Genomic DNA, 288,358 nt, shown 5'->3' on the forward strand with positions numbered 1-288,358 from the left:
GGCAGATAGCATTGCCATATTGCGGAGCCAAACAGTGCCTGGTAATCCCTCCACAGACAGCTCTCCCCCCTGGCAACCAGGAGAAGGGCCTCTGTGTAGAGGTTTGTTTTTCCTGGGGAAGCAGAGAAGCAAGTGGTAAAAAGTGCTTTTTCTTGCTTGTGCAATTGGGCTTTTTCAGTTGCTTTTTTTTTCCTTTCTTTTTCTTTTTTCCTGAGCAACAGCACAGCCACTGCCTGCATACTAAGCACCCTGCAGCACTCTAATTATCCTAGCAGCACACACAGCCCCTGCTTTTGCTGATGACTGGAGGGAACCCCTGGGAAGGCAGAAAGAGGTTAGAAAGAGACTGTGGGCAATGGGAATGGGATGCAGCAGCCAGTCCACCAGGTGAAGCCTGAAATCCCTCGGCAGCATTGGGTGGAGGGCTGGGAGTGAATAGTCATGCTGGAAACAGGAGGATCTTGCCCTGGGTCTACCCCAGTCTGCCTAGAGGTCTTGATTGCTCACTGAGGGGTTGTGAGTTTCTCCCACCATGTGGCGGATGAGGCTGTGATGGTGGCAGCAGGCAGTGGAGCCTCTCCTGCAGGGTTATGGATCAGTCCGACATCCCACCAGTCGTACACTAGCAAATGGAGGCTCTTGAATGCTGAGGGCTGGGTCATGAGGAGCCAGGAGGGCTGAGCTGAGCAATGGACCACCACTTTTTGATGGTGTCCTGTGTGAGCTGTCCTATGGAAATGATGTGTCTGTTTGCAGGCGCAACATGGACCTCCAAAACACCCAAGGGCACACGTATTGTGGAGCTCTGGGAGAAAGACCCAGGAGCCTCTGGTAGGGAATTGTCTTATCAGGTTGTCAGGTGAAAAATAAGTAAAATGGGGCCGTTCTCTTCCCTCTTACCTGTTATTCAGCAAAGGCAAACTGGATTTCTGCAGTGATTGTTTCTCATTTAATCTGTCCTGGTTCCTAAAGCTTTAATTAAGGCCCTACTGGGGTCTCAGAGGATGCTCACAGAAAGTCACCTCAGAAGAGGCCTAATGAATTTCCACCCTCAGACAAAGAAAATGCTGAAATGAGGGAACTGAGAGCTGAAATCCCATCAGGTTTCAGCCAAAGGACTAGACAAGGGAATCCTTCTTCGTAACAGACTCTGATTGTTATGGGTGTCTGCCAGAGAAAGCCAAGTCCTGTCGGCAAAAGGGCATGGCCAGAGTCCAGTTCTGTGTGATGGATGTCTTCAAAATGAAGAGAGCCCCTGGCTGAGGCAGACTCAGACACAAGAGATGATGGACTCAGTGGAACAGGGGAATAATTCAAGGCGAGAAAGGACCTTTTAGATCAATCTAATCTGAGTGCCTATGCCGCCCACAGCAGGACATCGTAGTCAGTGCTACTTGCATAAACTGTGTTGACCTCTCCAGAACTTCCTTCTACATCCATTTTTGACTAGGGGACAATCCACTGTCCCTTTGGGGTGAGGAACCCAGTGACTCCTTTTGCAGGTTACTCCAATAGTTAGTCTCAAAATGAGTCTTTAAAATTATTTCCCTTTATTTCTCATTTGCATGTTTCTATGTCCACTTTCCAGGAAGCAGCAACTTTACTTTAGTGACTGGATGTAAGAGGGACATGAGCAGGATACACTGCAGTGCTGTATCCTATTCATTTGTCCATTTAAAGGTATGATTCCCCAAATTTTCTGCCATCTGCAGTTTTGATTATGATAATTAAGTCTTGGAGCAACTTTGAGATGCGTTACCATGCAGTGCCCAGCCTCAACCCTGCCTGGGCAGTTCCAGCTTGATGCGTATCTAACCTGCTGTGAGATTCCGCCAGTCCCTCCCAGACCATCTAGCCCAGGGTCACATTAGGAAACGTTTCCCAGTTCTTCATTTGAACCTCCCTTGACTTTATTGTAGAGCTTCATGTCTTACCCCATGGAGAAAAGCGTATTCCTTTCCCCTCTGTGCTAGACTTCTACAGATTGAAAGGTGGTGTCATGCCCCCCTCCTCAATAGACAAAACACTCCTACTTCTTCCACCTTTCCTCATGGAGAGGGAGCCCTGGGATCACTCTCCTCTCGATTCTTTCTAATGGGTCCATCTAAATGTCATAACTAAGTTGAAGGCCTCCCATCGCTCCATCGAGTAGAAGAATTGCACTGAGACTAAGTAGCGACAAACAAGGCTGTTGTAGTCAATCTTCCCTCCATGGAGGCATCAGAAGGTTGTGCTGTCATCTAAAATGCCTCTAACCATTTTAAAACCCAAAGAGATACATATTTTCATCTTCGTAACCAGCCTTGCATGATGCATCCAAGCTACTGTTTATTACCCTGGCAAGAGCAATCTACTGCAGTCCCAACAAATGTAAAACAGACCGTCTTTTCTTTTCTTTCTTCTTTTTTTCTTTTTTTGTTTTCACTTCTTTCCTTTCCTTTTTCTCTTTTCATAAAAGCAATAAGCCCTGAATAATCTCAACATCACCATTGGCTTTATTGGTTAATCAAAAGCCTTTTTTCCCCTTCTGAACCTAAGCCAAGCTCTTAACTTCATATTTAATGGGCAGATATTTTCTCCAAATGCTCTTTTTTCATTCTCATAAGCTAACTGTGCTATGGATAATGGCTTCTTTTTCCTGTTGAAGTGGGCTCTTTATCTACCTATAGGTTCCAGCTGATTTAAATCCCTCTTTTTCAAGATGTGTAGACAGCCAATATCCCTAAGCGGGAGGCAGCCTGCATCTGTTCTCAAGACCTCTCCCCTGGCTCTCATGGGGTTTTTTACCCTAGTGCATATGAGAATATTGGCATTGTTGCCTTTATATAATCTTTTTTTTTCTGCTTAAGTCCTGGTGAATATCCATCACCAGGTCTGAAAAGCCCTCACTCTACCAAGTTCCATCCTTCTTGGTAGGGAGTGGGCACCTAAAATGACCCATCTGCCACTTCAGCATGGGCACCAACACCACAGTGGGTGGGTTCACAGTGGGTGCCAACACCACAGCGGGGGTTCCCAGCGCAGCATTTTAGAACAGAGCAGGAGAAACAGAAGCGTCAGGGAACAGCTCTTCTAGACAGACCTGCCCAGCAGGCAAGCTCTTACCCCAATCTGGGCTGGGCATGGAGGTATCAGGAGGAAGGCGCTGGCTAAGGGCCCTTCATGCAACTCCGAGTGCTTGGTCCTCATTCAGGTCCTTGCACTAGTTCCTTTTCCTCTCTTCTCCCACTGTCCAGCCAAAGCCATCCACGCATCTGTCAACGCACGTAAGAAAAATCACTGGGAACTTCTTAGCAAGAGAATCCCAATGATAGATCCACCAGTCTGGAGACCAGTGTCACTGCTCTGCCACCTGGATAGAGATTATCAGCCCCCAGACCTTCTTCCAGCTTGATCTGGCTGAACGACATCTTGGGAAGTCTAGGCTCCAAACTGTCTGTCTGACTCAGGCTTTCACAGGCAAGCAAGCAACAAGAATATCAGCACTTTAGGTGGCTTCCGAAGCACCCGCCTTCTGCAAAAAAACACTTCATAAATGAATGTTTTTCACTCCCAGCTTAGATTATTTTTTTCATCTCCCATGCTCGTGTTTTTCTGAGCTCATTACTGGCTTGGCTGTTAATCCTTTCCACGACTCTATCCCTCATCTTCAGGGGCAGTTTAGCAGTCCTTCTGCCTGCGAAAGGGCCTTCAGATCTGGGATCATAAAGCATTAATTATGGATCTGCAGTATCAACTCTGTGCCACTTGCCACATTTGCAAGCTGCAAGAAATCAATGGGCAGTTTGTGACAACTGCTGGCTGTGATTTAAGGCTCCTTCATAAGGAGGATTCGGGAAACCTCTGCATGTCTTTTGGGAGAGAGGTCTGATGCATGGGAGGTCACCGATGGCTTGTGACACCATTATTTGGAGGGGAAGGGCTGGCTTTCCATTAACCAGCTCAGCTCACGTCTGATGCAGTTGTAGGGTTGTCTTTGCACATGAGCATCCAGGGACAAGCAAACCCTTGGAGCTGACCCCAGGCAGCAGCATCCTGGCCCCATGAAAGTGTGGTTTCACAAAACCAGCAGAACTGGTCTAAAAACTTTTGACCTTGCCCCTTCCTCACTCATACCACGTCCTTGGTGTCGGTCTGGCTCTTGCACAAAGTGTCAGTGTGCCAGTTCAGCTCTCCAAAGAGGAATAAAATAAACCCAACCAAAAAAATCCTGGCTTTCTACCAGGTTAATTTCTTGAACTGGTTCAGCACAGGGCCAGACAAACATCCACACCAAATCAGAGGGAAGTAAATCTGTAGACTTATTTTATTGATTTAATGTAGTTCTGTTCCAGTGCTACCTGGAGTCCCCAAGCAGCCCCTCCTGCACTGTGCTAAATGCTGCCCAAACCCTTCCCAAACTCCAGCCCCAGCTCTCCAAGGGACCTCACCGTCTTCACAGATAATACTGGAAAAGGTTTTACAGCACTTAAAGAAGAAACTAATGGTAAAGGCAGGACCAGAAACCAAGTCTCCTGTGTTCTCAGCATCCTCCTCCTCCTCCCGAGGCCGGCTGACACTGGGTCCCATCGCTGTGCTAGCCAAGAGGCCTGTGCAGTAGGACAGTGGAAGAAGATGCTCTACGGGGTCTGGCGCAATGCTGCTACCTGAAGGAGGGCTGCTACCCACGGACACTGCAAGAAGTTGTAAACCTTCAGGGACTTGTGTTCAACTGCGAGTACGTATTTGAAGTTAGACCAAAGATAGAGGGTGTTGCTGCCCTCTCCTGCTGCAAGCAAGCACCCACCTTTCTTCTTGCCAAAGCAAAGGTGCAGGTGAGGCAGGGTCTTGGTCCCAGGTGTCCACCTCCCTTAGTTGTGGAGCTCCCAAATGTGACATTTCTCCATGGCCTGCTCCAGACAAAGCCACCCACTGCCTTACACTTAGCAGCTGGCAAAAAGCAGGGGCCAAGCGACAGGAACCCCTTGGGTACGTCCTGAAAAAGGGGGGAAGTCCCCTGCAAAAAGCTCCGTTTGATGGAGCCTTTGCTTGAAGCAAGGAAGCGGGGTCCCATCTTCTGTCCAGTGCTGGCTTTCTCCTCACCTCAGCTTTGTAATGCACTCCCTGGGACAGGTTCAGTTGCCTCCTGAGCGTTGCCAGTCGATGTGCCCCAGGGAAGGGTCAGGATCTTTCAGGAAGAAGCTGAATATCTCGGTGGGGGAAGCCACCACCTTGTGCCTCTCTGTGCTCTGCTGCAGCACGTTGCTGCCATCGTGAGTTCAGAGGCAGAGGCTGTGTGTGGGGAACAGAGACACCAAGGCACCTGTGGAAAGGTGCTAAATGAGTCCCTGGAGCAGGGAGGGGGTAAGCACTTCATTCATGGGGTCTTGCAGAAGTAGGTGAGGGGCTGCAAAAACAACCTTGCCCTAAATCCAAAGGAGTGCAGAGAGGAAGGTCTGCCAATCAGTTTTGCCTGTGTCCTATCTAACGCTGGCTCTGAGCCACCTTGGCTTGTTTAAAATGTCCCAAGAAGCAATGGAGGCTGTCCCGCAGTCCAGTAGAAACCTCTAGGTAGACACTCCTCTGGTATCCCCCTGTCTCTCCAAACAGTCTTGCCCTGTCCTCGGGGAGGGGGAAATCCCTGTGAGGAAGAATCTTCCCAGACCTTCCTCTGTCCTTGCGCTGCCCTGCTTAGCTCTCTGTGATCTCAGCTCATAAACCAGTTCCTCCAGGCCACTTGCACACGTTCGGTTCTCTTCTCCACTGTCCTCCCCCGTTCATTATTATCCCTCCCTCTGAGGACAGTGCCTGTGGTGCAGCACAACGGTCCAGTTACTGTGGTGGAACCCAGAGTCTCTGGAAGAGCAATGCATCATGAAGTCCCCCGATTTTGGACTAGGCACAGCAGTGCCATGTCTGTAACAGTGAGCTGGAAAGGAAATCAGAAAAGCCTGGAGTATTTTCTTCTCCTTTTAACAGCATTATTTTCATATCTGTGATTTTTTTTTTTCCCCTGCTTTTTTAATCCTGAAGAAGAGCCGGATAGTATCAAGCTCTTCCTGGTTTGGGGGAACATACCTCTGGAAGGCCAAAGGCAGAAGCTCTTGGTGCCTGCATAGCCCTTAACTCAAAGAGCCAGCGTGCTGGGTTTGTAGCAAAAGTGCTTCTCCTCCCAACCATTCAACAGGCATTTCAGTTACATGCAGGTAAATGAGAAGCGCATATCTAAGCTAAGAAAAATTCTCCATCCCTAAATATTAGTCCCTTCACACTTTTCAGCGTTCAATATCACAGCCCCATCAGTTTTCCAGTCACCCATGGTATCTTCCAGGAGTATGAGACACATACAAACAGGACAGGAGAGATCTAAATTATTTCTAATGCAGAAGGCAAATGGGAAGAAAATCATAACCTTTCACATCAGTCTCAGACACTGTAAGAAAGATGCAAAAAGGATTTAATTCAGTTCTTCTTTTCCTTCAGAAACAGCCCTTAAACATAAGCACTACCTGTGCTGATTTACCTGGGAACATCAATTAAGGATACTGATTTGCTGTTTATCTATTAATCCAATTACTTCATTAGACAGAAGGGTTTTAGTGAGGGCGATGTGGGAGGTTCAATACAGATAAGTCTGGAAAAGCTCAAATGCATTAACAACGTGCAACCTATGTCCAGGAGATAGCTGTTGAACAAAAGCCTCTAACCGAAGAGCAGATCCTGATACTGGCACAGAAGTGGGTCTGGTACGATCCCGTGGCTCTGCAGGGAAGTGAGCATTTCTGGCTGAGCCACAAAAGGTTTGATGGGGTCTTCCTTTCACCATCTCACTTGAATAGCCCAAGACGGCTTGGGGAAGAGTGGCTGGAAAGCTGCCCAGCAGAGAAGGACCTGGGGGTGTTGGTCGACAGCCGGCTGAACATGAGCCGGCAGTGTGCCCAGGCGGCCAAGAAGGCCAATGGCATCCTGGCCTGTATCAGAAATAGTGTGGCCAGCAGGAGCAGGGAAGTGATCGTGCCCCTGTACTCGGCACTGGTGAGGCCGCACCTCGAACACTGTGTTCAGTTTTGGGCCCCTCACTACAAGAAGGATGTTGAGGTGCTGGAGCGTGTCCAGAGAAGGGCAACGAGGCTGGTGAGGGGTCTGGAGCACAAGTCTGATGAGGAGCGGCTGAGGGAACTGGAACTGTTTAGCCTGGAGAAGAGGAGGCTGAGGGGAGACCTCATCGCTCTCTACAACTCCCTGAAAGGAGGTTGTAGCGAGGTGGGGGTCGGTCTCTTCTCCCAAGTAACAAGCGATAGGACGAGAGGAAATGGCCTCAAGTTGCGCCAGGGGAGGTTTAGATTGGACGTGAGCAAAAATGTCTTTACTGAAAGAGTGGTGAAACATTGGAACAGGCTGCCCAGGGAAGTGGTGGAGTCCCCATCCCTGGAGGAATTTAAAAGACGAGTAGATGAGGCACTTAGGGACATGGTTTAGGACATGGTGGTGTTGGGTCGATGGTTGGACTCGATGATCTTAGAGGTCTTTTCCAACCTCAATGATTCTATGATTCTATGATTCTATGAATATTCAGTATTTCCCTATGGAGAGCTCCATGTAAAACACCACTCTGGTTCCTACCAGAGCATCATCTCTGGGGTGACATTTCCTGGGACACTTGAGCTTAAAGGCAGTGCTACCAGCTCTGATGGCTGATGACTCTTGTGGCTTTCTGAAAGTCTCTGCTTCTGGAGTCATGTGAATATTTTCAGACTTTCAGATTTTCTGTATTTCTTTTCAAGTTTCTGGCTCTTGTGATTATGGTGAAAGGCTGGAAATTTCAGCACTTATGTATTAAGGGTTAGTTGTTAACCACCGGTAGTTTGTTGGGTTCTGGAGGAAAGGATGCTGAGCGCTTCCTCTCCTTTAGCCATAAATCCTGCAGAGTGGCTGTTCTCACCAAAATCACAGCGCTTCACTCGGTTCCTTCCCTCCCACATGTGAGACCACAGGTCCACTCCCACAAAGGGGTTCCCGGCCAAGGCACTGGCCAGGCAGTCCAGGATCAGCTCCCTCAGGCCCCATGACAAAGAAATTGCCTGCCCAGAAGCATTAGGGCTTCTCTGATCACAGAAACCCAGCATCCTTCTCCCGTCCCGGACAAAACACCTGGCAAAATATTGGTGCTAGTACAACATGGATCTGGTCCCCCAGCTGTGTCTGACATGGGGTCCCAGAGCAGGAAAGAGGCTCTAAACGTAGGTGGGAAGGGGGAGGTAGGGGACACGGGGGGTGGGTGGGTGTGTCCCATTCAGGGCATGAGACTCGACTGTCTTTGAAAGTCAGCCTGAGCAGTTGTTTAGCTCAAGCAGCCAATTTTTCACTCTCGCTTGCACTTTCGTAGAGTGTTTGGTCTGTCTCGGCAGAGAGCTTTTATTGCTGAGATGGTTACTTCAGCCTTGTCTCAATTTGCTTTTAGACTAACAAGCAATGTAGCTGCAAATTAAAAAGATGGAAAACAACAATAACCAAAGCTCTGCCTTTCTCCCCATCCCTCCTCCCCTCAAAGAGGACGCTGAAAGATTGAAAAATGAGTCATTTAAAGATCATTCTAGGTCACGAAGACCTTTTCCTAATGCACTGCGAATAGAGGAAGGAAGGCTTTGTGATTGCAGCGCTGGGCTGGGACCTGGGTTCAGATCCCCGCTTGGCTACAGACTCACACCGTTTTGCATCTATTTATTACAGAACTCCAGGTGATTGATTTTTACAAAACTGGTAAATGATTCCCCTTTTTCCTGATTGGCTGCTCTATTTAAATGGTCATTTTTGGGGGGCACAGATTGCCTTTCTGGCGAGAGTACAACACCAAGTACCCATGCTACACCCATCAGCAGGCTGTAAATCACAGCCACAATGAATAGCGTCAGCTGAACTACAAGAGCATAACACACCACTCCCTGGCCCACAACCACCATCCTTTATAATTTCAGCCAAAAGAAATTTCACTTTTTGGCATTAGCCATTTGCGACTGCGATCACACTGTTTGTAACTGGGATGGTTGAACTGTTTGTAGGAAGGGCTCTTTTCTGAAGGAGCACCGTTGTGGTATCTAAAGGAGGAACATGCTTTGAGCACAGAATCTGTTCTTCAGGTTGGAAACAGAAATTATGAGCTCAAGCAAAGGCACAGTTGGGATCAATTTCAGTGGAAAAGGGAGAGAATTTGAAGCTACAGATCCTGAGTTCAAGCCAGCTCTCCATCCCTGTAGAACCTAGCGATGTGCTTTGGCCAAATGGTGATGACCAAGGGAACATCACGACGGCAGCTGAGTACGAGATGGGTGTGAGCTGGACGGGGGAAGTGGGACTACTTAGGAAAACACGAAAGGGGTTAACAGGTTAATGGGCAACAGTGCGGAGTAAAAATGTTAGGCGGCTGGGAAAAGCTCCCTAAACAGTCTCTTGGATACATGACTGTTTTCAAAGGGAAATGCTGGAAGCAGCTGTTCCTGGAGATATTTTCAAGTTCGGGGAGGCCAAATGCTATGGGACATGCTGAAGGGAAAATTTGCATTAGCGGGGAGGGACAGCTCTTTCCCATGTGTTATTTATCTGTTTTGCTTCTCTCCCACTAACATTTTCTCCCCTTCTTGGCTTTGAATGCCATAACACAGCAGACACCCCGCTGTGTAGAGAAATCTCTCCAAGGAGATGTGTTTCACAACCCTCTACATCCCTCAGAAATGGTGTTTCCAGAGCTGAGGCAGTGTGCTGAGCCTCAGGACGGTTGGGGCTGGACCATGGAGGTTGCTGTTGGATCTACAACCTCAGAAGTTCTCCACACTCTAGAAGAGGCCAGAGAAGTTGAAGAAAGAGCTTTCTCTGAATGGGATCCTGATAATAATGTAAGAGAGCTCCTGGGCCCCCATAGAAAGGGAAAGCTGTGAGAACAGAAAGCATCTCCTGTGAATCTTCACCTCTTGTATATACTCACTGTACAGCAACCAGTGCTGTGCATCAAACACACCCTTTTCAGCATCTCCTTTTGGGAAGAGGTTATGGGTTTTTGAACCCTGACTAACTCCTTGTGTCACGAAGAAGGAGCATCTTCACTTTTCTGGTGGGTAAACTGAGACACAGAGCACTTAACTCGTGGTCTGAGACAGCTTCACCCTCCACCCAAATCTCAGCAACAAATAGGATCAGCAAACAGCAGAGCTTAAAGGGACTTGGCAAGATCACCTAAACCATTCCCTCTGCTCAAAGCCAAGACCCTCTATACCCCGTTGTTCCCAGCAAACATCAATATCAGTTGTTTATTTTTTTAAAAAGCCCGAGTGTTAAAAGCCCCCAGTTCTTCCGCATTTTTTCCGCGTTCTGGATTTTAATTGGGTTAGACGAGCAGCAGGTACATTTTTCTTGAGGACAGAAAAAACAGGGAGAGATACAGGGTTTTCTGATTGTCCAAAGATGCCACTGACGAATTGGTTAGTTGTTACTGACTCTCAGTTTCACTGCTGTTGTTTTTTCCTATAGAAGAAAAGACCACGCCAGAGGAATACTTATGAGCCTGCACAATGGTGAAATGGCTTGTAAAAGTATCTACAGCAAAGCGCACCACAGACGTGTCTATTTGCTAAGGAGCAGGACCAAGTTACTGAGTCTCGGGAGCCACTGATGTACGCAGTAATAGCGTGAAATCAAGCTCCAGAATAAAATGTGCAGTCAGGCAGAGACCCGAAAGAAATGCCATTGCGAGATACAAATGAAAAATTATCAAAGGATAAAATGAAACCCATCAAACCACAATGTCCTTCAGTTCGTTGTTTTTATTCTAATTCAGAAACATTCGGGTTTCATCTCCAGCCAGGCCCTAAACAGAGGCAGACTTGTATGTTGTATTTCAGCCATTCTTTCCTTGCTCTTTTGTTCTTCTAGTTTTTCTTTTTAATTCAATTTTTTAAAGTGAATCCAAAAAAGAAAAAAAAAAAAAAAAATTCCTCCTTTGTTTCTAATCTGAGCGGTTTGCCCTTCGCCTGCAGGCTCAGCCCTCAAACCCCTACCCATATTCAGACCATGCTCTCTGACCTCCCATGTTGCATGTCCCGATGGCTTCACCTTGAGCTTCCTTGTGTTAAGCACAGAGCCTGGGTTGAGACAAGAGGATCTGTGTAAGAAAGATATCCAGGCTTTCTTTCCCGAGAGAAGAATCCACCTGGTCCCTATTCTTTCCTTTCTCTTCTGCCCTCCATTGGTAAATTGTTTGAAAGGGTAATTGCCCCAGTTTTAAGCACTTACACGTTTCTCTTTTTGCTGTGGATGCCAGCTGCACGGATCTTATTACAGTGTTGCTTGCTGAATGACCGAGCTCTTTGCTCTAAGAAATCACTTCCCTGCATCCTCAAAGGGACTTGCAGCAAGGAATGCAGTTGCTTTTTAACCCATTCTGCAGGGATTAGACTGAATTTTTCATTGAAGCGCAGGATTTCCAGGACTGGGGACCAGTCTTGTACCACTAAGAGTGGCTGACTCCCTGGGGCAAGGAGGGGGAGTTAGCTGTGTTGTACTGACAGAGAAGGCAAATTATTTGCTAGAGGTGATTTAACTAATTGAGCACATTCAGATTATGCAGATGTCGTTCTCCCTGCCCGTACACCACCTGGGATGCAGGCTTGGTGCGAGCCATGCTTGAAATGGCAGCAAGCAGCTCTGGAGCCGTGGTTTGGCTGCCCTTCATAGGTATTTGGGTCTGTGTTACGCGTGCTACCTGCTGCACTGGGTTGTACCCGCGCATGCTATTCCTGTGGACAGACAGCCCCCGGCGCTGGCTGGCAGAGGGGTTTCGAGGAGATGGCTCTGGACACTTGGCTCTGCTGATCTGCTGGGTCAGCAGGACACAGCCGCCGCTTGGGTTTTGCAGGGTTGTTTTCCACGGGAAGTTCTGGCACCAGGTTTGTCCATCGGGCATCGTAAAATGGGAGGGGACTGAGATCGCTTGGGCAGAGCCCTGTGACCTCCCAGGGCTGCCAGCAGCCCGCTGGGACATAGCCTGAAACATTGGGTCTTGGTGCAGGCAAAAACAAAGTGATTTGGGGAAAAAATCGTGTCGCGGAATGTGGGCAGATTTCCAAGCCTGACTGCTGAGGGAAGCTCGGAAGTACTCCAGTGTTCAGCAGCTTGGCTCTTGGGTGGGATGTTGTCCATCAGACACAGGGGAGCGCTAAAAGTGTCTGATCAGCACATCTTGTTCTAGCTGTAACTTGGGCCAGTCATGCTACAGTTCATCACAGAAAAACATGGGATTGCCTCTGTTGAAGTCAAGGGTTAGAATATGTGGGTTTTCCCATTGAGTTTTTATCCTCAGGGCATCCAGAAACATCGTCCCGGAAAGCTCCCAACAGCCACCTCTTTTTAAACATGCTTCTTCGTATCTTATTTTTTCATAGTCATTTCTTAGCTCTTCTAGCTAAGACATTCAGATATTCTGCTCTTTTTGACCACACAGATGATTTCAAGCACATATTATTGCATTGCTATGGTTATATTAGTATTGCCGTTTGCCTTTGTATTTGGTTCAAACCCAAAACCAATTCTTCAGACATAACCAAGTGTTCTAACATACAGATATCACAATTGTTTTTCCTAGCCAATGACAAACATCACTTCAACCCTTCTATGTAACAGGAGGGCTGATGTGTACCAATCTACCCCAAATTCAGTTCACTCCTCTGAACCAAACTTTGTACTCGGTTAAAGTTTAGCTGCTTAACTTTTAGGTGGGTAAAATTAGAGAAGATGAATGCTGGCTGAAGCACTCAAAATATGATATTTCCAAGAGAACATGTTTTTGCAAGAGTACATAAGATGAATGGTGAACAATTGTTGCAAAAAGGGCTTTGGCGTCAAACTATATAAACCCCTTTCATTTGGGTTGATTTCTTAATTAACAACGAGTCCCAGCATAGGATTTGGGAGAAAGAACATGTTTTGTCAGAGATTCAAAATGCTGTTACTGCCTGCTAAGGTGAAAATACTCACAGAAAGTAGCTATGAGACTCCCGCAAACATACTTTAACAAAACTCAGGGAAAATTAGATTTGGCAAACCAATTTTGAAGGCCAAAAATTAGCTTAAGAGAAAGATACTCATAGAAAACAAACCCCTTTAACAGTCAGGCTTAAAATTAAGGGCACAAAAGCGAATTTTAAGCACCTTTCTTGCACATCATGTTGGGAAGTGAAAGGAATACGGAAGCCCCACCGCTTCTCTGATTTGTTTCTGTTCAGTTTATGAATTAGCTGTGTCCATCAATACAACCTGAAGAGGCAAGCAAAATGTTTGCAAAAGCTATATGAATCATGTGAATGGTCCGGAGAGAGAAAAGACTTGTCAGCCACCCCAAGGTACTTTGGTTTTCTTACACAAGCAGTAATACTTATTTTACAGCAAGAAAACCAACGGGAATTTGTTGTATATTAAGAATAATAAGTACTCCCGAGGGTAGCTGTATCTCTTAGAACACCATGTCTGTGCTTAGGGACACATTAAACAGAAAATGAGAGCCATGCAAGCCCCCTGCCTAACTTCCGTACAAGGCACAATGATAATAAAAAATATGGAGAAGTGAGCAAAACGAAGATTATAGTGAAAATAGGAGTCTATCTAACCGATAGGCCTGACTGGACCATGAGATATCGCAGGTACTAAAGGAAAGGGTTCAAATAGACACACTGTCAACAGATGCATCAGAGATTAGTTCAGAAGTGTGCAAAGCTGGGATGATCTGGGTAAGACCAGTTATTACTAGTGTATGAGCAGCCTGCCTGAGATGCACTCAGGTTGACCCGCTTTCTGTAGCGTTGCCTCTTTCCTCTAATGTTTGGGTTTTTCCATCTAGCACTACATACTCAGCAGAGTGTGAAGGTCTGAAAACATCATTGGAAAAAGATGTCTCAGTATGACACTGTCCCTTGTCACCCTATGGAGACTATGTCCTGGCCTGACTAAGGAGAAATTGAGGGATCTGCGGTTGTGATAACACACGACCCAAGGGCGGCCACGGTACAGTGGTGTTAGGTATGTATCTTTAAATCTTCAAATCTTCAAATGATGAAAAGTCATTAAGAGCTCTGGGTGAGCAGGAGGGACTCCAAGAGCAGATCTCAGCCTGCAGTGGACAAGGTCAACAGCAGACCTATTAAGCATCAAGGCAGGGCTGGATTTGTAGCTGGGTCCCGGAGCAAACTGGTACTGCGGAGTTCTACAGCCCCACTGGACTCAGCCCTGCTGCAAAGGGGATTTGGACTACGCAGCAGAACCTGGGAGTCAGGTGAAGGGAGTCAGATGAAAAATTCTGGTATACATGGTGAGTGGTCATAGACACTGTCAGCAGAAAGAGCTTAATGACAGTTGTTGCCCATCACAAAAACCTTCCTCATTGCCTGGACAGCATCCTTCCATCAGAAATAGGAAATGCAAGGACATCATCCTCATCTGCCTGCCTGAAGGGAGCTCATTATCCACCAGTTGCTGGGGTGCGGTGGTCCCACCACCAGCCTGAGTCCATGAGCAGGGCTATTCCATCCCAGGGTCTTTGGAGAGTGACTCCTGAGGCTCGTGGGGGCTCCTCTTCATGCTTGGGACTGGTATAGTGCAAAATCTCAGCGCCCCTTCTCTTCTATCATTCCAGCTCTGGGGTGTTCAACACCATCCCAGCCTCCCTCGAGGCCCTTTTTTGGGACCACTCTCAGTTGTGGAGCTTTAAAATAGGGGAAATTGCTGCAGGAGGCATGCTCAAGGCAGTGCTGCTTTCTTCCTTCCCCCATCTCTCCCTCCTCCTTCACCGTCACAAATACATGCACACACATTCGCCTAATGCATGAGCTTCTCCTGCCCTCAGCTGGCTGCACACCGCCATGCAAAGTGCCCAGTTTGCAAAATCACACCGAGTCTCAAAGTCAGCTGGGTTTAAATGGAAGAGGAGCCTTCACCTCAGCAACACTCAAGGACCGCTTGATGCAGTCCCTCTCTCCAACCGTGATTAACGGAGACACAGCAAGTCCTGGGAGCATGAGACTGGAGAAAGGCTGAGCTGAGGCTCAGCGAGGGGCTCTCCGTGATGGTCTGTGTTAACTCTTAACTATAGTTTTACTCTTAGCAGGGAAAGCATTGGAAACGTGGAAAGAACTTATAAGACAGAGGTCTGACCTGTAAAACTTTAATGGTAAACAGAGGGGAAAGAGTGATTTACCCTTGATAAGGGTGGTGTGTAGTGTGGGCTCCCAGAACATGGAGCACTAAACTGTGTGGGATCAACTCATGGACAAGTGGAAAGGGAAAAGTCCTTCCACAAAACATGATATTTAATGAGGTGAGTTACTCTGGCACTGCAATATTACTCAGACATGAATACATTTACAGCAATGCTCTGATTTAATGTCACTGTGACGACATGGGACTGAGAGGATATGGTCCCCCCCCAGGCTGGTTGTGGGTCCACATGTAAATTAGTTTAATGATTAAAAAGGGTCTTAAAGGTAAGCTTTTTGGAGCAGTCCCCCAGGAAAATGGAGGTGTCTTTCACGTGAGTTCTGCCATGCTGGGTTGTTTAGAAAACTTGCTAACTTAGGTTTTCCCAATAAAGCTTTGCATGGGTTGTTTAGTGAAAAGAACCCAATAAACTCAACAAAGTCAAAAATCAATATCAGTAATTACAACATCTTCAAACAACCACCTCAGGGTTCATTTGTTTTCCTCCCAGCTCTTGGGGCACGCCTTTCCCCCGTGCCTCAGTTTCCCTCACCTGTGAAATGAAGACGTTATTATGCTTCTCTTATCAGCATAGCTGGGTAACCAGTGGAGACCAGACCCCTTCATGTTGCTGCTCGTTAGCTGGAGAAGCGCAACACAAGTCTCCGTGTCTGCCTGGGAGGGGTTGTAGGAAAGACCTTTGGGGTAGGGAGATGAAATTACAAATGGTTGCTCAAAGTTACGGACTCTGGCTGCTGCTCCTGGCGTTCTGGGTCATGACCAGTTTCCCATCAGACCTTCAGGTGTATTGGTGTGGGCATTCCTCTGCCTGCCTCGTGTCATACTGGCTGAGAAAACAGTCACATTACACCCCAGTTGTGTTGAAGCCGCTGCTTGGTAAGGGCTCCTAGAATCTGGGACATGCGTAAAATAATGTATTCCTAGAATATAGGTTGGGAGGAACCTCTCAAGGTCTCTGGCTCAAGGCAGGGACAGCTTTAAAGGTACACTGGCTTTTGCTCAGGGCCCCATGCAGTCAAGTTTTGAATATCTTCAAGAATGGAGTTTCCATAAGCAACCAGGGCCCCCAAGCCAGGGTTTTGCAATTTTGAAGTTATTTTTCCTAATATCTCATCAGAATTTCCTGTGTTCCAACTAGTCCTCATTCCTTCTTGTCCTATTGCTGTGTGTCTTGAAGGAAAATCCTCCTTCATCTTCTCTACAGGCTCCCATTAGGTATCTGCAGATGGCAATAAGGTCTCCCCTGCACCTTCTCTGCAGAGAAGAGGAGAAGCAGACCCAGCTTTCAGCCTCTCTTCATATGTCACATGCTCCAGGTCCCTGAATATCTTGGTGGCTCCTGCTGGACTTACTTACTCCAGGTCATCACCGCTTTTCTTGCACTGGGGAGCCCAAACTACACATAGTATTCAGATGCAGTTTCACAAATGCTAAAGAGAAGGGAAGAATAACTTTCCTCAACCTGCTGGCTGCCCTCTTGCTAGCACAGCCCAGCGAATTTAGGTGACATCCATGCAGGAAATAGGAGATGGATTCGTTCACTATTTCTTCAAACTGTTTACAAGACCTACCTCCAGGGCTCAGGCCATGTCATGGCATCTTTCAAAGGCAAAGGACAGAAACCCACACACGCTCATCTCTGTGACAAACTCAGCTGTGTGCTCCCCGCAGGAGGGATGGTAGCATGGACGTGCTGCTCTCTCTCAGAGACGTGGAGTTTCCCCATTGCCCTGTCGTGGTGGGAAAAGCAGTCTGCACTCATGCAGGAAGGACCTGGTGACTCTTTACAGAGGGGACTGGGACCTCACAGACACAGCATCTGTCTGTACAGGTGTGTCTGTCCCACACATAACCTGAAGTTGTTTCAGGTCCTGCCATGGGTTCAGGCTCTTCAAATATGCTGCCAAATCTCTTGAATCCACCCAAACAGTCATGGGTGGCCTTTATCTCACCGGACTTTAAGGGAGGGGGGTTTAAGCTCACATATAAGTGTGTGTGTGTGTGTGTGTCTACTTAGAGGCATCTCCACATAAGTTGGTAACTGAGCTCCCATTACAGCCTCTGAAAATCAGTGACTCAGCAGGGTCAAGAGAGACTCAGATGATCAAACGTAGGTGTTAATGGTGAGCTCAGTCCTCCCCATTCCCACCGCCTGCATTGACTGACCTTCCCCTGGCAGTAATGGGAAATCATACTCAGATTACATGGAGACACCCTGATGATGAGCATGGAGACACCACGAGCATATTCATCTGTGAGCTGAATCTCAACCACAGGCTCTAAACGTTGTTTAGGCAACTGAATCAACTCTCTGGTATCTTTTGAGATGCCCTAGCATATCCAAAACTTTTCCTTGGGTCTAGTGGATATAACACAGGACCTACAGGCGTCTTGCATGCTTCTGAAATGTAAGCTGGAGGTTAAAAAAAAGACCCTTTATGGCATCTCAAAAGCACCAATGTAAGGGCAACTGTGTTGCACTTCAGGATCTCTTTGTAGTCCAAGAGAGGTGGCTGTAGGCCACAGCTCTCCTTGTCCCAAAGGAGACGTCTCAGGAAGAACAGAAGGGTTTGTTCCTGAATGCCTGACTTTTCTAAGGACTCTCACACCTTCGCCTTCTCCAGATGTGCAATGGATAGAGGCTCATGCCCAGGCTGATTCCCCATTTCTACAGAGGAGAACCGGTGTTTTTTCCTCCTACATAGACCTCAGCTAGTTCAGCCACAGAAGAGTCCTGCTACTGAGCTGGTAACAGCAGCCTAGTCAGTGCCACCAAGTCTGAGGGGGTCCATGCATTTAGCAGTGTTGCTTGTTCATCCTGTCTACCCCCCCACCAGGCATCTCTGAAAAGGAAAGCAGGGACGTTGCTGCGTGAGAAGTAGCTGAGATCCCTCCTTACAGCTTCTCAACCTGGGACTATCACCGTGGAGAGGACGACGTATCAGTATGCAAGGAGCTATGGGTTATAGGCAGGAACGGCTGCCATCGGTTTGCCTGCAACCATGTCCCTGGTGCCGACAGCTCCTCTGACAACACGCCGCCTGTGGTAATTGACTGCTGTTCTGGAGATCTCACAGCTGGAGGTGAAGGGAGGAAATTTAAAGTAGATGTCCCTGGGGAAAGCGTGGCAGGAGTGGGCTGCTAAGGAGGGGAACAAAAGCTGCTCCACCTTGATAAGCAAGCTGTCAAAAGGCTGCTTGTGGATGCCGCGAGTGTCTTCATGGTGGGGAGAGAGAGCTTCTCAGTCATACCGTCAGCAGTACCTGTGGTGGTCAGATGTCTATCACTGGAGGTGGGTGAGGAGAGGGCTACTGTGGATGTGGAGAGGGAATCTGGCCTGGCTTCTCTGCTGTTTAGGTTTCTTGGTCATGCTCCCAGGAGGTAATATCAGACATGCAGGCAGCTAAAGATGTCTGAGAGCCAACATTGCAGCCACCTGGATGGTCCATTTGGGACCAGCCCAAGCCTCAGCTCTCTCTCTGGCCTGGGCTTCTGCAGAGGAGGAATCACAGCTGAGCTTTCTCCAAACCAGGGCTCTGGGGAGCATTTCTGGAGGTTTTTCCCATGTCTATTTTCAAGACAACAGTCTGCCCTCAGCAATCCAAGTGGGGAGAAGCCGACACCAGCAAACTCCATCAGCACCATGGGGAGTCTTCCCTCACCACCCACCCAGATGGGGTCAAATGCAGAGACCACAGGCACTGACAGAATTAGAAGGCAGAGGAAGGCAATGCCTTCACTCAGCCCTGCTCCATGTTGCACCTGCTATTGGAACGGATGGAAATGCAGTTTAACATTTCTTAGGGGACGCAGGGAGAAAGAATAACTCCTGAAAGCAAGTCCTACAGCTGGAGATTCATTCCAGGGACAGAGGATAAAATGCTACCAGAGCCCTGACAGTTCCTACGACAGCCTGCCGACAAACCTGAGCCAGGCTGGACAGCTGGTACACCAGGACATAACAAGATAACAACAAAGGCAGAGGTTGCACAGAAGGTTCAATATCTTTGGGAACACGAGGTGGTGCCTGTGACCTGAGCAAGTTTCCCCATCACAGGCACCTGCTAAGACATGATCTTGCTTTGCTTTGTGAAACTGTGAAACTCCTCCAATGTTTTGTTTTGTGTTTTGTGTTTTCTTTTGTTGGTTTTTTGTTTTGTTTTGTTTTGTTTTGTTTTAATTTGACTAACACTAACTTGGAGATGTGTTTCTTTCCTAGAGAGCAACTGTGTTAAGTTTGGGAAAAGGATATCCCTTCACTCATCTCTTCAATCCCCAGTGCCTCTGGTCTGAACACAAATGTGACCCAGGGAACGCCCTTCCAGAGTTTATCTTTCCCTGAGTATCCCCTGAGCTTGGGAAAGCCAGATGTTAAAAAGGGATGTTTTGTTAAAACTACCACGCGAGGGCAGCCTCTTCCACCTTCCCATGTTAAAAACCCCCTTCAACCTCCCAAATCCAGGATAAAAGGCTCTTTAATTTGTTTTAAGTCCCTTGGTGATAATATTGCTCTAGTGATACTGACTGCTGGCTGATCTTCAATAAGAGATGTACAAATATGGCGCCATTATAAAAAATATCATCACAGGTCTTCCAAAAAGGATGCCTGGAGCTATAGGAATATTGCTTAAGGACGGTGTTAACCGTATCCCCACACCTCAAATTGTGACCACTGAAAGTGCCTGGCTTATACAAACACAATTAACGTTATGACTGCTGAGTAGTGATGTGTGTAATGCCGTGTTCCTGAGCAAGTCATCTCCAACAGGCACAAACCAGGTTCTTCTGGCTCTTACACCAAGAGCCACTACCTACAGCAGATAAATAAAAGCTGATTTGGTTACCCAGAGGTTGCAGCAGATTTATCAGCTGCTGTTTGATGGAGTCACCGCTGGATGGGGAGAGAACATCTCGCTGAAGGGGTTGAATTACATGCATGGGTTAAATATTTGCCCTGGCTAGTGTCCTTTTCTGCTGTTCCCTGGACCCTTGATTTGTGCACTCACATCCCAGTGGAGGTAAAAGACCTGCCTCCATGGAGCAGAGATCAGCAGGAAGAGTCAGAGTGGTTTCTCTCAGTGGTCATAGCACTGCTATAACCCTGATGTGTCCAAGCTGGCAGCCCTGAGTGAGGATGCCAGCCTTGCAGTCAAAATCTCTGGGGAGAGAAGGAATAGCAGTGAATATCATTAAGTAAACTTGTTTCTATGAACGCTCCTTAAAGACTGGTCCCAGATTTCTCCCTGGGGTGCCTTTAAAGAATTTGATGAAGTGTTATGCTTAAGCTCTGTGTACATGATTAGCCTCTGGAAGAAATCTTCCTTCACCTCTCCAGAGAAAAAGGAGTTTTTCCCATGAACTGAGCCTTCATCTACCAAAGCCTGCAGCATCCTCCCATGCTTGCCGCAACCCATACACAGCAGATTTGCCAAAAAGACCAGAGCCCAACCTGATGAACTATCACGGTCCTGGCTGTGTCATTTGACAGTGTGTAGGAGTTGAATTTGTACAGAAGCCTTGAGCCTGATTCCCCAGTGTCTCAGATCTGCAGACTGTCCCAGCAAGTTAATCAGGAAGATTATCAATTTACACCCACTTTCCTTGAGCATGAGCAATTGGCTGAGTATCAGAGCAGTAGTGAATCTGGCACCAGCCTTAACATGTTAAGCAAATTAAGAGCTGGAATAAAAATCATTATATCTGACAGAGCAATTTGTGGATCAGGAGATGGTGTGTTTTTAATTCGTTGGCAGGAAGGAGGGGGAAAGGGGGTGCATCCAGTCACTGCAAACCCAAAGATAACTGCTGTGTGGTTTATTGTGGTGCAGATCCATCCAAATAAGAAAGAAATCATCAGGCAACTGCCACAGATAGATAAACATGCGAAAGAAGAATTGGCAGTTTATTGCAGACAGATTCGTCATCTCATCCTGGCACCACACTGAGGGAAAATGATGCATGGGCTGAAGGCAGATTAGCGTCAGGCCACCCCAGGAATGGTTTGTGCAGAATGAAAGAATAGCTGTGAAAGTCACTCCTACCTGCCATCTTCAGGGCTCAACCAGGTGAAAACTGGAGGAGCCCACAACATGGAGAGATCTCCAGGCTAGGAGTGAAGGCTGAGTGACGGAGAGTTGATTATTGGCTTTTCCTTTGATCCAGTCTTGCCCTCAAATGAGAGAGATGACACCCTGGCTCTCACCTTACCTAGCCATCATCTGTGTGGGAGGACATTTTTCAGCCTGAGATAAGCGCTGCACCTTTGTTTCAGCATTATGGAAGTAAATTTCTCCCTGTGGGTGCCTCCTTTTAGGCTGGGAAATGGCCAGTCATATTATATGAGCTCTCCTGCAAACAAACAGCAGGTGTGTATCAGCTTTTGTGTAGAAGCACTGCTATTGATCCTATAGAAAATCAGTCTGATAATATGACCATAATGATTTTTCCTTGAGGAGAAAAAAGAAAACCTCAGCGCAATACAAAAACAGTATGTGTGCAGTGGTGGAGGGACACCAGAGGAAATACCTGCGGGGTTTCTGGACACAGCCAGCATTTCAAAAGTCTTTGTTGTTTCTCTTTTCTGAAGCTCACTTGAGACCTAGCTGTGTTCACAGATGCTGCATCACGTTGACTAGGTTATGCAAGTCGGGATAGAACTACCCCTCCAGCGAGCAGGTAAATTTAGAGTCATAGGGAAAAAAAGCGAAGTCATGGATTGCTGTATCACCAGCATGAAGGACGTAGAGGACAATTCATCAACCTGCCCACCAGAGCAGCTTCTAGATGTCTTCTTTAATTTTCTTCCCTTTTTTTTTAAGCTGTCCCTTCAAGTCTGAGACACCGCTGAGGACTGCTTTCAGCCTACAGTGTCGTGATGGGAAATTTCTTGTAGTGCTCTGAGGGTCGATGCAGAAGTGTTCTCTGACAAAGAGGATGCAGGAGTCCTCCATAGCAGCTCTCTGTGCTACTCTTTTGATTTAGGGGACCAAATAACCTAAAGCTTGCTCAGACGTTAATGTTCTTTATGGAGGGATGTCAAGCAGCATGAGGGCTTTGATGAAAGGTGTCTGAAAGCCTCTGCAGTATCAGGTGCTTTGAAGGAGCACAGTTGAGTTGGACAAGACACCAGCAAGTTCAAACCAAGCTGCCTGTGCATTAGACCTTCCTCTCAGCTTATGGTGATCTGAAAGGTCTGAGCTGCTCCTGCTTCGCCAAGGGGTTTTCTCCTGCATTCAGTGCTTGTAAGATGTATATAAGGGGGAGGCAGGGACAGCTGGGTATAGAACAACTGCTGAGATGTGATGCCTTGGAAAGCAGAGGGCATGACCAGAGAGGATTAGCAACCAGCTGTTTTCTTTTTCCAGCTCTGAACAATGATCTTGAACAAATTCGGTCCACCTTTCTCCAGCCATTGCCCTTCCTCCATGCTTTGTCCGACATGACTGTCTAATTGAAAGGTTTGGGGTCACTATGTACCCTACATATACACATGTAGCACCTTGAAGGTGCTCTCACAAGAGCAATAAATCCCTTGCACAAGAGGATGACGTTGGCTGACGCTGTTCAAAAGCTGTCCTCCGTGCAAAGGTGACTGCCTCGCAGCAGCGAGCAGAGCACATCCCCTTGCAGTGCCTTTTCATTTTGTGATGAAAGGCGCGTCTAAGGCACATCCTATGGTGCCTGCTGGCCAGAGCAAGATGCGTTCAGCCTCTTGTTTTTCCAGCAGGTAGCTCCCAGCAGCCGAGATAGCTCAGTTCACATTTTTGCCTAGCACAATCGATCATGGTGTCACGCTCACCAGGGCAAAGCACTGCTTCACTCAAAAGTGAAGAAAAACTAAACAAACATGCACGTTCAGAGAAACATAGGCTACGGCAGAGCAAAAGTTTAACATCTGATCAACAAACAGCCAGGACAAACCTGTTTTGATACAGGGGAGAGAATCTGCAGCATTTTAAGCTCTTAGGCTTTCAACCCCTAAGCATCCAAGCACTGGAGCAAGAAGGAGCCTGTAAAATGGCCATAAGGTTTTATTTACAGGCCATGTGTCAAGAGCTGAGAGACGGAGAAAAAAGAAAGAGTGCATTTTGCAAGGTATCAGGGCAGTGAGGGAACAGCAATGAGGACAGAGTCTTGTGTCATGTTCTCCACACCTCTGGTGTCTGAGGAATTGCTGTCAGGGATGGGTTAACCTCCAGCCAAACTCTACCGCGATACCTGCACTATGGAAGTGAGGAGATGCCTGCAAGGAGGCAGTTTCACCAGGAAGCTACAGGACATGGTTGGCATGGGCATTCCCCAGACACCTCCCACCACCTGGGAAGCGGTAGCTGGAGGATGCTGCTGACGTTGGCGTGGTGGGACAGGGCCGGGAAGGGCCCGCTTCTGTTCTCTGGTGGACTGGAGCCATTCCCAGCTCTGCCTTCTCATGCCTGTACATGCTGAAGGATGGAGACTCAAACATTTCCACGGTTTTATTTCAAGCAAGCCAAGGCTTCCCTTGTCCCTCGTCTCCTGACACTAAAGGAGAGAAGTTGTTCATTTTTCTTCTTCTATAGCCAACATCCTTCTCTTCCCCATACTGGCACCTTGGCCAGATGCAGGCTGGAAGGAGAAGGCCTCTGGACCTGTACTGCTTTAGGAAGCTTCTAAAGCTATATAATTTTGATAGACCCAAAGACTCCTTGAAGCTACACAGACCTCAAGATAGATACCCTCCTTTTAGGAGAAGCTGGCTCACACTCCATTCCAAAGGAGGTGGCAAATGAAGAAAGAAAAACGCTGTAACTCTGCAAACTCGTAAATCACCAAAGTCCTGAAAGAGAAAAAAAAAAAAAAAACACCAACCCAACATGGCCTTTTTGGTTTGCAGATAAGCACAAAGTTTGGCAGGAAAGAGATTAGGGCTTTTTCCAGTCCACCTCGCAGTCGATAATCCCCACAGCAACAGAGCTCTGGGTTACAAACAGCCGCGCGTGTTCCCCCTGCAGAAAATGGGAAAGACCAGTGGGGCAGGGAGATGGGGCAGGGGACGGTTTGTGTTTAACTCTGTTTACTTGTTATTTCTTCAGGAAAGAAAGTCTTTGCTACTGCAGAGATAATCGTGGCCATCACTAAGGGAAAGTCCTGACTGATCCCCTCCACACACCTTCTTCTGCAAGCAGAGCTGTCGTCTAGAGAAGCATTTTTGCTGTCTTTGCCAATTCAAAGCTTTTGGGACCCCTGTGATGCTTCTTGGGAAACTCCAGCCTCACTCTATCAGCTCTTGCCAGCAGCCGAGAGTCGTTACGATTAACGACAGAAGAAAACTGCCAATTGTAAACATGAAGAATTAAGCTGTCACTAACATTTAGAAATCAACGTTAGACCATGGGAGGGATGGGGGAGTAAGATGACAGTTGTACAATATCTGCATCTGCAGGCTCTGATGCTCTCCACAGTTCCTCCTGGGGTGGCCTAAATCCATCCTGAAAAGAAATGAAAAAGAAATAATTTTTTAAAATAATAATTTTAATATCAAAATTAATTTAGAAAGAAATTAAATAATTAACTTTCTAAGAAAGACATGTCTAGTGTCACCAGAGATGCCTAGGGTCTTGACAGGCACCCAAAGGATGCAGGTCTTCCATGGGTCTTGTGTCACATCTGTAAGCCCTGTGTGGACATCACAGGTACCCTGCGACATCTCCAGTGGCATCAGACAGCTGTGTTCAGGTAGCTTGGTCAAGTCCCTGCAGCTCTTCCTGGGGCACAGAAACTGGAGAACCTTCTTGAGGGAGAACAAATGAAAAGGACCAGGGATGATGGATAAACACAGCAATAAATTCAAGCTGAGGGAAATGGAAGGAGATACAGAGCAAAGTGTCCTCCCACTCCCCGAAACGTCTTCCCACTGTCCACCAGGGCTGAGCCTGGGGATGCAGGAGGCCAAGGGAGAGCCCTGGAGGTAGCAAGAATCCTCTAAAATCAAGCATCTTTCTCCAGGATGCGTGCTCAGGGCTGGGGGACGGCAATGAAAAGACGACATGACTCCAGGGACCATCTCATAGAAATAGTGTAAATAAAAGCTGAGAAGTGCAGCTGGAACTGCAGCAGGAGTTTCTGGAGAAGACGCTTCTCTGCAACTCTTTGTGCTTCCCACTCTCACTGTGAACACGGGAGGATGGACCCTCCCCAAACCCCTCCTGTCCATCCCCAAATGCCTTGACCATGGTGAAATTCTGACCCCTACAGCCCAGTGGCCTGAGGAAGCCAGACCTTCATCCCATCATTCCTCACATCCCTGATTCCCACAGGGGAAAGGTGAAGCAGAGACAGGGAAGGGGACTGGGGACAGGACCTCCCCTTCCACAGCGGGGGGTATTTTCCTATCTGAAGCTGATTAGATTTAGGCAGAGTGCTTCTTTCCAGAGCACTCCTTGCAGCCACGGTGGGGAGGGGGTTGTCGGAGCCTGCAGTGATACCTGATGCAGCGAGAAGGAAGCGGTGGCCTCGGTGACAGCGACAGGCTGTGGGATGTCGGGTCACACTCTGTCCCCGGAGCGATCCCAGCCCTCTGCAATGCACAGATGGCTCTTTTCCGTCATCTGACCTCATTGTTTAATCTGACCTGATCCGGTGCTGTAATCTAACGGTCATTTTAATCACCACTATGAAACTAGGATTGTTTCCCTGGGCTCCACCCCAAATTCCTTCCCCGTGAGGGCACACACACAGCCCAGATGCCATCCATCCGAGGGGACATCCTCAGCTAACTCCTGCGTGGAGCCTGCGTGGGGGCTGCTCCCAGCTCACATAGAGGAGATGCTGCTGCTCGCAGCCATCACCGTTCTCTGCAATAAAAGGAAATTTCGGTTTCATGAAATCAGCAGAAGTTTCTCCTACAGTTGCTGCAGGTGCTCCTAGAGACGTAACACATGCCAGCCACCTGTCCCAAGGGTTTCCAAGACCCTTGGCAATTTTTGAGCAGCGCTTCTGTAGCATTTGGGGGGCCTTTTAAAAAGATCTGGTGGTCAGGAAAACAGCCTTGGTCACAAGACACTGGGGTTCGCATCGTGACTCTGCCAAAGAGACCCTGTGCCTGGCCTTGGTCAAGTCATTCAGCCTCGGTGGCAGCACCTAAACTGTAGGAAGCTTTTCCCAATTTCCTGCTCTGTATTTTGTTCTGGTCCTGCTCTGGCTCTCTGTTCAGACAAAGGCAGCCACGAGTGATCCCCAGCCCATCGTGGGAAGGTAGCAGATAGCACAGCCCCCAGGGAAGCTGCAGTGGTCTCCAGTTGCCTGCCTGCAGATTAAGACCTCCTTGCCTTAGCTCTCCCTCTGTGAAGGTCTCAGCCCAGCCTCTCCGGATCTAAATCCATGGTTAATGCAGCAAAGAAGAGATGGGCAAGCACAAAAGGCAGCTGAACAGGGCTGCAGGCACTGATGAGTCCCAACGAACTGCACCCAAATCAGGTCTCAGCCCACACTGTAGCATTCGTGATGGTGCTGCCTGCACCCGGGCAAGTACAGCCGTACACACACGCACACATCCCTCCATATAGCCAGAAAGGATTTATTCCACCCCCACCCCTCTGCCCGCATCCTCAGAGGGTGGGAAGGGACCTGAAAAGGTCATGTAGTCCATTACTTCCCCCCAAGACGGGATCAGCTCTCCTATGGCCCCACTGACAGATGTTTGTGTAACCTGCCCTTAAAGACCTCCTGTAAAGGAAGGCCCACGTCCTCCCCCCAGCTATCTACTTCTCGTCTCTCTGGGGTAACTCAGAGGATTTTCCCACGCTGTCCGAATTACGTTGCATTACCCCAAGCTACAGAGAACTGCTCTGCTCTCAGGGAGGGCAGTTGCTGCAGCTCTTTTCCCAGACTGAGCAAGTAGAAACAATTCGCTAATACCTTTGCAGTGAGGAAAAAATCTATTCTAGGCTGTCTTTGCCTCACACCAACACACAGCCCCTCCTTCACAACCCTGTCAGCATCTAGGAGAGGATATGGCTCTGCCACGAGCTGTCTGGCAGCAGAATCGGTCCCAGCTCTTGCTCCCTCAAGGCACAGAGCCCTGTTCCCTGCAATCTCATGGTGAGAAGTGAGAATAAAATGATACTTCTTTTCTGTCCCTACCCCCGGCTAGTCTGGGATGCCCATTATTCAGTTGCCTTGTTCTGCACACTTTGCCCTACTATGATCCCCCCAAACCTGTTTCGATAAACTTTGCCTCCACCTCTCTGCATGCCTTGCTGAAAGGGTACTAGTAGCTCTGTTTCGTGCTCCTACAAGGAATAGCCCTCAGGTGAAGGTGGACGTTGCGCAGAGAAGGTCCAGCTTTCCAAACACCTTGGAGTTCTCCATCCTCTGTCCTTCCACCACAGATAATTTACTCTGGTTTTCCTTTAAGATTAAAAAGGTTGGCAACTGGCAAGCAAATCTTTATGCCCAGACTGACGGTTGGTAGAAAACCCTCTGTCCAGAGTTTGAGATGACACTTGTTATCCTGGTGTTGATCCCCATCTGCAGTGCTTCCCACCTCAGGGACAGCATCTCCCCTACCCCCAGTTTAAGTTTTGCCACTGCCTATTTTAAGGAGACTGCTGAGACCATACCCAAGACATTTATTTGCCTTCTGACGGTGAAGCTGTCATATTTTGTTGTTTTTCTCTGCAATCAAGTGTGCTACAACTGCAATGTAATTCTGGGAATCCCACGACACACCATTATTGCAGCAGCTGGGACTTTACCTCAGAAACGCATACTCATGATCAAATTGAAAGATTTAGCAATACCAATTCTTCTATTTCCTACAGTATTACATTGACTTTCTTGCTGAAACAATTTTCACTGCAATAGTCTATCCACCATTGAAACTGCTCCCAGATGCCTGCGCTTAGACTACAGATTTGGCTGTGAACCCGGGTTTCACAAATGCTCCCAGGTGAATTTCTTTAGAGCTTGGAAATCCTTGGGGGGGGGTCTGTGTCAAGTTCACTTTATCTGCTTTGGTAGGCTGAAAAGCAAAAACTAGGTCTCTCTGTGGCCCTATTTTAACCACGTTATTTAAATGTGCTGTCACATTGGCCTTAGTACTGCTTGAGAAATATACAGCTGCCCCCTTGGAAAGATGTGGCTTCCAGGGACTGCAGACAGGAGGATGATTTCTTGGTGCAATGCACCAAAGGATTTAAATGCAATGTGCTCTTTTAGTTCTGAGGCACCTCTTAATTAAGAACTGATCAAAGTTTGGTGATTGTTTTGTAACATAATCACTGTTTTGCAGGGACTGGTGCTCTGCCAGGGCTGGCTGCACTGGTTACACCCTGGGCATTCAGAGACCTTGGGCATCTGGGACCAGGTTCTTTTAAGTGTAGATGTATTTCATTTGCAGAAGGGGTTTCGTACCCCTTCTTCATCTCTCAGCCTTGTGGCACAGTTTGCATCTCAGATGTGCCAGGCAAGCTGCAAGCTGTGCTTGCAGAGGGGTTAAATCATAGAATCATAGAATCATAGAATCATAGAATATTTTGGGTTGGAAGGGACCTCTAAAGGTCATCCAGTCCAACTCCCCTGCCGTGGGCAGGGACATCTTCAACTAGATCAGGCTGCTCAGAGCCCCATCCAGCCTGACCTGGAATGTTTCCAGGGATGGGGCATCCACCACCTCTCTGGGCAACCTGTGCCAGTGTCTCACCACCCTCAGCATAAAAAATGTCTTCATTAGATCTAGTCTGAATATACCCACTTTTAGTTTAAAACCATTCCCCTTTGTCCTATCGCTACAGGCCCTACTAAAAAGTCTGTCCCTGTCTTTCTTATAAGCTCCCTTTAAGTACTGAAAGGCTGCAGTAAGGTCTCCCCGAAGCCTTCTCTTCTCCAGGCTGAACAACCCCAACTCTCTCAGCCTTTCCTCATAGGAGAGCTGTTCCATCCCCCTGATCATTTTTGTGGCCCTCCTCTGGACCCGCTCCAACAGGTCCATGTCTTTCTTACGCTGAGGGCTCCAGAGCTGGACGCAGTGCTCCAGGTGGGGTCTCACCAGAGCAGAGGGGCAGAATCACCTCCCTCGACCTGCTGGCCACGCTGCTTTTCATGCAGCCCAGGATATGGGGTTACATGGGTGTAATGAGCAAACCAAGCCCTGCTCTCAGAAACCACACAAAAACCAGAGGAACAGCTCCCTCCTTTCACTGGCTTCTCCCATCTCATTTCAGGTCAGCCTGCCACCGCCATGCCATCCAGGCATGTTCCCTGTACGTGGGCTTGTCCATGTTAAATGGACAACAGCCACAGGGCTTCTGCCTCTGAATAATTCATAACCTCCACAGTGGCCTCAAATCATCTCCTAACCCACAGCAAATGTTTTTCTCTGCTCAGCCTCATCCATCTCGTTAAACTGTATCTGCTCTCACATTGTGGTGTTTATGTTCTTCAAAGAACTGAAAGTCGTTATCCTATCTTCGCCTTAGTCATAATTTGGCCAGGACTTACACATTTCTTTCTCCTTTTATTTTCTAATCTATCCTCTTAAGTCTCTCCCTTCAGGAGATTGGTCTCACAGGCTGCTTGGGTTTCTCTGTTTATCTTGGACCAGGAACAACTTTTTGAAATCCTAATAATGTAGATTTTGCAAAGCTAGCTGTGAAGCAAGAGACTTTCACACTCAACAAACTCACGGGTGGCAAAGTGCCACGGGACAGCTGTTGAACTGAAAAGGGATTAGTGGAGCTAAGTGGATGCCCTTGAGCCATAAGCCCCCTGGTCCCTTGGGTATCTCTTCTCCAGAGGAGTGACTGATGTGGCCTAGGCTGTCCCATCCTGATCCAAATTAGCCGGCAGGATCATAGAACGGATCTTGGCAAGAAGGTCCTGTGAAAGCTGCTTGAAGAGCACGTCACAGGGCTGTGGGGAGGGCAGTGTCTGGTCTCTAGACCCCAGGCTGCAGGACTGGCCTGTGCTTGAGAAATGTGTCTTTTACTGGGGCTACGTGAGACTGGGAATTAGTTAGATGGCATACCAGCTGATGGCGTGTTATAGTCTCGCCCCTTCTCAGTCATCATCATCATAACACGCAAAAGGGCTGGAAATCACGGCAGGTCTGATCAATGACTGATGGGAATAACATGGGAAAAAGGCCTTTCTCACTTTGGGGTAAGGCTAGATCAGACCCCAGGGGAGTTAATGAAATTAAACTGCTGCCAGAAAGCACTGAACCACTACCGCCCTTGGGGCTTGGATTATAGTTTTAGCTGCATATGAGGTTATCGGTACTTTCTCTCCATGCAAACTGAAACCTCTTGCTATTCACCGCAACCTCCATTGGGTTTGGAATGGACGAGAAGCTGAAATGAGAGCAAATGGTACCTGGAGGTCCCCTCTCTAACCCTGCAGAGCAATGCCTTTTGGTGGCATTAGCACTGGGAAGAGGTTGTGCAGTCTTGGCATGGTTGTGCCATTCAGTCAGGCCACCAAAAGCAAGTATATGCTTTCTGTGTAAGCTTACTCTCACTGAAAAGATATTTAAAAACAGCATTCCTGTAGACACTTTTTGTCTCCTAACCCTTGTAAAAATAAAGGCAGGCAAGAGGGCACGGCGATCTCAAGGGAACAGCCAGGACAGGGTCATGGAATACCAGGAATCCTGCTCTTGGCTCGTCACAGACTCGTGTTGAGACTTTGGAGAACTCCACCTCTCTTCTCCATTTTTCCCCACTGCCTTTTGTGTCATTACATTGGAAGTTCACAGGAGGGTTTCTCTGTGGGCGTGCGTGGGTGCCCGCATGTGTGTGCAACATACTGAGGTCTCTCAGTACAATGGCAATATAAATTATATTGTGTCAAATTCTTGGAGTGGTGGTATTGGAAGAGTTTCCTCCCTCAGAGACTTTGCAAAATAGCTACCTGTGAAATTAAATTAAACATTGCTTCTCTTGGGGTTTAAACAATACACTCCCTCTAGCTTGGGCTGTTTCTTTATACTATATTACTTTATAGATTAATACAGCGCAGGAAATTAATTACCTTTTTTTCAGTAAGACTTTTTTTTTTTTTCTTGCAGATTTTAGATTTTCAATTTACAAAGAAAACTTAGGGGGGACCACAGGATATCCCACGTATGTGAGGAATGTAACCTTAAGATCTGGTTCCTGGTACCTGGTCTGCTCTGCTCCTCGAATCTGCTCTGCCTCCCCCAGCTGATAAGAGCGCTGCTGGGTCTGCGTGCCACGCTCATTCAATTATTCTTGACGCTGTCTTCTGTCTCCAGTGGGCCCTGGACAGGCACAAATCAAAGCTGTCACGTCTTGCAGAGCCCTGGTTTGGCCTGGAGTGCAGAGATCTCTGAACTCTGCCTTGTTGCAACCATTTGTTATGGGCAAGAGAGGTGTGGGGTAGAAACTCGGATGCCTCTTTTGCCTCGTCCCCCAGCCTCGGCCACTAATCTTGCAGGATGAGGTTTTGCAGCACTGCGTTGGCCAGAGCTCATCTGGTGGTCCAGGGAGCACAGCTGGGAGGGGAAGAGCAAAGCACAACTAACATCTGATCATAGCAGGGATTTGAAGGACAGAAAAATCTTCAGGAATATCCTTTTTGCCTTCCAGATCATCAAATCTCAGGTAGAGACCCCAAAGGAGCATGTGCATGTGCACACACACTCACATGCACAAATACCCAAAATAAATGCCTTCAGGGAAAAATAAAAATCCCTCTGTCTCACTTTACCAGGACCTTTTTTTTGTTTCTTTCTCTTGCTGCTACCAGCCAGTTTTCTCAGCAAGCTCGGTGCCTACCTCCACCGCCACCACGACACTTTTCTCCATGAACCCTATGGCCAGGAGAGATGCAAGAGCTGGCAGAAGGTAGCCCTGCTGGAAAGCTGGCGAGGACTGGATTTGGCCAGCAATTGGTAGGCAGGTACCACCATGTCCCGGAGGTCGCTAAGCCATTGCCAATGTTTTCTGTGCAGAGCTGGCTCAGGGAGGACCTTTCTGAAGTGCAGAGGGGAGCAGTTTTATCTGTTGCAGCTGGCTATCTTTAGACGATTTTAATAAATCAATGGGATTAAAAACATTCCTCCCTCCAGCCTCCTCGGAGGTGTTTAAACCTGTCAGGCTGTGTGATGAGGAGGAGAGCTTTTGAAAACCAATTGCATTAAAAAGGGAGATCTGGGGGAGTTTGCAGTCATCTCCTCTTGAGCAAGTCCTGTGTTAAAGGGATGACCCCAGCTTCCAAACCATCCTTTGTGGGTAATCATACTTGTATCAGCCTTAAAGAAAATAAAGGTGCCAGAAGCCGTGCACAGAAGGAAACCAGTGTATCTGTCCTGCCCTAGCTTCACTGGATATTATCCCCATTGCATAGTATCAGAGATCTTCCTGTCATTTATTAAGTGGTGCGAATTGTTCCTGCACCTTCTCCCCTAGAGGACATGGCACGTGCATTTGTTGCTTGATTTTGGCAGTTTGGGGAGTTTGGCTGGGGATCTGGAGAGGATCAGGGCCATGAACCTCTAGAGAGCAAAGAGGAGGCAATAACTAGCCCAGAGGTGGCCTTTGTCCCCCTGTCCAAGGAAGTCCCTAGAAGACGGTCATCTAGCTCCTGTCCTTCTGTACACCTGACGTGTCAGGTATAGCAGCCCCATAGGCCCCATAGTGCCCTGCACAGCAGCTCTGGTTCCTGCAAAATGGCCTGCAAGGAAAAATCCCCATTAACTGTCGTTGCAGGGACAGCCTGCAAATGTCGCAAAGTCCAAGCCTTTGCACACAGTAGACCATAGTAGAGGTCCTGAGCTTGACACTTCACTTTGCTCCCCAGGGAACACTGTCGTTTGAGTGACTCTCTGCCATCAGGGTATTTGCAGTCCTGATTCCACCTCAAGGACCTCCAAAAACCATGACCCTGAGCTTACCAGCCCGCCTGTAGGCATTATCTAATCATCCTTTGAGATTGTTCCCTAAGGAAATGTGCTTCCCTTCCCAGCAAAGCCTTTTCCACTGACAGAGATGGAGCACTGGCGGATTTAAAGGTGCAGAGCTGGCTGCAAAGAGCTATCACCTTCCTGCCCGGGTCTTTATGGAGAAAAGCTGCTCGATGCGGCACTTTGCTTGCTTGCGTGGAAATCCAGACATTCACGGTCTGTTTTCAGCTTCAAAGCTCCGCTCCCACTGGCCACTTTTCAAAAGTGGTCAAGTGCTTCTTCACGCAATGACAATAATGGGCTCCATGTTTCTGAACTAACCTGTTTTTTCCATGACAGGAAGAATTTTCAGAAGCACAGTCACTAAAACCACAGCTAAAATATGCCAACAAGGCTGTTTCTAAAGGCCACGTGCACATGGGAAATAAAGAGCACAGGAACATGAACCGGGGCCATGGCTGCATCACACGACTGGCAATACATGTCCTGGACCTGTTATCGTTGGTGGGGAACCACGACTCCAGGGTAAATATGCACCTCAGCAGCGAATGCCCTGAAGAACAGTGAAGCCCCAAATGACCAAGAGCACCAGGAATGTAAGTATATCCAAAAGAAAGGTGGGGTGTGGGCCATGCCAAAGAAGCTAAGTAAAGACAGATTTTTCTCCTCTTTTCCCACACGTCCTCCATCTCTGCTCTCAACACAGTTAGGAGGCAATGGGGAAAAGTACTGGACGGTTCTGAAACCATTGAATGTTGAGAATTCACCAGTGTTTTCTGCCCAAAATAGTCAGAATTTGAAATAAGTAAAACTTTCACTTCACTGGGTTTTGGAATGCAATGTTGCATTCGTTTCAATGCCTTTTTTCCTAGAAATGCTCATTTCTTTACAAACAAAACCCAAGAACCTCGTACAACAGTCCTAGTGTCTGAGGATGAACAACAAACACTAACAAAGTGCATTAGAATTTGCTGGAAACATCACCCGTGGGATTGCTACCTCAGTTCCCCCTTTCTCAGCTTTCACGATACACCGTCTAAAGTTTCTGACCTGCGACTATCGGGTGGCCTGGAGCATGTTCTGTTCTTGCTTGCTCCAATGGGCAACACAAAGTGAATTTTTCCTTGAGCTCAGGGTACATTTTGAGCTTAAAATATTGTCCAGACATTGCCTCTGCAGCAGCCCTGTGCTTGTATTTTTCAGCTGACTGTAAAAGGGGATACAGCCTTGAAGGGCTAGCTTTCCTTGTTGCTGCTGTTGCTGTTCTCCTACAAATGGGGTCCTAAGGAGTCCAGCAAGCTCTGAAGAGCTGCAGTGTCACAGGCACTAATGCAGAAGACAACAGGAAGAGTTTACATGATTTTAAAATGGAGGAAGAATCTCATCTCTTCCCCTTCAAGGCTTCGGGGACACCTTATTGCAGCCTTTCAGTACTTGAAGGGGGCTTATAAAAAAGATGGCAGCAAACTTTTTAGCAGGGCCTGTTGCGACAGGACAAGGGGGAACGGCTTTAAACTAGAGGGGGGTAGATTTAGACTAGAGATAAGGATGAAATTTTTTATGCTGAGGGTGGTGAGACACTGGCCCAGGTTGCCCAGAGAGGTGGTGGATGCCCCATCCCTGGAAACATTCCAGGTCAGGTTGGACGGGGCTCTGAGCAACCTGCTCTAGTTGAAGATGTCCCTGCCCATGGCAGGGGGTTGGACTAGATGACCTTTAGAGGTCCCTTCCAACCCAAACTATTCTATGATTCTATGTTTCTATACTATGATTCTATGATTCTATGATCTCATAGCTTTATTTGTCTGCTTTTATTGTCCATTGCTCCAGGTTCATGCTCAGATATCGACCACATGTCTACGGGGATGGTTAGATCCAGCTCCTGTTTTGGGTGTTTACCTCCAAGGATGGTAAGTGCCCAAGCCATGTCACAGCCACCTCTATGAATGCAGATAAACTGGCAAATAACGTAACTCTGTGTGTAATAAACTGCTACGAGATCCAACAAACGCTAACTGGCTGCACAATGCAAACCCTGACCATTGAGCAGGATCTAAGCATCACTTGTTTTCCCTGTAGACCTCTAATTCAGATGACTCCTCAACGTGGAGAGCCCAATGTGACTTCTGACGTCTTTTGTAGTGGAAGCTCACATCCTAAATAAGTGAAGGAATGAGAAAAAACAGCTGCCTTCCTGAAAAGAGACCCTCCTTACAAATCTCGTGTTAACAGGAGGAGCGGGAAGATGCCAACAGCTGCATGAAATCACTGTAATTAAAAAAAAAAAAAAAAAAGAGAAAAAGAAAACTTTCCAGTAAGCAGATAGCTGTGGGCGTCCTGCAGCGGGGAAAGGTTAATTCCAGCCTCATCTCCCAGCTGGCTCCATGAGGACAGAGGTTAAAGATGAAGCTGTAACATACACACGTCAACACAGCTCAGATCTCTGCCTAACGGTCATGCTCCTGGAGTCCGCCCCAATTAAACCTCTTCCCCACTGTTTAGTAAAGAGAATCCACTTTGCAGCATGCTTTAATGGAGTTAAAAAATAAGTGTTATTAAATATGAATGCTTAAGATGTTGCGTCTCCACTTGAGACGTCTGGTCTCATACCTTAGAAGACAAGTATTGAAAAGAGAGATCCCTTGGGGGCTACTAGCTAGACAAACCACTGAAAATAACTGGAAGCTGGAGAATATCTGGAGGGGGATATTACATGTGCTTGCCCTGCTTGGACCTCTCCCCTGGGGTCTGCTTGCAGCCACTGTTCTGTTGGCTTTCCTCTTACAGACGGGGTCAGGCTGCCCTACCAAAGCCAAACAGACCTCTCTAAGAAGAGGAAAAGCTAGAGGAAGATGGGAAAAAATCTGAAAAAAATGAATGTTTAAAGCCCAGATGCTCCTGAAGGTGTCCAAGGAGTTGGTAGGCTGCCAAATGTTGCTCTGGGTGGAGACCTGGCGGGACAAGGGAACAGAAAGCGTCCCTGTTGCCTCTGGGATCTCCCAACCTGGTTTTCTCCCTTGCCAAGGCTGAGGTTGACAAGGAGATCCTGTTATTTGCTGAGGCCTTGGAAGAGGAAGGTATAAATAAAAAGGTGAAGAAAAAGAGCATCCAGGACCTCAACAAGAAGTTCTGGAGGAGCGGTTGCAGCCTGGCTCATTTGATGCACTGCAGAAAGGACACGGGCCAGAGGATGCTGCAAGCTGTCTTGTGAAGATGCCCATATGCCCTGCAGGAGCTTTTTTCCCAATATAAACACGATTTAGGGTGCTTTCTGGCCGGCTGTGGGCTAATACGCCTAGGTGATTAAATATAGCTTTGGGTCCACTTACATAGCTCAGCGATAGCTAAAACATCCCTGGCTGTGAGTTAGGCAGGGCACCCTCTAAAGTGTTTTAGAAAGATGCCGCACTTTCCCCTATTTTGCTGGTAATTCCTTCTCTCAGCCCCTATCCTGAACTCCTTTGCTCCTCACAAACCTTGTGTCTCACCAGGGCCCCAGGATCTACCCCCACCCATATTTTCCTCCATGCAACCCTCACTTTTCTTTTCAGAACTTACCTTTCTGCCGCGCTTCACCATGCCAAGAGGCCGCTGTGTTAAAACAGTGATGTGTCAAAGCAGCATTGCTCAGTCTGAGGTACTAGAAGGCCAGTGCTGCTCTGTTGGAGATCAGAAAGCTGTCCTTGAAATGACTGCAAGGAAAGCAAATAAACCAACCCCTACACATGCCTTCCCACAAGGTTAGCAGGTACAAGCTGGTGCTGGTTCACAGCCACTGGGGTGTCCATAAGCAGATCCTGTGCTCATCCTCTGCAGAGTTTTTTTTTCCAACAAAATTAAATGGTTCCGTCATTACCAATTCAAGAAATGCAATTTAAGTTTGGAGTTTGAAAATTGCATGGGAATGCATGGTATAAAAACATGGGTAGTCTGCAGAGAACAGTGTAAGCTGTGGAGCAGACTAAGACATTCACTAAATCCTTGCAGGACTGCAGAGCACCATAAATCTTACACCTACTTGAAATCTGATTCCCTTCATGGGGGGTCTGCGTGACCTTTATCTCTGAAGATTTCCTGTAGGCTTTCAACCTTTTGTACCTTGGGCTTTGGACAGCACTAGTCAGGGAGTTGATTTTTTCCTTCTTCCTAAAATTTTGTCAAAAGTAAACCAATGTTTTCAGTGATATTTTCCTTGGAATATGCATGGATGTTTTTTCAAGTGACCAAATTTTTGTTTGTTTTGTTGGTGAAAGTGTTTTGTTATACTGGTATTTCTGTACGTTTTTGTTTGTTTGCTTGTTTTACAAAAGCCCCAGAAGGGGAAAAAAAAAAAGATGTGTTTCACCAAAAAGCCTGAATTCTCTAACTGAAAGGTTTAGCGAGACAATTTCTGGAAAAAAAAAAATTAAAAAGTAAAAAAATAAAAAAACCCTGAAAGCTGTGGTTGTGGTGAAGTGTTTGTGTCCAAAGATGGGGACAGACTGTTTAGTAGGGCCTGTAGCAATAGGACAAGGGGGAATGGTTTTAAACTAAAAAAGGGCAGATTTAGACTAGATCTAATGAAGACATTTTTTACGCTGAGGGTGGTGAAGCACTGGCACAGGTTGCCCAGAGAGGTGGTGGATGCCCCATCCCTGGAAACATTCCAGGTCAGGTTGGACGGGGCTCTGAGCAGCCTGATCTAGTTGAAGATGTCCCTGCTCATTGCAGGGGGGTTGGACTAGATGACCTTTAGAGGTCCCTTCCAACCCAAACCATTCTATGATTCTATGATTCTATGAAGCACATATACTGATGTGAGTGTGTGTATACGTATGAGCATGTGTGTGTATGAGTGAGTTACCAACCACACCCCCATAGCTACAACTAAACCAAACATTTCACAAGTCTGTTTGGTGGCCAGCAGACAGGGTGAGGCACTATCCAAGTTTTAAGTTCCTGTGCTGGGCCTGTGACCTGCCAGTTTAACAGGCTGGCGCAGACATAGCCTGTGAAGTAGGTTACCGTACATATCCTCACGAGTCTTAATGTCCCAACAGCCAGTGGAAATTTGGGTGGTAATTCAGTGTTTTAGAAACAGCAGCCTTGAAGTCTATCCCAGCCATGCTCCCCGAGCTCTGACACAGCTAGAACCATGTGCTAGGTGGAATACCTTAATTTGGAGACATTTTCTTCTTTTCTTGCCTCACCAAGAGAAGAAATGCCATTGTTTATACAGCATGCAATTCAGACTAGTGCAAATACTTTTACTAAGTGTGATTAAGCCCTCCTGGGTCATGAGGAGGAAGGAATTGGTCTGAACGTGTGCGCAGTGTCTAGCCAGGTGAAGCAGTGCTGTCTTCAGATGTGTGGCCTCACAAGGATGGTTCATATGCCATTTTGGGGGGCAAGGACAGGCCACTTGTCTGACAATAAAACCCAAGGACATGTTCTTGGAGGATTCCCTTCTCCACCACCTCAGCTTGTTTGGCCCATCAAACTGGACCGAGGACTTGCACGTGGGGTTTCTGAGCCTCAGTTCTGTGGTTGCGTCCCCTCTTTCATCCCCGAAACGGAGGATAGCACAAAATGCAAAGAAGAGCAGCCCACCCTAACAGCTTCACAGGGACAAGTGATCTTGGATGAAGAAACTGATGGGAAAGACTGTGGGGAGAGGCTGGTGATAAGGAGTGGGAAACGCTCCCTTCTATTTCACGTTGTTGCACCACTCTGAAGGCCTGATATCACTACAATGCCGTTCGCAGGAGTGGTTGGCCCAGAAAGGTAAGCAAAAGACTAAGAGGGAGTAACCGTTCTTGGTCAGTTGTGATTGATGAAGTCTCCGTACATAGCAACCTGAGTTAGGATAAATGGTGAGAAACTAGAGAAGTTATCCCTTTGGGAGCTAACAATATGGGGGAAGGGCAGTGATACGAGAAGAAAGAAGCCCTCTACACCTTCCTCAGGAAGAGGAAGACCTCGAGTACTCCTAGATGCTGAAAAGCAGTTGTTTCACCAAAAGTGTTTCTAGGACCTCCCTCTTTACTCCCTGTTCCCTTCGCTCTCGTCACTCCTTCATTATTCCCATTTGTCTAGTTTGTTGTCTCATTTATTATTCAGCTCTTTCAGTGTCTAGACAGCCTGATGTAGTTGGCAGGTCTTGCTGTGCAGAGACTCACACCAATATTTTGGTGTCCCACCAATGTCTCCTAGAGGATGAGCCCAGCCTCCAACACCTGCATCTTCAGGGCTTGCTCCTCTGCCATGAGGCAGTGAAGAGCCATGTACCCATGTCACATCCCACCTGCGGGAAGGGGAGAGTGACTGAGGTTCGCAAATCCCCTCGGTGTGGATTAAGGTGAAATAACACTCAAGGTCCAAACACGAACTCCAACTTTAATGGCACGAATGCTTCTATAAGCATCAACCCTCTATGTCTTAATATATCATACACACTAAGCGGCTTTGTGAGGAGTTGAGGTAGGCCTTGTGTTACTTAGTAGCATCAAAAGCAGAAAGCAAGAAGGAGGAGGTGGGGAAGAGAGAGAGCTGGGAAGCAGGAGAGAGGTAGGGAGAGAGAGATAGAGAGATCACCAATCCTGGATCCAGCGTCGGACCTGCCAACGGGGGGTGTCGGTGTGGAGAGCACCCCAGTGGTTCGTGTGCGCCCCTATTTATTGGCTCCAGCCCAAGGTTTCTAGAGTCTTCTCTCACCCCAGTTCCAGAACTGGTTGAGCCATTAGTCAGCCAAGGAGAGTGACACCGGGCCCCTGCCCGTGGCTGGCTTCTGGAGCTTTCTCTGGGGCCTTGTCTGTGCTTACAGCACAGTCACTTGGGCCTCGTCCCTTACAACCCACTCCTACCAACTGCATTTCTCTTTTCCTATGTAACTCCCTTTTAGTTAGTCCAGCAAGATCTGTCCTCCCACCCCTCAGTCTTCCCCTGGATGCAGCTGGTCCTTGGGTTAGAAGGTCCATGTCAGCAACACAACCTCTCCCCCAAGACTTGGAAAGAAGTGTGTGCTGTTAACAGAGGACAGGAGAATTGTGGTTATCTGTTTCTTCCTTCCCCTGGAAAACCTGATCCTGCTCAACTGTAGCCACCCTGAGTGACCCCCTCCAGAGAAGAGTTGTAGCACCAAGAAGAGCCACCAAGTTAGAGACATCCCCACTGTCACGCTGAGGCGAGGCAAGGAGGATGTGCAGAGTCTCATCCTCTACCAGCCTCATCTTCCCCTCTCTGCAAGTACAATGAGCCAACCAGTTTGAACCGAAGGCTGACATAATGTAAGGGGGTGGGGGGGGCAAGAAGCCTGCAACCCCTCCCTTGCAACACAACAGAGGCATGAGACAAGATACACCGCCCCCTTCCTCCATCGCCTCTCCAGGTAAAACTTACCCTGTTATATCACAACCTTTCTCAGTTTTCTCTTTAGCTCTGAGTCAGTGCTGGTGCTTTTCTTCAAAATAGGAAATACAAGGAGTGGTTTCGCTTTTTTTTCCTTTTTTAATTGAGCACTCGTTTGCAGCAAAGCAAGAAATAAAACTTGCATCAGACGAGCACACTAATGCAGAACAATAGAAAGATCAATAAACAATTCAATCCCTTCTGAGAAAACAAGTCTAAGGAAACCTCCAGGAATCAAATAAAGTGCACATACACATGAACAGCAAAAAACAAACACGCTGCATATTAATTCAAGCCAACTGCTTTTCCAGAGTAGAACTTGAAAGACATAAACAAGTTACTACAAAACAGAGGAAATTGGCTGGCATTTCCCAGTCTTCCTTTCACAGCTTTTGAAGATATTTGATAAGAGATCCTCTCAGTCTTTTGAAGTCAGGGACAGTCCATTTCCAATGCCAACTGAAAGGCAGAGTCATCATTTTCAAAGGAAATAATGGATTCCATCCCAGCTACATAAAGACCAAACTCCATCTTACGGATCACAGCCTCTCCTCTGATGGGAGAAAGCAAATCAGAAGATGCCTGAGAGCTCCCAGGCAGAGTGTTTCTGATCAAGGGGACTGGTTAAAGAACAAATACACAGAGGAAATGGAGTCAGGCTCTGAGAAAGTGGCCCCTTCTGAAGACAGACCTTTTATCATGATCATGACACATTCAATACTTAAAGCCTTTTTCAGCCTCAAGTCCCGGTGGCAATAACCCATTTCAAGCAGAAGTCTGCCTCTGCCGCTTGGCTATTTTCATTGATTTTCCTTGGCAGCTGCATGGATGTTCCAGGGACTGGGGCCACTGAAACGGCTTAGCTCAGCAGTTCCCAAGTTGTAGAAAACCTTAAGGTCATTCAGAGTGGTCTACATAGACAAACATATACGTGCAAGCTGAACCCCTGTGTGGAAATGCACAGATATGTAAACCTGTCTCAGCATCTTTTTCCTGGGGCAAGCAGGCAGCCGTCTGGGCAGCGAACACAGCCTGACTATCTCAACTTCTTCTGCCCCTGCTCACAATTCAGTGCTGACCCAGGTGTCATTGCCAGGATGCCACATCTTTCTCCTCCTGGAGAATGGTACCCCTGCAAGACAGTTTAACTGGCAGAGAAAATTACTTCTGGGTTGGATATATACCCTCCTAAATACCTCCCTGTGGCGCGTAGCAGTATAAAAGAGCTCAGCAGAGATATTGCTACTTGCCATAATGAGCATATTCTGCTCAGCGGGTGCGTGCTCTTGCTAGACCAGACCTGGACTGAGCTGAGTGACCTCCACTCCTCCACTCTGTTCCTAAGAGAACATTTGAATCTGAACTGCCTTCAGGCCAACAATAGCTGTTGTGGATGGAAAGCAAAGAGACCATGGGGGTTCACATGTTTAAGCCTATTTCCATGGCTGTGTAGACAAAGTCTATTCCTCCCAATGTAGACAAAGCTGTCAGCATCTACTCTTGAAAATTATCTGTGCCAGGCTAGCCAGAGAGAAAGCTCACAGAAATTTCCCAATCTCTTCCCAGAGACAACATCAGGCTCTTAGTTCCCATTGGCTACAGTAAGAATATGCCTGAGAAAGTGCTGAATAAAACATGTCAGTGGGCCTCCGCTTTATATTCTTAGTAGGTGATGTGTTGTCCTTTCTTCTAAAGCCGTTAGCTCCTGGTGTTGTGAGTGTTTCTCCTGCTGGCCATTGCTAAGCATCAAGATCACCTTCAAAAGAAGTGTTGACCTTGCATGCCAGTCTTTGCTGCCTTTGTACATAATACACTAATTCAAGATGTCCCTTTTTCAGGAAGCTCAGCCCATTGGCAATGCTTCTATTTTCTGAGCAACGCCTAGAGTTAATCGTGCCGCAAGGAACAGAGAGACTCCATGAGGTCCCTCTCAACCTTTAGTTTGTGATCCTGAGAGCTGACTCTTACCAAAGCTCGAGCCAAAAGCAAACTGTCTTGTACCTCACAGACCTGCTTCTTCCAATACTGTCCCTAAAACTGTTTATAACCTAAAATGGGATTTGACCTGGCCAATAAGGCAACCATCTAGGCTCCCGGCGCAGAGCAAAATGGGCAACTCCAGAATGCAATTCATCTCATACTACAACAGATGGCCAAAACTGTGTGGGTGAACTGACCCCTAAAAATGTCTGTTCCTCTCCTTTAAATATTAAGGCAGCAGAGATGACCAGATCAGATGGAGGAGTCTGAAGTTAGTGAAAGCAAACCCCTTACCATTGTCCTGCCGAGACTAAAAACTCATTTGCCTCCTAAGAAGAACTTGCAAGTTTCTTGTAGTGCAACCCTTGGAGATACCTGTCAGGGAGAACAAGGCAGAATATTTCTTCAGTTTTAAATATTTTCCATTTAAAAAAAAAAAGTTTATCCCAGTTGGTGTTATAAATGTGGTTGTTCAGCAGATTGGATGGGGAGGTCAAGCCACAAGCCCATTGGCATAAATCGCTCTCACTGTCAGCTGATGTCTTGTCAGGAGCTGGTTAAAAGCACTCTTAAGGCTAAGAAAGATCGATGTAGAGGACAAAAAGCCTTCACTAGGGTGAATCATCATCTGCTTTAATGGGGACACATCCTTCCCAGGGCTACTGGGAGGACCTGTGTTCAGGAATGCTTTATTCTTGGAGGAAGTCATTTCCAAAAAAAAATACTAGGAAGGGTGGAGTCACTATTACAAGCTCTGATATAAATGAGTAAAACCTTTTTCATGAACCCATCATCTGATCTGCAGTAACTAACCACCTATATTTGTGGTCTTAACACATAGGGATTGCCAAAGTGCATCAGCCTGTACTACATCTGATGTAGTACATCATACGAGCAGTTACCGGGGGCTCAGCCGATGGGTCATAGGATTCTAAGCCATGATCCCTCAGTCGTTTTAGACCCTGTGCGTACCTGTCAGCCTAAGACGTCTGGAGAATTCCTTTGAGCGAGGAAGCTCATCTGGAATGTGCAGTCGTACGTACTACCCACACCTGATCAGTAGGATATACAGCACTAGGCATAAAGGCACTCTCAGTTTTAACTGCAGTCTGCACTGCCCGGGTTAATACCATTCCTAATATGCACAGAGGAATGGTCTGGGTTAAGACATCACAACGGACTGCTGAGAGCTTGGCTACCTGAGGTACAACCAGTGCCAGCACAGCTGCACATAAAAACCCATAACTGCTGATCTTGATCAATAGTCTCTCAGCACTGTGGGTATGTGGGCATAGAAGAAATTGAGACAGTGAAGAGTACAAGGCTAGCATGCCTTCTGTCACTGCTGCATTGATAAAAGACTGCTGAGCTCTGACTTACAGAGACTAATGATCCTCTGCGTGACCCAAATACATGGGAGGTGAAAGAGAGGCTCTGGGAAAAGAAGATTTAGGTTTCGGGCTGAGCAAGTCTGAGGAAGGAAGCTCTGGGAGCCATTTGAACCGGGCTTTGCTACTTTATTGTGTATTTCTTGTCTAACTGATACTATTCATAAGGCTGGAGTGGGTAGTAGCCCAAGAGAATGTTTTTGTTGTATATGAAAGCATAATAAAAGCAAAGCTTGCTCCCAGAAAGCTTTATAGCCTTAGAAAAAATGTGTTTCATATTTGAGAAGACAGTAGAAGGATCAAAAAGAACACAATGACACACCCAGGTGTAGACAGTAGATCATTGGTAGAGGTAGGAGATGAACCCAGGCTTCCTGGCAGCCTATTGCTTTGTTCTCTTGACTACTCTGGCTGACAGAATCAAAAGCTGGAGGAAGGGAAGGACTGGCACATGACAAAAACAGGCAGATGTGATTTTTAGGAAGGACACCTGTTTGCACAAGTACCAGGTTTCCTTATCTCATTGACGCTTCTGTTCTATGAGCATAATTATTCACCTCCCCTTCTACTACCAATATCAAAAGCAGCAGAAAACCACTGACCCTCTTTTTCTGTGTTTCCCATCTCCATCCATTTTCTCTTGACGTTTGCCATGAGTACGGAGCATGCAGTCCAGTCAGAAGAGCAATGGCCCGCTCTGATGTACAGCATTTCATTCTGTTACAAGTATGCATTTGCTCTGCCAGAGATACAGCCCTGAATTGGGCAAGGAGCAACAAAGAGCCCATAAAGGAGATAATTTATCCTTTTCCCAGACACATTCATGAAAGCAACTTATCTTCCCCTTCATCCACCCAGAGTCAGGATGTGGCTCTTATCTGCCTGTAAACCAGACAGAGTGGAGAATGCTGCCCTTTAAGGTCAACCTGCTGAAAAAAAGGAGAAGAAGCAGCGTTTTTAAGCTTTGTTTTTTTCCTAGCAGCTTGGGGGTGTTGGACATGCCTGTCATCATGGCAATCACTGGGGAATGGGACTTCTGCCTGCCTTTTATCCTCCTCTTGGAGCACCTATGCCAAGTGTGCCTAAGCTCTGTTTGCAGGCAAACCCACTCAGCTGCTGTGCCAGTACTGCACTCGCTGGGGTTCAGCTGTCTAAAGGCTGATGTCCACAACGAGTCTAGAACTGAACCAGCCACACTAGGGTCCTTTTCTCCCCTGCAGGGAAGGACTTGGGGATACTGGTGGAAGAAAAATTGGACATGAGCCGGCAATGTGCGCTTGCAGCCCAGAAGGCCAATCGTATCCTGGGCTGCATGAAAAGCAGCGTGGCCAGCAGGCTGAGGGAGGGGATTCTGCCCCTCTACTCTGCTCTGGTGAGACCCCACCTGCAGCACTGCGTCCAGCTCTGGAGCCCTCAGCATAAGAAAGACACGGACCTGTTGGAGTGGGTCCAGAGGAGGGTCACAAAAATGATCAGAGGGATGGAACAGCTCTCCTATGAGGAAAGGCTGAGAGAGTTGGGGTTGTTCAGCCTGGAGAAGAGACGGCTTCAGGGAGACCTTATTGCAGCCTTTCAATACATAAAGGGGGCTTGTAAGAAAGATGGAGAAAGGCTTTTTACCAAGACCTGTAGTGACAGGGCAAGGGACAATGGTTTTAAACTGAAAAAGGGTAGATTTAGATTGAATATCAGGAAGAAATTTTTTACAATGAAGGTGGTGAGACACTGGCACAGGTTGCCCAGAGAGGTGGTGGATGCCCCATCCCTGGAAACATTCCAGGTCAGGTTGGACGGGGCTCTGAGCAGCCTGATCTAGTTGAACATGTCCCTGCCTGTGGCAGTGGGGTTGGACTAGATGACCTTTAGAGGTCCCTTCCAACCCAAATCATTCTATGATTCCATGGTTCTATGTACACACTGGGGAGCTGGCCAATACAGTCAGTGGGCAACGAGGTATGATGCATCCTCTGCTAACACAAATGTCTGTAGTGGGTGAGGTGAATCACATGCCTACCACTCCTGACTATAGTTGACTATAACTGGAGCCTCAGTCCCCAGCTGAGAAGTGGCCTCCAGCACAAAAGATGCCCAGTTCAAGTGGGGTGAATCCACTCTTAAAGCTAGGTCAGACGAATCCCACCCTAGTGACTCAGAGAGAAAGAATTGCATTAATATGGGCATGTGTGATGAAGTATTTCCTTTCATTTGTCTTCCAGTCTGACTCCTCGTCATTTTACTTGATGCTTCCTAGCACTTGTGCTATGAATAATAGTGAGTAACCATTTCCTACTCACCTTCTCCGTTCTTCATCCACTGTTCATAGCTCTAAAGTGTGGTTTTAGAAAAGAAACTAGAATGATGCCGTACAAAAGATACGGATACACTGCAGCGTTAAGCAACTCCGTGCTGTTACTTTCTGTTTTGTTCATTATTCCCTTCCAGTAATTCCTAACATTCAGTTCCCCTGAGCTCTGATGCCAAGATCTCTTTTCTAAGTGGAAATAGCTACTCTAGAGACCATCACCGTGTATAAATGTTTAGGGCTGCATTTCCCACATGTGCATTACTTTGCATTTACTAACACTCAGTTTCACCTGTCTCTTTGTTGCCTGGTGTCTCAAGTGTTTGAGATGCTCCTACAACTCCTGATGGGAATATTAGTTTCAATTACCATGAATAACTCTGTGTCATCAGCAAATTTTATCACTCCGTTATTGTCAATCTTTTCCAAATCATTTACAAGTGTGTTCAAGAACACAGCTCCCAGTGGAAAGCCCTGCAGGACTCTCCTGGAAATGCTTTCCATTATCAAAACCAAGCAATTCTTTGTTTCTTACCTTCTAACAATTAATAATTCACAAGAGTAATCCATCCCACAACAATTTCATTTTTTGAATCCTCTATTGAAAGACCTTGCTGAGAACTCTTCCATTTCCGCTAAACCAGCTGGATCATTCGACCACACGTTCACAAAGTCCTTCGAAACAGTTTGATTTGTGGGAAATAATTTCTCTAAAAGCAGTGTTGCCTCTTTCTCAATATGTTGCATTTAGCCCTGAGACTATGGATGCCATTCCTCCTTGTAGACCCTGCCAGTGAGTTTAATACAGATGTCAGCATTACTGAACCACAGTTTCCCGGATCCTTCATGGTGCCCTTCTCAAAAATGCACAACACAATTGCTATTTTATATTCCCCTGCAGCTAAGTCTGATTGAAGTGACGAGTTGCATACCACGATTAATAATACAGTAGTTTTGTATCTCCATTCCCCTAGAACTCCTGAATCGTGTTTCCTTTCTTTTCATTGGTTTTTTAAAATTTATTTTACTAGCCCTTCTGTTAGGAATCATTCCTTTGATTGACCCACTTCCTCTTCCTCCCCAAGATAAACGCTGATGTAGGAACCATCTTAAACTACTCCATAGTGAACATGGTTAGAAGAATTCATCAAGTCTTTCTGCTGTACATAGTTGCCGTGTCTTCCTTGCACATCTCTTTTACTCCAGTTATGTCTAAGTCCCATAGAGTCCCTGACAGATTCTTGCACCAATAAGTTTGAGGAAGGTTTTATTACTATTTCATTCCTTTAGTAAAATGGTTCTCAAAATCTTTTCGGCATGCTTTATTGATGTTTTATGTTAAACTTCCAGACATTAACCTCTTTTCTATTCCTCATTTCTCATTTAAATATTTCTAAGGATTGTCTTTTTGCTTCATTCTCTTTTAGTCTTCTACTAACCACTTGACTTATTTATCTAGGTCTAGTCTTTTTCAAAATCTTTTTAATACATGGTATATGTTTATCCTCTGAGTCTCCAGTTTGTTGCCTTCCAAGTATTTGCTGTGCCATCTAGAGGCATTTTGCACCTTTTGCCATTTCTTATAGTTTTCTTGTTGGAAACTTCCCCCTTTTGACTTAAGTTAAACCATTTTGGACATAAAAGTTTCATTAGTGGGCTCTTTTATCTTTTTCTCTCTTGCAAGTATTTGAGCTTATGTACGTTATATTCACTATCACAGTACAGTGTAGGTTGCCTTTGGAAGCTGCTGGAATCCACAGACTTCAGGAACAAGGAAATAAAATCCTGCGATTCCTCCTATATCATGCCATTCTTTGCATAGCTTTTTTAACCATTTTTATACCTCTGGTAGGGAGCAGAAAAAGCACTGGACTCTGACAGTCATTGATAAGAGTACGTTGAGGCATATCTACAGACCGTCATTCAATCATGGCCTGGAAAGAAGCTCTGAAGGTCTCTGGTCCAGCTTTCTGCTGAAAGCGGGGTTATCTTCAAAGTTAGATTCGGTTGTGCAAGATCTCATCTAGTCTAATTTTGACTCTCTCTAAGGAGATTCTGCAGCTGTTGCAATAGTCAGTCATGCCCACGGTGAAGAATTACACCTTAAATCCAACCAGAATTTCCTTTTTTGCAACTTTTTACTTGTCTCTTGCCATCTCACTCTTCACCTTTGACGAGTGTCTTCTCTAAGCAAAGTCCATCTCCACCTTCTGCATAAGCCTCATAGTCTAACCATCCAGTCCACATCTCTCCAATTTGTATATAAAGACGCTATGTGAGGCCATGTCAACAGTTTTGCTTAAGTAGAGGTAAATGACATCGGCTGCTCTTGCCTGTCTGTAGAGGCAATCAGCTCATCACAAAAGTCAAAGAAGTTGTCCAAACACAGTCTGTTCCCAGTAAATCATGCTGAATGTTCACAGTCACCTTCTTGTCCTTCACGTGCCTGGAAATGGCTTGCAGGGGGACTTGCTCCATTATTTTCCCAAGGAATGAAGAAAAGTTGACCAGATTTGAGTTCCTTGGACCCTTTCACTTGCCCCTGTGAAGCTGAGTATGATGTTTGCCTTTTTCCATCCGGAAACTCCTGGAGTTGCCACAGTCATTTAAAAAACCTCACGATGACATTGGCCAGATCCCTCATCCCCCTTGAACCTGTTCCCTCCTGTCTCATGGACTTGTACATGCCTAGCTTACTGTCATAGTTCCTAACTTAATCATCCTCTACTCCGGGTAGTATCTCTCTTCCCCTACTACAAGGCAGGTAGATCTGGGAAGTTTGAGAGAAGAACTTGCCAGTAAATACTGAGGCAAAGAAAGCACTATGTACCTCAGTTATTTCCATATAAATAGTCCTACACAGTTTTGTGGCAACAGAGAAAGCAGCTGCCTCTATGACCTTTTCCTGGAGCAGTTTCAGAGACATTCACTTTTAACGGTAGCTTTTCTGTGCAATATCATCATCATTAGAACAGAGTTAAGGAATACCTGATGACGATATCAGATGCTTGTTTTGGAGCTAAAGCTGTTTTTCTCAACATATTGTGCAAGGCTACATGCTCAGTAAATACTAACCTTTCCCACAGATGTCAGGGAGTTAGCAGAGCTGTGTTTAGAGAGAGCCCTACCAACAGACCAACCAGTGCTGATATTGCTGAGTAGGGGGCAAGAGGAAGAGTAATCTCTTCATCACAGCTGCAGGACAAGGAATCTCATCCATCGGTTACCATTTAACCCATGCTTCGGGATTAAATCCCAATGTGTAACAACCATATGCTGCCTGGAAAGCTGAGCTGGAAAGGTGGAGGAAGGAGTGTTGCTGCAGTCCATCCTGTTTGTCGTTTTTGCAGGATCCGATTCTTACTTTGGTGTAACTCAGTCCTTGTTCCTGATTTGTCGTTTAGCCCAAAGCAGAATCTGGCTCTGTGTCTGCACAGGGCTGGGTTGGGAGGAAGGTTAGGACTGACCCGTGCTTGCTCAGAGAACCACGTCTGGAGCTCCTGGGCTCCACTACTAATATGGGCCAATACTAACAAGAACATAGGTACATTTTTAATCAGTTCCTCTTTCCACAGTGCTGAGCTCCTTCCTTTCCCCCAGACCCAGTGCTCCTACCTTAACTTCAGCCCTCTCCTGTTGGGGCTCTGGTCTGAATTAAAAATGAAATCTGCCTTTCATTTCTCTGCCTTCCCACACGCGAGCCTCCCTCCCCTCCCTCTACTCCCCATAATTTATGTTCTCTTGCTTCATTGACACAGACGGGATTTTACGTTTAAACAATGTTCCACCATGTACCAGTTCCCCCCCGATAAGTAAACTCAGTCCCAGAATGACTCAGCTCCTTGGCATGCAGGTAATTTCTCCAGCTCTCTCCGATGGCATTCCTCCCCAGTGCCTGCATCTGAGACATTCCCACTGCAAGCAATCGGATGTCTATGTGTGTCTTAGGTGTCTAGATAGTCTATTTGCATGCACTTAACCTACGAAGATGTAATGTACAGATTTAATAGAAGTCTTCATAGCAAATCTGTCTTGAAAATCTCTTATTGCCTTCATTAAAAGAAAGAGGCTCAGTGTTCAGAAAAGCATTGCCCAACAGGGGCCAAACACCTGCCAGCAGGTCCGTATTGGTGCCGCCCTGAATGTAAGATGTGTCCACGGTATGACCCATCTCCATCCCTCACAACTGCCTTGCAGAGCCCCTCTTCAGCTGTGCCAGGACACTGGCTACCACACGTGGATCACTGGAGCTTGAGTGATAGCCAGGGCTGGGCTGGATGCTCAACAAGTGGTATAGACCTACCCGCTGGCTTCGTCTAGCAGAGAGCTAGCTCCTGGCTGCTCCTTCATCTCTGACCCATAACTCTCTACACATCCATTTATGCTGATGAGTTTTGAAGATTTCTCTGTGACTGTTTTTGAGCTGTCTCAGCCCTCAAACGAATGGATGAGATGGGTTGGAATAACACTGCGAAGGACACTGCCAGCACAGATAGACATCACTACAGAGAGAACTGTAGCTTTTTTCCCCCAAACCTGTGTTCCTCTTGTTCCCATAACTGGAATCAGCTTGTGGAAGGAGAGCCAAGCAGAGTGTCCCAATTAAAGTAATAATTCACTCCACAGATCTGATGGGTTTGCGTCAGGATTACGAAGGCAAATTCGACAGTTGCAAATCTACAGAGTAATAGTGAGCTGATAAAAAGAAAGAGGGAGGAGGATCACATTCCTCGCAGCTAGGTAGGCTGACAGTGCAAAAGAAATAAGTCCGCTTCGTGCTCTGTTCAGATGCGTACACTGAGTCCTCTGCCGGGCAAAGTGTGTGAGCCTTATCAACTGAGCAGGGTCTTCGTACCTCCTTGAGAACTTCGCTGAACCAGGTCACACTTCTGAGGTGTGATCCCCACGCTGGGTTTGTTTCTGCTTTGCAGCGGAATGATGCAGCTCCTGGGCAGCCCTCCCTCCACCTCCTCTGGCTCTCTTGGCTTCTCATTGCAGTAGTACTGGCCATAAAGGTCAGCGCTTCTCAGCTGGTCACTTCCTCATCCCCCAAAAAACCTTAGGTGGGCTATATTAGCCTTTTTTGCTTCCGAAGAGAATACTTTGAGGTTCACCCACAAGTGATAGGAGATCTAATTGTCCATTTTCCTTGTCCTTTTTTTCTCTGCTACCACAACGTCCAAAAATGTGGGTTTTTTTCTTTCTTTTTTCTTTTTTTTTTTTTATTTGAAATGGCAATGGCAGCTCATTGGCATGACTCTTGGAGTTTGGGCTTTGAATACTGACAGATTCCCTTTTTCCAGTTGCCCAAGTCACCCTGTACGTGGAGAGGGGTGAAAAATGTGTTCTTCTTATAGGTTTATCTGAAGGCTGGCAGATCTGGATGGTCCAATCTAACCATAGGGAGACATCCTCCTCCAGACTGAGTTGTGCTGGTGAAGGTACTACTGGAGGGTACCGCAGATCTGCCTGTGAACTGCTCAGAGAAACACGCTCAAAGAGAAATTAAAAAAAAAAGAAATTAAAAATAAATACATTAATTAAAAAATTGGAGGTGTTTAAAAAACATTTTTTTTTAATTCATTTCCAAATTGAAAGTTTGAAGTGTTAAAATGCAAAGCTGGCTGTGATTTAAGTTGACCTTTCTTAAGAGTTTGCAGGGATAAGCAAAAAAGCCACCTGATTCTAATATGAAGTGTTTAATCTTAAAACAAAACCAAAGTGATGACTCAACCTGACATGATTTTTGCTTGCTTTTCTATTTCTGTGAAGGAAAAAAGGAAAAAAAGAAGAAAAGAAAACATTTCATTTTGGTTGAACCAATATCAGTATTTTGATTTTGACTGACCATATTTTCCGAGTATAGCTTCTGAGCCAAAAGATGTCCCCAGATGAAGATATAACACCCATTTTGACACTATGGTTTTCCCCCATTCAATGCAGACTATCAGCTGATAACCATTGGACACTGTTTCTCTGTTCTTATGGAGATCATCTACATTTAGGTAGGGTTTTTTTGGCAAATATCTATGAAAATGGGAGACCTCATTTCCCTGCATCAACAGCAAAATCAGAAATCCCTCCTAAGTTTCTGGCACATACCCCTGTGCTCAGTCTGCTGTGGATGACCCTCTATGGACACACCTGCATGTAGGGTACCTCCAAGGTCTTCCAGGGAAGGACCTTGAAAATGAAGATGAGCCTTTGATCCAACTAGAGAGACTGACTGAACTCCCAAGCAGCCGATATCTTGCTTTCTTTCAAATTTATTTCCCATTAGACTCTACTTACTGACTTTTAACCAGCAAATCCCATAGGCTGACTCCCTTCACGCACTTAAGATGCACTTAAAATTGTGCAAGTGCTTAAGAGCCGTTGGCTGAGTCTGTTCTGTATTCCAAGAGGGACCTTAGACCAGTTCTCACGTCCCAGCTCAGTCAGGTCCAGCTGCAAAGATGAAGTGATTTTCAGGTAACGCTTCAGGAAGAAAACCAGGTGCACCAAAAGGAGTTTGTGTCTGGCCTGGTTACCTCCACGCACAGTTTTAAGCAACTAAGCCTGAGCTCTGGGATCAAACTCACAAATCTGTGTTCAAATTTTACATCGTAAGTCCATCTGGAGAGCAGGAATGTCATGCTGGTGCCACCAATCCGTGTCCCCAACCCTTGAATCGCCACAATAAATCTGGAAGACTGGCAAGTCTTCCTCAGTGTCTTGTGAAAACAGAATAGTCTGAATACATACTTAGTATCTGAGCTATTTTAAAATACAAATCCCTTGTGGAAGAAACCTGAGTCTGCAGCACTACTGGAGAAGATACGGTCAACTGTTCGGGAAAAAATGGTGTCTGTAAGCACTTTCACTCCCTGCCTAGACTGATGCAAGGCTCTGGCGGAGAGACACAGAGGCGGCGTGGTATTTGCCTGGAAGGAGCAAAACATCAGTAACTATTTGCTTTACCTTTGTGCAAACAAAGTGCAGATTCTTGCTCTGAACCTGACTCCTGGTCGCTTTTAGCATCCACCTTGCACTCAGTATACACCCAATCCCTGCCTCATGCATTAGCAAAGAGACAATAAGTTGGGACGTGCGTTAGGACTAGTCACAAAGAAATATCAAGGCCCTTGGGCTCAGCTTTCCCCATCTGGTGGCTCACAGCCCCTTCCAGCAAACAGGCAGGTCACTGCAGCGCTTGGCGACAATGCTTGGCAGAGCAACGCGATGCTGGATCACACCCTCTTAGCTTCCTGCAGCCACTGGCACAAAGCTAGCTCCCCCGTGCCAGGGCAGCACAGCAGCTCCGGTAGCCAGGCTTGAAATTTTGCCCTCAAATCCTCCATTTCTGCCACTCCTGGGGAGGCTCTTAGGTGTGAAGCAGCAGAAGGGTTTGCCTGCTGCCCCCCAGTATGGGACATCCTATGTGAAGAGGCAAGAGAGGGTACGTTTATTTTGGTGAGCTGGCTGTACAACGTTCACTCCCTTGCTTAATGCTTTGCTCTTCTGGTTACCCAGGCTTTGTCCCCTTCCCCAGAATCTCTCCATCCAACAGGTCTATCAGACCCCACATCTCTTGAAAGAGATTGAGTTTGAGAGACATGGCCACCTCCCATTTTTCAGGTTCCTTCCATGAAGCCTTTCCAGTCATCTGATGAATGAGGACAGATAACAACCGCACGTGGCAGGTCTGCTGTGCTTCTCCAACTCCAGGTCAGCAAACTGCAGAGCATTCTGGTCACCTCAAGACTAAACGTCACTGTTCCCAATTTACATACAAGGGAAGGCCAGGGTGGACATGTGCCTCAGCCAGATCCCACAACAGGAGGGCAACGCAGCTTATCCATCTTCTTGGCTCCATGTCAAACCACAGCTATCCCTTGCAAGACCCTCACCATTAGATATTCTAAATACACACCACACCCATGTCTTGGGCACAGCCTGGTCACACTATTTTTAATTCCCATGCCATTTATATGATGTTAACCCAGAAGTTTACATGCCCTTTCCCAGAAAAGTATGGTGGCCTACCTCCGCCCATCACCTTTTTGTGGCCCTCCTTGGTTGTGTGCCCAACATGACAAAAAGGAACCCGTGCAGAAAGACCTCAGCTCTCTGGCAGCATGAAGAGCTCTTTCTGGTTCCTTCTGGATGTTTTCCTCAACCATTTATGCAGAGTGTTGAATCATGGGGATATTATATGTGTGTGGAAAATGTTACACCTTGATTCCTCTGAACTTTGAACTCACTTGGCTTTATTTGCCATGCTGTTGTGATTATTGTTTCATCAGCCTACCCTAAAACTCCTCCCCTTGGTCCACTTTTCAGCCGTATTGACTATGTAAAGTTCATTCTGGTTTTATGTCCTTGCCTCTGAGTTTCTCAAGAGGTTCCCCTTGCAAAGAGGGGGTGTAAATTATTTCCTCCTCATGAAGCAAATTTTCTTTGATTTCTTTAATAAAAATTTGTGAAAGTGTAGACCCAGTCTCGGTGATCAATGTGTTCCTTTTATTTTCACATACTCTTATACTAGGAAGGGCACCTTTTAAATTTATCCAGAAAGAAAACTCTGACCACCTTTCAGTTTGAAACTTCTTTCAAGTAGCTTGTATCCACTAATTTCCACTAAAACAAAGGTTTCATTTAACAATGCATTTCATTATGTTCTTCAACTCTCAAGAGGATGTGATTGTATAATGAAAACTCTGACTAAACAAAAGTTTATTTTTAATCGAAATATCTACAGAAATCATCAAGAAGGATGTTCCTTCAAACGTCACTGCTTTTGCCAAAAATATATATCAACTGGAATTGTATGATGGTCTCAAGCCCACGGAAAGCTCTGCCTTTGAGGACAAACAATGCACTCCACTGTCGTTCCAGGCTGCAGGACAGATGGTAACACAGGAGCTGCGAGCTATGGTTGAAGAGAAAAATCAAAGGTCCTGAGAACTTACGACAGTTAAGACATGTAGGAACCTATTATAAAATAAAATATCTCAATTCCATTGCTTTACCAGAATTATGCATGAACATACTCACCATTTCAGGTTCAGTAGGCTGCCTGCTGTAGTATTTGTCAGTGGACTACTGTATACACAGCAAGCCTTTTGGAGGAGAAATACTCTGTAAGATGTCTCCAGTGGGTTGGGTGATCTCAGCAGTCCCATTCTGCAACCAGTGCAGCCTCAACTCTAAACTGGGCAATTCCTCCTAGGCAGGGCTAGGGGATTTACTACCCTTTGTTTTATAATTCCCTAGTGCTGTTGGATGAGTTGTGTGGGGTTTGGAGTTTTCAGGGTAGTAGTTTTGCTTGCAAGCAGCTCAGTATTCAAAATTTGATGCTGCAGATATTTTGTTTGGTCACAAGAGCCACTTGGTGTCATTTAAATACTCAGATGGAGGAGCGTGACCCTTAAAATAAGTGCCCAGTGCAAGTGCATAGGTACATAGATACATGTGGCAATACACAGCATTTTTGTCCCCACGGTTGGAATTTTCTTTCTGTGAATAAACAGAGACACACAGGCATCACATCACCATTGAACCAAACATGTGTTGAATGAGTTTTAAAGTACACTGCAGTTCTGACCCAATCAGTAGTGTCAAACTTTCTGACCCAACAGTCTTTTGTTTTAGGATCCACCATGACAGAAGTCACTGTAACTGTGAGGCATTAGCTTACCTCCAGCAGAAGGGTTTGAAAAATAACCTTATTTGCAGTAACTCATCTCCATCACTCAAGATGACTTTCAGTGCCACAAATACTCTGGGAATATCAAGAGTTCCTTGCCTGATATCCATTAATTTCAATGATGTTTCTAATTTAAACCTATAGGGAGAGTCCTAAATGACAATAAGCAGATGATTTAAGAACAGATGCAAGGATCTAGTTCTCAGAGGTTTCCTCTCTGTCCTGGCTGGCTGGTGAGCTCAAGATATTCCACAGGATGCCAGTAGATCAAGTGCTTCCTGTGGCCAGAATCAAAACGCACCCTAGAAACAGTTTTCCAAAGACCATTCAGTCTAGTTGGGCCTAAATCTTGGCAAAACAGTAGATGGGTTAATTATTTTTTTTTTTACAACTGATGAGGATTCAGCTGCTCAAACTTCTCCATGGAGCAGGCAAGGGTTGGGAGTTTGTGAGATGTGGCAGACTACAAATGGTGCTCAGTGCAGGTTCATGTTGCCTAGTGATGCAGGAGAAATACTTTTTGCCATGTATTCTTCCCAAAATTCAATGGTTTTCAACCCTACTGACCTCCCTAGAATAAGCCTGGTCAAAACTTTTCACAGATGACTCAAGATTTTTCAGCAGTGTGGTCAGAACAGAAGAGTTTCCCCAATATACTTCCACAACGGGTTCAAGGCATAGCCCAGCCCTGAGAATGGACACTTGTCCTTCTTCTCTCTCCTCCCCCCTGCCCATTGCCAGCTTCCCTCTCTGTCCCAGTGCTAGTCCAGCCGTGACAAAATGATGCTGCAGCAATAGACAAGGGGAGAGTGAGTGGCAATTTCTCTGGAAGTTGTTCTTCAGAAAGCACGAGAACATCTGGCTGCTGGATGCCTCCAACCACAGGTACACTGGAGCTCTGCACTGCCTCGCAGCCAGAAGTTTCCAGGAGCATGGACAAAGTCAGATGCACAGTGTGGATGAGTTAAAGTGGGCAGGGAACACAGCAATCTGCAGGAAGAGGCAGGGCACAGCCAGACAATAGTGCAGATACAGAGTGTGCAGGTAATAAGCCAAAGAAGCAACAAATATTCACGGAACAGGAGGTGCCAGGACCTCAAGGACACTCTGGAGAAGTTCAGGATCCTTCTGGACCATCCACTCCTGAGTCAGAGTCCTTCCAGATTGATGTATTTGCTCCAGCCCTCACTTTCACTGTGAAAAACATCTCACTGTCCCATTACCTGTTTGACAACTCTAGAAACTCCTTGTGATTTATTCCCTTTTTTCTCTCCTCTCTTCCCACTTCTGACCCTTCCTTCTAGTACGTAGGTTTCCTGCTTCCTTTTCATCAGTTTTACACTACTTGAAATGATAGCACCCACAGGCAGTATTATCTAGACTTTTGCATTTCCCTTGTCCTAAACGATCTCCACTTCAATTGAGTTTTACCAAAAAAAAAACCATTGCCCTTGGTCTGGGAAGGATATGAAAGAGGGTTTATGCACAGGGTGGGGACACATGCCCCAAAATTTTTAGAAAGCAGCAACTGCGCTAAGAATGACCTTATGACGTCAACCAGAACCTAGAGTACGCACATCAGCCTCTTCCCACATCACCTCTGGGGATGTGCAGATGGTGCCTCCCAGGAACAAAGCCATCAGCAACCCAGAACGTAGGTGCTATTTCAGAAGGAGGTACGGAGGATGCTGCATGCCTGCCTAGGGTATCTTCTGACCTTACCCAAAACAGCTGGGTAAGCATGTGGTAGGTTCAGTGGCACAGCAGCAGAGTCTTCTGGAATGTAGCCAGAAATAGCAGAATTGTGTCCTAGAGTAGACTTTTTGGGGACTATCCAGGTCTCAGAAAACAAGTACTTAGTGTCTTTTGGGGTATTATGACCAGTCTTCTGCTGCCTGTCCAAAAAAGCATGGCTTTTCTCGAAGTCCTATGTCATACCGGTGAGCCCTGTGTAGATTGTAGATCTTGCACAACACGAAGTGGATCTCATGGCCCTGGGCATCTCTGTTTGGGAAATAGAATCCCAACTTTCACATCAAAATTAAGACACCTGCATTTGGGTGCCTCTTTGTGAGCTGGATATCTAAGCTCCCATGATAGTCAACGGAGACTTAGGGCTCAACTCCGTTGAGCTCTAGTACCAACTGAGATGCTCTAGGATATGTGAGATATAGATAGCTTACAGATGTATCAGATACCTTACAGAGAAAACTCAGATGGCCCAATAAATCTATGATTAGGCAGCTGAATCCCACCTACTGTTGGTGGCATGGGCAGTAGTCCAAAGTAAAGATCAGCTTGAGGAGCAAATGGCATGGAAGATGGAGGATTAACTGCCCTGCCTAAGAGCTTCTTCACAAAGGGAGTAGAGACAGGTCAGGAATACCAGACATTATACGGGATTAGTTTGCACAGCCAGAGACAGCTCCCAAAACAAAACTGGTCTGGATCTCATGGCTTTGTGAGGGGCTAGTCCAAAGAAGTGGCTAATGGCATGATGAGATGTATGCTGAGAACACGTCCTTGCTGCTCCTTGTCCCTGTCCTGCCACTGTACCCATCTCTGATATAGAATCATAGAATCATAGAATCATTGAGGTTGGAAAAGACCTCTAAGATCGAGTCCAACCGTCAACCCAACACCACCATGTCCACTAAACCATGTCCCTAAGTGCCTCATCTACACGTCTTTTAAATATCTCCAGGGATGGGGACTCCACCACTTCCCTGGGCAGCCTGTTCCAATGTTTCACCACTCTTTCAGTAAAGAAATTTTTCCTTACATCCAATCTAAACCTCCCCTGCCGCAACTTGAGGCCATTTCCTCTCGTCCTATCGCTAAGGTTTATATCCCACCTCCTCCCACCACGTAGGCAGCTCCTAAACCTTAGGGTCTGGGCACCCACCGGTGGTGTTTTGTTGCTGTTTGTTAGGCACCAGCAGACCCCTGCCAGCAACGATGGAAACTAAATATAAACTGGCTCAGGCTCACGGATTTCATTATCGAGCTCAGAAAAGGAAACACCTGGAGCGAGGGGAGGGGGGGCTGAGCACAGCCAGCTCTGGTGCTTGGAGGGAATACCCGCCCCAGAGGCACCGGCGTTCCCATCACAGCCTCATAACAAATAACAAATAGATAGCGTTTTCCATTCCAGTAGCACGTCCCTTCGGAGTCACTGTCCAGCCTCAAGCTGTAATTACTGCAGCAAGAGCCAGCTCATCTGCCAGCACCAGGCTGCCTGCAGACTCCTTACGCCACTCATCGCACCAGGCTCTGCAGATGCCGTCTCTCGTCGAGGGACTTTGAGAGGGTGAGCAAAAAAGATGTCGTCTACCTGCCAGCCCTTCGTCTTCCGCTGGCCAGGATTTCTTTCGCAGGGGACAGTGATGGCTTGCAAAGGATGATCCCCCACCCCGCTGTCTCCACCACCACCCAGCGCGTGGCGGTTGCCTCTTCTCCCCTTCCAGCCTCCAGCTCAAGCCACCTCCTCCATCCCCAGCCTCATCTCATCAAAGGGCTCTGTGTTGTGCTTCCCGCTCCTATTGAGGTCGGCACTACAAATTATCCTTTCATTCCTGCTGCCGTCCCCTCGGCACAGCGCAGAAGTCCCTGTCCCCCTCTACGCTCTCCAGGTTCAACACTGAAAAAAAATAAATATTTTTTCCCCCCATGAAAAACAGTCCACCTGCTCTGACTTTCATCCCCACCCCATCTTCAGGTGTTTTGCCTGTTCTTACAGGAAAACATTCACAATGAAAAGAGATCAGCGGTGGTGGGGAGGATAACACAGGAGCCAGCATCCATCCAGACAGCTGCTCCTGCTCCACAAGCAACCAATACAGATTTTGTTTTCCCCTCTCCCTTCACATGCTAATCACCCAGCAGCGATTAGAGTAGCAGCCTGACTCCAAGGAAAAGAAACACAGGCAAGGGGCCGAGAGGAATTTTTTCAGCGCTGAGTAGCAAGGGGGGAGAAATTGGGGAAGGGAAAACAAAACCAAGCAGCAAAAACAAGAAACACAAGGACTTGAAGAAGCCTCATTCCTTATGGTTGGTCATGTCCACCCCTTTCAGCATTCAATCTCAAAGTGACCGGGCAAGGGGCCTATTAAAGATCCCTGCTTTCTTATTAGTATTCCTCCTTCCCAGCCGGAGGAGGTGGCGAAATGGGGGGGAAAGTGAGATGGGAGCCGGTTTGGGGAGGGCACTGGGAAATTCCTGGCATTTTTCTGCCTTTGTGTCTGGGGGCTGAACTGAAAGGGAGGGATGCAGAGCTGCATTAAGCCTCCTGCCACCTCCAGCAGAGAAGGGATTGCGCTGGCAGAACTGAGAGCCTTTTCATTCCCTTCCCTAGTCAGCTTCCAAGAAAAAAAAAATCTAATAATTTGGTGTTTTTCTGAGGGAGACACAGCTCTCAAGGAAACTCTGAGGTCTCCCTGCCATCTCCCTTGATAACACTGACTCCTTTTGATCCCCATGGAAAAGGCCTGTTCAGATCTCCCGACATCCCTGGGGGATGAATCCCTTCAGGTTTTTGTCTGGTTTTGCTTTATAATTGCCGTCTGATGGGGCTCCCCTGACTCCTTTTTTGACATGTGTGTTGGTTTTGGCTGGGACAGGGTTAGTTTTCTTCACAGTAGCTAGTACGGGACTGTGTTTTGGATTCGTGCTGGAAACAGGGTTGATTGATAACACTAAAAGGGATGTTTTCGTTACTGCTGAGCAGTGCTGACACACAGTCAAGGCCTTTTCTGCCTCTCACCCCACCCCACCAGCGAGCAGGCTGGGGGGGCACAAGAAGCTGGGAGGGGACAAGGCCGGGACAGCTGACCCCAACTGCCCAAAGGGATGTTCCACACCATATGATGTCATGTTCAGCATATAAAGCTGGGGGAAGAAGAAGGAAAGGGGGGACATTCGGAGTGATGGCGTTTGTCTTCCCAAGTCACTGTTACATGTGATGGAGCCCTGCTGTCCTGGAGATGGCTGAACACCTGCCTGCCCATGGGAAGCAGTGAATGAATTCCTTGTTTTGCTTTGCTTGCGTGCGCGGCTTTTGCTTTACCTGTTAAACTGTCTTTATCTCAACCCATGGGTTTTCTCACTTTTACCCTTCCAATTCTCTCCCCCCATCCCACTGGGGGGGGAGTGAGCGAGCAGCTGGGTGGGGCTTAGTTGCTGGCTGGGGTTAAACCATGACAACATGATGCTACACTGCTTCATTTCACTGTCAGATCCCAGCTAGTCACATTCCTCAGGGCATAACAGCAACCACCGTGGGTCAGAGCAAAGCCTGCTCTAAGCCACCACCATGTTCCCGTAATAACTAGAGGTGGGTAAAGAGGGAGAACAGTCAGGGAGGAATATTCCTAGGGATGAGTATGAGAATTGCAGCAATAGGTGACATCCCCAGGAGCTCCGGCACGAGGATGTCTATCCAGAGCATCAGGTTTATCATCCACTGATAGACGTGCCCTCCACAAATGGTGGTCTTGGCAGTGTTAGGTTTACGGTTGGACTAGATGATCTTAAAGGTCTTTTCCAACCTAAATATTTCTGTGATTCTGTGAATTTTTCTAATCCTTTTTCAGCATTATTCAAGCTTCTGGTCTCCACAGCATCCCGAGGCAGCAGGAGCCACACCTGAGCTCTGCCCAGCTTTTGTCTGGCTGAGGGATGCTGCCCAGCTGCCGAGTTACAGGAAGGAGCGAATACTCCTGCCTCCTCCCACTCCCAGCCGTATCACTCCGGATGTTGCGACCCAAGGGCTGTTCTCCTGCTCGGCTTTCTCTTCTGCAGACAATGGAGTCCCAGGCTATTCCCTAGGTAGTGCTTACACAGAAGTCGTTCAGGGCCTATAATTGTTCCTGGTCCTTTTACCTTTTCCAGTCCTATTGTATCCAGTTGAGGTGGGGGGGATCAGCATTGTATACACCATGCAAGAGGTCAATGCCCCAGAGATTTACTCAATGCCACGGGTGGTTTTTTTTTTAACATTATTCCTTTCTTCAAAACTCTAAACTTCTATTTGACCTTTTTGACTCTGGCTGAGTGCAGTGATGACATTTCACTCGGCTCTTTCCAGGGACACAAAGGTGTCACCCTGGGAATGGCTAATTTGGGGCCCATGCATGATTAGGCTGCTTTTTTTCCATGTGCAGCGTAAAACATTTTTCAAGAGCAAACGTGGACCGTCCCTTTTCCTGCTCTCTTCCTGCAGACTAGAAAATCCTTCTGCAGTTTTTCATGCTGAGCTTTCAGTTGCAGAAATCTCTACTGGTTTCATTATTCACCCCCCTTTGCCAGATCACCCCTGAAAAGACTGAGCAGAACAAGGCCAGAAGAGGCTGGGACCTACCGGCATCACATCTCTACTGGGAAAATCAGCCATGCATTCCTGTTCTTTGTCCCCCAGCTTTGAACATTTAATTAATCCACTACAGCTTGTGAATAACAATAATAGGATAGCCTTCCCAGGAATTGGATCAGTCCCATCAGATTGGATCTGACCCATGTGCCATCTCACCCATATTTTTGACAGAGCCCAGCAAAAGAGACCAGAAAGCCCACAGTGGCAGGATGGCCTCACTCTTGATGTTCAGATTATATCTTTCTGGTGGCCATGAGGGAGCATTCCCACAAGAGGCCTTCCTGTAGTCCACATGATCCCATGAGAAGATGAGTGTGCCTAACAGCATAAGACCCAAGCATTGAGATAGTCCCCTGAGCTCTGCCTGGATTGATTCTCCTTGGGGGATTCACCTCACCTTATCCCACCCAGCCTACCTGAAGGTCACAGCTCCCGATGGTTCTCCCCTCCTCCATCCACCTCGCACCAGGAGGGAAAAATGTGCGGGATTTTGCATGATGGAGAGCTATAAACTGTGCCCAGATCTGTCACATGGAAAGAATTACGATGAGCCGACACATCCACACGCCATCTGATAGCTAAAAATAGGGAGCGTCCATCTGAAATCACCAAGCCCCACCTCGGCGCGCCCATGGAGCGCCCGGCAGGACGTGTGTTTGCAGCAACACAATGGAAAATGGTGAATGCTAAATATAGGGAGAGCTGCTCTTAAGCACGGGTAGGTGGGGTGGAATATGAGCCGTGCCAGTAGCTCGGCTTTTGGCTAGTAAATAAGAGATGACAACAGCCAAGGAACCGAGGCAGGAAGAACTTCATTTATCCCTGAATACGTGCTGTCTTGTGCTTCTGTCTCCTGCCAAGAGTGACCTCAAGGAAATAGGGAGCTCCTCACCACCTCCTGCACCTCTTCTTCCCTACTCCTCTTTCTGCGTTTGACTGGTTTACAAGGGCCAGCTGGCCCCTCTGTTGACCATGCTCAGAAGATGCACAAGCACTGTGTAGTGAGATCCACAGAGAATCTCTCTCATTCATTGACAAATGAATGTCTCATATCAAAATCAGAGCTCACTGGAGAGGAAAAACTCTCTGTGGCTAATACACCAGAGGAGGTTTCAGGCTTCCATTTTCTTTCTCATTATTTCCTGTGATTATTCCCTGTGCTATTTAATGAGGAATTGTTGGTCCTACCCTGCCTGGTGCTGTAGAAGCCAGGGAAGCAGATGATTCAGACTCAGCGATGTCACATCGAAATAGGTAAAGAGAGATCCCAGCTTGGGCTAGCCATCACTGCGGCTTGGTTCTCTGCTTCTCACTCGTCTGAGGTTAAGCACTCAAAAAAAGACAACTAAATTGGGAATCCACTCACCCAAGTTTGCGGGTGAGTTCAGGCCTCCCATATTTTGTTTTGCCATCTGTAGAAAATGGTCAATAATGTTTCCTAGCCTGTTTTCCGTGTTTGCTTTCCAGGACTACATGCAGGCTGGGCACTTTGCAGGGCTAAATGCTGTTCTGTAATGCCATCACATGCAGACATGTTAAAGAGAGAAAGAGAGCAGAGTTTGAAAAGCACAAGCAGACTCTTTTCAGAGAAAACATTTTTTTTTTGTGATTCAGCATGTGAACTATATGTTACAGCATCAGCCTCTTCTTTAATCCAGCATCTTGAAAAGCAATATTAAGAGTCAACATCCAGGTTTGTCATCTACCCTGTGACTTCAGTCGCTTTGAAGGAGCTGAGGCTCTTCCTCCAGGGAAGATTCTCACAGGACAGCAGTTGTTTTCACCTTCTTTGTTTCAGAGAGGTTTTTCCCCATTACATAGCAGGCGGTTTGCATTGATCCATATGAAGCTTTATACATTCATTAAAGGGGTTCCTGGAGTCTAGGTAGGAATTCATTTTGTTCTCAAGATCTTTGAGCCAAAAGGGCTAGAAGTTCTTGCAACATTACCCGACTCTTCCCAGTGCTGCAGCACCCTTCTCACCCTTGTGAACCCATCCTGCTCCTTCCACCCTTCCTACCGGGTGCTCCGGAGTATCAATATCATCAGCGTGGCCCCTACACATGGATGGGCAGCCCTGCCTTCACCAAAGCGATTCACTAGTTGTCTCAATGCTTGAGTCCATTGTCCAGGGGCTTAGAAATACAGGAATAGAGCAGACTGACATTTTCTTTGTTGACTTGGGATCCCAAATATCTCCAAATACCAAGCAAGTTAGTATGCCACTACCTTCTGGGGCATGAGAGGATAACTATGCCTCATCCAACATTAGCTACAGAAAAAAATAAACATCCATGCTAATCTCCCTCCGTTCATCCCACCCAGGGCAATGTAGACTTCTAAGACTGATGGTGTGAGTCATATACAGGGGAACCTCTCCATCTCCACTGACTGGAGAGACCCCGAATGGAGAGACCAACTTGAAAATGGCCAGCTGCTGGTGAACTAGGACCTATAGGAACTTCACAGTGGAACACACAGCACTTACTAGTCAGGTGTTGACTGAGACTAAGCCTTCCCTTTGATTGAGACCAAGAGACTGCGGTATAGATCCCAGCTCCACCCTGCTCTTAGTAAGTTTGGGATCTAGTTCAAATCTTGGAGCAGATCAACCAGCCAAAGCATAGAAAGCATTCCCTCTTTCTCCCCTGCTGCCTGATTTGCCAAACCCATAAGCTTGATCAATCATCAGAGCCATGGGATCTCTCCGGCATGGTCACTGCTGGTGGTGGGTTTAGCCCTGGCTGTTTGCAAGCCTGTTGGGAAGGAATTGCAGGATTTCTTTGAGTGGATTTGTCATTTATTAGCGGGGAAATCAATCACGCTCAAACAGCTAAAGAGAGGCCAAAGCCTTGTGTATCCTTTTGCATCTTTTGCAGATGTTCTCGACTGCAGCTTGCTCACATACAGGATGTAGCGACGTAATGACAACTTCCTTTGGTCCCAGAAATTTCAGCAAAGTTCTCCCCACAACGGGGGCATTCCCACCATGTTCGTTACAGAGCTACTGAGCACGCTGGAGCAGGTCCAGCCCAGCCCCCTGTTCTTCCCGGAATTTCCTTTTATTGTTAATTTCAACAGTGTGAAACATAGACCTCAGCTGGAGTGTTCTTCTGGACATTCCATTTTCTAACCAGCAACCCTTTTTCGTGATGTTTATTCCCTTCTCTGGAAGGAGAGATTCAAACTGCCTCCTTGGTTAACTGTTATTTTAACTGACTCAGGAAGAAGAGCTCTGCTTTGCTGTACCCTACCTTGCACTTGGCACAGAGCTGAATCTTGCAAAACCCTCTGTGTCTCTCTGCAGTGTCTTCGGATCTTCTGCCCTTCTGCGTGCATGCACCACTGCGCAGGTTGCTTTGTATAAATACATCTCTCAAATGCAGAAACACCAACAAAGCAGCCACATCTTTCACCTCCAGGAGCACAGGATGTCTCTCTGGTCCCCTCAATAAATAGTGCCCATTTGAGATGCCCCAGAGAATCCCTTGTGGCTTCCAGCTCCAAAAGGACACGTGCCTCCTCTGGTTACTGGGAGACATCTGCCACTGCGGGTGAATGTCCAAAAAATTGGCGACTTGAATCACACTCCACCCTTAACTTGTGCCCCAGAAGTGGCTGCATTTCAACAAAGGGCAAAGGGGGGTTGTTGGATGTGATGTGCACCCTCCCAGGTTGCTAGATCCATGTTGTAATCCTCACGTAACTGCAAGGGCTTTGCTGTGAGGACTCCCAGGGAGAGGAGACCAGGCCACATGCCACAGATTACTGGGCATTTGTTGCCTTATTTGTTCATTTTCTTCTTTTTCTCTCCACCCTGGCTTTCAACTCTCCTCCCTTTATTACTTCAGTACAGCTGCAGTCCATCACACTGCGGAGCAGGGGGTAAGTGGCTGAGTGCGTGTGCTTGTGCAAGTGTAGGGGTGCACTTGCAGAGCTCCCTCCTTCAGGCTTCTCAACCTCAGAGGCAAAACTGACATTTTTAGGACAAAGCAACTCCCCCGACACTGCAGCATCTGCATCTGCGAGCTGAATCCCTCCTCTTGCAGGTAGCAGAGAGCTGAGGTACCTGCTGTAAAAAGCAGGATTGTATCTGATGTGAAATACCGAGGTGAAGAGTTGTGAATGCTGGTAATTCTCCTTTGCGGTGCCTGGGAGCAGTCACAAAATGCCAGCTCCCCAGGTACCTAATTAGCATCCTTAACCCAGCCAAGAGGATATGGTTTTATCCTGTGCTGGGACAGGGATGGTCTCCAACACTTGTTTGAACAGCAACTAGCAAAAAACAGCTTTGAATCCATTTGAGCTTTCTTAGATCAATACAAAACACAAGAATGAATAGTAATATTCCTTAGCTCTAATAAGTCCCATTTCATTGCCAATGTCCCAGGCTAAAAGAAGAATTTCTTTTTACTGGTACGAGGCTGTAGGCAGAATCCCTCCAGGCTGGCTTGATCTTAAGTGGGTGAAGTGTTTGCACAAGGTCTCCTGGCAACAATTTCCCAGCGTCTGGGCAGTAGATTTGGAATTGGCTTAAGCTGAATCAACAGTGACTCCACATTTAGGGTGATCTGGGTTAATAACTCCTGCCTAACCTGTCTTAGACCTGAGCACCAGAGAGAAAGTTAAACCCGAAACAGATCGCCAGCACCCAACTGCAGCAGGGAAACTTACCATAAACCTTTCCTGAGGTGCACCCAGGTCAGCCCTTTGCTGGGTGCCCTGGCACCGTGCAGAGGAGAGATGGTGACAGGGTCTCACGTCCTGAAGGTCTTTTCCTTCCCAGCTGTTGGGCCTCTCCGAGGTGTCTTTTGTTTTGCAAACACCATGCAAAAGTGTCCTGCTGGGGGTACTGCTGATGTGGGCACCTGCACAGACACGCAGGAATGGTGAGGGACTGGCTGGAGTGAGATTTCCCCTGTTATCCTCACCTCGTTTCCCCTTTTCCCACCACCCACTTTCTTGCAAATGCACTTGGCAAAGTACGTAGCTGCTCCATTCTGTGCAGGGCACCCATCAGAGGAGAGGGTAGGGGAGTGAGACTGTGCTGCCTGTAGTTCCACTCTGCCTGTATTTGTCACTAGCAAAGGGCCAGGGACACAGGGAGGTACAGAGTTAGGTTGGGTTGCATTACAATGCAGGAGCGAAGGGAAGGAGAACAGGCCAAAAAAGCGCTGTTAGCTGTGTCAGTCTTCCTTTCCTGAGCCGGGTTTGGCAGCCCCTGGGAGAGGCGCTGGGTACCTGGGTGTTCAGCAGTGTCATGTGTCTGGAAGACGGTGCACCTGAAGAAGTTGCTTCCAGAAGATGATATATGGGGTGTCTTGGTGCAAGCAGTCTTTGAAGGACTTTGCATGTCACACAGGGTCTGGTCTCAGCAGAAGGACTCCTGACTACACCAGTATCAAGGTACAACCAATCCCTATTTTCTCCGTTCTCATAAGCAAGCTAACTTCAGTGAACCTCTAGCTATTTATTGTGGTGGATTCTTTTGCAGCTAGAGAGCTAGAGAGCTTCAGGTCTCTTCTACTGCAGAGGTAAGTATTTTGGCCAGATGTTGTGATGCAAGAAGGAATTTTCCTGTTTGCTCTGCACTTGCCCAGCAGGGAAATACAGGACTTGTATCTCCATCCTTACCAATCTTTTGGTGATGCTGTATTCATCTAAGACAGACTTAATTTATTCTTCCTCAGAAAGACACTGCCCCAGCCAGGAGTTACCAGCTACTGGTAAGATCCATGCCAAGGAGTGAGCCAGCATGTCTTACTGATGCAGTTTAGCTTTGTTGTCCATTAAATATGCCAAATAAAACTGAAACGTGTTGTGATTTGTAGTTATCTTTCGTAGGCTGCAGGGATTTAAGGGGGTTCTTTGTGCAACCGATGTCCTTCTGTAATTCCCATTACTGCTGATGAGAATGACGCATTTCCACTAACTGGATGAATGTCCCTTAAATTAATCTTCACTAAAACATGGGAGTAGGGAAATAAAAGGGAGGCAGTGTTTCAACTAGCTTCCAGTTTGTTTTTATTCTTGTCTTTAAATACAGGAGAGCTCCATATAAAATATAAAAAAATACAAACACTATTAAGCAAGAAGAAGAGCAAATGAGTTTATCTGTAAAAAAATTTTGTTCCTGGAAATAATAACATTTATTATAGCTACTGCATGTTCTTTCTGCAGATCCCAAAACCTTTCATAGACCCAGTCCACTGCTGTCTTGTTAATCTTGTTGAGATGCAGCATGCAATTTACAGCTTGCATTGGGAAACTGAGGCACTGGAAGAGAAAAATACATGTTAAAAACTAAACCGACATCAGTATTAGAAATGAGACTTAGGAGTGGGATTCACCTCATCTGGCTGCAATAAGTGGTTCATCTGGCCTAGCTTGGGTTCCCACCGAAGTGAATTCCACTTACAAAAAAACGTATTTCTCCCCTTAGTCTACCTCAAGCAAATGCCCGTGTAAAGATGGAAGGTGCTGGGGAATGCAGGACTTACACCAGCTCTGCCATGTTGATGTCCCAGAGAGGAGTTTTTGGGGAGGAAGGAAGCCAACTGTGGCGATTCATATCTCAGCAACCCGCAGTTTGCAGCTGGCATAAGGGGCACTGCTCACAAGACGAGCCGGGAGCATCAACCCCATGGTCAACACTGGAGTAGGGGAGGGAGCATGAGATTTTTGATGGCACTGAAGGAGGTGGAGGGCTCAACCACTATTCTGGGACATGAGGTTTCCATTTGACCCTCTCTTTATTCTTTATTTTTCCATCATATCTAAAAAAGCACAAGGGGAAGCAGGAGGACAGGCCCTGAAACACTTGCAATCCAGGACAGGACCGGAGAGATGCGCAAACAGGACTTGCCCAAGGCTACCTGACTCAACCCGACCGTTAACCCTCCTGTCCTGACTCCCAGCTCACTGCAACACTCAGCAACCCTCTCTGTCCCCCACGCACCCCCACAAAGCCCTAACCACATCCTAAATCCACCATGCTACCAATGGATGTTTCACGGAGCGGGCCCACGAAGAAAAATCACGTACAACAAGCTCTCCCCCATCCCTTTCCTCCCTCCAGGCTTCGAACCATTCGCCTCATCTCTAATAATTCAATGAGCTTTGTTATGACAGGGCAATGTAGTTAATGGAGAGTGAAATTGAAGAAGAATGTGTGGAAGTTGCAGCTTTTATCTCTAAAACAAATAGTGAATTCCTCAGGGCGGCTGCAGCCCCGAACAATGATCTGGGCTGCCGGACCTTTGCAGGTTGCCCTGGTAACTCCCAGGCTGTTTCGGGGCATATCCTTGTCAAAGAGGGAAGAGAAGGCGGCGAAACCTATAGGAAGAGATGCGGAGTTGGTGTTTGAGAGTAGCATGCACCCAAGTGGGAGGCACGGAAGATATTTGGGTTGCAGGGACACGCTGCACCCAACGCCAAGGCCCAAAGGATCATCTTGGGAAATTCTCACCAAATCCAGGAGATTGGGACCCTGAGGAGTTCCCCTGCTCCATCTGGAAGGAAATAATGCTGGTCCATTGCCCAGCAAAAGAGAGCAATCCACCCCAAATCTATTTTAGAGGTCTCCTCCCGGTCCTTTCCAGCCCACAGACCTCTGCAGGAGTTTGTGGGGAGGATGAACAGAAGGGACTTTGGGACAGGAGTGATGCAATTCTCCACTCACTCTGGGCTTGAAAGAAGAGATGCCTATTTAGCTGGAGACATGCAGAGTGACAGGTTTCCACCAGTGCCTATTTCTAGCAGCGGAAAATGTGCCTAGCTGCTTGCCTGTCCCTCCTAAAGGGCTGTTTGTTTTTCTTTCTTTCATCCCTCCCCCTTCCCTTTTCATACAAACCATTACGTGAGCTCTGTGTGAAGGACAGTGCAAGACAGAAGCAATACGAAACTTCCACATGCATCTATGAACGCTCCTTAGCCCCAAAGGGGAAAGTTTTGCCTCCCCACATTGCCCTTTCCAATGCACCTGCCGTACAACAGCCATTAATATCCAGTGTTGCAGCTCCACATCTCCTCTCTGCAAACACGCTTCTTGCCATGAAGACATCTCCACTTGCCATGAAGACATCTCCAGTACCTGAGATGCCTCCAGCACCTATGTCTAATCCATCCCAACACCACCACATCAATAGTTGAGCCAGGGCTGCCGTGCAGCCTGCAGGGCAGGGGAGAAAGGCGAACATTTGGATGGAGCTCATCAAAATTGTTTCTCTTCCCCCACAAAGCCACGGTGAAGTGCAGGCAGGGCTCAGCGCCTTCCAAGCACAGAGGGGGCCCTGCCCTAGGAGGCGGACGGGTTTGATCTCTTTGTGCAGGGTTCACTGAAGGGTTTGGAAAGGATTCAAGGAGGAGGCGCTAAGCCAATGCAGTTACGTGATCTGGTGTGCAACACAGGCTTCTGCTGAGATTAGGTTGGTTCTTGAGCCATCTGAAAGCAGTGCTTCCCCGCGCACTGTATGTGGGGCTCAGGCCCAGGTTCAGGTGCCTGATAAAACCTTCTGCACCCACCTGAGGTGTCCTAAGTCATCTCAGACATCCCCCTGGGGCTGGTGGATGTGACATGGGACACGTGAGACAACTATGCACCCCTGGACCAGCAGGTGGAGGCTGGGCAGGACCCCTTACCAAGCAAGATACCTAGTTTTAGGCAATTGAATTGAACCCCAAGTCAAGGCAGTGAGTGGGGTTTAGAGAGCGATTCAGCTCATCTGATGTCTTTGTGTCCTTCAGGCTGATAATTTCTCTCCAGGCTCTTCAGAGTAGGGACAGGATTCGATCGCCTAACCAGAGCCTGTGGTGTGTGATTTTGCACGCTGTGGTGCAATGACAACTGGACCAGAGCTGCTGCTCCAGAGGGCTTGGGTTTCACGGAAGCCTTGTGCATCCCCATGAAGACATCTCTAGCACCTGAGATGCTTCCATCTATGTGTAAGCAACTGCACAGTGCCCTCCTTTTCCAGTGATGATAATGGCAGCTCCAACACCACCTCAGATGGAGACACCTACACCTACCCTGGAGACACAGACACACAAATGTAGCTGCTTTGGTCCAGACCCAAAGCCACCCACAGAGAGGTATGTGCGTGCATCTGTGTGTGGTGGAGGTGGTGACCAAGCTGCTGGAGCGTGTGTGTTGCAGGAGGGTCAGCAGCTCGCTGAAAACAAAGTTCCTCATTTCCTTCTCTTAAAAAATTAAACCCAAGAGAATCAGAAATTATACTCGTCTGAGCAGCCAAGTCCAAAGCAAAGTGGGGGAACAGAAGTCCTTCAATATAGGATCACAGTTGAGATCAGGAGCTTATTTCGGAGCTGAGGGCTGAACCCAGATTTTATAAACCTTTGTCTAATACATCAATTCCAAAAAGGTTTTTGCCTCTTCACTAACAGGATTTTGGGAAAACACGACGAGCCTCGTGAGTGGTATCCCCTACTTTTAGCTTTCTCAAAAAAATTCCTGTTCCCGAGGCAAGCTGCATTTCAGTTCCTCCTGCTGGGTCAGGTCCAGGCTAAGGAACAGACCCCTCCATGACACATCTGACTCCCCATTTTCTGAAATACATGGAAATCGCCTCCATTCCCCATCCTGTGCACACCACAAACTTTTCCCCTGTTTTTTTTCTCATGAACAGCCTCTTTTCCTCACTTCAGATCTAGCTGCAAACTTCACTCCATCAATGGTCCCATTTCCTTGAGGCGCTCTGTCAAGCAGACATCAGACCATAGGTATTTTTGTCTCGTGCTGAAGGAAGGGTAGTTTGGGGGGTTTTTTTGCTTTCCGTCCTCAAATAGCCGCTGGTGATCTTCACCCCGGGAGCCCACATGCTGTTGTTCATGCTGTCACTCGCGCCAGAGGTATCAACCCCACGTGCTGCCATTCGTTTTCCCATCTTAACCCCAAATTCGAATTCCAAACATTATTACTTTGTGCCCCATCACACAAGGAAGATAAGTGGTGACATTCAGTAAAATCAGATTACTGGTAAGTTAAATGATCCTAAGCCGGATCTCAGCCCGAGGATTCTCATGCTGCATAGGCTTTCCTCGGCCATTTTCTGTGAAAAGAGGTAAATATTGCAAGGATGCCTGGAGACGTCGGTCAAATGTTGTGACGAATCTGAATACAGCTGAGGAGGCATTACATGGTACAGAGCAGAAAAAGCTTTCTTTGGGAATTTATCCCAGTGCTGTGAGGCACAAGAACATCTCCTACGTTACATTTTCTTCTCCTTCATCCAGTTTACTTGTAAATGGCAGAAGAAATGGGGTTTCCACAGCCTTTGGGGAACCATGAAAACATCTTAAGGTTTCCCCAACAAAGAAATCTTGTGTCATGTGAAGTCTTCCTCCTCCTGAGACAGTTTCATCCCAGCTGAGTTACATACCTTAAAACTACTGGCTGCCTGTTCTGCTCTTTCACAATCTTAGACAAATATTTAGCTGGGACACAAGGAACCAGGTATACGTGAGTCTGTGTGCATTATCACATCAGTATCAAGCTTAAAAAAGACACCTGACTGACCTAAGCCCATGAGATTTTAAATAATAATGACGTTAATAATAAATTTTGGAGTAAATTCTTACCTTTTTGTTCCTGTTTCTCAGGCAGATGTGCAGACCATTCTCCCAAGGGTTTCTCTGCACCTCTAAGGCACGCCTTTTCATGTTTGGAGTTGAAAGCAAAAGCCTTTACATAATTTCCTGACCCCGTGGTGCTGGTATTTAGGAAAACCTCCAGAGCTGGGACACTCGTGATAAAGCTCCCAGTTAGCAATGTTGCATGTCTTTGGGTGTAAAAGACTGGTTACCTGTTTCTGTGAAACGCTGATGCTTTTTTGACACCCCTAGAAGCACCTAGTTGCCCAAGTTAGGGCTTTTTCTGACCTTTTCCCCCAGCTGATGGTTAGGCATCGGAGCAGGATATGCTTTAACAGACATCCAGCTTTTGAAGCTGTCATGCTAAATAACCCCTTCTTTTTTCCTTCAGCTGCTCATGATTCATAGTCTGATCTGACACCCTCTTAGTAATTATCCCCTTTGCGACAGAGACGAAAGACAGATCCTGAGCCGACGCAAGTGGGAAGGCGCCTGTACCCTGCAAAGCAGCAGAAATAGCGCGAGTCCTTTCTGCTACCCCCTTGGAAAAGGAGGTTTAACACCATGTTTCTGGATGAAGCTGTTTTCCCAAGAAGCGGAGGCCGTGCCGTTATTTTAGCCGCCATGGTAATTGCCAGCAGCCAAGGCTTGCAGCAAGGGAGGACCTGCATGACCATGCAGCAGGGAGCAGAGAGGAGGTTGGAGACCCTCTGGAGGTAGCCCTGCTGAGTGAGAAGCAATACCCCGCACAGATGGCAGAGCCATTATAATTTGAGTATCCGATGATAACCACAAAACCCCCAAAGGAAGCTTCCTGCACAGCATCCACCCTCCCCCTGTGGTGGCTGTGCTCTCCTCCTCGTCTCCTAAGGCAACAGGCGTGCTGAGAGCAGACCCCTGCTGAGAACTGACAAAACTCCCTGTGTAAGTGGCAGGGTGCCCGTTCTGATAATTTAAGAGAAAACCTACAGCCCAGATCAGCAATCTAAAAAGACTTAGGCATCAAATGCTCAGGGGGTGAGGTCCCCTCCTCCCTGCACAAGGCCAAAGAACCAGTACAGCCCAGATCTGCTGATGAGACCGGCCAGATGAGTTTCTTCTCCTCCTAACTCTCAGTACAATCGCTGCAGCGTAAACCCAATGGCCAGCCTGAATTTTAAGCAGATTCCAGGCCATTCTGTTTTCCTTAGGTCTGTTTTAGTTCCTGCCAAGGGAGCTCTGCTCTTGTCTGTTCTTGCCACAGCCCTCACCCACCATGGAGACCCAACACACTTTGGGGGAGCCCCAGTCTCCCAGGAACGGGTACCCCAGAGCAACGCGCCGCGGGATATTTTTGCAATGTATTACGGATGCTGGCGCTGTAAACAGAGTTCGAGGAGCTCGGCATCACTTTCCTCCTCTCCATTCCAGGGACACTGTTATACTGATGCAGTTCAGGTTTTTCCCTAGGCTGTCTTGACTTGGCAGTTAACACCGAAATATGCTGATTGGGAGAGTGTGTGTGTGTGTGGGGGGGGAATGTGATCTGTTATTAAAAATATTCTGCAGGGAGAGAAGGAACTGCCTCTCTATTACTGACGAGATTAATAATGTGCATCGACACATTCATTCATTTATTACAACTCGAGGCTTTTAGGTACTGTGTAATGCAGATTTGTAGCAAGGGAAGGTGAGGCTGGGCTGAGGGACACGGAAAGTCTCGCTGCACTGACCCAGAAGCTAAAACCAGGACAAGAAGCCTTTTCTGGGGACAACAGGCAAAGCAGGTAGGGAGGGCTGAGCGAGCTAACCCAAGCCTCTCCTCAAGTCTTCTCAAGGTGACCTTGCAACAAGAAGAAAGTCCACCTTTAACTGAAGGCATCAAGAAAACCGTATTTGAAAAGTCATTTTTGGAGCGAAGGTTATTTTTACCGCCTCTGGGTCCAGGCTGGGAAGGTTCACTGTTTAGCTGGATCTGCCAGTGCAAGGAGGAGGATACAGTGCAAAGCTCTGAGCTTATTTTTAGTCTCCTCCTAGCTGCAGTGAACGCTCCTTGCCTGAACGCTAGATAAAAAACTTTCAGTGCCCTTCCCTCTCGCCACAAAAAATGCAAAGACTTGATAATAATTTTGTCCTTAGTACTTTGGGCATGTTGCTTCTTTCGAAACAGTCTCAAACTGGTGCAAACCTTTCTTAGAAAACATCTTGTGCAAATGTACGTTAATTTATTTAAATAACATTTGAAAGCGCAGCTTAGTTTCGGACGGGGGGGCTGGGGTAATGTGTGGGACTGAAGCTTGGGTGTGAGCACCGTGCCCAGTCTCTCTAGGTATAGGAGTGACCGTAGCTGCCGCAGTGGTGGGGTGCTGCCCCCCGCCAGGGCAATGTCCCCCCAGCAGGCCCCCGCACTGCGCATCCCCTGGGCCTTCGCCATCTCCCGCTCCAGGGACTTCCCATGTCATTGGGGGGAAAGGGAGGGATCTGGGGGATTTTGTACCGTCGGAACATAGACAGTGGAGGGGGTGTACCTGCAGAGAGCAATCCCAAATCAACCCCCCCTCCAGATAAGAACCCCAAATCAACTCCAAGCCATGGTGAGAATCCCAAATCAAACCCTATCTAGATGTAAATCCCCAAGTAACCCCCCCCAGATGCCAAATCAAACCCCAAACCCCCATCAAGATGAAAAATCCCAAATCCACCCCCAAATGTCCATCCTGGTAAAAATCCCAAATTTCCCCCATGCAGGTGGGAATCCGAAACTGTTCCCCAAGTCCCCATCCAGATGAAAATCCCAAACCCTTACTCATGTGGGTGGGAATCCAAAATCAAACCCCAAACCCCCATCCAGATGAAAACTCCCAAGCCCTCCCAAGCCCCCACCTTGATGAAAACCCTAAATCCCCCCACAGGCAGGTGGAAATCCCAACTGCCCCCAAGCCCTCATCCCGATGAAAACCCGAAATCCACCCCCAACTCCAATGAAACCCCCAAATCCCCCCATGCAGGGGAGGAATCCCAAATCATCTCCACTCCCTCCGTTCCAATGATAATCTCAAATCCCTCCACGCAGACAGGAGTCCCAGACCCCTCCTCATCAAACCCCCATCCCAACCGAAGCCCCAAATCCCCCCGAAGCCCCCATCCCGATGAACACCCCAAATCCCCCCACAAGCAGGTGGGAAACCCAAGCCCCACCCAAGCTCCCATCGCCATGAAAACCCGAAATCCACCCCCAAACCCAACAAACCCCCAAATCCCCCCATGCAGGTGAGAATCCCAAATCCCCCAAGCCCCCATCCCAACAAAAATCCTAAATCCCCCCATGCAGGCAGGAGTCCCAAATCCTGCCCCCCCCCCCCAAGGCCTCATCCCAATGAAAGCCGCAAATGGCCCCCAAACCTCCCATCCCCGTGATAACTCCAAATCCCCCCCCGTGTGTGTGGGGAATCCCAAATCCCCTTCAAACCCATATCCCAATGAAACCCTAAATCCCTCCACATGCAGGTGGGAATCCTATGCCTTCCCCCAAGTCCCCACCTGATAAAACCCCCAAATCCACCCCCAAACCCAAGAAACCCCCCAAATCCTCCCCCCAAGCCTCCAACTCTAATGAAGACCCTAAATCCCACCCATGCCGGGGGGAATCCCGATTCCTCCCCAACCGCCATTCCGCCGATAACCCCGAATTCTCCCATGCAGGCAGGAGTTCCAGATCCCCCTCTCAAACCCCCTTCCTCATGAAAACCCCAAATCTCCCCCCAAACCCCCATCCCAGTGAAAACCCGAAATGCGTCCCCAAACCCAACAAAACCCCCAAATCCCCCCACCCTGACGAAAATCACAAATCCCACCCCACTCCCACCCCCCGCAAAACCCGAATTCCACTGAAACCCCCAAATCTCCCCATGCAGGCAGGCGAATCCCAAACCCTCCCCACCCACCCCACCCCCCCATCCCGGTGATAACCCCAAATCCCCCCCCCCGCAGATGGCAACCCCATATCCCTCCCCCCCCCCCGCAGATGGCAACCCCAAATCCCCTCCAACCCCCCCCCCCCCGACGAAACCCCCAAATCTTCCCACGCAGGTGGACACCCCCCACCCCCCCTCCCTTCCTTGTAGCCCCCCTCCATCCCCAGCCCCCCCGCGGGTCTCTCCCCTCCGGGCCGGGGGGGGTCGGAGGCGGGGGCGGGCCGGGGCCGCCGTGCACCTCCCCCGGCGGCGGGAGAAGCCGGGAGGGGGGGGGGGGGGGGCCGGGGGGGCCGGGACCGGGGCCGGGGCCGGGGCCGGGGGAGGGCAGCGCCCGCCCCGCCGGGGAGAGAGCGCCGGGAGCCGCGGCGGGGACGGCCGCGCCGAGGCACCATGCGGGCACCGCTGCTGCTGCCGCTGCTCCCGCTGCTGCTGCTGCTGCTCGGTAAGTGCCACCTCCCCGGGCCCCGCACGCCTCTTCCCCACCCCCCCCAGCTGCCCCTCTTTTTGCCCTCGCCTTGCTTTTTTTTGCACCCCCCCCTTAAGCATCCCTCGCCTTTTCGCCTCCCCCCCCCCCCCCCCCCCCGCTTTTTCCCTGTGCGGTTGGCTAGTTTGAAGCAAATTGGGCAGAAAGGCGGAAAATAAACTGGGGGATGCTGAGTGCCCACCCGCTTTCTGAATCCAGGCTGATTAACCCTCTTATTTAGAAGCTGAGCACATCAAACCGTCCACGGCAGCTCAACTTGGGGCGCGAGAGCCGCAGTGCTCGTTTCTTTCTGCAACGGTATGAGCTAAACATGCCGCTTCTTCACTCCCTCATCCGGCTTCACAAAGCCCCTGGTCAGGGGTTTGGGCTCTTGGGAGACCGATGTGCAAAGCACTGAGCCTCACAGCCCTCTTTTTGGGTCCCATGGAGCAAGGGTGGGCCCCTGGTTCGGTTTGGTACGGCCGCTCTTCGCAATGGTCCAGCGTGCCAGGTGCTGCACGTATTGAACGTGGTCCCTGGTCCCTGGTTCGTGGAGGTGGCGAGGGAAAAGAGGGGTGAAAAGCTGGCGGGAGACGGCAATTCCCTGATGGAGGTTGATGACGGAACTGGAAAAAGGATAAACTTTCTGGAGACCCTTTGCTGTGGGGCAGCTGTGGACCCGTGAGGGATGGGGGCTGCATCCCGCTGGGGAGGTTTGGGAACAGGAGTGGAAATGGTGTCTCGGGTCCTGCGATAGCGCTGGGGTTAAGGGTGCTGTGGAAACGGCTGTGGGTGATGCAGCGGGAGGTCTGGTTCTTCGGTGGGGTGTTTCGTCGGAGAGATGGCCATAAACCACACTAAAAAGTAGCGGGGAAAGGAAAGGCACTGATTATTTTAAAAGTGAGTAAAGGCAGGGAGGAGCAGGGTATTTCTTCCCTGGATTCAGGGAAGATGAGGAAAGGGGAAAATAAAATAAAGTAAAATAAAACAAAATAAAATAAAGTAAAAGTAAATAAAATAAAATAACATAATAAAATAAAACTAAACTAAACTAAACTAAACTAAAGTAGGAGGTGGTGAAATCTTGCTCTGGGTCATGTCTCCCAGCAGAGCCTCTGCAGAGCTGAATGTGCTTTTATCCAAGGTAACAAAAGCTGGGGGACCCTCCGGAGGTAAAAGCACAAGTGGAGGCAGGGCCCTGGGGCAGGCGGGGGGGGGTTTAACTACGGGGTGAATTCACGGAGGTCCGGCTGAAATCTCTGCCTGCCGGGTTTTTGCCTGCTCCTCTTGGGACTCGCAGCACGGGGGCTTGGTGGGCGAGCAGGTGGGAAGCCCCCATCTCCCCCTGACACCGACAGGGGCTTTAAAATAGGCCATTAATACTCGAGAAGCCTCAGCCTCATTAATATTGGCATAAAGCAAGAGCTGTTAATGCAATTTTTCTTGTGCCGGCCAGAATTTAGTTGAGTTTAGCTGACTTTGCCTTCTCAGAAGGTTTTGTTCTGTTTTTCAAAATGGAGTGATAAATATGCTGGGATTGGTACAAAACAGGCTTTTAGCGGTAGGATGGTGGGGGGACCTGTTTCTACAGCACTCTCAAGTGATCCTATTACATTTTTCTGGGAAATTATTTGATTAAATCCTTCAAAACAGTGTTTTCTGCCATTAGTGCTGCTCTTAAGTTGTGAAATAAGCTCCTTAGAGGCGCTTTTGTATTGGTCCCTGAGTATTGGCACCAGGATTTTCTTCCTTAGGGGCCGAAATAGGCATCCCTCCTTGCTGGGTGTTTGGGCTTGGAGTCCCAGCAGTGCTTACCTCTAAGGCTGGTATTGGCTGCAATCACTTGAGTTACTCAAAGCCTAAAATTTGTCTTCCCCCTCCCCCAAAAATAGGAAGAAGTTGGGTTTGTAAGTGAAACTGTAAGATTTTTAGTATCTTAAAAAAACAGTAATTGGGATGGAGCCCGCATGATTTGCTCTGTTTAAATTGGATGTGAAATGGGTGGGTGAGCAGGGAGTTGGGATTTCGGAGCGTGTTTTTGGGTGTCATGAGGAAGAAGGTGACAACATCGTGCGTGGGGCAGAGCAGAATCGAGCCCAAGGTTGCTGAAGTTTTTAAAAGCAGCTATTTTGGGTACGGCTATTTCGCTAGAAATACTGGCTTCCAGGTTCGTATCATCCCAACCCCCCGATTCTGCAGAGATCCCCCCTAATGTCCCCTGCTGTAAATCAGAATAAAATCAGCCTGAGACAAGGCACAGCCAGTGTGTACAAGAGATGCAGCGAGTGTGACATCGGGCAAATATCTTTAAATTCAACCAGCCTGCGAGGGGCTCGGAATTACCCATTACAGCGTGTTCACAGGACATTTTATTTTATTTATTCTTTCCCCATATTAGATCTTCTATCCCACAGGGGGTATGATAGCAAAATTGCATCAGGAAGAGGAAAAACAATACTTGTTATCCTCAGAGGATTAAAAAGAGCCACAGCTCAAACATGTCCTGGGGGCAAAAAAGGCAGGAAGGGGTTTTACCGGAGATCGGCACTTTGCCGGGCTCAAAGCAAACGAAAGATTGATGGGTTTTAAATCCTTGTTGCCAAAACACCCCTCTTCATTCCCAAAGCTGCGCCGGGCTCCCTGGTACTGGGAGTTCGTGTTTGTCCAAGACAGGCTGTCAAAGATGTGCATTTTTTAAAATCCATTTTATCCACTGAATACTAATCTTGACACGGGCAGGAGCAGGCAGTTGGGGCCACGTCCACGGAAGAAAAAAATTGTTAACCAGAGAGTTTTAAGATCAGCATTGAAGCGGAGCGTGTCTTCTTATATATTTGCTGTTGGAGGAACTTCGAGAAGATTTTTGCAACCTTTTTGCAAGCCGTTTTAGTGGTGCGATGCCTTTGATTCCCCAGTGGCAAAGCAGATAAAGTAACGATACCCCGTGGGTCTGTTTAGGAGGCTTAATTAAAGAATTGTTTGTAAAGCACTTCAAGATCCTTGGATGAAAGGAGCTGGAACCATGCAATACACTGATTTAATTCCAGAGAGTTGCTTTAAAGGCTTATGACGAGGAGGCTGGTGATCATTCATGTTGGCGGTGACGAGAGACGAGCTGGAAATATCTGCTCTCAGCATTTGCAGGGAGGCTGGGGTTGCGCTTTGGTTATTATTTGCCCTATAAATCATGCATTTTCTCTCCCCATCTGCACCCTCTAAAAGACCTTAAGCCTGCCGACACGAGCTCTGGCGTGTTTTGGGGCTCAGGCCATGGGGACTGATGGAGGTTAATTACAGCCAGCGAGGATCCCTCAGGCTGTGCAATAGCCCCCGTGTTATTCTGGGTGTTGTATCGCTATACGAGAGCAGAGAGGAGCTGTTGGGGTTTAGGTGCAGGACCGCATCCATCCCACCTGCTCGCACCTGCCCTGAATTTTGCCCCCTTCTCCACGATGCTGGACTGGGTGGCCCCTTTGCCCTGTCCCCAAGGACCCACCGCAGCACCCAGAGCCCCTTGATGTTCTGCGGGGCCGGGGAGGATGGGGCGAGTGGAGCTTCATCTGCACAGGGTGATGCTCTGGGGAGGTGAGATCCTGCCGTAACATCCAGCTGAGCTGCTCTGTGCTACGGGGGCTCAAGCCCCAAGCCCAGGTGCCTTCGGTAGCTACACCTCCAGGTGGTCCAGGCGGTAGCAGGACCAAGCACGTAGCAAACAACCCACCCGTGGGTGCGCAGAAATTCCTCCCTCCCAGCTGCTGAGCTGATGGAGAGCGACACAGAGGCAGAAACGTGCAGGTTGTGAGCCTGAGTATCTGCCTCACCTTCAGTCTCGCTCCAAGCCCGACAGCACGCTTGCATGACAGACGGCCACCCTCAGCTCTGCCAAGAGCCGAATATCATGAGAGGGTTTGAACTTTGCAGGAATCCGGGTGGCCCGGTTTGGTCCATTCCCCGTGTGCAGGCATGTGAAATCTCGCAAACCGTCCGAAACGTTTTCACATGCTTCTGCCAACTTCCTTGTCGAAAGCCTGTTTACGTGCGCAGCTTCTTCCATAACTGGCCAATCTCCACCTAAGGATGTTGTTTCTGAATTCTTGCAATGCCTGCCCTTTCCTTCACAGAGATCTCCTGACCAAACTTGGCTTTTTTTTTTTTATTCTAAACGATACACACAGTCATCTGGCATTTGTTGTTCTCCAGCTACCTGCGCTCGGTTCACCGCAACCCCCAGGGCTTTGCCGAACAGTCCACGTGGCCAAGACCAAGGCCTTTGGTCTTGGGATTGCCAAGCAAATCCACCGAGCCTTTCTCTTGCAGCTTGTGAGACAACCAGGCTCGAGTCTGATTCTGCATGGGGGTCCTGCAGGTCCTACTGCAGGGTGGGGTTTGGGGATGCACCACCCATCTCCCCCAAAACCCTTTCTGTGTGCCATTGGGGCTTAACCAAAAAAAATCCCTTTCTTTTTCCCCAAACTGCCTGGTGTGATGGTGTCCCGCACCCCGGGGTGAGGTGTTTTCTCCTGTTGCTTCTTTGTTATTTGGGAGGGACGGGGACAGTTCATCTGAGCTTTGTCAGGTTTTAACGGCTCTAACTGCATATTTGCCTGTTGTAGCGCTGGGCTGAAGCCTCGCGGTGTTTTGCTCGGAGGTCCTTGAGGAATACGTAGATCCACTTAAAACTGGGGGGAGGCAGGAGGGATGTGCTCTGCCTGTATCACAGCTCCAGTTTTGAGGTGCCTAAGCATTGGGACTAGCCTATATCCAAAAACATGTTACTTTTGAGCTAAACAGCCCTGTCCAAGAAGGTAGACAGAGCTGGGGAGAAAAAGATGATCTTCCTTGTTATTGTACAAAAATCATATATGATATGCTATGAACTGAAGAGCTGAAATGCTGTTTAAAGGACTGGCTGTGCCGCAGTTTCTCTTTCTATTTTGCATGTGTCTGCTTCGACTACGTGCTGTTTGGTGGAGAGACCATGCGGTGAGTGTTCAGGGATGGGGAGATGCTCTCAGCTGGGGTCTCCGGGGCTGCTGCAGTACAAATAGCATCAACGAAGGCCTGGTGAGCAGGGGGCTGCAATGCAACAACAGCTTTCCATGGCCAGAAGCAACCTCACGATGCTGCAAGGGAAGAAGTCACAAGTCACATTTAGAGGGCTTTTATCATGACACCTAATAAATTTGGAGCTCAACCCTGTGCTGTGATTCAGGAGGAGCTGCTAACTTTGCACTGCTCGTTTCTACCCCTTCACAAGGTGATCACCCGGGGCCATGCAGTGGTATTTTTCTTCTAGTTAAACTTCCAAGTGATAGGTGTCAGTGTCCTCACCGCCTTCCACAGCCAAGGGAGAGGGACATGTTCCTTCGCGGATGACTTAGCCTGCTTCAAGTTAGCTGCTGGCTTTGAATTGCAAACAGTGCTAGAAATAGTGAGTGCCTGGAGGAGTCTTGGAAAATGCCAATAGTAACATTACTGCTCTGTGGTGGGTTATTTGGGGTGACCTTCCTGGGGGTTGCATGCACATATTCACTTGACTTGAGCCACAGTGTGTCTCAGAGTCAGCCTTCGGTACCGAATATTGCTGAAAGCCATTGGGAACCAGCGAATGCCAGGATGCCCCATCAACCCTAAAGAGAAAAAAAACCTCTCTCCTTCAAGAGATGGAGTGAAGTTGCTCCAAACCCCAAAGGCACCAATATCCTCCATTGATCATCTGCTTATCGGGTCCCAAGTCTTCTCGCTGAAGTTTTTCAAATCTTTGCGTCTTTGCAGCACGCACTGACCTGCGTGTTGCAGGCACCTTTTCTGTCCCGTAAATACCGTACGTCTCATGGCTTTCTTGGCCGCAGGCCAGGAACTCTCGGCAGACGCCGGTGACAATTTGGTGACAAAGTATTGCAAGGAGACAGGGGAAATGCAAACGACTTATTAAAATTAACTCAATGTAATGCCTCAACGCCCGGCGTAGAGCAGAAGGGGTAACGAAGGGGAATAAGCCTTTATTTTGGGCAACGGGAATTCAGCGCTGCTGAAGCACCTGCTTTTAGATGTGCACCCGCAATAAACCAGCTGCGGGAAGGCAACATGCCAGGTTGAGACTTGGCTTTCAGCATGGCTCGACTTGTGCGTAATGTCCAAGGTCCTGCGTCTCGGCGCGGTGCTGGGGCTGGGTGGCAGCAGAAAGGGAACGGGCCCCGGTTTGGGCAAGCTGGGATGAGCTGCCTTGTGGAGGAAGGGAAAATTGGGAGTCCTGGTGTTGCCAGCTCTTCTGCAGTTGTGGGCAAGTTGCTTTTTCCTCCCGCTGAAGGACCCAAGGTAATGCCATGTAGGTTCAGATACTTAACCAAGGTGTTTAAGGTTGGAGCTGCGTTGTCCTTGAATCCAGCTGCTGTTAGTGGAGAGAGAGAGGGGCATCTTCTGAAGGCAATTCAGATGTGTCTTGGGGTGATTTGGCCCCTAGAGATGCTTGTCTCCATACATGCTCCCCTTCAGGGTCTGATGTTACACAAAAAATGTCCAGGATCTGCCCCTGGAAACCCTTATATTGCATAAGAGTGTCTGTATTTGCTTAAAAAGGTCAAAAAAAAGTGGGTTTCAGGATTTGGAAGAACTTCTTGGTGGTGGGGTCAGGAGCACACCCTTAAGGGTGCAAAATGGAAAGGCAGGTAAGAAGAACACAGTCTTTGAGTTTAAAAACCAAGTCTGTGTTTGAAGCCAGGTGCAGGACAGATGCCTTAGAAATCAGCAGACGGGATCTGCGTCAAAACCTCCTCCAAAATGGAAAAGGTAATTTTTTATTTCTGAGTTAGTCCCATTTTAGATGTTGCTTTGAGGTCTGGCTCATATTCTTAGCATCCTTAATAAAAATTGGATTAATCCAGCAGCTTTTTCTGTCTTACAAGCTTTGTGTGCAGGGGCCTTTGGTCTTATGCCACATGGCTCATGAGACTGGTGAAAGGGAGGAGGAAGGTCATTTTGCAGTGGAAGAATAAGGCCTTAGTTATTAATGGCAAAGGCTGAAATTTTCTCTTTCAGCCTTAATTGATTTTAGTAAATTTAACTGGAGGAGGAGGAGGTAGAAATTGGCTTAGAGTTATTAAGCTGTAGCACTTAAAGATATATTAAATCTATTGTAGAGAAACGAGGAGACAACCTTGTCAGACATTTATTCTAAGTGGCTTCTGCTAGATACAGGCAAAGAGAAAATGCCAGATTTCTAACTTTGACAAAGGGGACTTGAAAGACTCTGCAGAAAGGTTTGGAGAAACTGTGTTTGAGAAAGTCCTTCTTTGAAACCTAACAGCAAAGACCACTTTTTTTTTTTTTCTTCTCCTCCCTGGAGTCTAAAGGCAGGAGGGTGAGATAAGACATTCCACCACGTACGCAAATGAGGAAAAAAATGGAAAATTTAAATGATACTGCTGCAGCCTGCGGAAAATGGATAGCTCTCAGGGTGACTATTATCTGCTGCTTATCAAGATACTGTATGCCTTGACTATGAGAAGAAGCAGAGTAGTTAAAGTGATGCACTGTGCTCCCCAGCACGCATCCAGTTAGCAGTGGTTATACTGGAATAACATCAAGTAACCAAGGTCCTGAATATATGTAAAATATATATAAAAATATATATATCTACTAAACAAGCACTTAAAGTTGTCCTTGTTGGACCTCTCTGATTTATTAAGCAACAGAAGAAATGTTTAAAGCACAGGTAAGGGAAGCAAGTTTTCTACCAGGTACTAGGCCAGCTAATGAGCCGGCAGTGTGCCCAGGCGGCCAAGAAGGCCAATGGCATCCTGGCCTGTGTCAGAAATAGTGTGGCCAGCAGGAGCAGGGAAGTGATCGTGCCCCTGTACTCGGCCCTGGGGAGGCCGCACCTCGAATACTGTGTTCAGTTTTGGGCCCCTCACTACAAGAAGGACGTTGAGGTGCTGGAGCGTGTCCAGAGAAGGGCAACGAGGCTGGTGAGGGGTCTGGAGAACAAGTCTGATGAGGAGTGGCTGAGGGAACTGGGGTTGTTCAGCCTGGAGAAAAGGAGGCTGAGGGGAGACCTCATCGCTCTCTACAACTCCCTGAAAGGAGGTTGTAGCGAGGTGGGGGTCGGTCTCTTCTCCCAAGTAACAAGCGATAGGACGAGAGGAAATGGCCTCAAGTTGTGCCAGGGGAGGTTTAGATTGGACGTGAGGAAAAATGTCTTTACTGAAAGAGTGGTGAAACATTGGAACAGGCTGCCCAGGGGAGTGGTGGAGTCCCCATCCCTGGAGGTATTTAAAAGACGTGTAGATGAGGCGCTTAGGGACATGGCTTAGTGGACATGGTGGTGTTGGGTCGATGGTTGGACTCGATGATCTTAGAGGTCTTTTCCAACCTCAATGATTCTATGATTCTATGATTCTATGAGGAGCACCCTCAAACCAGGTTGCGATTGCACGACTCCAAAACCAGCATTCTCATTCGTGCATTTTTTTCAGCCATCTTCCCACTCTCTAGCTGCTGGTGACCTGATTTAGTTTTGGAGGCTAAACAAATAAAAATAACAAATAAACAAATAAAAATTTGTTCCCATGGGTTTCTCCTGGCAAAGTGGAGAAAGTAGCAACACGGAGCGAATGCATGAAACGACCCCCTCTTGTTTTAGTTTCCTTTTTTTTATTTTTTTCTTCCAATATTGGTTTAGTTTCAGATGGATCAGTCCCCTGATCTGGCTTGACACAATGCTATGAAGCGCGTTGTGCTCTCCACTGCCTCTTTCAAAGGGCCCATGAATTTATGGCGGCTCAAAGCGATGCCGTAAGCACACCAAAATCACCTGTGGCAATGAAAAGCTGGGCCACAGCGATGCACGTGCTGCAAATGGGATGAACCAGCAATTGCCGTGGGGCTCCCGGCAAAGCCTGATCCAGCCAAGAGACAACCGAGGCAAAACATAAGCAAAACGGGACACGGCATCGCATCGGCTGCGAAGCCGGCAAGCAAAAATCACACCTTTGACCCCATTTTTCAAGCATGCAGGAGTTAATCTCAGCCCACCATCACCTCCACGCTTGACCAAGCCTCGGGGTAATTCTCATGCCAAAAAAGCAATGAGAGATGCTGACCTCTTTGGCACACGTGATAAATTTTCCTGTCCTGAACAGTCATGTGGAATATTGCGGAAAAGTAAGTTTTGAGCTTATTACAACACCCTAGTATAGAAAATTATTTTGTTTCCTTAAAATTTTCCCCAACAGCTAAAAAAAGCCCTCAAGACTCTCAGTCTATGCACTTTTGTAGGCTTCTAAGATAGTTCCCACCCATGAATGGTACCAATAAATCCCCATTAACTGCATTCAACAGGAGAATGTCCTTTTTTCTCATTAAAGCCTCACAAAGGGTTCAAAACCTCATTTTATGGCAGGGTGCTTTGATTTAAATTGATGTGGCTTAAATTATGAATTTTAATCATGGTTTAAAATACGGAAGAAGAAAGTCTTAATTTGAATGATTTGATTTTAATCATGTTTTTCATTTACAATTCATAGCTATATCCCTTAAGCAGGGCTGATTCTCCTCAGTTGCTCATTGTAAAACTTGGAGATTTACAGCCCACTCTTGCCTTTCAACTGTGTTTTCTAACCAGGTGGACACACTATGAACATATTTGTTTAAGCAGTTATATAGCCTGCCACCGCTCTGTTTTGATTTCTAATTTACGCATCTTTCAAGTCTTCCTAGGTAATGATGAATAATACTAATTTTGGGCTTCTTGGTGGCAATCGCTCTTTACTTGTACAGGAAATTTCTGTTAAACTGACAGATGCAAAACAGCATTTAACATTCCTTTAAGATACATCAAGTAACCAAGGGCCTGGATACCTAGCGCATAAACTTGTCAACGTACTTTTGAGTTTAATGCTAAGCAATTCATTGAGCAAATCTCAAGCGTCAGTCTTTGATGGAGTTAGTGACTGAAATGAATTGTTTCGCGTCCCTCGAGGGTTTTGAATAAACAGGAGTCGTTCTCTTAAAACTCACTTTTACTGTTTAAAATGGGAGAGGAAGCAACTTTATTTTTCAGCTGCCAGCTTCCAGTTGTTTTTCACAGCTTAGAATTAACTGTTGGTGGAGCGGCTGAATGTGTCTCTCCTTGATCCCTTGAGGGAATTTAAATGGCCAGCCGAGGTTTATATGCGTAACTTCTGACCGTCTAACTGAAGGCAGAAGAACCCCGCGCTTAGTGTCTGGATACCCTGGATATCTGCCCATAGTGTGGGCAGACAGCAATTAAAGGAAAGCAAAGCAAGAATTAATGAGGTTTCTTTTAATTGGCTGCCCAGTTTTTGTCTCGCAACCAAATCCAGTCCCATTTCGTGTTGGAAAACCCAAGTTCCCCAAGTGTCGTGGGTGTCCTGGTTGGGTTTAGTCCTGCTGCAATATATTTAATCTTCTCTGTGGTGCTAGATGATAAAATTTGGCCTTTCACAAATTAGGAGATTTGGCCTTGATGGATTGTGGCCCATGGCAGTGCACACACCCTTTCCCAATGGGACAAGGCCAACTTGGAGCAATCCTTCTTGTGTCCAGGAAAACAATGTAGCCTAGCAGATCCTGGTGGACCTCCATCTGTCCACACTGCATGACTATCATGGGGGTCTGGGGAGGATGGTAGAGATAGAAACTCAATTTCCCCTCTTCTTTCCAAAGTAAAACACTATTAATAGATAATTCTGCAAAGCCTGGTGGAGCCTGGAGCCTCTCATCCAGCCTATTTAGATGCATCTCCTTCCTGATCCTACATGAGAGCATTTTCTCCAACAGGCTTGACAAATAAAACATTGCTGTTCAAGGCAACAAACATGGGGGAAAAAAGAAGGGAAAAAAAAAAAAAGTCTTGACAACTGACACGTCCTTGGTGCAGTGTCTTTCGCTCCTCACCATATGAGGCCCTTCATGGGGCCGCCCCATGAAGAAATGGGGACATCTTCATTAGGCAGGAAGCTGCCGAGGGCAATCATTGCCATCAGGATGATTGCAATTGCCACTCCTGCCATCACTGCTCTGCACGTAGCCGTTACAGCTATTGGAGTATCACCTCCGTGGTGAGGACACATCTGCTTCTGCTACGACATGTCAGTTAAGGCTGATAAAGTTGTCTGATGTGCTGCAGTTAGGCCCAGCTCAAGGTGGTGGATGCACTAACATCATTCACACCCTGGGCCAGATCCTGCAGCCCTCACTCTGTGTTTCATCAGGCCAAGTCCCTCTCAGGCTGTTGCGGGGAGCAATATCCCAGGATGGCCATGCCCCAGAGAAGCTCTGCCTCGGGGAACAGTTCTCAAAGTCTGGCCTATAATTTACCATCTCACCCAAACCCCCTTTTTCTGTGAGGTTTTGCAACAAGGAGAAGGTCGATAGCGGATGGGGTGGTGTTAAGCAATTCCTAATGAGGGCAAGGATGGCCAATACAACCACCACTGTGGGCTGCACAACCAAGCCACGAAGCTTGTCACCCACCACCGTCCACGTTCCCCATGTCAGTGTTCCTCCAAATCATGGCTTCAGCTGCTGGGGGATGATTTAGAGCAGCCAAATTGGGAAAAAAAGCTTTTCTTTCGGCAAAGGAAGTGACACAACAAGAAGAAGAGGGGACTGGTGGGGGGGGGGGTGGTGAAAAGTGGGCACATAAGGTTGGGTTGGCAGCAAGAGAAGTAGGGGACCTCATGGTCAACATGTACTTTGTACGGTCCTTTACGAATGCCCTTATGAAGGGCTAGGGAGGGAAATTCAGAAGTCCAAACTGATGGGCTGATAAAGGAAAGAGCTGGGGTTTTTTGTTTAAAAAAAAAAAAAATCCACCTCTTTTGTGTTCCCACCTATGAAGCCTGGCCACAGGTAGTTGACAGCTGCGTAGGGTAAAGTTTTGGGGGTTTCAAAGGGCTTTCGGTGGCACAGCCAGCCCCCGTGGGAGCAGGGCTCTCCTTCCCCTGATGACATTAGAAATGGAGATTACGGTGTCTCATCAGCATCTCTGATGGAGGAAAAGTGACTCGGCCCCGTCAGCAGCTCCTGCTCCTGCAGGATCCTCTGCACACACTCCCCGGCCAGTGCAGAAGCTCCCGTCATTGCAGGACACGGTGTGAACAACTGGATAGGCATCAGGATGGGTGCGGAGCCCCAGCACGGTACTTACCGGTGGGAAAGTGGGGGGCAACCACGGAGAGCTGGTGCATTTTGGACAAGACCCAAAGCCAAGCTCTGGCATGGTGGTTGCTGAAGTCCCGCTGCATACGGCTCTCTGTATCTCCGCTGTGGTCTCACGCAGAAAAATCCCGCTAACAGTCCTGGTAAAAACCTGCAAAAAGTCCCCCTGGAAAAAAATGTCAGGAAACCACCAAAAGAAGAAGCCGCATGTGCCTTGCGGATTTGATGAGAAATACTTGGGGGACAGCCATGCCAAAGGAATGCCGGCTATTTCGGGGCCGTATTTGTGTTTGAGCTGGAGGATGAGGGTTGCAGCTCTCCGCTTTGTCTTCCGTGAGAGCGTTTTGCGTGTCTGGCGGGACCGCTCCAGTCTGATTAGGAAGGGGCTCGCCCAGGGGGGTGGCAGCGATGCAGGGATGTAAGCTGCTTTCCCCAGGAGCAGGCGCTGGGGGCTGCCCGAGCTGGTGAACACAGCCCAGCTGGCCTTTTAGGGAGGGTTTCCTTATAATCCAGCTCAGTAGCAGTTTTGGGGCAGGGATTTATCTCTGTCTTGGCCCGGAAAATTGGTACCCCGAGGTGCTGGAAGAAAGGGACTGATAGTGCGGATGGGCGAGTGGGACCAGGGCTAGGAAACCTCTGCAGGCGAATTGGCTTCGAAGCTGGTTTTTGGAGAGCGCTTTTAGGATCGCACTTTATTTAGTTAGTTATTTACTCCCATCCTGAAGGCTGACGCTCATCGCAGTGGGGAGCTTGGGGAAGGGAAGGGTAAGAAAAGTGCAGCCTGTTTCTGCAAGGATTTCGGCTCGGTCTGAGCAGAGGCATGCACCCCATCGAGGGACAGGAGAGAGCAAGAGCAAATGCTCACAGCCTGCCTCTGAAGTAGGTAAAGGTATTCCTGCCGCAGGAATTTATTTCACAGAGGCAGAGAAAGACCCTCAGATCTCTCAGCTCCTGTTTTAAGCAACAAGACTGCTCTTTGCTGAGATGGACAGATGTGTGTGAGGTGCCTGTGGGCAGATTTCCCATATTTCTCCCCCAAAAAGGCAGGGAACGGCTTGCTATAGCAACCTGGTGCCACCTGGACCTCACAGGACTTGCCGAAGTCAAAGGGTTACAAATTGTCCCAGCCCTGTTCAATCCATGGCTGTTGCCATGAAACTACCAAGAGTGGGGAAAGGAGGAGCCCTCTCCTTGATAATGGAGATTAGGAATAATGCATTTGTTTCATAGCAATCAATAGCAGCTTTTGGATCTGGTTGGATCAGGATTTGAGCCAGCTTCCCAGGGGTGAGAGTCTGTGTGTGCCTGCAGCAGCGCGGTGCCGAACGTCCTGGTGCTGTAACTCATCTCCGTCGCAGGTGCATTCAGCCCTCCATGCATCTGGGCTGTTTGCAAGATGGGGATTTGCTCCACTTCTTGCTTTTTTCCAACACGGTTCTGCTCCCGTTTGGGAGAGCTGGTTCAAATCCTGCAGCAGCAAAGGACTTGGCCATCTGCTGTGTCCATAGCCTCAAAATGCAACGCCTGGCTTTCAGCATGCGTGCCCTATTTATTTGGCCGCTGTGGTGCGCAGAAGCTTGCTGGGCGAAGGACCTAGCTCTCTTGTTTTGCATCGTTTGAGCATTTCAGCCTCTCATCTGAGACACTGTGACCCACATAGAGAGGTCTGGGTACTGGAGGGAACCGGTGATGGACAAGCGGAGATGCTCATGTGCTAAGCGACCCCAGCTAACAGGGGCCAGGAGCACACTTGCACCAGAGAGCGGTGTCTGGAGTAGATAGGCTTGCTAGTTATTAATTATTTAAAGCAATACAACAATCAATTACTGAGAGTTATCAATAAGCATTGCTAAAAGTCACCGTTTGCTTTTGATGCCTCAGCTCCTTCTTGCCTCCACGGTCAGCAGGCTCAGGGCTTGATTTCTGAGAGCTGCCCTGACCGGAGTGAAGGAGCATTTTGCCCAGATAATAATTTCTAGAGACGTCTGGATGAGAGCGGGCTCAGGGCAACAGGAGGGTCTTTTTGCACATCTGATGGTGCTTCTCCGAATGTGGATTTGAAGTCCGTGTGGGGATTTTTCAGTTGTCTCTTCTGCCTTTCTATAATCAGGGATGCTGGTTTTCTTGTATCTCATAAAATAGGGTCGTTTTTGCAGCAAAGTCATGCTTTGATTTGGCAGTGATCACTTGCAAACATGACAGGGCTGTTCGCGTAGCTGCAGTCTTCACCAGTGCAGCACACCCCAAACCTGGGGCTGCATTTGCTCTCCCTCACCCCCCCATACCTATCCTTCAGCTGCAGGATTACAACCAGCAGCACCCACTGAATCCCAGTTCAGTGCCCTCTCCCTCACGCTCCTCTGCTCTGCTGATGGCTTTCTGCGGGTCCCATCACAGACCCAACCTGCACTCCCTGCCCTCTCCTCCCGTCTCCAACTCCGCCGCCACTCCAGCTCAGTTTTCTAAAGGAAATGTCCAAGCTGATGTGTCAGAGTTTTCACTGCTGAGCCAAAAGCAGGATCCGGCCTCCGCCGTCCTGGGATCAGAGTAATTTGGATATTATCATGAAGCCCAGCCCCACGCCCCCCTTCCTGCGCCCAGAGCTGCTGGTCACCTCTCTGGGTCCCTTCCAAGGTGGGAGCCCAGCGTGGGGTTTGCAGACCTGCCGGCCTCTCTTAGGAGAAGGAGGAGGATGATTAACAGCAGGGAGGGGATGCAGCTCCTTCTTCCTTCCTGCTTCCTTTGCTCCCTTCCCCTGCCCTGCCATGGCCTGCCCTGCGGCACGACGGCCAGACACTGCCCTGGAGAGAAGGGTTTCAGTGGCAGGGAGATGTCAGTGAAGCCCTGAGCTCAAAAGGTGACATGGGCAGGGGTTTTTTTCCACCCAAATCACCCGGAGTGTATCCTTTCCATTAGATGCCATTTAGCATTTTCCTCCCTAACCAGTGAGTCTCTTCATGCTCAAACCCACTACCTGGACCTACCTGTCCAGGGAACAGATGCTGAGTTTTTGGGGAGCTGAATATGATCACCATTGCGTGCTATATCTGTATTATATTATATTTTTTTCTGGAATTTCTCAGCACGCAAACATACCATTAAAACCTACCACAGCCTGCTTGCACTGAGCGCAAAGCGCTGCGTCCCCGACCCGGCGACATCCCACAACTTCCCATGCTCTTCTGCTCAGCTGTAACCACGCAGGAATCCCACTCCTTGCTGGGCTGCTGGGTGGACAACATTGTTCCCCTATTGAGTCATAACAATGAGGTCATTGGGCTGGAAAGACAATGTCATTCAGCAGCCAAGAACCCAGCTGGCTGGTCCCGGTTGTGTCTCATCTCCTATGACAAAACCACATTTAATTGAGTAATTAAAGCCACTGCAGGCTCCATCTTGGAAGGGGTGACCAAAATGTGCATTGTTTTTCGTCAGCATTAAGTCAGGCCAGTTGGCCGACTAATAAGGGAGACCCTTCTTCCTTCTCCACCTTGCTACATGCTGTGTAGGCCTTAATTCCTGGTCCTAGCAATGGAAAAAACATCTTGGAGGTGTGCCACCATATGTTTCAGAGCAAGCTAACTGCTTGAATGAGAATCCAAGGACCTCAAGAGAGGCCACCCAAAGCCCACTCTGCTCCAACATGATCCAGCTCAAACCACTTTGGGATGGCCTCTCTGCATTACCATCCCACCTTTTGTTGGACACTCAATATTTTGGGTTCCCAGCTGCCACAGGAGTTTGACCTTGCACCTAAACCTATGGCATTGGGGTGCTCCTATACCCTGTATACCCTACAAGGACAATTTGCTAGGCCCACACACCCGGTGGATGGGCCGGCTTCAGCCCAGGAGTGGCTGTGGACCAGGGGCGTTTTTCTTCTCATTTATGGGTCATCTTTCCCTTTATGCACCTTTCGGGTGGTGGAGGCAGGGTGCCTGCAGGGTAGGCAGAAAGCAGGGAAATGTCCAAGCAGTGGCAAGCTATGTGTCCACAGTAAATCTCTGCTTCCCTCAAGTGAGTGCTCCTGCAGTGTCGGGACCTTCACTGCCCTCTGAATGAAGATGTTTTGAGCCCTGAGACCAGTGGGCACTTCTGCTCTCCACGTTTCGTGCTCTTATTGCCATTCTGAATAAGATCATCCTGTAAATAGTAAATAAATGTGCCCTAAGGGACTTCTCAGGATAAATGCTGTTCAGTGCTGCTAGGTTGCCGTTTCCATTAAACCCTCGATTTTTTTCCTGCCCACAATGTGATTGTCTTAAATCAGATTTATCTTTTTTTTGCTGCCCAGGCCCAGCTGAGCAGGAACGCTGTGTGTGTGTTTACCGCGGCTGGTGTCCCAGCCCTAAAGCACAGCAGCCGCTTCTTTTGAAGAACATACAAAGCAAGGAAGAGGAGCAATTGTTTGGGAGGAAGTTGAACCATAATGTAATAGACTCTCGTGGGGATTACTATTAGTAATTATTTGTATTGCTCTGGCACCTAACCAAGGTTGGGGCCCCGGCTAGCAAGGTGTTGGACCAGCCCGTAAATGAAGAGAGCTCCTCTATCCGAAATCTATCTGCTCTTGCATGTAGAGACGGGGGAAATTGAGGCAGGGAGAGGTTAAGAAATGTAACCAGGGCTGTTTCAGAGGGTTGTGGCTGAGCAAAGATGGGAGCCAGTGCATAGTCCTTGCAAGAGCATCCTTCCTCTCTGGGGGGAAATAGTTAAGGCTCCTCTACTTGTGCTGCTCACAGATACATGTAAGAGGCCACTGGGTAATAAATATGCCGTGCTGGAGAATCCTGCGCTAGGACAGCACTGGAAAAGGTTAGCTCTCACTGTTTGTGCCTTTCATCGGTGATTCCTGTGATCATGTGTATTATTTTAAGGAGGGGAAGAGCAGGAGCTGTTGAAGAACAGAAGTTCTTCAGTTGGAAACTGAGTCCCAGTGCTCTTGAAAAACAAAATAAAACAAAAAAAAAAAGTTAAAATGGATATTCTTTTTCTGTAAAACTGACTGTTTCAGGAGAGTTAAATAATGAGGCAATTATGAATTTGCCAACAATAGAAGTTGATCAGATTACACAGCCTGTAAAGCCAGATCGTCACTGGAGCCATTTGGTGGGAAAGAAACTCTGTGCCAGACAGTCTTTAAATAGTTTTGAATAGGAGGGAGGGTTAGCTGTGTCCTTCCCTTCCTAGGCTCTCCCCACCTAAAGAATAGCACCGAGCCTCCTGCCAAGTCCGCCGTGTCCAGTCAATGCCCGAAGGCTCAACTCGCATGCACAGCTATGTAAATATATGTAGGTGCATACGTACATGCATGTGTGTATATATAGAGCTCCGAATTATCCGGGAAGACCCCACCCTGAGGGAGGTGTGGGTGGGGAGCCAAGGAAAAAAAGGTGGGACCCGAAATAGCACCGACACACAAAGGATCCCAAGGAAATGTGGAGCCCTCCTCGCGGTGTTAACAGGAAATCTCCGGGCTGCTGGCTCGGTAACCCCGGCTAGCCAAGGTCATGGGGGACTGATCGCGGCAGAGGGACGGATCCTGCCACTCAGTTTGGCTCTTCTGCAAAAACACGGGGTGAGGGGCGTGCGGTGGCAGCTTTTATGTCGGTGAAGGTTTGCAGGTGTCCCAGACGTGCCTGCAGAGGAGCCTGTCCCCAGCACAGCCTGAATGAGCAGCAAAGCAGATGGCACTGGGGAGTGGGTATTTAACTAGGAATCACCCAAAATTTTACTTAGAGAGGCTGGGATGCTTGAGGAGGTCACCAGTGCCTCTTGGAGGTGGCTCCTACATCACTTGGCATCACTTGTGTCTTTAGCCACTTCACATCCCAGCACCTTTGAGTCTCGATGGACCAAAGATCACAGAATCATAGAATATCTCAAGTTGGAAGGGACCCATAAGGATCATCCAGTCCAAAATGTGTTCAGCTGGTTGTCTTTGGGTCCATCCTGGCTCGGTGGTGGGCGATGTATGGATGGGCTGGGGGAGGCAACGTGACTCACAACCCCAAAAAGGTTAAAAATAAAGTCACTGGCTGGAGGGTGTAAATTTGGGCTGACTCGTGACTCATTAAAGGTGCTGGGTGCACAAAGGAGGGTGAGGCTTTGGGTCTTATCGCCTCCTCGACATCGCTTTTCCGCTGGCCCTTTCTGCCCTCAGGGTGGGCAAGCATCCTCGAGCCCTGCCCTGAACATGGCCCCGCCGGGGGCTGGCAGCATCCCCACCGAAAGCCTCAGTGGCAGGAGCAGGCAGAGGCTGTTGCGGGAGGGCGATTCCTGCTGTAAATCTTCAGGGGATGTGGGGAGGAAAGGGAGGTGCAAGAAGCAGGGGACAACGCTTTTGCAACGCAAAGCGGCGGTGCTGTGTGCCAGCACAAACTGACCTTCCAGTCACCCGTCTCCACTTCATTTCCCCTTGCACCGGAGCTGCCTGTGACCAGGCTGAGGTCTCCTTATTCCTTCAGGTTTGGAGTCTCTCCTCTTGTTTTCTGCCCCTTAGGGCTGCAGCTTGGACCTCCTCCGTGCCGGGCCTCCAGCAAGTGTCGGCCTCCAGCTGAGGTTGGCATCCTCAATTTTGATGGCACAAGTTTGGGCGTTAGATCCATGCTGCTAATGCCAGCTTTAATGCCCCTCTGTGGTCTGGCTTTGTTGGGCTGTGAGGTCCCAGAGAAGCCAATAGTCCCTGTTTGGGTTTGGGGTTGACTCTTTCCCTTTAGGAAGAGCCCCTGCCACAAGAAGGGACATTTTTCCTCCGCTCCCCTTCCTCATTGAAAGAGTTAGTGTGATTCTTACAAAAAGTGGGGATTTTTTGGCTGCAAAACCTACCCACAGGAGATCTGCATGTTTGTCCCTTTGCGAGACCCTTGTGGCCCTCATCTCTCATGGATAGAGTCTAGACACATCGCCAATGCACGGCGCCTAACTTGAGTGACATTAGATGCGACAACTCTTCCCCAGTGCTGGCCAGCTGGCAGAGGTTCAGCCAGCAGGATGAGTAGCTCAGGGCCAACTCCTTCCCCGCATCGCTCAACATGAACCCAAGTATGAAACCAGCCAGATGGAGAGGAGAGCAAGGCGATGAATTCGGTCTCCCCGTCCCACCCAGCGAGGCTGCTTCTCGCTGTGGATAGGCAAGCCCACCTCGCCTCTCTGTCCGCTTGCCTATCCTGTCCTAGAAGACAGTGGACAGTGGATGGACCCCACTGCCTGCTGCACCGTGCACCCCACTCCCCAGTTCTGTGGTGTGGTCTGTCCGCTGTCTTCTTATTGTCCTGCCTTTCTCCGTGACAAAAACTGAGCAAATAGCAAAAGCTGCTGATGTGACATCAAATCTGACATCACTCAGAGCTTTCCATCTCCAGGAATCAGGAAAGGCCAACCTCAGCTGGGGAGGCAGGCGTGCCCCACCCCCGATGTTTGGTCAGTGTTGATGCCCAATGCGACATCTGGGGGCTTGTTTGTGTGGGGACCATCACCAGATTTCTCCTGTATTAACTTTCTTAAACTGCATCAGCTCCCCCTTGTCGGCTTTCAGAGCTAAGGAGACTTTAATTTGATTTAACCTACTTCATTTTGGCTAAACTAAATGAGGGCTGATTTAAAGCCGAACAAGAGTGGCCACCTGGTGGGTTGTGTGCACTTTGACTAATCCACTCTGAAATCATACCTTCTTTTAATTTTAGATTAATTTTCTTGAGTACCTCTCTGTAGACAAGCCATCAGGCTGAATAAAAATCATTCCTGTCTCAGGGGCTCATATTCTCACTCCTTCTGAAGTTGTCTGGAGTAGTCGTCCAGGAAAAGCCAGCAAGGGATGATTTGTCTTTCTGGGGTGAAAAGCATGAGGAGGAACTTCTGCTCTGTCTTGATGAATAGATCTGTCCCCCCAGCCATCCCTATGCACCAAGCGGCAGCTCTGGGCTGGAGAAAGGAGGTCAGGTCTCCAGGAGGGGCTGCTGTCATATGACAGTTCAGCCCTCAAGAGCAAACGGGTGGCTTTGGCCAAGCAGCTCTTAGCGTTGGCTTCTCTGAAGGTCTCCTTCCCACCACCTTGCTGCCAGCTTCATAGCTCCTTATTGCTGAAGTCAATTCGTGGGCCAACCTTCAACCCTCGCTGGAGAGAGGCGATGAAGCTGGGCAGTCTCCTCATGGAGTCAAGGTGGCATTGCCAATCTGGTAGTCTTAGTCTCTCGGTCTTTCCTGTGGACCTGAGATTCCTCTCCAAATTCAGACAAATCTAGGCTTTTAATCTATTTACTTTTTTTAAAAAACAAGCTTTTTTAGCACTCATGTTCGCAGACAAAAGCCTGGAAGAGTATCTTAAAGACTTGCAACATAGTAGTTCTAAAAGAAAACCCCCAAATGTTCTGTGTATAACAAAGTCGTGTGGTCTTATGGCATTCTTGTCATTTTCAGTGTCATTTTGATTCACGGCCGCTGTTTAGGGCCAGAGGTAGCTGGGCTTTACCTTGCTGCAGAGAGACTTCTGTGGCCCATTACTCAGTGTAAACCTTGAATTTCTTCCAAAGTCCCTGGGTGACTTTTGCCGAAACAGAGGGGTCTCAGTGCTAAACGTACCAGACATCATGTCCTTCAGACGATGGGAGATTGATGCTCGCTTGATACGGGAGTAGGCTGTACTGCCACAAATCTTGCTTCGAAGCAGCAAGGTCATCACGGGATAACTCCATGCTGATATCGTAAAGGAGGCAGGAGAAGGGCAGGAGCGTGACTACGCTCTGTGCTTTGGAGGGTCTGGTCGGGCTGGGACGTGCGGCTTTTTTGGCTCGTGCTCCCCGCGTTTCCGCTCCAGCAGCTCCGCTACCGTTTCCTGCACGACGGGGCGTTTCGGTTCGGGCTGCAGAGAGTTCCCCTGGTTCATTTTGCAGCCTGGGAAAGGTGCAAAGCTGGAGCCGGGTCCCTCACAAATCCCCTCAACCCCCGGTGGAAAGAGGATGTTTCCAGCCTCGGTGATGAAAAACGTCTGGGGGTGGCGTGGACAGAGGTGTGCATGTGTCTGTGTGTCTTTGCCTCCTTGGCAACCCCGTGTGAAGGATTTCGGAGCCTTAGTTTTCCGCATTGGTCTTCCAGTCTCCTTTTGATTATTTTTTCGTCTTTCTCTTCGCTTCTTGGATAGCTACCGACTTTCCATGGGAACAGTCGTGGTGACACATTCCTGAATAGGATGTCCTGTGTTTACCGTAAGAGAGGCTGGACTGGTGCTTCCTCCCACCACTGGCACCCCTCGCCTCTGGCTGGAGCTGGCCACGGGATGGAGCACTGCCTGGGATGGACCAGTTGGGTCCATTTGGGTGAAAGATGCCTCTGATCACAATTTTCTGGCAATGACCAGTCTTCGTGGAGAAATTCAGGAGACGTCCAAGCGTGGCATGGAAGACAATTCAGCGACAATGTTTTTGAGAAGATGGGAGCGAGGAGGGCTGAGATACTTCTCAGCTCCCTCAAATCCACTGTCTGGTCATTAATTAGTACAGCAAATGAAGCCATTTTTTAGAGGGTTTAGAGGGACCAAGGGAGCGAGGAGGAGATGTGTCAGGGCCGCAGGGGAAGAGGAGCGTGTCCAAGTGGGGAGACGTGCCTTGGGATGGTTATTTTTAATATTTGTCATACTTCCAAATGAAACAGCAGACAAGCTGAGCTGGCTCAAATACTTGCAGAAAGAGCTGATGGGGAATTTGTTAATGAAGCAGGTTTCTCATCAGAAAATGCCAGTTCATCAGAACCTGGATTTCGGGGATGTGTGTTGCAGTCCTGGCAGGAAAGGCATCTCAGGCTGCGGATGGGTTTCTTGGTCAAAACCAAGGAGATTTAAAGGCTGTTGTGTGAATAAAATAAAGTGAGGCAGATCTAACAAGAGGGACGGAGCAGCCAAAGCTCGCACGAGGTTTGGTTCAAGTCCTGCTCTCTGAGATTCAGGGTTACTGCCGCTGGGTAAAATAGGGACAACTTAAAATTTTCCCAGGTCTGAATTAAAGCAGAGAGGCTTTTGGCCACTGTAGGGATGTGAGTGACTGCAAAGTCCTGCAGACTGATAAAGGGTCCTCAGGATGATGCTAAGGTGCTACAGGGACGTGCCCCAAACCTCCAGCCGAGAGGTGTCTCCAAGGCTGGCAGTGCAGCCATGCAGAAGGAAGCCCTGGATGCTCCTCTCCATCTGGAGATGGAGCAAAACCCCTCAGGGCTTGACGCACACCCATTTTTTCCCCCCCACGTCCAGCCAGTAAGGGCTTATTGGGTAAGTCCTTCAGGACAGAGGCTGCAGCTGCCAGTTCATTTCATTTGACAGCAGAGAAGAGGACACTTGTCAGTATTATTGCCTTGATTTCGCTGTCACTTGCATGCAAGATCTAAACAGCACCGATCTGAAGGGTCTTTCCAATAGAGCCTTTTCATAGCAGGGTAAAGGAGGTTCCCTGCTAAAAACAAGCCTGGTGGCTTTAAATCAGAGTCCAGACATACTCGTTTCCTTCCCGAGCGATACTGTAGCACTAATTAGATCCAGCCATTAGGTCTCATCTTAAATATTTTGCAGTGCAATTCTATCAAGACTTCTGCAGCAGCTTTTATTCTGGCAGAGTTTTGGAGAGGATAGGCATCCCTGCACTGGATAATTGGACTGATGGATTAGAGTCTGAAAATGCTCTGGCAGCGGCTGTTGGACCTTTCCCCATCTTCTCACCCGGGAAGCCAAGTTGGTCTTTGGCCTGGGTGAAACCATTTCATAATGTTGATGGTGAGACCGGCAGCGAAGGGTGGTGATGCCGGTTTGGAAGTGTATCATCTTCTGACGTGGAGAGTGCCTCTTCGCAAGGGCGAAGGGTGGCGTGCACGCTAACAGCATCCTCGTGCCACATCCCTCACCAAAATCTCGGCAGGTAGCTAGGGAGGATGGTGCTGTTTGGAACCCATCTTTCCCTAAGCAGATGGAAGGAACAGAGCCTCTACACAGGCAAAATTTAAAAACCCTGTGAGGTCATCATTTGCACTGGTAGCCCAGCTTAGTTCCAGGATAAATAACGCCGTTCTGTGATATTCTGCCAATCTGATCGCTCTCACAGTTTTAAAAGGAGGTGACAAATTTCCTGTCCTCTGCAGCGACTGGTCTCTGCTCCGGCTCAGACACAGCTGCATTGCAGCGGGTGGATAAAACCCTCCTTTTGCCCAGGAGCCTCTTGCGATGCAAAGAAAAGACCAGGAGCCTCCTCACTCGCTTTGGCACACGCTTTCCCCTAGCGAAGGCCACCCCTGGAGCCTCAGCCCCTGCTTTCCCTTCGACAAATTCAACCCGTTCCCCCTGTTTAATCAGGAAAAGCTGCAAAAAGGGGAGGCAAATAAGAACTTCCTCAGGCCTGGCTCACATCCCTTCCCCTTTCCTGGGTTGCTCGGGCTCCTTGGCTTTCTCATCCCGCCTTGGGAGGAGCAGGAGCCGGCTGGCGTAAGGCTCCAGGCCAGGCTCAGCCCGCCGGCGTGGGGTGTGTCACCCACCATTTCCTAAGTTATTCTTTTGTGTTTCCTTTTCTCACTATTAATAGATTTTCAGCCAATCTGAGCTGTTTCAACAAGGTGGCCGGGGCAGGGGGGAGGCGTTACCAAAATAGGAAGCGGGAAGCTGTTGAGGAGGGAATTAATCAGAGGAGCTGCGTGGAGAGGTGGTGGCTTCGGGTGGGCTGATGGGAGGAGGGACGGGACATGTCCTTTCACTTTGCCTTTTGTGCCGGTTTGCTTCTCTTTTTGTGCTCCAAGCTGTGACCTTTCCAAACAAGCTACTCCCCCCCGAGCATCTCCCCACGCATCTGCGAGGTTACAACCAGAGCATCACTTCATGGCATGGCTGGTGGTGGTGCACAGCGGCTGAAAATTGTGGCCCTTGACTGATACTGCGAGGAGCTGCATCGGCACAAACCAGCACGCCTTCCCTTTTACATTTGGGGTGGCTTTTCACATCCCAGCAGCTCCTGACCAGAGCGATCCCGCACCGGCCGTGTCCAGGAGCACCCACAGCAGTGGGGACTGACAGTGGCACTTCCAGCCTCCCAAATATTGCTCACTGGGGGCCAAACAAGCCCATCTTGGTAGCTAGCAATAAGGGAAAGTTCTCTCCCCTCCGGGGTTGTCCCCATGGCGGAGACGCCGTATCGCAGGCACGGTCATGGGATACACATATCCGGAAATGAAATCCTGTTTTTGCAGCGGACTCATTTCCTCCGGGCTGTTTGGCTGCCTTGCACACGAATGCGTGCGTGGAGGGCTTGCACCCTCCTCCTGAGGGTCTACCCCGCGCCCAGCACAGAAGTGCAAGGGTTTGGGGTTTTCTGAGCGATAGGTGCGAGAGGAGAGGTGCAGGCCAAAGCATTAGACTCGCTGCAACCAGCGCTGTCAAAGTACACCGGTAGCTGCTGTATTACTCTCATTTTCCTTAAAATGAGGAATTGATGACGGTCCAAAAAGTGAAATCAAGTAAGTGGCCTTGCTGTGCCAAAAGGCAGCCAGGAAGGTCAGGGGCAGGTAGTTTTTTTCTGCCTTCTGGAAAACAGGGTGAGGGACTCTGGCTGAAACTCAAGTGAACTTTCTTTTGGAAAGGATCTCCTCCTGGTAAGGGGAGTGATAGCTTAGAGGACCTCTCCTCCATACCCCTTCTCTCTCATAGCATGCGTTAAATCCTTTTATCTCCAGGGCTCACGGCGTGAAAGGGTCATTTGTTTCCTGCAAAAGGATGTACTGTATCTTTTGTGAGTAATTTTCATGCTAAAGGGGCACGGAACGTAATCCTGTCCTGTCTGGCTGTTATTACCACCAGTCTGTGGTTACAGGGGTTTTCTCCTCCTTCGACCAGATCCTTTTCGCTTCTTCTGTTGAGGACAGTCGTCAGGCAATATTGGCTACCAGCCCAGGCAAACAGGGGCTCATTACCAGTTATTACCCCCCAGGTCCGCCACCGAGATTTGGCATGGGTGGCCAGTTAGGGAGGAAGAGAGAAAAAAATAGTTCTCTGGCTTTTGAAAGAGATATAGCACATGTGGAAGGAAAACGGTGACTCCTGGGCTTGCGGTGCTCTCGCTGTTTGTTCTGTTTTGGAATTAAGTATTTGCTAGGCTTCTGAAACTGAGAGCAATGAGTTTGCGTAAGCCAGGTCTTCTGCGGGCGATGAACCTGCAAGACACCAAAAAAATGCAATTTGTTTTTCCCCGGTCTAAATAAAATACATTTTTTTCCCAATGCTGCAGTGAGACAGAGTCCCTGGACAAACAACTAATATTAAGCCCGGAGCAATAAAACTGCAGAAAGGTGTGCAGCCCCGCGACTGCAGCAGCACCTGGCTGCTTGTGCAACAGCGGTGAGAAAACAGTTTAGTTTAATGCCACTGGAGAGAGAAGGTAATTTTCGCTGACAGATGGGTGCCCAAAAATCCGCAGGACAGGTGGGGATGGAGAGGGGTACCGATCCTCCGTGGAAGGAGGATCTCACCCAGCCGTAGCCGCGCTGCTCGCCGCTGGTGTGTTATGGGTCTGGCCCGCGGTGGTGCACCTTGTCTTGAAGAGTGTCAAGTTTGCAACCTGCCTGGATTTCTGCTTCCCCGTGGCCATCTCCGTGGCTGCTGTTCACCACAGCCATTGCATTTCAGCCAGCAACAATAATTCTTCAAAATAGTCTGCTTTGAGACAAGCAAGCTGTGGAAGAAGAAAGGGGGAAAGGGAAAATTTGGTAGCAGCCCAGCTGAGCTGGGGTGGAGGTTATTAAAGAAATGTCACCTTCAGATCAAGTTTGGGACGGGAGATCTTTTGCAAAGGGCTTCCCAGTGGCCCCATCCAGCCCGATACAGCAGGAGCGGGTTTGTAGGGAGGAAATGGTGTGGTGAAGTGTTTTCTGGCTCATATATCATTTGTGTTGCCACTTACCAAAGGAGTGCAGGTCATTAGCCACCAAAGGAGAGTGATTTCTACCTCTGTGGCACCTAGCATCGCCTGACCTCAGCCAGGCCCATGTAGTAGGATGGATAGTGTCCTACCTGCCCGCATGGTCAGCACCCGTTGAATGAATCCATCCATCCATCCATCCACCCACCCACCCACCCATCCCCCTGCATGGTGGCTCACCACTTCCAAGCAGGAGTGTGCTGGCTCCTCAAGTTGTTTGAGCCCACTTAAATCATAGAATCATAGAATCATAGAATGGTTTGGGTTGGAAGGGACCTTTAAAGGTCATCTAGTCCAACCCCCCTGCCGTGGGCAGGGACATCTTCAACTAGAGCAGGTTGCTCAGAGCCTCGTCCAGCCTGACCTTGCATGTTTCTATTCATGACTGGTCCTGGCTTAATGAGGAAGAAGAAATTGATCTTTTAACATCTCTTGACCTTAGCAGGAGAGGAGCACTAAGAGTGGATGCAGAGATACGGAAAGATAAAATACTCGTAAGCTCTGTGGGCATCAACTTGAGTCTTGGTTCTTCTCCCAGTCGCTTTTTTGGGCTGTGTCACCCTGTGTCCCTTGAAAGAGGCCTTACTGCCACCCCAGCCAGGGCAAGCCTGGAGGATCACACCAGCTTTCTCCATCAGCAGAGCAAGCCCTTGCTTTGGGCTTTTTCCCCCCAATTTTTGCTAAAAGTGGCAAAAAACTTAGCTGCAGCTCCCCGGGGTGGGACGGGAAAGTGCTGGGGCAGGGATGCTGGTTTCTTGGCTCGCGGGGTCCCGGCTGGCCACCGGGGCTGGCCCAGAGCCAAAGCGTGGGCCTGCCCCTTTCTCTTTTGGACCGAGTTGAACTGAATTGTCTTTTCTACCTCTCCTTTGGTGCGTGTTTGCTTCCTGCCTCTCTGGGACGGGGCCCGGGCACGAAAAGGAAGCGAGAGCAGTGGGGGATTTCCTCCGCCTTCCTTCCAACCCTTTCTTTATTTACCTCTCTTTTGTCTTGTTTCTACCTTTAGGGGTTGGTTGTTGTTTTTTTACCTCCCTTGTTGTCAAAACCCCCGTCAAACTTTTACAGCCCTATTTATGGGATAGACCCATTTTGTGGCTAACTGGATGAAAACTGCCTGCTATCTTTTGCACCTGGGTTTCATCTGCTAGGTGCCCGTGCCTGTGTTTTGCTTCCTTACCTCTGCTGCTGCTGCAGACAGTGGTCAGTCTATAGGAAATATGACTTGTCTCCACAAAAGCTCTTTTCCTGCAGATGTAGTGTTGCAGCCTCCCCATCCCAAATCCGACTCCCCAGGTCCTGCCTCAAACATACCTCCACACCCCCCTGGGGTCCTGGTGTGGTGGGGTTAGATTTCCCCAGCGATATGAGTCTCAGAAGCTCAAGCTTTCATCAGATCTTTGAAGCACAACCAGTGCTAATAAACAGGCTCTGTAAGAGAAAATACTTTGCCAGTATGCCAGCACGGAGGAACAAAGCAGATCTCTGGAGAGCAGCATTAGGATATGGCTAAAGTTCAAACCTTGGATGCGTGACTCCTGTTTTGGAGGGTTGGAAATAATATACAAGTGCCTCATGGGGCAAAAAAATGGCCCTTTTCTGCACGGTCGTCAAATGGAAGAACCCACCCCAAATCAGGTTGTTGTCTTGATTCCAGACAGATCCACGGATGAAGTGGCTCAGTGCAGCCCGCAGTTCCTGAAAGGTGAAAAATTGGTCGAACCTTTCCTGGGGTGAATTTGAGCAAGAGCCCAGAGCTGGTGGTTACCATGTGCAGTGGGGGGAAATTGTCTCTGTGGCAATTGATGGAGCTCCTGCAGTGATTACAAACAGACAAACGGACCCAAATTTTTATATCCAGTCCGGTAGCGAATATAACATGTTTTAGCATTGCGGGATGTTGCAATCTTTTGTCAGGCAAGCTGTCCTTCAGCTGCATCCCTGACTCACAAACAGCTTCCTAATTTGAAAATTTAAAGTATTCTTCAGAAACCAACTGCAGACCTCCTTATGTACGATAATGTGAGATAACTGAGCAATGGAAAACCCTCTTTGCTTTGAGACCGAGCTTTTTTCCCACTTAGGTAATGTCAGCTCTCAGTGAAATACTTCATGGATTTCCTCAAAAACAAATAAGCCATGATAAAAGTAGCATTTCTATGTGATGTACAAATGCAGGGTAAAGACCATGGAAAAACACATGGGAATTTCATGGTTCAGGTGGTGGCGTTAAGGATTTGCGTGGTACGTGTAGGTGGAGCCCTTCGTTTTCCTGGCTTGCTTCTCCTTTTCCTAAATGCCTCCTTCGATTTTTTTTTAAGATTTTCCTTTGAAAGTGAACACTGACTTCAAACATTTTTATGTGACTTTCTCAGGCTTTTCAGAATAGTAAAATAATCAGCTAAACAAGTATGTGATCCTAGATTGGTGATAACATTTGCAATGGGCAGCTGAACTGAACATCCTTAGAATTAAAATAATGCAGTTCCAAGTAAATGCTTTTTGTATTTACTTCCAAACTCTGTCCAGTGTTGACCCATTCTTTCAGAGCAAGTAGAATAAATATTGTTCCCGCAGATCACCCAACTGGGAATTTCAGTGTGTATAAATTTTCACAGAATCATAGAATCATAGAATGGTTTGGGTTGGAAGGGACCTTTGAAGATCATCTAGTCCAGCCCCCCTGCTGTGGGCAGGGACATCTTCAACTAGAGCAGGTTGCTCAGAGCCCCATCCAGCCTGACCTTGAACACTTCCAGGGATGGGGCACCCACCACCTCTCTGGGCAACCTGTGCCAGTGCCTCACTACCCTCAATGGTTTGACTCTGTGGATTCAAGCGAGAGCGCCTATTTTATGATGTTTTTATAGCAATTATTATCTGCGTTTGGGAGGGAAAAAACCCTATGTTGAAACGTGAGCAATTAAAGAAACAAAGCTTGAGCTTGCAAAAAGAATATAACTTTCAGAATAGTCAGAAGTGTCACCGTATTTATCTGAGGCTCCTCACCACTTCAGGGATGTGAGAGACCCTCGTAACGGGGTTGCACAAACAGCATTCGGCACATCCCTTGGCTGCTCCCTTACAAGGGCTGGACGTACTTTATTTCGGGAATGACTTGCAGTGTTCTACACGGGAGCTGGTGCACCTCCCATCTGAGGGAGGCCTGCCTTCTGGGAACCAGCAGGTCTTGCCCTCCTGCTCACCCTCCAACCCCTTTGAAGTCCTGTGAGCTTGACTTCTCCTTCTCCTCTGCTCTGCTTTCTGCTTGACACGGCGATACCAGAATGCGGCATTTGGTATGAGTTTAGAGAGCATGAGACAAGCCCTGAGCGAATGACTCATGGTTTCTGGTCAGCATTTATTTCTACAAATACCTGTTCAGGGTGGAAACCAAGGGTAGTTTCCTTCGTTCAAAGTTTATCTTGGCATTTTTACTTTTCCCTAGGTGTCAGCTCTCAGGATGTTACAAAGACAACTCCTGCAAGCCCAACAGAAAAAGGGCAGATCACCACAACTACAGACACCAGCAAGATGCAAGGGACCACCCCCACAAGCAAGCCAGAAAACCCACCATCCACCTCCACGTCGTCAGCTGCCACAGTTCAAGGGACCACCCCTACAAGCAAGCCAGGAAACCCACCGACCTCCACTGTGATATCACCCTCCACTGTTCAAGGGACCACCCCTACAAGCAGCCCGGGAAACTCATCACCCGCCCCCACGACATCGCCCCACCTGTCTCAGCAGGTCAGCTCTTCAACCAGCTCCGGAGCCTCAACAGCCACCCCTGATGCAACCTCCAGCGTGGGCCAGCAGAAGACCAGCCCTCCAGCCACCTTGGGAAGCTCGGCAGCCACCACTGCTGCAAGTCCTGTCCCCACACATGCGAGCAGCCCTCCAGCCACCCCAGAAGGTTTAGGGACTGCTGTCACATCCCCTCCCAGCGTGGAAGCTCAGGGAGGCCAGCCTTCGGACCAGTTGACCAGCACCGCTACGAGCACCGGAGTCCTAACGAGCAGCCTTCCCCCTGGGCTCAAGGACTACGGTATCTCTTCTGCCACAGCTGTCACCAAGCAGCCTCACTTTTCTCCCAGTTCTCCAGGCCAGGAACTGGCCTCTTCCACCAGACCTGGAAGCATTGACACTTCTGTTACCCCTTTTGATGGATCCGTCTCCCCCACCACTAGAAAAGCATCTCTGTCTTTACCACCTGGCAGCGTCAACAAGGTCTCAGAGGCAGCCACCACGCCGACTCTTGGAACAGGTACCAGAAGATGAGAACCTTGATTTCTCGGGTTGGGAGGCCCTTTTGTGGTCTTTCCCCTTGGCTACCCTAAACACTTCCTGTCATTATGGGGTGTCATCACCTTGTCTCGTTTTAGGACTTTCCAGCATAGTTGTCTCCATGACAACTGGGTGTTTAGGTCCCTGTTGTCATTGGTGGAGATCGAGTCAATGCAGTTAGTGAAATTCAAGGCATGAATCAACTGGCAAAGCGTAGACATCGGCTTTCAGATGGACCAAACTGTGCCTGAAGCACCATCAACTGCAATGACTCGATCTTCAGTGACTGCAAAAGGGAGCCAGCAGCGATGAGTTTGGAGGTGGAGACTGACATTGTAGGGTTGGTGAAACAGATTGACAGCACCCTGAATGCTGACTGTAGAAGATCCCTAGTATGGCTGACAGCTTAGCGAAGGCTGTCTGGGTATGCATACAAAATAAGCTTTAGATGACTAAGGAGATTTTGTGGCTGAACTCTGAGTCTACAACCTCTAAAGAGTCTAAGCTGTTAGGTAGGATATTCATCATTTCTGCGGGGAGTTTGGCTGCAGACTTCTGTCTAAGCAGCATTATGAGTGTCCATGTGGTGTTTAGGATCTTGCTGAACACCATTAATATGTTTTCTCTAGACCTCTGGAGCTTTATAGAGCCATGTTAGTTCATAAGTGTCCTGGTGAGGCACGGTCTAGGGTCCTCTTTGGCATTTTGTCTGGTAGTGTTTACGGTCAAGCAATCACACTGTGGGACTGTGAGGGCTCCATGGAGCCTTCCAGACTTGGGTGGGATTGTAGGTTCAGCTCACATCTGGCTCTGAATAAAAGCTGTGATGACACTGAAGCCCTTCATTATCTTCCTCTGGAAAAGGTTGTTCTTGACCCAATTTCCAGCTACCTGCAGTAGAGAAGCCATTCAAAAAACCATCTCCTTCCCCCTCAGCCTTCCAGCTCCCCTGTGCTGTCAGCATCACTAAATGGGCCGAGGTCTTAATGCAAGACCATCTTCACTGGCTTCATCCAAGTCATGTTTTGGGCATGTCAGCAGGCATTAGGAGGTGAAATGGGTGTCTTCATGAAGGATGTTTCTTTCCCCTCCTGCTCTGCAGGACTGTTCCCCATTAAAGGATGATATATGAAATTATGTTAATTCAAATTTGACCTCAAGCACTGAGCATGAAGAGGTTTTAAAAAACCTTTACATTTCATAAATAGGTGAGAGAATGCAAGAGAAACAGATGGCTTTGAAATTAATTCTCTCCTGGAGCCTTCAGAATGTGTCTGGGAGAGAAATATCCTTCACCTTTTCTGTGGAAGAGGCAGGAGTCCCAAAAGCAAACAGGCTGAGAACAAGATGTGGCATTTTAATTCTCTTTGTCGCCATTTAAAGATCAATTAGGAACCCAGGGATGGAGATCCATTTCTTCAAAAGGGTTTGGGGAGGCAGGAGGCTGTTATGCTCCTTGCACTACTCCCATTGCACAAGAAACTGTAGGGTGCTACAGACCTTAACAAAGGCGTCTGAGATGATCTCGGGTATCTGAGGCACCTGCATGGGACTGGTAGACGTGGGGCATGTGCCCTTCCAGAGTAGCAGGCAGGCAGGACACCCCCAGGCTGTCTCCCATAATACCAGGCGCTACTTGTAAGCACGTCACCCTGGGCTTCTTCCATAGCTGATGGAGAAGCAGTCAACAGAGGTTATGGCATTTCATCCCCTCCTAAGGGAGGTGGCTGCAGTTGTCAGTGCGATTGCACAATGAACTCCATTCACTGGGAGATCCTGGGTAGCCAGCTCAGATACAGTCTACCTCCGTTGTAGAAACCTCCACGGACAGCACCCCCGGTAAAGTAAAATGAGGGCCATCCCATCTACCCAGCAATACTCCTTTTTTAAGTGATGACCCAGCTACCAACGCACAGCCATCATGGCCTTTGGGTTCGTCTCTCCGGAACAGTCTGATGGGTTTCAGCAGCAGAAAATACCATCACAGTTAATTTAAAAAAAAAAAAAAAAAAAAAGGAAGAAGAAACCCAAAGCCTCTCCAAGCTTTGACACAGTGAGCTTCAAGGCAGGGTTAGGGCTGAAAACCTATTTTCAGCTGCTCACGAACGAACCTGTGTCAGCTGTATCCTCTATACTGTATCAGTGTCTCTCTGCTTGTTTTTTTCCTGTATATTGGGGACCCAGACCAGAGAAGCCATGACGCCAGCTCTGTGTCAACCAAACCTGCAAGTGCTGACCAGAGCCCTGCCAGCGCACAGCCATCAGCCCCGGTCCCGGGGGACCAGACGGCGAGCAGCAGTCCTGGCCACCAGCACCCTAACGCTTCTTTCCAAAATGAGGTAATGACGCCTACGGGAAGGTGGGCATTTCGTAGTGGTGTCTATTTATATTTAGCTGGCATCCCACGTACATGTAAAGCCTGCAGCCCTTCTTGCTGTGCGTGTCTGTGTCAGAGAGATCTGCCTTAGGAAAACACAAGGCAGCAAAATAATTCTAGATTAAACCCCTTTCTCCCATAGCTTTCTGGTGAAGAGACATGAAGGATGGAGGTGAAGAGGATTATGGTCTGGGTGCTGAACAGGGAAGAAGTGAAATTTGGGAAGAAGTGAAATTTGGGAAGAGAGGGGGAAGCATTATGGAGAGCAGAAGCTGCCTTGGGGCAGACTTGGACATGATGAGAGGGCAAAGACCACAATTCAGCGTCAACCGTTCATGGATGATATTAGCAGAAAATGGTTTGGGAGCATAGGGGCATCTCAAAACACAAGCCAGGATAACTGAAGTGCTGGGAAGGAGGGAAGGGGATCCTGTTTCGAGATGCTCGTCTTTTGTAGAGCAGGACCACACCATGGCCCACTGGCATGGATCTTCCTACTGCCTGAGCCAATTCCTGCTTTACCCGTACTGCAAATTCTAAGCCTGGTTTGGGAAGTGCATTAGCAAACGTCCCACAGACAACCGTGTCAGTTTTCTGTGAAAACCCTTTCCACATATAAAGGGTTGAGCGAAGGGCTCCCGGGTCTGTCTCGTTTCCATAAAATGTATCAGGACTTTGATTGGGATGTCTCCTGGCTTGGGGCAGTCTGTTGTAGTGGTGACCTACTGTCCTTCCAACCTACGTCAACAATTTGAGAGTTGCTTTTCTTCTGTCTTTCCAGGTCATCTGTAAAGACCAGGTGCAAAATAATTGGCCCACCGTGTATCTGAAAGAAGCTAAAACCTGTGTAAGTACCACCCTTTTGAACTTCCATGTGGGATTAGCAGCTGTGTTGCTGTTGGAGATCAGCTTTTAACCTGTGGTACTCTCAGCATGTGAGCCTGCAGAGATGAGAGTAATTTCATCAAAATAAGACGCAATGACTTTCGGGGTGTAAAATGGTAAATGCAAACCCACACTCAGCAGTATCACCCGGTGCGGGAATATGGCAGGAGGAGAAGAGGCCTGTGTGGTCTTCTTCAAGTAGAAGGACCAGCTGAGCCCGCCCAGGTCTCAGAAAAAGAGCAATGGGCAATTTTAGGGGTGAAACTTTCCCTCTGCAAAGGCTAACAGGAAAGCTTTTTGCCCTTGCAGATGGACCAGAAGTTCACTCCAAAACCCAAGCAAGAAACGTGGAGTTCCTCCACGGTTGTTGTGTACTTGGTGAGATCTTGCAACCTCACAGCTGGGGTAGGGTGGCATCCGAGTGCAGAGCAACTGAGAAGCACAGCGGCCTGGACTTTGGGACTCACTGTGCTCCTCAGTGCTCTATCAGCTCTCATGGAACCCTAAAGCGAGAGCAAAAAACTCTATTTCATTTGTTTCAGACCCTCTACAAGACCAAGGAGTAGTTAAATGTAGTGCCAAGGTTGGGGAAAGGCAAGCCCAACCCAAGACTATACACCAAGACCTCCTTCTTCTGGTGGGTGGGTACTGTCTGCTGGATTTTCTGAGGCATACCCACCTTCAAAATGATTCTTGTGGAAACTGTGAGTTTCCTGTAATAGGGAAGATGCAATATATTGATAACTTTTAAATAGGCTGAAGTTTTAAGTTTATGACAAAGAGGAAGAGACACCACCACATGGCTGGTGAGATCTTGACAGGGTGGTTGTATCTATCTGAGCTGTGGGTAGGGCTCAGGGGTGGTTTTTGGCATTATAGCGCTCTGGTTTCTGGATCTCAGCACTGCCAAGGCAGCGTAAGCGTTGGGAAATTGGCACTTCAGGGACCTTCTCACAGCCTATGCTGCACAGCATCAGAAATAGCTGCTCAGGTTCATGAACCTCTGCTGTCCCATTTGTAAAATGGACTGACTCTTGACTTCACCGTATGGTGGTGAGACGCAAAGTGAAGCCACACTGTGTTCATAAAACCCCTTGAGACACATGCTGAGATGAGCACGATCGCTCCTACTGACCACAGCGGTTCCTGAAATTCCCTGTGGCTTGGTGGTGGCCCTGTGTTGTGGTTTAACCTCAGCCGGGAACTAAACACCACCCAGCCGCTCGCTCACTCCTCCCCCCCACCCTGGTGGGATGGGGGAGAGAATCGGAAGGGTAAAAGTGAGGAAACTCGTGGGTTGAGAGAAAGACAGTTTAACAGGTAAAGCAAAAACCGCGCGTGCAAGCAAAGCAAAACAAGGGATTCATTCACTGCTTCCCATGGGCAGGCGGGTGTTCAGCCATCTCCAGGACAGCAGGGCTCCATCATGCCTAACGGTGACTTGGGAAGACAAACTCCGAATGTCCCCCCCTTCCTTCTTCTTCCCCCAGCTTTATATGCTGAGCATGACGTCCCATGGTATGGAACGTCCCTGTGGCCAGTTTGGGTCAGCTGTCCTGGCTGTGCCCCCTCCCAGCTTCTCGCTGGCAGGGCATGAGAAGCTGAAAAGTCCTTGACTAGTGTAAGCACTGCTCAGCAACAACTAAAACATGGGTGTGTTATCAACACTGTTCTCACCCTAAATCCAAAACACTGTACCAGCTACTGGGAAGGAAATTAACTCTATCCCTGCTGAAACCAGGACACCCTGCCTGGCAGCCCTGGAGAGGGCTTGGACCTCCAGATAGCACCCACCGTGCTCCTGGAGGAGGGGAAGCACCTGGCTGCTGCCATCTCATGGTCATCACCTTCCTGCTTTGGCTGCTGCTGGGTGTAAATGCTCCTTGCCCAGACACCTGCAGAAATGATGATGTTCTTAGCTGTGCTGCCCTTAACGTTGAGGATGACTCCAGGGAGGGACCTTATTACCATGATGCCCGTGGCCCAGACGCCACAGCAGGACAGCCTCTCCTGAGAGCATCCCCTGCCCTGCTTCGTGTAATGTCTGAACCTGCAGCCGTGTCCACGCTGGGAAGGCTTCCCGTCAAATTTTACATTGAATATATAAAAACATTTCACCAGGTTGACAAAATCTAATTTTGGAGCCTAAAGCACCCGGGTGACTTATGACCGTGTTGGTGTTTAATGCTTCCCTCCTCCTCCTGGGCGCAGTTGTGTTCTGTGTGGAGCCACTGTCCTCCCCCTGGCTTCAGTGGAGCTGTGCCGGGAGGCTTTTTGGAAATGGGGGATGGTAAGGCTGGGAAGTGATGCGCCGGCGAGCTAAGGGATGAGCGGACATCACGGCTTGGCATCATCCATCGCTCCTCTCTGCCCGCTCCGCTGGGCGATGGCGCGCTGGAGCTGGCGAGCCAGCGAGTCTGCCGCCCTGTTTCCCTTAGATTCCTCTGGGCGTAATAACGAGCCGAAGCATTGTTAGTACAAAATGCCAATTACGCCTCGAAACAGCTGCAGAAAGACTGCAAGGGTGCATCCTCCCATAGCATCGCTCTCCTCGGCTGCCAAAACACCTCCCACCCGCTCGCCGTTAACTTTCCACTTGGCTTATTCCTGAAAATTACAACAAATTTCATGCCTCCCGAGCCGAGCAGGTAACAGAGAAATGGCACTATCTGGTTTCCCTGCTTTGCAGGCCTGGTAAACAAGTCTCTAGCCAAATCTTGACAGCAAAGTGAAAAAATCCTTTGCATTTCGCAACCCGTGGGAAAACAGGAAAGTGCACGCTGTAAGGAGAAGTGTTCCAGAAACGGCTCCAATCCTGGTCTGCAAGAACGAGCCAGAGTTGGGGCGGTGTTGTACTAAAAGCTCAGCTCCAGAGAGAAGCCGGGGAAGCATCGAGGGCAACGTGGGGGGGCCCGGTGGTGGGGGACGTGTCCAGATCACACATGACAGGGGAGAGGGCAATGCAGACCACCTCCTGCCACGCAGAGACGGGCTCATGGGGCAGCACTGGCGATGCGAAGACCCGAGCAAAATGGTTGGGAACGAACCCGGGAATTGCGGGCATTGCACCCCGCTGCACCTCAGTTTCTCCAGCTGCAGTGAATTTAAAAATAAAAAAAACCCCTTCAATCTGTAAATCTTAAAAAAAAAAAAAGCCAAATACATGGTTGGTACCACTTCGTGGACCAAAGGTGCTTTATGGCTGGTTGGTTCCCACCATCCTTCCTCTTCAGGTGATGCTTTTAACCAGCGCTGAAGTTTGGTCCATGTTCCCCCACCCTCCCTTTTGCCCCTTCTCCTTCCTTTGATCGCAGCAGGATCTTAATGAGTTTCTTAACGAGGCTCATTAGCTCGATGCCTTGCATTATGTAGGATGACTTTCCCAAGGTCCGGCTCACAAATGTATCTTCAGCTGGGTTTTCGTTGGCTGCTTGGGATGCTCCAGCCTTGGGATGGGTTGATGGATGGATGGATGGCTGCTCTGTTCCTCATCCCAACCCCAAAATGCCTTAGGAGAAGCAAGACGTGACCATGTCAGAGGTGGCTGGTGTCCCCCAAGCTCTGGTTGAGCCACACAACCCTGTGGCCACCTCCCAGGGGGCCAGCGTGGCTCCTCCATCGTGTCCCCAGCCGGGACACAGATGTACCCAGCAAGGCAAGTCGGAGGATGCTGAGGAGGACCAGAGCCTGCTCCAGCCGGGGGATGCAAAAGCTGTTGGGACCACCCAGACCCACACCCAGGTGCCCGAGAGAATTTGCTGTTACACCCACCGGTCTGGGGGCAGCAGGACGGTCCCTTGAGCAGGCGGAGGGACCCCCTCATCGAGCAGGGTCGCGGTCCCCTCGCCCCATCCAGCTGGCGGGGCCAGTTTGTTGACTCAAGTGCTGTTACCTCATTTGGGGATGTTAGTTTTAGGTCCCTGCCAGTGTGGGAACCGGATTCGAGCTGCTCAGCAGCGCCTGTCAACTCCAGCCAAGGAATGCAAGCGGCTCCGGCGGTGGGAGGGGAGAGCTGCCGGCGCCACGGCACCGCTGCCGGCGCATCCCTGCCAGCTGCAGCGGGCCTTACCGTGCCCCTCTCCAACCCCAGAAAGGGTAAATCCCTCCAGCTGAGCCTCTAAAAGGGTTTAGGCACCGCTCGCTGTCCGGCAGCAAAGCGGTTCGGTGCTCAGCTGGGTTTTAGCCTCACATCTGATTTCCCTTCCCACCCAAAAAAAAAAAAAGCATTTTAAAGGTCTTTTCCCCCACCATGGGGTGGTAGAAGGAGAAGTGGGTGATTAAGGGCTGGGGGAAGGCAGAGCTGCGGCAAAAGCTGGGGAAGGAGGATGCAGGGAGGCAGCAGAGAGGCTTTTCATGCCTCTGCCAAGCAGAAAATGCTGCACAGGCAGGGATTGATAAACTGCAGGACATTTAAAGCGTAGGAGCACAACCCAGCGTCCGAAGATGATAAAAACACTGCCCCGACCAAGCTGTTAACCCTCTCCTCCCTGTCCCGCTGGGGATGAGCTTTCTGGGCGATGCCGCCTTGCCGAGGTCTCCTCTTGCTGCCCCTGGGCTGCCCTGGCGCAGGGCTGGGGGCAGGTTTCCCCTCCAGCTCTTTCCCCAGGGACACGTCTGGGGTGGTACGGACCCAACAGAGGGGCCTGGGGGAAGTTTCTCCCCACGCAAAGCGAAAGGACCGGCGAGGGCCAGCGGCCGTTCCCAGGTTCATTCAGGGCTTCACGATGCTGAGCTCACCCTCGGAGCTGTGCCCAGGACCGGTCTTCGGCCCCAGCAAGCGCACCCTGTCTCCACCGCCACTTCCCAAATATTTAGATAAGATGGGGTGAGATTAGGTGCCTTCCTCAGCTGGGCAGCTCCCCTCCTTGCAGTGGAGTAAGGGGGATGCTGCTGGCCATCCCTGTGAGCGGGACCCGGCCCGGATGGTGTTGGCAGAAGGAGGGGAAGGTTTGGGGTGTTGGAGCAGGCAGGAGCAGAGCCTTTCCCAGCCAGGGCACGTGCTGCCTGGCACCTTGTTTCAGTGTGCAGCGAGGGCTTTTGCACACAGGACCCGTGCAGGCAAGACCTTGTGCACGTAGCATCTGTGCACGAAGGACTTGTGCGCACAGTGCTTGTGCACGCAGTACTCGTGCGTACACGACCTGCACAAGCAGGGGCTGTATGTGCAACATCTCTGCACGCAGGACCTGTGCAGACAGAGCGTGTGCATGCAGAAGCTTAGGCAGGCAAGGTTTGTGCGCAAAGGATCTGGGCAGGCAAGACCTGTGCAGGCAGGACCTGCACAGGCAGGACCTGAGCAGGCAAGGCCTGTGCACACAGGTCCTGCGGACGCAGCATCTCTGCATATAGGACCTGTGCACGCAGCGCCTGTGCGTGCAGTCCTGTGTAGGCAGCATCCGTGCCCGCAGGAGCTATGCATGCAGGAGAGCGATCACCTCCCAGCTGCTACGAAGCATCGAGCAGATGCAAAAAGCCTCAGGAACATCTCAGAGGGGAGGTGGGCTCCATCCACCCGGCTCTGTCCAGGCTAAACCCTGCAGGGATGCTCCAGTTTATCCAAAAGCAAAAAACACTTTCTCTTGCCTCCGCAGAGCCATGGGGAAGCTCTAGGGAGGACAGGGACCCACGCTGGTGGGGACAGAGGGTAGAAATGCGGGTGGTGGTGGGGCTGCAGGTGCCCGTGTGGGCACAGGGTGGGCTGCACCGCCCTGTCCCGCTCCCACTGCGGCCCCTCGGCCTCCCCCAGCTCACCCGCCCTGCTTCCCTTGGGAACCTGCTATTCCTGTAAGACCAAAACCTGCGGCCCTCAGACAAGGCCGGCGCAGGGCCCCGGTGAGGAATGGCAGCCAAGAGCTCGACTTCTCGTAAAGAAACTACTTTTAAACTTTTCCTGTTCTCTGGGAGGGCCGGCAGTGGCCGGGCAGTGCAAAGGGGTGGAGGAGGATGGGGATGGACACAGCATCCCTGGCACTGGGGCGGGATGCTCCTCGGTGGTCCCCGGGTGGGAGGACGGTGCTGAGCTCCTGCTGTCACCGCAGGCCGAGTGGAGGACCACCAGCATCAACATCTCCTTCTTTGAGAGCTTCTGCTCGACGGGCCAGCACGCTTTCAACGCCAGCAGGGAAACGTGCACAGTGGTGCTGACCTCCCGCGAGCCCCGCTCCCAGCACTGGGCCGTGCAGGCGGTTGTGCACCGTGAGTATGATCCCCCCATCCTGCCCCGAGGGGGATGGGATGGGACCAGTGTCGGGGACCCCAGCGCGGGGGATGCAGTCTGAGGCTTGGCAGAGCCCTTGGGGACTGCTAGAGCTCGGCCGAGGGGCTCCTTTCCTTGGGTTGCCCCATCTCAGAGGCTTGGGAGAGGCAAAATGACCCCAGAAATGAGCTTTGCTCCCCAATGAATGCATCAGATCCCTCTCCCATCCATGATAAGTCAAGGCAGGGACCAGTCTCTAGGAGGAAAAATTCCTCCCAAGTGGTTAAAACCCAGTGCCCAGCTCAAATCCTTCCCCAAGGGACCACAGAGGGGAGTTTCTTGCCCATGTTGGAGCCCTTTGGGGAAACCCCGCTCAGCCGAGGGGTGCTCAAACACTGCTTTAGCACCGGGGTGCTGGGAGGATGGAAGCATCACGCTGCTTTAGTGCTGGGGGAGGAAGGCCTGAGCCCCATCCTCCTCCTCTTTGTCATCAGGGCAGGGGCTGGCTGGGGCGGTCCAGCCTCCAGCACCCGACCACGGGCAGAGCAGCTGGGCCTTGGGGACTAATCCTGCACCGCTCCGGCATGGCCTGGAGTAGCCGGTTACAGCCCCTCGCTGGTCTCGCTTGTAAATCTCCCACCGAAGCGGAGACCCCCACCAGGGAGTGGGCAGCACGGGGCTAGGGGATGGTGGGGCCTGGGGTCTCCAGGGCTGTTCCCCTGCCAGGAGAAGAGGTCCCAGCTCCTTGTCTGGCTGTGGAGGCACCTGCAAGGGTTGGCTCCATGCCCACACAGCTCCACCCACCTCCTCCAGAAAGGGGGTCACCCCGTTGACCGGGAGATGGGGGCACAACCTGCCCCCCTCCAACCCTGTGCTCATTACAGCCTCTTTCTTCCCCCAGTCCCTTTGGACCCTGAAAAAGTCCTCGAGGAGCTGAAGGAGAAGAAGGACAAGTTAGAGGAGGTAAGTGGGGCCCCGGGCACAGTGTCATCCCCGCGGATGCCCCCCAAGGTGGGTGGCACAGGAAGCCCTCCTCGGGGCCTGACCCATCCCTTCTGTGGCAGCTCGGCATCGCCAACATCACCTATGACAAAATGGAGAGGGAGATGGTAATCAACGATGAGTTCAGCACGCCCCTGATCATCACCATCGTCACCCTGGCCGTCTCCCTGCTGCTGATCGCGGCCATCTACGGCTGCTGCCACCAGCGCTTCTCCCGAAAGAAGGACCAGGTAAGGTGGGAGGGGGGTGGGACAGGTACCCTGGGACCTTTTTGTCCCAGAGGCATCTTCAGGAGATGAAAATCATCAGTGTTGCCACCTCTGCTGGTGGAGACATCCTGGCTCGCCCAGCGGGCACCACCCTTGCGTGTTGCTCAAGAGGTGCCCAAGTGCTGGGGATGCTTCAGAGGGGCAGGAACTGCCCTTTGGGGGTATCGGGGTGGGGGGCAGCCAGGATGAAAACCAGGGAAACGAGGGGCTGGTGGTGGTGGGGTACGGCAACGAGCAGCATCCATCCCCACGGCCACCCAGGGCAGCTGAGCAGCATCCTTGGGTCATAATTTTGACAAGAAAGGCTTTCTCAACTCAGCAACTCCCCCTTCAAACCCATCCATCCCTCCCCCCCAAAAAAGATATCTCAAAAATACCTTTTTGAGCAGGGCAGCAGGGCTGGGTGCCCAGCATCACCTCGATGCCTTCCCAGGGGTGCCAGAGGCTGCGGGGAGCACTCGGCTGTTTGCAGGGTGGGAGGACAGCAAGACGACGGCCACAGGAGGGCATCTACGCTGTACGCTGGACGGCTCAGCCTGTAGGAGAGCTAATTTAGCCAGGGCCAGATTTCAAAGCAGCAGCAACAGGATTTGAGGAAAAGCAGACACAGAGAAAAAATTAATATCGTTTTTCTCTCAGGAAGCAATACTGGGTGATTTTAGCGTAGCATCCACCTGCAAGGACTGGCCATTCCCATGCCCTGCGGCACCGATGGGGAGAGCTCTGCCACGTACCCGAGGTTTGCATCAGTCCCTGCTGCTCTTGCTGAGGATTTAGATCCGGAGGAGAGACAGCAACAAAAAGGGGAAAAAAAAAAATTAGGCCAAATGATGCAATTAGGGTAAATCACCCTCCCAATGGAGAGGCAAACCCCTGGGTCCTACTTCGAGTCGTTCCCCCCCCCCCCCCCCACCAGCTCATCCTTCCCAGGGGGTCCCAACCTCTGCCCCACGTGCCAGGAGCTGCGTGAAGGTGAGGGATAAGGCAACCTTTGCTTTAAATGCTTGCAATCTAATGGAGATGAACACAGGAGGCAGGGAAGAGTAAACCAACGCCGTCACCAGGCTTGTTTTTACAAGGTTTGATTTTTCAGGAGGGAGTGGGGGAGGATGCAAGACCTCAACAGATATTTGACCTCCGCTGTGGTCCCCTTGGAGCTTGCGGGGTTTCACAGCCAGGCCATCCCTCAGCTGAAATCTCCCCGGCCGAGGTGAAAAACATCCCAGCAGAGACAGGGAGCAGTGTAACGCTCTTGCCCAGTATTGTTCAGAAAACAGGTAGAAATAGGGTATTTTTAGCAATGGGGATGCGTTGTCCCTCACATAACATGGTGCAGAGGAACAGGTACCAGCCCTGGCTGGATGCTCTGGAGGTGAACACCCACCAGCCACAGGGTAAGGTAGCGAAAGCAAAGCAAGGGATGCCAGTGCCTCGGTACGGCTCTTGCTCAGAGCACGGGTAAAGATCTTTTTCCAAGCAATTGCAATAGGTTTGTAGAAAATCCAGCACGTTTCTCCTTTCTGGATTTGTTTTTGGGTGGTTTCTTTTGTTTTCCTCCTGCTTCTTTTCCAAAAATGACTTGAAAGTTTTTTTATTTTTCTCCAACTCTCCCTCCCCCCCCCTTTTAAACCCTGCTGTTGTTTTACCTTGGAAATAACCAGCACATCCACCCTGATCTCCCCGGGTTTGATGATGGACATGTGGCCCTGATCTTTAATGTGAGTTCCAACACAGGGATCGGAGGGGCGGGCACCGCATCCGTAACACTCCCAGCTCTCACCCCTGGTGCTTGGTAGGGTTCAGTAGCTTTTAACAGGACTAAAGCCTACTAAAGCCCAGCTTTAAAGACCCCTTCCCCTTGCTGCACAGCGGGGGGGTGCCTTGCCGCGGCGGGGAGAAAGTGCTGCCCGAGCATCCATCTGGGGGTTCTACCAGCAACCCCGCGGGGGGAAACAGCCCCTGAAAGAGCCCAGGTGTCTCCTCCGCTTTTGAGCATCCCGCCATCCCTGCCCGCATCCCCCCCCCGCCACGTGCAACCCAGGGGACCCCCCCAGCAGTGCCTTCGCAGCCCCCCTGCTAGCGCCAAGCCCTGCGGTTTCACTTCTCCGTCCCTTTCCTTCTCCATGGATTCCCTCCCACACCTGTCTCCTGACATTTATTAGGAGCACTGTAATAAATCAAGCTGTAAATCCAGATGGATTTTAACGGGGGTGCCTACTGAGAGCCCTGCGCTCCCCGAAAAAGGGCTGACCAAGGACTGAAGTTCACCGGTGAATCCCTCCAGGGTGGGATGGGGATGAAGGAACTGCCGTGGCAAATGCAAAATTGGGATGGGTTGGGGGTCTGCCAGGGGATGAAGGGCTGGGTTGGAGCCTGGAGTACCATGTACCCAAGCGCTGGGGTGATGCAGTGCCTGATTCATCCATGAATCAGCCAAAACCATGCATGGCCAAAGGAAAAGGGGCTGGAGAGACTGTTCTTTCCCTGCCTGATTTCCACTGAAAGCTCCAGAATAGGGCTCCAGGATGAGGGGCAAATGGGCCGGCAGCATCTGCAAGGTGGGAGCTGCCCCCCCGGGTCGAGGGGGAGAATAACAATAAAGCAGCTAAAAAGGGACAGGGGGGGCAGAAAGGGGAGAGGAAGAATGGAGTCAAGTTGGGGAGGCAGGAGGTGGGAGGCAGGATCAGGGTACGGCAAAGATGCTCGGCCTCTTCCTGAGGTCCCGGGGGATGGAGCTGTGGGTCCCCGGCCAGGCTGAAGCTGGCAGCTGCTCCTGGAGGTTTTCCACGTGTCTCTGGCTGCTCCTTCCTCCCTCCCACCGTTAGCAGAGTCTCCTTCTTGCCAGCTCCACGCTATCCCCTTCGCTGCGCCAGCGCTGACTGCAGCCCCCAGCCTCAACCTCACCATGAAAGTCTCTATATGTTGTTATATACCTCTATACGGGGCAGCGGCCACGGCTGGCTGTGAGGTGATGGCCCCAAGGTGGCATGCACAGCATCGCCAAGCTGTTTTTCACCAGGGTTTCTGGGTTTTCTTTCCTCGCAGCAGCGCCTGACTGAGGAGCTGCAGACGATGGAGAACGGCTACCACGATAACCCCACGCTGGAGGTGATGGAGACCTCCTCCGAAATGCAGGAGAAGAAGGTGAACCTCAACGGCGAGCTGGGGGATAGCTGGATTGTTCCTCTCGACACCCTCATGAAGGAGGACCTGGAGGAAGAGGAGGACACGCATTTATAGGATACAGAACTCGGATCAAGCAAAAAACGACCACGCCCAAAAAAACCCCACCCATAATCCCTACACGCACATGCACACAACTCCAAAACAAGGCAAAATCCCCAACAAATCCCAGAAAATCCCTTAATGAACTAATCACGGCCCCTCGTGCCACCACATGGGGTGCAGGATGGAAGAAGGGACACGAGAGGACACCTCTGGGCCGCGTTGTCAACACAAGCCACCATGGTGGCCGCATCCGGACAAGCACCCTCCATCACCCACGGGTGCTCAGCAGGACCTACCACGCCAGACCTGACCAGCCGTGGACGAACGGGGTGGCTTTACTCCCGAAGAGCTGCTGGTGTCTCCTCCCAGTGTGTCCCCCTCCTGTCCCGCGTCCAACCACAGCCTCCAGCTATCGAGCAACTCGAAAAATAAAAAGAAAGAAATGTAAATAGGATGGGAGAGGGAGCACAACGCCCGACAGCAAACCGGCACCTGGCAATTAGGGCTAGAAAAATCCTCTGGCCCACGCGGTTTAGTCATCGCTCTGCCCTCCCCAGCACGAAACACCCAGGTATTGAGCAGAAAAAGCTGGAACAGCCTGTTCCTTTTTAATCCAGTTTCCATCCTCTCCCCATAAACTGCCGGCTAAAACGCACAAGAGCCCCACGTTGTGCCACAGGCAAAGGAACGGATCCAGACCCGGCCGGATGGGAGGGACGCAGCAGTGCCGAGCGATGCTCAGTCCCGCGCCACCGCCAGCTGCGCCGCAAAGGGCTGCGGGACGGATCCTGCACCTGGTTGGAGGCCAGGAGAGGCAGAGCAGCTTCTTGTATTGATGCAAAGGGGAGGGAGAGGAAAAGGAGTAATTCCTGGAGTTCATCCCTCCTAGGAAGGGTGTAATGAGACCAAGAGCGATGCCTGGTCGCTAGCCCAGGCACAAGGTTGGGGGTTTCGTGGTGCAGGGGCCCAGCTCCAGCGCAGACGAGCTCTGCCACTGCATTTCCCCACAGAAGTGCTGATTGCCTGCCGGTAATTACGCAGCAGCACCTCACGGCCCACATCCATCCTCGCCCCAGACCGTGGGTTACGTGCACCGTGATGGTTTGTGATTTTTGCGGTCGTGTTTTCCTGCATGAGCAGGAGAGATAAAAGAGCAACAGAAGCACGAGCCAGGTAGCTTGGTGGTATTCAGGGTTTTCCATCGGTACAGCCCTTGGTGTTTCCTCCCCACAAGGTTTATAAGCTCAGTTCACACTCTCAAGCTCTTCTTCAAAAGCCAGTAAAATAACAGAGACCTGCAAAGAGACTTCCAGCGCAGCAGCGAAGCTGGGACTGAGCTTTGTCCTGCAGCCCTTGGTCTCTTGTTCAGGTCTCCCTTTGCCGTAAGTCTTTAGAGGGGAAAAGAAAAATATGCAGGAGTAGAAAGTGGCTGGTCTGAGGCCATTTCTGATTTTCCACTCCCCATCACAGCTCGTAAATGGCTCTAAAAGGAGGGGGACAGTTTCACACCGGGCACCTTTGCTCTGGCATCAGTGAAGCAGCTCAGCCCCGGCAGAAGCAGGGATCAGAGCGGGGCTCAATCCTCCAGCACATGAGAAAGAGAGGAGAGGACCAGAAGGTCACTTGGGCGAGTGCATCTCCCAACACATGAGGATGGTGGCGGTCCCAAGCCCTCTGCAAGCCAGAGGAGCTGCAGATGAAGAGGGATGCCCGAGCACGGCCCTTCCACTCCCCCTGCTTGCCATAAACCGTGCATTCGCCAGCAGACGATGGGGCGATTTCCTTTGGGCTCTGCCACCACGTCAACACGACGGGGATCCACTCCCGTGGCTGCCCTGAACGAGGGGAAAAGCAGAGCTGAGCAATGGAAAGCTTGGAGAAACCCAGGTCGAGTCAGTCCTTGGCAGTACTCACAAAGGAGAGGGTTGGGGCCGTTTGCTCGGCCCCCGGACAGAAAGCTGGCAGAAGATACATCTCAAAGGGACTGGCTCTTCTCCCTTCTCTCCTGCACCGAAGGGCAGAGTTTGAAGTGTTCAAACCTATATATTTTTGTATGTAAATATTCCTGCTACTCATTAGCAATGTATTCAGCACACTTCACTTACCTGTGCACTGCACTACGGGGAAGTAATTTTGGAGGGGGGGGTGGGTGGGTGGGGGATTAAAAAAAAAAAAAAAAGAAAAAGCTAAAGGCCAGTCTGGTAAGGGATCAAAATGCGACACAAAGCAGGAAAACGCCTCCCACCCGGCTAACCCCACGCCACGGCTTTGTCCCCGCTCAGGCAGCATCGAGTTCAGCTCTTTAACGTTGCAGCAAGGCTCAAAGAACCGGTCTCAGCGTTTGCAATTGCTTTCGTGAGCGCGTTCCTTCCCAGTTGCCCCAAGAGACGAGCAGCGGGACAGTGACCTCGCGTTTCTGTCCTTCGCAGAAAATAAATGCGTTGAAAACACGGGGCAGCAGCGAGGTTTTGGCCGCCGGGGCTGCCGTTGCCGTAAGGGTGCCCCTGGCAGAGCATCTCCAGGCAGTCGGGTTTTGGCATGTGCCTAAGATCCCCCTTTCCAGCGAAGAGATGCCAAAGTGCTTTAATGAATCAGGTCCAAAGACTTTCCGAGAGAACCCTACAAAGGCTTGAGATCAAGCAACCTTAAATCTTTCCGAGCAGCGACCAGTGAAGATATTAACTGCTCAGCAAGTGCTTACAGTGATTTATATTTGAATAGGAATTGTACATTTATTTATTTTTCCAGACACCATATTTTTAAACCACTAATATTTTATAGTAGATTTTCCTTCCCCTATTTAAAGAACTACTTCCACGGAAAAAGCAGTACGTTTTTTATGTTGAGAACATTCTTTTTGCAAAAAAAAAAAAAAAATCAGGTAGGAAATGCAGTGATGAGCATCTTTGGCCTTAATCCTTCCCTTTGTAGACTGTAGCCATAATTGTTAGACCAAAAATAAATTAAAAAAAATCTACCCAGGCATTTCCTCCCTCCCTGCCCCTCCTCCCTTCCCCACGCTCCTCTTCTCTCCCCCAAAACAGCTTTAACATCCGACACGTTGTACGAAGAGATTATTGCTCTTACCTTTTGGTGAGAGTTTTACAAGCAGCTCAGATGTCCTTGCAAGAGACTTTTTCTATTTTCAGATTCACAAGGAACGTGTAAATATTTTAGGACCATTTATCTCCCGCTCACAGTGCCATGACCCAACTGACGAGGCTGATACTGTGACTGTTGCCTACAGAAGACATACCGGGGAAGACATAATCCATAAGGGACTGCAGAAGGAGAACCTATTTCCCAAGGCAGCTACCCGTTGAACCTTGCACATGTAATAGAGCTCTTACATACTGTATAGCAGCATCTCTCACGGGGACAGGAGTCTGATTTACACTGGAATTTACTGAGGAACTGGATTGTAGAGATTATTCTTGCATTTTCCTACAAATATATTTTGAAAGCATCATGTATTTCTGTCAATAAACATTCTTATGTAAAAGGCTTGTTTCTTGGCTGAGTGAAAAGGGGTGGGGGGAGCAGAGCTTGTGCTCAAGAGCCACAACTCTCCGTTAACGCAGATGTTACAACTGGCTGTGGTTTGAGCTTGTTTGGAAACCCAGCGCAGGCTCTGCACGGTCCTGCTAGCAAGGACACGTGAAAACATTGGAGGGGCAGGAGTAAAACCAACCCAGACGATCAGGGGTAGCCAGGCATGGAGGAGCTCGTATTTCCCCCATGCAGAAGGAAGCGTGATAGTGGTGAAAAACTTCCCTTAATTAAAAAAAGCAGAAAATCCAGAGGGGTGGGATGCTCGGCTGATGTGGGTGAGGGCAGCCCCACGACAGCCAGAGCGCCTGTTTGAACTATTAGTGGCTTTAGGCTCATGTTGGCAGGAAGGGAGAGGGAGCTTGCCCCGATTTCTGCACTTCGTCCTAACTCACTCCTAGCCCCCGACCCCTCCTCACACTTCGGACCGGCTGCGGAGGAGGGAATCAAACATCGCGCCCGTGAGCCAAAGCAGCCTAACGAAGGGGGGCCGTCAAGCAAGGGCAACAGCAGGGTCAGCGGCAGCGTGGGCAGTTCAGCATCTCCATTTGCCTTCAAGTGCCCAAAATAAAGCATTTTGTTCCAGGTTAAGCTTTCAGTTATGCAAAGAAAAAAGGAAAAAAAAAAAGGGAGTTTGGTTTGATCAAATATTAAAAGTCAGGGGTTTGCATCAGCCTATGTTTTAGGTCCGTGTTCCACCCCAATATAAGTTTTTGCCACTGCGAAGCACACGCTGGATTTATGGGATACCGACCCAGCCCTTCACCGATTTCAGGGAACAGGGTATTTTCTCCGCTGTTGTGCAGTGCAGAGGGACACGGCAGGCTCCTCCAGCAGGAACAGTGCCTGCCGCCCAGGCATAACGCACCACCGGTTTCACAATCTCTGCACCACCACAAGACCTTCACAGACATTTTTCCATTCCCAGAAGCACGCGATGTTAGAACAAACAGATCTTAAATAAACACCCTTGCTAGCATATACATTTTTATTAAGAAAAAAAATGAACAAAATACATTCTCTCCTTATGTACATTACATACAACATAACTACATTTGCAGATATTCCTCGTATCACTCATTCATTTATGTACAGCATGGGGCTTACGTATCAACCCAGAAATTATCAAAGATGATTTATGCCAAGGAAGAAAATTAACACTCCAGGCTGAACAAAGATCATCCATTTAGCTGTAAAGAAAAGAGCAGGATGGGGAATCACCAGAGTCCAGGAACGATGCCTGTAACCACCACGGGCTCAACATAGGACTAGTCAATGTTTGACTTGCTTATTAAAACACGTGTGCGGTCCACCGTGTTCATCACCCCGCAGACGCTCCTTTCCAGCCCAGGGCTGTCTGCACCTCTCGGTTCAGCTCTCCTGTGGTCAGGTGTCCGAGACAACAACTGCAGGACAGACACCAAAGGGAATTCAGACGGACACCAGAGTCTGCGGCATTGCTGTAGAGACGTAAATGCTTCAAGTCGGATGCCAAAACGGAAAAAAGGGCCAAATTCTGGACAGGGAGCAGACGCTCAACTCCAAGCACTACATAGGGAATAACCAGCTTTGGGGGACCACAGGAGGGTGTAGAGGACAAACATCGAAGGTCCAGACAAACAAACCACCACACTGTACAGCGCTACGGAAGAGTAGAGGCAACAGCTCAAAGAAACAGCTTGAAAAAGCACCCCTAACCAGGTTACAGTGTCCAGCCAGCAGCGTTTAACCCCAAGCTACCCTGATCCTGCCTATGCTATCAATGCATCTAGAAGAGAGAGGTTGTTTCAGCAGTTTCAAATTACAACATTCAAAGAGAAAATGTTTACCGAGACTGGATACTTCTAAAATGAGGCACAGTGCATCTCAGCATCTAAATATACGAGATGCACGCAACCACCAGCCCACAAGGATGGGAATGTCATTTCCCATTAACTGAGAATGAGCCAACGGGCTTTAATTTTCTGTCCTAGGCAAAGTGGTCTGCAAGTTTCGGGGCCTCCAAGACTCAAGACTCCCATGAACACATTTGTTTGTATAATTAAGCTCTTTTCTCTTGCTTTTGGCCTCCCCAGCATCCCCTCATTTCCTGCTGTGGAGGAGGGTATGCTGGAAGACATAGCAGAAAATATAGTAAATAGTAACAGCTACTAATAACTAGGGTTTTGTTTTCTTTTCCACTACCCAGCACAGCAGCTTCTGAAGTGAAAAGTGTTTTGCACATCAAAACGTCAACAGGAGGGAGAGGGGAGGAAGGATAGGAATGATGAAGAAGAGATGAAGGAAACATTCAGCCTCCACTGCTAGTTTGCCTTCCCAATTACCATGGCAGATGAGAGGGGAAAACAAGTCAGCGGCACAATAGTTATCTCCTCCACGGTTAGATAAAAGTCTTCTCCAGTATAGGAGTTCTCCGCACTGCTTGGGGAAGGAAATCAGGCTGTCACCTTTTGGACAGCGCGTATTACTGCAGGGTAAGCAGAGGTAGAAGGATCAGCCGATGTTCAGACTGGACTATTTGCAGTGAAGTCATTGACTTGCAACTGAGAAAGCACAGGTTGATAAGAGCCATTTTCCCCTTTTTTGAGCTCAGTTTTTTGTCAAAACCTCAGAAAAAAAAAACCCCACTTCTCAGCCTCAAAGCAGCTTTTTCAATGAACAGACCTGTTCACATGCTGCAGCACTTTTCTATTTAGTGAAACACGAAGTAATTCATTGAACCCCTTGGGCAGCTAGTTACAAAGTCAGGATATTTAAAGTGTATTTTCTCATCATTAGGGAGAAAAACCTGTCCATTGGTATTTGGGACATGGAGAAGGCTGTAACCACTGGAGCCACTGTTGTAGTCTAGCCTTCCCACCATCGTATTAATTAAAAAGCAGCTAATCTCCCTTAATCTCACCGGCAGCTTTCATCAGAAAGCTCAGAACATATTTAGGTTTTAACAGTCTCTTAAGACTGCCAGACCTGGTCTGATAGCTGATTGTGCTGCACAACCTCCAGAATGTTTAAACAGTTTTAAGCCCAACTGGCTTCTTTGCAATCACTGCAGAGAGACTGGGGAGAAAAAAATTCTGTTAGTCTCTCTAGTGTCTTTAGAGTGGAGAGGGCCAAAGCTCGAGGTGAAGCTCTAGGACTAGAAGATCCTGGTCTTACATCACTTCCATTTGAAAAAGAGCCAGAGAATCCAGCTCGTGTGAAAAAAAAAAAAATCAACTCTAAATAGCAGACCTACTTGTTAATAGTCTTCAAAGTCCTTCCACAAAAGACAAACCACATCTTAAACACACACTCACATGAGCTATCACTGCATTATCCCCAAGCCTATTCCTCTTCCCATTCCCTCTGCCCTGCTACACTGCAGAAATAAACCAAACACCCCAACTACTAGCTGTTTGCCTCCACCAGTGAAAGATTCGGGATTATGAAAGCAGGTGGCAGAAAGCTAGAACTATTATTTAAATGAACTTGAGAGTCAGTAAAATTGTATTTGTCTTCTGTCAAACAGCTATCACACTCCTGGTGCCATGCAAAATAAACCCTGCTGAGACAGGAGGGAAGGCTTATCACAGCCCTGAACATTGGGGCACGGAGGGGCACAAGTAACGAGGTGTATGCTGCAGCATTACACAGACAACACACCATGCTGCTGCTGGAATTTCAGCTCCCACGCTTCCCCCCGTCCTTACCTCGGAGGAGGAACAGCCCTTGGGGAGAACAACGTAAATCACAAGGATCCTCCCTGACTGCTTCAGAGGCAGCAGTAAGGAGTTTTGCGAAGGAAGCAACTAGGGTATGATCATATGACATGGAGAAACTGATGCCTCAATAACCACCATGCAGCTCTAACCTTTAATTCTTCAGTAGGTGCTCTATTAAACTGAGGGAAATCTGAAGGCACAGCATTTTAATAGCAGTGAACAGTCAGACAGGGAAAGAAAAAGTCGGAATGAACGGGGGAATACCCAAGGGACCATGCTTTGACCATCACGCTGGACAGTATACATGCTAGTGAGAGATTTTCCTTTCAAATTAGTAGCAACACCAAAAATGTAACCTGGTAGAGCCAGTTTTGAGCTATTCACTCACGCCACCTTTCCCAGGAATGAACTGCGATGCCACGCTAGAGCTGAACAGAGCCAACTGATTTCTGACAGCACTCAAATACTTGCAGTCTCCAGGTCGTCAGTAAAAGCTGTGCTGACTTTTAGCAAACAGCTGGAAGCCAAGACAACATGTACCTTTGTCGGCACCAACTAGAAATTAAGATTTCAGGGTACTGAAGTGATACACTGACAGCAGCTTAAGCAAGTCTGTGGCTGTAGATATTTGGAAGCAGAGAGATGAATTTGGGTCACAGCAAGTATCTGGAGTTCATCACTAACAAATCGAGTTCAGATATATGAAAGCAAAGGAGAGAGCAGCAATGTGTTACCTTTAGGACCTGTGCTTGGGGACGATGCTGCCTTGCAGACCTCCACGCCTAAGCCATACAAGCTGGCGTTATATACAACTCCCGCAACCACTATCCTCTTCAGAGGTTTACGTATACCAAAGCATACGTGGAAAATCCAAAATTCCACGCGCTTCTTTGACCTCTGCCAGGAACGCTGAAAGGACACCTGCTGGCATCAACTGCGACGTTTTCTTGTGCGACTCTCAAACAGCAACAAGCAGGTCATTAACTGGCTTCCACTCTAAAACCACGGTTGGATCCACTGCCTACAGATAAAAGCATCTGGAGACAATTTATCTAAGTGCTGAGCCAGTGTTCCAGTACAGTAAACCTACTTTTTCCACTCCAGCTTTTCATTATAATAGAGGCTTTCAGTAAAACAGGGATCTTTGCCTATAAGTCATTACCACAGCTTGAATAATTTGCAGCATAACCTTTTCCATGACAGGATATGATCAGGTCTACCATACCTATAGGCATTTAGATACAGTAATAACAAGCTTCTGACAGTACATTTACATTTCAACAATATTTACAGCTTATATACTACTATCAATCTATATCAAGAACAAGTCCTATAGTTGTTCCTAAACTCTCCTTTCACAAAATAAGACCCATCTCCAAATTATCATGTGTGCTTATCGAAATTGGCCAAGCTTGTTCAGAATTTCTACAATTTTTCCCCTAATCAGAACAGCAATAATTTTTTCTTTTTCTTTTTTTAAACTGGGCCCACCTCTGTTTCTGTAACAACTACAGCTATAAAACAACACAAGCACTTCCAGAGACATACATGAATTGCTTTTACTGTCAGGACTTCACTTGACAATAGCCAAACATTCCTCAGCTCCGAGCCAACCACAATTAATAAGCTAAAATTCAAAGCATACACCAGGACTCAAGGTTTCACAAGACATTTTTCCACTTCTAAAAACAAAGGTACCGAATTGGAAATGTATCTAATAATTTTTGCCATTTTCCCCAGAAGGAGCACAGCATTATATCAACAGAATTACTGCATGTGCAGAGATGTAGGAGCATTCAAGTTTAAGGTTGCACAGCGCTAATTCATACTAAAAGTTTCATTCGATAAGCTCTACAAAAGTATTTCCTTCTCAATTCTGAAATACAGGAGGCAGCAAGAGAGTTAATACTATTAGCGTTACAGGTACCTGCCACCCTCCTGTATTTGAAACAAGTGGCATTAATGCTAATCTTTCTTACAATAAGAGCAGCAAACAAGTTTCAAGTGTTTCTCAGAACACTGCTCTGAATTTATCACTCGTTGCCTGCAGCACTCAAGTGCAAGTTTGCACAGCAGGGCAAGAGTGGTGTACAATTTTGTGATAAAGAAAACTCCCTTCTACAAATTTGCACGCATCAGGAAAATGATTCAGAAAACAGCTGTTCCACAAAGCCCTACGGAAAACACTCTTCCAGAGTCATTACTCTGCTTTGGAAGGAGTCTCTTCTGGAAGAAGAAACAGCTAATGGAGACCCTGACACTTGTGGCTGCTGATTAAAGAAAAACACAGATAAAGCTATCGCGATCCCTTGCCACTAGCCCCAGTGCTTCTACAAAGAGCCTGCTCTCCTGCAAATAAGCGGTCCAATTCATTTGCTCACTGACTCCTCAGTCATTAAGTTTTTAGGCTAGGCTATTACAATCAACGATCAAAAAATGTCAGCCGTCTAATTTAAGCCTCTCACTGCATCCTTACTCCAGCACAATCTTCATACAGGCAAGCTTTAGTGTGTTCTTTGGGAAAGTTTCCTAATTTCACTCTAGTTGCCGCTGCACAAGGCAAATACCTTAGAAAAGCTTTTCCAATCGGGTCTTCACAGATTGATTTTCCAAAACGAGAGCATGATTTTGCTAATTGATCTGGTAGGAACCTCCAGCTTGACCCCTGAGCTAGCGTGTATCAGGTGTGCACAAAGAGCCATGCCGGGCAAACAGAACCAAATCCCATTTATTTACACAACTGGATATCACTACCTAAACGACACATATGGGATGCTGTCCGGAAAAAGGGCAAACTAAACTTTTCTGAGACTAAGTTCTCCTTCCTCATTATACTCAGCAAAAGGAAGAGATGTTTAAGAATAAATACATCACAAATGTTATCTTTCAAAGACCCAGAAGAGAAAAGCTACAACTAATTTCAATAACTACTTCACATCACCCTTCAGGTCTCACCAGAAGCAATACTAATTAATGGGACCCTCAAAAAAAAAAAAAAAGGGCAAGGAGGTGGCTATAGTCTCCTCATTTGTAACAAAAACATCTAAGTAAGTCCTTCTGCCACCTGCCACGTGAAAACGTGTTAGGTCACACTACGATAGCAGTACTTGCTTGGAGAAGTTATTTTGGAAGAACTCTTAAGGACTTCTGCCTCATGACTACTACGAGGGGTTGTACAAGACAATCATTAAGAAACTCACTTAATTCTGCCTAATCCAAGTGACCAAAAATCAAATCCAAAGAGTTTTATTTCTCTAGAACGTGTCACTTGATAGGAACAACTTTGCATGAAGAAGAATTTCATGTTTTCCAAAGAGATGATCTACTGAATAAGATTGTAAGGGCAACTATGCTGAAGGCCAGAGGCAGTGAAGAACCAAACTCATGGATCTCAAAAGGATTTAAAAAAAAAAAAGTTAAACCAGGACTGAAGTCTTGATGTCTGTAACAAGTTTATTCCACCCTGACTTCCTACAGCTTTAAAAAAAACATACCAGAACCTTGTAACTTTGGCTTTAAAGACCTGAGTCACCATAAATGAGTCCCCCTCTGACAAGTAACGATGCTTTCTTTTGCAATACCTTATTTACAAGTTAACACATAATTTGGAGATAAACTAATGTAGTGCAAAGATTAGGCAGTGTTAAATCCATACACAAAGTCACCTTATAATATAAGGTAAAAGCAAATATAGTATGCTTGTCTTGTGTAAGCTAAAAAGCCGTCTCTGCTACAGCCTGCAAGCAGTAAGGGTGAGACTTGAAGACTTCCCACATACAGCTTGTATATTTATAACATTGCATCCACTGTGCTGTGAAACGTTTTCAGGTGGCTGTTTTCAGATCAAGTGGGTCTCTTTTCTGTTTGTACTTCAGTATTTCTGTAATGCTCGCATCTAACTTTCCTGGAATACCACCAGTATCTTTAAAGATCTGCATGTAATTAAATTAAGAACTCTCCCTGTAACTGCTTGTCAATAACTGGCTTATTTTGAAAGGAAATTTATGCTTCACTGCTCAGAATTTTTAATTAGTTTTTAAATCAGGTAGTGTAGCATACACCAATGCAAAGAAATAATTTAATTTTGACTCCTAGCTTTAAGGACACAGAACCAGGGAAGACCCTTGGCAAAGCCACAAGAAACCTTCACTTTGGATTAACCTCTCTGGCCACAGGGTGCCTCTGCTGCTCAACAAATACTCCGAAGCTGAGCACATAGTTGCTGCTGGTTAATCACCAGCTGTAATCCATAAACTGTACTCGTGCGAGCTGAAATCAATCTGCTCAGGATAAAGGCAGGTCAATATTTGATCATCCTGAAGTGCTCTCATTAGCTGGGATTGTCAGTCCTGCAGAAGCAATGTTCACCTCGCTCTGACAAATCATTCATTTACGCTATGCTACAAAAAACTGAGCCAGGCTCTCAGGCTTTGCATGCACCCCCCGACGCAGAGGACAATGAGTTTTGATCGAATTTCTGGAACACAAACCAAGCCTGACACGACGCATTGCTCACCAGCAACACCATTCACAAAGCTTTTGGCATTCCTGAACTTCCACTGTGTGTCACCGAGGCTCCTCAGACTAGTTGTATCTTTTGGGTTCAGCCTCACACGTAGTCATCGAAGGTATACACATAAAAAGTTTTCTAATCAACCAAGCTCTTAGTAAACAGTCACAAAAAGCAATTAATCATCTGACAGAAGATGGAGAATACACAGGCAATGAGATCAAGTGATAAGGGAGCACAACAGCACTAAAATGTTAAGTGCTAGAGGGCTGCAGCATTTTGGCTGGTTGCATTGAAAGTGCTCAGTTCAACCTCAATGGAAACAACACCGCAATTGGAATATTCCCCCAGTATAGCACCGTCAGTATCTACATTCGTACCATATAAGCTCTACTTTAACTAGTTAACAAAGTGTCAGCAAAGGTGGCACTTCGTAAAGCCTAGCAGTGACATAAAACTTTCCATGTCACCGGGAAAAAAAAAAATGCAATGTTTCAAAGAAACAATTTCATCAGATTTCATTTACTGCACTGAGTGGATTCTTCCACAGACATCTGGTTTGCCATCCACTGAAGTATACAATGTCTAAACAGTCTCATGTCCTCTCTGAAGACAAAGCAAAGCCCAGCCTTTAACATACTGTTCCTTTCTAAGTGATTAAACACTAGTATGAGTTTTTTAATTTATTTCTAACTTACCAGGACTACAAAAGCCACACAAAGAACATGATAAAGAGGCAGTACAATGCAATCAAAGCAAGCAGACACTCGAGCTCTGAAAAAGACACTTCACTAACTCTTTATTTCAAGAGTTCAAATCATCTTTGCACACACAAGACTTCCATCAAGTTCAACAGGAGTCGTGTAGCCACAGTGGGTGCAGCAATGATATCCTACTGGCATGAACATTTCTGGACGTAAAGCTTTGCAGTCTCATATAAATATTTACATCCGCCAGGTTGTACTGAATGCTCACTGACACCAAATGCAAAAAGTTTCTAATGCTGGGTACGCGTATCCTGCATTCCACTTCATAGTGCAGCACCAAGCCCTTACCTTATTTATAAAGAAGGCTTTCAAGCGAGGAAGCATGTATTTTCTATACATACGCATCAGCTTGCTTTCAAAGAGGTTTATGCTAAAAAGGCTTCCCTCACATTCAGATCTAGGTCTAAAATGCATTTAAAAGTGAATGAGCTGCACTACATAGGAAGGAGACAAGCTGTTGGGAGCAATCCTCTTTACATTTACACATTGACAAACGCACACAGAAGCACAGGTGCACGTAAACGAAGACAATCTGCTTCAGAAATCCTACACCCAACCTGGAGTCAGGTTGCAGAGGTTAGGTGTGCGTGTGGTGGAAGACCCAGTTCTGCCGGGCTCTGCGAGGACCTGCATGGTTTCTCATCAGAAGAGCACGGCAGTGAAAACAGAACAAACCCCAAAAAGGGGCCTGTGCAGACAATGACTGCACTCCCATTTTCCAGCAGTTTCTCTGAGGTTCCCACTTGCCTGTCAGGTCTAAGTGGAAGGCTCCAGAGAATGGAAGATAGGCGTTTAGGTTTAGACCAGATATCAGATGCAATTAGACACTACTGTCAGCCCAGTTCTGGGACGAGGAGATGTGATTTGTAACACGCGCTCCCCTTCACATGACACACTGCGATTACAAGACTCAAGACACATAGATTACTATTACCTCAACGCGTGCCAGTGTCCTGCCGCCAAGTTACTCAGCTGCTGAGGATGGAGTTGTAGGATAAAGCAATATATCATGACTAGCTACAAATGAGCAAAGAACCTCCCACCCTTCCTCACGAAACCCAAAATAAAACCCATCATCTTTAATTCCAGACAACCCACAAATCTCAATTCTCCTCTACAGGCAAAAGCGATCACTGCATGATTGGGTTTTATTTTTTTTTTCTTTCCCCCCACCTTTTCATCTTACATTTGCTAACTCAAAATCCAAAGTCAGAAAAAATATATATATTTAGTTGGAAGTACGTCAGTTACATTTTATTAACCTACTCCAAGGGAAAAGCTTCAGGGATTCACCATACAAGTATAAAACCCCTCTCAAACACCTAGGGGTTGCTATATTACTTCATCCCAGCAGTCAATCAATGCAGTAAAAAAATTAAAATACTGAAAATGGATGCTTTTCCCCTCTTCCACAGTCCAGTGATTGCTCCGTTACAGCGTGATGAGGTCTACCAGGTTGCCTTTAGGAGGGGTCATGTTGTCTGGAAAGAAGTTGACTAGTGTATCAAACAGCTGAGTTCTCTGCGCGTACGTGTGGTCAACATCTGAAAATCCTGGGGGAGGAAGAAAAGGGGAAAGCAAGTCAGTGCTCACTACTTTAAACGCTCAGTTTAGCTGTGCAGTATGCCAGTTGTCCATTTTGGACGGATGTTAACTATTTGCTACTTCTGCCTCAACTTTAACTAACAAGGCTGCCAGCTCTCTGTCTCACTACCATGTGCATATACACACACAGAGATCACGTCACCCCAAGCCAACACTGCAATCAAAATGCCATAAAAAGTAATAAGCAAACACTGTCAAGCTCATTGACAGTCCTGAAGAAGTGGGGGAAGCAAGAATCCGCAGGGGACTGCTCTGATGTCCCAGAAAACAAAATCTGTGCAGCTATTTTTATTTGGTGCCTCATTTCTTCTGTCCTCAGGCTTTCCTCATTATCTTCACTACTGTCTTAACCAGAACTGGAACTTGTATTGCTTGCAGTTTTTCTTGAGACAAGCTCTGCTGATGGTAGGAGTCCAACGTCAGAGTCGCTATTTAATCACTGGACTTCCACCGAGGACCCAGGCTGCATCTTGGCACAAGGGTGCTTTGCAAACTAGTTTTGCCTCCCAACAGGGGAGGGCTTAGTCTGCAGCAGAAGCGTTGTTTACCCAAATCCCCATACTTAAACCATCAGCAGCAAGAACAATAGAGCGGGCATACAACGATTTCCTCTGCTTTGTATTACTTCAATCACTGGTATCTCAAAGGAATGCTTTTTAATTCAGTGAACTCACTCTTCAGTTAATCAAAATCAACCAAGTTAATCAAATCAAGGAGGGACTGGGTTTTTTGTTTTCTTTTAGAAGCACCACTTGATGTACGTATCCTCCTATCTGTAAAGCCAACCTCTGAATAAAGTATTGTATTGTGTCAAGAACTAATTCATCTTTTAGAACACTTAAAACTAGGGGAAAAAACAACTTTCTGAAACTTGGGTTTTCTTCCTCTAAAAAAATCCATCTTACAACATCAGCTAGGTAACGACTTCCAAACCACACAAGCTCAGCAGAGCTTCCTCATCCAGCAAGGCAGACAGTGCAGGGGGCTTTTTCCTTCCCTCAATTCCTTAGACTGGGAATTACACATTTGTCAAAAACTGAAGTCATCGATACTCCTAGCGAGAGCTTGGTAACTTGAGGACAACCAATCATTACAACAATGTACGTTATACCTATAGCCTTCCTATAGCTTGCCCAGGATTAATGTCTCAACTGTTTAAAAGAGTTAACTGGACAGAATAGTGAAACAAATTATGGCTTTGGCTCAGACCTCCTGTTTCCAGCCCTACATGCCACTGTTTTCTTTGCTCTTGACGTTCCGCCCAAAGAACTAGTTTTGCAAAGAACAGAGCGAACCAAACTACTCCAGGAATTGCAGTTATCACAGCAAACAGAGCCGTAGCCATGCTGTGAGATTCCAAAGTGACATGACAGGAGGTGCTTTATTCTGACCAAAGCTTCTGTTTATTTGGGTAACAGTGAAGCATCAGGTGTAATAAGAGACAGAAAATGATCCCAGGAGGCATGGGTTTATAACCACTGGTGACAGATGTTTTAAATATGGGCTCGAGGCATTGGGACAGTGGTCATTATAAATAATCTCTCAAATGCCTAAGTAGTGGCACTTTGCACATTCAAACCGAAAAGGACCTACAATATTCATATGAACTATAACATTTGATATTAAAAAAACAGTAGAAACTAATAGTAATGATCTTTATCGGAGGGAACATACTTAATATAATTCTTCTGATACACAATACTCACCAAGAGTGGTGAAATCCGAACCAGACTTAAATAATGCTGAGGCAAGAAGCTGAAACTGCAGAAGAGGAGGTGGAGGGACAAAAAAAAAAAAAAAAGAAAAAGAAAAAAGTGTTATTAACTGCACAGGAAAAAACCCAAAAGATTCATAGAAGCCCAAGTGGCTTTAGAGTTGCTGGGTTTTCTTTGCACAATCCTTAGAACTACTGTGCCATACATATGAATAACAGCAGCAGACACCTTCCTATGAGCAATACAATTTGTTACCTTGGCAGAGCAAGCTGGATAGCTTTTCCTAGAATTAGAGCAGCGTTGATACAATGAAAGGTATTTGACTGAAAGCCCTAAAACCTAATTTTTTATATATATTTTTTTGCCTCTCTGGCAGATACCACAGTGCAGAAGGTAGAGCCTCTTCCACACAACAACATTCCCAGGGATGACTGTGGTATAGTCACAGCGAGCAAGGATACAGTCACAGCGAGCAAGGATTCGATGGCACGAAAACAAGGTAACTGCTACAGTGCAGCATGAACTTCTTGAACACAGAGAAAGCTTTAAATGGCAGCAACCTTTCTGAACTGCCAGAGAAGCTCATATCACAAATTTAAGGCAATGTCTTTTTAACTAAAAGAAAAAAAAAGTTCTTGGAAACATCAAAATCATGAGTAAAAACGTTTTAAGTAACACATTCACGGTTTTATTCTCCCTTAATGTCTCACTGATAGACAGTGAACAGTGTCTTCCTCTGCTCCCGGCTGCTGTTTTCAGTTACCCATGTTGTAGCAAAGCTTAGTGGTTTGTCATGTTTCCTTAAAGAATTAGCCGATCCCTCAAAGGCTTGTAATCTTTTGACTCCTGTCTGCGTGTCTTTACAGTACACAGCCCAAAGGAAAGAAGGGGTGGGGAAAAACAGAAGAGAAGCAAATATGTTCAGGGAAGGAGTGGGAAGAACAGCCAGGAATTACATATCCATCAGTTTAATTTCAATTTCAAGAAAAAATGGGAACACAGACAATTTGCAGGCATCTAGGAGTGGAGACGGTGACGAGCAGCCGATGTGGATTTGGCAACAAGTTGTATCACATCAATCTGATTTCTTTTACAACAGGGCAGCAGGCCCTACAGATGGGACTTGGCAATAGACATTGTCCATTTTGACTTTCATAGGACTTCTGATGCTTTTATATGATATTTATGGCAAATTATTGAGGCATTACCTAGGTTAAGCTAACAGGGAGTAGCGAACAGGTCAAATAACTTTACTGTGGGTAGCCATCAATGGTTTGACATCAAAATGGAGCCATGAATCAGAAGTGATTCATCTGTGCCCCAGGGTCAGCATCATTCTGGGTTTTCAGTGACAACCTGCTTGACAGAACAGGACACGTTCGCTGAGTCCACAGACCTTACACCACGCTCAGACAGACTGCCAGCATGGTAGCAGGCAGGCTTCAGACTTTTTGCATTTCATCCAGCTTATAATGATGGATCAAGGTGCAATTCACTAGGGCCAAGTGCAAATCAACATAAACAGGAAAAAACAGCTATACAAAACAGGTCAGGGTACATAGGCTCTGTGAAAATGCATCTAGGAGTTATAATAGATCAGTATCATCCTATTGCAAAAATGACAAATGCGTAGAAAATGCATGAAAAGGAGTAGGATCTTCAAATAAATCAAGTACTCCTGCTGTAATCAAGGCTCGTAAGTCTCATCTACAACAAGGCAACCACTTTTGGATGCCCTGTATCAATTAGCAACACAGGAGGAAAGCACTAGAAAAAAAATCAAGTGGTCTGAAAAATCAAGCTCTATAAAGAAAGTTCAAAGGAGTCAGGGTTGCAGAGCCTCCACAGAAGAATATCCAAAGATGAAACTGCAAAAAGTCACAAATGTAAAGGCTGCTACAAAAAGGTAAGTCTACAACTAAGTGCAAGAAGCCACAAAAATACTCCAGCAAGATCAATTTCAACATGACATCAAAAAAAAAAAAAAAAGGAGGACCATAGTGTGCTGGAATAAAGTTGCAGTCTTTTGGGGAGGTTATAATGGGAAGCTAGCACTGGAGGTATTTAAGAACAGGTTAGAAAGATACAGGATTGACACACTGCACAACAGGGGGAAGAGGTTGATTAAGCACCCTCTTGAGTGAGAGCTCTGGTTATATGAAATCAAAAGGGATTGCAATGCTACACATGTATTTCACTGCTAGCATAACTTGTAAGAGTTGCTTGGCTCCGCATCAGCAACGTATTTAAACAGATATAAATATCTGTTTTGGAGCATAAATAGCTCCAAAAGTTCCAATAAAATGGGTGGCGAAATCTGTGCTGCTTCTGATTGCGAGTGCCATGTCCTGGCCACCTTCCCCTCGCACACAATTGCCTTACAGGCCTGCTGCCAACTGCCTGGTAGCACGTGAAGCCAGCTACGCCGGGACAAAGCAGACGCCACAGGCTTCGAGGGGTTCCCTTTCCTCCCCCAGCAACGCCAGCAGCCATCCTGCTGTGAACAGAAAGCAAGCTGTGCTTGAGGCTGGGCCTCAGGATGCCCAACTAAGAGACCATATAAGCAGGATCCAGCTAGTAACTTGCTGAACCGAGACCAAAAATCCATTGAAAAGACCCTCTGCCAAGTATTCCAGCCTCATCTGCACTAGGCATGATGGATTTTCACGGCTACGAGTTTCTTTCCAGCTTTGTGGGGAAGAAGTATTTGTCTCCTTCACTGATGACACTACACTTCAGTTAACCTTGAGGTTTGTTGTTTGTTTGTTTTGAAATTGTATTTTATGTATCAGCTCACATTTAAAAAGCACTTCCTGATAGAAAAGTCAAGCATGTAAATTAAGAACATCAGTTACAGACAGCACTGAGCCTAAGCTGATTCACTCTGCATTTGCATTACAATGCCAGCTAACAGTATGATGTTCTCCCAAAGGACCCCGACTTTTTTTTCCCCAAGTGCATAGGACAGTTACTGCTTTCTCAAGACGGGGTCTCCTACACACCATTCACGACATATATCCAATGCAGTATTTTCTTCATGAAGTTCAAACTCTGCTCTAAAGAAGGAATTTATTGCTTCAGCAGTTCTTCTATCGTATTAATTGTTATCATAACACATAGCACATAAAATTCTGATTAATTTTGGGTCCCCTATTTGAAACTACCAGAATCTGATTTTTCAAAATACTTAGTATTATGCAGCATCTTCAGAATTCACTTGCAGCCAGAAGAGCAAAGCCCTCAAGCAAATCACACCTCAGATCTCTCCCATCAGGCACCAGAATTAAAGACACAATTAATGACCATCTAGGAAAAACCATTTGCTTAACGTCACATAGCAACTCTGTTACAGAGGCAGGACCAGAATTCAATTATCCAGCAGAAGCACCCAACTGCTTTAATCACACCACCACCCATTTTCTTCTGACAATCCCTCTGGCTCACTGGCTTCATCCACTCCAAATTAAGCCTCCATTCAAAAGACAACAGTTCCCTTTGTTATAAAATTAACTTCTCTCTCAGAGATCCAACCCACCTTCTGAACTGAGGCAGGGGTTCCTTAGAGATAAATATACCTGGTTAACTAATATAAGGCTATATTAGTTATAGACCTGGCTTATTAGTTTTATATATATGGCTAACCAATATAAGGTTAACCAATATCAACCACCACATTCAGAGAGAGGCTAAATTAAGGCTACATGGGGAGTATTAATTCTGGCATATTCCAACTTATGACCTTCATGTTTCCAACATTGTCCTTTTATCAGTTGTGTGTACTTTATCGAGGTTTCTACCTACAGCAAAAAAGCAATCCTCCCATGTGGCAACCCATGCAAGTTTTCCTATATTTGCTGCAAGCCTCTGCCTTTTGCACAAATGAAATGGTTAACACTAAGGGGGAATGAGTAACTCCTGTTTGGGATACCCAGCAGGTTGTATGAATCAGACATAATTCCTCCTCCATAATGTCTGTATGGCGAGTGCTCAGATCACAGCGTAAAACAGTTTCTCAGCTTTGACCAGTTCTGTTGGGATGGTGCCTCGTAGCGTAGGCTCAAAGAAGCAACGAAAGGCTCAAATTCTTTGAGGATGTGGCCGTCACTAGCTGAAGTTGGGAAGGCTGAATGCTGTTTTTGTAAAGGCTCCTTGGCTCCAAAGCCTCTGCTCCTGCAGCACTCGGACTCCGAGGCTTTACAAAGAATCACAGCAGGACACGAAGAAGAGAAGCATGCTTTTCTTAGCTCCTTCCTAGAACTATTTTTCTCATTTGGGCTTCAATTTTCCCAGAAATATCAGTCTAATGCAGACTCAAACAATACTTTTGGGCCCTGATGGCTTTATCTGGCAAATTTATTAAAGACAAGGTCTTAAGAATGGAAAGTATGAAGCAGCCTTGAACAGGGGCCTCCAACCTCAGTCTACAAGCTAGTCCGGCCTCAAATTGGCCTCCAGGTCCTTGCTCTTTCTCCTACCATGCTCCAAGAAAAACATACAGCAAGTTTTACTTGCACTTTGTATCTGTTTTACAGCAATCATGGGATTGAGCTTCACCAGTAGCCGAGTCTCAATCTCAATGTACAAAATCATCTTAATCTCCTTTACTTGGGCAACACTGCCCATTTTTAGTATTGTCTTGATTTCTTCTATAGCCCACTAAGCAGCTGCAAACGTTGGGGTATGATTACTCCAGTGTTCAAAGAACACCACCTTTAGCCTTGCAATGTGATCTACTGATGGTTTTGTGCTTTAATAGCACCTGTTTTTTCCTTGATGTAAATACAAAACTTGGAATTCATTTTGATTTTTCTATTTTGACCATCCCTTTATCTTCAAAAGCCACTACTTCCAAGCTACCACCAAATGCACATCTATGTGTATATATGACAGAACGCCCATGTCACCAGAAATTTTTATGCTAACAAATGCCAGTCTTTTACACAACTTTAATCTCTCCGTGAACTAGAATACACGGACAAACTTCCATGTGCTCTGGGGATCTACCTTCCTTTACATACAGTGTCAGAACTATTAATCCACAGCCAGTAAAAAAAAGATTCACTGATCTGAAAACACTGAACTAACTGAAGAGGTTTAAGCGATTTCAAGCAGAATCACAGTTAAAGGGAACTGGATCTGCATCTGTGGGCAACAGCAGAGACAGAGCTGGCATATAGCCTGTGGCTACTAAAACAAGCACCCGTGTGATAGCTGTTACTTGCAGGCATCTACTTCGCTTTAGAATGATAAAAAAGAAAATAAAACTATAATCCTATTAACATCCCTAAAATTCACAACCAAGGAACGAAAATCTGGGGGTATGTTCCTACTGTCAATCATTCATGCTACTTTAAACAAAATTGGTTACTAACGACAAAGTAAGTTTCAAGAACAGTCTGTTTATTTTCTTTGGCATCCAACTCAAAACAGCTGAAGAGACTTGCCTAACAAAGTTAGAAGAAATTACTTTTGTAATTACTTTCTTGTAATTCTTTGTAATAACAAAGCAAGTAAGCCTTACCTCAAAGTGAAATTCTGCTTGTAGTATTATGTAACACTACCCATATCTCAATCCATAAAACATGAAACCGTATAGACTAGTCTAAGAGAACCATAGCACAACGTCAGTGATAAACCTATTCAGCTTGGTCCTTCCCAATTTTAACAGTTGCCCGAGAGAGAGCGAAAAGAACAGGGGAAAAAAACAATTCCCTTAAGATTTGCCGCACTAAGAAGCCTTACAACATTCAATGGCTGTAGCCGGCACAGAGCAAACCAGATATACAGCCTTTGATATTAATCAAGACGATCTCAACTACAAATAAAGACAGAGTATGTAGGTGTCTGGGCTGAGATACACAATCAAACGGGTGGTTGAAATTTGATATGGAATCCAAAAAGCCTGCGTCAGTCCTTTGGAAAGCACAAGAGCTATTTGAAGATGTAATGCCAGAGCAAAAAGCCAACTCAATGTGATAACCAGAAGGTAAACTGACGTCAACTGGAAAGACACCCAGTCAGTACCAGTGCAGTACCAGGCTCTATGCCATATACCTGGCAGATCTGCTCCAGCGTAAAAAGCTCTGGAAGTTAAAGCTTTTTGACCAACACAATTTGAAAAAAAACAACAACCAAAAAAGAACAAAAAAAACCCCAACCCACAAACAAAAAAGCCTCCCAGAAATTGTTAAATTATTTTAGGAGACCACTGGAACCGAAGCTTTAATTCTGCTGAGCACTATGCGTTGATCCGACAGACCAGCACGACGGACAGAAGCTACTGAATTTTGTTTGGATCAGGCATCAGGCCTGCAGAGAAAGGATTCACAATATATTCACTCAGTTGGACTGAGCCTACCTAAGCTTATACACTAGATCATTAAACTTGCAGAACATTAGTATGCTCTGTGAAAAGGGCTATTTTTTCTTTCAAATGTTTTATTCTATTTCTACCTTGTATGATAAAGCTACTACTTTTCCCCAAAATCTCAGAGGAGTCCATGCAGTCAGGGAAATTCTTCATTCTTACAAGGCGGACAATTTAAATACTACACACTGAACTGGGAATATCAAATGTAGAATATGAAATGATTTCCGATGCCAGATGTGCACAATGTGCAGCCTTTATGGCAGTTCCTTTGGTCTGCTGGTGACAGGAGGTAGTGAGAATAAAAGGAGGGGAGCTTGCTGATCACACCACAAGTGTTTTCTGTTCAAGCAATAAAAAGGCACAGCCAGCCATGAGATGCAAGATCTCTTTAGGAGTAACTGGCCAAAGAGAGACACGGCCTTCACCGGCACGATGGGGCTTACCAGCACGCAGGTATGACATGGAGAAAAAGGGAGATCAGAGAACACAGGACACAGTCTTACTGTGGGTGGGAGGGAGAAGGGGAGAAGAGAGCATCAGAATGGTGGTTGTATGTTATAGGTTATTACAGGTTCGGTTAGGGAGAGGAAAGTCCTACTGCACTGGTAAGACGGAGCATAATTGGGCTGAGCCCCCTTGAAGCATGCTGCATAGGAGAAATCTCCTTTTCCAGCTGAAGAAAAGCAGGATTATCTGTTATTTGTCTTTCCTATGCTAGAAATGGCTAGAAAAGATGTGAAAGTACTTGATATGGGACAATTCCAGTGACAAACCATCTAACAGAGAACTTAACAGGCACAGCACTTAAATGTTTTATTGGACCAGATGTTTATAAAAGGCTAACCAGAATTTATGACAAACGTGATCAGTTCCAAGATCCTTATATTAGTAAATATCTTTTCGTAATGTTGCTAACCCTACAATTCTATACTGTGCATATGCAAGAAGGATATTCCTCCCCAAGAGCTTTTAGTGCCTGTATAATGATCTTTTCTTTATCTAAAGTAACGAGTTAAAACCAACAGATTAAGTGATTTAATCCAGAGACTCAGCATGGAGTAACAGCACCTATTCTCCTATCGCAGTTTCATAAAAGGAACTGTCGAACCACTTCCAAAGTCATTAACGCAAGAAGAGAATAAGAACCATGGTCTCGCTCTTCCTCATCTACCCGTCAGGAGTTGAATGCTTGTGCATCCAGCTGGCTGCCCCAAGTTCCATGTGGAAATTAATGGCAGAGTCAAATCAACCACCTTATCTGACACTTTTCACTATTTCTTTAATCCTTTCGTAAAGTGACACGTACTGCAGTAATGGAATCAAAACAGGAGCAAATTCCTGGAACAAATAAAAGAACATGCCTACTGGATAATATTCAAAACGCAGAGGAAGTAAGAGTTTAAGGTTAGCGAGCAATGGATATATACAATTTACTTCTAGAAATACTTATCATCTAGAGAAAAACCTCTTTCCTTCTCCCAGAGCAATTTAATATTGACAAGCCAAAAGACAGCGTGAATAAGAGTTTCTATTCACTTTCTACCACACAACCAGCTACAGACTCGTGACATTTCAGAGAGTTTACATTTCAATTAAAGCTCCCAAAATACACACCAGTACGTTGGAATTAAAACAAAGGCCTAGTCTTCACTATTATGAGTACAAAAGCTATTTTATCTGGAACCGCAGTTGTAAAATGACTTTCTAAAGCAGTATGATCTTTAGTGTGGAGAAATACAAGATATAGCAAAGTGTCATGCACCTGTAGAGCTTTTTAAAACTGAATAAAAACAAGGTTTAAGAGGCTTAAAGCTTCCATGTGAGAACACAGTTTACATTTCTTTGTAAGAGAAAGGTCGTTCATCACTACCTCTTTTGTCTCCTCAGGGTCTGAGTGATCCACAGTTACATACAAATCATTCTGCAGGTACTTCAGTGCACTAAGAGGGTCAGTCTGAGCTTTTTCTTCAAACCTGCAAAGAGACAGAAAACATGAGCACAACCATTTCCTTCAGGACTAAGTACTACTGTTTCTACAAAGAGCAAAACCTATCAAACAGAACTTTCAGCCAAATATTTCCAAATAAAACCATGTTAATGGCAGCTCGGCCTCATATTTGCTGGAGTACATGCTTTCAAGCCAGACAAACATAGAGGACGGTTTTTTGGGGGTATACGGGAGCTACAAGGGCAAAGTATTACGCTCTTACTAAAAATGGTCAAAAGCATATGTACAGCAACTTCTTAATACATAAATATAACACATTTAGTACAGTTTGTTTTCCACAAATAAAGTAAGGTATGAGTAGCACCTCATGTGAGGAGCACAGTTCAGATACAGGCAAGCCTTGAGCCTCCAGTCCCAGGGATATGTAATATCCAGTCAGGAATGTAATTGAGTCAGGAATGTAATTCCTGACTGCGCAGAAGCGTAACTGGAAGTACAGGGATGGAGAACGCTCCCTGCTTCTCCCAGACAACAGAAAAAGGGACAATGGGGGTGAAAACCTCTGGATTCAATGAATACTGCGCCTTAATATCCTACCTTTGGAAAAAGCACATGTACGTAAAAATCCTGTGCACCACCACCATTATTTTCTCATTTTCTTTTAACGAACAGAAACTGTAACTTCCGTGAATTCCCTGAAGTTAATATAGCCCTCAGAAAATGATTCTGGGCTCAGCATCCTCAGAGAGCAGAGCTACTTCCCTGCAGCACTGAATTGGGTGCGTACGCCTAGAAAGGATGAAGTTTAAAATTATCTTTTTTTTTTCCTCATCACCTATCCGCCAAGTGCAGTATCGCACTCTGTCATCTTCTGAATCACCAATACACAGTATTAAGCCTCTCCAGGAAAACAGCTGTGACAATTCCGGATTCCAGAGATGAGGACCCTAAAAACCGTGTTCTTAGTTACTTAACTGCCTCGTATCAACTGCCTTACAGGAATGCAAGATGTTTTATTCACAATATATTTCAGTTACCTTTAACAGGGTATAGCTCAAACTGAAAGAAGTCACACTGAATAGATTTAATCATATTGTTATTTTCTATTTGGGTCACCTACTTGGCTGTTTATACTGTAGTGGACACCCGTAGCCCAAATTTTGAAATTGTCTAAAGATGCAAGTCGTTGAGCCAGTGTGCAAAGCACAAAGACTATGTCTGTTACCTGACGTACACAATATTTTGGTAATTAAATGTGATTTCTTCCAAACGTTCACGTAGATTTTCTTAGATGATATTGCCATGGTCCAGAGAGCTGAAATACCTTAAATAAGTGGCACCGTGCTCCTCTATGCTTGGCCAGCTTGGCTCTGCTATGGCTGACCAGTACTAAAGACCTTTATTCGTTCTTGTAGGGATTCACATCTATTGCATGGCTAATCTGCAAAAGGCCTCATCCAGCCACAGCAATTGTGAGTCAGTAAAAAATGACCTGCAACTCTTGGCAGAACCCGATAACAAAGTGTTCTCACCAAGAATGCAGAAAGAGTTATTTATTGGCTTCAAATAACTTGCTGGGTCTTGAAAGGCTATCTCGCTGCTGCAATTTCTTGCCTAAGGCAATACCATAAGCTCGATTTTGAAAAGCTGTTGCCCTAAATAGCAAATATAAGGCAGCTCTGAAACACCCAGAGTGGAAGAAACATCCCAGTGTAGCTGAATTCTGCGTAAGTGAGGTCTTTCAAGTGAATCTGAATGAAAACTCTGATGACCTCACCACGGTTGAGTCTCAGATGTGGAAAGGAATCCAGCCCCCAGACTTCATTAGCATCCTTGCGAGCTGTTACTATCTCCTAGCACAGTGTTTCAGAAACATACTCCATTTCCTTGGGAGGTGACAGTACCAAAACACATGCTGATGAGCAGCAGAGTGAAAAGGGAATCTAAAAATTCCCCACGACTCCCCACACAATAGCCAGATTTTTCTAGTTTCAGAAAAACATAGTAAAACCAGAATGAAGTTATTTTTGTAGTTTAGCCCTGCCCCACTGCTTTTTATTATTAAATTTTTAAAAAATTAAAAATAATCAAGAAACCTGCAGACCATCATATAACCAACGAAGTGGCATTTCCCAAAACAGTTTAAAAGATATTCAAGTTTTAGCAACTTAAAAAAAAGACACTTTGGAAAAGAAAATTGCAAAACATCTTTTGTTTCTATACCTGTGCTTTCTTATGAGGTATTTGCAGTGTCTTAGCAGGTATTCCTTTGAAGGTCGACAGAGCTTCAGAGACCAGAAATCATCTAATCTCATCTTTGGAGAGCAGGACTTACCAGGATTCCCTCCGAATAAGTAATGAACCTAAGCAAATGAGAAGCAGATCAAAAAGTTGATTGTTTGTGTACATCCGTTAAACAAAGACTATTTACTATGTCAGCATCTTTGGAGAGGTTTATTCTGGAGGGAGAAAACACTGCCTTTTAGACAAGCTGCTCCATCTTATTATTAGCCTTACTTTGTCCCCTAGGAGATGAAGAAAGTTCTCTTAAACTGCTTACATTTTAAGATAATAAAAAAAGCTGCACTGTTAGAACCTCCCTCTAGCAGATTCCTGAGATATTTCTAAACAAACATTCACAAACCATGCAATCCCTTTCTTCAGGAAAAACCTATGAGCATGATAAATCCTTAACTACATAAGATACGAGCAGAAAAGAAGGATCTGAGCCAACTCTTGTTGCCCTGGTCAAAATACTTGCTGCAAACAATACTCAAACTAATGGATTACCAATCTCTTCTCCAATCTTGTCCTCAAAGACTCCAAATTCTCGTTGTCACAAGAGAGGCTAAATTAAGGCACCTGTATTAAGCCCTTCTCTAATTTGGGGATGAGCAGATTATACCCATGTAATTGTGAGATGACTCCAGCAATCACACATTTCCTTTGAAGAAGAAACATTTATGCTTGTAAGGAAGACTCAGAAAAAAGCGACTTTGTAGACTGATGCTCTGGCTCCAGTCAGAGCACTGTTGGTAAAGCTGCACTACTAAAGCACCACAGTTCAGACGAGCAGCCTTTTCCTTGAGTCAGCGAAGACCATTATCTTCCCCAAAGACAAGGGCCACTGGCAAAGTCTTAAAGATGCTCAAAGTGACAACAAGCCCAGCCCAGCATAATCTTGGGAGATGACCAACAGGCCTGTGTTCCCAACATGTCCCATAAACTCTACAGAGCCTTAATTTGACTTGCGGAGAAAAATATTCCCATGGCCTCTGGAAGGGCAGATTTGTCTCACCTCAATACAGCAGCCTAGCTGTGAGACACTCAATACACTGCCTGGGGCACAAAGGAAAGAGCTAACTGAATAAAGAGTAAAACAAAAAGCCAAAAACTGTAATCCTAAGAATAACTGAGGAAGAAAACACCAATCTTATTTAGAATCAGAAGTCACAACCATTACTGTGATTGTCTTCAAAAAAAAAAGTCCTAGCAATCCTGAGATGCCAGTCATGGAAATACTAAATATACCCATATGCGAAATGCTTTTTTTTGTTCAAGGTAGCTCAAATGAAGCAGTTTTTAACAGCCGTTCTGATAATTTGAGGATAAAACACCTTTGAAATGCAAGGCTAGACTTAGAGAGAGGCAAATCTCAAGAACAGTAGAAGTGTTAGAAAAGGACTGTTTATTTCTTCACTTTTTTTCTTCTTCACATCGCTTGGCATTTCAGACTCTGCACTGTTGATATTAAACATGTCACAAAGCGTCTTCAAATACTGAGGTTCAAGAAGTCCAACAGGCTACCTTTCTCCACAGCTTTAAAAATAATCACTCAAAACAATGTATTCTGCATCCCACTGATGTAGGCTCTCCTTATTTATATCAGAGGAGTTTAGAAAGGTCATTTGAACAGAGGTTTCTAAAAATAAGACTCTTCAAAACAAGTACCTCAAACCGCTCTTCAGATAAAGCTGGGCAACTGCCATGATTTAGCAACCTTCACAGTAACTTATAAAATACTGCTCTCTATCTCATGGTACCTTACACTTAGAATTAAGCCGTTAAAGGCAGAACAGTATTTACTGTCCAACATCAATGTCCATGATGAAGACAAACCATACAAGTTCCACATACAGAAGTTATACCTATTCCTCCTTAAAAACCCCCTTACCCCCAAACTCTTGGGCTAGTTGGGTTTCTCAAATTTGATTAACATCCCATGGAATGATAAGACTAAAGCATATTTGTCTTTTTCAGTTCAGACTGTTTCAGACTAAAAAAATATTTAGAGAAGGTTTATTTTAATTGCAAAATATCCGTGAAAGATTAAGTAAGTGTGTCACGGTAATTTAAATTCATAGGTTAATGAAGTTATGGTAACCTAATCCGTGGGTTTGTGCTTTATTGGTTAATATGCACAAAGCCCTAAGTTTACTGAGCAGTAATGCACGCTACAAACAATTTTAGGTACATTTAAGCATGAACGTGTCCATTAAAGTCAGACAGTGCTAAAGAATGACAGTTGCTTCTGACATGCGGGGCAAAGTAAGGCACTTCTGTTCGAGCAGATTCTTAACAGTGATTAGTTCATTCAAACACACTTTCTCCTAGAAATGCTGGTAAGTATCTGTGACCATTTAGTCACTAACAACTAACAGGTTGTGAGATTAAGCCCCTGAAGATAATGAACGAAGCTTCAAGTGTTCTCAAGTACGAGAACAACTAGGAGCTAGCCGCTTGACAACTTTGTAGAGGTTTAGTATATTCCATTGTCTGCATTTTGATTTCATCTAGGAGCTATCATGTCTACTTCACATTGACATAAGAAGTAGCTTAGCACCTTATTTCAAAAGATGATAGTAAGTTATATGAAAGTTACCCACCACATTAACCCAAACATTAACACTACACAAAAAGCTATATTCATTGTACCATCTTTGAAGAAGTAACTACACCGGAAGAGCAGCAAGACTAAAAGAAAAAAATCACTGTATATGTATCTGGACCCTCATACCTTGTGCAACTCATCGTACACCAGTTGATGAGCAAACCTTGGGCAGGGTTCCTCTTCCTGAAGGCTTTTACCTGGATTCTCTTTTGCTGCTTGGTCATTTTTATAGACACAAGACCTGAAATACAAGGCAGTAAGTAATGATTAGTATCACCTACAGGAAGTAGAAAAAGCTAGTGAAAGGCTATAAGGTACAAATGATGTCAATTTGAACTGCTTAGCATATAACACCAAAGATTTTCTTACTTCTCTATATATTGTCTTCTATTACCCCATCCCCATTCTTAGCTCTACAAAGAAACACATCCAACAATCAGAGAAGGCCATCTTGGCTGAACACAGTCCTCAATCACAAGCCAAACAGGAAAAAATTCTAGAAAAATTTGTATCATGAGCATTGGAGGTATCTTTAGATGTTGCATTATTTGCTAGCGGAACTGTCAGCATGAAGTATTTTTCATTATGGAGTATACCGTCTTGGACACAGTAGAGCTATAGGCCAGAAACTTCAGCAAAGCTAGCATTTCAATCACTGATTTCCAAGCAGACTTGTTTTTTCCAGCTGAAACACCATTTTTAAAAAACAGCATTCACACCCTTCAAAGTGATTGGCCCCACATCAGAAAAGACCTTGAACACAAAAACGCTGCCAGCTCTGGAAAGGGGCAGTGGCAACCAACTACCAAATACCAAACAGCAAATAGACAAGGATATAGCTTCTCAGAATACTGGCTCTGGCAGCTACCTGAAATACCACTGCATGCAGCCTGGAAAGAGCTGATAGATCTAGCACGAAGACTTCTCCATCACCGTTCATACGGCAGACCAGTTTCCTGAGTTTCTAATAGCTAGTACCACGTACGCTGTTATTAGCCACTCATATTTGACTGAATTTGCTGCACTAATGCTGAACCCTGGCCTTGAACATTTCCTACAGGAAAAACTTCTTATAATGGCTTACTTCCCCTCAACCCCTCTACCTCCCTCCAAAAAAGAAGCTCACGTGATTTCTCTCCCCCATTTGGCTTATTGCCATGGTGCCTCTAAAGACTATGGGAAAAAGAGGTGCCTCAAGGGGAACTCAGTTGTCTTCAACATTACCATTCCATGGTTGTAAGAGGTTAGAGAGTCACCTGGGAGACAGGATCATGTAGGATTGCTTTCTAAAGAAAGTCAGTGTAGATGTTAGAAATAGCACCCCTTTCATCGACTTACCAGCTGTTCCTCACAATGTCATAAATCCAGAAGGAATTCCTTACATTCTCTTCCCGCTTCTCCTTGTCTTTACTGAGCCCTGACAAGACATGGATTTCATTCAGTTCTGGATCAATGGTAGCCCTTTGAGTGAAACCTGTCATTGGAACTGACAAAAAAAAAAGTTACACACTGAAAACAACAGAGGATACAGGAAGGGATCCAAGCATCAGACAAATGCATTTCCCTCCCCCTGCAATTCAGCAGATTTTCTAATATCCATGGTACAAGCATGAGATTTCACATAACTACCTCTTCAGTATTCTGGGATAAAGAGCGTCTTAAGTTTAACATCAGTACCTAGTTTGCCCATTTTCTTCCTTTTAATTACTTTCACCTCTTCATCTTTCATATAAAACCAAAACTTGGGACTGAGTGATCCCAAGCTGGCATTTTCTATGACCTCTCCTCCACAGCGATCTCGTTATTCACCACAACTTAAAACTGAAATAGCACATCTCAAAATAGGAGGCGTGCAGAAGTCACCAAGCAAACAATTTGCTTCTTGCACATGCCCTCCAAAGCAGGGCGAGAGGGAGGAGGAGGAGAAACATCACCCAGAGGCTGACTCCTTCCCTGCTAAGGACAAGTCCAATGCAAATTCTCTTTTTCCCTTCCTATTTGCAACTCCTGGAAAGCAAAAAAAACCATTCTGAAAGCTGCTGTTTCATAGCAAAAGGCATAGGCAGGGATATTTGGGAGACTACCAGCTCAGCAACAAGGATTAAACCGCCTCAAGATAGAGCTAGATGATCCTCGTAGACATGAATGGAGTGACTGTTATTATCTCATCCGTAAAAGGAAGCACTGATTCCAGAAAGCTTAACTGCAAAAGCTGGGAAACTCAAAAAAATTCAAGATGAACTCAAGATTACATAGCTCACAACCTCGCATTGCCTCCTTTAGGACAAAGATGTCAGGGAAGTTTTTTGTATCTTCTAAATAATTGTGGTATAATTACCAAGCTATTCTTCTGTTCCACCTTCAGATTTAGAAATATGGTGAAATACTGAGGATTCCAGCAGTTTTCATCATAATTCCCCGAAAAAAGGTCAGCAAATTTGTTTGGCAGTCCTTTTTGTTTGTTGTATAATTCCCCATTTCCTGTTTCCCTAGGCAACCATCCTTCCAAAATGTATTTGTGAAGAGCACGTGACCTTTGTTTACAGATCCTGTTTGTCTCATTTCTCTTTCTGGGTCAGTTTACAAAGGCTGGTAAAGGTTTCTGGCCTTCGATCAAGATTTTGGCATGAAAAATTCTCAGAACTCTTGTATTTTGCAAATTCTTCCCTGCAATTAACTGTGAACTGCAAATACGGCCTAGAAAACAAGCCCTTCGCTAATAAACCATTTAATATTGCTGTTTAAGAACACACAAAACAGTATTTTGCAAGCCCATTCTGGAATAGGTTTTGGTCTCGTACTTCAGTCTTCTCATTTGGTAGGCCAGGAAAGCAGTAAGTATCAATTAGAAAATTCTGAGGAGCATTTAGTTTTCTACAGTTTAAGCCCCTACCGAAATGTTTAGCAAAGCCAAAAACCCCAAACATTTCTTTAAAAAAAAAAATGCTTAATTCTTACATAAAGTAGAAACTTAAATATATTCAGGTAATTCATTCTCAGAGTCCTGTCGCCAAAATCCTTGCTTATGGTTTTACAGGAAAGCAGGAGGCAGAGCCTTTGGAGCCCCCGTCAGCATAAGCCTGCCTATTTTGACCTCCAACCTTGCCACAAAGTTTCAAATGAAAATTAATCCAGTTTATAAGCAAATGGGTGGCAGAGCAGAGGAAAAAAAAGCAGGGAACAATGCTGGCACAACAACAACTACATACCTTGTCTTAGCTGCAAACCACAAGGAAGTTTTTAAATAAGACTAATGAGCGCTGTGAAAGTCACCCAATAAGGAAATTGAGAACAAAAAGACAATTATAGATCAAATATCATTAATTTTTGAAAAGTATCATGTAATGTGTTTGCTTGCATAGTCAGGGACTGAATCATTGACCCAAAAGGATTAAATTCAAGGCATATTTGAGACTTTTCTGGCAGGAGAGCCATCTAAATTTGATCAGCAATGCTAATGTACATGGAAAACGTCTTTGCAACCCTATCTGCTGCTTTGAACATTCGAGACCATGCCGGGTTTTTAGGAAAAAAAAGCATGCAAATCTTCAGAGCATTAATACCTCAGGCTTATTGAAATGAAAATTATAATCATGAGGAATATGGTTGTTATATTACCGTTGATACAGAAAGCGTATGAAACTTGTCTACGGAAGTCCCATCCCTCCCGCCTGAAATGTTGCTAAATAAATGAATTTTGTATCTAGTTTATGCTCAATTTCCTGAAGCTGAAATTATTATTTAAATAATGAAAGAGGGAAAAGCCGCCAAAGTTCAGTGCCTCTGTTTTTTACTCTTGATAGTAAGAATAGGATTTATCCGCAGCAACTGCAATCAAAACCAAATTCAAGTCAAATAATTTCAGGCTTCCCTCAGCTGTACATCAATCTCTTACTGAGACTGTTTGAAATGCAGAATGCCTAGAAAAATATCATCTCCAAAAATATATATCCCTACATTTAATAAGGGCCTAAGACAAGGAGCAACGTTCCTAACCTCTTTGACCTATCTAAGCAACTCTGTAGAAACCATATTTAAGTAGTGCCTTAGGCTAGACAAAGTTGACATCTAGTCTTTTGCAGAGGAAGACTGAACTAGAAAGTTAGATATAATATGATTAAAAACCACAAGACAACACAAATTTGGTAAACAAGCCCCTGAAAATAAAACAATGAGGAAACAAGGCAAGCTACTACACAGTAAGGGGAGATGCTGTGGTATTTTAAACACAACAGAAACACCGAAAAGATGTTTACCAAAGAAGTCTGATCCTTGACAGAGCAAAAGGACTACGTAAAATCCTCATGACTGACAAACGCTTCCACTAGGGGGTAAGAGAGCTTCATAATCTGCAAGTGCAGCGGACCTGCAGTAAATGCTGGATAGAATTCATATGATTGCAGTCAGCATATTAGAGAGGGACACGGGCTGTAAACTTGTGAAAAGTACTTGTGATATTTCGCTAACAAAATGTACACTGGGAAGGAAATTTAATTCTCCGTGGGAGACAAAATTGAACCTGTGACAGTAACTGATTGCTTAGGATATATTTTTTTTAAATTTTAAGACTCAGAAAAGTCATAAACAACAAGGAGTGAGAATCAGACACGGTAATGCCAGTGCACTGCAAGAACTATTATTTGCAACGTCCTCGACCCAAGGGGTACATAACATGGTAAGAATGGCTCCATGGAAGTTCCCTCGCTCTTCTACTTCTTTGCATAGATGTAGATGTAAATCAGCTTTGGAGCCAATCTCCACGGATTTCACGCTGTTCAGAGTGCCTCTCAGGCCCGGTGATCACTCAGGTCAGCTGCAGGCTGACAGCTCGAAGGACATAAAGCAGCGACTGAGGACTTAGCCCTGGTTGTTTGGAACACGGCACTGGCCTGTCGCTCTGTGATATTAACTTGGCTCCTATGACAATACGTTACAGATTGAAGAGGAAAAGCTGTACAGAGAAATTACTAAACACAATACAATCCCAAAAAGTCTAGTAGATGGCAAGGGCTTTTCTTGTGCCACTGTGTTTTTTTCCCCATAATCTCATTAACCAGTCCAGGGTAGAAGGGCAGTAACTAATTGAAAATAAGAGGTCTGAACCGTCTCTCCAGAACATAACCTTTTCATTTATTTTTATATAGCAAAAATGAAACGCTCATGGCCTCAATATCTGAAAACAATATTCAGCCACACAGGCCTTGAGTTAGCAGCCAGTTACATAAACTAGTAATTCCTGAGAAAGCTTCGATAAGACGCTGTGTAACCCTGTACAATATAATTTCAATTTAAATATAATGCATGGGAAAAGCTTTTCTACAAAAGTGACACCTAATCGTGAAACAGATATGTTCCCATTACCACAGTCCCTACTTAAAGGCATTTATTTGATCATAGTGATCATTTCAGCAAGCTGAATGTTTTTTGGCTTATACATGCAAACAGCTACCGTTGTTTCAAGCACAGCGTTGGCTGCTGCCAGTATCTAAGCAAGAAAACAGAGCTTTTACACAGAGGCAGAGTTTGCAAAGCAGTAAATCAGGAGTTCACAGATGTGATTCTCATAGCACTAGACGAAGTTTGGAAATTAAATCTCGCCTCTCTCATTTGAGGGGATACTGTAGCATGTTTTTAAACATGCTTCAAAACACAGCATTGGCAAAACAATGATGAAACCTGTAGTCTGCAGACCACCTCTGAAGGATTTGTGAAGGATAATTACGGGAAGCAAGTTCATTGACAGCCTTTTAGTGCCACCTAAATTACGAAACCCTCAGAACACGTTACTGCTAATCCCGCTACAAGTGACTTGCAAGTATCCTCCCTCCTTGTGATGCCTCGTGATTAGAAAAAATAGGAGAAAGCTACATCACATGGATATTGCTGTTCACCAGAACCTGGCACCTCCCTGATGGATTAATTTAAAAAAAAAGCAGTAGGTCAGCAAGTTACTCCATACCACTACTTGTAATCCATATAAAACTGAAGCAGCACCTCCCCTGAACTTTAGTGGAGCAAACCTCGATGAATGACAGAGATAGCATGCAGGCCAGCTGTTGACACAGCAAGATAACGATTATCCTCTTGGATTTTTCATGATGAGACTGCATTTGGCAGTCAGCCAAGGAGCAACTACGGAGACCATTTGAACAGTCTGGTTGTCATGTTGAAAAAGCAACAACGCGATGTCCAACACTCAGTTCTCTCCCAAGCAACGTGAGATTTTGGAAAAAACAGGTCAGTGTATTTGAATGGAATTCTGCTGCTATGACATCTCTGTAAAGCATCCTTAGGACTTGGTGACTGCCTGCTCTCCCCCTGACCTTCATAGTAGGAGGGAAGTATTTTGAGATCGGTTCAGAGAAGCACCTCACAAGATGAAAAGCACATAAGGTCCCTCACGAAACAAAGCGCTTCCATGGCAAGAGACGTGCTGGCCACTGGCAAGGTAGACCTTAAACTAAACAAGGGCAAAACGTGTCAGGTGTCACAAACAGACGATCAAAATGGGATATTGAGACTGCTTGTCTGAGTCGGATCCTGACCATGTTGGGCTAGCTGTGCTTTCTATTTTGATTACTGTTTTTCTGACATCGTCTTGTTTTAAATCAGGATTTCCTGGACTGGGCTGTCGCCTCTGTCCGTGGTACTTATCCATGAAACCTCCCGTCTGTCAGGTGCACAGCTCTGTATCTCGAAGGAGCACCTGCCCCAGCAAGAGACCTGGGAACTTCACTGGTAGCTAAAGAAATATTCACAGTCTGCCCTTAAGAACTACTTCACCATTAAAAGGAGCCACAGGAACGTTCTCATTTGACTTTGGAAGTTACTCGATGCCAAGGGATATAAGATGATCTCGATTCTCTTGCAGAAGGAAATTCTCCCTCTGACCAACGTCTCTGACACGCCACCGGAGTCACAGCCAAAAAGGATTATCATAGGAACCTTGACCACAAGTGTTCCCATTAGCTCCCTGAGACCTGAAATGACTGCCCGTGATTAGTCATGGATTGTGTGCTAAGCAAGTCAGGCAAGCTGTCAGTATAGCCTTTTGAAGACATCTGATACTGGTGGCATCTCTAGACCACGTGTATGCTTCAGAGATACACCCTGGCATATGTGTGTTGGGTTTGGGGGGTTTGTTGTTTGTGTGTTGCTGTTTTTATAAAAGCAATTAAAAGTATACGACTGTTCTAAAAGGGTATGTCCATCAACATACACACTTCTGCCTCTCCCCTGACTACAGGCTCTATTCAACCCTACTACGCTTCCTCCAATTTGTGCCACTACTGCCTTTCTTCATATCCAACTCATTATCACAGCTGCATTCTCTTTTCCTCAGTCCCATTTTGTCCATTCTCTAGCTGAACTAACAAATTTCTTGCTCCTGACAGTTTTCAGGCAGCAGCAAGATAACCATCCCCGATGGCCTAATTTCACTGTACTGCCCTCCTTTGACAACAAAGAGAAAACACCAGTTTTTTTGATGCAATGAGCTGGAGAAAGCACTCACGCTCACTGGCAAATGGCATTTGCCAGACATGAAGAGCTGTAAGGCTTACCCATGTTCAAAGCGGATCGAGTCAGGAGACATTTTTAGTAGGCAAAGCTGTGTGCAAACCCATCTTTTAGAAACGGTACCTTGACCAAATTTGAACTTTTCCCAGGAATGAAAAAAGCGCATCTAAACTTGCTACAATTATTGTCCTTTACTCCAAATTAAGAAAATTTAAGTGATACTTATCACCCAATATTCTCTCAAACACAACACCTATACAAGAAACTGGTTCCAGGATCAACATCAAAAGCAACTAAGAGCAAAGAAACACTCAACAGCATAAATAGCTCATCCAGAAGATGAGAGCAGCAAACCAACATATCATTACCATAGTTTTCTAGTATTGCAACAACTCCGTATTACTGATAATCCTTAACTACCCATTTTACTACTTTTTTAAAAATCTTCCCACTACTCTAACGGAAATTTTAAGCAAATGCACAATTAAGTTCTTTTAGAAAGGGTAAAAATCAAAATAGCTCAACTAAGAATAGAACTGAATGCCACATGCGAGCCAGGAACAAAATGTAATCATGGGACTTTATAGGCACATTTAGGTCAGGCATCCTCAACTTGACTCATCACACCGAGCAGCTTAAAACCTCACAGCGACCAGTCAGGGAATCACTTTGTTCATACAGATCAAAATGGTGTATTGCTACCTAACAAGAGCACTATAAAGACTTGCTTTTTCGGGTGAAAATAGTGCTGTCAGCATTTGCTGTCTGAATGTAACAAGCATTTTGTCCTCTTCCTGTTAAAATGCAAATAATCCTACCATCTTCTTTCAAAAGCAAGGGAAACGTTCAAATCTGTTTACTTTCTACACACAGGAGAACAGTAAACTGAAAATCTACTCATGTATTATTTCCAATGAGTCACTTTCTTACAAAGTCTACTATTCACCACTTCAGGGCCTGTGGGAATGGGGAGGAGAGCTAAATATTAGTCTCGTTTGCTTAACCGAACTTTGCAGTTAATGTACTTGCTGAGAAGCAGAGCTCAGTGTCTTCTCCAGCCATAAGGCAAGCTCGGTATCTTTAAATCTGAAGTAGACACAGGTGTCAGCTTAAAGCCACATGCTTTAAAGCTTCTGGCTGTAAAGAAATGTAGTTTTAAAAAAGCAAAATGGCAGAATGCTAGCAATTTCATGGAAAAAAAAATAATCAATTCTTTAAAAGCTCTAAGGACAACAAATGGTGCGTAGGTGTGCGTAGAGCAGCATCAGGCAACAATGCAGGCACCTTAATAAAGGAGATTGTCAACAATACAAACTGGTTCTTTCTTGGAAGCACTCAAGTAAATAAATGACTCCAGAGAATAAGAGCTTGGGTACTCTTCTCCCTCATTGGCATAACTAAATTAATGAGCAAACAATAACTCATAACCATCAATAATTCATTTCAAAAGTTCAGCAAAATTACTTGCTAAAAATTAAGCCTAATCAAAATAAGGAGGGCAGCCTAAATTCAATATAAATTAGCTTCCTGGGATTTTGGTTACTAGAAGAAGAGAAAACAAGATCGGGACTAAACATACACAATGTGAGAAATACTCGTCACCTCTCTCCTATAGTAGTACACACTGCAACACAAATTTGCACTTCTGAGCTGTACGCTGAAAATCGGGATATTTGCAACACAGCAAAGTGATGGGCTTATACATGCAGAAATCCTTTTCGGAAAAAAAAGAACATTCTTCTCTGTCATTTGAGGAGAAGAGGTATAAAATCAGTTCTTTATAGTTGTGTTACAATGCCTTTTGGGTGTTTTTAATGGTTTCTGGTATACAGAACTATGCCTGGTGTATATAGCTCTAGTGGTATGAACCAAAACAGGACTGAAGCCTTGCTCCCTCCTCCTACCTTTTTGTGCCACTCCCTGATAATTTAGTACAAGAATAACAGGACAACAGGTCTCATCTTTCCAGTTAGCCCCTGCCAGGCAAAATAACCTCTGTCCCTCTACTCCAATTCTCTGTCTCTGAGCATTCTACCTGCCTTTCTGCATCTCAAACCAAGCAGATTATTTCTATTTTATGGCATCTTTCACTTGGTGAAAACTAGAAAAAAAATTGCTTTCTCCTTTCCTGGTTTAAAGAAAATTATTTTTTCAGCCTTTTTTTTTGGTCTTTGCTGGAGTTTCAAAGGAGATTTTTTAGTTCTTATTTTGCTGAATTTTTTTTCATTTGAGGTGCTATGTGGTTTCATGCATCAATTATTTGTATTGTGCTGAAGATGGCGAGTGTCAAGTGACAGGAAGGACAGAAGAGCTGGCATAAGTTTAACCTATATACTGTGGAGTTTACTTGGGTACACAGGGCTAGTTAAGGATGCTAACCTGATACCACAGGACACTGAAGCTGGCCTTTCACCTACCTAACGACGTATTTCTCATTTGTACCAACGGGAAGAAATTAGTATGTAGTTATACTCTTACCCATCCCTGAATCTTTCTTAGTGCCGTCTGATATGATATCCACATGATCGCTGTCTACATCATAACTGAAGAAGTCATTCAAATAAGTCTTCGATCTCTGGCCACCAAATACATATAAGCAGCGATTTTTCTAGAACGGAAAACACAAGTATGTCTTTACCAAGCTCAAGAAAGTTCGTTGGCCAACTGTGACCACTAACAAAAACATGAATGAATCAGGGAGTAATATATATGTTTCTCCTAAGTTTAAAATCATGCCTTAACTATCAGGTCCACCAATCTTTATTTGGTAAATACCTTACCTCCATCTCCACAAAGATTCACAGGGAACAATTATGCAGAACAGTTTGTTATTCTCAAACTCAATAAAAACTTGAGCATTCTTGATCAGATTCTTGATTTTCTCGATTCTTGAATTCATGATTTCTCAGTTTCAAGAGCTAAACCATTAAGGGCTCACAGCCTCTCCACCCCAAAAAGCCCCTCACAAATTGTCGTGGTTTAACCCCAGTTGGCAACTAAGCACCACACAGCTGCTTGCTCACCCTCCCCGCCCCCCCCCCAGTGGGATCGGGGAGAGAATCAGAAGAGCAAAGGTTAGAAAAGTCGTGGGTTGAGATAAGAACAGGTTAATAATTGAAATAATAAAACAATAACAACAACAACAAATTGTAATGGAAAGTAAAACAACGAGAGAGAGGGAGGGAGGGACGGACAAAACCCAGGAAGGAAAAAAAAACCCAAGACATGATGCAACCACTCACCACCCGCTGACCGACACCCAGCCCGTCCCTGAGCAGCTATCACTGCCCCCTGGCCAACTTCCCCTGGCTTATATACTGAGCATGACGTCACACGGTATGGAATGTCCCTTCGGCCAGTTTGGGTCAGCTGCCCTGGCTGTGCCCCCTCCCAGCTTCTTGTGTACCTCCTCGTTGGCAGAGCATGGGAAGGTGAAAAGTCCTTGACTTAGTATAAACGCTGCTCAGCAACAACTGAAACATCAGTGTGTTATCACGTTATTCTCATGCTAAATCCAAAACACAGCACTGTACCAGCTACTAGGAAGAAAATTAACTCTATCCCAGCCGAAACCAGGACACAAATGCAATTTTAAAGATTCCTTTTTCATGATCTATATGAGACCACAAACCTGGATCCAACACAGTTTCAGCTTGAGAGTGGCCAGGCAGATTTTGCATAGTTAACTACTGTAGCCTTGCCTGATCAAGCTGTAACTTCAGAACATAAAACAGCAATTCATTTTTCAAGTTTAATATCAAGAATTAGCAGTCTCCACATCTAAAACCCATTAGATCATAACTTCACTGTTAAAAAAAAAAAAAACAGGAACAAAAGACGGACTGTAAGAGAAACCATCCAGGTACCAGCACATTACTAAACTCAGAACAGGCAAATGGCAAGCAGCAAGCCAAGAATAACAGGTTTATTACTTCTTTCAAGTTTGCCAAGTGGAAAGTCCGTAAGAGGAAGATTATTTTTCTTTCAAATGGTTGAGAAAACAGCAAAGGACCTAAACTTCCATGACCTGTGCTTACAGAAACCTGTATTCTTATTTTTACCACAGACATATTTGAAAAAGCCTCTGGCACCTGTGCAGAATTTTGTGTGGCAGTATGTTTTTGACCAGATTTTAGAGAGCCATTCAAAACAAAAATGAAATCGAAAGCTCTGAAAGCACAGTATTCACTATAAAAATTCTGATCTTTCATTTGAAAGGGAAAGAGAAATAAACTCAGTAAATTGTTCAAATTGGTCAGTTTTCAATTGGTGGTATCAGTACACACTTGAATGCCACAATATTAATTTTAATTCTCTTTCCCCCCACCCCCAAGTCAGAGTTTAAGACTTACTACCACTAAGAAGCTGCCATGTAAATTCAGTGCAGAACTGCCACCGCACCACATCTACCCATGCAAGAGTTCCTACTTGATGCTAATCCCCTCTGTACTGTGCTATTCCACTGAAAACACCTACGTGGAAAGCTAGTCCAGAACATGTGACACTAACCATCCTCCCTTTACCACCCTCACCCTGCAGTTCCCATGTTCTGCACTTAAGCAGACGTGGTTGATGAGCACAACTGGAAAGGCAATGGAAGGTGGTTTTTTAATACCCAATACTAAATAAAACGCTACACACCCCCCAGCCCCTCATCCCTCTGCCTTTCCATCAGTCTCTGGATGAAGTGCCCGTAATGCCATCTGTGCCCAGCTGTTAACAGCTGCTTAAGACAAGCAGCAGCTGGGTGCTCAGCACAGAGGAATACGAGGCCTGTGCATCTCAATACACACCCAATAAGCCCCTGCACTAGCCAAGTTTATCATTCCAGTAACCACATAGGGTATTTCCTAGATCAGAAGCTTCTAAGATGCTCTCTACCAACTCTAAAAGAAAAACTCTCTTTAGATCAAATTGTAACATGGCCTCTGGGTCTATTTATCATTATTTGATTAAAATCAACTATTTAAAATTCATCTTGCTTTTTACTTGAAATTTTATTCAGTTGAAGTCATGAAAGCTCCAAGACTTGAATTAATACCACCTGCACTTACCAGAGAAGCATCAGAACATCAGCTAACATAAAATCCAGTGAGACAACATACCAATTTGGAGATTAAAGAGCCTCAAACTTGCAAGAAAAATCAAAACCAGATGTTCTCCTTTAAGTCAGGCATCATGAATCAAAGTACGGTGCAGATACTTACAGAATGAAACAACATACAGTGTCCTATTCGGGATTGGATATCCTCAGGTCCAGCATTACAGGAATCCTCTCTCAAAAGTTTCCATGTCTGACACTGGCAGTCAAAAGCAAACAATCCACTGAACTGCGGTTCACTGGCTCTGCTGTCATCAACACTGCCGTTGCAGGTCAGAATTCTGCCTCCAAAGGTATATATCATGTGTTTTTCAGAATCCATACACATCTGTAAGAACGAGAGAAGGAGTTTTAAGCCAGCACGTTAAGACTTGAACACGCTAAGATTTAAGATTAAACATCCCTCCCCTGCAAGTGGTACCTAGTAAGACAGTGCTCTGCACATCTCCTGAACCTCTAATGAACAGAAACGAATACGTGTGTCTTCACGGTTGGCAGGTATTAATCTCAAAAAATAGTCCTTTATTTAAAATCTGAGTCTAATTTTAACTTTCTTATTAAATAAGAGAAAAAAAAAGCCTACATGTACCCTTCACCATGTAAAAAACTTGCCTCTAGCTGCTGATTTTAGGAAAAACATTTTAGAGTTTTTCACCAGGATCCATAGCCAATTCTGTCAAAGTTAACAGAATATCGCCTTTGACAATGGCTATGCAAGGGAAAAATTCAAAATCACTGCTAATTTACTGACCGCCACTCAACCAGTCCAAAACCAGCCTGCGATTTGTTACTCAGATTCCATCCCAAGCATATATTTACTGTTATCCCCATTACTTCAACATAAAGCAGGGCCGCAACCTGGCCAATGATTTTTGATGAGGCTGCAGCAGAAATATGTTTATCCCCAAAGCCTCAATTCAGGTTATGGCACAAGAGATGCATCGCAGTACAAATCAAAACTCCCTGACTCCAGGTGATGTTTTCAGACACAGCGCAACGCAGAGGGTTACAAAACAGCGGAGGGAAAAAAAAAAAGAAAAAAACCAGACAAGATTACAGTAAGATAGAGATGCTGCTCAGCAAAGCCTACACAAAACACTTCTAGTGTAGCACATTTTTGTGAAGGTTAAACAAAAACCGCTATCGCAGTAGGTACTGAGGGAGACAAGAGAAAGAGCTACAGATTGATAAAGAATTCAGGGAGGACATTCTTTCCTAAGAGACAGCAAGGGAAAAAAGAAACAATTTCAGAAGCAGGCAAACAAGGTACCCAGCGTAGCCTTGCCAGCTGACAATTTACTTTTGCCTTTTCCCCAACACCTGGGAGACTGGTATTCGTTATTAATAGAACAGAAAGACTGATTGGCTTTTGTTCTGCAGACAACACGTATCTTTAATTTTCGGTATCAGCAGAAACGCATATTGTGCTGGCAAACAACAGCTTTAGTTACAAAACAGCTAGTACCAATAAAAGCAGTTCTTGGGCTGCTTTAAAAATGAGTACTGATGTGCTGTTTCTTGGCCACACTTTATAAAAAGCAATTAAGAACAAAATACCTTTTTCAAGCACACAAAAGCCATTAAACACACAACATACATAAAAAAGTATTCAGTTTGAACACATGGACAGGTGCGGCTTTTTAAAAGATTAGTAGCCACTCCTCTAAGGTGTTTCAATCTCTACAAAGCAAGCACATTCTGCAATTTTTAAGACAACCAATTTTGAAAGAATCCTGGATCCTGCCGGCCTCATTTCAGCAGCTTGTTTATAGTGTTCTTCTGAAGGTACCATACACAGCTTTGCAAGTTGTTCCCCAACACCCTCTGAGTAGGCAGATCTGCAAACCCAGCTCAACAAGACTGATTAAAAACAGATGAACTGTGCTTTGAGCTTTAATAAAATGTGTTTTAATAAAATGAATCAGTTTGCAAAGGTTTTTATGATTCTTCTGACTCAATTTGATTAGAATACCAGTAGTCAGTGGCATTAGACAAAAATGCTATTAGAATTTAACTGAGCACAGATCACAGCCTTCCTCATCACCGCTATGTTACCTGGTACAGCACTTCTACGTCGCAGGAGCGTGTACCACGACAGGAGGCTATGACCAAAATTGATTTGCAAACATTGAGAACTTGCACTAAGAGCATCAGCGTAGCTGACCTGATGATCAAACACCAGCTTTGGACCTCCATCCGCTGCAGTGTCTTCACTTAGTAACATCCATGTGTTTGTGTCAATGTCATAGCGATAGAAGTCACTTTTCAGAGATTTGCTGTTCCTCACGGAGGAATCCAGATAGCGTCCCAGTGTGTAGATCTGCCTTCGTTGAATGTCAATGCACATCTTGTGACAAGATCTGGCGCTAGGACCACTCTGATAAAGAAAATGACCACAAAAACAAAGAGAACAATACGTTTAATATTGCTCCAGGTGGGTCATTGCACACTCACTAAAGACAAGTAAGTACTATCAGCAACTGGAAATCCTTTGAGAATTCGAGGAAATATGCTTATAATCGGACAAATACAGGATTAATATAGAAATAGCTATATAACAGGACATTCCATAACTTCTTTGTCCTTTAAAAAGACACCAGCAAAAACCTTAACATATTTTTTACAACAAACTTATGACTTGAAGCCTTTTCATAAGATTCCTTAGAAAACAGACTGTTTCCTGCAGAACTGATTCTCAGAGGCGTGTGAAAGCTACTTGATCTTTTAAAATAACAGAAGTTGATGCACATGAGAGGCAAATTAAGATGTCACAGCCTATAAATAGCTACACAGGAAGATTAAGAAGTGCTCTATTACAAGAGCCTCTGTTTTATTGATAGGCTGTTTTCTAACAGATCATAACCAGACACTCCCACAAGCAATCGTATCCCGTAATGGGTCTTTGAAGGTAACTAAAGCACTCCCTTGTCCTTCACAAATAGATATGGCCATTCCAGCCTCCAGCTACAGGAAAGTTTCCCACGGTAAGCAAAACTGCCGTGGGTTATGATCTTCAAGAGAAACACAGCGGGCCCCTGTCAAATTATTATGTGCTTATGCATCCAGGAGTCCTCACTTAAATCATAGAGTAATTTATTCAATGACATTACTACGATGCTATGCGGTACTGGGCAGTAGCCTTTCTGCTTCCCAAATCTAATTTTGAGAGCCTTCGTACACTCTCATCTTGAAACAAGAGTGATATTCCTGTACTCCAAAATACTAGTAATCAGGATGTGCAAAGCCTTATTTGCAAAAGATCAGACAAAAGAAAAAAAAACCTGGCATCATGCTTATAGATAAATTATATAGTTTATTTGGCCTTAGTTCGTATAATTTTGGCACTTTATAAACGAGGATGCCAGAACAAGGCTGGCTAGCTAACTTTGAGAGTCTGGAAACCAACACGAAAACTGGCAAGATTTCAAGTGACAAAAAAAGGTAAGATGTGCAGAAGACCGACGTATGAAAGACAAAAACACCCTATTCAAATCTAGTGAAAAATAAAGATTATACAATTAGGCAAAGATGTAACAAATCACCATTTATTAGAAGCCTTACAGTTAAAGAAAATAGTCATGCCACAGCAAATAATCAGCACAATATTTGCTCCATGTGCTACCAAATACCACCTTTACAGAAAACAAATCTTCCTAATTGTACCATCTAATAAATTATACTGAAATTATTACTGAAACTTAAAATACGCTGATGGAATACATTTCACTAAGCTGGATAACATATGAAAGAAAACATTACATTTTTGTAGTCAAAACTTTACTACTCATGTTATAGAATTCAGTTTCTTGATTAAAGAACAGTTACGGGAAACTTTACAGTAACTCAAACGACAATCTGAGGAGGTGAACTGAATTGTTCATATTTCGTAAATATGAAGCATTGTGTCAGCAACGATTACAGCTTCACGGATTAGTTACTTCATGGTAATTAAGATAATTTTCCTTTCTGAAAAAAATACTGATAGAAGTGAAACATTAGCATAAAATCCTGAAATGCAGCAAAAGTTCATGCATTGCCTTTGGTCACATGGAAGAAGCTGACAGAGAAGGCGGCAACATACTTTATCTTGTTCCTATAAAATACGAATCAGCATCTTCCAAAGGACCCTGTTCCAAGCGCAAATGGTAGTTTCTTTGCATGAAAAGTACCGATTTGAGTATTCACAAAGGTTGCCCCTGATTCATAAGAAAGTAACCCCAGTAGACAAAAATCGATCTCTAGTTGGGCAGCTGGGACACTTAAGGATATGCCACTGTTCCCCTGCCAAAGAGCATGTATTTGCCTTGGCACAGCCGCCAGGTAGATGAAACGTTAAGATCTACCTGTGCTTTCTGACTCTGCCCTCTTTGTCAGGTCATTGCAGTTTTTCAATTGAACCTGCTGATTTGAGTATCTTCCCCCACTTCCCCACCTCTATATGCTCTATGGGCTAAAGTAAATCCTACTAAATTTGCTCAAATAACAACATCTTTGGCACTTTCAGGAGTAAATCTCCAATTTATCAATTTCCAGACCTGCCCTGCCTTGAAGAAAAGCCGCATCTTCAACTGAAATTCGTCTAAGTACAGACATGAGTAAGACACTTAGCACCTACAATACCAGTTTCAAGCCATTGGAATCAACAGCACAGATACTACACTGGCTAAGTATACAACATACAAATTTCAACTCCTAAGACTATGTTAAAAGGAGAAAAGGATTCGGGAAGAAGATATCTTAATTCTTGAGATATGTATTGGTCACATCTCACACAGTAATATCTGCCTTTTTAAGGAGCTACTAAAGGTTTTAAGTTTGACCATTTCATCTATACAGGCACGGAAACTTCATCACCTCAAGTTCACTTAAGAACTTTAATTTCACCAACTTGCAGAACCTGCCATAGCATGAACTAACTCTTGTAATAAAGAAAATTTCATCCAATTCATAATCTTTTCTCAAAGAAAACTGGAGTTATTCCTGCATATCACTTACAAGATATCACATCGAACCTGCCAAAAGTTTCTAATTTAGTCTACGTGTTTACCGATATAAGTAAATAACTCCATTAAACAGTGTTACACATTGGTTTGACATTTGAGGTAGAAGAGGGGAAAGGCCTAAATCTGTGTTCACTTGAGGGCTACTCAATTTGACTACAGAAGTCCTTGTAGTATGTACATACTTCAAAGGGGGACACAAAGTCCATTTACAAAGACAGATATGGGCAGGCACTGAAAATGAATAAAACACTTTAAGGCACATGTGGTTAAGTGAATCAAGAGTGCGTGGGCGGCTGCGAATGTTCATCCAAAGATGTGTACTCCATGCAGTTACAATAGCAAGCCTGTTGTTCAGACAAAGAACACACTGCCACAACTTGTCATGGAGAAAATGACCCACCGAATTCAAACGGGAGTTTGTTGATTCCAGAAGCATTCAAAGAACTTGACCTCTTATAAGCAAGAAGTGAGAAGAGTTGACCATAATAGACATGACTCTTTTTAACCTACAGTTGAAGAGATCAAGTATGGTTAGAGAACAGGAGAACAACCTTTTGTCCCCTCCTACTAGGATATAGGCTGGTTGATGATCCATGAGTTAGCTTCCTAAGGTGAGTGGATTTCACTAGAGATCTCTATACACTTCCTCAAATCTGGGCCTTATCACCAAAGATAAATTGCAGACATACAAAAAGTATCTATTGTATTTGCTACTCCTCTAAACATACTAACTGCCATTCCCAAACATTTCTGCAGCTAATAAAGAGTTTCACCTGCACAGTGATAACCACAAGAGAAGATGAAACAAGCCCAAGTCCTCTTGAGTAGAGCAGAAGGCAAATAACAGTTTTGACCAGTTTGCATTCATCATCTCCTGTGAGTTATCTGAACTCATAGCAAATCAATGCAAGACTTCTCATGAAATACTCGTTCTTCAGATCCAGTTTCATTGAACTGCCTTCATGAAATACTCGTTCTTCAGATCCAGTTTCATTGAACTGCCTTCAAAGTTGTTAGCATGTGGGATCTACATCTTTGCAGATGAAGCTTCAAGAACTCATTGACTGATTTAGTAAAGGTATTACTTCCTAAACAGAGTGCATCTTAGTTAAAACAGACTCTAGTAAGTCACATCCAGCAACCGCCCAAACGATCTGAACAAACATCAGCTTTGGGGACTCTTTCCAATTCTCATCAGGAAGCTCCTGGCACGCACACTGCAGAAACCACACGTGAAAGCAGCTTGTGACTAGGCTAAGTTCTTATTCAGATGACAAGCAATGTGTTACGCTGCTCTGGCCAGTCCCTCTGCTTATGCCAAGGCTGTGATGGCAATAGTAAAGCATTAGCATATCACATTTCTAACCTACAGGACACCAAACAATACCAAAGATTACTAAGCATGGGTGCTGCTTAGTTTCCGTGGAACTCAATAAGTGCCCACACGGAGCTAAGACTAACCTGAACAAAATGGCTCTCTGCCACCCAGCACCACCGTACAATTAGCACAGCATAATAACGGCTAAGACAGATTAAACAGCATGTGCCATGGCCCCGTTTTAAAGTGGTACAAAATACCAAGCTTCTATGCTCTACTCCAATATCCTTCCTCAAGCAGGTTGGTCTTGATCGCAACTCCTCAGGTCTCTAAAATACAGATAAATGCCCTGACGAGGGTGGGATGGTGGGGAAAGGACGAGAGTATGTATAGCTAGGAGTACCTAAGACAGGCTTTCAAGCCTTTAAGCGCCCAGGAGCAACCAAGGCCAAATAGGATTTTTTGGTTTCGTCAGTGCTACACGAAATTTAATTGTGCAACGCCAAGTGAATACACAGTATACTTTATGAAAAGCCTTCTCAACATGCTAAGCCACTTTATAAAATCTAATTAGAGCTTTCTTCATTTAACTTGCAAATGCTGAAAGCAATTATCCCACTTAAGGACTAACTTACAAAACGTTTTCAAAAAGCAACACAACAGCACTGAGAGACAACACTGCCTCCTTAGAATAATTGATTTGTTCCTATACAGGAGAGAAAGGATTGGGACTCAACTCCTTAGGGTAGGGTCTGCTCAAATAACTATTTATGCCAGAATCAGCATGCATCATCTTAGCAACAGCATCCTGGCATGCTCCGCTAAGGCACAAACATGATAGCTTTCATTTTTTGTTCTGTTTTTAAATAAGCATCCTACAAACCCGCTCTAATGCGAACAGGACTGCGGGAAGCCAGTTCCACTCCCCATCCCACCCCCCAAACAAAAACTGGGGGAGCTTGGCTTCTTCTGGTTATCATAACCTTTTGCAAATAAAGAGTTTTCAGTTGCAAGAAAATCTGTTTTATTCAGACTGATCCAGATGAAAAACCTCAGAGGCAAGCCTGGGCCCTGTTCAAGAGTCAGGGAAATAAAAACAAAGAACAGCTGACTAATTCTCCCTTCTTGGTGCTGTAAAAGACTGAGTGGAATGTGAACACTGCCTCCAGTATAAAGTTCAAAAATAAGCGTCATGAGGTAAATGCTCTTGTCCTAAAGCAAACTAGGACGAGGACATAAAAAGACACAAACAACCTACTTTGTTTCCAGTTCTGAGAGCAGGCTGTCATGCAACAAATAGTCCCTCCTGCCTACACACAACTGCAGAGATTAATTGCTCTCATTTCCCAGTTTCAGAGTATAATTCGTTTCCTCCTCCACCCACCCCCCCAAAAAAAAGGGAAAGTTCTCCACAGTCTTGAAAATGAAAGGAAATGCATATTATTCTTGGCGTTCATTCGAGTCTATACGCTTTAAGATAAGAGCTTGTTAGTGTTTTATCAATGCCAGTCTTCAGCTAATGCGTACTTCCAAAATGTTTAATCTAAGCTGTAGCTCAAAACAACTTGCTTTACTCTAGATGAGTACCCAATTCAGAAAGAGAAACAACTACAGCCATACACAAAATAAAACACTTTCATCCCATACAAGTTGCTCACTGAAGGCATTTTAAGTTTCTCATAACCTAGGGGTGCCAGAAACCTAACAGAAGAATTGAATCTATTGTTTTTTACGGTAGCATAGGGCATTTGTATTGCCCACCAGCCCACAACACAAAGCAAAATGAGCGGAGGCTGATGTATTGCTTCTAACACCCATACAATCACGGACCACGTGCCAGGAGCGCCAAGTCACGAGCGGGAGCAGGGTCTTGCACATTCAGTCACACAACAGGAGTATCACGACAGCGCTCGTGGCCAGAGCAGCCCAGCACAGGCACACGGCTAGGGCTGTGCACTGTCTACAAGGGTTTCTTAAGCGTGCAGGACCTTCCCATAAATAGTATATCCCAACTACTTTTTCCCACTCTGTATGATGGCAGAAATCAGTGCCACGTGTGTCATTTGATGTCCAAGACTTGACAGCTCTAGCACTAGACTTAAAAACCTTTGAACGTCACAAGGGGTAGACGCAGCAAAGGATTAAGCTGGGATCTCAAATGTTTCTAGGAGCACAAGAGGGGAGTCCAGCTCCAAAAAGCGTATTCTGGATGCTGAGTGTACACTCCATTCATTCAATTACTCTGCAAGTTTGCCTTAAGTAAAAGCTTAAAGCAGCATACGAAGCTAACAGTTACACTAGGTCAGCAGCCACGCATCTCCACTCCAAGATATTCTTGCCACTATTTATGGAAGATAACAGATATTCCGACTTACTGTTACAGCTGCTGTACCAGCTATTAAGAATATTCTTTGAGAGTATGCAAGTTAAATATGTTCTGCCAATAAATATTTTTGGGAAGCCTATTAAATAGATCAGAACCTGGCTAAGAATCACGACGCTTAGAACTCCCCGGGACCAGTACTGGAAAGCCATGGCTCTACAGAATTTTTCACGAAAAAGTTAAATGTCTTACGACACTTATTAGGTTCGGATAGCAAAAAGTTTCTGACAAGTATTTGCAAATAATTGACTACTACTAAGTCTAGCCACAGCTAAGACAAGGAAGACATCCTTCGGTCAGGCAGTTGACATAGTATTTGAGCTAGGGCTAATCTGCGTAGAAGTACCCTCCTATAGCAATGCAACTAAATAGATTTAGTTGCAAAGTCCTTTCTGGGCATCTGACTCAGACATGATGGAGCAGATTAGAGTCAGAGGCAGCTTTTAGCACACAGTTTTGATTCATCTGTTTAAGGTGGGAAAACAAAAAAATTAAACAGGATGAAGCTTTTTTCCCTTCCTAAAAGCATGCACACATTTGGGATAGTCCCAATTTCTCACTGTTGATACTCCATGGCCTCAAGCTGAGCCTTCCCTAAAAAGACTTTCCCTGCTTAGACTAGACGTAAAGAATAAATGGCCCGGTGTTCTATTTTTGAAAGACGGTTCACTGAGCTTATAAGCCAAACGATTAAGCTCAGGGATCATACGACATGATCCTTATGATAGCAGTGGACTGGATTTGATGACCCATGAGGGACCCATCCCTTCCAGTCCTACATCAGACTTTACTCAGACCGTTTGCTCCATCCGTAAGGGATCAGTGCAGGTTCATCACAGCACAGATGAGCACAGACTCAGTGTAGCACATGAACGTTGCTATGAAAACAAGTAGATGCTTAATGTTCTATTCCCATGAGATTACCTGTTAAAAATTAGTCTCCCAGCAGGCCTGTTTGCAGAAACAACTAATTCCAGAGTATTTTCATAAAGGAATGAACTAGCACATGATCTATCAGCTTCTGGTGACCCTGATCAACACACCTCTGAAGAAATAAAGCGTGCCCTGTGAATTAGGTCGTGAACTTTCCAAAGCATCAATATTCTGCTTTTGACAACTGCGTTGCATGAGTTTACCTACAGTGCAGAAACAACTTTGGCAACCGATGCCTGCATTACTGCCAGTGCAGGGAGTCACATTCCTGGGTCATTTCTGAGCTACATGCTCTCACCTGGCTTGCTCTCACACCAAAGTATCATCAAGGCCTTCCAGCAACGCATAACACAGTGGACCTCATGTTGCAGTAAACCACGGCATCCTATGATCAAGAGAATTTCTAGGCAAGCAAATGGAATAGTGGAAAGCGGAAAAAAGCTTCAAGCATGCAAACAGCGTGAAATAATTCTTTCATTTATGTGACGCAGGTTGTAGGAACGCAGATGAAGGTCTTGTCTACACTTTAGTCTACAGTCAAAAATTAGTCATCCAGCCTAGGTGATTCAGCCTACAAATGCAAACAACAGAAGCACTGAAATAATACCCAAGTACAAGACAACCTTGAAGCAAAAGGACATCAATACTGTGCTATTTCTAACAAAGGGCACAATTTACCTGCAAACCGAGCACTACCACACTGATGAAATGTGAATAAAACCGTAGCTTCTTAATTTTTAACAATTAAATTGTTGCTTTGGTACACATCAACTGCTCAGCTTTGCTTTCAGTAACACTGATGAAATATAACAGACGACCTACCACAGAACCAGAGCTTTCACCAGCTCCGAGAGATGGGCCCTCAGGACAACATCCCTCGTGTGCCGAATTTAACTAACCCCATTAACAATTGCAGGATGTTGAATGAGGTCATTTTTGCATGCAACATAAGTTCACGCTGTCCTCTCATTACCAGTAACAATGGCTAGTGAAGATCCAGCCAAGAGAGATTTTTCCATAGATGCAAACTATTCGGCTTAGCTACAGTCACAGTTGCAGACCAACAGGCTAGCAGGCTGAAAAAATTTAATTAGTCATTTATGGACTGTTTAGCCACAAAGATGAGGATGCAGCAAGGCTAGAATTTTTGAAGGTGGTTTTTTTTTTTAATTAATTGTCCTTGAAAAGCTGGTGATAGATAAACATGAAATTGTAAGTCCAAATACTTTGACAGCCACGGGCTCTTAGATGTTTCTGAGAAAGCGAAGACAGTCTTAAACAGATGATAAAGGAGTAGTTTGCACCCAGAGGTGTTAGAAAGTCAAAAAAGTACCTGTATAATTTTTCCCCTCCGGCTAACCCACAGCTATGAGACTGCCATCTCAGGGGTACAGATACTAAGTACAGTTTAACGCAGGCTTCCTCTGTTAGCTATTACAGCAACATGGCAAGAGAAAATTATGTATCAGAACAGAACATTTTTGGCATTGAAAAAAACAGAACTGTGAAGACTGCCATGCCTTCTTTTGAACTCAGTGACAGATGAGGAAAGATGTAGCTTCTGAAATTTTTGTTTATATCACCTTTCAGCTATTCTCAGAACATAATTTAGTTATCCAGCTGCAGGAACCGCATCAATTACCACTGGAAGTGCAGCACACAGCTAGTCTCTGCTGTGTCATAGTTTCAGAAACAAGGCATCTTCAATTTTGCAACAATCTACACAGAGGAAAATCAGCCAAGAAACAGTGCAAGTATTTTCACTGGAGGTCTGTGAAGCACCATGTAAACCCTTCTCTTCCATATATTAAGAAGAGTAAGCGTAATGCATGGCAGCAAGCACATGTGGAGGAGCTTTTAAAGACAGAGCACTGAAAACAAAAGTACGCATGGGGCAATGCAAGGACTAGAACCCAACAGTTCCTGAATCCCAGTATCAATAAAATCTCCATCACATACACGCCCTGGAAAACTCATGGATTAAGTCCTATTAAACATACTAAGCTCTTTCAGGTCTGAGAACTCAACATACCAATGCACTATCCATTCTGCCAGTATATGCTCTCAAGACAGTCCAGAAAGCTTAAGTCCCAATTACCTCCAAAACCCGGTGGCAGAAATACATTATTAGCAGCAAGGTCCACAAAAACTTACTACATTTTCAAGCATATAATTATCTAGACAATTTAGCTAAGGATTTGTCTATGATACTACTTGAGAATGCTTCCCCTATGTTACCACAGTGGGATAACTGATATTTCTTTAGGGATTTCTGTATTTGTACAGCTCGAGGAGTGTTAATGTAACAGAAGTCTTTCACAGTCTAGCTGCAAAAAGAAACTACTCTACTCCCGAGGCAAAGTTGACTGGTGTGTGAAGCTACTTTCACCTTGCTGGCAAGAGAATAAGCTTTCCTCCCACCTTCTACCCCCACATACTCTCTTGTTTCTTTAAAATCCTTTTTCCCCATCCATTCAGTGCAAAATGCAGGGTTCCAGGGATTCCAGCTGGCTCTTGTCTTACAGGTGTGTATTTCTGTGTCTTTAAAACCCAAAAGGATATAAATCAGTGTTCCTTATACCAGTATCTATCGCTTCACTAAATCCCTACCTGAAAATTCTGTAATACTTTACGCAGTTGAATAATGTGTCATCTTCCCCGAGATGCACTCACAGCCACCCTAGCATGTCTCTATACTGCCTCATCTGCAATTTACAGGGAACTGGATGATGCAATAACTTCTTAATAAAGTCCTGCAAGTAAAATAAAGCTGCATTCCAGATCAGAGATCAGAGCAGTAAATTCATCATAAGCTAGAGCTGAAATGGTGATTTTTAATCGGAACATAAACGCCACAAATCAACTACGCATGATGCATTACCTCAAGGCATAAGAGTAGTTCACAAACTGCACCTTTTGCAGCTGAAGGCTTTATGATGGTTTGGAAATCCATGTATAATCTGAAGACTGGCACACACAAGCTCCAGGACTGCCAAAGTTTTGCAGCCTTCAGAACACCGTGCATAATGCATTTATTTAAGTACTCCCTTCTCTATGAGACTGACTTCAATACCAATGTGTGGACGAAAGGGACCTCCACACATTGAAACATCTGGTGTTAGGAATAACTGACATTTGGCTGGTTTTCTGCCCTTTTTTCATGCTGGAAGCAAGAACTACAGGCACCTAGTGATGGAACTGAATAACTTAAGACCCAGAGCTGTTTTAAAATATGAATGATCTTTTCTTTAAAAAAAAGTCAAAGTTAAAAAAGACAAATAAACAAGGGTTAAGAGAACAGAGCTCCTTAGGCACACAAGATAGCATAAGCAAGTAAGAAGTTGCCTTTAAAAGCTGAAAATCTTTTCAAAAAAATTTAAAAAAAAAACCAAACCCCGAGGTACTCCTCCCTCCACAGGGTCTTTTTGTTTTAGGCTGCCTATGTGGAAATCACTGGAGAAGTTAGTCAGGCATATCTGAAAGTCTCTAACATTTTGGAGAAAGAATACTGGCTAGAACACTTAAAAACCATTATGCTACTAAGCAGGGAGGAAAATAAAACATTAGCATGCGATATTTAGGATCAGCCTAGAATACTTTTCATTTGGTTCACTTCAGCATCTGCCTTCTTTGTCCCTACTTTTGTAGGCATTTACACTATTTAGGAAGTTGGCTCAGAGGTGTATCTGCAGTATCCAAGTTTCTATTGCAAGCTTTTGGGGACAGTTGCTTTCTCCCTATGTGCTTTTGTGGCACCAGGCATCTCGTACAACTGAGCATCTGTACAACTGGAACTACTCAGAAGTACGACATGGCAGATTCAGTATATTAGATCTCAAGTCCATAAACATCACAGTATTTGAAACAAAAAACCCTCAAGTTACTTAAACCGTCTTCCAAACTGTATCACCATCTGTGGGAAGGAGTCAATATTTGAAACTAGTACAGTTCCTACACTTAAAACAGCATAGGGTAAAAGCTTTACAGACATAAGCTTACATATTTCTGCATCACACCCAAAAAAAAAAAATCAGTCATAGGTGTCACAAACGCTTATAAATGCATAAAATGCTTGTGTGGTAATATGACTTTGGAAGCTTTGGGTAAATTCATCCATGTCAACAAACGTAAAGAAATGCATGCAGACACCGTAGAAAATTTAACTGGAAGTACAATAGCAGATGAAATTCACCCTGGCTCTCGCTATTATGAGATCTTTCTACACTTGTCAGCTTTTACTTTCAGTAACCTGGAAAAGCACTTGGTGTTAGCAGCAAACTGTCACCTTACAATACACCGATTTTCTAGATCATTTTGAACCTACTGAACAGTACGCACTTGTTGACCTACACTTTCCTTCACTGCGAGAAACGATTTATCCTCTCAACCAGTTAACCCATGACAAGACCTTCACTTCTACCTTTGGCAAGAAATGCTTAAAAAGTTTGAGAAACACAGTGTCACATAAACCTAACCCATTTACACAATTTCCACATCCTTCACAGAGCTGATGTGTGAGCAGAATTCTCCTCTAAAAAAGGCAGAATGAGGATGAGTCAGCATACCACATTTACAAATATGCACTACAGAAGCTACCAATTCATGCAGTAACACTGTTTGAAGGGAGATCCTGTATCTCTTCTCACATCTCTAGGAAATACTGAAACAAGGTACAGGAATACTAGTGACATACAAAGTATGCCAACTATTACAATTCTTTATTCTCATTTATCAAATCTCCAGAGGCATCAACACCCTTCAGCATTTTGATCCTATTTAAAAATCCACCTAACTATCAATTTACACCAAGCAAATTCTTTCCTACAGTTCACTTAAACTGTCCTCCTGTACCGAATTTCACTAAATTAGCCTTCAAAAGAGAAAGCTGCTGCTTGGAAACTAGAAATATTAGACACCAAAACATACACATTAAGTTTCTCTATTAGTTGACACTGGCCTAGGATCAAAATGCCCAAGGAATGACAAGGTTTGTTTTTTCAAAACTATTTATTCCCAAATCCTGAAAAGATCTACTGATCTACAACCATTAATAAACCCTGAAGACAACACCATTTGTCAGAACATTCCACTTGGTTCAGGGTAAAAACCCTTAAAGGCTCTTAGACTTCACATGTCTTGGCTGTGCCTCACGCCAACTGATTCGCAGAGCTGTTGCGTACTCCAGAGGGGAGACAGAAGGACAGAAATTGTGGGTACAGTTGAGAGGTCATGAGCTGCTCCATGGTGCATCTCCTTGGAAGGATGCAGGCTTGGAGGAGGACGATTTGACAAGGACTGCAGGAGCCTTGCCGGATCCATACACTAAAGGGATGGTGGGGAAGTTCTAATTCAGGTCTGTTTGTCCATCAGCAGCTGTAGTACGTACGCTGGAGGTTCAGCCCAACACTGCAAGCAGGTCCTCTATACCCCCCCTTTTTAAGACTGTAAGTGATCAGCTACTCCAGCAGTGCTGTGAGCACTTTTTCCTGATGTAAAAAGGGCTATGGAAAATTAACTTTGGAAGTCTAACTTAAAAATCACAAATGCAACTTCAGGTGACAGAGAGACATTTCTCCAGCTCGCTGGCAAATTTTGAAAGAGAGCAGCAACAGAGTTTACTAAAAGGTCACACGACCTTTTCATAACGCATTGCAACAGAAGCTACCAGTACCTTTATCCCAAAAGCGCTACTGTATGTTACCCCTATGATAACACTGGATAAGATGCAACTTCTACCATATTCCGCTCCTGTCCAAGCTTAATTATTGAGTGGCTAATTTAGCCACTGTCACTGATTAATTAGAACAAAAGAGCTAGAAGCAGAACAAGTACAATACAACACAAAAGCAGGACTAAGTTCTACTGGAATCTACTCTGAATATTTTTTAAAATTCCATATCAACAGACATTTCCTTTTCACAAATTGTTTATGAACAGTTGATGTCCCTATTAGAGAAACATCTGGAGTCTTTGTTTTTTAATTCACTTCTCAACATTTGAGATTGACCTTTTCATTTCTAAATCAGGTTTTATCCAGCTCTCTTTAGAAAAAAAAAAACCACACTGCTGGTTTGCAAGTACAGCAGCTGCCAGTTCACTGTACCTCAGTAAGTCACCAAAACCCTTGGCAAGCCTTCTTCTGAACTCCACTGCAGACTATATCCACGCAGAGTCATTCTAGAACTCCATTGCTAAAGCCACACACACTTCTTCGCACTTCTCTGTTAAGGACGTCTCTTCTTCAAAATTCCCTATGCATTCAACTCATTCTCCATTTTTTTTTTTTTTTTAAATTCCCCTATCTTGCTTCCTCTCAGCCCAAGGCCCTTCCCATCTTCCATTTGAATTTCCTGACCTTCCATCGCACCCTGTAGGTTTTTTTTCCTCCAAAATCCCTTTATAGCCACTTTATTGTATCAACTCATCTCTTCTACTGCCTCTCCTACGCAGCCGTCCTTTGTGTATCCCTTCCTTCTCCCATCCCAACGTTACCCTGCTAGAGTCAGGCATGAGGAACTTGAACAGAAAACATACGCTGCTCCTGGCACTGCTGATGCCTTGCATCCCAGCCAGGCCTCCCAAGCTCTACAGAAGCTCAACTGGATGAGGCAGGATCCCAGCAGGAAAGGAAATTAATCCCTTAAACACCAGAATGACCCACACTGGTTTGTGCAGGAAGAAAACACGGTAACTCCTTTTTGACAGGAAGGCCCTATTTCACTGCATCCTGAGCTAGACAAATGTACACACTAAGCGGCTACAGAGCAAGAAGAAAAGTGAAAGAAGAGGCAATTAAAAATTGTTCTGCCTTTTTTTCTATAGCTCTTCTTTGCTTTCCCAACCTCCTTATAAAGGGAGACAAAGGAAAGGAAGGTCTAGCCTTTTATCTTTACCATATAGTTGATAAAAGAGATGAGTCCAAATTTCCCCTTGGTATTATGTCACACGAACCCCTCCTTATCTTAAGGAGGTTACCTGTTGGGTAAACAGTGAGAAAAATAGTAAAACCCATGGTTCAAGACAAAACAGAAGCAACACAAGCCCAGCCTACAGGACTGGACCCTGGAAGACTAAATCCGGCTTCAGCATCGTATCAGCAAACATATGAGTAGCCATGAGCAGTGATGAAAGGACTAAGAGTGAAAAAAACAAAAAAAAACCCCTTACAGTAAGAGTTAAAAAACAGCTTACAAGGATATAAAATGTAAGGACAATTTTACCTTTATACAGCTCTATTATGATAGAAACCGGAATATCACGTTCAGTTTTGTTATTGCCCATTTTGCAACGGATGTTAGAAACAGTAAGTGCATGACACGCACAGAGATTTGAAGGCTACGGGAAGTGCCTTACTGTGAGATTTTTTTCAGCTCGGGCTATTTGTCCTACTTGATTACCACCTCTAAACACCTTTGCCAGGAAAATATGGGAATATTAAAGTGTCATTTAATCTGGTATGGAAGCTCACAAAATAAGCTATGACAAGAAACTGGAAAAATACAAATGGGAAATAAGATGTTTTCATACTTTTTTCCAAATACTTGAGGAAATCAACTCCTGAATTTGTCAAAAAGTGGTGGAATCTCAAACTTTTCATACCTTCAGGAAGAGGCTGCATGACTTTCTTGAAGTTATGCTCTGACAAACAAGCAACGAACTCAAAACACAATAACCACATGGAACTTTAACATTTCACAGTACACAGTAAAATGAATTACACAAGCCAAAGGTCTTGGACTTTTTTTTGTTACCTCCTATAACCCAAGCTACACTCATTTCAGATGTTTCATACGTCAAATACTGAGCAAAACAAGCCAAGGAAAATGGCTCAAATGAATACCACAAAAGCTCTCGGGATTGTGTGGCCTCTGGCAGTTACCCCCGTCCTCTAGATTCCTGTCTGTTAGTTGTCCATTTCTACTCATTTTTTGACAGAAGCTAAAAAAATAAACAATTTGTTTCTGAAGCTCAAACACCAGCATCAGCTCTGAAATGTTTATTAGCAAGTCTGGTTGTTCAGTCCTATCAAATTATTTAACTCATGTTCTACTCACGGAACTGATTTTTGGCCGATCAGTCCGCTCTTGAGAAACAACCTTTCCCCTCCAGTAATCTTAACACTACAAACTCACATCCATCTCACATTTTCCCAACGTAAGCATTTCAAAAGTCTTCAGAACTTGAAGGTCTGAATTTTGTGGCTCTCACTACACACTATACGTCAATACCAGCACTTCAGAAGCCTGGCATTTTTCTGTGCAGCAATTCATGTATTATTAACAATACGGACGTTTGCAGAACTCACCTCTTTCTCGGTATCCCTGGATATACAGGTCCACTGGTTTTCTTTCACACTGTATGCCCAGAAGTCAGCCAGATCCTGAGTTCCGTCCCAGCCACCAAACAAATAAACAGTTTCTATTAAAAAAAGGAAGAACATGTTAATTTTATTTTAAAAAGAGAATGCCTTTAAACAGGCTGATACCTACAAAACACCTGTGACAAACAGACAGACTATCAGAAGAGCAATTGAAACCCATTCTTACTTAAAGCACCACTCCTCTTTGAATGGAACCAGTCACCAAGACAAATAAATGTGGTTTGGTTTTGTAATGGAAGTTTTTAGGCTTGACAGACAGCCAATTCTCAAGGAGTCATTTTCTATTTCTACATTTACATAAGAGGCAATCAAATCCACAGCCTTCTGATTAAAATTCAAGACAGAAAAATGAACAATATTTAACATTTTGGATACTGCGCCTTTTAGTCTATCAATGACATCTCAGCTTGTACCCCACATTTGGTGCAAGACCTATAGATTAGAAAGACTTCTGAGACAGCAGCAACAAAGGTTTTCTGTTTAGTCCATCCCTTACAAAGGAAAATTTACTTCAGCGATTAAATCCTCTTCAAGGGAAACGCCTTGCATAAAGTAGCTTACCTGATGCCGCAAAAGCAAGTAAGTAGAAGAGTTACAGATATAAGTCAGTGTTTCAGGCCCATCTTTAGAGCCTGTTACCTTAAACCCACAACCGCTCCGTGCGCAGCAAGTTCAAAGGCTTCTCAGACTTGCTGATAAAACAAGATGAAGCCTCTGAACATGGGAAGCATTTAAGGAAGAAGTCTCTGTTCTGACATGGAGAGATAACTAAGCTGCTCCCATTATAGAAACATCACTATCTGGTCTCAAATGCTAAAAATACTTCGTTTTTAGACTGCATTAAAACACAACACAAAGCCAAGTCCAAGAAGAACAAGCCACTGAAGACTTGCAGAGCTTTGAAAAACTCCTTTAAAATCCACAAACCAGTTCTATTATGCAGGTAATGGCCAATTTTTAATCCAACACCAATTAAAGAGCAGAGTTAGAAGCGCGATTATAAAATGGGAATAGTCCCTGACCCTTACCTACCATCAGGATAGTGGTCATCACCATGGAAAGGTTACCCTGGTTCATTAACTTTAATTACCCTTCCTCCTGGACTCAGGGCTCCCAGTGTTCCCTGCAAAGAGCAGGTCCCTTTGTGCACATAAATTCTCACAGCTCACAAAACCCACATTACCACAACAGCTTCATTGATAGCCGAGAAAAATAAAAGATTTGGCACCAGCTAAGTATCCTATTGGGGCCTTGCCAAAACGTCATGCCTGCCTGGAAAGGCTTTGTTGTCTCAGATGAAATTTAATAGCAAACCTGAATGAATCTGATGAAAACTCAGATTTTGAAAGTTACCTAAATCAAGCTGACAGAATTAAATGGCATGTAAGCACTGAAAGAGGGGTACAATCATCCAGCTCATGCAAACTGTGAGCATCCCCAGAGTCCGAGAGCAACTGTGATAACACAAGTATACGTGAACAGTGTGCCAAACTTATTCACCTTGATGTAAAACTGTAGCTCGGATAAAAGAAAGGCTCCATCACTATCTAGACTCAGAATGGCTATCATTTTTCAGTCTTATGACTTATTACAGAACTACATACATATTTTTATAGGAAGTCTCTGTATTTTTAAAGGAACATTTCTTAATGCATAAACGCATTTGTTGCTGGTCATGTCAAGAAAATAATTTTTCATAGTTCTTCTGAAGTTTGCAATTGTTCTCCCATGGTATAAGGAAAAATTAGTTGTTTGGTGGTTTGGGGGGGGGGGGGGGTTGTTTGTGGTTTTTGTTTGTTTTTAAGAAGTCAAACTTCACTCTGTTCCCCAACCAGTATCACACCTTCTGCTCTATTTGCCAATTCAGATTTTGTGGGGAGGGTTATTTTTCCACCCTGCACGCAGAGATCCAACCAGGACAGACCCAGGACGCATGCCCAGCACTCCCAGGCATTGCAGCCTAAACAACGTATCAGCAAATGCTCAAAGATAAGGGCAGACAGAGGGAAGAAACCAAAAACTTCCAGGCAGCAGGAGTGGGGAAGCTTGAGGGGAGCACAGCAGTCTCACATCAATATAACTACTTCTACTTTAGTAGCACTACGGAACTCAAGATTCAAGCTGGGCATCTTGCTCTGGCAGAGGGAAGAATTCTTCCTTTGTATCCGAGCAATATGTAACGCAGCAATATTGATGCTGCTTTATTAAAGCAAGCCTCTACTTTGCTTTAGGGACAGAGCAGAATTTTCAAACCTACCTGCAAGCCAACAAGAAAAACATGAAAGCGGTTATATTTACCCAAAGCTTTTAGCAGCTACATTTAGGAAGTCAAATGTCTCCTCCAGCATCTTAACATTATCTCCTCTAAATTTATTTTTGAATACAAATTTAACACTTAGAAATATTCACAGAACATATTTAATTCAAAACTGCTTGCTCAGTCAAAAATGTTTCTATAACGTCTGAATTCTTTTCTTCCCTTACTCTCTGGAAGACTAGAAGGTGCCAGAGCACTCCTCAAATTATTAAAGAACGTACGTCCCCCAAAACTAACGTATTTCCTGTCAACCTCTCCTTAAGTTCTATTTTTCAGAAGAGTATGCAAAGCAGACTTCTCCAATCCCTGTTAAATACCAAAAATCCCAGCGTAGTTTCAGTCTAGGTTCACATATGTTCTCCAAGTCAGTTTTTCTAACTTCTGTTAACTCCATCTCCTTTGTGTGGTGAAATCCTTGGTGGGATACTGGTACAGCGGGTCTTCCTCATCCGATCAGGATGTTACGTGTCAAATTGCTAAAGCCAGGCTGAAGAAAGATGCTTGGTATGCCTGAGCATCCCTGGTTTTACCTTGTAATAGGCACAACGAATACATTCCAATCCTGGTGACATATTAACTAAACACTTCGGTCAAATGGTACTTTCATGTCTCTGCTAGAACAGTTCTCCACAGAATATGGAAGAATTATGGACCTAAAACACCTCTGCAAGTCATCTGGTCCATCACTCGTCTCCCCAACCCCTTACAGTAGGGCTAACTTCAGCAACAGACCAGGTTGCACAGGGAAGTACGCAGTTACACTTTGAGTATCTTCAAACACGGGTATTTCAGACTGTCTGGACCCCTGCTCCAATGACTGATCATCTTTCATTAATTCCCCCCCCCCCCCCCCCCAATATAAAACTGGAATTTTCCTTGCTGCAATGTGTCCGCTGCCCTTCATCCTATCCCTGTACACCCTCCCAAAATGAGTCTGGCTCTATCTTCTCCATGCTCTCCCACCAGCTAGCTGAAGACAGCTCTACGATCCTCCCATGAGCCTTTTCTTCTGCAAGCTGAACAAAACCAGCTCCCTAAGCGTCTCTTCATACATCATGTGCTCCAGCCCCCAACCACCTTGGCGGCCCTTCACTGGGTTCCCTTTCAGATTGTCACCATCCTTGTACCAGAGAGCCCAAACTGCGCACAGTACTCCAGATGCGGCCTCACAAGTACCAAACAGAGGGACATCATCACTCCCCTTCACCTGCTGGCTGTACTTCTGCTAATACAGCCTAACAGGACATTGGCCTTCATTGCCACAAGGACACATTGCTGATGCACGTTCAGCTGTCTACCACCTTGCCAACCTTCTTTCCATGCAGTCAGTCCCCGGCCTATAGTATTGCACACAGCTGTGACGTCCCAAGTTCAGGACTCTGCATTCGTCTCGGCTGAACCTCACAACGCCCTCCCTGCAGCCCGTCAGGGTCCCTCTGACTCACAGCCCTAGTCTCTAGTTCATCAACCACTGCCCTCCCAATTTGCTACCAGCCCAAACTTGCTGAGGGTGTATTTGAGAATCAGTGTCCCTAGAACTAAGAAGGGCTTGTCTCAGAAGTAAAAAATTTAGGCATAAGATGTCTCAAAAGCCTTCTACGAAAGGACGTCACTTCCCTATGTAGTAACAATAGATTTAGTTACCTGCAAGCAGCATTGTCCACTTTGTAAGGAGCACTTAGAGGACAACTATAAAGCCAGACCTTAAATTTTCTTGAAGTACCACACCACTCAGTTTCTGAATCACAGGTCACTGTAGATGGTGGCTGGATGTAAGGTTTTTCAGGCTAGGGCTGTTCTGGGTAGGCATACAGTCTTCCTCTCAAATGTGAAAGCACCGCGAAGCTGAGTAACCTCAAGGATTCAGCAGCTGTTTGTGTTTCGGAGCTTAGAAGCCATCTGTGTTTTGTTTTAGAGATCTCTTCATCTTGTACACAAGTCCTGTCTTTAAATATCTTATGGATAGCCATGTTTTCCTCAGGCAAAACAGCATCCTTCATGTCTGCTGCTCTCACTTCATCTTTCCATGCTGCTTTTGAACCAGCCTCATGATTTCCACTGTGTTGCCCACATATGCTATGGGTACGCTGTGCCCACCGCTCTGAATCTCCCACTGTTCCCAACCAACAGATTTGTTCTCGCTTATCTAATAGAATGAAGTAAGCAGAGCTCCTTCCCATGAAAGGAAAAGCAAATAACATACAACCAAAATTACAGAGTAGTTTCACTTCAGTGAGTAAATAGAGGTAACACATCAACAAAGACCATTTCACTAATATTTTCCTTCAATAAATGTTTCACTTGCCAAAGAGAAGAGAAATGCAGACAAAAAAAAATCATCCTGGTTGCTTAGCTATTATTTCTAAAACAGGCTCATCAGAAAACTTCAGAAGGCTTTATCTAAATTAAATAAAAGATGAACGTTTAAACAAACAGGATATATCACAAAAGATTCTTTTTTTTAATAGAACTATTTCTATACAGTCTATAATTCTGTTAACAAAATAAATTCTATGGCTTTATGGACTACACTGTCATTCACATAAAATTGTGTCTGCCCTATAAGAGCAGAGGAGATAATTCCACCTTAACTATGGAATTATAAACCAAATCTCCAAAACACAGTACACGTATTCCTCTAAAGTACCAATGTTATTCCTTAAAACTTGAATTTGGCAATCCACTTACCCATTCCCACTTTCTTCCAGAATAATTAAAGTTATGTTAATCAAGGTACCAGTGCTAGATGCCTACAATCCTCGTCCAAAACTGCATTAGAGCTTAATGCATCTGGGAACACAGCACTATATACAAGCCTGCGTTTTACTGCTTGAATATTTCACCAGGGCCTACATAAATAGCAGTATAGCTTTTCACGACTGACATTCAGCGCACTTAACACAGTATGTTCTTGTGTAGTTTTGGGGTTGTTTTCACTTTTGGTGTTTTGGGGATACGTTTGTTTTAATCTATGCACCTGAGTTGTGACTACCCAAATACTTCTCCTTCCTTGTAGAAAAGTGCAGAAAACTCTCCAGCCTCCCACATGGAGAACTACACAAGACATGCACTTTGCAGGAAAAAGCAGAAATAACATAAGCCTTCTGTTTTCACTTACAGTCTAAAGCTTTAAAGTACATAACAGTGGTTTCCAACTATAACCGGGAATGCCTCTTAGTAAATGTTTCTGCACAATGCATACCAAAAGCAACTTCCCAATTCTGCCACCCAGAGTCATGCCAGCCTGTTAATATGATTAAAAGCATGGAAGACATTGTGAGAATCAGTAACTCCCAATTTTTTTTTTTTTTTTTTAAATACAGGAAGATACCAGGCTGCATTCTCAGTTCCATATCCCAAAATGCCTACACTTTCATTTCAAACTGCTTAAAGCAGTTTTCAAAGCACAAAGAACACTTATTCTAAGACAGCAGCAGCAGGTATTAGGAGCATGAACATCAGATGGAAATGAGCTACAGCACAAGTTACTGGTTGTCAGCAGAGATGCCAGAATTGCTCTTTCAGTTACTTTCAGCCTACCCTAATTGGAAGATAAAACATGCTAAAAGGCAGTTTAGACCAAGTTAAACTATACTCTACCTGAAACTTCGAGCATAAACAGAGTCTCAGTGACTCAACGCACTATCAGTAAGTTGAGATCTAGCTCAACTGCTTACCAACCCGTATCCTCTATCTTAACATTAACACATGTGCATCCAGTAGGCTCAGTACTATTACAGAACTTATTAAAAATAAACTTATATTTTTGTAGTCAATAATAACTGGTTAATATTTCCTTGAGGTTAATCAAAAAGCAGAACCATTTATAGTCCAGTTATAGCTACAGCAGGTCTGGATATCAGAGATTAAAATTTGCTTCCAACACCTATTCTATGTGATAGGAAACTTCAGAACCTCCTTATATGTATGATTTTGGTGTTTCACTTCATTTCTAATAGATTAAAGTTGAAGAAAATACTCATTTTTGAAAAGGACCTCACCCCTCCAAGAAGGAGTGCAAAGTCAGCTTATTTTTCTTCAGCTGCCAAAGGCTTCTGAAAAAAACAACTCAACAAGTGTGTGGATAAGGAAGGGAGGATGTCTTTGAAGGAAAGAGGACGCCGCTGCTCCTTTTTCCATTAACACTAGATTTGCTCAAGGTTAGCCAGGGAGCTTTACAGCTCCAGTTTGTAAAACACATCCTGACATAACTGGCTAAATTCCCACAGTCTCATTAAACACTACCTATGTTCAAAAGGAAAACTCAAGCAATCAGCAACAGCTGCTTTTAAGAATAACAGCACCAAGAACTTCCCCCGGCCTGCTCATGAGCCAAATTAACTGGCAAAACTGGTAATCTCAAAAACATTTAGCCTTTTACAAGCCTCAGTGGGCCTGGAAGCAAAACTAAGGGCAACTTCCCAAATATCCCACAAAGAAACTTTCTGAAGGTATCCCACCACCACTGGATAGAGCTGCAGCAAGAAAGGACTATGACATGACAGAAGGAGATCCAGTTCTCCCACACTGGGACTCTACCTCCGTAGGTGCTCCCCAGTCAGTTTTGTGCAGGTAAAAAAAGATACCGATGCTTTTCACTGCCTTGTTAAAGGAGAGTGAAAACTTAAGTCAAAGGCAGAGATAATAAGCTTACTAGGACTTAAGAAAACCAACAGGAATGGCAACGAAGACTCACATTACCATGAATATATCATTTTCAGGAGGTCTAAAGGACTATCATTTCCAAGTTGACAAGCCTCATGTTTCTTCAGCGCACTTGTGAAACAGTCACTACTTATTCACCGAGGCCACTAGGGAGCGTTCACAGCTTCTTTTGTAGGCAAACACCAGCAATCCTCCAGCAGCATTTTATGCTAATGAATCTCAAACCTCTTCAACGAAAAAAGTTTGCTTTCATATACAAAATAACTCAAGTGCTTCCTCTAGAGCAGTAACTACATTCTGAGTAAAAGCCAAAGGCTGCAGCTACTGCTGCATTTTTGCTTGTTCACTATGACTTAGCAAATTACTCCTGAAGGTACCATCCTGTCACATGCTTCAGTCCCCGTCCATATGACCACAACAGATACGGCCACGGTAATTTTTTGCCAAGTCCCTCAATGCCACCCTATATTCCTCTCTGCTACTCACACCCTGATCTTGTTTCTCCTTTCCTAAGAACAATCCTTTTACTCATACAAGTCATTTACTTAGCATAGATGCAGGCAGATGCATTCCTTATTTTAGTAAGGAATGACATACCACAGAAATCTGATTAAATAAAAGCAAGACAGACACAGAAAATTATGGAGAACAACAATCAGCGGAACTGTTACTTATACCCCCCCCCCCTTTCTTTTCTCTGCGGGCTCTTTGAAACAGAGGCTGAACCATGCTTTAAACTGCTACAGGAAACATTTTTGTAAAAAATGTCTAACAAATTATATTTAATAGGAGTTTCTTGCACACTGTGGAAATTAGAAGCCACTCCAACCAAAATACAAGGAATGTTTCAACACATCAGATCTATTGCTTGAGCACTATTCCAAAGAGCATAGTATGTAGCAGATAAGGGAAATTATCATCCCTAATTTCTCTTCTCTTGTTTAAGCTCCTGCTCAAAGAGGGTAGGAGGGACAAAAAATTGAAAACAATCGTTCTTGCTTTCTTAGTTAAGACAAGACAACGACTAAGGCGTAACAGAGAACTAATAGGGAAGAAGGGGGATGGGAAAGGCAGTTGGAGTATAGTTCCAGAAAGAAAACAGAGTATTTAATCCAACTATTAGAAAGTGCAATTTTTTCCTCAAAACCTGAAGTTAAGAGAGTCTCTGAAGAAAAACACGTTTGCATATTTATCTGAAAATTATTTGATTAAATAATTAAGTTAGTTAAGAAATTTAGCAACTACTCACCTGTCTGAACATCTATAACCATCTGATGGCCACCTCTCATCCCTGGTCGGCTGTCTTCCCCATCACCTTTAAAAAAAGAGGGAGGGGGGAGTTTTCCATTGTAAGATTTTTAAACCAAAGAAAGATACAACCTCACGTATGGCTTAAATACTATATGGAAGCAGAGCAACTCAGTAACTCACCACTCTTTAAACATTAGCACAGCACTTTTTCCATGTAGTATTCTTCTGTGCATTATAAAACTGTACAGAGTTTTATACTGAATTATCTGGTGACTGACAGTACAGATAGCTAAAGTGAATACAGTACTCTACTGCAATTCTGAGAGCCTTGGAAAGCAGCTTGAGAGTTCCTGAAGCATGCAGGTCCACACAAATGAGGTCTGAGCTATCTTTGCAGCTCTCCAGCGGTGAGGACACAGACAACCTTTTGCTCCCCTTCCATCTCTCCCCACCTGAGAGCTGCCTGAAGGCTGAGCAGCGAGAACAGATACTCAAATGACAGGGCAACGTACCCATGGGATAGAAGCAAAGAGGTAATGGTATAGATATAGCATAGCTAGCTTTGCACCAATTACTTATTCTCACATATAAGGGAATTCCAACTGTCCAATTAAAGCAGCTTTCCAACCACTTTAGATATCTTAAGCGTTCAGGACAGGTGTCATCTATGGGAACTAACATCAGAAAGATAACCCACATTCTGCTGGAGACCTGCTTGTATTCATAGATAACCCTTCCCAAGAGGTTTGGGTACGGTGCTCCACGTTTGGCGATTGTCATGTCAAATCCTACATTTGCAGTATGACAGTGATTTCTGTACTTTGTAGTCAAGGCTGCTGCTACGAGCCTCCTCTCAATGCAGAAAGCAACGGAAAAAGATTCTGCAGTTTAGATTTACTGTATAACAGACCAAGACTTCAAAAGATGCATCTCAAATTTAAAATACTCCCTGTTAAGATAATGTATTTATTTACCACTCTTTGCTGTACCATTAAGTTGACTCCATGCGTTAAATCCAGTCATACAGGTAACTGCTCTCACGCTTAACCTACATTCTAAGATCTGTTTCTGAACTGATGAGCTATCCTTGAAGTTACAGCTAGTGTTCCTGTAGTGTTCCTTACTCAACCAGAAACCAGGTTGCATTTCACCAGCTTTGCAGACAAATGCAAGTTTTTCTTAGACTAAACCGTTTCCTAGAACAACTGTCCTACAGGAGGCTTTACTGCATCATTTTCTTGCTCAACGTCCTCAAAGGAACAAGATAGAACTGGCAGTACATGAGTTATATCTTAAGAAATATCCTTACCTTTGGTGCTTTTGGGGATGATCTGCCCCCAGCGAGGTTTGTATTCTTGTTGACTGATATACTGATTGAATAAGCCATCTGCAAAACACAAATTTTGCTGTATAAAACGTTTATACTTCCATTATAGCAAAATCACTTTTAATGCAGGTAGCTTCAGCCTAACTCTATCCAGTATGCTACTCCAAAGCCTTCATTTTAAGTAATTTCTCTATATGTGTCAGTTATTTTGTTAAACTTGTTAATGAACTAAATGTGTAAGCACTAAAATAAAAAGAATACTCATACTAGATCAATCAAGAATTACCTAGTTTTCCTGCCAGGTCATGCCAATTGTCTATAAATCTCCAGTGTGGTGTATTTAATTAAGAATAGAATCCCTCCCCCTTATTTAAGCAAAAGGAAAGTTGCCAATGCATGTATAATTCAACCATTTTAGTACATGTTAAGTTAAAACTAGGTCAGGGAGCATCTCTGGAGCTTCATTTAAGAAAAGGGAAGAAAAGCAGATTGTTTAAATGCTATGATATGGGATAACCAAGCACTGGATGAAAAACAAAATAATAGTTTACATTCTCTTCAGAGAGTTAAGCAAGAAGAGAAACAGAAGATGCATTAGGTCACTGGCCAGATATGCCAACTGCAGCATTTCTGTGAGAAGCATTAACTCCAGCACTCTGCCCAAGCTCCCCTTGTGCCTTCCTCTCTCCCTCTGTACACCTACCGCATTTCATCTCTTCAGCATCGAGAGGCCAGTTCCTAATTCTGGTTACACGTTATCGGTCTATCACATAAACGTTAATTTTTTGAAAAGGAGATTTGTAACACCCACTCTCTCTGGGATCGCTCTTCAGTCTGGGAAGGGCTTAGCAAGCATTTGCGGAACTTGTTGCTATTGTTCTTCAAATGTCTCCTCTAAGAAAACCTACCTTACCTTCTGCAGGCACAATAAACTATTAGACAGCTAATGGCTAGCCTCTTGACCCCTGCTCACCCTGGCTATATCCTACCCATCACCCCACCATCTCAAGACACAAGCTCTTCATTAACAAGCATTTGTTCCGTGTGTATGCATTACCTGAAAAAAAAATCGGAGTTCAGACACCCAGTTTACATCACTAGTACAGTGATAACTACCACAGGCAGACTTGAGGACCCAAACGACAGATTTACACGGTCTCATATTGAAACAGTACATTGCACATACACCGCTCAGATGCAGGATGCATTCAGGGGTCCTTAACCACATAATATCCAACAGCTATGCTCTTTGGTAGAATGGTACCCGGCAAACTTGCTCAGGAATCAGTTTTACATTCCCCAGCAGAGAAAGGAAAAAATGAAATTACTAAGTTGCATCTAATACTTTTCAGTTCTTCCGACCCCAGTAATTGTGGCTTTGAGGTACGAATTTAACAGATTATGAATGCCTCTGTCTAGTTATAGAAAATCCCTTGGTAAACATACAGACTAATAATCCCTACTGCACACATCTCTATTTATTTACAAAAAGGTAAAAATCTTTTTGTTAAGCTTGACACAATGTTCAGGGAATATTTTAAAGCATTTCCTAGCATCCTGTAGTTTGTCGTGACTGAAATCCAGGTTTCAATTAAAATCCAAGCCAGCAAGTACTTCCTGGGAGAAGATGAATACTCTATTTAGAGACCATCTAATAGGAAAATAAGGGCACTCGAGCTCCTGAAAGGTGCCGAATTTGGTCTTAAAATACAAAACTGCTTTCAACTTTCATAAACTCAGCTCTGCAAGTTGCTCAAACTAAATACTCTGTGAAAGCAGGGCAGATTTTACTTTCACCTTAGAGGCAAAAACATCAGCTCTCCCCTAGCATTAGGTAACTGAGGAAAGCCAGAAGTTTGCTCAACATATGTAGAAAAGTGGTTTATTTTGGTTTTAAGAGTAGGGTTCCTAACTCCCACTTCTTCAGCATTTATAAAGTTGAGGCGAGACATGAGAGGCTTTAAATTTGATATTTCATTAATTCAGGGATTTTTGATTCAGAAGAGCCAACCTCCCATAGAAGAAATGCATGCGCTGTAAGAAATCCCACACTGAGGCAGATTTTTCTAGTCACAAACCTAGACAGAAATCCAGCCTTTTGGTTATCATTAGAGCGTTCGGTCTTCAAGACAGAACGCAAAACCGTATTTATCCCTATGGCAGCCAATAGATAATTGGACATAAATAGCTCAAGAGGATGAATTACACCACATACGATCTGAAAGGGTGATTTAACCTCTCTCCCATGCTCAACACCCACAGGCTGCACTTGTCAAGATATGACACTTCTCCCCTACTGTGCCTTCAGCCTTTTTTAATAATGCTTCTTGTCTTCCATGGGACATTGGTTTGGAAATACTCCAGCTTGCTTCCCAGAAATGTTTCTTTCTGCTGGGAGCAGTTCCACATTCATTCTACTTGCACTGCAAACCAGCAGCAGCTTGTTTTGGAAGCTGAATCACCACCTGTCTGACACCACCAGGGGAAAAAAAAAGGAGGATTTCTAGGTGGATTCTGTATCTGAAGCCAGACCTATTCTAGCGCACTCCTTATGTTTCTTGCCAGGATAGCACTGCTGACCAAAAGGTCTCCAAAGCTTCTGCGAGGCACTGAAGCTCAGATCTAGGCCTGCTCAGGTTTGTCAGCTGTCTCGAATGAATCAGTAGTTTAAAATAAATTTCAAGACTCCTGTAGAAAACAAAAGCGTTAAGTGCGAGTTTTCAAAGGAAGTTTTTTTCCTTCACTCCAGAGGCCTCTCATTTCTATGTCCATGTTTACTCTCTACAATTATGGCCAAAGCCAGTACTTCTATTTTGTACTATTTTCAAGCCCTTCACAGCAAGTTGTGACGCATTTTGGATGTAACAACATGAAGTTCACAGTGGTTAAAGCTTAGTAAATTCTACCCCCCTGATAACCCAAGCCTTTATTTTGTTACCTAGAAAGGATTAGACAAACATTGCGGACAAAAATATTTAACTTGCTGAAGCCAATCAGGAACAAGTAAAAGTTGTATTAAGTTTCCTTTTAGACAACACACATCTGTAGATAGAATTACTAAAAATCTATTCACTTCACTGCCAACGGCTGAAAAAAACTTCAGAGCAGCATTTAGCCCATAGTTTCTGGGTTTTGGGGTTTGGTTTTTTTAAGATTTTTCTTGAGCCAAAGAAAAATACCCAAAACACCTAAACAGATGGAGGTTTTTGTAGTCACAAAAATCCTTCTAAAGAAAAGCTGAAGCAGAAAACAAAGATGACACCAGATAAAAATCCAGCCATTACTCGACAATTTCCTCAAGACGTGGGAGCAACAAGGAAACGCACAAATATTTTCCAGTCTCAAAGCTGTAATATTCTCTTGCACTTTCTTCTTAGCAAAAATGAAACAAGGTTTGTTTTCAAATCCCTTCAAGATATGTTTCTTCTACACAAACCCTACCATCTACTTACCGTAGGCTTTGAATCCCTAGCAAGCCTCTCCCCTCCATATATATCTCAGTACTACAGAGCAGCAAGCCAGCGTCCATACTTTCTCAGAATTGAATCCAAACATACTTGGTGGTAAAATTAAGGTATACGTGTCTGCCTAGAGCTTCCAGGAGAATACAACAGTTCCTGTGCATCCCGAGTTTTGGGAGACATTTGAGGCTGTAGGCTGCGCTCCACAACTTCTTGTTTGTTGTACGGGGCCAACATGTCAACAGATAAACACGTATCACATGCTGACACAAGAACTGCCAGAAGGAACACCTCGGTCCCCAGAATAATAATACTAAACTAGCAGATCTTCAGTCCATTTCAAGCAGCTTTCCATGTCTACAGTAGTTGCAAACAGTTCAACCAAGTAATTTGCACTCCACATACTCTCTGTAGGAATATTAAGCAGATTTTTTTCTTCAATAATATAGGCCGTCTGAAAGCTATAGGAATGAATCCAAATGTGAAGCATTTGAACCAAGTCTGTGAACCAGCTGAGATTTAGGGAACCTTTTATTTTTGAGAGGAAGTCAGGCAGCTGCCAGAGTTTCCATTTGCCCATTTTCTAAGTGTAATGCACAAGTCAAAAGAATCTGCGGGAAAAGTGTGGCTGCCTGCCACTGAGCTCTCAAAAGAAATCATCTGGTGATGTGAGGTGGAAGACAGCGTTCATCATTAGCAATGCAAAAGAACAAGAGTTAGCTCTGCTAGCACTAATTCTTGACCACCTACTCTTTTTCTACATGACTAAGCCTATGGAAATAGCCTGCCAGAGATGCATCGCATTTCACTTTTTAAATACCTACCACGGCAAATATTAGCCTCTACAGAAGACATTTTAGGCTGAACTGAGTGCGCAGTATCTCTGTCAACCTCATTGCACTTTTGTTTGTTCCTTTAAGGCAATGAACTCTCAGATCAGCAAGAGGTCAGAAGTTCACGTATTCATGTCCAGTCTGTAACAGAACAGTTCCCTCTTTGAACAATTTCAGGGATAATTTAAGCATCTGTGTATCTCAATTAACTCTACACTTCAACTACACTACACGGACCATACACAGGACTAAAGTTAATCTGCTTTTATTTGGAAAAAACAACGCATCAGAGAGAAGTTCAGTCGTAAGAACACCCACACCTTAGAGACTAAGCAGCAAGCTATGGAGACTTCACAACAAAGCTGCTAAGAAAGTAAAATAGTAAAATGCTGGGTGCTAACGAGCCTCTTTCAAACAGGAGCTTGAGAGAGATGCAGAACTGAGTAAGGACAGGTAACTGTGGAGGACCACAGGGAGCAGACGGTAGCAATACTACAGGAGAACGTGTTGAAGGCTGAAAACATCTATTCCCAATCCTACCAAGAAAAAGGATCCAGCTGTTAAATACCAGCTACATTCAACACCTTGACTTGACTGTCATCTTGTACAACTCCAGACAAACTATTCCAGCTGCAGTTTCAGGGGGTTTTGCGGCTATCAGGAGATTTGTCCTATCCTCTCCCCGACTGTAGCCCGATCAGCTCCCTGACCTGGTTTGCCATGTGGCAGCATGAGCACCAGTGCCAGCAAACAAGGGGCCAGGGGACACAGTGTCCTGAGTAAGGGCAGGATTGACCCAGTTAGTAAAAACCCGCAGTTGTGTCAGCTTAAAGCAAATATGGGATACAGCCTCAGTGTCTCGGGATAGATAGCACTTCTCTCCGAAGGGTGCTGGAAGGCGACAGAGCTTTAAATGGGTACAAAAGCTGAAGACAGCATAAAGAGTTGCAGAAGGATGGGGGGAGGAAGGTTAATGTATTCCAAGACAAGCAAAATCATTAAGGATGAGCAACGGAGCAACGGGAGATGCGTACATTGACATTTAACTTCAGCTAGCCAGGTGCCAGATTAAAAGGAAGCACTATAAACATCCTCATGCATATTATTCTGTCCCTCAGAAGCAGTGACAAAACTTAACGATGCTACTTGACAACTCTCCTGCTAAGTTATCCACAGTCTGTTACTAGAAATACTTGCTTCTGTACTTGCTGGAACAAAAAAGGACCGATAAAACAAGCTACAGCGTATTTCTCTAGTTTGCTTAAGTAATGCTGAGTTCCTCAGCCTCCAAAAAGGGACATGATTACAAGAACTAGGGAAGCAAGATTATTGACATCAGATCTGACAAGAAGCAAGTGTCTGTGTCACACAGTACAATACAAGACCTACAGTTTGCTACCAGGCGAGTCTTTTGCCAGTACTTCCACACTGGAAAAGCTGAGCACTGCAGACAGCAACCCCACTCCCAATATACAAGGGGAAACAAACACCACCTCAGCTCCAGTCCTAGGGGAAAACTGCTGGATAGAATAAATGCAGTATGTTAAATATTAAGTAGTAAAAGAAATGAACATGTAACAGCTCAAAAAGCGAGGCCGCAAACATTTACTTCATTAGTGCCCAAGAAAAAAAAAAGTCCATTTTTGAGGGAACTTTTTCAGCACATTCTAGACTTCTAGTGAAATTCCATTCAAGAAATGGTTTCTACTACGGTCTGCAATGAAGTGGAAAGAGGACGGCCTCTAGGCACTGACGAGATTAAGCCACAGCCAAGGCAGCAGACCGATGCATTGATAAAATCATCACCATCAGCATATAGCACCCCTCTGGCTCTCAGCAGATCCTGCCTCGTATTGGTGGGCTCATCAGCTCCCCCCAGACACTCGTGTCTGAGAAACACTGCAAAGACAGTAACAGCCAGCCACAGCTCCCTGCTGCTTTTTCATCCTACAACCCTCCCTTGCCCTTAAGATTCAGGAGGAAGCTGCCAGTCGCAAGATGCCCCTGCATCACAGGAAGCTGTTCACGCTCCCATCCCAGCCAACAACACTACGTCGTCTCAGGAGGGCAGGCAACACTCCAGAGGGCGAGGATGAACGCTGGCAATTCTCAGTCTTAACGCTTGTAGCTGCTCAGGGAGCTCAGCGCAGGCCAGAGCTCAGCTGTTCTACCTATATAGTCGAGAAACCTTGAGCCAAAACCCGTAGAAAGCCATTTACTGCAGTTTTTGATGACCTGTTGCAATAAGCTCCCTAACATCGTGCTTAGTTGAACCGCTTATTCACAAAAAGACGGTGGATTTTCATGGAAGACAAACTTTGATTTTAAAGCTATCATTTCTATCATATCCTGAGAACCGCTTCCAACTTTAGTGGTATAAACCACGCTGATGGAGTCAAGCAGGTATGCTGGCATCTGTCTAAAAGATATCACAAAATGACTGATTAGCCCAGAATTAGAAGACACATCTCTGGTGCCAGACATCCATGAAATTAGTCCACTAAGTCCCTGACTCTACTGGCATCAGACACAAGGTTCTCTTCTCATGCCAGTACAAGTTTCCCATAAAGAGCAACTGCACATAGTCAAAAAGCACTACACCCACAGCCAAGAGCACCTCTGTTTTATCAGATTGTTATCCAAAACCACTGCACAGGTCTTGGGAGACACTTCAGTGGAATAGCCCAACTCTTTCTGTATCCCATTCTATCAACAGAAAGTACATCTCCCCCATTTTAGGAGTTAGAAGCACTGTGTGTAAACAGCTCTCAAGTTGAAAGTTTCCAAGTAAAAAAATTAATGGTCATTACAATTAGACCAGTTGCCAAGTCCTGCTCTGCAAGGGAAAACAGCCTCTGCCTCCAGTCGCTGTGACTTCTACACCATTCTCCAAGGACTATTTTCCCCATAAGCAAAGACAGCATTCTCATTCAAATACAGCTGAAAACTTCTGCTGAAACACCAACTCAGTGGTAAGCTCTAACCAGAAACCATGATACAGATCACTACTGTGAACTCAAGTTTTATGCTTCCCTGCTCACCGCTCCAGTGACTTTTCTGATAGTCAAGCCCACCTTCAGCTTGCCAGCCACTTACATGAAGAACTTATCTTTACCCACTCAAGTGCACCATGTTGTCATCTCTGGGGGAAAGAGGCTCCAAAAGTAGCAGTGATAAGAGATTTCATGACTGAATTTTTAGCCTTTATCATACACATACTCACAAGTCCAAAAGCTGACAGTACACCACACTAGACATGAAATAGCACATGGACTAGCCAATTCTACTAAGTACATTAACATTCAGAGCAGTAACATTTCAATGCTTTTTTTTTTTTAATTAATATACCAGACCCCTCTGATTCTCTTACCATTCACAGCTTTTTCTATCAGTTCTTCACAAGCATCGAAGTCTCCCTTCAATACCAGTTTGTCATGCAGGTCTGTCAACATAGGGTGCTCCAGAGCAATCTTGGTTTTCTTCTGCAGCGACTCAAAAGCTTCGGTGTAGTTGTGCTGACGAAAATGCTTTAGGCAAAGGCGAATGGCTTCCTGTTCACGGTACTACTGGAACACAAGAAAACCTATGAGACATGTAGATTTTTTCTTTTACCAGCACTGCTGGGAGCTACCTGTGAACCTGCCTGGAGACAGAAGCAGGATCTCTTACACACGCTGCACATAAATTGCTAACGAGCTTACAGAGAAACACGATATGAAAGACATTACAAGCTGTGCAGTACAGGCATTTACTTTCCTACATAATTTCAGTACAGAAATTATACAACTTGATATCATCCAATTTAATAAGCATACAAGAAGAGAGTGCACGGTGTCCCAGATCTCTGGAGTGACCATTATTTCCCCCCCCCATCTGCCTGGCCCTGCTGTTCAAGGCCTACACGAAGTACAGGGCAGGAAAAAGCTTTCGCTATCAGCGTTACATAATTTGATTGTATGACTCTTATATAACAAAATAATTTAGGAGAGTAAGTAGGTCACAGCTTTTCTAGAAGCAGAAGAAAAAAAAAACCCACGAGAATAGGAATACTTGCAATGACCACTGCTCCTGCAGCGGAAAGGCAGGGCTGACCCCAAATCCTGTGGGTTTGCGAGGGTTTCGGATCAATGGCTGCAAGGATTTACACGCACGCCAAAGTTTTACCTTCAAAATATTCCCATGCATCTTGAAGCAGGACCCCTGCTTTCATACCGCAGATGAGCCAAAGCTGCCCATTTCCCACTCCGCGGTGGGAAGGGGTGAGAAAGGCTAGAGAAACCCACATTGGGTCAAACATCCCAGCACAGAAACATGAAGGAATAGTAAACTCTGCGTAAGAGCTACAGCTTGTGCGGGTAACCTACCAAATCATCCACTGCATTTTCAAAGATGCTAATATGCACAAGTAACACAGATTTTTAAGTTGGTAAATAGCAGAACCACTTATTTTAAATAGACTCTTCAAACCTAAATTCTAAGGCATTCAAGAAAAAAAAATCTCAATTTCCATCTTTAACACACATCTACTGTGGTAAAAAGCAAATGTAACTTAAGAATCTATAGACTGATCGAACTACAGACAAAAGATTTTACTCCTAAATGGACTCCACTGCTGCAAATGAAGTTTATAGTATTTAAATGAACAGAATCTTTCTGAAAACCTGGAACTAATGCTAACGTTCAACAAAAATTAGTGCTCTTGAAATAATGGCTCTATAGCAAGAATCTCATAAACCGAAGCAGCTAAAAAGAAACACGGCCATGTACTATATTTTTAGTTCTTAATACATCAGTATTTCACAGCTGCAAATAGCCAGAACTATGCATTTTTAGAAAATCAGTTCCCAGCCCACATGAAAAAGGCCAAGGACACATACCGATAAAAATGCAAGACTGTGGCAAAGGAATATTAAAGCTAAAACAGAGTTTTACAGCACAACTGGGAAAAAACCTTTTTTCCCCCCCCCCGAGAGATACCTAAGACACTGTCTTTAAGCAAACGTTCACTTACATCAGTCAAGGCCAAAACCACATCAGATTCTTTGTTGCTCAAAGGGATAGCAAGCAAAAGGGTAGCTGCACACCAGTAATAACCAGCTTCTGCACTTTCAGCTCCTCTAGTTTAGGCGTTAGACAAAATTCAGACTTGGCATATTTCCATTGAGCCTCTCATGACTGATAGGCTTGGCTTACAAAACATCATAGAATCTTCATGAGTGGCTTTGTGCTCTGAGTCAGCATGTGAGGACTATTTCTGGTTACAGGGCACACAAATGACTGTTGGATGCAGGTTGGCCACTCGATGCAATATAAAAGTTTGTATTTAAGTTACATCATAGTAGTACTTCAGAAGTTAAATGTAAGAACTTTTTTTTTATGCGAAAAGGTGTATAAAAACCTATATAAAAGGCTCCTTTTTAAATGCTGTCATACAGGTTTAAAGAGGTAACAACCCAAATAATAGCTTTGATCTGAAGCTGTAAATAATTCCTATGGCTAAAAACCTAACAAGAGCATGAGACTAAGATATTAACACTGTCAAATACACTAGTAGAATTAAAAATATTTAAGTGTTCATTATCAAAAACAAAAGTGATAGCCATCGATAAGCTGCCACTTACTAGTTAGAATCATAGAATCATTTAGGTTGGAAAAGACCTTTAAGATCAAGTCCAACCACAGACCTAACACTGCCAAGTCCACCACTAAACCATGTCCTTAAGTGCCACATCTACATGTCTTTTAAATACCTCCAGGGGTGGTGACTCCACCACTTCCCTGGGCAGCCTGTTCCAATGCTTGAACTAGTTGCTAAAGTATGCCCACTCTGCGGTAAAAGCAAAGTGGTAAGGCTTTCAGGAGGCAGTAGGCTGAGGGGGACAGCAAGGAGAAAGCAGTAGAGAGGGAACCGAGGAGCACACTCACTGCTTTGAGTCCTTATCTGTTACCCCCAACTCCACTCCCTTCAGGAAAGGGAGGTTTTGTTGGTTGAAGCACACACAACAAAAAAGGATGGGCAACTTTGTGTAGAACCTTCTTCTCATCTGATGTCTCAGGCAGTAAAGAATTATTAGATTTCAAAGCCTTTGAGATTTCTAAGAACATGCATGAAAATATTCACACCATCTCAAAGAACTGGAAGAAACAGGTCAACCTTTCTGCCTTTCCCCAAATATGGGTCAGCACATATATCCTCCTACGTGGATCCGGCAACAGTGGCCTCTCAGGACTGGGAGAGAGCAGAACACCAGTGAGACATGCACTCATCACCAAAAACTTGGCAACTGATCCTAGTAGAGCCCAAACAACCATGACTAAGTCTCTGCCTTGCTGCTTTAGGGCTCTAAGCTTTAGAAGAACAATGCTGGCATCCCTTGAAGAAGCTGTCACTACATACATGCTGACCATGAAAAGTGTTGATTCCATGGGATAAGATGGAACAAAACAGATGCTGACATCATCATCAGATGGCTCCTGACCAAAAAAAATACAAGTCAGAGCTTCCTGATTACAGCAGCTGGTTAAAAATGCCAGAGACACCACCATGTGCACAGGCAGCAGAAAGAAGCATAGAAAACCATCAGCAGCCTCTGTCAACTGGACTTTTCGGAATTGGACATCAGTAATCAGCAGACTAATGACCACAATACCACTTTAATCATAAAACAGCTACAGACAACTTCCACTGTGACTGTTAGTGCTGTTTTTAAATGCTCCATGAAGAAGCTTGTGATGTTGGTATAAACATGTACGAGCCAGATAACATGGCCACAAGGTTTCTTTACCATACTGGCAATGCCATAAACTGGTGAGGGAGACTCAGTACCACAATGCACAATCTTTATCTCCTTTTAAGTTCTTCCTTCTGGAAGCAGAGATATGCTGCTCCACTACCCAGTCTTATTCAGCTGGGAAGGACGTCTTCTCTGTAACGCAATATGAATTTCAAGAATTGTTCCAGAAGATCTATGCATAAAAAGCAGCAACAAAATGAATGCTGGCTGTCAATGTGCGCTTCCCTCCCACAGGAGAGGCATCTGTTGTACTCAATTAAATACAGTTTATACAAATAATGTTTAGAACCCTTTGAACTTTCTGTCTCTCAAAGTGACAAATGGTATAAATCATCTCATCTCACAGTCCAGTGGCATCAGCTCCCCTCTGTTCCAGAGTATTCAGCAAACAGACAGTAAGAGGGAAACATAAGAAGTGCAAGGAGCTGCGACAGGAAAGACACCAATGTGGATTCTCTTTAAAACAAGCTCATTTTTATACCCTGTAACAAAAGCTGCACATGTAACTCAGGAGGCTCTAGGCTCACATATAGCTCTACAGAAGGACTGGTATGATAAAAGAATGCCTAATCAAAAGGCAAGAAGAGGGAGAAACGGAATCTGGTTTTGTTAAGATTCATTTCCCATCCAATACAAATACTATTTTACTAATATTGTCCCCTTTGACTCAGTGTTCCTTTCTTTTATGTTTTTCTTGTGAGGTCTACCTAGCAGGGGCTTTTTTTGTAGGGTTGTTTTTTTTTTTTTGGTGGTGGTGGTGGTTTTGCGTTTTTGGGGGGTGTTTTGTTGGTTTTTTTAAAGAGAACAAGCAGATACAATTCAAAAAGCTTCACTTAGAGTCAAAGTCAGCCATGTGGTTTGAGTTTTAACTATGCGTGTTTGTTGTTTTAACAGCTGATATTCAAGGAATGAAGAGGTCACATAATTCCAGTAAGAGACATTTCACAAGATTTTGAGACTACAAATCTTCAAACAAACAGGCATCTAAAATGCAGGCCTACCTTACTGTACCAGTTGAGGCACGGTTGGACCACATCTGGATCATCAATGCCATTAAGTTCAACATACCAGATACTAAAATTGAAGCTAGGTCCCCAGGATAAGAGTGGAACTGGAGAAGAAAGGAAAAGGAGAAAAAGGACGCATAAACATCAAACCGCCACTGCATTAGTCTCATCAGACTATACATAGTACTATTTCAACAGAATGCTTTTAAAGGTTACACAAAATTCAGTATTTCTGATTTGACATAACTTCTAGTTCGTTTAAGTAAGCTTCGGAAAATTACCAAATACATCATGCTAAAGTTGTCGTTTAAAGCAACCTGTGCCGAGCAACATCAACACAGCAGATCATTACAAAGCAGAAGCTTGCTTTAAGCAAAAGAGCAAAAATACTATCATTTAAAACAGCTCAAAGAGGCAACAAGCTTTGACATGGATGGGAATCACGAGAATACTAGCGACAGTATTTGCTCCTCATAGTACATTTATTTCCACATTTGTCAGCAACAATTATTTTCCCTAAAGGTGAAGACAAGAAGCTTGAGTATTTTAAATTTTACAAAATTAGTAACGTCTGGAAGTTATGGAGGAGGGAGGGAGGGAAAACTGTCAGTTTCCAATTTTAAAACTGTATCTAATTTTTTTTTTTTAAAAAAAAAAGCTTAAGTCTGTGCAGCTTTTTGGCTAATACCATTTTATCTGCGTATTGGAACAGAGATACTTAAAATATTAAATGACCTGTCAAACACACTGCAGCCTCTCACCTAAGGCTCTCTACCACTCTGTGTTAACATCTACGGTCTTGCACTGATCTACTGATTAACCTGCAAGTTAAGACTTGGTTTTGCTTTTCAGAGCAACTCCAGTCCCCAGAAAACTTGTGTGAACTCTGACTCCTTAAAACTGCAGTGAAGTCAAGTGGTTTCATTTCAAATACTTTTGTTTCCTTTTTATTTGACCATAACTGATAAACAGGAAAAGATCGTATTAGAGATGAACGAGTAGTTACCAGCAACAGCAAGGAGTCCACTACTTCCTCCCTTCCACAGAAACTATTTTTGCCACAGAGAAATTGCTTGTTGTCTTTCAAACCACTATAAAATACCACTGAGATTAACTCATTAGACTAATGGTTTTCTGACCTACTCCTTGAGGAAATAAAAAACAAAATTTGTCTTAAAGTTGTTCCTGAGCTATTAAAGGTTCTTAAGTATTTAACACTTCAAACAAGCTAGATCTATCCTTTTTTTTGCAGTGTGTTTGGGCACAAAGCATATGTTCAAACACATGATTTTCTAAATATTAAAGGGTGTTTCTATGAACCTATTGGTAAATACTTGTGACAACTTCTGGGAACAGCCATCAGGAAAAGAGATTTTTTAGAAAAGATCCAAAGAAACTTTGAATATGCAATTTGTAACTGATTTTAATATCCATAAGTAGGTACTTCATACGTTACAGCTCTCAAATCATCCTGTTCAAATAGTTTCTTTCTATTTGATCGTTCAGCATACCAAGTGAGATGCTCTTAGAGCAGTTCCTAGTAGGTGCACGTTTGTGGAGACAGGGGAGAAGTAAACTGGTCAGGAAAACCAAGAGTCACCTGTCTTCTGTCCACATTGCACACACTCTGCCCAAGAAACTTCTTTCCTGCTTAGTTTTGTCCTCTGCACAAGATGAGTGCTGCCAATATGGTACCTTAATACCATAAAACATTACCACTTTTAAATCCAAGTACACAGATAAGTTTAATCCTGGGTATTCCACCTATTAAGGTGGCAGACTGACAAAATACCACACGTAAGAGTAAAATGTAAAATACCACCTTTGGTGTTTCCTCAGACCCAAACACAGACCAAGACCAAACTGAAGTTAAATTTTATATTTGCTCAGCTATAAAGAATCAAAACCTATCCAGCAGCTTCTTGCACTGAAACACTTAACCAAACCACAGACCACCTCAAATGGACCAAGACCGTAAATTTCCTGATGGTGAACCTGAGGCCAATTTCGTAATACTGAGTTTACTGGGTGAAAAACCAAACCTAAGTATTACCACCTTCCCACCTCATTCCAGAAAAAAAGCAGAGGTGTCCACCTCTATTTCTTTTCAGCAGCTCGTCTCAAGACTTATACCAGCTTCTCCTAGAAAAATCTAACAATTCACCCTTTTATCTTAGTAGCCAGCCTGAAAGACATATCAGGACGTGCATAAAAATCCTGGGTAGCTATCACCACGAAAAAATGCAAAGCCATCAACTTGCTAACACTTCCCCCCCCCCCCCCCAGTTAACTCAGAGCTTTCAACAGTCTTGTTTACAAGAAGGAAACAAAATACCAGAAATGGTGATTTAAACGTCAAAATTTTCATGGTGCAATCATCTACTTTAAGGAAAACACAGACGTTAAGTTGGTTAGGGAATACAGTGCTGCACAGGCAGAGAAAACTAAATTTCATCTTTCTAAACTACTCCACAGGAGTAAGAAAAGAAACAAAGCGTAAGAGTTGAAACTGTAATGTGATTTCTATTCCCTTAGCAAAGACCAAGTGTTCTGCTGGATCATCTCCCCATTTTTGAACCTCTTCCCTGGCTCCCAGACTACACGGAGACGCCTCTCATCCTTCCCTCTGCCCTCTCCTTTTTGAAGCCTCCACAGGTGTGCTTAGATCTTTTGACAAATCTCCTTTTAGAGCAGCCACAATCTAAGTTAGACCCGGAACAAGGAGACGCCAAGTGCAGCATGGAAGTAGCAACAGTCACACAAAGACTGATAAGCATTACTTGTCAGCGTGACACACAAATCTCATTTGTATTTTTGCACAAGGTTTGGCGGTAACAGCAGTCTAGGATGCTGGGTGCGGAAATAAGCCCTCCTGGGTCCAATGCCGTTTCTTTTCTCACATCTCCCAATGGCTGGTTTTCGTTTGTCCTCCCCTTCACCCACGTTAGATGTCACACCGCAGCCTAGGTAGACACAAACCTACTAGAGCTTCCGCAATAGCGGAGAAACATCCTCCTCTAAAAATCAGTGAATACCCTACCCTGCGATACAGCTGCAGAGGCTACCTCTTATGCTATCCACTGTTTGCTCTATTGCTTTTTTCCACACACACATACCTTTGAGGTGGAAATACGCTACGATTGAAGGTGTTGAATCTGAAGCCTAAAGCTACAGTTATTTCTCCAGTTTTTACCATAAAGCCACCTCAGCATGGTTTTTTGCTGCACTTACTACAGCAATCCACCCTGAAACGCATATAAACGTTCAGACCAGCTGAACTGTCAACTCCGCAATGAGATGCCCAGCAGAAGAAAAAAAATAATAATAAAAAAATGAATATCCCTTCAACAGAAGCAGAAGGTATTTAGGTCACCCACACAAGGATGATTTTAGGGGATATTTCTCCATAATCGGAAGCTATGCCTAGACAAGGACAGCAACCCTGTTTACTAGAGAGGACAGTAGCAGAGGCATTAAGCACAGTACGATAATTTCAAATACCTCTCAAGCATTAAATACAGTACAAGAATTTCAAATACCTCTCTCAAGCTAATTTCCATGTCCCTCATCTACAGCCAGTAGACACACAAACAGCATATGTTTGGAAAAATGCAGGTAAAGATGTAGTCAATACATTTAACACACGAAACATCCATAAAGAAAGTATTGCTCATTTCTACTACACCAAAGCTTCAAAATCTTGAAGCCTAGTTAGTAACTCCCATGCTAGTAACAAACTGGCATGAGAATTACACCCAGAATTTCTTCAAGCTCTTTCATGGCAATCAGTCTTTACAACACCTTCTGCTTTCAAGGACACAGTACAAAAAAAATCTCTGTAACCACAAAAACAGAGCCAGAAACAAAAGCTCATGGACTTTAAAAAGATTATTCTTCCTATTTGGTCTGGATAAATATCTTCTTTTGCCTCCCAAGTTCTTTAATGAGGTACTAGATGAAATGTAAAAATTACTTGTCAAGTAGGTCAAAAGCCTGCACAACTGGGCATTTCAGTGCTAAGGAACTGAAGTTGAACTAATTAAACTAAAAGAAGTGCAAGTCTTTTCTTGACAAAAGGAGAGAGAAGTTATTTTTTTCTGCCTTTTATGAGTCTGAAACCTCCTCTAACACGTGAGCAATGGAAGTTGTAGGAAATATTTTCCCCTCTCACGGATCTACCCATGTCACGTTCCTCCTGTCCTGTCCTCCCATATAAACCTCACTGTTGTGTTATTAACAGTGGCCATTACACTGTTGTGTAATTAACAGTAATTAACTGGTATAGGTCAGTACGCTTATCTGCAGAATTAGAAAGCGAATGCCTGATGCAAGTCGCTGCCGAACTAACCAATGCCTTCCCCAAATACGCGAACCTCACTGATAACAGTAACTTTTACGGTGTCGGTCTCCGAGAGTCCAAAAGGGCAGCTTTTGGCCTCATGTTTACTGGCAACATTACAAGGAACACAGCACAGTATTTCGAATTTTGAGTTACTTTGGCTAGCAGCTTGGAAATTTTAACAAACTGAAAACATATTCAAGCTGTGAATCTGAAAAATAACAGAATTTCGTAACATCATTTTGCAGTTGTTTCACAGCAAAACACACTCTCACAACTTCATAAACAAAATTACACTAGCCATCAACTAGAGGTTTTAATAAGTTTTGTTGAAAAGATCATTCTAATTTCTGTCCCAGCATAGGAATTTCTTCATAGAAGATAGCTTCAAGAAACAAAAAGCTATAGATATAGCTAAAAAGGAAAACATCTCAAACCATCCAGTGAGAAAGTGACAGTTAAATACAAATCTAATATTAATTTATAAAACAATCCTTATTGCTACATGAGGAACCCATCCCAACAAAACAAGCCATGTAACTATTAATACTACTTATGTCATGTCAGAGAAAAAAATCCTGGTAGTAGAAATTAATCAGCATTTCACTTCTCTAACACATTTCAACTTACTGCTACACTTCATAACATCAGAACACATTCTGCTGGAATACAATTTACACATCCAGAGAAGTAGCTAGCAATCTTTCCATTCGCCCCTTTAGCCCTCCAGTAACTACTTGCTGTTTTTTAGCCACTGAAAAATAACATTTCCCAAAAACCTAAAGCGGGAACCTTCAGAACACATTAAAAAAAAAAAATCAATTTAACTTTCCTGATGTAGTCAACCTTTAACTCTAACTATTCCTCTGCTCCTCTTGAGGTTTCCTAAAGCCAAGTGTTACAGATGCTTCCAAAAGTAGCAGCCAAAAACAAAGCCAATGAACAACCGATTTCTCTACTTCTCTAAGAATGGGAAACACCCACCATTTATGGCACACAAATGATTACTTGATTCCCAGCCTCAAGCTTTCAATTCCTCAGGCAAACTTGAGAAGAGATTCAGAGAGCTGTGTAGAAGACACTACAGCAAAGGGCTCCGAAGTGAGCCCCTACACAGCCGCTATCATCTAAGTCTTGGCAAAGGAATGACCTAACACTTCAAAATACCCCTAAATTCATCTAAATTAGCCAACAGGACCTTATCTCATTTTTCAACAACTACCTCCTTGCTCTGTTTTTAACCTTAAACAGCTAGTTTAAAACCAGTCATTCTTTTACTATCTCAGTAGGTAGGAAGGGGAAGATAAGTTTACTGAGCTACGAAAAAGCTGAAAGGCTCTAAGTTCTTGGATTAATTCCAACCAGTATCACTGACGGCCACTGTAAGACACTTGTTCTCTCTGGCCTGCATGAAGCAAGGAAGAGAGATCCTCACCTGCTCCCGTCACAAGTCACAGTAACTGGCCTTTGTTAGCACCCCCTTTAGCAAGCTTCACCACAGAAACAAGACTAGACATGACGGGGTGTAATTCTTCTTTGCCCCTGGAGGTCATCTTTAGCCGAAGATGAGACACGATTAGAGTAGCAAGAAGAGAACAAGGAAGGCTTCTGCTGTTGCTCTGTGTGTTGCAAGCGTGTTTGAGAACAAAAGACTTCAACCTTTTTCAAACTCTAGGGTTGTCAATGCTGAAATTTTTACCAGTATTTAGCTTAATGATTTTTTTAAAGCTCTATATAGCAATTTATAGTAGGACAGTAAGCAGCTTCTCCAGCAATTAGTTGACTCAACAACTGTATTTCTGAAAATTACTATATTTTGCTTTCATTCCCCAGGATTTAAATTATGAAGCTATTATTTCTTAGTAACAGGACTTCACTGTGTTCCAATCTAACCAGCCTAAAAGATCATGAAATGGAACAGCTATTGTGGAAACTTTGCCTGAGTACAATGAAGTCACAAGTGCCAAGACTGGCACAAGTATAAGAAGAGATTATTTTCTACTCAGAATGCTGAAAAAATGCATTTACCTATCTTAATGAATCGACAGGGGAACATCTGTTCATCAATTTTATGCTTCAAGGTGAATGTTTCTTTGTTATAATCATTCTTTAAGCCACTGTGGGAAAAAATAAATAAGGTTACTAAATCTTACCTTGTATTTTAGGACTAGCTAATAAACGCAATCTAGGTCATGCCTGAAATGCGAAGTTTGTGTCATATTACTATGAATCATAAGTACGCATGCTGGACCAATGCCTGGACTGCTATCCACCATCTTATCTTCCTGGGAGGCAGCACTGGCTAGTGGCTTCAGGAGGGAACTGACATCGGATCAATGCTGCCCATCTGTGCCTGTAACCCTGCGACTTCAGCAAGCGATCTGCCTGAACCGCACTCTTCCATTTTCACGAGGGAGATGGACCAGCTCTCAGAATTATCACACTGCCAAAGTGCTTTGTGATCCATTTACGGGCATTACTTTATAAAAATATCAAATATTTACTATAATTTATCAAAAATCTTAAGTCCATTTTTACTGAAGATGCAAGTACAGGTCCCAAAATAAGGATTTTTATTAAACTTAAGTACGAGTGAAATAACATTAGGTATCAATAATTACTATGCTACTAAGACCTCTTCCCCCATAATTCTAGCAGCAATAAAGTCAAATTGCAAGACTGGCCTATCTAAAGAGGGCGAAAGTGCGGGGAGGGTTGTGGCTAGTTTCTATACGGTCTTGAAGGATAACCTGCAACAAAGACCTTCCCGTGTTTCTCCATGGCTATTCTGCTTGGCTACAGATGATATACACCCATACATTCCCCGGAGGTGGACTTTCCTTCTGTAGGCCTCCAAAAATAGTCTAGTTCTTGCTACTCACTTCTCTTGTACACATAGATATCTAAATATCATTTCCCTTTCTGAAACAGAAGGCTCTTTAAAAGGCCCTTGCAAATTTACATTAGCAACTACTCAGAAGCTCTGGATAGCTTGAATAGCCAACAGGCTCTTTCTTCAGTCCCTGTGAATACAACTACCAAATCAAACTAAACAAAGGAAACCACAGGTTTTCCGTTTGCTTATTTGATTTATTTACCCATTTGAAGAAAGGCAGAGCAGCTGACTAGTTCAGACCTTTACAGCTGCAATGAGGTTCTTGACATAAGCAGGTTATTTGGGCTTTTAAAAGCTACTTTAAGTTACCCACACCTGGGCAATCATTTCTCTTGTGCCTCAAGCACACAGAAGAAAGGAATCGCAATCCAGCAACATTGCACCCTGCTCCCAGCTCTTCCAAATCTCTCCACAAATCCTCTGTGATTAGAGCAGAATAAGGAAGGCTTCCTGGAGCAAGTGTTGGGATTGCTACTCTCTGACCTAACCATAAACACAAGGGCAGCTAATTGCAGGATCACAACCACAGCTCTATTGCACTGTTAGCCATGTGTCTGCTTGGGAGCAAAGGGGAAGAGTATTTTGGTCCAGCCTTTATGATTACCATAGCTGATGAAATCACATCTTACCTGGATAAGAGATCTGTCATGTTTTCCTCATTCATGCCACCAAAGACTTTAAACTTCTTTAAATTGCAGACATGCGTTTTCTCATATTTGCCAAATGTGATACTCTGGACTATGGCAGGTCTTTCAAGTTTCAGAATCAAATACTGCGGAAGAGAGAACAGTGAATTTTAATATTAAATCCAAGGCTGCAAAACATACTAAGGGAGAAGCATTACAGCCTTCAAAAATTCAGTTTACAAAGCCAGAGAATGAAAGTTAAGATGATTCTCCTTTGTTCCTGGAATAAAACAAAGGTTTTTGAGGAATATTACTATAAAAGCAGTTTATCCAGGAAAAAGATTTGGTTGAACTACCTATTCCTAGCATTTCTATTCAGGGCTTACATACATTCTTTCAAGTTGGATGCAAACTTCCTGAAATCTGGCAAATAGGATCAAACTACGGAGAGCGATGATTCAAACGCCCACTACAGCCTGAAATGAAACCTAAACTGAATACACAATTAGATAAATACAGCATGTTCCACATGCTAAGAGAACATCAAATTACTTTTCCTCTCTGGGCTGACACTATTTAACCACTGAACGCAAACTAAGTTTGATGTGTGGCTAACATAGGAACCAACTGCTTATTAACCATACCAAATAAAACCAAGCCACTTAACTGACAATAAAGGGGCTTTACACATAAAATGATGAAAATGTTCTCCCTAGTGACCAGGTGTTCTCCCCTTACACAGATGTCCCCCCCACAGCATATGAATAGTCAGGTTATTTATATTCAGGCCCCAGCTACCAGCTTCACCATCACTGCTGGAGGAAAAGATCGGTTCCACTTGAAAAGCACACACAGAGAAGCGCTTGCACCATTCATTGGGGACCATCGAGCACCAATTTAACCTTCCCCTATAAAACAGGTCTTGGAGAGAGTCTGGAGACATCCTGTTTTGCAGAATACGTCGAGTTTTATACCTGAAAACAATGTGTTTAATTCTCTTCCCTAACTTCTCAGAAATAAGCAGCACACAGAGAAACAAGACGAAGTACAGAATCACAATTACTCATCATGCTGGATTTTGTCACAAAACCCTGTGATCAAGGCTACAGCACAAGCAGATCAGTAAGGCGTTGTAGGACACCTCCCACTGGAGGCCCTTTCCTCCAAGAAGCAGCACTGCCAAACCAGACATGACACAGTATTTTGAGTCTTTCATCGACATCAAGTGGAGTAGTTGCATGCATGTGGCTGCTTTCTATGGTTCCTGAGCAGAAACTAGTATCTCTCCATAAAGTGTCGTGGGCATCATCCTGCTTGTCCTATACAGCTCTATGTATGGGACAATCTTACTCTAGAAGTGCACCTTTTGGGTGAGAAGCAGAACACACTTTCCCCTTCCATTTAGTTATCAGTCTTTCTGTCACGGCCCTATAAAGCAACTAATTCCGAATCTAGCAGCAGTACTGACATCGTTCTAGAGAAGGTCAGGATAAACGTGTGATCTCAACGGCTGGTTCTCTCACTACACTTACAAAAAGCTTAGCTTAAAAGAAATACCTGTACATGTAGCAGTACAGCTGATAATGCAGACTGGATAGGTACCTATTTAGAATAAGGAGGATTTACTGCCAAAGATGTTTCCAGCATCTCAATTTTTTTCAGAATGAAGAAAAAAAACCAGTATCAACACTGCTAGGGTGCAACAGAAGAATGCTTTGGTGCTTTCCTAGATTTTTTTTTTTTTTGGGGGGATGAAAAATCTCTAGTTTTGTGAAGAACCCCATCCACCTAAATGTCAGAACCCACTGTTAGTTTAACTAGCAGTAAGCCATGCTTTTGTCTCAAAGTACTTCCCAAACTTCAGAAAAAACAGAGTTCTATACAGAAAACAGATTTTCTGAAGTAGAGAAAAGGAAGGGATGAGCAAAAGGATGGTCCTGTAATGAGCAAGGCAGTACTTGATACATGGCACAGCCCGCTGCCAAAATTCCCATGCAGAACAGACAGTACACAACACCATCTACAAACTCCTCCTACACCATCATATCTTCCCTGCAGATTTCTCCCGAAGCTGAGAAAGTGAAGCTAGCACTACCAGCAGCAGCAATTGCAATTCTTAATCTTGCTGGAATCACAAACCTAATACTTGGGTCATGAAGACATACTTTCTCAAGTATCACACAAGATTTGCAAAAGCTTGGCACAAACTTCATCCCGCATTATTCAATTCTTACCCTAAATTAAGGGAGAGAAATCCAGGACTGCAGTTAAATCCTTTATCTTGGCATACATGCCTAGAAGGGAGCAAGGCATGGCAATTACTCCACATGGCTAGCAGTGATTTCTTAAGCCTATGGACATGGAAGGAACTCTGCAGCCCCCCTTCCTGCTTCCACACACGCCAGCACCTGCCGAGTCAGGCGGACGTTACAGAAAATATAAGCACAAAAGCTAAAGACAACCTTTCTGTGAATTTATCTGCTGACTGAAACAAAAGACAGGTTGGCTTTAAATCCTGTGTCCCAATACCTGTACCTATGTATGCATTTTTGTATTTTTTTTAATATATAGACATATATAGATGTACTTTTTGGTTTTACGTATAAACACACACACACTGCTGACACTGTGGGTACAGGCTATAAATTTCACTGATGTCGAAAAAATATATCCCCTCAAGAGCTGCAAACAGCTGGCTGCGTGGATATATTTGGACTGCTACCAGGATTTTAGATGTGACAGACTATACTCTATAGCTTTGAAAGATGTGATAAAAGTGTACATAAGATCAAGTGATTTATTGAACCTAGAGAGAACAAGTCTATGAAATTTCAGACAAATACATATACCAAGATATTTGACACTTTTCCATCCTATTGCTATAAGCAACATCAGTACGTTTAATGTCCAAGTATGCATGAAGTATTCCAAAAATCCGAATTACAAACTGAAGTGTTTGCTCATTCAAGGCATGGCACACAGACACTAATTGGAGTAACTGTGCAAAAACCTCAGCCTAATTGTTAAGCCCCAAATTACAACACTTACAAAAAAGATGCTACAAAACATTAGAAGAGTAAAACTTCTGATTTATGATTACTTACAAACGCATTTGTAAGTGAAGATGCACAAACAGCAGTAGAGTAAGTCATGTATGGCACCTCAGGACCTCAACAGCTTGTTACTGCACACCCAAAAAAGTAAATCCAGTCCTGTCACACTGGGAGCTGCAGCAAAATTCCAAACTTTTTTGAAGCTCTGGTCTGTGCTACCATTTGATGACAACCATATGCATGCTTCTGCATGACACAACTGAGTATAAATTTTATTAATGTACTTCAAATTAGTTCCTGATACGATCTACGCAACAGGATGGAAATCAAGAGAGGAAAACTGGTCTTCTCAGATGCAAAACCGAAACCAATTGTTTGGACAGTGCCACTAACTTTATACATATGCTCTTAAACTGTTCAAAATTTACATCTCCCTGTCAAATATGCTGAACCAGATTCCGAACTGCACTACGCAAGCTGCTGCCTGTGCAATTAGCGTCACATTGTATTTTCTTAATTTCCTTCTCTTTAACCACTTCTGCTCAAACGTTTTTTATTAGGGAGTAATGAAACTTGCATTGCATGTGAAAATAAAAACATAAAATAACCAAGATACTCGCCAGGGGCTGCCCTTGCCCACTACACAAACCTACCCATTGCTTTTGCAATTAAGCTTGTGGCTAAATAAAAATCTATCCTTTTGTTCTACACATTATTCATCAAGCCACTCAGAGGAATTAAATGTTGTTCTGCATGCAGTCTTCCCAGTCAGACCATCGCTGGAGCCATCGGTATGAGCATTTATTACAGGGCTGTGGCCTTCAGCGTTACCAGCCTTATTGCTTCACACTTCCTATATAAGCCCAGAACTAGTTTAAAAATAGAACAATCAGCCCTCTTCTGCCTGAGTAGGTTACTACATAATAGGTTTGTTATTGAATATATAATTTCTGGGTCATTCTATTTCAAGACTCAAGAAAGTTATCTAGTTTAATAAACAGAAAAACAGCTGTCACATGTATTTCCTTTCACTGGCACTCATTCATAACCAACTGGTGGCCTTCATGGCCACGAGAATTATTTAACTCTACCACACCTTGCTAGGAAAAAAGCTAGGAAAACCCTTTACTAAATATAGTCACATGGCAGCATTTCAAGTGTCTGGACTTCCACTTTCATTTTCTTTCCCTTTTCAAAAAGGTTTAATACGGACTCGGGCACATTTACTGCAAAGCATGGATCTTGGCTGAGCTACTGAACACATTCTCAGATTTTTACCTATGTTCTTCCGATTCATGCTCATCCTAGCAAGAGGAACGCTCTGAAGGAAAAGGTGCCTGGAGAGGTTTTTTGTTTCACTCACCAAGGGAAGGGAATAAATCCATGTTTAGGGACTCACTCATATTTTTACCTCTAAGCCAGCACAGCACCACCACCACGTCGGCAGGGAATTACTAAACCCTTACATTAAGGCAAGACACTCTGATGAGACAAACACTAGCGATTAGGGCTGCAGAGCTTATTAAAATATCTCATGGCACATTCCAGTGAGCATGACTGACATTAGTCCTTGTGTTGTGTCTTAGCCCTAGTTTCAGCTAGCGAAGTCTGAGAAAAGGAAAGCTTTATTTTACACAGTTTTAGCTCGTTTCCTGTCCCAGACTATTACAGCCGCCCACACAGTTTAACAAGTGCGTCACCACAAAAGTGACCAATTTTTAAACGAAGCGATGCCAACACACAAGCCATAAAACGCTTTGCAACTTCATTTGCCATAGGATACACGATGTTTATTTTGGGGATTAAAAGTCATGAGTATATATCATCATCATTCTTTGGAATATGAAATACCCAACTTCTACTTCTAACATAAAGCAACTAATTTCCCCCCAACTTCTCTCCCCACCACACTTATAATTCGGTCAACCACTACTTGGACTGAAGTTTTCCAAGCTAAGAATCTGCCTTAAGAACTTCAGCCATCTGCAAGAACAAGGAAGAGAAAACCTGTATAAAAGTTTTACCTGCATTAAAATGAGAGATATATATGAGAGAGCATGATGAGCGAGAGGAGAGAGGGCATGAGAGAGGATGGGGGGCACAAGAGAGCAAGCGCGATGAGAGTGTTCAATGAGTGCGAGAGCGACGAGAGACCTCACGACGAGCGCGAGATATGAGGCGTGCACGGCAAGCGAGATGAGAGCACATAAGATGAGAGCAGCACGAGAGCGGCACACGAGCAAGTGCAAGAGAGCTCAGAGAAACCCGAGAGTGAGGACCGTGACCAGAGAGAGCACGAGCATGGGCGGGGGGGGGGGCAGAGAGAAGCAGGGAGGGGGAGCTGAGAGACAGAAAGAGCACACAAGGGCCAAGGAGAGAGGGGGAGGGGAGGAGAGCATGAGAGGGAGAGGAGACAGGGGGGTGTCCAGAGAGAAGGGGGGGGAGGAGCCGAGAGAGTGACCATGGGGGGTCAGGAGGGGGGAGGAGCTGAGAGAGAGAGGGATGGGGGGAGGAGGGGGGGGAGAGAGGGAGATGGGGAGAGCGGGGGGGGGGGGGGCAGAGCAAGAGAGAGCGAGCACGGGGCAGAGAGAGCACACAGGAGAGGGGAGCGGAGAGAGCAAGCATGGGGAGGGGGGTGAGAGAGCAGGGAGATGGGGGGGGGGGGAGCCGGGAGGGAGCCAGAGCCGAGGAAGAGAGGGAAGGAGCCGGGAGCGAGCCAGAGCCAAGGGAGAGAGGGAGGGAGCCAGGAGGGAGCCGGAGCTGAGAGAGCGAGCGAGGGAGCCGGAGCCAAGGGAGAGAAGGAGGGAGCCAAGGGAGAGGGAGAGCACGGGGGGGTGGAGGGAGGGAGGGAGGGAGGAAAGCGGCCAAGAGAGAGCACATGAGGGGGCCAAGAGCGGGAGCGCATGCGAGCAGGAGGGAGGGAGCCAAGAGAACATGGGGGGTGGGGGAGCACGTGCGCCGGGGGGGTGGATGGGGAGAGAGAGAGAGTGTTCCCAGTTCTCCAGGGTTAGACTCAGTAGTTCTGCAACAGCACCTTCATACAGGCCATGATCAACACACATAGAATTGCTGGAAGACACCTCTTTAACAAGCTCACGTGGTTTGTACAGAAGTCACTAATTATTCCCTGCTTAATCTACATGCTTGAATATAACTTGTATTGCCGCTTGTCAGCTTTAAGCATAGGTTGGGAATATTCTAAAGCATCCAGTTACAAGAGATGTATTCCCATTCCAGAATCAGGTTTTCAAAAGCACAAAATATTCAGGATGGCTCAGAAAATGAAAGAGCGACTTTTAGCAACAACTACGAGCACCCCAGGTGAAAACCCCAGTCCAAAGCTACACCACAAGCCCACCTTGCCTTGCGAACAAGAGAGCCCCAAGAAAAACACGTGCTTCTTGCAGGAAAGGAAGCAAAGGACGGCAGAGACTGGGATACAATACGTGCTCAATACCCACTACCCTGCAATCAATAGTTCCTAGATAGACTAAAACTGCTTCAGGCTATGGATTACATTCCTATGCTGTTTATCAAAATATATATACGTAAAAAAAAATTAAAAGAGCAGTAGATACACAGAAGCGTCAAGGGGATCAAAATTATTAATATTCACAAGCAGGTTTATGAAACACGTTAATGGTATAAACAGAGTATTTTTCCCTCTACGCCTAAAATAACCTCACTTTTACAGACACAACAGCATAGAACACTGTCATGAAAATCAAGCTGAAAGCCTTTCAGCTGGATGGGATGACCTGCTACTACAGGGAGCTGCCAGTCTAGACTATAGATTTTTAACACACCTTCAAAGCAAAGTAGCAAGATTTACCTAGAGAAAAATTCTGAGACTTAACTCATGAGGAATACTTGGATTAAATAAGTAGATAAGCGGAAGAACTTTGCATGAGAGAGATACTGCACAACACGCTCTGCTGTGCATCAGTGTTTTAAACAAAAGAATTTAAAACAACCAGCTTCAGAGAGGTAGAAGTTGATCAAACAGTACCAGAGTAATAAGGTACAGATCTAGCATAAAGAGAAGGATTACACATTTATTGGAGAAAAAAAATTAACTAAAAGGATAAGCATATTTTTTCTGGATCATCTAACAATCTAATTAATAGTGAAAAAGCAAATTAGATGCTAAAATCAATACAAATCTTATTTTAATAAGGTGATTAACCAGCAGAAGAGGTGACATTCATGTCTCTTTAAACAGAGTCTACATTTCTAAATGCTCTATTAGGGGAAACAAATATGAGCTCCTTAGATCTAGGATTCAAGGCCAGCAATCTACAAGTTTCCAGTAGTGCTGACAAAGGGGGACCTGCATGCCTCATTAGCAGCTTAATCTAACCATAAGGTTAGATTATTTCCAGTATGACGACAATTGTCAAGGATGAAATGTGAAACTTCCCCCGCAAAAAAAGCATTTCTTGAAAGATCACAAATAAATTGCTGGAAATGTAAATACCTAACATACCAATACAACAACCTGCATTTTACTGCGAGAAAGTAGCCTATAAAGGCTGTCAGTATAAATAATAGCAGCCTACATTTAAAATAAAAACTCCAGTAGATATTAAGTTGTACAACACGGCTATACAGTTGCAGAGATTCACATGCTTACCTGGGGAGGGTAATTGCTTTCTGAAGACCATCTTGAGGACTGATCATTGGGCTTGTCCACCAAGATATTCCTAAAAAATGAGAAGCCAGAAGTAATTTAAGTAACAGCCACGTTGTATTTTACATCTCCAATAAGATCTGTCATACATGCTGATCAATAACATTCTCGTGCAACTACCCAAATCAATAGGCAGAAACTAAGGTTCTCCCCCCCCGTTTTATTAAAAATTTTCTACATCGCTATTTTACAGGACCCATCAAAATACGCCTCCAAGCCTTGTGGTTGTGAAATGGAGCTCCAAGTTGCGAAATACAAAAATCCAAATTGTGAAATAAATGTAAAACAGATGAATTTACGTAGGCCCAAGTCCACAATGAAATGGAAAAAACGGTCTCATTCACCTCAATGGGGTAAAGACTTTTCAATAAGGTTAAAATGATGAGCGGTAAAATGGTTAGCAAGCCAAAAACTGTTCTTTACTAGACAGGTGATATTGGAACACAGCAAGCGAGCTGCTAACCTACTTAAGCTTTCTTGGAGTATGGAAGACGACCATCTAACTCATGCCAAATTTTAACAAGTATTTTTTCATATGAGCTACAAGCCTATAACAACACACAAGAAAGCAGAATTTCAACCCTTCAACCAGAAAAATTACCTCTGCGTTGCTTTCTTACAGTTTGGAATAGCACAGCACTTAGGTAATTAACATAAATTCAGAATAGTTTTTTGGTTAAAATGAAACAGATTCATCAAGATAACTTATGAAGGATCTGCCTTCCCCTCTCCTATAACCATGCGGGAAAGCTCACCTCCCAGATTAAATTAAAAACTAAAAAAAAAAAATCCCTTTTATATATATATATAAAAATATATATATATAGCTATTGGCGAGGTAACGATGCACCACCTGCTGGACAGGGCTTACGAGCTCTACCACGTCCAACTAACGAACTCGCCAGCTCGTAAAACTTATGTAAGAAGAAGGAAGCAGTCATCAAAAGGCTTATGCCATCTCCATCTGCTGTGTAGGAGGAAAAGAACACGAGCATCTGGATTACTACAAAGGACTGGAGGAAAAAGCGCTCATGTAAAAGCTCAGAAGGGAAAGAGGTTAAATCAGAGGTTGAGCATTAACAGAGAGAGAAATTAGCTTGCTTTTTCCACATTGGGCAGACCAAAATCACCACACTAGCAACGGTATCCAAGCAGCCCGCGCCCTGACAAGGGAGACAGCAAGGAGCTAGACCAGGGTGGCCCCTTAAAATACATACATTTTAGAGAGCTGGTCTAGTGGCTGTCCATCTGCGGGCTTTACAAGGGACACGTCACGACTTTTACACGGCATAGGAACAAAACTCAGGTTCCCTCCCCCTTTAGCTAGTTTCCATCATAGCATGGCATTTATTAACACAGCAATGCCAGCAGCGGCCCAGGCCTGCAGCTGGTTTATTCAAGCATCCCCAAGGGGGAAAACACATTTGAACAGCATACGGACACGCACTACCCTCTTGCTTTAACCCCATCAAAATAGGGAACATCAAGCCATTGGTCTGCATAATTAAGCATCCAACTAAACACATCTAGTTCGCAGCGTGAAGAGGCTCAACTCCAAGAGAAAACCTAGCCCCCGTCTTTAATTACAACAGGGACAAAATGAACCAACCAAAGGGGAGAATTTGGGAACTGGTAAGACACAGATTTCTAATAAAAGTTGCCAGTCTCAAAGCTAAGTCACCACTAGAAACCAAAACACACTTGTTTTGAGAAGAATCATACCTGCAGTCTCCTATACCATGCCACGGGCAAGACAAAAGGATATTTAGGTATTTCTTAATACCCTTTAATATCTGGAGAGAGAAAAAAACTGCTAAACTTGAAGGAGATATGTATCTTATATTAAATACTTAAGGGATGCTAAGGCAGATAAAACCAGATAACACTGTATGCCTTTTCTCCTTTATGGAACTTTATCCTAGCATGCAAGAAGACAATTTACCCTACAGAATTAGTTTTATTTATGATGCTATTACATTTGTTTAAACATTAGACGATAAGCCCTTCATACGTTGAGCAACATTTGCAGGAATTGGCACTGTTACGTGGTCAGATAATGCCCCGCTACAAAGAGGCATTTTATAACTGGGACAGATCCCAAAGATCATATTTTTAGAAGTAGATTTGTTTGCTTCTCCAGGTCAAAGATCAGTTCGCCACAACCAAAGAGGACCTCAATCAGTACAGCTAGACAAGATAAAAATCCTTCTGCAGAGACAGAGAAAAGGGACAGGCAGCTCACACAAAATTAAAGCTAAAAAGAAATTTAAAAGATAAGATAGCAGTGTCAATGGAGTTACAAATACGTTTAAAAATACATGGGTTATTAATTTAAGATTAAACAAACATTGAAGACAGAAGCCCTTATGTACAAAGTCAATTTACCATAATGGTTTAGGAAAATTTATGGGCTTGGAGGAATTCAAGCATTCCAGCAGTCATGAGACAGTAAGAAACAAACAAATGCATATCCTAATGACAGACACCTCTTTCCATGTAAAGCCCTTTTTCTGGACATCACGAAACTCTTACATAATACCTGGAGGCAGGCTTTTCAGATGACACCTAGATTAAAATCTGAGAAACTTTGGAAGTGAAAATTCCATTAACTCCATGACTGTCCACGTAATTTCCACAAGGCATTAAAAAAAGGTATTTGTAAGCCCTTGAGCTACCACAAGTACCAAACAGTTTTACACCAAGCTTTTCCTGCAAAAAAAAGCAACCCATTAAATGCGGTTTGAGATAACTCATAACCGTAAACTGTAGATACAAGATCTAGTCTAGCATAAATCTAGAACACTGCCAAGAGGGACCATTCCACCCACTCGCGGCTGATCCTCCCCCTCCCTACACCAGCAGCTATAATAAAGATGAGCACAAATAACTTCTTTAGTCTGAGCAGTTCTCCAATTCAGCTTACTACTAGAGCCAGCACAAAAGGAGAAAAAAAAAAAAAAGATGAGCAGCTGGATCAGGACTAGGGGTTCATAGCAGAGTGAACTCCCAATACCACTCTCCCACTGGCAAGTAACTACTAAAACAAACCAGATGTCATGGTACCTCTGCTACATTGTGGGCAATCCTAACCCACACTAAAAGCTAAGCGGGAGGAGCCATTTTATTTGCACCGCAAACAGTAACATGTCCAGAGGTGGTACTGGTGTGCCTTAAATTCATAACCTAGCTTTCGTCATGGCTATTAGCATCTAAGCCTTTATTGTAAGCCTTCCCATCGCTAAATAAGAGAAGTGGATCATTCTGGCTGCTTTATGTAGAAAGCCCTCTTGGCAGAACACAGTGAAAGTTTCTTTTTATTACCCATGCAGACGCTGGTCTTGCAACTGCTGGAAGTAGACAATTTTTCCTTTTACCAAACCATCATATCCGTTGTACCAACTGCTGGCTGATCTCTGCTGGAATTACAGAGATGTCCACACGCTTGGCATTACCAGAGGACTTCGCTGTGCAAAAAGCTCTGTGGTATCAGGCATTACAATCACTAAAGGAGAGTTTTTCTTTGCTTCAGGGGGGAGGAAGGGAGAAATAAGATGACTTTGCAGAATATACTGCAAATTAGGTTTAAGGCTGCTATAATTTGCATCTAACCTAAATATTTTCATGAAGCTGCTATTAAAGAAATCCATGACTTTAGGAACAAGTCCTTAAGAATAAACAAATCCAAAACACTAGCTTTGCTTGGCACATTCAAATTGCTCTTCAGAGAGCAGCTGTGCAGAAAAGGGCACACGCGTCTCCAAGAGGACTTGGAACTCAGACACAGCTCTTCTAGAAAACCGCTGAGGTACCACGCCATTACACTGCAAAAAGCATTTGGAATGCTACGAAAACACAGCCTGACTGAAAATGGACAAAATACTTTCTTCAGCATTGTCCATGTGGTGATTTTTTCATTTTTTCCTACAACCATCCCAAAACAGACTAGCAAGAATACAGCAACTAGAATACACGGACTAAAATTTCCACTAAGTCCACTTTACAGAGGACTGTAAGACGTGGTGGACCAACTATTTCAAACATGTGGAATCATCACACCAGCCAGTACAAAGCATCAACGGAGATACTCTTGCCCAGCCTAGACACTGGAATGTACACACAGTCTTAACCAAGAAAAACAGCAAAAAAAAAAAACACCACCAAAAAACCCTATTCCATGGAACTGGAAAAAACTAGAGAAATTTTGCTCCTGCAACTCCCAGAAACTCACTGCAACTAATGCCGATTTCAAACCACCTGGCTGCGATGTTTAAAAAGCTGTATGTACCTATGGTTCTTCCCTAAAGCAGTTAAAAAAAAAAGCTTTTTAGATTTTGTTATCAAGTTTCTCTCCCTTCTATTGGAAAAGTTCTCTGCTTAAAATGGCATAAGGATGTGAAGACTTGAAAATTTATTGGTTGAAACACAGTAAAACGTGCACAATTATTATGTAGAACGCAGATACATTCAGGAAACAAGGTTTTTTGGGTTTGGGTGTTATTTTTTGGTTTTGCATTTTTTTTAACACACAGGACTTCTTACCCCACTGCTAAGAAGTACCCAAGGACCTCTTGCATAGTAAAACAGTTTGAGTTAAATATGTACACAAGTGTGCAATTTTAAATACTATACTGTCACAAGATTTGCCAACTTACTGCTCAAGTTTGCTTCCATCTCCTCAGCAGCAGCAGTTTCACACAAACATCCAGTATATTATAAATTTACCTCTATCAAAAGTAAAATAGCTAAGCAAGTACAGCATACAAAAAATAAACTGATGAATTTAGAAATCACCTTACAGAAATATACTTATCAGATCACAGCTGACTATACTGGACAACAAAACAGGTATCGCTTAGCTCTGGCCTAGAAATAGTTCCATTAAAACCAGTTTCTCAGTTATTTCTTGCAATGAACAGTTTACTTTTCTTTTTAAAGCTGCCTCTCATCACTGCCAGCCCAATGATACACAAAGGCCTTTATGAAAAACCAAACTGCTCCTTAAACACAAACTGACACTGTTGCAGACATTTCCAGTAACACAAGTTAGAGAGTACTCCTTGCCGCTCCCCCCATCTAGTTAAGACTTCTTTAAACAAGGTATCTTTGATTCATCAGTGCTTCTTCTTGACACGCCAGGAATTAAGTGTTACCAATCGTGACTAAAACTGCAGCAGGATAGTGAATTCCCACCAAGTTATCAGAGCCTGGTAAGTAATTTCCATTCCGGTGACGCTCAACAACCCTAAATCACAGATTAAACTTTTGACTGTATCACAGCGCTGAGCAACCCAAAGCCTTAGCGGCAAGAGCTCCCAGCTCCAGGGTGGTAATATCAGTATTAGCACAGCAGAAAAACAGATCGGAGGAAAAATAAAGTCAGGCTTATTCGCTGATGTTGGTAATCACAGTAACTTCACACATCGCAGATGATTACGAGCCTAATTGTCCCAATGTTTAGGGATTATACTTTAGATGCAATTTAACTGGTAAGTGATGCTGAACCTTTGAGCTTAAAAATTATCAAGGCTTGTTCTCTCCTCGCACTAGCTTTGGTTTTAAATTTCAGAATTGTTAGATCACTGAAACAACAGATCTTTTCCATGTACTTAAAGTATATCTACTTTTTGAAAAGAAAGTATCTTAAAATGCTGATGAAATCAGCAATTACAAAGACTGCTTTCACCTTATCATCTTAGTGAACTGATATTAGTGGACATAAGATTATCCAGAAACCTTTTCTTTTGCCCACTTCTTTTCACATTCAATGTTCATTTCTACATGTCTAAGCCACAAGGAAATTTGAAATCCAGCCTTTTAAGTGATCCACAAAGTACTAACTCAAGCAACATGGTGTGCATGTAATCTAGCATATGAGAGGTTCCAGGAGGTTACCTGAGCAGAAATAAATCCCTGGCTTGATAAAAAGACCAAGAATAGGATGAATTCTACCCTTCAATATTCAAGGAAAAAGATGAAGATATTAAGATTCTTCAACTCACTGGATTTGTAGCCAGTAAATAAAATACTGTAGTAAAATTTGCCAGAGTTTAAGACATCACCAGACAACGCCACTTAATAACAAAGTTCAGTTTTCATTTAAAAAAAAAATCTCACATCTTGCTGGGAAAATAGTTTAGACAGTGTGTGAACATAAGGGTTTCTACTGCCGGCAATAACCAGAAAAGCCACTGAACTTAGACTTCCCAAATCCTCCACAATACTGGTGGAGTAGCACACCTCAGTACTGCGTTGCTCTCGCTTCTCATTTCTAAAAGCATTGTCTTGGAAAGGGAAAGACCCTTTACAAGAAGATTAGAGGAAAGCAATGTCTAGCACACATCGATGTAAATCCCCTATGCTGTATTTTGGAAGCATCACAAACTTGGTGGAGTATTTATGACTAACGCACATATGGAAAAGTTTTACGAAGGCCAGGAAGTAGATTTAGGTCTTCCATGATTTCACGGCATTGCAACAATGCTCTTACATGCCACAATATTAGTAATATTTCCACTCAGCAGAGGAATCCACAAAAACAGACTAAGTGATTACATGTAAAGATATAAATTCCTAATGTAAGCCATAAACACATATTTAATACTCATCAGCACTATAACTTCACACTTAGTAAAAAGTTCACCCAAAAAAACGATGCCTGTAGGAGAATTTAAAGTAGACTATGTTCAACAAAACAGACTGAAGCCCCCTCGTGCCCAAACTGACATCAGGTATGGAGCTTTTTCACCAAAGATCTACAGAAAATGCCTCCTGGTTCCAGGTGGGACAACCTTCACTGTATTAGCGTTCCTTCCAAAATTAAGGTTCTCTCACTAACAATGCAACTCTGCTCAGGGAATCCAGATGACAAAATATTGACCTGGGAAAATAAAGAAATATCAGCCTGTGGTTAAGTACTGGTTATTTGGGGAATTGCGTTACAAGTCCAAAACATTTGCCCCTGGAGCTACATTATGGAATAATTCCTTATTTTGGGGCAATATAAATAATTCATGCTGAAGGATACAGCAGTTCCCAAGTCAACATTACTTTCATATTTGGCAGTTTCCAAACCCTGTACCAGAAAGCAGGTTTTTTAAGAGACAAAATGTGAAAGTTAGCAATAGCTCGCAGTCATGAAAAAGCAGGGTGGGAACTCATTCAGCAATTCCTTACTCACAGGTCAATTCACTTCATCCAAATTTTTTTCTTCCATTTTAACACTCTCCGTTAAGAGTACCTCTTTACTAATACAACTTTAAAATGTAAAATAGGCTAGGAAATTAGTATTTAAATAGTTACCATAAGAGACAAATGCTGCTTGAAGTATGTACCTACAGAAAAGCATTCAAGAAAAATACAGGTAATATCCTAAGCAGAGTTTCAGTGTTTTCCAGGCACCTTCCCAGAGCTTGAGAGTGACATTATGAACCCAGCAGTCAGTCTGGGGAGAAAAGGCAGAGAGGACTGAGGAAAACGCCACCAAACTCGGAATGACCAATGTGCAATTTTTCTCCATTATCAAGATCATGTCATTTTCCAGGAACTGCAAAACACACCAGCAGAGGAGGAGCAAGCGCTATTCACCAGTTTGCTTTTGCAGTTTAAATTCAAGGCATGCAGGCTGCTATCCTCAACTTAAATATATGGTTGTGTTCCTTGATTTAAATTGATCCAGGAAATAATTTCTCAAAGATTATGCATACTGAGTTTCAAGTAATGACTAAAATAGCAACTACCTAAGGTAACACTTACCTTAAGTAACCACTCTACATCTTCAGCGCTCCTTCCTCCCCTTCCAGTAACTAGTATATTACTGAATTCAGACCCAGATGAACTTACAGTCCACTGTTCCTACAAAATTCAACAGGCCGTAGGCAAAGAAGCAAAACTACATTTGGTTTGAGAGGTTTATATTAAAATGCAATTAAAGTAAGTCAAGCACCGGCTTGTTTTGGAAGTTTGGAACATGTTGACCTCTAGATAGCTGACTGAATCAATGCTGCACACACCACTTAACCTCAACAGAAAAATCTTGATCACATCATAAAAATCAATGGTGGCGATAAACCATAATACATGGTTAGCCATGTATTCTAGCAGCGATCTGCTAAAAAGATGAATGTGCAGGAAAAGAAACTATATTCTTTGCCACGTAAAAAAAAAATCAAACAGACTGTACATGCTGTCTCAGCAATAACAACAGTTATCCCAAGGAAAACATGCTCTGTTTGAAATAGTGTTTAAGTCTTTAAGCAAGTAATTAGTAATCAGGAGCTAGAAAACCTTTAAGCTTGCAGGATATAAAGCCGCATACAGAACAAATGATCCATAATCTGATGATAATACCTCCTATGAAAATTTTACATTCTTAATGTTCCCCAAAAATGCCATCCCAGAAAAGGTTGAACATCAGAGTAATACAGGTTCTGCCAGGTTAGTCACATCAGGGAACTAGAGCAATTAGCATTTCACCTTCATCCTTCTGCCAGTGAATAAAACTGTCTAATCTCCTAAATAATGGCTATATTTTCACTGGATCTTAAAGAAATTTCTTCTCATACTACAGCATTTGTGCTTTTACCTGGGAAGCAAGAGCTATCAGACTTCTGATGCCAATGTAAGGAATGAGCAACTTCATAATTTTGTGATTTTTTCACTACCTCCACCTCTCTGACCTTTTTCTTTCTCACCACTTCACCTTATCAGACACTAGAGAAGCACCTAATACTGACGTATTCAATCTGTAGGTAACTTTATTTTCTACAGAAATATTTTGGGTTTTAAGTATTCAATTTCAGCTTTCAGAGGAAAATCCTAGGCTACAGAAGTGATGTAAGCAAGGGAGAAAATGCCTGTCAGAGCATGAGATTGCCTAGAAACATCCAGAAAATCCACACAAACAAGTGGGAAAAAAATACTTTCCACTGGACACTGAAAAGGACGAGAAGCAGAACTAAGAACATTTCTATACACAGGGTTCACCGGAGGGGAACAGAGTCCGTCAGCTCACTTCATTAGCCGGTGTTTGCATTCCCAGCTCATTTTAGTAAATGATAAAAGTATTGATCAATATTGCAAAGACATCACGAGCACGTAATTACAGACAGCCAGTAGGTGTGCCTGTTCATCTTCCCATATCTAAAGGCAAAGCAATTAGAACAAGGAAAGTGAATTGGCTACATTAAAATATTCAAGTAAAGCTATAAATGCTGACAATTTAAGTTGAAAAAACTACATTTGTGCTTATATGTGCAAAAAAACCCCAAAGTAGCAGTTCTACAACTAGAATGGAAACCATCACCGACACATAACTGAAGTTATTTAAGAAACCATGAGAAAAAAGCAGTACCATTAAGACTTCTAGCGTATGGACGACAAGCACAGGTCATCCTGCCAGAAAAGCTCTAAAGCACACTTTGCTACTCCACTGTTTTGGACTGGTTTAGATAGCTTAAACCACTGAGACCTCAACAGAAGGTATCTTTACCTCGCCAAGGAAACAGAACTTAGTATCAGAAAACAGAACAGGAAAAAAACAAACTTTTTCATTAGTCATGACTGATCTCAACATGAGATTCTTCAAGACCTGGATGCATCTAGAATAAGATGTATGAACCTATACGGTACAGATCTGAATCACTGGTTTCACGTGGTAGGAGGAGAAACCGAGAATCACATTTCACTAGCCGCAAGCACATGTGTTTTCCTGTTACAGAAATCTCAGAGAACAGGGTAGCTGGAATTCAGGTTATTTTCCAGCTGGTTTTGTTGGGGTTTTTTGTTTGTTTGTTTTTTAATCCTTACAGACTTTACCCCAAAAAGTTTGTTGCACGTTCTCAGTACCTTCTTGGTAATGCTTTGCAATACCTTAGATTTGAAAACAGGGGAGAGTACACCTCTGTTTCAGAGTAAACACAATAGAGCAGTAGATGTTCGGTTAGACTGGGCAGGAACTTACTGTCACATCCTCTTAACTAAAAAGCAAAAAAAATTTGCATTTTCACTTTGGAAGGCTACGAGTCACCCATACCTTACTATCAAAGTATCTTTCACTTACTTTACTTCCCCTGGTTTGATGGAAATACAGAACACCAGCGAAAACGCACACAATTATTTTAAGTATATTGTAACAAATCAGCTGGATCTTTCTCTGTTCCAGTATGCTTTCTAGGAAAGAGACAACAGAGCCATCCAGCCTTCAGCATTTGATGCAGTACCACGTAAGGTGTCAAACTGGAAGAGACTGGAATTATCAAAATTACTGAAGTCCACAGTGAAATAGATAAAAATGTGTTGCAATGAAAAAGTGACTATCGATTAGGAGGAGGTCGCTAATGGCGTTTAATTATCAGCTAAGAAACCAATCTTATTTTATACTCTTAATAACGACCTTAGCACAAGAAATAACTGAACAAAATACCAATAAAAATCCTAAAGTCAAATCTAGGAAATATAGGAAATCTTCCTCTACAGAAATACCATTCAGGAAAACCTGAACGACTCTGAAGATCTGAGCAACAGAAATGGGACAAAATTTCTTCACAAAGGTACATGACTAGCATAACACAGTAAAAAACTCTTGTTAGTCTCTGAAGTGGGATTTCAGCCATATAAAACAGTAACAGAAGGACCCGAGTGCATTAGCCAACTACAAGATATCATCAGTCATGAGTCTGATGCAACCACTGGAAACCGTGGTCCTAGGATACAGTAATTTAGCATTTAGCAATAGAAAAGGGTACATGACCACCACTGCACAGAGCACAATAATTCACCACTTATTCACCTTAGCAGGCAGTTCAAACTGGAGCAGGTACAAAAATGGGCTATTAAAAAAAATCAGGATATGAAGTGCTTCTCAGAATGCGAGCAATAGCTTTTGGTTCTCTTCCTTATCAAAAAAACCCAAGTTTGAACAAGGCTTACATTACCTTCTATAAATTGTTTACTCCCTCCCTGACCAAAAAAAGAAGTGACTGAGCTCATCACTTTCTGCAGAAGGCCAGAGGAGAGAGGGGAATAAAGTGCAGGTCTGTCTCTCTCAGCCTGTATCAAAAGACACCAGTACTCGTTTGCGTAGCTCGTGTGAAGTGACTGTTGGTGGTGGGGAAATCCGCAGGGCAGTCCCTTTTGAGACATCAGGGAGCAGCCTCCCACGTGGCTCCATTCCTCCGGGGAGGAACCCCAGAGAGGCAAGGAAGGGATCCGATGGAAGACTATCAGGCGACTTGCTGGGCTGAACATTTTCCAAGTTGGACAAGCTGAAGCCTCTCAACGCACAGTTGCCTCTGCACAGGCAGAGTGTCTCTGGAAACACCAGATGTTTCAAGAACAAATTTCCTCTTGGATCAATTTTTCTTCCCAAAGGCACAACCTCCCCTACAACGCAGACTGAACTAGACACTATTACTAGACTAGCTCTTTCACTTCTACCCACAGAGTTTGTAAAATAAATATCCAAGTCAGTCTTCCTGCTGGTAGCTACAAGCCAACAGAGGACAACTCCAGCAGTTTGAAAAACAGCAGAACTATTCTTTGGCAGACTTGAGAACGACAATCTTCATTTAATGTTTGGAAAGGTTTTTGCAAATGTGCAGGTAGCTGCAGCACTGGTAAAACAGCCAGAAATTGGATCCAGCACTAACTAATCCCCTAGTACCACCACCAAACACAACAGGAAAGACACTGGCATTCAGCAGAAGAAACTTCTCTGTCACTGAAAGAAAACTGGTGTTTTTCAATAGACCTCTGATCCTAAACTAGAACATGACCAGAAAGGTCTCTGAAAAACACTTTTTTTTTTAAAAAGAGCAGTTATCAGGTAATTTCGGTGTTCTGAAAAGTTTCAGTATCAGTTCAGCATCACATAAGCAGATGCGATGTAAGTTACTAGACATCTGATTTCTTCCCTGGACAGAGGTAATGAAAGTTTTATACTTCATAGCTTTGTTTTACATACTCAGCTGACACAGAACATGGGTAATCAACCCTGTTCCTCTTTCACAAGCACTTTCCTTGCAATACCACAGCTCCAAATGACAAGCAACATTATTAAATAAGTAATGTATTCCAACATACATTATGGCAGAGTCTCTCTTCCACTTCAAGGTTAAAGTGGTTTCTTCCTAGTTACCCTAACAAACTTATTTAAACTACAGTATAACCAGAATTCCCAATATCCTTCCAGAAAAGCATCATTCTGTTCCGCATATAAGACAACTTTTAGCTCTATCTGCGTGTTCATCCCGCGGTATGTTATGTTCCTGTCCCAGCAATTTTAAAGTTTTCCATCTTCACTCCATCCCCAAAAACCCACCTTCCCATACATTTCTTTATGAGTTTTCTGCTTTTGAGAATCTAATCTTAAATCACAGGTCAAAGCCTCCCCTTTCTGTTTCAGATCACATTTAAGCTATCTCCCAGAACATGGGAATCAAAAGTTAGCAGACAGCAAGTAAAAACCAAAATTTTCATAGAAAACAGCACACAAGCATTAGGACCAGCATCCCTCAGACCAAGGTCAGCATGCCGGAGAATAACCCCATCGCTGGGATTACTGAACACTGCTTAAAAGCCGTTAAAATTGTTTTTACTGATGATAAGCACATTTAAACAACGTCTTAAAAAACAGCCGAATGCAAGGTCGTGCATTTGTAAAACACCAGCCCTGCTAAAGGAAAGGGAATTGTATCACGGAAGGCAATGACATTAAGGACTCTGGGCAGCACTGCAGATGCCACGTGAACATTAATTCCTGACAGGAGTCTGTAGCAAAAACGACTAACGGGAGCCCTGGAAAGGAATATCAAGGAGAACGACGGTATTATCTTTTTATACCGCATCAGTGAGATCAATAATGGACTGTCACCCTTCTATTCAGGGACCAACACTTTAATATGATGTTGAAAGCCAGAAATGCTTGTAGAAATAACTACAAGCATGACCACAGACCTGAAAGAAACACCTTAAAGTCAAGTCTTCTTAACAAGAAAGGTAAAGGGATTACTTAATTATCACCAAAGATTACCAATTAGAAAAGAATCCAGTTCTTTTTAATACCTAACGAGGCAAATATACAGAAAGATACAACGACTAGGAGTTTAGTCAGAAAAAGTTGGGTTTTTTTAAAGGTTCACTTCAGTTTGGAAAGTGGCGATAATTCATGACATTAATAATTAACAAATAAGGCAACCCTGCCACTTGTTGATAGTGGGTGACTTAAAGATATTTCAATCAAAGGTTATTAAATTCAGCACAATCAATGATTAGACAAGACTCTAGAGCCTGCAATGACTAAGGTGTCCGAGCGCTGTAATCCTAACGGTCCTCCCGACCTCCAACACTGACGCTAACTAATCAAAAAGGGGTATCGAAAATAGCACACCTAGATCACATTATAGTCACTCCAAATTTTACTTTCAGTAACTAAAGGAATTTAGCAGGCCATAGCTGGACTGCCATATGGCCACGTCTCCCATGCAGGACAGGTTCACATTAGTACGGCAGCGCAAACTGATGACTGTAAAACACAGCTCCGGTCTCCTTTTGCCAAACCAAAAGTTAGGAGTTTTAGTTAAAAAGTTAAGGGTTTTAGTTAAAAAGCAGAACGCGAAGGCAGCAGATGACCCCCTTCCTCCAAAACCACACACAACAGGTGACGGTAGCCCAGCGAGCCTCCAGCGTTTCAGAGGTCAGGGGCAGGAGAGGAAGCCCGGCTGCCAAAAAACACACTGCCCACAGGCACCTGACATACCCAAACCTGCAGGGCGGGGGAAGGTTTACTTACCCTTCTCCCCACTTAACCTGGTGACCAGCCTCTCCCACACACAGTGCCCATTTTTCTCCTCAAATCTGGGGCCAGCTTCTCCTCCTTCCGTGCATCCCCCCCTCGCCCATACCTGGTGATCACCCCTCCCCCATGCACACTGCCCTCCCCCCTCAAGCCTGGTGCTCAACCCGCCCCCCCCCCACACCTGCCCCTAGCCTGGCGGCCAGGCCCTCCCCGCTTACCCACCCCCCAAACCCACACAAAGCCCCCCCCCCCCCAAAATCTGTTCACCAGCCACTCCCCCAAACACACACCCCGCCCAGTGTTGGTGCTCAACCCCCTCCCCAAACACCCTCCCAGCCCTGCTGACCACCCCCTCCCCCCACACACAGCCCCCCCCCAACCTTGCGGAGCAACCCTTCCCGTACGCGCCGCCCCCCCCAAATCCTGCCGTACACACCCTCCCCACACCCAGCCCCCCGAAATCCCGCTGACCCCCCACACACACACACACCCAGCCCCTCAGACCCTGCTGACCAGCCCCCCCCCCCCCGCGCCTGGCGGCTGGGCCTCCCCTCTCCAGCCCCTCAGCAGCCAGGGGCTCAGGCCAGCCCGGGCCGACCCCGCACACCCCCCCACCAGCAGTGGCCGGGCCCGCGCCCCCGGCGCTCCCCCCCGCCGCCGCCACCGCCACCGCAGCGCCGCCCGCCGCGGCCTCCCCGCGCAGGCCACGGCAAGGGCCCGGCGCGGACCCGGCAGCCCGCCGCGGCGCGGGGCGGCCCAGGGCCGAGGCCGGAGCCGAGGCCGAGACTCACTCGGGCAGGTAGGTGGAGGAGAAGCTGCTCCAGCGGTGCAGGGTGTACCCCAGCACCCGGCTCTCGGGGCCCGCCGGCCCCGCCGCCGCCATCTTGTTGTCAGCAGCGGCAGCCGCGGCCCCGGCAGCGACCGCGGGGGGCGGGGCCGCGCTCTTAAAGGGGCCGCGAGGGCGGGGGGCGCGGTGGGGCCTGCGTGGGAGGACGGGCCGTGGGGCTCCGGTGGGGTGTGGGGCTTAGAGGGTGACACCCCGTGGAGCTGGAGGGGGTGCGCCACGGGGCTGCATTGGGCTGTGGGGCTCAGAGGGATGCCTTGTGGGGCAGAGATGGGCTGTGGGGCTCAGGGGGATGCCCCATGGAGCTGCTGTGGGGCTCAGGGAGATGCGCCGTGGGGCTGCTGTGGGGCTCAGGGGGATGCCCCATGGGACTGAGGTGGGTTGTGGGGCTCAGGGGGACACCCCGTGGAGCTGCTGTGGGGCTCAGGGAGATGCGCCGTGGGGCTGCTGTGGGGCTCAGGGGGATGCCCCATGGGGCTGAGGTGGGCTGTGGGACTCAGGGGGACACCCCGTGGAGCTGCTGTGGGGCTCGGGGGCATGCCCCACATGGCTGAGGTGGGCTGTGGGGCTCAGGGGGAAGCACCGTGGGACTGGAGTGGGGTGTTGATTGCCAAAAGGGACGTCTCCTTTCCCGGCCCCACAGCAGCCCCGGCCACGGGTGGGTGGGTGGGAAAGGGATCTAGGAAAACCCAGTGGGCTTTGATCCTGTGCCAACTCCTGTGCTGATGACTGTCATGGGGTAGCACAGTTATCCTCCCTTGCTCCATTTTATCGGCCGAATATTTGACCATGTATTCTTACACTTCCCAAGAAGCTTGTTTTGATGCTCCTGCCAATTTTTAAATACTGGGTGTTTTGGGTTTTTTTCCAAGAAGGAGTTAAAGCTATTAAAGTCACCGTAAATAACAGTAAATAGATAAATAAAAGGAAATAACAAATAAAAGGAAAATGCAGATGATTGAGTGGTGCCTAGATTTAGCGTTTGACCAACAGTCCCATTTGAAAGCAATTGCAAACTGAGCACTGGGTGCCAGAATTAATCAGGGTTTTTTTTCCTTGGGTCATTTTTTTGGTCCATACAATGGCTCATCTATGTGCTTCATGGAGAGGCAACCTGGAGGTCCAGGCTGTGGGAAGGAACCCAAGTGGTTTCCCATGTCTTGTGGACTGTTGTATTTAATACCTTCTTTTTTTCTTTTGCTGTGGATTCTAGGGAATAACTTCCTCTTCTGCTGGCAAAGCTGCTGAGTAATTCACTGGTGGGACCAGTACATCTCTGGGTCTTCAGTGCCGTGCTCAGTTTGGAGGAAAGCTCCCGTCGGGATCTCCAGACCTGCACCAGGTTGTTTTTCAGTGCTTTGGCCCACTGCGTGCCAGGAGGATGGCTCTGAAACCCCAAACACCAGGTTGTGTGTGTGTGTGTGTGTGACCGGCATGTAAGTTGGATATTCTTTGACGTGTTTCTCTGTCTGAGGTTCTTGTAGGGTTTTTCCTGAAGAAGGGAGATGTTTTCACCCAGAGCCCCCACCAAAGCAAGGGGGAGGCTTTGGACATCCCTGGTGCAGCTCTGGGCTGCTTGAGAAAGCAGAGGAGATATTTCAAGATGGGGTGGGGACCCAACAAATAAACAGCTGTCTGTTGGAAATGACAGATTGGAGAGATATTATCAGGCAGGACAGCAAGATGCAAGATGCCTGGCTAGATTAAATTAGCACAAGGATTTTTTTTTTTTCCCCCTTTATTTTAGGAAAGCGAGTGAGAATGTGGCAGCAAAATCTGCCTGCGGATGAAAAACTCTTTCAGCAGCCTTGAAGGCTGAACATCTACTGGGTATTTTAAAAGCGAGGGGGAACAGCAAGCGCTTCATCTCAAGACCCCTTCCCAGGAGGGGGGTTCGCAGCATTTTCACTGGTATCAAAGCCACATGGCTCTGCAACAGCGCAACAAAGTCCGTGCATGAGGCACAAACATCCATACCTCCCTCCACTGCTGCACTAACGAGGCTTTTTGAAGTTTGTGGCCTTCCCGTGGCATTTCAGACTTCACTTATCCAAATTTCTGCCTGCGGGCATCCCCCTCCCAAAATTACCACAGGAGTATTAAAAGAAATAGTTTACTAAGGATCTCACTAATAATATACTCCCAGCCCCAGAGGAAGAGACGCTACCTCAGTATTTGGATCTTCGCTAACAACCAGCCCGAGAGGAGCGATGCCATGTAAAACCTGTGACCTTCGAATATGAAATTTAGGGGATTGCGAGCGAGCGGTGGGCGACAGCAGCCAGGAGGAGGAGGAGGGAGAGCCAGCAGCCCCCTGCTTGCTGCTGCACAGTGCAAACCACCCCAGGAGTTTCTCTGCCCGGTATCCTGTTACCACTTGAATCAAGACCTGGATGCCAAGCCAGCTTATTTTTAGCGCATTTTGGACTTAAAGTGAAGTGAATGCTCATGAAATACGCAGTACTGACAGCCTTGGAAAATTTTTATTCATCTGCAGCATAGGCAGCAGGAAGGGCTGTGAGGAAGCAAAGCAATCCCGAGCTGCAAACCGAGTCCCCAGGTTTCTCAGGCTCAGCCTGCCCAGCGCTATGCAGTTACTGGCGGTCGCTGGGAGAGCGTTTTTCCACGCTCTGAGCAGACTGAGCACGGCAGGGAGGAGCGCGATGTGCATGGGAGCGGCGTGCTGCAGATTTGGACAGCCTGCGAGCCTCCAGCTGAGCTCTCTGCATCCCGATCAGGGCGGCTGCCGGAGCTCAACTGCGGCAGCGGCGGGGCCATAAAAATGGGAGAGACTCAGAAAACATGAGTATCTGAACCTCGCTTTGCTAGTCCAGGGCCATGCTGTATTTGCCGTGCTAATGCAACGCCGGATTCATGCAACCTGGGGGGCCCAATGGCACCGACGCTGCCCCGTGCTGCCTCCGGCAGCGACTCAGACCCACTGCTTTAGGGCAAAACCCCAAAGAGGGCACTTACGAAGCAAACAGCCTGTTTCTGATCCCCTCGCTTGGGACCTTGCTGAAACCCTCCAGCATGACTTGGTACCTGCCGGACCTGAGCCGGCCAGGTAGATCCATGCTGCCTGTGGCTGGCTGCTTTACGAGGATGGAGCCACTGAGGGGAAGCGGGAGCTTTCCTAGCAGCAAAAAAGGGTCCCTTTGGCGTTCGAGGCACAGCCTGCCAGAGAGCCAGAAAGTCCCTGGACGGGTGCCTTGGACAGTAGCTGGAGTTGCTGGGAGAGGCCGGGGTGACCACAAGAGATGTCCCCTGCATCTCTTTGCCAGGAGGATGCGTACATGGCATTCACATGCTTGTCGTCAGTAAGCTTGAAGTCCAACCACGGGCAGCTTGGGAATTTGACAATAGTTGGTGTCTGCCTCGAGACAAATATCTCATTCCCCCATCACGAACTTGCTCCTCTACTGCGTGTGTGTTTTGAGTTTCCTCATGCAAAACCTGCGTGGGTGTTTGGATATGTAATGAGCACATAGTTCAGGATGAAAACAAGTTGTGTGGAAGAGCCAAGTAACGCCAAAAAAATGAAAGCAATACAAACAACAACATGGCACGCGGCCATACCAGCTAGATCGTGGGCCAGCCGGATCTCACGTACTCCCCGGAGCTGCAGAGCCGATCAGCTGTTGGAAAAAGAGACCTTTAAAGACAAGCAAGAGGAAATAGCATTGGCAGCACAGGCCACAGCATGTTTCCTTCCAAAGCAGGACAGAGCCAAGGACATTAGGCAGAGCTGTAACATTTGGGGTCTCGTGGCTCAGCCGTGAAGTAAGGCGAAAACCTCAAGTGGGCTGCAGTTGTATAAACTCCCGTTGTTTACCGAGTGGAAGCGGAGCGCTGGCCTGACGGGGTATTGTCGTATGAGATTTTGGCGATGCTTGCTCACCTAACCGAGCTCCCTCTGCAAAGCCAGGGCTTCATTTTAACGCGGTACATGGTGCAGGGGGAATAAACCCGCTTGCCTGTGCTGGACCCGCACCGCTGGACCCTGGCTGGAGAGCATCTTCCCAAGCCAAACATGTGCTCCCTCCCAAAGAGGGAGCGTCTTCAAAGCGTCTCCCTCTTAGTGTCTTCAAAGAAAATTACCTCTAACCTGTGGGCAAGGCTGGAGCGTAACTAGAGGCAATTCGAAAAAACTCCCCAAACTGGCCTCACTCATTTTGATGTCACGATGGGAAAAAAAGTGGCAAAACTGATTAAAAGACTCATTTTCTGCAGGGCCTCAATGCTTTTCCACACTGAAAAGGGGCAAGAGCAGGCTTCAAAGACAGGTTATTTCATTTTTCCCCCATTTGGGGAGAGGGATCATCTGTGCCTCCTTGCAACATAGTAAAACAATGCCTCCTTCAACATAATAATTACAATGTAATAAAATACCTCTCCTGATCTAGGCCCTGATCCAAGCATCTGCTCCTAGGCCACGCACTTAAATACCCGCTTGAGTCCTCTTCACCACCTCTTGCAGCATCCGTCCTTTGGTTAAAGGCTTAAATCAGTGAAAGAGCTCACTGGCAATCCAGAAGATTGAAAGGGGCCTGAAATACCAGCGCCTCCATACACACATTGGCATAATTCTTTGCATAAAAGCCAGCTTTAAAAGGCTTGTTTTGCAAAGCACAAGCGTGCATTTTTTTCGAATCAAGGTCAGTAACTCGGCTTCATTCACCAGTCTCCAGCTGCAAAACAACATGCCCCAGACAACGGAGGAGAGTGTATCTGAGTCAGAAGATGCCTTTTAAGGGATGCAAGTGGCTCCGAGCCATGCTGAGGAAAGAAGATCTCCTTGGTACCCTTGTGTGCTCGGCCCCGTCTGAACTGAATCGGGGCACCCGAGGGCAGGAAAAGCTGGTGAGATGGGAACGGTGGCACAAATCGTACTCGCACCCTCCGTGCTTTGGTAAAATGCGCTTTTCTGATGTCACCCCCATGCCACCCTCTCCGTGCCCACCAGCGTGACGCGCCCCCGCGCTCGGCTCCGCTCCACGATTCAGTGAGCGCTCGTAGGAAGCAGACGAGATGCTCGCAGCTGCGCCGCGGGCTAAAAATATTTGCTCGTCTCTTCCCCCCAGGCAGGTGCGCTCATCCTGGGCAGGGCTGCTCCCAAAGGGATGGCGCTTGCACGCCAGGCACGTGCTGCTCATCGCACGCTGCAGTTCGGCGCTTCTCCTTTTTCTACGTGGAGCGCTTGGGTGTTGTGATTATTTCTCTGAATCACCCAAAGAGGATGCTCCGTCCTGTGTTTCAGATGCAAAATGTGCTTTGGAATTCAATAGTTGCTATAGTGCCGTAATTACACATTTTATGAAGTACTTAGTCACAATGGCTAGAGCTCTTGTTATTAGGTTTGGACTCCTTCTGTTGCTTTATTTTAAAGACCTTTCTGCTAAACACTTTCTCTCTGCATTAAAAATAGTTTATTTCAGCATGTGCTCCCTCCAAAGATAGCCCCAGTTCGTGGTTGTGATGGAGCACTGGTCACCAAATTGATGGAGCTTGCAGCCTGCTTTCTGTTGCGGTGCACCAAGATACACATCAAAGTTGGCTTAAATGACGCCAGCAAAACACTTCCCAGGATCCAGGAGCTCATGAGCACTGATCCTGGCAACATTTCTGTCTGCGGTTTGGAAATGACTCACACTGTCTGCTTGGGGCATCTGCACCTTTCCGGGTGCTCCCCTTCCCCTTGGCAGTACGGAGAAGGTGGACTCCTTGGGTGCTCCTCCTAGAGGATGATTCAGCCTGCCTCAATGGGACATGTCTTGGGCGAGGATGAATCACTCTCCCGAGGTGCTGATCTTTTTATGCCAACTCTAGAAGAAGCTCAGCTGTAGTGCAGACAGCTGAGATGGGTAAGACAAGCCCCATGCTCAACATTGCTCCTCCGAAAGGCAGGGATGCTCTTCACCCTACACAGTAGGGTTGGCCTTTCCCCTATTAACCTCTTTTTGTGCCCGGGTTTTCACGTCTGGAGAGTGGAGCTAAATACTTAATTGCCTACTTTCTAAGGAGTCAGGCAGGATAATTAGCTAATGTTTGGGTAATGCGTCATAGGGTAGGAGTGCTAAGTGGTATTGCTGTCAGCAGCACAGTGGGAAGTGAAGGACTCAATCTTGTTTTTCAATCAGGAATGTCACAGTCTCCCCTAATTTCATTGTTCCCATTGACTAGGCTGCTGAGGGCAGGGGACTTGTGCAAAGTGTTTAAAGGAAGAGGATGCCAGGGACAGCGGAGAGCTGTTTGCCATCCAGGAGAAGAGCTGTGAGAATACCTGGATGGATTTCGGAAAGAGAAAACTGCCAATGAAGACAAAAGCAGGGAATATGCCTGGGACTGCACAGAAAGGGCTTCCGTCTGTAACTGTAGCGTAAATATTCAATAGCAACATCCTCTGAGTAACAAAAGTGCGTCAGGGAAACTTTTCTTGCACTGCATTTATTGCATGCATGCAGCACAGCGGGAAACATGATACAGAGACCCATCTAACTGACCCTGGGGGCTGAAGTAGACTCGACCTGAAAGAGATTTCACATCTTTAATTTTTATTATTCTGCAAATTACGTTATGGATGAACTTCAAGCCCTTCTCATGTCCGCTGATCATAATTGATGAGATTTCAATCGTGCCTCCTTGAAGTTAAACATCTGAGAGACACTTTGGTTAATAGTTTGCCTTTCAGAACAGTGCATTAGCTCTCTTGTGCTCCTGTCTGCTTAATTTAGAGCGAGTGCCTGAGAGTGGTGCAATTAAGGAAGGAATCTTGGGCTGAAGCTCTTGACGCTTTCAAATGACCAGCAGACCCTTCAGCACTGGCTTGTTTTTACAGTAGCTGGAACAACACTTTCCGTGACTTACTACTAATTATGCTCTGGATTCACAAACAAATGTTTTTAACCTCTTTTTATTGTATCTGAAAATTATTAACCATCAGTGCTGCCCCAGTGCCCTCCTGGTAGCGCCGCTGTGATCTGCCATCCCACCTCTGCAAGCCTGGCTCTTTTGCTTTCCAGCAGCGCCATTCCTGGCACATTCTCCCTCTGCCTCTTTTCTAAGCGAGCCGACATTTCTCACGCTCTCTATTTATTTTCTCATCCTGGAGACAGTCTCATGCTTTGAGCCGTGCAAAAGATGACTTTTCCAGTGAGGTTGCTGAGCTCTCCCTGTTTCCTGTTGAGTGTCCAGCCGCAGGCCACGTGGAGATGATGCCAACTCCCTTCTCTTTTCTCCAGCAGTGGTTAGCCAGCCGCAGACCGTCTCAGCAGTTTCTGCCAACTGCTCTGCACCCTGCATGGGCATCTCGCTCGGGATGTCCACAGCCAGGAGCCGGGAGAGGAGGAATACAGATAACCTGGAACTGATCCTCTCTACCGCGTGCATTACCTGATCTTTGCAGGGAGGTCCGTAAGGAGGAGTGATGCCTGACCTCTGGAAAAGGAGAGCACCCTTTCACTTGCCGGGCCTGATGAAATGAAAATCCATGGGCACGTTTCCACGGTGCATTGCCTGCCGTAAGACAGCCACATACCAAACCCACTGCCCCATCCCAGCACTCCCTGGGGAGGGGTTGTGCCCAGTCTCTGAAATCTCAGAAAGGCTGCTTTATTCTAGAGAATTGCTTCCTGTTATGTCTATTCCTGGTTTTGTACTAAGTAGGTGGAAATACTGGCAGCAGTTCTGGGAAGGGCAGGGCTTGGGGAAGGATATACCTATTCATCAAAATCACCCTCCACACCTTGGCTAGATGCTCCACTTAAGACCCTCTGGCACTCAGGCTCAAGTGGAAAATAAGTGGGACCCACTGCTCCCATGAAGAGGGACGAATTTTCCCTCCACCAAAGAGAAAAATAATATTACGTGAAAGAATAAGCGTCTTCTCTCAGTGCAGGTCATTTGGTGGGTCTCAAGTTGCACTTTTTTTTCTCCAGAGGCTGCCCCAGCAGCAAATCCACCCAAATGGCCTCCTTTGTACTGCCCAGAGCCCGACTCTAAGGGCTCCCCCCCTCCCCGAAAGGCTGTTTGGAGATCTGGGGGGATGACACATGAGACAGGGCTGTTTTTTCCTGTAGATCCAGGAGTTTTAAGTCCCTTGCAGAGCAGCGTTTCTGTTTTCTGGGGAGACAGGAAAGATGCGTACCCAGCAGGAGGCTTCGTTTCTCACCACGCTCAGCTTCTCCCACCCCGTAGGAAGCAATTTCCCAGGAGCCACAGATGGGCATGGACTGGTGCCTGAGCCCATTCAGACACTGCTAGTCTCTGTGGTTACATGGTTTTGCAATCTGTTTCCTGGGAAGAGGAGGGAGACAACAGTCCTGTGACTGCTGAAGGCTTGGGATGGACTTGTGCTTACGGGCAGTCATCTGTGTGGGCTTGGCAGCCAGAGCTCAGAGGTTTGTGGGCTGCGTGAGTGCCATCAGTGCTGCTTTCCCGACCTGCTCCCACATCCATGGATTGGCTGTGGGGCTCAGGGGCCTCCCCACATAGCTGAGAACGAGAGTCCCGCTCCAGATGTGCCAGAGGAGGAGGATAACCTACCCAAAGCCAGAGGAGAAGAGAGACAGGAGAATGACCCAAGTCACCATGTCCTTCAACATGGGCACCTGGAAAAGCGCGGTCTAGAGAGTATCAGCCCAACACGTGCTGGAATAAAAGAAGCTCCCTCCCAACCCCATCCAGCACAGGTTTTCCCTTGCTGGTTTAGCCTGGGACACAGGACAACATTCAGATCGTGTCCTGAAGTGGTGCTGCATGCCACAATCCAAGCAGATCCCAGTTTCTCCTGGTTCTGGGTGTAACAGGATGGACACCCCAAAAGACAGCTTGCCCTTCTCTAGTCTGGACACCTAGCAAGGGACTTTGCTTGCTGCACAGGTCATCCCGCATTACCTGCTGATGTATTTGTGTTTGTCCAGACTTACATGCAGGAAATTCAAGGTCCTTGTTCGCTGCAGGGGGAGAAGGAGTTTGCTTTGCATAAGCCCCAGGGTAAGAGCCTTTATGCGGGCACTTTGTTCCTGGGATTTGTCTCAATGGGGCCTAAGGCTGCCTGTGCCCTTCTGCAAGGTGAGGCTCTGAGCCCACGGGAGCCCTCCAGTTCACCCTCTTATCTTCCCCGAGACCCTTATTTCTGCCCTTTGCCATGAATCCAGTCATCTTTGTCAAAGGTGGGGAATCTGGCTCCATGCAAAACTGGACAAAGCTCGAGGGTGTGCTGTAACCTCACTGAATATGTCCCTACACGTACCCCAAAGCTACGGATTTGCTCGCGGATCCTGACTCCTTGCTTGCCCTGGACGTCTGGGGAGCACCCACCTCCCATGCCTGCTGCGGAGCCCTAAAAATGAGCCCAGGGGAGGCAGAACAGCCCTGCCTGCTCCGGCAGGGCAGCAGCAGCAGACATGTCTCCCCCCGGGAATACACAGCTCCGAGGATAAAAATAACTTGTTCTGGAAATGGAAAAGGGCAAAGCAAGCAAAGAAGAAAGCATGAGTCAAGCCAGGTTTGCACGGGAAAAGGGAAGGTGGGGGGAAGAGCAACAGCAAAATACTGAGCTTGGGGGATCGATGCTACAGAACAGTTAGAGGGGTGGAAAGGGCTTGCAAAAATGCCAGCCCAAGAAGTACGAGAGAGACAGGTCTTTCTCTGGTGGACGAGGGCTAGAAGATGTATACCTGCACTGCCTGACATCGCCTGGGCAATGCTGGAGGGGATGGCCACAAAACACACATCTCCAGGGGTGCTCTGAGCCCCGTGCAAGGCTTTCCCCTCGCAGCACCAGCCCCACCGAGCTCCTCCACCCCGAGCACGTGCCCCAGCTCCCCATGCGGCTCCTTCACTGCCGACCCCACGGCCGTGAAGAAGGGTTTCCTCCTCCTAAGCCGACTGAGTTGCCAGTGTCCAGCCAACGGAGAAGGTGGCTGGGTAATGTCAGGAGCCGATGGAGGTCACAGCCACAGGCAGACTGGAGGTGCCAAACCTGCCCACGGTGATTGCTGGGGTGTCTCATGTCAAGAGTAATTCAAGCCACCCACTGCTCCTGCCCGCTTAGACCTTGGCTTCCCCTGCTGTCAGCAAGAAGCAGTCATGTCTCGCTGTGTAGGCATCTAAAGTACATGACTGAATGTGAAACCAGCTAGCGATTAAAAAGAAGGTAATTCCAAGAAAATGCTTGCATGTATTATTAGGCAAGGACAGCATGTACTCCAGACTGCTGAGAGAGGAAAAGAAGCAACAACGGTGACCTTTTTTAAGTGATGGAATACTGGGGAGATAGCTGGGAACTTGGAAAAGAGGTCAGGAAATGGAAAGAAGAGCAATCTTGGAAATTTTTACCTGGCAATTCTGACTTCGGTCCCGAATACAGCAAGGGGAAAGACAGGGGCGACATAAATCTCTGACCATCTAAAGGATGATGGAATAATGGAAGTTAAGCCGTGGGGCTATCAAGAACACAGGTGGAGAGATTTCTTATCAGACTACGAAATGAGTGGATGTGGGAACATCATAAGGCAATATATCAACTCATTTGTGAAGCTTGATGCAGTGTCTAACAAAGCCCTTTTTTTTTTTTTAATTAATTTATCTTGGCTTTCATCTGAACTTTGACATACAGGCTGAACATTGCAATTTAAAGGTCTTCTCAGATGACCACGCGGTATCTTGATTCCTCCCAGATAAAGTTTAAGCGTTTCTGTTAATGACCCCATCCCTCCGTTGAAGCCGTCACTCTGCAGACATGAAACCACTGCATTCATCTGCCGCCTCCAACCTCAGTGCAGATAAGACTCGGCAAAACACCGCATCCTCCAGGATGGAGGCGGGGAAGTAAGACAGCCAGCAAATGAGTCATCCAAGCCTTACGGGCAAGATTTGCCTGGGATCTGCACCATGCGGGAGGAGAAGAGCCGTGCAAGGGGCTTGCAGGAAGCCAGTGCTGGTTCTTCAGGGACCCTGGACCCTGCCCGAGGACCACCCTGTGTTATATCACTCATTATCAAGACTTTAATGAAAGTCTGCACCAGCCCCCGACACGCCCTTGTCTCCATCTCTTTTCCTGCGGGTCCAGGAGCCATCTCTGCTGGCTTTCCATCAGTGGAGAAGTGCCACCTTCTGAGAGGATGCAGCAGTAGTTTGTGGCCAAAATCCTACGGGATGTAAATGTAGGCCACGATGCAAGAGAAACTGGCTTTCCAACTGTGCGTGGCAAGAATGGCCTCTCATTAAGGAACCAAAACGCAATCCATCGAGGCCGTCTCTTGCAACATGCCAAAGACCTGATTATGGTCATTTTCCTCCCTGCTTCCACTGTATGCCTGGGAAAGGGACGCAGTAATTAAAGTTTGAATCTCATTAAAACCCAGAAAGTGCTTGGCTTTCTGAGAATCCAATTATCACAAATGCTGCATAACGCCAGTCAGGGCACGGCTTGTTTTTGGTGTTTGGAATTATTTTTGTTAAACATACAAATACGGCGTGAAATCAAATTTTCCAGAGGATGTTGAAAATCCGAAGAGGGCACAGTTACAAAAGCAATTTGAGGCCTGGAGAAAACGCCTCGGAGAGGGAGGGAGAGGCTGCAAGGACTCCGCTCACCAGAAAGAAGGGGGGGGAACATAGCAATGCTGCAAAAGGGGACAGAGCAGGGGTGCCCGGGCAGCAGGGATGATGCGCATCCTGCCCAAAGCCCTCCAGGGCCAATCTGTCTGGGTCTGGACCAGCATCCCATCGATGTGGCAAGTCCCAGCTCCTGGCTGGTGACCTCAGGCACAGAGCAGCGGCCTGCCGTGGCTCAACCACGTCCCGACCTGTGCTGGCTCACTACGTGGCTGCTTGGGTTTCGCAGGTGGAAAGTCCTCCGGGCAGCTTAGTCCAGTGTGCATCCATGGGATGGCATGAGCTGGAAAATGACGTGAGCCTGGCAGCAAGAGATGAAGCTGCTCTTCTTCTCCCTCCTCAATGTAGCAAGCCCTACAAAAACGCGTTGCTGGAAGCAGAAGCCTGCCACCTTCAAAGGAAATTGATCTTTCTAACAAGCGGTTGACCATGGAGAGGGAAGAGATGGGCTCTCCATCCTTCATTTTTCCTACGTCCAGGCTGGGAGTGTTTCTGAGAACACAAGGCACTCATCTCAGCACACCGACAACCAGACCCCGTGGCCGCGCACCGACCCAGCAGTCCTTTCCCCACGCACTGGCAGGCTGCGATGTCTGCAGAGCCCATCCAAAACATCCTCCCCCTCTGCAATTGCTCCCAGCTTGTCCCCGGGCTGTGGCCCCAGGGTTTTGCTGACGGTGAGTGTGGCAGGAGCCGTGCAGCCAGGGGTTACGGAGCCCCAGCTCCTGGCAGGGAGCGTCACCCCCAACCGGAGCCGGTGGTGGGACTCGGGATGCCTGGCTTTGCTGCGCCGCTCGGCTGCTGACTCACCAGGGGAATGGGAACAAGGCACTTAACTGCTCTGTGCCTCAGTTTTCTCAGCTGTAAATGCGTATTAAAACAATAACCTAATTTGCCGGGGTGCTGACAACCTCCAGCAGCGATAGTGAGGAGCTCTGCCAACCTGGGGTAAAAGGTGCTAGTTAAGTGCAAAATAGTATTATGCTTTTTGTGGCACAGTGTGTCTGCCATACATTACACTTATGTAACATTACTTAGCACTTAGTCGGCACTTCACATCTTTAACTAATTTCACACAATCGAGCTATTTACCAGCGTGAACAGAAAAACATCCAATAATGACTGATCTGGAAGCGTTGGACTGATTTCCAGACTCCTCCAAGAGTGCGAATTGCAGAAGATGGGAAATAGGATTTTGAAAGAGAAAGGCCAAACAAACAAACAAACAGATGCATTAAAAGAGAAAAAAAAAAAGCAAACCATGTGTCTGCAGCGAAGGACTTGCAGGGTGGAAAAGCCCACTGCATTTTCTCATGGAAACAACCAGCCAGAGCTCAGACTGCAGCATCTCCAAAGTACATTTAAAATTCACCTCCTCCTTCTTTTCGCAATTAAACACATATTCTTATGCACCTCGACTTTTAAAATAAATAATGACAATTTTTAGCGCTGGCAATTAAGAGCGACGCTGTTTACATTTTAATTAGCTCCTTCAATGTGACTAGCTCAGCTTCTTTCAATCAGAAATGGATGTATTTAGAACCAAGACAGCTTTAAATGCTCTTCGGTTTTCTGTAAACAGTAGTCCTGCCCTGCTTTCAGGTTCTCAGGGTAGAGGGAACAGAGAGGCAATCTGCTGGATAGAAAACTCTGCACAGCTTTTCTTCCCGGTGGCGATTCTCTGTGGGAGTGCAGAAAAGGAAGTTTATTTTGGAAGTGAGAAAAATAAAGCAAGGTTTTGTTCCAGGAGAACACAAAGATAAGTAGCATCTGTGCAGCTGGAAGTGCTGTACGTGGCTGTGAAGACCATATTTACAGCTGCAAAATGCCAGGTACATTTTCACATCCTGGTGAGACTTCAGAAGGCATCAAAGTGCTACCAAGCCAGTTTCCAAGATGCATTTTCCACCCACCTTTGGCTTGCGCTTGCAAAATCATCAATCATATTTCGGCTTGGTGCCATCTGTAGGCCTTGATTCAGCGTAGTGAGCGTCAATGAAAACTTTACCACTGATTTCAGTACAAATAACAGTGGTGTTACAGCCTGGAGAATACAGGGAGGGTACTTCGGGCCCTAGGGCTCCACGTATCAAAACTGTTTTGTCTGAACCTCCTTTGACAATCCGCCGTCTGCAGGCAGCAGGTTGCAGCCGGCACATCTGCATCTCGGATGCCAACCTCTTGGAGAAGAGGCAGGTGTCAAAACACCGCTAGGAAAGCTTTTGCTGCTAAATAATTCTTCCAAATAAACAGCAACTGTGAACGCGTTGAGAAAGCGCGCAAAGCAGGTTAAGAAATCCACGGTTAATAGGAGCGTGGTAGGGTTTTAGTGCTGCTAAGCAATATTCTCCTTTCTGCACCCTCACGCTGCTAAGTGAAGAGGTGTCATTATTTCTGACTCACAAATAAACTCGGTGACTCGCCCAGGGCAGCGGGGGGAAGTCTCTGGAGGTAGGATGAGGATTTAATGCTTGTTTGAGGAAAGTTCTGTCCAAACATCTCTGTTTTCTCTTTCCCAGCGATTTCAGCCCTGGCAGGCTGGTGGGGGAGAAGGTCCAGAGGAGCCACCACCCCTGAGAGCTTTAGCACTGCAAAATGCATTTACCTTGGCTCTCTGCTTCAGTTTCCTTCTGTATAAACCACTAGAAACAGAGCTCCCTGGCATGGGGTAAATATAGAGAAAAATGCCCTCTAAGGACTAACTATTGTTATGGAGTTGGGAGAGGAGAGGTAAATTGCTGTGATTTGAAAGATAATAGAGCATCCCTGCCATGGCTGAGTTTGTAAGGAGAAGGGATGAGGTGTTTGGGGTTTATCTGGGGTATTTCCATGGGAAATGACTCCCTTGTTCAGGAGAAAAAGGCTGTAGAGATCCTGCCTTGGGCGATTTCTGGTGGTCCCCCCCCCAGGGATGGCTTCTGCAGAGCTGCGGCCAGGGTTGCCGTGAGTGAACCTCCAGGCTTGTCCCTGCCAGCCCCAGGATCCCCTAAGCCTGTGGCCTTCCCTCACTGCTTAGTCTCCTCTAGCTACATAATAAGCAGATAAAACAGTAAGACCTTCAAGGGCTTTGCATTAGCTCGTGCACATCGTGCGCCAGGATCCGCTGGGTGCACGCAGTCAAAATCGCACCCAGTTCCTGAGTTGCTTGCAGAGAAATCCATTCATAGCCTAGCACTGGGGAAGAAGAAAGACCTGAAAGAGAAAATACGTAAGAGCCATCCTATAGGGGAATGCAGGCCTGCAGGCTGACATCGCTGTTCCTGTTTGCCCCATGAGGCGACGACATCGAGTCTGTGTGATTTAGCGATGGTTCCCCATGCAGGGCTGCAATCTGATACTAAATCACCCTGGGTTCTGGGTTTAATCACGATGGTGATTAAAGCGGGATTTTTTTTTCATTTTTTGTGCTTTCCCTGTAAGGGGGGTGGTGCTTCGTGCATGAGACGGGGCCCCCCAAAATGCTTCTGCACTTGAAACGCTCCTCCTTTCCCCCTTCCACAGATGCACGCCTGGATGATGAGTGCAGAAACACCGGCACAAAGTGCGTCCCCCACAACAAGGCCAGTGCAGGGGACATCTGACCCAAAGCCAGGAGCCTCCCTGCTATTTTGAGAGCAGCCCTCGCCAGCGTCTCTCGTCGGGGCAGCGAGCTGCAGGCAGCCCAAGGTGACGAAGCTGTCAGCAAGGGCAGATTCCTCCGGGTGGTGTAGCAGAGCCTGGAGGCGGCACGGCAAGCGCAGGCAAAATCAAAGCTGTCACCAGCTGGTTACAGCTGCGTGGCATGAGGTTGAGTTGCCAGTTCCTTGGAGCCAGAGGATGGCATGATGCTTTCAAAAGGAGCCCGTGGCTAATCGGCACCATCCGTTGCAGCATCAGTGCTAGGCAGGCCTAGCAAGGACCTGAAGGTAAGCCTGAAGGACCACTCCGGCCCCCCTAAAACTACTGGGTCGTGCTGACTTGCTGCTTCGAGACTACACTGAGCTTTTATATTTTTCCAGCCCATCCTCCACCCCCTCTCCGCTTCTCTCCAACTCAGCTGCTCATCCTAATGCAAGAGTCCACCGCATGCGCTCATGTGATGAGTTACGCTTTGGAAGACCTTCCTAAACCTGTTTCGTACAGACAGGGAATGGATGGGAAAACTTGGACATGCAGCTTGTGAATGGAGTTCAGCAGGGTGATGGAGAGGATTGTATAGGGCTAGAAAGCAAAACAGGGATTTGGGGGTTTTTAAATCTATGCTTGAAGGGACAGTAAAAGCCAGTAGTGAGGAGGAAGACCGGAAAATCCCAAGCAAGGCTCTATCCAGGGCTGAAGGCCAGGAGATTGTCCAACGTAAAAGCTGGCCAAGGCTGAGTCTCAAGAGGCTCCTCAAGGATGGGGAGCCGTGGACAGATGTGCACTCCTGGATCCAGCTGTGCCACTGGACGTGCTCGCCCTCCAGCCGCCCCTCCCCACCCACCAGCTGCTCCAGCCCATTTAGCACGAAGCAGCATCGCTTGCTGGAGCGGATGTGGTGGATTTGGGGTCAGAATGATACTTGCCATTGACAGAGTGGTGCAGACCATCCTTTCCAGCTGAGGACAGTAACAATTAGCTGGGGCAGGGTGACGTTTCCAGCTGGCACAGCCCTCTGCGGGGTGAACATCTGCCTGTGGCTGGAGAATAGAGGAGGTTACCAAGCAGGAGCCTTTTGAGACAGTTAAGGATTGCTGGGAGGAGGACGGCGAGCCAGGCAGCAAAACTAGTTGGACTTTGTCAAGGGATTAATAAGGGCTTTTACACCCAAAAATGGAGCAGGGAGGTGAGCGAGGAGGAAAACAACACTATTGACAAGCCAAAAGGGCCGATACTCTGAGCCCTCCTTAAAATCCTGTCCTCTGAGTGCAGGGAGAAAGGAAAGGAGAATGGTGAAGAGGAAAAACGGATTCTTGAGAAATTTTGTATTTAAGAAATCAGTCTGTGTATGTTGCAGACATCATCCGGTATTCATTCTCAGCTGCTAATAACGGGATTAGTTAATGAACGTATTGATCCTTGGGTGGCTATATTTTAAAATCGTTGGACAATATGGTTCTGACAGGCAGAAGAAAGGAAATGCAGTGGTGATTTAAAATGAAAAAGGAGAGAATATAATTCTGGCAATCACCAGCCTATAAAAATAATAGAATGAATATTTAAGAAAAAATCATGATGAAATATTTAGAGCTTGGTTCTGTCCACACAATAGTGTCAATGGGGAGAAACTTTGCAGAAGCCAGATGCTGAATAAAATTACCATGAGACGAGTCACACTTGAGGGATGATGGGCACAGAAAACTGCCAGGTTTTCTTCTTTTCCAGCTCTTTTTGGTGCGAAGAGGAATGCTGTTAGAGGATAGCACAGCCAGAGGATGAAGACGGCACAGCCTTTATGAACATGTGTTTTTATTTTGACTAATGTATTTCGCTTCTTTGTCTTAGGAAATAAAAAAATTAGAAAAAAATGCGTTGGTCTGAAATGTGGTTTGTAGAAACTGAAAACACATTGAAATGCAGTAAGTAATCCTAAACAAGAGTGTGCTACATTGAGCAAGGCGCATTTATCAGGGTAGAACAAGAGTCAGGGCTAAAGATCAAGTTTCATTAACATCTTTTCTAACGATCTGGAAGGACGATACCTTCCAGTATAAAATGGGATACACAGATAATAGTACATTTGAAGCAGTTCAGTAAATAATAAAGAGTTTTCTCTGGTTTAGATCCACTTTTGTTCCAAACACCTCGAAATTTCCATCCAATATAAAGCGGCGTTCAATACACTGAAAGATCTCATCTTGTTGAGTGACATCTTCATTACTCACCACTTAGCCCACTCAGTCCCTCTTTTCAACCCTCCGAATTTACTTATGGGTGTCTTTCCTAGGTCTTTCTGCAGAGCCAGCCCTCCTCATCCTTAGCTGGTTTGATATTTAGAGATACGTTTCTGGAGCAAACAGGACAGCTGTGTGTCCCGGTGCGCACAGCCACCATCTCCAGGTTTACTACCTGCCTCCTTTCCCCACCTGCAACGAAAACCGCTTGAAAGGCTGGTGATGAGCAGCCCAGCAGCCCACCCGAGAACAGCGTTGTGCCTTCAAACGCGTGTCCCATCTCTATGTCGCCTTCAGTGTTCCGACCCGCTAGTGTGGCTTAAACTGGTTCCACCAGAAACCTCCCAGGTCTGTGCTTGCCTACACGCTCCCCTGGCACCTAAAATGCTCCCTGACCTCCTTCTCTTTACGCTACTTGGGCGATTCACAGCTGTTGCTCAAGACCTTTCCATCCGTGAGGTCTTGAGCAACAGCCGTGAATCACTCGAGTAGCGTAAGCCGTGTCCCTGGAGCACTGAGCCGAGCTCTCCTGGCCATCAGGAGGGAGGGAGCAGCGGAGGACAGAGACCTGTGAGCATTCCTGTCTTCTCTAAGCAGGCTAGAAGGACACAGGCCGTTGCTGGGGCTGATTACATGACTTTTTGTCTTTCCTCACAGATAAAGGTCAATGGTGCAACGAAATCAGGCTGGCGATGGAAAGAGTGTTACCCTCAATGAGGGAGCCAGGAGCCATGATGAGAAGGGGAGACCTTCATCTGTCAACCTTCTCAGGATCTGCTGGGGATGGAGGGTAGAGGGAGAGGAGGAAGAGCTGGAGATGGCAGGAGATGTGCTGTTTTCACCTGCGGTTTCTATGGCAGGTCCCAGCACCCCGTCCTCTCTCCTGGCTGTGTCTGCCCATAGCAGATGCCCTGCTCGGGGCATCACCACTTGTCCTTGGGGCTGCAGCACCATGGTGCTAGTGTCTGAGACACCAGCACTACACTGGGAAAAGGAGACCTGACGAGGGGAGGTAAATACAGCGGTGACACCCAAGAGGTCTGGAGATGTGGTGGGATCCTGTCCTCAAACAGCGCATTGTGCAATTCCCGGAGCTTTTGTAAAGCCTTAAATAGGGGGCGGGGGTCAGAAACTGTAGGACCCTCCATCATCACCCACTGGACGTCCTTCCCAGGAGGTCTAGAGTACCCCTGAGATGTCTGCTGGAGCAGGAGGAAACCTGGAGAGAGCAGAAGGGATGAATGCAATGACTGATGAGGAGACCAGGAGCAAAATTATCGGGGACAGGGTCTGGCTGGGTCAACCGTGGAGGCCATACGCTGCAAGGGGCAGGAGCAGGCGGCGTGGGGTAAAGCCTTCCAAAGAGACAATATTTATCTGTTTTGCGGCTGCTTGAAGCCTGCTGGAGAATTTGCTCCCAAACAACCAAAAGAACAGAGGAAAAAGAAATGCATGTGAATGGATCCAAATGTCTCCTTATGGCATGTTTTTTTTTTTCTTAATGAAATGTGTTGATTTTGCATTTGCAGCACGTCAGGGCTAATTTTAGGAACATGCAATTATTTTCTTTAAAAAAAAACCAAGGGGTTGCAAAAACCCTGTAGAAGATAATACGTGGTCTTCAGCCCCAAAGGCTGCAACTTTTGCTGTCCTGTCAGAGAAGCAGCGATCCCCGGGGTGGAAGGGCAGGCTGTCTGCAAGGCCTTTCAACCAAACTGTGATCCTCAAGCAGGGCAGGAGACCAAAAAAACCTGCTGCCTCCCAGCACGGGAAGCAAACGCAGGGTGGCCTGCCCGGGGAAAGCAGCTCCGGGACCGCCGGGAGCCAGCAGGACCTGCTGTCTGATACCTCCTCCTCCCTCCTAGCCTCCAAGGGACCTCCTGGGGTAGGGGGGGACAGAACGAGCCACAGCTGACCCTGTCCCCTCCCTTTAAACCACTCGTTCAGGCCACGCTGGAATTGGCTGCGGCCGCCTCGTTCTCTGACTCAGCCGTTATATCTGGGGAATTTATGGCCTTTCCTTCCTGCCAGCCTTAGTAAATAACCCTGTCATCTGACTGGGTTTTGGGAACCGACCAGGAGCGGGAGCTTCGCAGGCGGGCTGAGATGAGGACCTGCGTCTGAGCAGCAAGCAGCATCGCCAGGGCCAGGGGGGTCTCCAGCAGGACCTTTGCCCACGGCATCACTGTCCCCAGTGGGACCCTCACCTGCAGCATCACCATCCCCAGCAAGACCCTCGCCCATGGCATTGCCGTCCCCAGCAGGACCCTTGCCCACGGCATCACCATCCCCGGTGAGACCCTCGCCCATAGCATTGCCGTCCCCAGCAGGACCCTTGCCCACGGCATCACCAGCCCCAGTGGGACCTGGAGCCAGGACCAGGGGGGCTAAGCCAAAGCATGTCCCCACTCAGGAAAGCAAATGCCGGGTGCAGCATCACTCCCACACCTGTGACGCATGGCTGGGATCTGGCTTTTATGTTCCTTTTTGTTGGAAGAGTATCCATGAAACTAGGAGGGGGGCGAATTGAGGCCACCGAAACCCCAGGTCTCCATCAGCAACGTGCTTCAGCACTGCCGTTACCTCCTCTATTTACTTATTTACACAGTGGGAGATGCCCAAGTAGGGAGGTGCTTTCTCCCAGGGCACTCCATAGAGCCAGGGGCTCTGGTGGGCTGAGCAGAGCAGGGAGACTTGGTCTCTGCTGGGGATACCTCGCTGGTCCTGGACAGACTGAAGTCGCCTATACAGGTTCCCTATAGCTAATTTAGGCATCCTGGCTTGCCCCCTGGAGGCAGCCCCACACACCGTTGATGGAGGTAATAAAAACGGTGCTAGTAGTAAGAAGTGTGAGGATGAGCTGATGGAGAAGTTTAAGCACATCTGAAGGGCTGCAGGGAGAACTCTGCCCTTTCGGGATGCTGAAGCACGTCCTTCGGGTAGATGGGACCATGCTGGACTGGGGATGGGATAAGGCAGAGCCTAAATCCAGTGTCTAAGCTGAGGCACATCCCAGTCCTCCTGTGCTCATCCATCCCGGGGAGCACTTTCTCCCATTCGGCATCACTTGGGTACTGCAAGGATAACAGACTTCGCAGACAGGTAGATTAGAGAGGTATTTTACTTTCCCATGGTTAGGGAGATCAGGCTGAGCCTCGGGGACTGCCGTGGAAACTGCGACCTCTGTGCCAGGAATTATGTGCTGCATCCTCCTGGCATGGGTGCGGGGAAGTGCCTCTTCCTTCCAGGCTTTCCTCTTTCCCGTCATTACCCCTGCAGGCTTTGAGGACTGCTCTGAGACGACAGGGTCTCCACTCCCCGTGGCGTTTCTGGAGCCTGGATGCCCACGAAATGCCATCAGGCAATAAGTGCCATCTCTGTGCCCAACCTCCAGGAGCTTACGCTTCCTTATGGAGGGCCTTCCAAGCAGCCCCTCCTCACAAGAAGACTTTTCCTGATGCCTTCTGCACCAGCTGGTGGCCCCAAGCCCCATCCTCACACTACCTGTCGCTAAGGCTGCCGTTCCCTATTTTTAACAGCCCCACAGCCCCCAAATCCCTCGCCTCGCTGCCATGGGGCTGTGCAATGGTCTGAGCTGGGGAACTGATCCAGCACGAAATAACCTTGCAAAGAAAAACCCTCCCCAGGCCGTGCTCGGACAGCACAGCCACCGGAGAAACGCTCCTGGAGCCATTAAGAGTGGGGCTGGTCTGGTGACCAGGCACACATCGCTGCATCCACGTGTTGCTCCTAGAAGGCTTCAGCACCTGGTAAATTGGAGAAGCGCTGAGGAATAGCATTAAACCACACGAGAACCAATCTCCAGGTCGTGGAGCACCTGCGTGTATGCGTACTCTTGGGAGCCAGGCTGCAAAAGGTGTAGAGTATCCTCTGTCTCGTGGCCAAGCCTTAATTTACCTTCTTGTGAACGGCTGGCTGCAGATAGTATATAATTAGTTTCACGTCCAGTGTGCACTTATTTTGTCTGTGTGTTCGGCGCATTTGGTGACGAGTTCATAAATCAAAAGCTGTCAAGAAGTCTTTTGCCCCAAAGCGTTTTCGTGGGCAAGCAATCCCCAAGCGGCTCCATAGCAGTGATTAATAACACCCATCTCTCTGTTTGGGCTGGTTTAGGGCAGCGTGAATTACCGTTCTCCTTAGGTCGCTGAGAAATTTGTAGGTCGGCACAACTTCTCACCCCCAGAAAGTGCAAGGCAGCAAATCCAAACCCTGAGAAACACCAGAATCAAAAATAATGAAGGAATGAATAAATAAAAAGGGCTGCTGGAAGCCTGGCAAAGACCCCACATGACAAAAATCGTAAAGACAATCAGTAAATTGCCACTCCGGACAAAGATGCGGAGGCAGTCTCTAATCACCATCCTGATGTAGGGCTGCCTTAGTCATGCTTTATTGATTCCCTTTTCTGGGGACGTGAATCATCAGCTCCTCGTGGGGAAGAGCTCTCCAGCTCCCCGGCTCGGAGAGACACAAATTACCAGCGTGCACGTAAGCAGGCACAGAAAAGCTGAGATGCTGAAGGAGGTGCTCTCGGTCACATGCCCAGCAATTTGGAAAGGCGATTAGCGCTGCTAAATGATGAGACCAGAAAAAAATAATCAGTGGCAAAATGAGCCAGTTGAAAGGTAGCGGGGACATGGAGGAGGCTGCTGGTCTTCTCCAGGACATAAAGTCATCTCCTATTCACCTCCAAGGGAGCAGCGGGGAAGGGGTTTCTCCCTCTGACCGAGCACCCTCCGCTCTTATTTGATCAGGCGAGAGGCTCCTCGAGTCTTCACCCATGCTGAAGCAGCCGGGAGCACATCGGGAGCACGTCAGGAGCAGTGGCTTGAGGTCACCTACATCGCTCCGACTTGCTTTAAAACCCTTTAAGCCACCCGTGCCCTTTCACACCTGACCCATACCCTCTCCTGCTCTTCCCCTGAGATTGTCCATTCGGCCACAAGAGCCAAAATTTCCTCTCCTCGCCACGTGGCCATCCCTGCTCCCACTGACAGGTCTGTGCACGGAGCAAGGGGGAAAAAGCAGAGAAAGCAGCTAATGAAGGATTTGGACCTTCTGGAGAGGATTGCAAGGAGACCAGTCCTCGAGGCAGCTCTCGTCGGGCTCTGCCGGCAGCTGGCTATGAGCACAACCGGCTTCAAGAGCGGCTGCAGAGCATCCTTGTCGCTTTGCAAACACAAACTGCAGCAATAACAGAGGCGGTGGGTGGAAGAACGGGGGCCGAGCGCCAGCCGAAAACCTGGGGGGCTTCCTAAATGGTCAGGGCTGCCTCCTAGCAATTAACCCCTGGGGCATGGGAAGGCATGCACAGGCTGAAAGCCATCCCCGCTCCCCTCTGATTTTATTAGCGTGCCTTAGCCAGGGAGACAGATGCCGCTGCAAGAGCAATGCAGGCGGTTCCTCTGCAATCCAGAGCAGAGCGAAGGCGAGCAGGCGCTTCCGCTGCCAGGGAACGAGCTTGAAAGGGATCCAGCGGATAAAGAGATATTCAAAGTTCAGCTAATGAGCGAGATGACTCACTGGCTCAACGAGACAAAGGTTAGGCTGGAAAATAAAAATCCTCACTGCAAGGATGGGGTTGGTGAGGATGCAAAAGGCAGAGGCTGAGGCATAACCGAGGGCAGCCAGCGCTGTTAGGGGCAGAGGGGCAAAGCAATGGCTGCAGCTCGGATGGGACCCCATGTTTGCCCTGGATTTGTCCCAGGTCGGGTACATGGGAGTTGCGACGGCGGTTGTGGATGTTCGGGCACATGGCAGCTGTACCTGCCTGCTCCCTCCGGCAGGCAGGCAGCCCTTCTGCAGCCCTAACAGCCCCTCTCTTGGATAAAGCACATTTATCTGGTGGCTCAAGTAGATGCCGCTTGAAAACGAAGCAAAATGGCCCTTCCTTCACCTCTTTCGCCAACCGACGCTGCTGAGAAGGGACAGAGGACGGTCAGACCTCAAAAAACAAATTAGTCACTAGGAAACAACAGTCTACTTCCAACGCTCTTGTTACCACTGTGCCCGAGGAAGAGAAATACTGCGTTAAACGTGGGTCCTGCTCCAAAGCATCCTGAAAATGAGGGCTGGAAAACCATCACCTTCCTGCTTATCGGGAATGCCGGCTGGCTTGGGGGTACCCAAAGCTTCTGTTAAAGCATCCCTGTGTCAAGGGTGAGCAAAACAGAGGAAACGATCTTCTCTCCCTCTGGTCTTTATAGTACAGAAACAGAAGGAGCTGCAGCCTGGGAGCCTGTAGACAGCACAGCATGGGCACACGTGGCATGGAACAGGTGCAATGTTGTTAGTTAGAGGTTTTGCTCGTGATCTTGGGACTTCATTTTTGGATGTGCTTTTCTTTCCTTCACTACTGGGTTCAGCCCGGGCCAGCCGAGACGCCACCTGAACTGCTAAACTGAAAAAAACATTCCCCTCCTCCCCGAGAAGCTGAGAAGAAGAGAGATGGGGGGGATGGAGCAGCTTTCGGAGAAAGCAGGGCAGGAGGTTGAAAAGGAAAGTGGGCCATGGGTGGGGAAAGGAGGGATGCAGCGGGGCATGGCTGCATGCAGGGCTAAAGGCGCTCAGGAATGCAGATGCGGGAGCCAGCCGGGCGTTGCTGCCCGGCTAGCCAAGGTGGACACTACCACCCCTCAGCAGCCTCACAGGAGCTGCCACCTGCAGCTACTGGGGATGCTGTAGCAGAGCAGACAATGTCTCATCACCCACGCTCAGGCCAGGGTTTTAGCAGCTTTGCTCCATGCGGGGTGGAGGTGCTCTGCAGCACTGGCTACTTATGGCTGATGGTGGGAGCATGCAAAGCAGGGGCATGGAGACAAGGAAGAAGTGAGGTAGAGGGGGAGATGTGGGGCTGGAGGACAGAAACCACCTGCCCTGTTTTTCTCAGACACATTTTTTCCCTGCCTTTGTAGTCTCCTCCATGCAGCTTCATAAGCAGCGAGGTCTGTCGGTACTGGGAGAACTGCTGGGGAGCTGGAGCTTCACTTCTGAGCAAGGTGCAGGCACAAGGAGGCAGCTCGGCTCAAGGGAGCAGCGAGCAGGATGCTCACCCTCTCCCACAGCCCCTTTCTTTCTCTCCAGCTGCCTTTAATTTCCACGGCTGAGGGCTGGCTCCCCAGGCACAGGCAGAGGTAAAGGGAAGAAAACCAAAGGCAGCGTGGTCGGCTAGAGATGCTGATAGAGGACAGCGAGACTATTTGTTTGCTCGTTTCCCATATCCACCCTTGCATCTCCGTGTCAGGAAAAGGGCTTGGTTATGGTCCCTAAAATCCTCATGCTATCCTTTAATGAATTTTTTTTTGGAAGCTGCACTGGAAAATGAACAGCACAGGAGGGAAGAGAGAGGCGCAACAGATCCCAACCTGCTCCAGCTCCTCTCCTTCCAGGGTAGGCACAGCAAAGCCCAGGCTTTCCTGAGCTGGCTGCACCAAACCCCTGGAGTTCAGGAGCTCAAGCACAGCATCTGAGAAACGGTATTTCCAGAGTGGGCGGGATGCGCTGGGTCCCGCACCTGGACCCTGTGTGCCTGCTCTGTATTTGGGTACAGGCTTGGGGAAGAGTGGCTGGAAAGCTGCCCAGCAGAGAAGGACCTGGGGGTGCTGGTTGACAGCCGGCTGAACATGAGCCGGCAGTGTGCCCAGGCGGCCAAGAAGGCCAATGGCATCCTGGCCTGTATCAGAACTAGTGTGGCCAGCAGGAGTAGGGAAGTGATCGTCCCCCTGTACTCGGCACTGGTGAGGCCGCACCTCGAATACTGTGTTCAGTTTTGGGCCCCTCACTACAAGAAGGACGTTGAGGTGCTGGAGCGTGTCCAGAGAAGGGCAACGAGGCTGGTGAAGGGTCTGGAGAACAAGTCTGATGAGGAGCGGCTGAGGGAACTGGGGTTGTTTAGCCTGGAGAAGAGGAGGCTGAGGGGAGACCTTATCGCTCTCTACAACTCCCTGAAAGGAGGTTGTAGCGAGGTGGGGGTCGGTCTCTTCTCCCCAGTAACAAGCGACAGGACGAGAGGAAACGGCCTCAAGTTGCGCCAGGGGAGGTTTAGATTGGACGTGAGGAAAAATGTCTTTACTGCAAGAGTGGTGAAACATTGGAACAGGCTGCCCAGGGAAGTGGTTGAGTCCCCATCCCTGGAGGTATTTAAAAGACGAGTAGATGAGGCACTTAGGGACATGGTTTAGTGGGCATGGTGGTGTTGGGTTGACGGTTGGACTCGATGATCTTAGAGGTCTTTTCCAACCTCAATGATTCTATGATTCTATGATTTTATGGGTGCTAATGTCACCGTCCCCAAGGAGAGGAGGCAAAAAGCCGGTTCCTAAAAGTGCGAGGTTGCTTGTAATTTATTGCAACGTGGGACGGGGATTATTTTGAGGGAAGCAAGACATCATGCAAATATTAAATTGACTGCACTTGCAGACTTTTATGCTCTTCAACATGCTTTGCAAGCCTTAATTAATCAAATACTAGTTTTACACATTCACACTGGCTCTGCTGTTACAGGTAGCTCTGCCAGCCTACTGGCCCTCTGTCCACCGAGACCTGTAGAACAGGCTATAAACAGCTGGATGTGCATACAAATCCTTCATCCTGGGCAGTGGTCAGCTAAGACCAGACTCAGGGGACAGGACGTGACCCAGGAGGGTCTTGAGTGCTTGTGACAAGGGGCATTGCGTTGTCCTGGCTTTGTGCAGCACCACGGGGGTCTTGTTCCTCTGTGTTGCTGCCTCTTTACAAATCATAAACCAGAATAAAATGGCACCCAGGATAGCAAGGGAGGCTTTGGACGACAGAGCAGATTGCCAAGCCTGTCTTCTTCATTGAGTTGGGCTGCTGTACTGCTAATTTCCGATGCTCGAAGCTGGAGCATTAGCGAGACTCCAGGATCCCTCCTGCCCTTTGCGTTCAGCACTCAGGACAAATCAATACAAGAGCGCGTGCTCTTCAACAGCAACCGACTGCAAAAATTACCCAGCAAAGAAACACAGCCCGGGTTCCATGAGGCAACCTTAAATAGCAGCAGTCACCGTCAGATCGACCAACGGACTGAATATCGCTTCAGATGGAGGAACAGAGCAAACAGCCACGCTGGTCCGTGGGATGTCTTTCTACTCGGCTTGTGTGGCCACAGACAAGGGCCAAAATCAGCTTGGACTTTCAAGTGGGCAGCTTTTGGTGAAGGCAGAAGAAGTTGCATGGTTGAACTGAATTTAGAGCTTGGCTGAAGAATGTAATTTCAGAGGTAAATGTGCAACTGGGGAATGAATGTCTGAGCTGGGCTTCCCAAAATGCAGCGCCTGCGTCGGCAGCGTTAGAAAAGCCAACTCAAAGAGGTCTATGGCCTCATCCAGCCCCAGATGCTGTCATTGCCAGGAGCTGGACCTGCTGTTCTCACCAAAGCTGATGGAAATGTGTCGCAAGATGTGAGGGAATGGGTGGGTTGAATAGAGGCAAATGGATCAAGTCATCAGTGAGTTCAAAGAAAACGGTGACAAGTCAAATTGGTCTTAAAAATTATTTCCATTTTAGTGGTCGAAGACTGCCACGGATTTCTCTCAAAAGCCCTACTGTAGGAGAGTGACTCAAAATATAATGCTTTCTGGTAATAAAAGCATCAGCATTTCTAAGGCTGCACAAAGAGGTCTAGCCTGCCATGAAAAGATTTTGATTAAAATAAAATGGGAGTGTTGATCTGCTCGAGGGTAGGAAGGCTCTGCAGAGGGACCTGGACAGGCTGGATCGATGGGCCCAGGCCAACTGTATGAGATTCAACAAGGCCAAGTGCCGGGTCCTGCACTTGGGCCACAACAACCCCATGCAGCGCTACAGGCTTGGGGAAGAGTGGCTGGAAAGCTGCCTGTCGGAAAAGGACCTGGGGGTGCTGGTCGACAGCCGGCTGAACATGAGCCGGCAGTGTGCCCAGGCGGCCAAGAAGGCCAATGGCATCCTGGCCTGTATCAGAAATGGTGTGGCCAGCAGGAGTAGGGAAGTGATCGTGCCCCTGTACTCGGCACTGGTGAGGCCGCACCTCGAACACTGTGTTCAGTTTTGGGCCCCTCACTACAAGAAGGACGTTGAGGTGCTGGAGCGTGTCCAGAGAAGGGCAACGAGGCTGGTGAGGGGTCTGGAGAACAAGTCTGATGAGGAGCGGCTGAGGGAACTGGGGTTGTTTAGCCTGGAGAAAAGGAGGCTGAGGGGAGACCTCATCGCTCTCTACAACTCCCTGAAAGGAGGTTGTAGCGAGGTGGGGGTCGGTCTCTTCTCCCAAGTAACAAGCGATAGGATGAGAGGAAACGGCCTCAAGTTGCGCCAGGGGAGGTTTAGATTGGACGTGAGGAAAAATGTCTTTACTGAAAGAGTGGTGAAACATTGGAACAGGCTGCCCAGGGAAGTGGTGGAGTCCCCATCCCTGGAGGTATTTAAAAGACGAGTAGATGAGGCGCTTAGGGACATGGTTTAGTGGACATGGTGGTGTTGGGTTGACGGTTGGACTCGATGATCTTAGAGGTCTTTTCCAACCTTAATGATTCTGTGATTCTGTGAAAACAACCCCATGACTGATTGATGTTTACAAAATAGAAACATGGCTAAAAGGGAGTGGCAGGAACAGAATTAGGCTCCTCGCACCAAAAACCCTTGGAGCACATTCACCCCTTCAACATCGGCAAGCGGCACACAGGGGAATCCAGCCTACAGCATGGAGCAAGCCTTATTACACCAGGCTCAAATTCTGCCCCACCTCTGTGCCCCCTGTGACTGCAATCAAAGCCCATCTAACAGCTGTAGACTGCAATGATCTGGCTATTTTGGTAACAGTCCTACCCAGGGCTTAAACAAAGTAGTAACTGGCAGAAATAAATGTGCAGATGGGGCTTGGAGAAAGGTTTCTTGCAACAAAAAGTTTTGCCTGTGCGTATGTTCTTGTGCGTCTTGAGCTAATGCTTTCCCAGGGTGGTGCTGAGTAGCTTATTAATTTTACAAGAGTGAAAAGCTACCAAAATATCCTATTTGCTTTCATCTGTTGGCCTGAGGTGCACGTCATTAAAGCAAAAGTAAAGAATCTTCTGCATAAAAGCAATGCAGCGAAGTCCTCAGCAGCTTGTGGTGCTTGAACAGCATCACCTCAGCTGCTGAAGCCAGAAGCCCCCCAGGAACACCATGAACAAAAATCACCTTATGAAAGCTTTGAATAAAACGCCGCTTGTAAAGATGTGAAATACAAATGGGTTTGTGTCTGTACAGTCGGAGTAAAAATGAGACAAGAAGGCAAATGAGAATAAACAGATTGAGTTTAAGAGCGACTTATGCTCAAGGGACCAGGCCGCTGAGGTGAGGGCTCGACTGAGAAGTCAGCGCCATGTTTTCACCATGGGCTTCCAGGCAGCGAGCGTTTCAACAAAACATTTACCCTTTGCATGCATTTATCACACTTTTTCCACCTTCAAGCCTAACCTGGAGGAGACTGGCCTCGTCCAACAATGGATTAAAACCCTACACACGTGCCCCGGCTGAGCAGAGAGGTGTGAGGAAGGAGGGGACCTCATGCAGGGGGGTCTGCTCTGCATCAGCTAAGGCACCTGGGAGCATTTAATTTACCCAGGCAATGCTCCCAGGCCAAACAGAGGTATTAGCACAGTCATCCCTTTAACGTGACATTATCTCATTGCTGCTGTTAACTCCCCTGTCATTAGCTTGGAAACAAGCTTTACAATGGATTGCCAAGGAGATAAATGGGAATAAAGGGGTGAAATGAAGAGAGCAAGTGTTCAGGTTAAAAGGTTAAACGCTGAATTTTCTCCTGGTGGAAGCACTGGAAGTTGCTCTCAGCACATACGTTTTGACAAGGCTGAAGACCAGTAAATGCACAGAACAACCCTATGTCCCTATGCTGGCAGGGACGAGGGATGGGTCACCTGTTATATTTTTCCTATCTCTACATTCAGAGCAAAGATTTTCCTTTAATTGGCTTTAAACCATCTATTTAAGTCACTTCTATGGCTCCCAGTACTCTAGGACCTGAACGACATCCAAGCTTTTAATGTACTCATCCTCACGCTGCTCTACAGAGGTAGGAAAATACCAAAACCTCTTTTGCACATGGGAAACTGAGGCAAAGAGAGACCAAGGGCCTTAGCCAGAGCTTGCAAGGTGGAAACGGGCACAGAGCATTGGTACAGTTGTTGCTCTGCTTGGCAACCAGGAGCAGTTAGAAGAAATCAGTTTGTTCCTCTCTTAGGAGAAATCAGATCCCTCTCCTAGGTGAATGCTCGAGTCACAAGGTTAAAACTGAGCTTTCGTGACCCTAGGAACTACAACCACTGTGGGACCACTTCACCGTTGGTAGGACACAGCGTCCCCGCCAAAGAAATGGCCAAAAAAGTTGCACGCCCCTGGGAGATGGGGAAAGTGGGCAGAGAACGGCACCGACTGTGGCCAACCTGAGGCAGGTGCTGGACCACTGTGTAGCAAGAAGGAGGGGCACGCAGAGGAGGGCGTTACATCCCTGACCGTCCTTGGAATAGAAAGCCAGGTACCCTGGTGCATTATAAAGGCAAAGCACAAGGGCACCTAACTCTTCAGGAGGGTTGGGGCTGTGAGCATGGATTGAACTAAGCCCAAAGAGCTCCTCCTTCGAGCTAGCTGCTTGGACCTTTCTGAGATACTTCGCTCTTCCTCGTTATCATAGCGGGCACCAAGGCACATTTGTCAGGCTTGAAGGACCCGCTGTGGGCCCAACAGCGATGATGAAGCTCGACTTTGCAGCACTGCTTCCCAGAGGGCACCCAGGCAGCCTGTAGCAGAGGAGGGAAATGAACCCGCATGTTCTCAAAGTGTGGACACACGTGCCAACCACCAGACCAGCAGCCTCCCTCTGACCATGACTTAGCCCTGAAACAACCTTCTGCTGGGGTTATGGGCATGTTGCTTAAATGGTCTCCACCTCAGGTTCTTTATTTGTCAATTAAGTGTGCCATGTACACCCTCGTCGCTGAGATCTGGCTGTGGTGGCCAGATCCATGTTGGCCATGGTGCAGCCTCCATGCATGGCCTTGTCTCAGATCTCCGACCGGCAGAGGTCATGCCGTGGTGACCTCCCTTCTTTGGAATCCGGCACATGCAAGGTTGAGCACAGTTCCTCGACTAGGCTGGGTCTAGGCTGACCAGATGTCAGTGGTGAATTTTAAGGTGTTGTCTACCGTGTGGGTTCACCCAAACATGCCACATGTGCAAGAATGTGAATCATTGCTCCAACGCCTGTATAATGCTGCCTTCTTCCAAATCCTGAAACGTGCTTGATTTCACACAATTAACCAATCATATTCTAGCACAGCAGAAAAATAATGTTGGCAACTTATATGAAATACCTTGAGCACCTGTGAGTCACTTCAGTAGCATCGCTCTCTTGGAGATGTATAGTAGCACAGTTGGATGCAGGTCTATTACTGTTGGATTTCATGTCAAGTTACAGTCTGTGTTATCCCCATACCCTCCTCGGCAAGCCCATCAAGGACATTGCTCTATGGCACATCCAGCAAACACCTGCCTGGAGAGCTCTGCTCCGAGCTGAGATAAATACGTTCTTCAACTCCCTCAACAGAACAGCTATTCACTTGGATGTTCTGCATGACTTGTCCTGCTGCCAGATTTTGAGCTTTGGTCTTTATCCAGGAGAAACAGAGACCAAGTTTGGCGGCTTTTGCCTCAAAGCGTCCAAGCGCAGATTCCAGGTGTTGTGCTGACTAACCGAAGGGAGCCACATCATCCACAGAGCCAAGGTCGGTGAAGGTCACTCTGCCGCCGACAGCGGCTCCTGAGCGATGCGTCAGCTCTTCTCCAGCCAACGGCACAGCACAGCGGCACCGGGGATGCCAGTTTTCCAGGCGCCTGCTGTATTGCGGCGCCACTGCCCCTTGCCCCCGGTGGCCTCTTCCCTTGTAGCTGTGTGAAGGCAACTTCTCGGTGAGATCCCAAGGCGATGGAGTCACACCAAGGGGGAGGACTTTACTCCTGCCCTGTCTTTGCAACTAGTCCAGGACAAGGTTCAGTGTCCAGATGTGACCGACTGGCAACGTCACAGGATTGTTCTGGGCAGTCTTTGCAAGTCAGCAGTGGCTGAGTTTTGGCAAAGACAACAGGGGCGAAGCCTGGCGCAGAAGCAGTCGGTGACGCGGTTGGTCAGCATCCGCTGCAGCCCGACGGTTGACCTTTTCCTTTGCACAATGAGGAAGCAATGTCCTTCCTCCATCCCAGGAGGACTACACCAGACCCCAGGCAAAGGGGCAGCACTCATCTCCCCTAACTTTGGGTGTCAACAGCAGGCATCTACTGCGCTCATCACCCTCAGCTCCCTTTAGTCACCTGCTAATGGAGAGACGCAGGTGCATCTAGAGATTGGTCTGTCATTTTTGATGCCAACCTTAAAATGAAGCACATCAAGCCCTACTGCTGTGATTGGCATTTATAATGCTACGATCTTTGTTTCTTGTGAATTATAAAGGTGCTTCAGTGAGACACTCCACAGCCCACCCACAAAACCTGACCTTTTGCATAAATGGTCCTACTTGTCCTATAAACATATCCAGGTCTTTTAACATGTCGAAGCCTGGCATCCATTTAACGAGTACCATGTGCCTGCCAAGTTCAAGGGACAGCACCAAGTTAATACCTGCAACAGCTTTTCGTTGCTGAGGGAAGTACCTCCACTTACATATTATGACAACGGCCAGTTCAAAATCTGTTGGTATGGTACCATAAATCAGAAAGTCCATGAGCCAGTCCTACCCTGGCTCACCAGAGAGCTCTGTGCAAAGCAAAGCTCATGGCCTCATTTACGTTTTGCCCCAAATACTTCTTATGGATCTTGAATATCCTTTAGGGCTTTGTTTTTTGCCTCTGGCACAGCGGACATGATGTTGGTCAACCTCCACTGTGCAGTGGAGGATCACAAAAAAGATGGTTTTGTTTGCAGATGTTCTGCTGGCATCTCTCAAGTTGGCCAAGGCACCTTCTGTATTGCAGTGATGTTGGTTCTGCATTTCCACATCACGTGGGGGAGGAATGGGGTTGTGTTGAACGAGGGAGCCCAGCAAGACTCTCGTGGGCCACATCCGACGTGCTGGGAAGTGCACAAAGACGATAGTTTGTATTATGAAGTTTTAGAGTCATTGATGACATGGCAAGATCTCATGGCTTTATTCAGGCAAGCTATAATACATCAGTTGTCCTTTTCATTCAGTCTTCTTTTTCTTAGCTAATGTCTTGATGAAAGCCTCGCCTCTGAACTAAGACCCTGCACTGGTGGGATCGTACGGGGCACAGAAAGACACAAGGCATTTCTGTACTTCCTCGTTGTCCTTCATCTCATCAGGCTGAGGTCATGATTTATTGGTATTTCTGTAGTTATTTTTGTCTCCTGAACTCTTCAGAGACCCTAAAAAACCTGAATGCTATGATTTTCTGGTATCTTTGATGGGTTGCTTGTTTAAAAGAGCTTTTGGGGAAGAACAAGGGAAACATCCCTGAGTCTAATCTGGAAATTGGTTCTTTTGAAGTGTTCCCCTTTCTGTTTGGCAGTAAGCTGAGCTAAGCTGCTCTCTCCTTTGGAGCAGTTAATGCTATTGAGTGATGGAGATGTATGGTTTTTAACTTCTAGGTAGAACTTCAGGATGGGTTAGTAAATCACCCAAAACTTCCCATTAGAAGATGCATTGTCTTGCTTTTAATGTTGCGAACTCTGAAAAATTGGGGCAGAAGTTTTCTACGCTGTTTCGTACTACTTCTGCTTAACCTTCAGCCAAAACCATTCAGCCGTTTCTAAGAACAGGGGTAGGGAAACATAAGATATTTCTCCCTTTTAAGAAAATATCTGTGGATTCGAGCTTTGGAGTAGGATTGTCCTTTGGATTCCTGTGAATATCTGCCCGAATGCAATCATTTTCAAAAATGGCCATTGGCCAGCGTTCAGGCGAGATGTCTTCGACGACAGCAGCTGAACCCTCAGCAGACTCAAAGCACGCCAGCTGCCCTCCCTCCACCTGGAGACAGAGCAGGACTATCCCTGCACTGTCAGGGCTGTCAGGTCCATCGGCCAGCTCTGCGGGGTTCGGCAGCAAGCAGCTAAAGAACAACACTGATTAGCTGCTCATTAACTGAGCACGGCACATCCTGAGCACTGAATGAGGCAGCAGCTCAGTGCAAAAAATAGCATGGGAGTGCGTAATTAAGGGCTATCAGGACTCACCCACACAGGATGGATCGTTGCAGGTTGCACGGATATTTTTAAGCCGGGGTCTTCCCACCTTGCGTTTGCTCATCTTTGCTTGGCTAGGGTGCTCCACCACAAATGTGCCTGGGTGCGAGCTTCTGAGTTTATCTGCTGAGATTTTCATATGTTTTTTGAAAAAAGTACTAAAATTAAGGGAATATAGCTGTCTGTTATTAGTAAATATCAACAGCAGTGATTTCTTCTTCCCCATGCCCCAAAAGGACCTTGTATCACCCAGACACACCGTACAGACCATGGTAGGGGAGAGTTTTCGTGCTCTCAACCCAAGAACAACCACACTCCTTACTCCCAGTCTGCAGCAAGACAGAGCAAATGTCCAGCAGCACGTCCCAAGTGCCTGCCCCATCCCACTAAATATTTGTCACAGGTTCATCCACGGTGGCAGGACTAATGTGACCCTGCCCTCACTGCCCGGGGCCCCCTGTGTCACCCCATGCCAAGCCACTGCTCCAGTTTCAGGGCGGCCACATGGTGCTTACTCAGAGGGGATGAGGTAACATCCCTGTCAGCAGTGACGGCATCGCCTTCCCCGCAAAGCATCCTTCTTATCGCCCTCTCAGTCATGTTTTCCTGGCAGGCAGCCCAGCCAAGGGATATGGTAATCTCCCCAGCGGTATCAGACAGGGCAATCAGCTGAGGCTGGAATATCTCACTGCAACGTTTAGGGTGATAGCATCCATCCGCATGGACAGATGAAGGCCAGCAAGACAAGACAGAGATTTCTGGCTCCTTCGCCCCCTCTCCCTCTCCCGTCCCCTCGTTCCTTGTCTGCTGTCCCCATGGCTCTGTCCTTGGCCAGTGGGCTCTGTCCCTGCCTGATCTTTGGTCCCTGCCTTGGGCAGAGCCCTGCAAGGCAGCAAGTCCCTCCTGAGCTCCCTCCGCTCCTGAGGACCTGAAGAAATGCTGATTCTCTCTTTGGATGGTTTTTGGTCTTGTGGTATGTAAAAGGAATAAAATATTGGCCAGCGATAGGAGAAAACTTTGGGTTTGCCTTGACCAAGCCTGGATTTGATGTGGTCCACGTCTCCCAGACCAACAGCAGCACGTGGAGGATCCTTGCTTTTAGACCTTTCAGAGTTAATGGGGTCAGCCTGGTGCTCCCTGCTGGCACTTCCAGGGTGATACAGCATACAGGTGGTCTCCATGGGGTCCTTCATCTGGAAAGGGACTGCGATCCTAGGTAGCAAGTGTGGAGGCAACATGGGGACACTGGGAGAGCAAAAATTCATCCCACAAGTCCTGCCAAGAGACCAGAGCGATCAGCGGGTCTTGCTGGGCTGCTTGACCTTCTTTAGCCCCGGGCAGGAGATGGATGCTCTCTTGAGATGCAGGAGACACCAGCGCCTCTTCACCGGAGATCACTGCCCCACCGTGAAGACCTCCGTGGTGGGATCATGTTTTGGGTGAAATCAGCTCCCACAACGCAGCCGGCTGTGGTGAGGCAGCACCCACCCACAGCGCTGGCAGATCGGCCCCATCCTCCAACGCAACAGCTGGATGGAGAAGAGGACATGGTCTGCAGCCCACCGGGCTGCCCTGGCATGGACCTCCCCTTGCTCAGGTGGGAAGGATGGAGAGAGCAGACTCTTTGCAGATGACCCCCTTTGCTTCCAATACACAGCAGAACAAAATTGGGTTGTCCTAACGCGCAGCCCAGCACAGCTTTTAAAAACCAGGCTTGTTTTTTTCTCCAGGTGGCGTACTTGTTTCTCATGGTAGGTTTGGTGTTGCTGACTCATGTAATTTTATTATAAATCTTGTGATATTTCAAGCCGTCTTTGACGCAAGGGTGCCCGGAGTCATGTTGCTCTGTGACAAGGAGCTTTTATTAGGGGCAAAAATAGACTGGTATATTTGTGGTCCTCACGCTATGAGGAAAGCAGGAAAACATGCCCCCTAAAGGTTCAGAAAGCAGGCACAGAAAGAAAAAAAAAACAAAACGCAACCCAAATCTGCATGATCATTTTATAAAATCCCATGATTTTTAACCTGCTGTGATTTTTCCTGATGCTGGTTCACATCTCCTGCTCTCCCAAGGGCAGCCGCTGCGACGGCTTCCAAGCTGTTCCCTGAAATGTGGAAATCCCCCTTACACAAACAATGGCACTGTTAGTCTTGCTGTTTTTCTGGAAGCACAAAACCATGTTTGTTTTCAGCCATGATCCACTGAGGGAATTTCCTCACTGTTTCGGAGTTTGGGAATATTCTTTATTCCTCTGAAAGCCATTTTGCCAGTTTCCAAGAACCTTAATAAACTACAATTACCAAGATGAAGAGCATCATGTGGTTGGCATCCAACACAGAAATAGACCCTGAATTGTGGTCACTTTGGTGGAAACGGGCAGAAATAGCTGAGTGAAATGACCCCTTTTCCTGCACAGAGTCTGAGAGCGTGAAACCGATGTGCTCCTATTTGGGATAACAGGCTGCCTTTGGCAGGGGCTTTGTGTCGATGAAAGTGCAGGCAGCTGCCCGAAGTGCTACGCTGTGGCTGGTGGGCAGGGGAGACCTGCTTGCACCATAAAAAGGTGCTGCTGGGAGGTTAGCAGGTTCATGGGAAGGAGGTTCAAGGGCATTTCCCAATAGATAAATATGCTGTGAGCCCTCGCGCACCAGCAGGTAAAGTGGCTGAGCCTCCAAGGGTCCAGCATCTCATTTATCAAGGGGATAAGCACGCTGGAGTCCCTGTCTCCACCCAACATGCCCCAGATGTTGCTGCTGGCCATCACGTCCCATGTGTCCTCTCCCCACCGCAACACTATGCACGGCTCTCAGCGCAGAATCGATGGAGGGATGGGTGAAGAGGATGGGAAAGGACTCAGGTCACCACCTGGATGGATGATGGGGAGGAACATGCTGTCGTCGTGAGGAGCATGGGAGCATCACTCCTGGAGAGTGGTCAAACCTGGAGCTGGTGCTGGGTTTGAGGGCATGGAGTTTGTGACTCATCTGAAAGACGATCGGTCCTAGTATGTGGAGGCTGGAAGAAGAGCTGCTCCCCAGGAAAAGCATCTCCAACTGCCTCACTGGCAAATGGTCTTGTGGTTCCCGGAGCTTCCTTGCTGTTCTTGCTCCAGCCGCTTACGTGCCCCTGTCCGGAGAAATACGGGCAATATCGAATCACGCCCAGACCTAGCAGGGATGGCGGTGTGCCACCAGCAGATAACAAATACTGACCCATCTCACTGAGACTTTTCGGAGCCAGACGAGCTGTAGCACTTGAAGCTCCCAGTGCCGCCCTTCCTTCCTTTTGTGTTTTACTGGTGACCGCGGCCACCCTCTCCCTGTGCTCCGAGTCTCGATGGCACGTCGAACCCTTTGATCCCTGCCACGTAACCGAAGAGCGTCAGCGTGCAGAGCACGCCGTCCAAGCCATGTAGACACAGAGCAGCCGGCGAGTCGGCTTTGGGAGAGCACTCGGTGCCTCAGCAGAGGGATCTTTGCAGTGTGGAAGATGTGAAGTGAGGTCTGATCCTCCCAGGAGCTGCAGAGGTGGGGAGTACCACGAAGGCTCCACGCACATCCCTCCCGTGGGAGGAAGAAGCTCCTCTGCCAGTTATACGTACAGATCTTCCCAGCAGGGGAGACGGCAGCTATTCAAGAAGGAAGTCTTTGAAACCATACTGTGCTGCAAGTAACACAGAGACATCCTGAATGACCCCAGGATGAATACGTAAGGAGGTTTTTTTCCTATAATAGGTTGAAGGATACATGAAATTTCCTAAAATCATCAGCAAGGGACACATTCATATACATTTGTGTGACGACGTAGCTTTGATTCCCGAGCTGCCAGGCACGTTAGCAGCTCAGCACGTCCATCAGAGGATGGCAATTGCTGCTGAGCACGGTGGGCCTTTCCACCCCAGATGCTCAGTGGACACCCCCGAGATGCCGAAAATTCGCCAACATCCATTCTCGCTCAGCCACCCACAACCATGCAGCTTTACAACCACATCTACATCCACCCTAAAAATTGTCCCAAGGGCAGCGGTCCCCTCTGGCTCCTGAGCTCCAGTCACACCAGCAGCTCGACAGTGGGATTGCAGCCAGCGCAGGAGGACGAAGAGCCCCCACCCCCTTCCTGGCTGTCTGGGCTGACCCTGAGATGTCTAGCGCCCAAATACATCCTGATGGGCTCAGGAGAGCATCCCACAGACGGACACGCTGCTTTTCCCACGGCAGGTTTCCTGCAACGCTCCACCAGCACGATAACTACTTCGCCTGCGAGGGAGGCAGGACTTAATTAGAGGAATCTGGAGAAAGGCAGATTTTGTCATGTAAATGATTCCTGTCATAGGACACGATCTAAATTTGGATTCTGAGGCTGGGGCTGAGCAGAACAATCTCTGCCGTAGCATGGCAGCTGTCAAAGGTAAGGAAAAGCTTTGAATGCCTACAGGAGCGATGGCTGGTGCCTTTTATTTCACTGTGGGGTACATTTCATCCTCTGAGCATATCGAGTGAGTATATATTGCTGGACAGGAACGATCCTGTGAGACAGGCTCTATTATCCCCGCTTCTTTTAGCTAAGGTAGCCAAAAACCCAAGTGCTTGTAGGCAATAAAAGGAGTTGTTATCAGGGACATGATTTGATCCCGGGATTTCCAAACTCCCAGGCCTGTGCTCAGGCCACGAGCCAATATCACAGCCTGTTTCTGCTTAATATCTTCTTTCTCCGTTGCTCAGTACTGCACAGCATCACAATGGGAGGCAGTGCTTTCTGCTCAGCTCCACCTGGTAATGATGTCTCTCGCTGTGTTTTCCTTCTGATGCTGCACTGCAAGGTACCTATTCCTTTAAAATAACAGCTTCTAAATAAAAGAAAAACAGTAGTTCTGATAGCGACAAATAAGGTCCCCGAAAAGGATGCAATGCGTGTGTGGATTCTCTGGTGCCTTGTGGGGTGGAGGCTCAGGCTCACCTTGCTTGCAGGTGAAGGTCTTACAAGACTTTTTTTCTATCTGGATTGCCAGGGGAGTTGCGGTCAGTCTGCAATCTTTCTCTTCCTTGCCACTCCCCTTTGCCTGCTTGCTTGCTTTCATTAAACTTCCAGAAATTTTGCACTTCTGAGTTCTCCATCTCTCTGTCAAATTCAGCTGAAGATGCCCAACAGGTTCACCAGCTGCGAGAGGCGTCGGAGAGGCAGGTACATAAAGCATGAACCCAAACGCACGGCGCTCGAACGCATAAGCCTTGCTTCCTTGGGAAGCCAAGCTAACAGGGAACAGTGAAAATTCACTTTGGGAAACGGCTGGAACAAATCCTGTCGAATGTATAATGTGGGTAATCTTCCAGCGGCCGGGAGAAGTGCTAAGATAACCAAAGCAGAGCGATAAAGTGCATCATTCATAAGCACCGGCTTCTTTAACAAATGTGGCTCCTTATTATGCTCATGAAATATGCATGGAGAAATCACCATTTCTGACGGCGTTCAGCATTCACAATCGCTTGGTTCAGCTGTTTAACTCTGCACAGACCAGGCACCGGCACCGCTCTGGAGCTGATCCCATTTGGACGGGTTCGCTTTGGCTGGTCAGAAAGCATGGCTGCTCCTTGACTGACTGATGATTTAAACAGCTTCAGCCTCGATGTAAATCCCTCGGCTGCGTGTATTCCAGTTGTAAATTTGACATACAGTTTCTATATGCCAGTAAAACTTGACCTAGACCAGTAAAACTCTTAACGAGCTAAAAAAAACCCCACACCCCCCCAAACACAAATCTAGCAAATCTCTTGGAACGTGGAAGGAAATACGGGCAAAATATCGTTGGCAGCATTTGCTGAAGGTCCTTCATCAGCTTTTACTTTTGTGACCCATAGAGCAATTTCATGGCATATTAAATCAAACAGACTGTCCTAATAAATCATTTTCAGGAATGAAACCACTGAGGAAGAGGTCCAAAAGTCAGACTGCTTGCTATGCCATCACGTATAGCAGCGATCCGCCCTCCCTCTGCCCTCTCCATCTGCAGCGTGCGAGAAGTAGCAATTAGCCAGCCTGAGGCAGTAGTCCTGCTTGGGCTGAACGACACCCCGAGCCCAAAAAGTTCAGGTGCGAGCCCCGTTTCGTAGGAAACCTGGCTTGGGTTCAGCCAGCCAGGGGTGAATTGAACTTTAAGGTCAAGCTGAGTTTGCAAAGCGGAGAAACCCGGCGAGCAGCAGCGGGAAATCACACCCCGAGCGCCCTGATCCTGGAGTGGCGGTCAAGCCACGTGCCGGGCTCCAGGACATGAGGTGCCCATCTCCCACTCAAAGAGGTGGTCCTCATTTTGGAGACCTGATCCTAAGCTTGGCTCGCCTCCAGGGTGGAGGAAATGACTCAAGTGACTCTTTGGCAGCAGCGGTGAAGAGGAAATAATAAAGAAATCCTTGAAAATAAAAAAGACACTATCATTAGCAAAGGACAGTGAAAGCACAGCAGAGTTGTTTATGGGTTTTTTTGTAAGGTCCCTATCTCGGTTGAACAATCAAACCCAGAGGGAAGCAGCACATTATTCATATTCTTCCTGTACCTGGGGACTGTACGTATGGACCAGGACTCGGCTGTGCAAGGAGCTGTACAAATCCAGTGCAGAAGGACTGACCTTACCCCAACAGTGGCTTTTACCTTCTGTGTTTAACACAGGAGACAGCAGATGGACTCAGATTTAAGGACAGATAAATGAATACGAGATTTCAGTGACAAAGCCATCTGTCTAGCCAAAGTCACCCACTTCTGTAGTCTGTGAGGCTTGGATCCACCCACTTGCGTTGTAGAGCCAGACTCCAAGCTCAGTAATTTTACTTATGGTTAAGTGTGATGTCTGCTTTACAGGGAGATGTATTGTGCCCTAGGGGTACGTACTTCTCTGTATTAATTGCAAATGCAGAGCAGGATTTAGTTCTGATTTTGCCATCTATAGTCAACATGTCCCAGGCAGATGCTCAACAGTTTAGGTCTTTCCCCATTAGAGATAACTTGGGTTGGTGTCTTGGTTCATTTGTATTTAGGGCTTGAGTGATGGATAAGCAAAGGGGATCTTCAGGATACCCTCACGAGTTGACACGATGGCAAAAGGACTGGTCCTTCTCAGCACCTTCTGAGGTCTTACTTCTTCTTACCCACTGCCACCTGACCAGTGTCTTCTCCTAGCTTAGAAGGCCCTGTAGGAGCACAGTTAAATGAGGCCTTTGATACTTTGGTGCAACGTGCTGTTCCAGCTGGAAGAGAGGTGAAGTTCCCTGCTGTGCCACGAGTTTGCTTTTTGGTTTTCTGTGCTTGGACATGAAGAACAGACTCATTCCCCCACCCATCCATCCCAGCTCAGTGTCTCATTTGAGCTCCTGCACACTGGGAACTGGCTGGAACATCTTGAATGCACTTGGGGGCACGTGGCCAAAGGGAGGAAACACCTTTTGGGGCATCAGAAACAAGCCAGCCAAGAAGCTCCCATTGCCTTCGGGTTAGGCTGGCTTTGTGGAGGTGCTTGGGTCTGTGCATCGACCCCACAAGCAAACTCTGGACCAAAGACAGAGCCCCTGGTGTGGGTCAGGCTGTCTCCCTTTCTCCCCATCCCTGCCACTCGCAAGGAGCTGGCTGACAAAAATGAAGTTGCAACGGCTCCGTCTCCACAAGTCCCTAATTTCTGCTTGTGTAAATAAATGGTCCAGTGGGTGATAAGACCAACCACTTCTGCTGCTTTGTCCCGCTGGATGGAGGGGACTTTGCACGCCAAGGGATCTTAGGTTTTGGTAGGGTTTTGTTTTCACGTTGTTATTTTGAAATGTCAAGGCCACTTTGCATTTTGATGCTAGATGTCGGCAGAAGCAGCCCCACCATCTGTGTGTGACAGGACAAGGCACGTGCCGGGAGCTGGGTCCAATTCTGGAAGAGCCTCAGAGGCTGCAGCCTGGGACAGGTTTGCAGGAGCCAACCGGGAGGCTGTGCAGCGTCTCAGTATTACAGTCAGGAAAGGCGGTAGCTCTGCTTCCAATGTGTTTCCTTTGCTGTCCTCCCACCCTCGTTCCTACGAGCTCCTCATCATATTTTTTACAGCACAGCTGACAATTCCCTCCTATATTTTCTGTCCCTGAGAACTCTCTGTTCAAAGCGCCAGCAAGAACTGCCAGGTATTTAGACCGAAGGCTCACACAGGTACCTCTTAAGAGCTGTTTCCCCACTATTTACCTGCTTTTTTGTGTGGTCTGCAAAGTATTTGAATGGGCAAAGGCATACTCGCCCTCTGGGCTCCTGGGCTTTTTATGGAAAGAGCATCAAAAGCATCAACCTTTCAAAGCTGTGCTGCAGAGCTTCTTGCGGAGTCATCGCTGTCCTCTGCCACATCGCTGGCAGCTATCGTCTCGTTAAAATACAGGTTCCCATTATCTCTTAGTTGGCCAGGAGTGTTACAGGTGCCTTGCTAGTCCTGCACGTGTTTCTCCTGCAAATGCATTACTTTCCTTCGGTCTGGCTGATTTTCCAACCCTTCCCACAGTCATTCATTGATTCTTTTAAGCAAATTGCAAAGCAAACAAACAAACAGAAACAAACCAAACCACAACACCCAAACACAACGTGAAACACAAAATAAAAACCCCAAGCCTCATCAACCTGAATAGTTTAAAGCCGGAGAATACATTAAAAATTTCCATCATGGAAATTTCCTAGCTCAGCATGGAGATTTCCCAGTATATTAGACTCTTCTGTTTTTCAAGGCTGCAAGCAAAGAATGGAAATTTCCAATTACTGCATCAAAGGCTGCTGCTCTCCTGACAGTCTGCTTAGCAGGGGTCATCTGCTCCTGTAGGACATTAAATAATTTAAGGGAGGGGCAGGGAGGATTTGCTCAGCTGCACCGTTTCCTGCACGAGGCACGAGCGTTTCCTCCGGTGCTTGGTGGAAGGAAAGGAGCCCGGTGGCCCGAGCAGGAGCTCAGGGGTCAGGACTTGGGGGGATGCTTCTCCCCCATCCCGGTAGGCTTGGTGTGCAGAAGTGGGACCCAGGGGAGCCCGGGCACCTTTGCCTTCACCGGAGCTGTCCAGCCCTCAACCCGTTGCACAGTTGACTTCCCACCACCGAGATGCACATGCAGAAAGCTCCTCTCTACCGATGGATCATCATTTTTTATTCCTCCCAATGCACTAGACTGGGAGGAGAGGGGAGGAAGGAATATGCCAAAGCAGGGAGGAATCATACTGCTCCCCCCACCTTGTAGCTGCCCCCCACCAGTACCCTTGAACGGCAAAAAAAGCTCTGCTGGCCACTTCTAGCCAGGTTGTGCACTGGAGGGAGTCAGAAAGGCAGGAGAACCAGTCCCTGCTTTCATCTCCCGTGTCCTGGTTTCGGCAGGGATAGAGTTACCCCACCGTGGGTTTGCAGCATGGGGTGAGCAAAGCAGACCGAGCCTCTGCATGGTGGTTAGCAAAGGTGGGTGATAGCTCCTACCAGGCAGCGCCTTGTGGGGCTTAATCAATTTGTGCTTGTAGACGGCATTGGAGTTCCCAGCTGAAAGGTACTATATAAAAGTGCAGAGTAATGCCATTACACGGTGATTTTCTTTAACAAGTCTCGGTGCTGCAACATGAGAAATGTTCAGGATGATGCCATTAACGCTAGCCAGCTCATCTACTTTGGCAAAAGCAGCAGGGAAGGAGGAAAGGGAGAGAGGGAGGAGAAATGCATACATATGGGTCCTAGGAGAATTCAGATTTGGACTTGATGTCTGATTTTTTACAGGCCGTGTCTTATCTGTATTTGTAAATCTGGCTCCAGGGCATTTATGGGAGCTCTTTTGTACTAATACTTCTTCTGAACTCTGGTAGTTACAGCGTGTTTTTTGTGGGTCCCAGCTCATTACAGAAGTAATCATGTGAGCCAGCTTCTTGAAAGGGGGAACTAGATCTGAATGTTCTCCAAGCTGAAAACATCTCTTATGAGCATGAGTCTGCAGTAGTAACTGTCTGTACTTTTGCAACTTCTTGCATGCAAGAAATTCAGAACTCTTTGCAAAGCAGAGTTGATGTTGTTTCCCTTATAGCGACGGGAAGGCAGAGAGAGAAAAAGTGGTTTGTCTCAAGGTTTCTTTGTAAGTTATTGGTAAAACATGATTAGAGGCTTGGTCGTGAGGCATGTTAGCCCGTATACCTTCTATATTCTCTCAGTTTTAAAAACAAGTCAGGCTGATTGTAATCAAGCCCAAGAGCAAGTATTTGTAGCATCTGAGAATCAACATGGGTCACGGAGTTACAGAACAGAGTAAAATGAGCTTTTCTGTGAGTCCATCTTCATAATACATTTCAGAAAATACAGCTGTTGTTAAGGGGAACGTCAGTGTGAGTCAGGTATGTGACAAGTTTCAGGCAGCCAGCAGAAAAAACATCCGCAAGCATTCTAAAAATTGAAGGAGATCATTTCCGACACAAATGGTCTTGCACCAAATATGAGCCAACTGGTTCAAACCTCATTATGACAGATAAAATTATATTTATCACTGGACTGGAAGCTGGTGGCTGTTCACGGACTTGTGAACATCACCTGCGACAGCATTTGGTATGAGCTAAGAGAGAACAGACTCAAAGAGAGATGCAGCAGCTGGTAGCACAGTAGGTTTCCCAAAGCTGTGGAGAGAAATGCGATAAAACATTGAGATGAAACCCCCTGGATGGAAATGGGAAGGTTGCGAAGAAGAGTTTTTTGGGGATGTCCATAAAACTGCAGTGTTCAGCATGGTGCTCATCTTGGGTGAACAGCAAGATGAAAGCAAGAAGAAATAAAAAGTGGTATATAATGAACAAAAAGCAGGGGAAAGGGGGGATACAGATACCAGGTAGAAGGCGTCATGTAGCAAATAAGTAGGGAAACCGTAGCTGTGAGAGGCAACACGGTGGTGGTTGGGGTCAGGAGGATAAGGAAGATAAGGAGACGTATTTAAGGTATACGAGGAGCAAAAGGAGTCCTTGCAATGGAGATGTTAAATCATTACTAAAAGGGAAGAGGGCCATCAAACATCAGTGTCTGATCCAGCTAGCTGTTTTGCCTTTCTAAGCAGTTGATGGAGAGAGACAGCTCTTCTGGAGGGTGATTCAGTCGCTCCAGAGATGGGTGGGATGAGTTGCTTTCTAAAAGTGCTTCCCTCCATTGATTTGAGAGGGGGAGGCTAGACACTTGGCTCACACCAAACACCCGACTTTTCGGCAGCTAAAATTAGGTGAGATGAATCTCATCTGTTGGTAGAACCAAGGAGGATATTGGATATCTACTACAGACAAATATTTTTAGATCAGTCAGCTAGGAAATTTGCATCAAGGGGTCCTTAAGAGCTGCCTCCATAGGCTCTGGACTGCTCGTGTTAATTTTACTGCAAGCCTTAGCATATGGAGGAGCTCCTGAAGGCCAGGAGAAGGATACTGCGTTGATGAAAAGGCAAGCAGGACAGCACAGGTAACTATAAGCATGACAACAGTCCCATGCAAAACAGTGGAAGCGCTACATACAATTCAATCCATATGGAATTAAATGACAAGAATATAATCAACGTCAGTCAAGCTGGTTTTGATAGAAAAACAGTATTTTCAAATGAGCCTGGCTTATCGTTCTCGAATGAGATTACAGATTTGTTTGATAGAGGCAATTACGACTGTACAATATGCTCAGGCTTTTGTCCTCATACCCCATACTCCATACTTAACTTGTTGGTGATACATTTCCATTAAAAACCTGGCACTCTAAATTATCCAAGAACCGTTTGTAAAATGGATTGAAAACTGGCTGCCTGGCAGACCTCAAAGACCAGCCTCAGCTGGGAATTAGCACTCAATGCCGTGTTGAAGGTGAGGTGTCACAGGGATCAGAAGGAGGTCTGACAATAAACACAAAGTCACTGCCGGTGATGTGCCACGTTCAGATGACACATGGGTGGATGAATAGTCTGACTCGGGCTCCCCATGCGAACGGCGCTCATTCAAACACTCGCCAACGGAAAGTTCTCCACCTAGGGAGAAGGGCGGCAGGTCATCCCCGTCTACTGAAGGATTATACTCTGAAAAGATTAACTGTGGAAATCATTCAGGAGGCAAGGAACTCAATACGATCTCCCAGTGTGAGGCCGGTTAAAATGGCGAATGCAAACCTTCTGTAAGAAGCACGTCCTCCTCTCCACACATGGCGGGGAGCTCTGCCCAGCTCGTGGTTGTGAAAGGATGTTGCAAAAGGGGTAAAAGGAACAGAAGAGAAACATCACGTCCAGAGAAGGGCAATGAGGCTGGTGAGGGGTCTGGAGAACAAGTCTGATGAGGAGCGGCTGAGGGAACTGGGACTGTTTAGCCTGGAGAAAAGGAGGCTGAGGGGAGACCTCATCGCTCTCTACAACTCCCTGACAGGAGGTTGTAGCGAGGTGGGGGTCGGTCTCTTCTCCCAAGTAACAAGCGATAGGACGAGAGGAAACAGCCTCAAGTTGCGCCAGGGGAGGTTTAGATTGGACGTGAGGAAAAATTTCTTCACCAAAAGTGTTGTCAAGCATTGGAACAGGCTGCCCAGGGGAGTGGTGGAGGTATTTAAAAGACGTGTAGATGAGGCGCTGAGGGACATGGTTTAGTGGTGGACTTGGCAGTGTTAGGTTTATGGTTGGATTCAATGATCTTAAAGGTCTTTTCCAACCTAAATGATTCTACGATTCTGTGATCAGTGTTGCTCAGGGCCTGGAGGCAAAGCTTTGGAGGGAGAGGTGCAGAAAGCTCTGGCTTTTTAGCTGGTTGGAAGCTAGGCAGAAGAAGGTTGCTCTTCACGTGTACTTCCACAGGATGTGGGATACTACTCACGAGCTCTTTAAACATCAAAACAGTCATAGCAAGAACCGATGACTCCAAGTGGAAGCCAGACAAGCTCAAATCAGAGAAGAGCTTCAAGACCGTAGTGGGAAACCTGATCTACCACTGGAACAAGTGGTGAAGGGAATGGTGGCTCCTTCCCTGCGTGATGCTTTTCTGGGCTGGAGCACGTGCTTCTGCTGGGCGTGCCTATGGGCCCCTACGCCGGGTGAACCGGGGAAATACATCAGCTCGTCATCTCAGAAAGGTCCAACCAGATGATCTCACGCACCACGCATGACTCCGACTTTGAACTCCTCGCATGCCTCCCCGGGCTGGGGCGCTTGCCAAGCCAGTCTCCCCTCGAAGGGGAGCTCTGCGTCAGCAGAACGAGCTGCGCGGAGCCAGCAGTGCCTCCTCTGAGCCAACTGTGTGCCACTCACTTTTGGGATTTGCTCCAGTACTTTGGGCTTTTTAGCATTTTCCTGCTCCCGGTCACACGCCTCTGACAAGGACCTGACTCACGAAGGGACGCGCCTCGTGTGCATGACTCCATCTGCCTCCCTGACCCCGTTGCTCATGTGCATCTAATGACTGCTCGGTGATTTCAGGGTTTGGACGTTTTCCTCGCACCAGCTCCAGCTCCTATGACTTCAGCCGTAATATTTCCCCAAATCCCGCCGGCTGCTTTTGCCAGCGGCTGCTGCAGACATTTCAACGCCGGCAGCTGTTTGGCAACGTGTTGCGCTGCTGCGGTTGGGATGAAGGACGCCGACCACACTGGCTGTGAACTTCGGGGTTTGCAGCCTGTGGTTGGGGCGGTGACACCCCAACTGGTGCTGCCAGCCCCTGTCTCGTTGCCAGCCAGATGACTCCTCGTGACTGCTCAGCTCAGCAGGGGATGAGCCGTGCCGCCTCCAGTCTGAGCACAGGCTGCAGAGGGAGGATGCTTTTCAGAGTCGTCTGCCTCAAAAAGCACCTTCCCCCCAGGACTCTCCCACCACATGAAGAACTGGATAGCTCCGAAGATGGTAGCATCACCAGGTCCGTCTTACAAGGTGGGATTTAGCCTCCTCACAATTTGGAAAGGAGACCTGTAAGGAGAAGGCAGGTGCTTTGGGAAGTGCTGTGTATAAACTGTCAGGTGATGCTTTTCTTGTGAGAGGGAGCTTACGGAGCAGGGGCAGGGGAGGGAGGTGGCATGAGGTGTCACGGCCAAGTGGAGGGAACACGCTCCATTCTTGCTATATCCAACGTGTTGGGTGGTAGCAAATCTGTATGCTTGTCCCCCTGCGCATGCCTCAGTTTCCCTTTCTATAAAATCTGGTGCCATAACCCGAGCAGTACGGCAATCCCCAGGAAGCAGCACCAGATATAACAGCTGCATCTTACAGGTGAGGTAGGAAAGAAACGTGCTGCCCATGGACTTCAGAAGGTCTTGTTCTTCCAAATCTTCTTGGCTGGACCTGCTCATTTCTTCAGGCGTGCTTTGGACATGGGGCCACCCAGGTGCGATTTCTCTGCAGCCTCTATGAGGAAGGTAAGGGGATTTTCTCCCTGCCGTGCGCAGGCAGGTTCTGTGTTGTCTCATTGGAGGCACCACCCAGCACGGTGGAGGGTGGAGGCCACCTGTGCATCAATCTAATCCCATAATTAACCACTCTAAATAATGAAGAGAGAGCTGGATAGTTCAGTCTAACCTTTCACACTCCAAGGATAGTGTTTTATGGGCTGTAACACATTTTCCAGCTGGGCCCTACTGCTCTCCTGGTACCACTTTGGACTTCTAGGGAGTAATGTAATGTAATATAATATGATATAATATAAAATGCCTTCATGCCAGCCAGTTATACTTTTAAAACAAAGTAAAATATGTGCCACGTGAGATGGCAGAAATTACTCCGGTAGCACAGGCGATGCATTGCACAAGGCTTTTTACATGTGATGCCCAAACAATGATGCAGTCTGATGCCTCTTACAGCTTCGCCATCTCACGCAGAGATAGAAAGAGAAGTCTGCAGAAAGCATCCAAAAATGCTGGGCTGAAATCCCAGTAAAGCCGGCGGCAGGATTTCCATCCATTTCGGTAGAGCCCGGACATCTCTCCTGAGAATCCCTGCTGGCTCTGCTGGGTTGTGTGTCCATCTCCTGCTTCGCCTTCCATGTTATCCATAAAAAGGACACAGGAACACCTGTTTTACTCATAGGGCTGTTGGGCAGTTTAGCTCACCCGTAGTTGCATGGTGCACGGGAATCGTCTGTTGAAAGAGTCAAAACCTCACTGTTGTCTTTATTGCCTGAATATCTGCCCCTGCTATGAAGGTTAGAAGCAGATTCATGCTCCCAATCTGTGCTGTGCCATCAGATGTGAAGTTTGCGGACGGTGTCCTGTATCCCTCTCGCCATCCTCGTGCTTCATCTATCACTATAGTATCCAAGCACCTTCTGTGGCCAACGAATAGCAATAATGAAATCAGCGGTGGCTTTTCCCGGAGGCTCTGGTGTTTCCTCTACCCTGCCTGGGCCTCAGGAGTAGTCTAGCCCGGTGGGGATGTCTGGGCTGGAAGGGGTGCCAACCTTGTGCCGTTCTCACATGGGTGTCCATCTGCCCACCCGCTAGCCCTCTAGACAACTCACGGGTTCTGCCGCTCTACATTTTCTGGTCCAAAAGCAAAGTATAAACACCGTGTACGGGTTTTTTTAGACCCTTTCACCATGTGAGTCACTATTGCTCTATGTTCCTCCTGGAACTTAGGTTTATATCCTTGAAAAAGCAACAAAACCAGGACTCAGACTGCACTGGAGGGGCTTTCTCTGGGAAAGCTTCGCAGACCTTCACTGCCAATGGGTTGAGCTGAACTGTGTCTGAAAAAAACATTTCCAGATGGTTCCCCATTGAAACTCAAGGTGGTTGCAAATCCCCTCAAATCAAAGGATGCTGGGGGTGTCCTGCACCCTCTCAACTGGACAAGCAAGGGAGAGCCGTTATCCGAACAGCATGTCATGCCCATGTCTTCCTGAAAAGGCAGGAGACATTTGTGTTTAAAGCCAGAAATAACTTTTCCTAAGCGAAAGAGAACTGCTGATGCAGCATCCCTGCGATAGATAGACCACGGGAGAGAGCTCGACGTTCAAAGAGACAGAAGCAGGGGAGAGACTTTTGCCATGGGATGTGTCATGGGCACCAGGCCGGGTGGTCAAAGCCAAGAAGAAGGTGGCATCACAGATGCATCACCCTGCAAATACGAGTCATGGCTAGGACGGGGAACCGAGGAATGAGTCACAGCCAGCTGCTGGGGAAGGAGATAACACTACTGTTCTTTGTGCTGGGTCTACACCCCCTTTCGTATCTAAGGCAGAGGATTTCCTTGCTTGGGTTTATAGCTAGCTCAGCATAATCACCTAGTGAGGTCCTGAAATCTTCTCTCTGGGGGTATGGACTCAAGTATTTGGAGCAGGAGGCTGCAATTCAGCCCTGGTGGGATCTGTCCCAGCCTTACCTCTGGCATCCTGTGTGTCCTCCGGGGTCCCACGTCTGACCCTCTAAGAGCTTCAGCACCCCAGGTGAAACACGGGTGTTATTCCCCATCCTCCGTTCATGCTGGAGCCGCATCCCGGAGCTCATGCTGTGAGCCTGGAGGCCGTCGCGAGAGGTCTGCACAAACACAGTGAACAGAAGGCAACCCCGGAGAGCTCGCGGGTGGACTCCCTGCAAATATTTCCCAGAGAACATTTTTAAGGCTTCATTAATTGCACATGCCAGGCAAATCCTGGGCTAGGAAGCACCCAGGTAAGATGCTGCAACTTTGTCTGCCGGCTTTTTGCATGTGGTAATTCAGATCCCACGTGTAATTTTAGCCTGACGGCTCCGTCTTTGTGCAGTGCCGAGGTAAATGCTGCCAGGAGTTTGTAAGCTTTAATATTACTACTGACGGACTAATGGGAGCCAAGATTTTAGTAGTTCCACGTTCAGGAGTGTTAGAGGAGCCCTAAATGGCCGAATTGTTACTTGTGCTGAAAGAAGCAGGCATGGTGTTTCCAATTATTCTTCATTTCAGACAACAGCTAGCTGTTTTGGTTTATTGGAGCAGGAGCTGGGTAGAGGAACAATATTGAGTAGACAGTGCTGAAAAAGGCTCAGTGTGAGGCAGCAAATTTTTCTGACATAGACCCAACCTTACTTTGGAATATTGCTGGCAAGTCAATAATAGGTACAGCAGAAATCAATCGGTAATAATGTTTAATAATGTTGCAAATGAGGCAGGGAGCACAAAAAGTCCTTTCAGCATCATAAATAAATCTCTGTTTGTTCAAACAAGTAGCATTTATGACATGATATGGAGCTTCCAAAAGCAGGCTTTTGGGCGAACAGAGGAAGACGTTGAGTCTATTAAGCAGAGTAACTGAAAAAGAAATAGGCAACCTCTTCTTTCTTCTTTTCCTCCCCAACGCTGTAGAGATAAAATATTAGAAACAAAATGCAAGCAAAAGGATCTGAAGCTAAAGCATCTTACAGAGAGATGCAGCTGGGGGGAGGCAGTCTCCTGCTCAGAGAAGATGCTCTCCTGGGCATAAAATTATTTTTAGGATACAAACCTATGGTACGATCCTATAGAATTTAGCAGGAAATTATACCTTTCTGTTGAGCTCTTAGATGATATTAAATCAATGCAATAGAATTTTAGAGGTTATTAAAAACTCTGTAAAAATTAAATTATTCTCTGTTTAACTCTACAGCGTTTTAAAATAACTTCCATAAAACTGAGTTAAATTTCTGCTGACTCCCACTGCTTTCTTTCCTTACCCAGTTCTACGAGATTTTTCCCATAAAGGTGTATTACGTAACATTAAAATTGCAGCTGATTTTCATTTGTAAGTGGACTGCCTTTCAGCTATTTTAGTCTTTATTAAAATATACAACTCAATAGTACTAAAAAATTGGTAGCACGACAGAAAAATCCTATAAAACATCACAAATGCATATTGAAAGAAAGGCATTCTTAAAATCATTTAACATCTTTTGAAATTGTAGGCTTTAAACTTTGGAAGGTCTGGTATAACCTGGATATTGAGAAACCTGAGGGACAATTCAAAACACAAACAGAAAAGGGCATTAGAACAAATAGGAAATTTTTTAATGTGTGAGACACGGTAAGGAAACCTCCTAGGAAACTGGTAATCTTACAGCCCGTCAGAGAGTAAAAGGAGCAATTAGGATGTTGCAGAGAAGAGAAACTATTTCTTCGTGTCTGTTTCCAACCCAGAGATCGTCACTGAAATACTTGTTCTGTGCTTGCTCGTTGCATGTAATAAATCTGGGAATATTGTCAAAGAATTAGACTAAGCCCGTGCTTCAACATTTTGCTGGAATAACAGCGTCAGCAAAAGCCCATGTGCTTTTTATATTATACCAGCAGAAAGTCAGCATAATGCAAAAGACAGCTTATTCTGCTAGAGGAAGCTTGTTCACCCAAAACTAACAAAAACTAGAGTGTCGACAAAAGACAAGTATGTGTAATATCTCCATTAAGGCTGCACAGCCCCTGCCTTCCAGGCTGGGTCATGAAAGACCTGCAGGGTTGAGTAGCTCCTTCCCCATCGGTGGCTTTTGAGTCTGCCCTGCAGAAAGGTTGGATAGCCAGGACAGCTGGTGCTAGCTCCGAAGGATGTCCCTTGATAGCGGTTGACTGAGAGGCACGTAAAGAGCGTAAAGAGCGAGGAGCTAGCCCAGGAGTCACAGGAGGAGCCAGCGGTGAGAGCATGGGTAGGGCGTCCATGTTGGTGCTACCTGATGGGGCTTGCTGTATTATGCCTGGTCCACTTGCTACGGGGCTTGCCATGGTATGGTCCTGGTCCTCTCCTACCACGGAAAACACCGTGGCTTGGGTGTCCTTTGCACAGAGGACAGGCTGGTGCATACCTTGGTCTTGCTTGGATACGGATTTACGATCCAGCCAGAGCTGGCTTGTCTTCCTGGACCTAGGAACTGAGGAGCTGGTTTCTCGGTACAGGCACCACTACTGTCCTTTTTAGGCACCAGAGCATCCAAGGCTGAGCCTCATTCCATATGGTGGATGGAGAGAGGCAGGCATCAGTTCAGAGCATATGCCCGTAGTGCCTAGCCCCGCTACATAAAGGACATTTTTGAATGTTCTCAAGGAACCACACAAACAGTCCCCAGGAAAGAGAAGGCAAGTGCCCTGGGCTATGTCCCAGCCACCGCTTATACACGCTGGCTGTGTTGCCTGGGGCTCTGCTTTGGGACAATCCCAACTACCCAGCATTTTCTAGTACCTCTCTCTGAGTGCTGGCAACCCTTGCTTGTCTAGAGAAGACATATGAGAGCAGAAAAAGAGATGCTGGGAAAAAAGGACGAATTAAAGAACAAGAGGTCTTTAGGACTGGCTAATGTACCTCTGTGTATTCTGGGGAAAATTAGCGATGAAGCGTTAAGCCACTAGGAAATACATGCCGCCTTTGCATTAAAAATCTGTGACAAATCAAAGGACTGGAGAACACCTGGGTAATGCTTCTTGACAGCAACTACTATGGAAGAACAACTGAGTAACAGCCACACTGGCTGTGTTCCCTGGCCCCGAGTCCAATTGGCAGCACCTGGCCACCAGGATAAACTCTTCTACTCTCCAAAACAGGGACCTTACAGTCAAAGCGCCCACCAGGAGTGTTAAGCTCAGGACTATACCCAGACACGATCTGGGAGAGCGTTCGTTAGACTCGGCCAAAACTCTACCAGGGACCACACTAAAAACTTAACACTGTGGGCGACGCTTGACCCTGTGCCCTGGCCCTACTTAGTCACTAGTGCAGACGTAGCTGTTGGATCAGACCAAGGTCCAACCAGTCCAACAGACGACCTCCAGCGATGCCCCTGTGTGCATCCCCACACCCATGGGGCTGTTTGCAATAAGCAAGTCTCCACCCAGGAGAAATTCGTGACTGTGGGATCTGTCTCACGTCCTGCAGCATTGCGCAAAAACAGGAAAGCCATGCAGTCACCGTGGCTAAAAGTAAATTCACGATTAGCTAATATGTTTTGCTGTAATAGTAACACAGTGATGTCTGGTGCTAGCTCAATAGCCAAAAATGACTGGTGATAGTTACACCCTGTGCTTTGCACAGAACAATAAATAAATGATCCAACAAAAATGCCTTGCTCGGTCTGTCCCGTCTCCTTGCTAAGGTGCAGGCCGAAGTGCCAGTCCCAAGCTCTTGGGGGCAGGACTCGTCACGTTTTAGGCTGAGACTTCCATCATCCTCCATTCATCACTGTCCTCAGTGGCTTTCAAAAATCTCAGCGATGAAGCAACTATCCCAATTGAGTGCAACATAAATCGTTGTGCTGGTAAAGGCTCAGGTTGTGCCCCACGTGGTCACTGTTTACAGCAAAAGGAGCTGCAGGGACATGCAAAGGAGACTTTTCTCAGGTGCATCATATGCCACACCTCATGTTAGGGACAGCTTGCGTCCCCCCAGTGCTGCTGCTGAGTGGATGGGGAGGGTAGAGACGTGGCCTTGAACTCCTTCAAGGTGCACCATGTCCCTCCACCAAGACCAGCATGATGGGATCCCACCTCTTTCCACAAAGTAGAGTCTATAAAGAAGAATAGCAGCAAGGACCCGCTAAACCTTTTCCCCTCCTGTTTCCAGGAGCACTTCCCAAAGGAGCCAGGCAGAATCTGGCCCAACGTGAATGATGCGGCTTTTGGCTAGCCCTTTTCACCTGTGACTCTCAAAGCATTTGGCAAGGTGCTCTCTTCACTTTCCTGTAATTGCAATAATCTAAGCAATGTGCATAATGATTCAGAGTTTTTGTAATTACATACCTTTGTCCAAAGGACATGGTACAAAACAGTCTATCTGCAACACAAATTAATTTCCTCTCATTAAGGTTGCAGTCATGAGTTAATTGCACGGAAAGAAAATGCAGAAGACTTCAGATGCTATCCCAAGAAATTGTTGCTGTCATTCATCCAGCTGGTCAGGATGTGACGATCGGTATCAGTTACTCAGCAACTGACCTGGCATTGGTCTCCTTTGATTTAAGGTCCCGTAGACTCACTTGAACTTGCACGCAGAAGTAAGTTCTCCTAAGGACAGACGGGGTCTCCGCTTGGAAATGTAGTATTTTTTGTGAATCCTGGGATTCCTTGGAATTGGAGGGAGGAGTTTTTTGCACTGGAGAGCTGACTACTTGTGAATTAGCCTTCTGAAGAAAAAATAAATTTACTGGTAATTTAAGGTTTAGCTAATGCACAGGATGATCTTTTGGCAACGCTGTGATGCAAGCTTGACGTTTTCAGGTTATAAACCTCAAGCAAATAAAAGGAGAAAGAAGAATGGCTTCAGAAAAGTTCCGTCGGGCTATAAGTCAGAGGCTGTTCCACAACATTTTATCTCTGAAATGTCATGCTGTACTGGCCTCAAAGCAAGAAGAACAGACGGTTCATCTAATACAATTATTTTAGGATCCTTTCATCATAAACAGTGTGCATGCCAAAATGAAAACGTATCATGGGAAAGCATTTCTCATTGAAGCCTGAATCTCCTCCCTAATG

The 288,358-nt window shown here is 46.2% G+C and overlaps 2 protein-coding genes across 5 annotated transcripts; one reads left to right on the forward strand and one right to left on the reverse strand.

The window, feature by feature from the left end:
* The first annotated feature begins 77,184 nt into the window (after positions 1–77,184).
* PODXL (podocalyxin like) lies at positions 77,185–123,765 on the forward strand. 4 transcript variants are annotated; one of them, XM_076347030.1, is made up of 9 exons: positions 77,185–77,253; positions 106,837–107,655; positions 109,860–110,014; positions 110,834–110,899; positions 116,976–117,132; positions 118,035–118,096; positions 118,198–118,365; positions 120,066–120,122; positions 121,450–123,765. In XM_076347030.1, exons 1-9 carry the CDS (start codon positions 77,202–77,204, stop codon positions 121,642–121,644), a joined length of 1,731 nt encoding a protein of 576 aa, XP_076203145.1. In that variant the 5' UTR covers positions 77,185–77,201; the 3' UTR covers positions 121,645–123,765. The 4 variants fall into 4 exon arrangements, with proteins under 4 accessions (XP_076203145.1, XP_076203234.1, XP_076203318.1 ...); XM_076347119.1 differs by having other exon boundaries at positions 121,453–123,765; XM_076347203.1 differs by lacking the exon at positions 120,066–120,122.
* A 2,390-nt stretch (positions 123,766–126,155) lies between these two features.
* Positions 126,156–233,262, reverse strand: MKLN1 (muskelin 1). Its single transcript, XM_076347428.1, has 18 exons — positions 233,167–233,262; positions 218,527–218,596; positions 210,844–210,986; positions 209,347–209,435; positions 202,974–203,083; positions 198,549–198,741; positions 190,867–190,944; positions 189,556–189,621; positions 181,250–181,362; positions 165,472–165,684; positions 163,414–163,635; positions 160,685–160,814; positions 152,027–152,174; positions 150,815–150,929; positions 148,021–148,160; positions 145,720–145,822; positions 137,471–137,525; positions 126,156–135,712 (listed from the first exon to the last, which is right to left on the reverse strand). Exons 1-18 carry the CDS (start codon positions 233,256–233,258, stop codon positions 135,591–135,593), a joined length of 2,202 nt encoding a protein of 733 aa, XP_076203543.1. The 5' UTR covers positions 233,259–233,262; the 3' UTR covers positions 126,156–135,590.
* Between the last annotated feature and the right edge of the window lie 55,096 nt (positions 233,263–288,358).

This window comes from Aptenodytes patagonicus, chromosome 1 (genome assembly GCF_965638725.1).
Source record: "Aptenodytes patagonicus chromosome 1, bAptPat1.pri.cur, whole genome shotgun sequence".
In the NCBI taxonomy this organism is placed as follows: domain Eukaryota; kingdom Metazoa; phylum Chordata; class Aves; order Sphenisciformes; family Spheniscidae; genus Aptenodytes; species Aptenodytes patagonicus.

Excerpts from the sequence above, each read along its gene's own strand:
- MKLN1 (XM_076347428.1), bottom strand. The coding sequence starts at position 233,258 with ATGGCGGCGGCGGGGCCGGCGGGCCCCGAGAGCCGGGTGCTGGGGTAC. Across the intron at positions 165,685-181,249 it reads CCAGGGATACCGAGAAAGAG|AGTGGTCCTAGCGCCAGATC; the intron begins GTGAGTTCTGCA and ends TTTCTTTATCAG. Across the intron at positions 152,175-160,684 it reads TAAGAAAGATTCAGGGATGG|TTCCAATGACAGGTTTCACT; the intron begins GTAAGAGTATAA and ends TTTTTTTGTCAG.
- PODXL (XM_076347030.1), top strand. The coding sequence starts at position 77,202 with ATGCGGGCACCGCTGCTGCTGCCGCTGCTCCCGCTGCTGCTGCTGCTG. Across the intron at positions 107,656-109,859 it reads CACGCCGACTCTTGGAACAG|ACCAGAGAAGCCATGACGCC; the intron begins GTACCAGAAGAT and ends TTGGGGACCCAG. Across the intron at positions 117,133-118,034 it reads CGTGCAGGCGGTTGTGCACC|TCCCTTTGGACCCTGAAAAA; the intron begins GTGAGTATGATC and ends TTCTTCCCCCAG.